Source organism: Mesoplodon densirostris, chromosome 5 (genome assembly GCF_025265405.1).
Source record: "Mesoplodon densirostris isolate mMesDen1 chromosome 5, mMesDen1 primary haplotype, whole genome shotgun sequence".
NCBI lineage: Eukaryota > Metazoa > Chordata > Mammalia > Artiodactyla > Ziphiidae > Mesoplodon > Mesoplodon densirostris.
The window spans coordinates 135,006,729-135,295,086 of NC_082665.1; the positions used below are offsets into that span (position 1 = coordinate 135,006,729).

The 288,358-nt window shown below is 38.1% G+C and overlaps 1 protein-coding gene and 1 pseudogene across 1 annotated transcript; both read right to left on the bottom strand.

Moving 5' to 3' along the window:
• Positions 1-25,443: 25,443 nt before the first annotated feature.
• Positions 25,444-29,661, bottom strand: RAP2B (RAP2B, member of RAS oncogene family). The gene has a single exon (XM_060099513.1). It carries the CDS (start codon positions 29,201-29,203, stop codon positions 28,652-28,654), a length of 552 nt encoding a protein of 183 aa, XP_059955496.1. The 5' UTR covers positions 29,204-29,661; the 3' UTR covers positions 25,444-28,651.
• Positions 29,662-186,183: 156,522 nt separating this feature from the next.
• LOC132491524 (U6 spliceosomal RNA) lies at positions 186,184-186,281 on the bottom strand (annotated as a pseudogene).
• Positions 186,282-288,358: the final 102,077 nt, after the last annotated feature.

A 288,358-nucleotide genomic window follows, 5' to 3' on the forward strand; every position in this document is an offset into this window, starting at 1 on the left:
TGTATTTTTTCAAATAATGTGGTACGTATTGCTACGTCAGCATCCTAAACATTTTACTAAAACAAATGTTAGAACACTAATATGAACACATGTTAAAAGAAAAGTTAAACGTCACATTAAATCTATGCTGCAGACATGTTTTTTACTTGCCTGGCATCTCTATAGAGCACCACTCCCTTCCAATTCTGAATCTACGTCCTTCTGGTTTGGTAACCTTACACCTGAATCCAGAGGAAGCATGTGAAAATTCTAGATCCAAGTAGCAATAGCCCCAATGAGTAATTCAGACTGAGCCAGTCAGAATGAATCCCGATCACAGGCTGGAGTTATGAAAGAATCTAAAGTAGTAGCATATACTATCCTGCCCAAGAATAAAGCCCATCAAGAAGCATGCAGTGCTGACTACTAGAGAAACAGATATTGAATCCTGTATCATTATTTGAGACCCTGGATCCATCACTGCCCAAATTCAAATAACCTCTGAACTTTTTAGTCATATAAGAAAATAATTTGTTCTTTGTTTTAAGGGGCCTTGAGTTAGTTTCTAACTAACTTCTAGCGTGCAAGGAAAAACATCTTCATTAATACAGTCCATTACTCTAGCAATTTAAAGAAAAAAATACTAATACTCAACATGGGTGAGATTGTGATGAATCTTATTCCCCCAACACACCAGGGGATTGTAAATCATTTTAAAGGTTTGTAAAGCAATATGAATATAATGAGTATTTTAATATTTTGTTTAAGAACACAATATGACAGGTGAATAACTGTTATTGTAGAGTTTTATATGACTTCAAAATGTTAAGTGAAACCTAAATCTTAACTACAGGACAATGGATAAATACATAATAGTATGTCACTATATTATGCAAATTTTAAAGTATAACTATTATGCAAAAAAGAAATACTTGTGAGATAATATTAAGTGAAAGGAATAAAAAGGAATAAAAAATCATTGCACTTATAATAATTACAGCTATGTAAAATGATATATACATGGAGACAAGCAATTCTCAACTCTGGTTGCATATTAGAACCTCCTGGGAAGTGTTAAAAATGTAAAAAATGTTGATGCCTCATAATTTCTGATTTAACTGGTCTGGGGTAGAGCCCCCTAGGGCTCCCTAGGTCATTCTGATGGGCAACCATTAAAAGCTTTAGGGCAGAAAAAAGAAAAGAACAATAAGCCCCTCATAGTAATAGAACAGGGGAGAAAAGGAGATTTTGAGGGCATCTTTTCAGGTATGAATTAATTCATAAATACACAAAAATCTAGAACATCCTCTTCTCTTGTTTTAGTAATTTTAATGGTTTTGCTATTACATTTGCAACTTAAATTGTTTTCCAGAGGCAACTTGTAGTGTGTGTCACTTACATATACGTGGAGATATATATATATATATATATATATGGATATATAACCGTGGATTACCTCCTACCTCACTCTTTTGTTGGACCCTCCCCCTCTAAATGTTGGAGAAACCCAGGGTTCAGACCTCAGCTCTTCACACACACACACACACACACACACACACACACACACACACACACACACACAGCCTAGCTGATGTATGCAAATACGACTATCAGACTATCAACTATCTGTCTCTAGGCCTGACCTCACTGAACAGCACATATTCAACTGCCTCCTCAAAATCTCCATTTGAATGTCTAATAAGCATCTTATTTCTATTTATTTATTTATTTTTTACTTTTTTTAAATTAGTTTCTGCTTTATAACAAAGTGAATCAGTTATACATATACATCTGTTCCCACATCCCTTCCCTCTTGCGTCTCCCTCCCTCCCACCCTCCCTATCCCACCCCTCAAGGCGGTCACAATCCACCGAGCTGATCTCCCTGTGCTATGTGGCTGCTTCCCACTAGCTATCTACCTTACGTTTGGTAGTGTATATATGTCCATGCCTCTCTCTCACTTCATCCCAGCTTACCCTTCCCCCTCCCCATATCCTCCAGTCCATTCTCAAGTAGGTCTGTGTGTTTATTCCTGTTTTACCCCTAGGTTCTTCATGACATTTTTTTTCTTAAATTCCATATATATATAGCATCTTAACCTAAACTAAAACCAAACTCTTAACTTTTGCACCCATACATGATTCTCCTGCAGTGCTCCCCTTCTCACCACTCACCTAACTATCTGAACCAACCCTCAGTATCATCCTTGATTCTAAATCTCAACCTGTGTCCAATTCAGCCAATGCCTTTGGCTATGCCTTTTAAGTATATGTTGGGCTCGACTCACTTCCCATCAATTTCAGTTTATTCCAAGCCATCAGGATCTAAAAGCCATCCTGCTTTTACTCTTACTCCCATTGTGTAAATTAGGTCACTCATTTCTATCCCTAGCTTATAAGCCTCTAATAGATTTCTATCACAATCAGAATAAAACTGATGTCTTCACCCCTGCTGACCAGGCTCTGTGTGATCTGGGATCTGACTAACTCTGACTTCCTCTCTCATGCTCCCCCATGACTCACTGAGCCCCAGCCTCACAAGCTTCTTACTGTGCCTCACAGGTCCCAAACCTGTCTTAGCCCCAGGGCCTTTTCTCTGGCTGCTGCTTCTGGGTGAATTTCTCGAACCCTAGATCTCTGCATGGCTCAGCCCCTTGTACTTGTCTCCAGGGTCTGTCAAGGTTCACCTCCTCAGAGAGGCCTTGCTCGAAAACCTATCCAAAAAGACTCCACACCACCCACATCATATTTAAGATGCTTAATTTTTCTTCCTAACACTTCTCACTACCTTATGTTATATATGTATCTACTATTGTCTGTGCTCTGCATAATCTCCATGCAGGCAGGGATTGGACAAGTTCTACTCACTGCTGTATCCCCCAGCATTAAAACAGTCCCTGGCAAATAGTAGGCAGTCCATCAATGTCTGTGGAACTAGTGAATGAATCTATCAATGAGGAAACAGTAAGCCAGTGAATATACATATTCTTCGCATCTTTAGAGCAGTTATAGGTTCACAGCGCAGTTGAGTAGATGATACAGAGTTCCCACACACCTCCTGCCCCAACATATGCACAGTCTTCCCCACTATCAACATCTGGCACCGAAGTGGTACACTTGTTACAATCAGTGAACAAACAGTGTCCTATCTTCATCACCCGAAGTCCACAGTATGCATTAGGGTTCACTCTTGGTTTTGTACCTCCTATGCCAGGACTAGGAAGGATTAATTCGGTGGTATTCTCTGGCCAGCTTGAAAGCAATCTTCAGCAACTCTCGCTACTACCGTTGCTTCTAATTTTGGGGACTCAATCACTAGTTCAGGCCACTTTAACAACTTTCTAATTCATCTTCCTGCCTCTAGTGTGACCTCCTGAAACCCGCCGTCCACACTGAGAAGTACATGTGACTGTTACCCCTAAATAAAACCTTCCCCAAGTCCCCAGTGCCACAGGATACTGTTACTTGCACCTTCCCCGAACCCCCCCTTGGAGACACAGGCCTGCTAAGTCTTCTGTGATTGAAGGGCACATACACAGTTAAGGTGCACTTACTTAGGTGCACAGTTTCACAGCACTTACTGTAGCTCCCAGAGAATACTACAAGAGAAGCCAACAGAAACGTAAGGCACTGAAAGCTTATTCCAGATTGTTGCAATATTTCATACCAGTTAAGAGCATAGTCCCTAGAACTAGATTATTTGGGTCAAAATCCTGTCTGCCCCTTACTATTTGTATGACCTTGGCAAGTAATTTAACCTTTTTGGCTTCAGTTTCCTTATCTGTAAAATGAAGATTATTATAATGCCTAGATCTCATAGACTTGTGATGATTAAAAGACTTGATAAATGTGAAATATTCAGAACAGTGCCTGGCACATAAAGACTATCTATGTTAGTGATTATTTTATATTATTACATCAGCCTCAGCTTTCAATTTATTTCTGTATTTTGACTGGGTTACCCAATAAATTTTCAGTAAGTTTGCATTCCTTCTCAATGCTTCTTACATAAATCTGAGTTTCAAATTCTTCTTTTACTCTCATTGGATGGTTATGTAGGTAAAAGCAACAAACAAGGAAATTATGTTATTTAACCTTGGAAGTTCCAATTCTAATTGTGACCCTTATTTGTTTTCTGGGCTTAAACAAGTCTCTATTAGTTTGTTAGGTCTGCCATAACAAAGTACCAGTGGCTTAAACAACAGAAATTTATTTTCTCACAATTCTGGAGGCTAGAATTCTGAGATCAAGAGTTGGTTTCTTCTGAGACCTCTCTCCTTGGCTTGTAGATGGCTGTCTTTTCTCTGTGTCTTCACATGGTCTTCCCTCTGTGCATGTGTGTGTCCTAATTGCCTCTCTCTTGTAAGGATATCAGTCAAATAACATTAGGGCCCACCCTAATGACCTCATTTTAACTTAATTACCTTTATAAAGACCTTATCTTCAAATAAAGTAACATTCTGAGGTACTGGGAATTAATATTACAACATATGAATTTTGGGGAAAACAATTCAGCCCATGACAATGCCACATCACTTATTTCTAACTATTTTTCTGTAGAGCTGACATAAATTATTAATACCTAAATATATGAACCCTATCATAATTATAAGTCATAGTCTAATGAATTAGAAATTTTAGAAAAAGACAATTATTTATACCTAAATCTGTGTTAAAAGAGGTCTACCTCAAATTAAGTATAACAGAATCCCAACTCACAACTTAGCTATGATGATGAAAAATAGCATAGATAAATGAATCCTTTATAATGATTTTTCTATTCCACATAGAGAAAATGGTATTTTTTTTTTTTTTTAAAAAAAGAGCTCATTTGCAAACTCTCCGTGAAGGTATGGTCAAGTGCCAAAATACAAACAAACAAAAAATTGTAGAGTGAAAACATTTTTTAATTTTAAAAGTTAATTTAAATAGCAGTGACTTAAAATTAATACAACTTGAAAATGCAATACATAAACTTGATGGTACTAAGGACACTACTTCAAATTAAAGATATAGGTTAGTTTAATAAAATTTCAGTTTTTAAAAAAAATTAACATCATTATTTTATAAACCCTAAATCAGCATTTTCATCTTATTGTTATCATCTGCCAAATTGCAGATGGCCTGGTCCCTGAATCTATTTCTATATCAGTGCAGACCTGGGAAATAATAGAACACAAGTAGCTTAAAATGTTAAGGGCTATATATTTTATTCCTATATTCCAACCAGATTGATTCTTTTACTATTTAATTTTTTAATGGAAATGTTTGGAGAAAAAAATGAATCAAAGTAGGTATTATAAACTTTAGAACAGGGTTTACCCAGGGTTAAATAAATTTGTTTAGGAGCTATACACAAATAAGTTATTGGGTAGGAAATCACTTTAAAATAAAAACAGACTGTAGTACCACCTGCTCTCCTAATATATCATTTGTCCTATAGCATTAAAGGACAAAGATCACCTGTTATGTATTTTCTTGCTTTTAGTGATTGATGCAATATATAAAAAATAAATCAGATTTTCCTGAACACGTTTACCTTTTGCCACTACAAAAATATTATTGATAAAACTCCAAAACTTTTAAAGCACAGTGGCTTTGATGTGAAGCAAAGCTTTAAGAACAAAAATTTTTGAATGAAAATTTTAAATTCTGTGAAAATTACTGATGTATATACTTTAATCTGTTTGTGACTAAGAGCCAAAGAGATGAATTCTGAAGTGCCAGGCCTGAGTTATTCACCGTAAAAATGCCTTGTTTAATGTTTCTTTAATGAAATCAAATCATTAAGGTAATGAAAATAAAGAGAAAGGTCAACTCACTGAGGATAAGCCACTTAACCTTATATCTTATTGCATATAACAGCACAGAGTAAGAAACCAATCTTCATAAATTGGATTTATTTCATATTCCTAATGCTTATGAATAAATCATCTTCTATAATTAAATAATGTGTGCTGCTTTTCCAAAAACCCTACTATCGGTTGTTGGGGTTGGTTTGTGTTTTCCAGATTTGATATGTATCTGCTGGGGCAACTCCCTAAGGAGTCCAGCACTCACTGAATCTGAGTAGTTGAGAAACAATGAGAAAAGGAGAAGCTAATAAAGACTCCATCGGTAAAACAGCTCAAAAGCATGCTCTCAATTCCCTAAATCGGCCTGAAATGAATGACATTTCATTTCTCACAAAAGAAATCAACAGGTAATGTCACTGTACTCTTATAACGCCCTCCCTACACGTTACATTTTCCAGAAATCTAATTCAGATGCTGTACTTGTGGGTGCCTGGACACATACCCTCATAAGCACTCAGTAAAAAGCCCCATTTATTTGTCCTTTGCCCCAGGTAATTTTTTTTTCTATTTCTGAAATATAATTCTCCCAAATTTTCAGATTCTAAAATATATTTGAAAGGAGGGAATTCAGAGTAGTATTTCCTATTATTTTTTAGCATCATGCTCTGGCACACTTAAAAATCATCTTCATCCTTCTGGAATTTTGCTGATTTTCACCTAAGAAGTACATATAAATTTGAGGCTTTTCTTGTATTCAAGGTTCATTCTTTATTCATCTGAAGCCAAATGGGGATGATTCAAGCCTATTTTTGGTAACTAAAGTAAATCAAAAGGGAAAGGTAAGCATTTTTTTTCCATATAAAACTTATGCCACTTCTCATTGTTTTCTGCACAATAGGACATTTCAAGTTAAAAAGCAACTTTCACTATGGTCGGTCGTGTGTCCTAGAAGAGCAGTTCTCTGCACTTTTTTCTGCAGGAACCCTTATGAGTGATGATGCTCATGCTACAGAAACACTCCCAAGCGCAATCCCTTGAATGCTCTATCTCCATTCCTTTTTTCTCTACTCAAGAGGATCCTTCAGAATTCAAGTGAATGAGAATAAGAAGGACTAATCTTGAATATACTCTGCTTTGTATAGAAAACAAAGTAGCCATTCCTCAAACTTTCATAATGTAATTAGTACTGATAAATAATTACCTATGATACATTAATGTATTGCAACCCTTCAGTGGGGAGTCGTTCAGATATTTTTAAAATAAGATTTTCCTATGTATAGTCAATTAAAAAAAACAGCCCCCACTATTCCTGTTAAATATACCTGTATTTTTCAGACTTGTATTTTAAAGCTACTAAAAACAATTTTCCCCATGCAAAAAAAAAAAAAAAAAAAAAGACCAAGAAAATACAGTCAGTTGCATTTCCCAGTATTGGAGACTGCAACATTCATCTCATTGTCTTATTTCAGGTTGTTTACCATTTACACAACAATCTTTCAAAATTACCTGACTTTGACACCAATTATTTAAAAATCTGAAATGCTTGAGTGGAGTTCTTAAGATAAATAGTTTATAAGCTACTCCTGTTACTCTTTCAAACCTAAAGCATAGCTGACTGATACTCTGCTCTCATTACAACACTGCACAGTACAGTTTGATTCAACGGAGGAAAAAATGAAAAGCTTCCTTCAATAAAATGTCTGTCACATTTACCAACGTATTTAATTTAAAAATATGATTTTTATCTTTTGACTCTAGCTAAGGAAGCACTTTTGTTAATGGTCAGGCACCCAAATTTTCATTTTTAGAAGTTTGTGCTTGCAGCATTACAATTGGAAACTTCTACTGCACTGAAATAATTGTTGCAAACTAACAGTGACCCCACTAATCACATGGCAAAATAAATTATAAAAAATATAAAGCCCTGCTAATAAATGCAAAAGAAGTCTCTAAGCACTGAAGCAACTTTTTTTTTTTTTTTTTTTTTTTTTTTTTTTCTTTTTGCGGTACGCGGGCCTCTCACTGTTGTGGCCTCTCCCGTTGCGGAGCACAGGCTCCGGATGCGCAGGCCCAGCGGCCATGGCTCACGGGCCCAGCCGCTCCGCGGCATATGGGATCCTCCCAGACCGGGGCACGAACCCGTATCCCCTGCATCGGCAGGCGGACTCTCAACCACTTGCGCCACCAGGGAGGCCCTGAAGCAACTTTAAACAAAGAACCAGAACAGGGGCATCTTGCCTAAGTGAACATGGGACAGATACTATTCTCCTTCAATGAGGATGGTGACACCAATGGACAGTCTAACAAACTAATGAGGGAATAAAGAATAAAAGCATACCAGATTAATGTGTCTGATAGTGAATAAACAAATGTAATTTGCTGACCAATGTTTATTAGACCGCATTTTCCTTTCTCTCCTTCACAGCCACAGATGATAGGTGATTGCTTTGTATTTGCAAAGCAGACATAACTTCTGGGGAAACCTTCTGGCCACACCTTTAACCATGATTATTTGAATAAGAGTTCTATAAGTGTGTGGAGAAGTTTCTCGGAAAAAAATTAGAGAGTTGCCTTCCTGGACAAGTGTTGTGTATGCGTCAAAAGCTATGTTAAAGTTCAAATTAAATAATTCATTTATAAATTAATTTACAAGTAAATTAATCAATTCACCATTTTTAGCTATTACCCCAAAATGGTGGAAGCATTTTACAAAAGGCTTGGTTCGGGGTAGTGTGTGACAAGTTAGATTTTAAATGGAGATGAACAGAATGGAGGAGTCAACAGGAAATGTTAAGTCGCTTCACCAAACATAATCTGTCCCTGGGTATCCGGGGGGGATTGGTTCCATGATCCCCTTGAATACAAAATCCTTGGATACTCAAGTCTAATATATAAAATGGTGTAGTATTTGCATATGATCTGTGCATATCCTTCTGGATACAGTTGACCCTTGAACAACATGGGTTTGAACTACAACAGGGCCACTTGTACACAGATATTTTTTTCAACAGCAAATACTGCAGCACTAAATGATCCTTGGTTGAATCAGAGGATGTGGAACCAAGGCTATGGAGAAACCAACTTTATGGTGGAACCCCGTACATGGAGGGCCAACTATATATGCAAATTTTCAACTATGGGGACGGTCAGAGCCCCTAACTCTCATATTGTTCAAGGGCCAACTGTACTTTAAATTATCTCTAGATTACTTATAATACCTAATACAAGGTAAATGCTATGTAAATAGTTTCCAGCACAACAAATTCAAGTTTTTCTTTTTTAGGACTTTCTGGAAAGTAAAAAAAAATTTTTTTTTGATCCATGGTTGAATCAGATATGGAACCCATGGATACAGAGAGCTGGCTGACTGTATTCTTTCTCCTTGCCATGCTGTGCTCACACTTGGTTTTATAAATGAGCAGAACAAAGCACTTTATCCTAAGAAAGTATTGAAGAGGAAACTGTAGAAGCAGACTACTATGAAAAGGTTAGTTGTAACATAATACTTTCATTCGAGAAATTAGACTTGAATCTATTTATTTATAAATTAATATTTGAGTTGTTTTTTATGCTGAACATTCATTACTCTTATTATTAAAAAAAACTAGACAATAAAATCATGAAAAAATGCTAGCAACTATATCCAAGGCAGAGACTCAGAAACAGCACTCACAGTTGCCTCTAATTAACTACACATATTGGATTGGAATTTTTTAAACAATTATTATGATGGTCACAGGATGAAAAAAAAAAGATTAAATACCCTTAATTAACAGAATGAAACAACAGAATGGGAAAATCAACAGTACAATACACACACATAACATACCAACTATTTAGTATTAGACTGTAATAGAACCTATTTTTTTCTTCAACTGTAACAACCTGAGTCACAGTTGTATTCTTTGCAGACAAACATTTAAAATTAGTTGGCATTTCAGGAGCAGCCTCCTGTACTTAGGAGGCACATGAGAGTAAGAATATGACCTTTGAAGAAAAAGAACAGACACCTTGGATTGACATATATACACTAATATGTATAAAATGGATAACTAATAAGAACCTGCTGTATAAAAAAATAATAAAAGAAAATTAAAAAAAAGAAAACCAGCTCAGTGTCTTTTTTATCTGGACAGCCCTGTAAATTATTTAACTTCTCTGGGTTTGTGAAAGAAGGAATGTTATCTACCTGTAGGATTATTCTGAGTCTTATATGAGATTATGTATGTAAAGTACCTGGCACATAGTAGTTGCTAAATAAACCACTGCAATTCATCATTTCAGTTGATAGTTTGAGGTGTCTATGAATCAGCCAGAAATCCAACAGAAGCACAGGGGGCCACCCAGAATTTCAATGACATATAAAATAACATTTCCCCCAATACAAAATTGAGACAATATATGTTAGGAGGAATGAACACAGATTTACATAACTCATTACAAATATGTATATACCTATACTGTTAACAGAGATTTAATTCAATCACAAACATTCCCTTTAACTAGACTCTGAATATTGGAACAACTAAAGTCTTTTTAAATGCACTCTCAAATTGAATGCAAAATTAATTTTTTAGTATTCTATCAAAAAGCAAACGTATTTTCATGGGAATATAATGAGCTGTACTAATCAGGCCATAAAAATTAAGCTTTTATGGAAAAGTTATTTTTTTAAATTAATTTATTTATTTTTGGCTGCGTTGGGTCTTCATTGCTGCGTGTGGGCTTTCTCTAGTTGTGGCGAGGGGGGCTACTCTTGGTTATGGTGCACAGGCTTCTCATTGCAGTGGCTTCTCTTGTTGCAGAGCACGGGCACTAGATGCGCGGGCTTCAGTAGTTGCAGCATGTGGGCTCAGTAGTTATGGCTCATGGGCTCTAGAGCACAGGCTCAGTTGTTGTGGTGCATGGGCTTAGTCGCTCCACGGTATGTGGGATCTTCCCAGACCAGGGCTTGAACCCGTGTCGCCTGCATTGGCAGGCAGATTCTTAACCACTGCACCACCAGGGAAGCCCGGAAAAGTTATTTTTAAATATAACTTTCTTAAGTACAAAAACGTTTAAAATTTAGATTCTAAATTTTAGAGTTTATATAAATTAACGAAAACAACTATAGCTCTACTGACTTAAATTGTGTTGTTAGTAATGAACAAAATCCTATCTGCAGCTTTAAAAGAACTGTAAATTTTTATTGATGCTTATTATCTTCATGTATATCTCCACATGGATATATACAGTAAATATATACAGTAAATATACCTAAAGACTTAATCTTATCTGTGAGGCTTTTTGGCCTACAATTGAATTGTAAATTGGACATAGAATATGCCGTTGTTCCACTAGCACTCCAGATTTCTGAGTTCCTAATATTTCCTCAAATGTATATTTTATTTATTTATTTATTTATTTATTTATTTATTTATTTATTTATTTATTTTTGCGGTACATGGGCTTCTCACTGTTGTGGCCTCTCCTGTTGCGGAGCACAGGCTCCGGACGCGCAGGCTCAGCGGCCATGGCTCACGGGCCCAGCCGCTCCGCGGCATGTGGGATCCTCCCGGACCGGGGCATGAACCCGTGTCCCCTGCATCGGCAGGCAGACTCTCAACCACTGCGCCACCAGGGAAGCCCGTATATTTTATTAAGAGGAAAAAAAAAGTGTATTCAACAGTTTAACTGCCACATGGCATATTTAGTTGATATCCAGACTCTTAAGACATATTCTAAAATTAAATTTAGTTTGAAACTCACTCTCTAATATTCATAAAATGGAACCTGATTTTGAGTGACATTAAATTTCTAATTGCTGACATTCATTTCTAAAAGAGAACTGAAGAATTCAGTATAGTCAAAATGAATCATTAGGAATTAGACACATTTTCAAACTTCTTAATTTAAAAGAGATGCCAAGTTTTCAATTTTACTATCTTGTTTCCATTATTGAAAAAAAAATATCCCATCTTAAGTCCAAATTCTTTACCTTGAAGAACAATTTTTTAATGCTTTTTTTCTACAATGAAACCCTTGAACTCTAGAGACATTATTTTATCTTGAGAAGTTGTCTGCATGTGAATCAAAAATGATAGGAAAGAGAACAAGATGTATAGTTATAAAACTCAATTATGTGTTGCACTGTTCATACCCCAGGTGCTCAAAGTGAGGTCCATGGCCAGTAGCATCTGCATCATCACCGAGCTTGTCAGAATCTGAGAATCTCAGACCTACTCAGTAAGAACTTGCATTTTAGTAATATCCAAGGGTGATTTACGTGCATTTTAAATTTTGAGCTGTGATGGTAAAACAATCTAGTACACTAATATTAGAAACATCTGATTCTTAGATCTTATCACTAATGAAATTAAGTTGATTCAGTGATGAAGTTACTCTATATACATACTTAAAACTAAGAATTCAGAGCTGTAAGTCCCTTTAGAACTGTAATTTCCCATAAGCCTCCATTTCTAGGAGAAGTAGGTAGGAGAAAAAAAAATCTATTCCAGATATTTCACCCTTAGTTTAAAATATCTCTTCTCTTTCACTCAACCTTCACTTTTTCTTTTTTGAGCCCAAGAAGCCAATTTCAGGAAACTGAGTCAATTATATTAGAAAACAGATTTCTACCTAAGTGGAATTATTGAAGGCATTAAACTCTTAATTAATAAAGAGGTGACACAGGGAATTCCCTGGCAGTCCAATGGTTAGGACTCCACGCTCTCACGGCTGAGGGCCTGGGTTCAATCCCTGGTCGGGGAACTAAAATCCCATAAGCCGCATGGCATGGCCAAAAAAATAAATAAAATTAATTTAAAAAAGAAATAGGTGGGCTTCCCTGGCGGCGCAGTCATTGAGAGTCCGCCTGCCGATGCAGGGGACACGGGTTCATGCCCCGGTCCTGGAGGATCCCACATGCCACAGAGCGGCTGGGCCCGTGAGCCATGACCGCTGAGCCTGCGTGTCCGGAGCCTGTGCTCCGCAACGGGAAAGGCCACAACAGTGAGAGGCCCACGTACCGCAAAAAACAAACAAACAAAAAAGAGGTGACACAATTATCTGGCTTTATTTCATGAGGGAAGAAACAACTTTATGCTATTTCTAACAACACAATACAATACCGGTATACTAAGTAAACTTTTTCATGTAATTGTAAGAATGCTATATTTAGGAACAAAATAAACCAGTTGTTTTCAGGATGAAAGCAATAAATGGTCATCCAAATTACTCAAGAAACTAATATTGAGTTTTTGTCTCCTTTTAAAGAGTGGATGATTACTTGAAGTTCTAGAGAATCAGAAATAGTTCAAACTGAGCTCCACAGGAAGTAGGAAATAAGGCTCATCATGTCCTACCCAAGAGAATCTGAACAGCTGTTCTTTAATTTGGGAGACTGGATGATGACTGTGACAAGTGAAAGTGCCTAAGATTTAACTGCGTTGGAGTCTGAACATTTTTTATACCCTATTTGACAAAATGGGAGAAAGACGAGATTAACTACAGAGAAGTGGAGACAGATACTCCCCCTATCCTTTATGTGCTAACATTGATTCAGTGGTAGTAAATTAGTATTATATACTAATATATATATATGAAATAAGTGTCTAAAACATGCTCTCATCCCTTTATAGGCCATTCGTCACAACGGGATTAAGTAAATCATCCCTCCAGTATCCACAAGATTCATCTACTGAGGCTAAGACACCGGCTGGCTTCTATGCCTCTTCATCATTTCTAGTTCTTCCTCAGTGCTAGCTAGCCTTCAGGTCATCAAAATAGTTTTCTTACAAGACTCAATTTACAATGAAGGCAATTAAAAATAGATTTTGAAATTTTCAGAGGAAGTCATAGTACAATTCAGATTATATCATTTTCATCCATGCCTGATTTTCCCACATTATCTCTTAAAACACAATTACATGATTTGTACTGAGAGGTCTGAGTTTTTCATACAATTGTTCAAGAATGAAAAGCAGATTAATTAAATTTGGGGAAAATCTATCTTTATCACCACTTAAAAGGAGATGAATATATTTTCTCTAATTTACAGAATTAGAGAAATTAATAGTGGATCTATGGATAAAGCACACATGCTTCTGAAAGAGAAGTGAATTATCAGCAAAGAACGCATGGCGAATTATCTCCATTCCATTCACTGTCTCCCAGTACATATTTTCATTCCTTACTCTCAATGAAGATGGTAAGTTTTTTGTTAGCTCCACAACCAGTCATCTAACAGAGAACTACTACAGAGGAAAGTGTTTTTGTAATAGAAGATCTTTTGTCCTGAGAAGCCCCTATTGTCAGGAAGATAATATTAGTAAGTTTTAGAACTGCCTTTTTGAAATGATATTGTGATTCAAATGTTACTTTTATATAAAGATTAGATCCCCATACACAAAACAGAATGCTTGGTGGTTCCGAATTGAGAATGTAGATGTCATGAACATGAGCTGATTCTGGAATAAGAAGTTACAATATAAACAAGAATCAGATGAAGTATCATCAAGTTATCAATTCTTTACTCCTGTAGTTGTTCTTAGAATCACTGTGAGGTCAAGCAAGCATCCTCTCTTCAAGGGGTGTCTCAAAGGCAGTCTGCAGTGGAGGTCCTATTGAACTGGGAATTGGCAACCTCGTTATATGTCCATCTTAGGCATTAGCTAACTTTTGTTGGGCAAGTCACATTTCTGGGCCCTAGCATTACCAGCTTTAACTTGAAGTTACTGACCACGTCAGTGATTCTCAAGTTGAAGTCAAGCAGCATCAGTACCACCTGGGAATCTGTTAGAAATGTTGCTTCCCACACCCCACCCTATACTCACTGAATTAGGAATACTGGGTTTCAGCAGTATGTGTTTTAACAAGCCATCCAGATGATTCTGATGCACTCTCAAGTTGGATTATGTGATCTCTTAAGTTTCTTCTAATTGTGATGTAATTAGCAAGTAGAATCACCTATTTATGAACTTAAATATTTAATAAGTCAAGGTTTATGTCTTACTGAGCCCCAGCACCTATAATATTTCAATAAATGAATGAATGATTGGGGATATCTGCTCCACAGTAATCTCCTCTTCATGAATTCCAATTCCAATTTATCTATGACTATTTTTAAAAATTAATTAATTTATTTATTTTTGGCTGCTTTGGGTCTTCGTTGCTGCACGCGGGATTTCTCTAGTTGTGGCGAGCGGGGTCCACTCTTTGTTGCGGTGTGCCGACTTCTCATTGTGGTGGCTTCTCTTGTTGCCAAGCACAGGCTCTAGGCAGGCGGGCTTCAGTAGTTGTGGCATGCAGGCTCAGCAGTTGTGGCTCACGGGCTCAGTAGTTGTGGCTCGTGGGCTCTAGAGCGCAGGCTCAGTAGTTGTGGTGCTCAGGTTTAGCTGCTCTGCAGTGTGTGGGATCTTCCTGGACCAGGGCTCAAACCCGTGTCCCCTGCATCGGCAGGCGGATTCCTAATCACTGCGCCACCAGGAAAGTCCTATCAAGGACTATTTTATGGTGAATGCCACCCTTTTCTCATTGTCACCCTGCTGTTACTGTTATTTGTGTATATGTCTTATCTTTCCAACAAAAACTAGCACCATTCATAATAGGTTTTCCTTCCTATATTCCATAGAACAGTGGTTCTCAAATTTTATTATGGATAAAAGCATGTGGAATGTGCATTAAAACACATTGTTCAGCCCCGCCCTTAGAGTTTCTGATAGAGTAGGTCTGAGTTGGGACCTGAGAATCTGCATTTTTAACAAGGTGATGCTGATGTTGCTGGTCTGGGGCCCCTACTTTGAGAACCACTGCCACAGAGCAAACCCCACTGGGCACAGGGATGCCTGCTTGTGGAGCTAATGTAAAGCTTATAGTGTTTGCTGAACGTAAGGAATTAGATAAATTATAAGATTTTCTTAAAAATGTAACAGGGGGCTTCCTGGTGGCGCAGCAGTTGAGAGTCTGCCTGCTAACGCAGGGGACTCGGGTTCGGGCCCTGGTCTGGGAGGATCCCACATGCCGCAGAGCGACTAGGCCCGTGAGCCACAGCTACTGAGCCTGCGTGTCTGGAGCCTGTGCTCCGCAACAGGAGAGGCCGCGATAGTGAGGGGCCCGCGCGCCGCGATGAAGAGTGGCCCCCGCTTGCCACGACTAGAGAAAGCCCTCGCACAGAAACGAAGACCCAACACAGCAAAAATAAATAAATAACTTAATAAACTCCTACCCCCAACATCTTCTTAAAAAAAAAAATGTAACAGGAAGTCTGAAACAAGGATAGAGTAGATACACTTACATGTTTATAACCTATATAATATTTATAGGTAACCTATTTTTCTAAATGGGAATATTTATTACTACCAGTCTTTACTAGGCACAATATAATTTATCCTTTTTATTATTCTTTTTCTAAATGGCATCTCTCATCATGAACTTCTTAAAAATCTTAAGGATAATAAAGAAATTAAATTCTTTGTGAAATATTACAATATGAAAAACCAGTTTCCATCTTTCTAGGTTCTCTCTCAAACTTATTATGAGTTTCTTGAAAAGTTAAAACTATTGCTTAGAAAGCAACTCTCATTTAGGAGTGGTTATTCAAAAATACTCTAAGTCCTGGTAGACCTGAGTTTCAGCAAATAAGCTGGGAAGACACAGAGGTGAGCAATCAAGTCACAGAGTAGAAACAATCTAGACAAGCATGACTAAGGTAAGCACTACTAAATTTAATAAGAGCCTGCCATTTGGAAAAAACAGAATTCTAAGTGTTCAAATTTAACAAATAATTTAAGAAACAAATTTCTAACATAAAAATCTATTGTGTGATAACACAAATTCAAATTCTTAGCTAGTGGTTATTTGTACTATAATAACTTATCTGCTTTTGAATGATTCAACGGTGGGTCCACTAAATAGTAAGGTTTTTTTATGTATCTTATATGATTCAATTTTTATACAGTTTTTTTCCCAAATCATATCCACTGCATAAACCAAGGCATACCTGCATTTGGAAAACCAATGCAGAGCAGGGCAAAGGTTTATAACACAATATACTAATTTCCTAAAAGTTCTAGAACTCTTTTAACTTTGCTTCTGATAACTCTACAGAAAAGTTAAGCCCCATTAACACTATAATGGCACTGCCATTCCAAGCTATAGATTTAAGAACTGATAAATAAAAGAACAGGTCACAAATTTCATTCTATAATATTTGCCTGCAATTGATGCAGAACTTTGAAATATTCCAACTTTTCTAGTTATTGTGACCTATTTTTAGCAGTAGTCAAACTTACTTCCTTTCCCCTTGTGACTAATTGTTCATTCACTGATTCAACAAATACTATTGATTCATGACACGCACTGTTCTAGGCACTGAGGATAAAAGGATGAGCCCTTAACCTTATAGACTTACTTTCTAGTGGAGAAAATCAATAGTAAAATTCAATGTAAGAACATATTAAATATAGTGACAGCACAGATGGTATCTAATTCTTGGTACAGTAGTTATTAGGTGCTCCATATTTAACTGACTACATGAATGCATTCTTCACAGTTTGCATTTAAGACTATGTCCTTAAAATAAAATAAGGGTATATCATCTTATAATACAGTATTCTAATCAAGTAAGTTAAAAAATGTTCTGATAATTATTTTTCGAGATTCTAATTCAAGATCCATAATGTCAGTTAAGAAACTTCTTTCATGCATATTATATACATCATGAATTTAAATGCTCAGTTTAATATGTTTTTTTTCTGATTCAAAACACAGTAAAATATCATGACTGAAATCCTAAGTAAATCCTTCTTCTATTACTTGGCAATCCTCCTGTTCTCAATCTGCAGATTCTACAAACACAGCATCACTCCCCACCTTCCTCCACCTTCTAGTCCTGGAAACCAAACACTTAGTCTAAGGAAAGATGAAAGTTAGTTAGAGTTATATTGCATATATTAACCATGGTATGAAACAGGGAGTTATATAAGAGGGTAAATTATGGTTGCTATGGGAACCTTAATTTAGTATTTGGGGCAAAAGCTTTAACTCTATTCAGGTCAACTATAGTATTTTTAAGAATAATACCAAGAGAAAAATACTCCAAAAGATCAATTTTTAAAATAACAAATTTACAGAGATTTCATTTTTACTCTAAAACTCACGTAAAGAATAGCCAAGAAAATACCCGTTTCACAAACTTAATTAAGGGAATGAAATTTCAATGGCATGATACTGATAGCAATTATAAAATTCACTCACTTCCTCTACAACAGCCATTATCTGATTTCTTATGATTAAATGTTTTACTGCTTAATGAAACCCACGCTATACAAAGTTTGTATTCCGATACTAAAAATGTTAAAATCAGATTCCTGTCATCTATTTAAGTTCTGATATGTAATACTTAAAAGTCCATTTGGAATTCATTGTAGACTCTTCATATTCTCAGAGTCTACAATGAGTTTCTACAGAAACCCTTCATATTCTCTGGCAAATCGAAGGCTGTGTTCTCAAAAGTCAAAGTGGGCCAGGCTTGGGCAGTAAGAAAAAGATAACCTAGGTGGTCTTAAAATTTTTTAACATGAAAACTGGCGATTCTCACTAAATGACACTGTTATCATTCTGATAATTTTCATCACAGAATTTTAAAAAACATGTTAAAATGGCTAAACAAAAATACCTTCGAGGAGGCCAACTTTTTGTATATTTACTTCTGATGTGTTATCTATGTGTTTATACATAGAAATGTGTAAAATTCTCCACCGAGAAAGCACTCTAGTCCTATTGTGCATGTATTTTTGATATTTCCCTAGGCTAATACAAATCAATATTACTTGTAATTAAGCGGGTAAATATTTTGCCAAATCACCACCATCATGATAAATCCAAACAGCTATGATATGACTTTTCGATAATTCACATACATGCTTTTTTTCTATTCATGAAGTGCTACTTTTCTGAGGAAAGAGTTAAATATAATTCTGAGGAAAGAGTTAAAAAGGAAAATTGTTAGTGATTTTGCTACAAAATATAAACTGGAGAGCTTTCATGATAGTACTTTAAAAAAACTACTTACTATCTTTTTTTCCGAATTGTAGTCAAATGGTAATTAATCAAAGGGTGAATTTTATTTCCACTGAAAATGTTGCACTGGAAATCATTTCTAAGCTATAAAAGCTAAATTCAAATAATGACATTGCAAAACATCCTACACAATTAATTTATTTGTTTAAATTTATGAATACATATATTTTCTTGGCTACTAACTACAGTGATTCATAACCGAATTATTTCCCTCATTATAGACTTTTTAATTAGAAAGAAAACATAACACTCCCCAAAACCAATGAAACTTAGAGATAAGAAAAAAAAGTTGCAAAACAGCACAGATAATTATAAAAGAGGAAAACAGTATAAGAAAAACAGGAAACTTAGATATACCAAGTCTGTTTTCTCTATCTTAATTGTGATCACATTACCAATTAAATCGGATGTTTCCATTTCAATTTAATACAAAGATACCACAGAGAATAAAATATATCTATGAACACCATCCATCCTAATACAAGATTGTTCTCAAATTTAAGAAGCAAGTTTCAGCTACCCAAATCACTCATCCACTTTCACCAAACAGTCCTTTCTATTATAAAGAATTATTTTATTTACCGCCTACCTTTCTTAGAGAGACTCTTCTAGCAGGTTAGAATCTTTTGATAGGCTTGGAGATGGTTATCCCTCAGTTACAAAGCTGTTACATCTCCTACTTACTAGGAATGAAAGATTTCCAAATGTTCCTCCTGTGAAATGTAGAACCACAATTGTCCCACCAGGTAGGGTCTCTGGTTGCTTAAAGCTTTTAGAAGTATATTACACAGATTTTAAGATATCTGTTTCATTTAAAACTTAAGAACAAAAACAATCATGACGGAGTAAAAGTCCATGGTCATTGAGTTAATTCCACATTCAGGAACTTGCTAACAGGATAGTCCTTAATGCAGTATTTCAGGAGTTGGCAGCCACAGCTCGTCTGCCGCTGGCTAGAGAATGCTAGATTCCAGAGGCACTTCATTACTGAGGCAATCACTCCTGCCTCTGCTGCCCCCTTCTTGACAGCCTGGCGGAGTGATCTGGGCACAGGTAGGTGTGTGCAGTTAAGCAGTATGGGTCTGCCCTGGACACAAGGAAGGAAGAAAGGGTGAAGCAGGGAGGAATTGCAAAAGTGAAAATAAGGAGGGACGGGATGCATAAAGTGCATCCTTTCTACCCCAAAGTGAGGAGTCCAGGTGGGGAATAGGGGGCCTGGATTAACTGGAAAGAGACTGTGAGTGGAGGAAGCTGGGTGAGGCTGAAAACCTTCCAGGTGTCTCCTACTGGAGGTTTAAGCACCCCCCCCCCAAAAACTGCAACACTGATGCCCTTGACCTCCCTTCTAGGTCCCTCTACTTAGTTATCAGCATGCCCTGAGGTATGCTCTGACCATTACAGTTCATCACCCCAACCAGAGCACACCCACCTTTTGGATTAAATCGCCAAAAAATCTCAATCCCTGAGATTTTCTCTTAGGTGTGGGTTTTAATGATCTGATCAAAGTGATATTGTCCCAAGTATAATAGAGAACACTGATATTTTAAAAGAGAAGCATTGATTGCAGTGCTTTCCTGGAGTAAGGAAAATCTTAACTGCTCCTAGGTTCAACCCCTCTCCCCTCTGGCTTATGTCTCCTCCAAATCCACCAGCCAAGTTGAGTAATAGTTCTCAACCAGGGGCTGTTAAACTGCAACCCCCACAACTCCCCCCGCCCCCAAATGGTAGGCAATGTCTGCAGACATTTTTGGTTGTCACAACTGGGATGGGAAGGGGTGCTACTGGCATCTAGTGGGTAGAGGCCAGGGATGCTGCTAAACATCCTGAAACACACAAGACAGTGCTCCACAAAAAACAATTATCCAGCCCCAAATATTAATAGTACTGAGGTTGAGCAACCCTGAGTTAGAGCGGAATTTATTACAGTAGCATTATCACGCCACCCCATAGGCTTCTTCCCCTTTGGTCAGCAGCAGCCCTAAGCCTCAGTAAACCCTGCATCAAAATGAATCACAAACCTGGACGCAGGAAATCCTCTAGGATTGTAGGAATGCAGGAATGAGGGTGTGGGCTGAGGAAGGATTGCACCTCAGCCTGCAGTGACTGCCTTCCCAGCTCTGTATCACACCCTCCTGCCTCAGCCAACAGAGTACCCAACCCGCCCGCTGAACGCTGCCAGAATGATTAGGGAAAATATTCCCTTGCCCTTATTACTATTTGTGCTTCCTCAATGACAAAAGCAGGTTTGTATAAAAATGTATAAAAACAGTTTTGCCCTTCAGATTAAGTTTTTGTTTATTGTGGCCCCTGCCTTTCAAGGTATAAGATTCTCTCAAAGAGAGTGCATGGGTTATTTCTCATTTTCTGACCTCAGCAAAAGATCAGTAAAGAAGAAAAGATGGCCTGGAAATATTTTTAGGCTTTTGTAAGTATATGAAGATGAATATTCCTACGATTGAATTCAGTTTTTTAAAACTTCCCTTATCAGTTTTAAAAATGAAATGCAAAGGCTATGCCGACACCAAAAGGTAATATCTGTTTAGTAGGCAATCTTCTCTAATTAGTTGGCCTTGTTTCAGTCTGGCCCTCAAACTGTGAAAAATACTTTTCCCTTTACACTATTACACGGAAAACACATTCATATAGCCATCAGTTAAGCATTTCTTAGATTATTTTTATCGATTAATACGGATTACATATGTGACAGAGAAAACCATTTGCATAAAGCTGAAGTAGAGAAATGAAATGATATACAAAAAAGGAAAATAACAGGTAATACGATAAAGTAAAACTAAAGTAACCAAACTCAGAGTAAAGAACTCCCACCTCAAGGCCAGATTCCGAATGATGCTGAAATCAAACTCAGAGATATACTTGCAATTCTCCTTACCTACTTACAAATGTAAATGCAAAACTATCTAAAATATATTTTAAAATGTTATTGAAATATATATGTTCTTATAAAATTATGCTGGTACTAGCACAGATCTCTACAGGCTCTTTTCTTGAAAGAGATATAATTCAATATAATGTTAGCTTTTAAAAAGAATATTTTTGAAATATTATATTAATATGCAAATATTAAATAACGTTAAAATACTCTGAGTTCATGAGTTAACCCAAATTTTGAAAACTTTTTATAAATGGTCAGATGTAAAACATGAACACCCCCTACTTTAGCTATAAAACTAATAAATTTTCATCTCATAAATGGTTCAGTAATAATCAGATTTTTAAAAAAAATAAACAATGAAGTACTTTCAGATAAACTATTCTCTCTGTAATTCTGTGACTTTTTACATTTAAAAAGCGTGTTGTTAAATTCATGAGATATTCTACACAAAAGTCACTAGAGATCATTTTGCAAACTGCAGGAGGTTAATAATCACAACTCCCTTTAGTTCATATGGTTTTATAATAATTGCTATTATAGTTACTTCTTATAAATAGTTTGTTGCCCAACGTTTCTTCCTCTGAGCTGGCTGCCTTCTTCAATAAGCACTAAAGGCTTGAGAACAAGAGCTTCTGTATAAAATAGCTATAAGCTTAGCAAACTTAAAATAGCTTAATTCTTTGGCACACTCATTTTTAGGAGATTATCTTTTTCAAAAGAAGTACTCTACCCTGAATCTTCTTTACATGAGGAGCCCAAAATAACCTTATGCCAACAGTTGCTTCTTTCTTTAAGAATATAACCTAAATTGTCCTTCCCTTTTTTGTTTCCTCATAAAAGAAAAATACAAAAAAAAGTGAACAAATTTCATAGGTCTATTTTACCCTCTTCCCTTTGACATGAAAATATAAAAGCTGACTTATTTCTAAATATTCAATTTTAGCTAATCTCAAAAGTTAGTTGGAAATGATTCACAAAACTACAGAGCTCCACATGCAACAAAAAAACCCTTAGTTACTTAAACCTCACGGGATCCATTTTTATTTGCAATATCCACATACCTTTCAAAGTAAAGTTCCAATTTTTAACAAATTTTACCTATTCTATTGCCTGCCAGACAGACCCACAAGATTCTATTATAATTGATGGCACAGGTAACTGTGCTTTTACACATACTCCTACTGTTAAGTATATGCTATTCACAGCTTATGGTGATAAAAGCACAAAACTATTGCTCTCTTGCCTGGCTTCTGCCTATTTAAGGATTAGTCCTTACACCACAGCTAACAGTATATGCTCAATAAATGCTTGCTGAAAAATGAATAAATCAGTTTCTCCTATGTCTACCAATTTCCACTGTAACCGTATTCTTTTTTTAAAAAAAAGGATTTTTTTTGATATGGACCATTTTTAAAGTCTTTATTGAATTTGTTACAATACTGCTTCTGTTTTATGTTTTGGTCTTTTGGCTGTGAGGCATGTGGTTTCTTAGCTCCCCGACCAGGGATTGAACCCACGTCCCCTGCATTGGAAGGCAAAGTTTTAACAACTGGACCACCAGGGAAGTCCCTCTAACCATCTTCTTAACAATCAAGGAATAATCTTGTGCCTTTTTGGGTACTTGTATTCTCAACGCATCAATATTTTCTACTTTTAAAAAAATGTTTTTGCTGTATTTGCACAATTACCACAAATAAACCAACCACACATCTTCAAACCTCTGATAAACTTAGGCACACATAATTTTGCCAGGTAATTAGTTTAAAAAATAGCAAGTTTAGTCAATTGGACAAAAAAGCATGTACTTCCTACTCTAAGAAAAACATTTCCTCAGAGATTTCTGTTTAATACCAAAGGAAAAATATAAATAGCTGCTCCCTCCAATTTACAAAATAGATCAACACTCACCATTCCAAAAGATAAGACGTGTAATGAAACAAATGCACAGCACCGTTTTATGCTGTTCATTGTCCCAGGATGGATAACTATAGAACTAAATGCCACTGAATTGACTGATTCCTGGGAAGTCTGGCTAAGAAACTGAATGTATGTATTAACACACACACACACACACACATACATATTGACACACACATGTGCCTACTATGACCTGAAGATTTAAATTCTCAAATATAACTTTTTAAAATACTTACTAGGAATCATAAAAAAAACTAAAATTCTTGCCTTTTAATCTTGAAGTAAGAGAAGACAAATACTTAAAAGTGTTCCCTTTATCAAAGATTTTCCAAAAAAAATTTTTTGAGAGAAAATGTTGATTCTGATTATTTAGGCCACGCCCTTATTCTAATCATTTATTCACTTTCGTTACCTTCTGAATTAATACTGAAAACCAGAACCCAACTATTCACATACTAATGTGAACATGGTCACTCAGCCAGCAATGTGGCTTCCCCATTCACACTCCACAGTTTAACATTCTTAGTGTAACTGGCATATGTCCTCAATAGCTACAGAATTCAGTCAAGATTATTCCATGACTTTGTGGTAGGCAGCACTCTAAATGTGTGACATGGGTCTTAAGTCTGTGTCCCTAAATATCTAGGTAGCTCTCAGTACTCATTTGGAGTTTGGACTAGATCATCATCAGTTCTCAAAATGTGGTCCCTGAAACAGCTCTATCAGCATTACCTGGAAACTTGTTAGAAATGAAAATTATGAGGTCATATCCAGATGCACTGAATAAGAAACTATAGGAAGAGCTTAGCGTGACTTGTTTTTACCTCCAGGTGATTTTGATATATGGTCAAGTTTGAGATCCTCTGGACTAGATGATCCCTAAAGCCTTCTCCAACTATCAAAATCCTACTGTCATTAATTAGATCAAACGTATCTTCTAGAACTAGCACCATGTTCAATTAAATGCATTTAATTATTCCCAGTAGTCTGAGTAAAATATCATAATCAAGCTTACCATATTCTATTATACAGTACTTAAAACTTTGCTACATTTTCAACAGGACAAAATTGACATTAGCAAGTTTTCCCAATTAAGTAGACACTGCAACAAATGTTTGATACCACTTTAACTCACAATGGTGATCTCCAAATTAAACCCTCATATTTATAAGTAGGGGGCTTATTCTAGCTGTTGTGAAAAGTAAATAGATCCTTTGATAACAGTTAAGGTACAGGCATTTTGTATCTATTTCTCAAGACCAGCTGCTACATAGTGTTCTCTCACTTTCCCATCCCATCTGTGAGAAACACTGGAATATAACTCAAAAGGGGGTGCAATAACATGCTGGCGAAAAAAAAACTACCTGAATTATTTGAATCAATGGGGCATTTTAGGATTCCCACCTATAGGAAAGGTTAACAAATCAGGAAGCATAAAGCCTCATACACTGAAAGAATTCTAATTCTAAATAGATCTGGCCCCAAAATGTGATTCAGTGGAGTCTATTTCAGCAGTTAAGGTGGACATTGTTGTACCATAACTCCCAAATACAAAAATGTTAGACTTTCTGATGATACCTTCAACTTTTCTGAGGCTATTACAAAAGGAGGACAAAAATAATCCTTTAAAATGACATAAAGCTTGGATGACTGTCAGGGACCAAAAGGAAAAGCTGTTAAAAACCAGCAGGGGTCAAGTTAAAAAGTTAACTTTTGCTCCCCAAGATAAAGGTTTCTTTTCCACCCAGTTTGCTTTGACAGGTGATTGCCTTACAACAAACTCCTCCCTCCCTCCCTCTCTCACTTCCTTTGACACTCTTAAGTCAGCCCAACTTCTCCAGGGAAACAAACGCTCTTATCTCTTCACACCATAATTCTAGAAGGGGTTCTTACTAGCCAAATAAACTGACATATTCTTAAAAACAATGTCTCTAATTTCTCTCAATTTCGTCAAGAAAACATTGGAGAAGGCTACAAGATTCAAAACTATTTTCCTGCTCCAGGGGTACACACAAAGTTGCTTTCACTGAGAATCCAAAAAGCATTTATTTTACAGTATTCAGTAAAAGTATATTAAAATCTTCTGCCTTGCCATCCCAGACCTATTAAGAATTTAGTCATGTAAGTGACTAAATCCTGTGTGAAGATGATTAATGCACCCAGCAACCTATTTCATTTCCAATTTCCCATTTTCAAAAATTCCCTGTCAGGAGTATATACATTTCTTAAGTTAGTTAGATACTTGCCAGCATTTTATGTCAAAAGGCTTCCCCAAAACCAAAACAAAACTATAAGAAACAGTCACTAAATGCCTTTTAAAGAATCCTTTATATAGTACTTGATATATGTCTTCAGAATTTTCAACACTTTAGATCTACTGAATCAACTAAATTTACACAAATGCAAGAATGAATCTTTGCAAAGCCTAAGTTTGAATAGTTTCTCCTAATTTTAATATTTAGCATATATACATTGCCTTCTAACTGAGTTTGATACTAAACTTAAGTGAGATCAAGAGTGAAAAAAACGGCCTTAGGACCAAACCCAGGCAGAATTCCCTATTCCTCCTCCATGCTGGAATTCTGAGATGTCACCTGGGCAAAGGACACAACATTTTAAGGCAAGATATGTTAATACAGCTTTAAAAAACCTGTGGCCTGTAATTTCTTTTGGCTTCCTCAACAGAATAAATCCCTTTGTCAAAAGACCCTTCAAAAGACTTCATCTACACTTCATGGACCTAAGATATATCAAGTGCTCTTGATATATACAGTTGTACACCTTCTTTTATTCTATGGAGATTATATTAGTAAAGCGGCCCTTAGGAAAAATAAAATACAAAATGAAAAGCTCACACTGCCTCCTGCTGTTAGAAGGAAAATTTCATGAGGTCAAAATGGTCCACAAACTGCACAGTGTAATGAGAGCAAGAGGCTTGTCTTAGTTTTTTTCTTTTTCTCTTCTTTTTTAATCTAATGATCTATTTCCTAATCAAAGCCTCAAGAGGGTTGAGATACTGTCCACAACCCATACAAATGTACTGCAGAAAACACTACAAGGTATGACTTCAGAATTGAAAATCACCTTCCCCAAACATGCTTTCAACTGGATAGATGTTTTAAACAAAACAAAACTAAACTAAAGAAGAATAAAGGAAGAAAGAAAAAGAAAAAGAGAAAATTAAAAGCACTACCCTGTCTGACCAGGTGGATGGTTACTCTCCCAGATCTAAGGCAGTCTTAGCAGTTGGTTTCTCCCCTAGAGAAATAAACTGCTCCAAGTCAGCAGAACAGATTCAATATCCAGCTCATCTTATAGTCAGAGGGTTATCACCATACCCCAGGGCTTCCTAGACCTTGATGATTTTTTTCCATTATTTAAGGAGTTGGGAGAATGTCACCCAACTTGTCACTGAGACACTTCTCTCTTCAAAATTCTACAAACCACTCTTGAGGGCACCATGTACCTGCCCCTGTTCACCTCAATCAGGATACTGTATTAAATCACTGAATATGAAACACAGAAACACAAACAATAGTTTGGATTTGTTTCTTTAAAAATGATGTTTGTATTAAAAATCTTAAAATGAAGAGACAATGATTAAACGTGTGTCTGGAATTAGAAATTACAAATTGTTAGAATTCTCTCAGTACATCACAACAGTAAAATTTTGCTCTTTGCTTCTGGAGGAACACCCTATAACAGAAAACCAAACATTAAAAAAAAAATTATATAAAAGGGGAGCTAAATACCTGAACATTGAAACAAAATGAAGCAAAAAATTTAAAAAAGAAAAAAAAAACATTGCAAGACAAGTAAATTACATTTTAAAGGAAATAATAAAAGAAATTCACCAAACAACAGGCCCTATTGTCCTGGCTCCTTCAGGAAGATTACTGAAAGGAAACTGGGAAGTGGTTTGGGGGGAATAGCAGATTCTGGGATCTGGTGGGAAGTTCACAGGTTGGCACCGGCTGGAACAGCTGAGTTTTGAAGGCACTCTGCAGACACAGGGGTGCTGGGGGCCCTGAATCACATTTGTGAAGTCCTTGTACTGTATTTTAAAGAGCTAGTCATCAACACCTTGTTACTGCCAACCAATAAGAACAAAAAAGCTAAATCTAAAAAACCAAACAAACACACACACACACAACAGTACACACAAAAATGTGCAGATCTGTAACATTTTTTTCACAGCTGATTAAAAAAAAAATACTACCGTTCTCCCCCAGACTCCCCTTTGATACAGTAGGTAAACAAAATAGATTTTTTTTTTCCACAAATATCAGCAGACACTTTCTGGCACCCCACACTGTATTGGCATCAGTGTTAACAGTCCCAGTTCAGATGTGCAATACTTCAGATTGGATATACTGTAACAAGAATCCAACTTTGCATAGACATCCTCAGAATCGCAGTCACGGGGTTGCCCTTCCAAGCTGGCAGAAAAGGAACCCGATCTTAATTTCCAGCTACTCCTGGAAAACAAGGAAAAAACAAAAGTTTCTTCCTCTCATCCTGCTCCTTCATTTGGTTCTCCCGGACTTCCTTCCGTGTATTTAAAACTTGGAACTAGAAAAACGGTTGTTGGAAAAAAAAAAAAAAAAAAAAGAATTCCCCCTTTTCCACCTTCTCCCCATCCTCTTCCTCCCCCACCCCATTTTTTTTTCCAGGCTGAAACTTTCGCTTGCCGGTGTCAAGCTGCCATACTGCGCCGCAACGGCTGCTTCAATGGGGAAATATGCGTCAACCAAAATCAATGAGAAACGTACATGCTGCAAAGAGCCACATTTCCACCGGGTCTCGGATGGTCATGACGGAACACCCCCTCGGACACGGGGCAGAGGAAGGGGACGCGGCCACGGCGGCCAGCCGGGCTCCCGGGACACCCCGGCTGATGCAAAGTCGTCTCCAATCTCAAAGCAAGAAGAGAAATCACATTTAGAAGAGTCAGGTGCGTTTGGCTTTTGTGCGCAGAGCGCGGCCGACGCGCGGCAGCCGCGGGCGCCTCAGAGGATCACGCAGGCCGAGCAGCAGCCCTCGTCGCCGTTGGGCTGAGCCGCGTAGTTCATCTGCCTCACGATCTCGGCGAACAGCTCGTCCACCGAGGCTTTGTTTTTGGCCGACGTCTCCATGAAGGGGCAGCTCCACTCCTCGGCCAGGGCCTTGCCCTCGCCGAACGAAACCTCGCGCTCGCCCTCCAGGTCCACCTTGTTGCCCACCAGGATCATGGGCACGCGCTCGTACCGCTTCACGCGGATGATCTGGTCCCGCATGGGCTTGATGTCCTGGAAGCTCTGCTGGTTAACAAGGCTGTAGACGAGGATGAAGCCCTGGCCATTCTTGATGTACAGGTCCCGCATGGACGCGAACTGCTCCGTGCCCGCCGTGTCCAGAATCTCCAGCACCGACGGCGACGAGTCCACCTCAATCTCTTTGCGGTAGAAGTCCTCGATGGTGGGGTCGTACTTCTCGATGAAGGAGCCGGTCACGAACTGCACGGTGAGCGCGGACTTGCCCACGCCGCCCGAGCCCAGCACCACCACTTTGTACTCTCTCATGGCTCCGTCGGCGCTCCTGCCGCGCCTACCGCGGCCCCGTCGGGGCTGCACGCCGGAGGAAGGCTAGGCTTGGCGGCTGGACTTCTCCCCGTCCTCAGCTCCGCAGGAAAAACTAAGGAGAGGATGGCAGAGGAGCGCAGGGCGCGGAAATCACCAAGCGGGGACCGGGGGCCGACCGGCGGCGGCAGCGCGTCCCTGCGGCGCGGGTCCGGGGCCCCGCAGCAGCCCACGGCGGCAGCCGCAGCCTGGGCGGCGGAGCGGGAGGACAATGCCGGCAGCCGGTGCGAGGCAAGGACTGCAGCTTCTCGCCGCTGCAGCCCAGGAAGGCGAGAAGGCGGCGGCGGCGGGCTGCGGAGGCGGCTGCTAATTGCGCGCCGGGCCAGGACGCGCGTGGCATGAGTCCCCGCAGATTGTGCGCCCACAGCCGCGGCCCATCGAGCTCTCTCCCGCAGCCTCCGCGGGGCGAGGGCTTCCTACTCGCCGCGCGCAGCCCAGCTCTCCCCGCCCCGGCGAGCATGCCCAGTGCGCCGCCGCCGGCCGCGCCCGCCGGATCCCACGCTCCTGGTTTTCCGGGGGGCCGGGCGGGGGTGGGGCTGTGGGTGGGGCTCGAGATTTGATTCAGGACTAGCGGATTCTCGATAGGCGCTAGTCTAGGAGCTGGAAAAGAAATGTGTGTGTTGGGGGGGAGGGGGAAGGTGTGTGTGGGTGTTTAGAGACCGGCTGGGAGAGCGCCAGTGGGAGGACGAAGACCGCCTTCTTTCGCGGCTTTGGGGTTAGTGCATAGGGGCCCCGGCTCTGCGAGAAGCGGGTGGGCGCGGCGGGCCACCCCGGGGTTGGGGTGGGCTGGCCTCTTGCCGCCTCCCTTTATCCAAAGCTCGTGGACTCCACTCCCCGGCCTGCCGGCTGGTGTGCATCCCGGGACCGAGACCCAAAGGACATTTGGGGGTATGACTGGCTAGCAGAGCATCTTCCCCCACTCAAGGCGCGGCCCTTTCTACCCGGCTTTCTCTGGCCGACTCTTCTCATACTTCATCCCTCGGACAAAGAAAAGAGGAACACTGTGTCTGAAACCCTGTCCCCAACGAGGGAAGGTGCAGCGACTAGTGACCACAGCGGTCTCCGGGCTGGGACTCGGCGGGCCCCACCCACCTCCCCACTCGGCTAGGGCCAAAACCCGGAGAGCGGATCACAGCCCGATCCAGAAGCGGCGGCGGCGGGCGCCCGCAGCTAGTCAGGGCATGCTCAGTGGGCAGAGCAGGTTTTGGGGCTTGGAAGTAGGAAGCTTGTGCACCACACACCCACACTCCAGCTCAGATTACCTCTCCCAGACTCAGGACCCATTGGCCCCGGGGCGCAAATCTCACACCCTCGAGTGTTCTCCCATTGGCTACTGCCAAGGTTTTATCAGTTTGGGCTGCTTCATTGGCTAAAAAGTAGCCTCCGCTCGTGATTGGTTATTTATAGAGATTGAGTTGAGAGGCGGAGGCACAGCTGTTCTTTCTCTGCTGCTCCCCGCCCCCTTCCTCCCACTTCCCCAAGCTAGTCGTTTCGAAGCTATGAGTGAAAAAATAAGGAATTTAGGCGGAGAGCTCAGAGCTAAATATAGTCCTTTGTTGGTGTTTTCAAGAGAGTCTGACTTTTTGGTGCCCAGTCACGACTGTCCATTAAAGGGAGCTGGTTACAGTTCTTGGTCCTCAAGAAACAACAAAGTTTGCAAGGGTTTTTGTTTGTTTGTTTGTTTTTTTGGGGGAGGGGCTAGGATGTGGAAATGAGCCACTGAATTCAGCTCACCCGGTGGGGTGGGGGAATGCCCAGGCTTGCCTTTAGAAAACGTCTCTGCTTTGGGGCGGGCATTCGCAAGACTGGGCTCGGCTCGCACTCACGGGAGGTACCAGGGAGATGCCTTGACTTGTTCCGGGTCTCTCTCCTTCCTCGCGAAGGAGAGGTGTCAAGACCTGTCAGAAGACTAAGCGATTCCAGCGTGAGCCCCAGGGCGAAGGGGTTGGGAGGGTACCGAGCTGCTTCAATCCTGGCTCCATATCCTGTCGATGCCACTTCCCACTGGTTTAACCGTCCGCACTGGAGGAATAAATCAAGCAATGTGCTAACGCTTGGTTTCACTGCCTTAGTCCTGCCGTGACTCAGGGCTACGTTTGCCAGTTAACCTTCTCCGAACCCCCTGCCGTAGCTTGTAGTATGCGCGGCTGCAGCGTGAAGTCTTGGCCAAGGGACCCGGCGGGTCTCAGGCAGCAGCCAACGCCTTGGGTGGGGTAGGTGGAGCCCATTCCTGCGCCTGGCCCCGCTATCTAGTGGAGAGAGGGGTTATCACAGTGCTTGGCTATAGTTATGCTTATACAATTCTCCAGAAACCTTTCAAGGCAAATTCACCTAATATGGATGGAGAGAACCTCACATTTACCCAGCGTTTAATGTCTGTTAGGCGTTTTACATGTGCTATCTTATTTACTCCTCGTAAAAATAATTATTATACCTATTTTAAGGATGAGGAAACTGAGGCCCTAAGATGTTCAGTAACTGGCCTAAGATTTCTCAGCTAATGAGTGGCTACGCTAGGATCCCGACTCAGGTGTTTGGCTGCAGAACCTGGTCTTGTAACCATTAGGCAATACTACCTTCTCACAAGAAAGTTCCCAGATTTTACTCTTTCTTAGGTTGAATCTTGAGGTAGTATGATCAGACAGGCTCTTAAACCCAAGCAAGAGGGACCTCTGCCCACCCTCTGACTCTCTTCTGACAGTGCCCCTTCCTACAGGGTCAAGGAGCTTGAACCCTCTTCCAGACCATGCCCCCAGTAGTCAGAATTCTGGAATCCTCTACCCAAATAGTACCAAACCCTCTTCTAGGATCTGCTTGGACCTCTGAACGCACCCCTGTGTGCAGGAATGGGTCTCTGTTGGAGTGTGGATGGTGCTAGGACCTCCCAGGCACTTTGGGCCCTGCTTAAGTGCAGGAAAAGGGGTCCCTTCTAGTCAGCTTTCCCTTCCCTGACACTTCCAGCCTGGCCCTTGGAGGAGTCCAAGAATTCGTGGTTCACACCTGACCATCCAGGTCTTGCAAAGAAGTACCTGTCAAGGTGGGAGGATAGATCATATTTTAACAGTGTGTTATCTTGATTTGTAACTGAAATACCTAAGAGTAATGCTATGTGTGCCTCTATCTGTCCTCCTGCCCACAAATGTTAGGTGTGGTTATGAGCATGATATAGTAGAAAATGCTTTGTCCTTATAGGCCAGGTGTCTAATCTCAAGTATTGGATATCAATTATTATCTGAGACCTTGGGCAAGCCCCTCAGGTGCTCCTGACCTGAGTTTCCCTATCTATAACGTGATGAGAATAAAATTTGCCCCACCCACCTAGCCACCTGAGGAACCTTGAAGAGAATCTGATGACCAAACCCTTTATTTTACATCAGAGCCAGTGAGCAGAATTAGAACTCTGGTGTCCTGGATGCCCTTTGCATGGTGCCATCCTACGCTCTGAGAAAATAATTAACAGATAATGGATGGAAACATGCTTTTAAAGCTGCAGCGCCCCATAAATTCATGACAATCACAACCCAGGTGTCTTGACAGCCCTATCTAGAAGAGACCTCTCAGGACTACAGGTAGCCATGCAGATGGGTATTTTTGTATCTTGGTGGCCTCTCTGGTACCAAAGAGCTGCCACACTTTGAATACTTTCTATTAGGGATTCTTTGATAGCAATTTGTATTACACTCAGATGGTCTCCCTCAATTTTTATTACACTCAGATGGTCTCCCTCAGAAAGACTTCCACTGGGGCTCTGGGATTCAAAATGAAGTAATGAATGAAATTGCTGATGCACAAGTTTTTAAAGTTGATCACTTCTTCTGGTGAAATTTGTTAGGAGTCTTTATGTACCTCACTATGAATCATAATCCTGAACCATATCCAATTATCTTGTACCATAATTATTTACATATCTGTACCTTGTCATCCTAAGCACCGTGTGAATTCCTTGTGGTCAGGGCCCATACCTGGCTTATCTTTGCAGCCACCTCTGTCCCTCATAACACCTAGTAAGAGTGCCTACATAGGAGTACCTCAATTAATTATTTATGGGTACACGAATGACATTTTATCCCTTTTCCAAACTTTCTTTGTGGTAAAAGATATATTTATTTTTGGAGAGACATAACATTTCCTGGATCCTTAGAAAAATGTATATCATGTTTCAGTCTCCTTGAGTCTAAAAGATGCTGGGGTGATAAAGTCTACACTTGTATGGATGGAAACACTAAGTCAGTGCTGTCTGGGGGAAAAAATACCAAAGCACCCAGTGGATAAACCCTTTCTCTGAAGAAGACTTCAGACAAACATTTTTGCAGATGACATACAAAAGGCATTTCTAGAAAATAATCTGAAGTAAAAGCTAACCAGCTAAGGACTGCTTAATCTTTCGTATTGACCGTTACATAAACAATGGTCCCTGACAGTGCCCCTTTGCTTACACAGTGAGCTTTGCTTACAGAGTGAGCTCCTGTGACACTGGTTTTGGGCCTTCAAAGAATCAGAGGGTTTGCTAGAACATGAATCTTTTAAGTCTTCCAGTAAATAAGTGCCCATCTGTCCTCTTCATTTATACAAAGTAGAGGTTTATTTCATCATGTTCATAATTTTAGCTGATCTATAGATAAACAAATAATTCTAAAAAATTATTCTAATTTTGAAAATATCAAGGGTAAGTTGAGAGTGACCATGTATCATTATTTTAAAGGGAAGTTGGTGTAAGACTAAGTGTGCCTTGCAGAGTTCTCAGTAAATATTTAAGTGCCTGAACATGTTATAACATAACCAGGTATCCACTAGTAGGCTTAGGATGTTTTATTTTATCAGTGGTGTTTAAAAAATAATCTCCAGTAATGCCCCTAAAAATATTTCATCAGTCAGCCAAACCATCATCCTTTCACACTCTTCATATTGCACTTTGGGCAGCCAACTTGTAAGAACAATGGCTTGTACTACCTATAATGAGATTTTGTATCTTTATATCTTAAAAATGTCCTAAAATCCTAGCATGGTAACTAAAGAGAGACAAAGGTGTGCCTAGTTTCCATAATTTCATTGTCTGCTCCTATCATGTGTACTCTGATTGGTTCCTTTCTCCTTTTAAAATTACCTTTCAAAGGAAAGTGGAGGAGAGTCTTAAGTTTCAAATTAAATAACCTCTTAAAATCAGTCAAGCTTTTTACTAACCTTTTGATAGGCCCAAGTAAAGAACCAGAAGAATCAAAATAGCTATTCTCAAGGCTATCAGATTATTATTGAATAGTGATCTCAACATATACATTAATGTACTGTGTTATTTTTTATAATAAAAACCACTCATATCTCCATAAAGATGTTACCCTGGGCTGAAGTGTCACACACACCTAGGCGACTACTTCACAACTACTCAGTGGATTTGAGTTCTATCATAAATTCTTACTAATGGTTTGGCCTATTTTCATTCTTTTACCTGATTTTTTAAAAGAAGAAAAATAAATCTCTTCTAAGGCAAACAGCCTGACCTTCTGTATAAGATCTCATGTTTGCCTGAGACCCTGATCTGTAGACAAAGAACACAACTGTCTTACAGCACCACTTTTATGTAATGAATGTATTCTCACTCAAGGGAAATTTTAAAGAGATTTCACTGATCCTGTTTTTCGTAGTTGAAGGCACAATTACATATCTTAGTCTGTTTAAGATTTGTCTCCTCAGAACCTCTGTTCCAGAGAAACAAATATATATATAGCAAGAATGGGAGAAATGTCTTAGCTCCATTAAAAAGAACTTTCCTCTCATAAAATTGTCATTATGTGCAGATGATATACTATATTTAGAAAACCCTGAAGACTCCACACAAAAATTACTAGAACTGATAAATGAATTCATCAAGGTAGCAGGATACGAGCTTAACATACAGAAAGCAGTTGCATTTCTCTGCACCAACAATGACATATCAGAAATGAAATGAAAAAAAAAAACTTTTAAAACTTTTGCACCCAAAAAACATTAATAAAGGAAACAGAAAATGATTCAAACAAATGGAAAAATATCCCATGCTCTTGGATTGGAAGAATTTATATTATTAAAATAGCCATACTACTCAAAGCACTCTACAGATTTAATGTGATCCCTATCAAATTACCCATGACATTTTTCACAGAAGTAGAACAAATAATCCTAATTCATATGGAACCACAAAAGACCCAGAATTGCCAAAGCTATCCTGAAGAAAAAGGACAAAGCAGGAGGCATAACCCTCCCAGACTTCAGACAATATTACAAAGCTACAGTAATCAAAACAGAGTGGTACTGGCACAAAAACAGCCATATGTATCAATGGAACAGAATAGACAGCCCAGAAATAAACCCACACGGTCAATTAATCTTCACCAAAGGAGGCAAGAATATACAATGGAAAAAAGAAAGTCTCTTCAGCAAGTGGTTTTGGGAAAGTTGGATAGCTGCATGTAAATCAATGAAGTTAGAACACACCCTCTCACCATACACAAAAATAAACTCAAAATAGCTTAAAGACTTAAACTTAAGATATGACACCATAAAACTCCTAAAAGAGATCACAGGCAAAACATTCTCGGGTATAAACCATACCAATGTTTTCTTAGGTCAGTCTCCCAAGGCAATAGAAATAAAAACAAAAATAAACAAATGGAACAATCAAACTTACAGGCTTTTGCACAGCAAAGGAAACCATAAACAAAATGAAAAGACAGCCTAGAGAATGAGAGAAAATATTTGCAAATGATGTGATTGACAAAGGCTTAATTTCCAAAATATACAAACAGCCCATACAACTCAACAACAAAAAAACAAACAACGCAATAAAAAAAATGGGCAGAAGACCTAAACAGACATTTTTCCAAAGAAGACATACAGATGGCCAATAGGCACAAGAAAGATGCTCAACATCACTAATTATCAGAGAAATGCAAATCAAAACTACAATGAGGTACCACCTCACTTGGGTCAGAATGGCCATTATTAAAAAGTCTACAAATAACAAATGCTGGAGAGGGTGTGGAGAAAAGGGAACCCTCCTACACTGTTTGTGGGAATGTAAGTTGGTGCAGCCACTGTCAAAAACAGTATGAAGGTTCCTCAGAAAACCAAAAATAGAATTATATGATCCAGCAATCCCATTCCCCAGCATATATCCAGTCAAAACTACAATTCAAAAAGATACATGGCCCTTCCCCTGGGAGCAAAGACTGCCACCATGAACTGCCTGCCCTGTGCCACACAGAGTGGGCTGTCGCTCCAGGACCTTGCTTCACATGTGGGGTGCAGGTTCGATCCCTGGTCCTGGAGCTAAGATCCCACATGCCTTGCAGCCAAAAAACCAAAACATAAAAGAGAAGCAGAGGTGGAGGCAAGATGGCATACTAGGAGGACGTAGAATCTGTGTCTCCTCACAACTAGGGCACCTACCAGGCACCAGTGGGGGACCACACCTAAGGGGACAGGAAGAGCCCCAAGAAACCAGGTAGGACGAGAAGTGTGGGAGGAGTGAAGGGGGAGGAGAAGTGGAGGTGGGATGGGACTGGTACCCCGAGGGGTGGCTGGGGGAGGGGAAGGACTCCCGAAGGGGGAAATTGGGGAACCACTGGGAGGGCGGAGGATCAAAAGGGAGTGTGGCCAGGTTTCCGCTGCCCACATGGGCCCCCAGGGACCTGCTGAGAGCCTTGGCCTGACCCTCTGCCCACCTAAGCCCCCTCCAGCCCCATGGGTCCTGAGGGAGTGGGAGGGAGGAAAGGGAGAGCAAAAGTAAAGGCTGGACCTCTGAGATCAGCACCCATGAGGGGTAGCTGGGGAGGGGAGGAGTTCCTACACCCAGGGGGACCCACCCACAATTAGGGGTCCAGCGGTGACGGGGGAGACCGTGGGGGAGATGGTGGGGGAGGGACGTGGAGGAATGGAAGGGAACAGGGCCAGTGCTTTCCCTGTCCACGTAGGCACCAGGAAACCTGTTGGGCTCCTGGGCCTAATCCTCTGCCCTGGGAGCCTCCCTCCTGCCGTGCAGAGCCCAAGCCCCACCCCTACATCCTCACCCAGCACCCTACCTCTACACTTGGAGACCCTCTCCAACAAGCTGGGCCTGAACCCCACCCACACACCCTCACTCAGGGCACTACCCCCAAACGCCGGAACTCCACACTCCAGAGGCCCTCCTGGTGTGTTGCGACTCCCCTTCTGCAAAGGTCCTAAGCAGAGGCTCTGCCCCATGCTTGAATGTTGCCCTGCCTAGGCCCCGCCCAATGCTCAAACATAACCCCCCACCTGCCTAGGTCCCATGCCATCCTAAATCCCGCCCATGCCACTCTAAACCCCGCCCCTGCCGAAGTTCCATCCCTGCCTAAACTCCGCCCCCACAGCCAAAGCATTTTTTTTTTTCATTTTTCCTCTTTTAGATTGGGGTTCTGTCTTACGTTGTTGGTTCACTGTCATTGATTCTTTCATATTTTTATTTTTCCTAATAAATCTTCTATTTTTCTAATTTTATTTTATTCTTTATACTTTGTTATTGTTCTCTCCTTGTGGCTTGTTCCCCCCAACTTTTTTATTTTCTTTTTTCTGTTGCAGTTTTATTTTACCTTGTTGCAGTTGTTTCTATTATAGTTTCATTTTCCCTAATATAATTTTTATCTTTCCAGTTTTATTTTTCTTTTTATTATTACTCCTTTTTTCCTTTCTTCTTTTTTTTTTTTTCACCATGCCACAAAGCTTGTGGGACCTTGGTTCCCAGGCCGGAGGATGGGCCTGAGCTCCTATGGTGGAAGCTCCGAGTCCAAACTGCTGGACTAACAGAGAATATCAGACCCCAGGGAATATCAATCAGAGTGAGGTCTCCGGAGGTCATCTCAGCACCAAGACCCAGCTCTATCCAACTGCCTGCAAACTCCTGGATGTCTCAGGCCACACAACCAGCAAGACAGGAATACAGCACCATCCATCAAAACAAAAATGAAATGACAAAAAAATATGTTACAGATGAAGGAGCAAGGTAAAAACCTACAAGACCAAATAAATGAAAATGAAATAGGCAACCTACATGAAAAAGAATTCATAGTAATGACAGTAAAGATGATCCAAAATCTTGGAAACAAAATGGAGAAAATACAAGAAACATTTAACAAGGATCTAGAAGAAATAAAGAGCAAACAGTGATGAACAACAGAATTACTGAAATTAAAAATACTCTAGAAGGAATCAATAACAGAATAACTGAGGCAGAAGAACACATAAGTGAGCTGGAAGATAAAATGGTAGAAATAACTGCCAGGGAGCAGAATGAAGAGAAAAGAATGAAAAGAATTGAGGACAGTCTCAGAGACATCTGGGACAACATTAAATGCACCAACATTCGAATTATAGGGGTCCAGAAGAAGAGAAAAAGAAAGGGTCTGAAGAAATACTTGAAGAGATTATAGTCAAAAACTTCCCTAACATGGGAAAGGAAATAATCAATCAAGTCCAGGAAGCGCAGAGAGTACCATACAGGATAAACGCAAAGAGAAACATGCTGATGCATATTAATCAAATTATCAAAAATTAATTACAAAGAAAACATATTAAAAGCAGCAAGGGAAAAGCAACAAATAACATACAAGGGAATCCCCGTAAGGTTAACAGCTGATTTTTCAGCAGAAACTCTGCAAGCCAGAAGGGAGTGACAGGTCATATTTAAAGTGATGAAAGGGAAAAACCTACAACCAAGATTATTCTACCCAACAAGGATCTCATTCAGATTCGATGGAGAAATTAAAACCTTAACAGATAAGTAAAAGTTAAGAGAATTCAGCACCACCAAACCAGCTTTACAACAAATGCTAAAGGAACTTCTCTAGGCAGGAAACACAAGAGAAGGAAAAGATCAACAAAAACAAGCCCAAAACAATTATAAAATTGGTAATAGGAAAATACATATAGATAATTACCTTAAATGTAAATGGATTAAATGCTCCAACCAAAAGACAGAGACTGGATGAATGGATACAAAACAAGACCCATATATATGCTGTCTACAAGAGACCCACTTCAGACCTAGGAACACATACAGACTGAAAGTGAGGGGATAGAAAAAGATATTCCATGCAAACGGAAATCAAATGAAAGCCGGAGTAGCAATTCTCATATCAGACAAAATAGAATTTAAAATAAAGACTATTACAAGAGACAAAGAAGGACACTACGTAATGATCAAGGGATCAATCCAAGAAGAAGATATAAAAGTTGTAAATATTTATGGACCCAACATAGGAGCACCTCAATATATAAGGCAAATGCTAATAGCCATAAAAGGGGAAATCAACAGTAACATGGTAATAGTATGGGAATCTATCACCCCACTTTCACCAATAGACAAATCATCCAACATGAAAATAAATAAGGAAACACAAGCTTTAAATGACACATTAAACAAGATGGACTTAATTGATATTTATAGGATGTTCCATCCAAAAACAACAGAATACACTTTTTTCTCAAGTGCCCATGGATCATTCTCCAGGATAGACCATATCTTGGGTCACCAATTAAGTCCTGGTAAATTTAAGAAAATTGAAATCATATAAAGTATCTTTTCTGACTACAACACTATGAGACTAGGTATGAATTACAGGAAAAAACTGTAGAAGAAACAGACACATGGAGGATAAATGATACACTACTAAATAACCAAGAGATCACTGAAGAAATCCAAGAGGAAATCAAAAAATACCTAGAAAAAAATGACAATGAAAACACGATGACCCAAAACCTATGGGATGCAGCAAAAGCAATTCTAAGAGGGAAGTTTATAGCAATACAACCCTATCTCAAGAAACAAGAAACATCTCAAATAAACAATGTAACCCTACACCCAAAGCAACTAGAGAAAGAAGAACAAAAAAATGCCAAAGTTAGCAGAAGGAAAGAAATCATAAAGATCAGAGCAGAAATAAATGAAAAAGAAATGAAGGAAATGATAGCAAAGATCAATAAAACTAAAAGCTGGTTCTTTGAGAAGATAAACAAAATGGATAAGCCATTAGCCAGGCTCACTGAGAAAAAAAGGGAGATGACTCAAACCAACAGAATTAGAAATGAAAAAGGAGAAGTAACAAGTGACACTGCAGAAATACAAAGGATCATGAGAGATTATTACAAGCATCTATATGCCAATAAAATTGACAACCTTGAAGAAATGGACAAATTCTTAGAAAAGCACAACCTTCCGAGACTGAACTAGGAAGAAATAGAAAATATGAACAGACTAATCACACGCACTGAAATTGAAACTGTGATTAAAAACCTTCCAACAGGGCTTCCCTGGTGGCGCAGTGGTTGAGAATCCGCCTGCCAATGCAGGGGACACGGGTTCGAGCCCTGGTCTGGGAAGATCCCACATGCTGCAGAGCAACAAGGCCTGTGAGCCACAACTACTGAGCCTGTGCATCTGGAGCCTGTGCTCCACAACAAGAGAGGCCACGATAGTGAGAGGCCTGCGCACCACGATGAAGAGTGGCCCCCGCTTGCCACAACTAGAGAAAGCCCTCGCACAGAAACGAAGACCCAACACAGCAAAAATAAATAAAATAAATTAATAAACTCCTACCCCCAACATCTAAAAAAAAAAAATTTTCCAATAAACAAAAGCCCAGGACCAAATGGCTTCACAGGTGAATTGTATCAAACATTTAGAGAAGAGCTAACACCTGTCCTTCTCAAACTCTTCCAAAATATAGCAGAGGGAGGAACACTCCCAAACTCATTCTACAAGACCACCATCACCCTGATACCAAAACCAAAGATGTCACACGAAAAGAAAACTACAGGCCAATAACTCTGATGAACATAGATGCAAAAATCCTCAACAAAATACTAGCAAAGAGAATCCAACAGCACATTAAAAGGATTATACACCATGATCAAGGGGGGTTTATCCCAGAAATGCAAGGATTCTTCAATATATGCAAATCAATCAATGTGATACATCATATTAACAAATTGAAGGAGAAAAACCATGTCACCATCTTAATAGATGCAGAAAAAGCTTTCAACCAAATTCAACACCCATTTATGATAAAAACTCTCCAGAAAGTAGGTATAGAGGGAGCCTACCTCAACATAAAAAAGGCCATATATGACAAACACACAGCCAACATTGTTCTCAGTGGTAAAAACTGAAACCATTTATTCTAAGATCAGGAATAAGACATGGTTGCCCACTCTCACCATTATTATTCAACATAGTTTTGGAAGTTTTAGCCACAGCAATCAGAGAAGAAAAATAAATAAAAGGAATCCAAATCAGAAAAGAAGAAGTAAAGCTGCCAGTGTGTGCAGATGACATGATACTACACATAGAGAATCCTAAAGATGCTACCAGAAAACTACTAGAGCTAATCAATGAATTTGGTAGAGGAGTAGGATAGAGAATCGTAAAGATGCTACCAGAAAACTATTAGAGCTAATCAATGAATATGGTAGAGTAGTAGGATACAAAATTAATGCATAGATATCTCTTGCATTCCTATACACTAGTGATGAAAAATCTGAAAGAGAAATTAAGGAAATACTCCCATTTACCATTGCAACAAAAAGAATAAAATACCTAGGAATAAACCTACCTAAGGAGACAAAAGACCTGTATGCAGAAAACTATAAGACACTGATGAAAGAAATTAAAGATGATACAAACAGATAGAGAGACATACCATGTTCTTGGATTGGAAGAAGCAACATTGTGAAAAAGACTATACTACCCAAAACAATCTACAGATTCAGTGCAATCCCTATCCAAGTACCAATGGCATTTTTCACAGAACTAGAACAAAAAATTGCCCCATTTATAGGGAAACACAAAGACCCTGAATAGCCAAAGCAATCTTGAGAAAGAAAAATGGAGCTGGAGGAATCAGGCTCCCTGACTTCAGACTATAGTACAAAGCTACAGTAATCAAGACAGTATGGTACTGGCACAAAAACATAAATATAGATCTGTGGAACAGGATAGAAAGCCCAGAGATAAACCCACGTACATATGGTCACCTTATCTTTGATAAAGGAGGCAAGAGTATACAATGGAGAAAAGACAGCCTCTTCAATAAGTGGTATTGGGAAAACTGAACAGTTATATGTAAAGAATGAAATTAGAACACTCCCTAACACTATACACAAAAATAAACTCAAAATGGATTAAAGACCTAAATGTAAGTCTAGACACTATAAAACTCTTAGCGGAAAACATAGGCAGAACACTCTATGACATAATTCACAGCAAGATCCTTTTTGACCCACCTCCTAGAGAAATGGAAATAAAAACAAAAATAAACAAATGGGACCTAATGAAACTTAAAAGCTTTGTCACAGCAAAGGAAACTATAAACAAGATGAAAAGACAACCCTCAGAATAGGAGAAAATATTTGCTAATGAAGCAACTGACAAAGGATTAATCTCCAAAATATACAAGCAGCTCATGCAGCTCAATATCGAAAAAACAACCCAATCCAAAAATGTGCAGAAGACCTAAATAGACATTTCTCCAAGGAAGATATACAGATTGCCAACAAACACCTGAAAGGATGCTCAACATCACTAATCATTAGAGAAATGCAAATCAAAACTACAATGAGGTGTCACCTCACACCAGTCAGAATGGCCAGCATCAAAAAATCTATGAACTATAAATGCTGGGGAGGGTGTGGAGAAAAGGGAACCCTCTTGCACTGTTGGTAGGAATATAAATTGATACAGCCACTATGGAGAACAGTATGCATGTTCCTTAAAAAAGTAAAAATAGAACTACCATAAGACCCAGCAATCCCACTACTAGGCATATACCATGAGAAAACCATAATTCAAGAAGAGCCATGTTCCACAATATTCATTGCAGCTCTATTTACAATAGCCAGGATATGGAAACAAGCTAAGTGTCCATCGACAGATGAATGGATAAATAAGATGTGGCACATATATACAGTGGTTAATTTTCTCAGCCATAAAAAGAAATGAAATTGAGTTACTTGTAGGGAGGTGGATGGACTTAAGAGTCTGTCATACAGAGTGAAGTCAGAAAGAGAAAAACAAATACCGTATGCTAACACATATATATGGAATCTAAAAAAAAGAAAAATGGTTCTGATGAACCTAAGGGCAGGACAGGAATAAAGACACAGATGTAGAGAATGGACTTGAGGATACGGAGAGGCCGAAGTGTAAGCTGGATGAAGCGAGAGAGTGGCACTGATATATATACACTACCAGTTGTAAAACAGATAGCTAGTGGGAAAGAGCTGCATAGCATAGGGAGATCAGCTCCATGCTTTTCGACCACCTAGAGGGGTGGGATAAGGAGGGTGGGAGGGAGACACAAGAGGGAGGGGATATGGGGATATACTTATGCATATAGCTGATTCACTTTGTTATACAGCAGAAGCTAACACACACTTGAAAGCAATTATACTCTGATAAAAATGTTAAAAAAAAGAGAGAAGTAATTTTGTAACAAATTCACTAAAGACTTAAAAAAAAATACATGCACCCCTATGTTCACAGAAGCACTATTCACAATACTCAAGACATGGAACCAACCTAAATATCCATCAAAAGATGAATGTATAAAGAAGATGTGGTACATATATACAATAGAATACTACCCAGCCATAAAGAAGAAAATAATGCCATTTGCAGCAACATGGATTCTACAAGAGATTATCATACTAAGTGAAGTTAAGTCAGAAAGAGAAAGGGAAATACTGTATGATATCACTTATATGTGGAATCTAAACTATGACATACACAAGAAAATAAGTAAATAAAATAAAATAAAATATGACACAAATGAACCTATCTATGAAATAGAATCAGAATCAGGGACATACAGCACAGACTGGTGGTTACTAAAGGGGAAGGATTAGTGGGAGGTTGGGGTTAGCATATGTAAGCTTTTATATATAGAATGGATAAACAACAAGGTCCTACTGATAGCACAGATAACTATATTCAATATGATAAACCATAATGGAAAAGAATATATTAAAAAAGAATATATATATATATAACTGAATCAGTTTGCTGTACAGCAGTAGTTAACACAACACTGTAAGTCAACTAAGCTTCAATAATAATAAAATTTTTTAAAAAAAGAACTTTCCTTTCACTTGCTTTTTTGTCACCAACCACCAGATTAAAGGAGTCCCCCTTTCTCTTGGACAGACAAAAATCCACCACTTCCCCTGATGGTGGGGGAAGCCAACCACTCCTTCTGCAGCAGTGGCTCCAAGAAGTGCTTTAGACTTTGTGGTCTTGATGGAAACAATGAGAGTCTATATTGAGGGAAAGGAAGTTCCCTTTGTAAATTATTGTCAGCAGTCAGGTTTTGTTTAAGGAATCTGCCAAAGAGGTTTCTATTTTGCTTGCAGTTACAGTATCTTGTGATGGGGAGTTAGAAAAAAGGATTTGTGGTGGTGTCTTAGGAAGATAACACTCAGAACTACAGAATTCAGTCTATTCAAATAATTTTATGATGATTATATTCAGTTCTGTCATGGAAATTTGTAACTCTTCTGAAGTTTTTTCTTTATTTGTTTTAAAATTTACATATAAAGGAAAGATTACTGGCCTATTATTCAACTATTGAAATGTGAACATATTACCCCTAAAGTATAAAACCAAATTCTTTCTTTTAAGGAATTATGTCCTTTAAAAAACCTTATTGCCTTGTAGAATATAATTGTATGAAATTAAAAAGGAATGATCCTGGGAAACTGATCAAACATTTCTGTGTTTCATATAAGCTAATTCTAAACAAGCAGTTGGCAAACTTCTTTTATTAAGGGTCAGATAGTAAATATTTCAGATTTTGCAGGCTGTACATCTCCATTTCTGCTACTCAATTCTGCCCCTGTAGCATGAAAGCAGCCACAGACAATATGTAAATAAATGGGCATGGCTGTGTTCCAGTAACACTTTCTTTTCAGAAACAGGTGGTGGGCTGCATCTGGCCTACAGGCTCATGGTTTGCCAATCTCTAAACTATGTATTAAGAAAGGATCCTCATTTGTTGCTGGAGGCCAAAAGTTCTTATAATCAAAATGAACTACTAATCTGTCATTGGATATAGCCATAACTCTTGACCTTAATCTATACAGTAAAATATTACTCAAATAGTGAATATATATCAATAGATATGACGCAATTCTACATAATTTATGAAAAAATTCAGATTTATATTTTTACACATGTACTGTAAAATTTGTTCTCAATAGTTAAAGTATCACCCATCTTTTGTTGGACTTCTCAACTTTTTCTTATTGATTTGTAATTGTTGATTATGTACTATGGTTATGTTATACAATAAGGATATTATCCTTTGTTAATCATGTACTATGCAAATGATTATTAGTTTATTATTCATCTTTGTTTATGTTTTTTTTCATTAATACTTCTATTTGAACTTATTGATCTTTTTCTTTTTGGGTTTTCTTTCTGAATTTCATGTCACAAACAGAAAGGTGTCTCACCCTCTAGGATATTTTATATAACTAGTGTTTTCTTCTAGCATTTTTAAGGTTTTCTTTTTTATGGTTACATGTGGCTTGCTTTCCGACTGAAAAATAATTCAGTAAATTATTCAGTAATAATTTAGTGTCGGTAAAGACGGAGAGATTGAAATCCAAGAAATAGGATGTCTATTGAATAGCAGTTTCTGAGGAGAGGGCAGAGGAGGTGTCTGAAAACTCTGGTGGGAAGGCTGGGGAAGCCTCTTTCCTCTCACACAGGAAAGAGGAAGAGCCAAGAGACCAAAAAACTGGAATTGAGAAGGTAAAAATATGAGAGAGTTCAAGCTGCAAATAACCTTCTCTCTGTAAATAAAAATGGCAAGGCACCTGCTGAAGGAAGGGAGGCCAGGTGTGGGTCTGGGAATAGAAGTAGAAATGAAACTGTTTCTGTCAGTGACTGTGCAGCATGAAGCTGCTAAGCTGCTAAACGTGGGTTACATAAGTTTGTGAAGATGCCAGTTCAGCTTTTTTTTTTCTTTTTAATTAAGAAGGATATTGATAATTCCTCTCCAGTCTGTCCAACCAGATTCTGTTAAAATTTCTGAAGGCTTTTTCTCAATACATACAAATAAATAATTATAAAATTACCAAATGTAAAATAGGTAGCTAGTGGGAAGCAGCCGCATAGCACAGGGAGATCAGCTCGATGCTTTGTGACCACCTAGAGGGGTGGGATAGGGAGGGTGGGAGCGAGACACAAGAGGGAAGAGATATGGGAACATATGTATATGTATAACTGATTCACTTTGTTATAAAGCAAAAACTAACACACCATTGTAAGGCAATTATACTCCAATAAAGATGTTAAAATAAATAAAACAACAATAAAATTAACTCCACATCTACAGGCCCATACCCCTTAGTGAAAATACACACACAAACCTGTGACTTATGTGATTAAAAATTCCATTACTAATGGGAAATTAAATGAACTCAATGAAACTCTATTACCTACGTAGTCTCTTGAGTTTCTATTTCATGCTAAATTACAATAAAACCTTGGGTACCTAACCTCAGAGAATCATTTTGAGTCATTTTGAGTAGTTGAATATTTGTCTAGAAAATGTTCCTGTTGTATAGGGTGTCCTGTCACCATAAGAAAAATATTTATATTCTTTTCATTAGATAAGTAGTCTCTGTTTAATAAATTTAAAATGTATGAAAAAGCAAAAAGAATAAAATAAAAATAACAAATTACCCCCAAACAAAAAACTTAACATTTTGGTTAATGTCTTGTCTTTTTATCATAGAATTATTTGAAAACTGGAAACCTAATTCTAGTTTTCTCACGACTATTTTAACATACAGCTTAATGTAGGCCTCAGGTATTCTATAACGTACTGATCAAATAAGACAGCTATCTTAAGGACTTATTTATCAAAGAATTTTCCTCTCATTTAATGGATTTTGATGGGACTATTTGTATCGAGTATGCTAATGTTGCCCGGGAAGATGTTTTCCTGACAAAGTCCCCAATGACAGCCTGGTTTGGGGTTGTTTGCCTGTTCGTTCTGAAGGTGGGATGAAGCACGTTCAAATTCATGACCTCTGGGGCAGCAGAACAGAGCGGCCGCTGGCCTGCATAATTAACTAGGGAATCAAGGGCTTCAGCTGCATTCTCCCAAATGGTTTTGTCCCTCTCCAGAAATGATCTTCCTTTTTGTGGCAAACAGTGCCCTTTGATGTGTCAGCACCATTCAAAGCCAGGCTGTGACTTCTGCATCATTAACACGTTTGTGCTTCCTTTGTCACTTTGAACCCAGCCTTCCATCTCTTTTGCCCTAAGTTTTTTTCCTGAGGCGTAAAAGAAATCTGCCCCTCACTCTTTCCAAAGTGTGTCCTAGCATGTTTGGGGAATGACTTATTCTCAAGGCTGCAAATTCTTTAACAGAAAAAAAAAAAAAAAAGATAATTTTGCTGACTTGGTTTCAGTCTGAGATTTTCTCTAAACTGTTCTCAGTACTTGATTTGAATAGAATACCAGGCATAAGCAATATTTAAAAGTGTATATTCATTGTAACAACGAAATGGAAATCCCTGAATATTACATGCCTAACAAATCTTTCTCATTAAACCTCATATGTAGTAAAATGTCCTGTCTTGAATAGCATGCTTTCTATAGGCTGACCCAGGGAGTCAATATTCGGTGGCTGGGAGACAGAAATAATGTTCACAGATACCACAGCATTTCCTCTGGGTGAGCTGAATAGTTGTGTAAAAACAGAATATTTTGTTATTCTGAGGTAAAGCTTGTGTTCTGAAAAGACCCTTCATTAAATGTAAATAAAAATGATAGGAGGAGGTTGGGTGTGACAGGAGAGGCTGTCTTTGATTTTCCAAGCACATTTGTACAACATAAGCAACAGGTAACATTCTCAAATGCTTTAGAACCGTGCCATGTAATTTTCCAAATATTAAGCTATCAGCCTATTCTTGTTCTGTTCAATTCAAATAAACATTTATCAGTGTATATAGCTACAAATTAAATTAGGCCAACTTTGTATGACTTTTATGTATCGAGAATTACAGCTTGAGCCTAAGGCTGCTTCATTCTAAGATGCAGGCAAGCCAGGAAGGATGGCCCAGGACAAGTAAATCAGGCCAGTAAATGCACTCTTCTGTAAGGGACCAAGTTACCACTGGAGAAGTAAGAGGAGACACGGTTGAGGATCATAAATGTGATTCAAGGACAGCAAAAATCACCAAATAGAAAGGGAGATGTAGCGTCTATCAATGCAGCATCTACCTCTTACATTACCCTTGGGACTGCCCCAATGAGAGTACCTAGAGGAGCAGTCTCTGGGCCACTGAGCCACAGGGTGCCAGCAGCATTTGGGCCCACAGCTTCTGTAACATTTGATGCCAAGGCCAGCAGCTGTGGTGGCTGCAGCAGCCTCAGAGAGTCTGTGGCAGGCCTCCACAGCAGCACGTAGCCTCTTCAGCAGACACCAGCAGAATAACAGTCACTTCGGGCACTGGAAGCTGCAGCAAACACCTCAATATAATGAGCTGACACAGGAGCAAAATGAGTGGTCCAACCCATAAAGCAGTCAAGGAGACTGATCGGAGAAAGGGCAGGGGAGACACCCCTAAGGGGTCCCAGGGCTATTAGTGAGGCATTAAGGAGGTTTGGACTTCCTGCACTGTTGTCAGAGACTAAGTCAAAATATTACTAACAAGATAAACGCTTGTGTTGTCTTACTTTTCAGCTAGGTATGTAGAAATTTAGGTTACATGGAAATTGTTTATAAGTAAGTTTTCCTAACGAGCCACAAAATTTTTCTAACACACCCTCTTTCCCTCAGGATTTGCTGACTTTATTTGTAATGTCTTCTCATGTTGCCTTACCCTAAAAGAATTAGGAATACTTAAGGCTGCATTTAACTGGAAACCCAATTAAGGGTGGTGGGACTAAACAAATAAAGGTTTATTTCTTACTTAAGTCTGAAATTGGAGTTCTTCTGGCCTTGGTTCAATAGCTCAGTGAAGAGAAATGCAGTCCCAGAAGTCAAGTCCGTTTTTGAGGCAGGAAGAAGGTGGGAATGGGAGGGTGGGCCACAGATGCACCAGGAGGATTTTATGTTCTATCAAGAGACAAAAGCTCCAAGAGGCTTCCAGTTAAATTTCCTTGGCCAGTACTGCATTCAATGTCCTTCTAGCCAAAAAAGAGGCTGGGAAAATGCATAACCAACTTATCTACCTTTATAGTGGAGGGAGACAAGGGAGAAATAAATGAAGAATGGTGTTAGGTAAGCCAGCCTATAGTGTCTACCCCAAACACCGAAATACCCTTTAGAAACTCAGAATTTTTCAGGCAATTGAAATTACACATAGTTTTTTCATTCCTGTTCAATAAATATTGGGTAAGAGATAAATGCAATCTCTTATTTTTTCATTGAAAATCACATTTAAAAAGCTTTAATAGGGCTTCCCTGGTGGTGCAGTGGTTGGGGGTCTGCCTGCCGATGCGGGGGACACAGGTTCGTGCCCCGGTCCGGGAGGATCCCACATGCCGTGGAGCGGCTGGGCCCGTGAGCCATGGTTGCTGATCTTGCGCGTCTGGAGCCTGTGCTCCGAATGGGAGAGGCCATAATGGTGAGAGGCCCGCGTACCCCCCCCCCCCACACACACACACAAAAAAAAAAAAAAAAAAAAAAAGCTTTAACAGTCTTCAAGTTTGGTTATGTATATGATATAAAGTTATAGTTAACCCAACGTTTTTTACACAAAAATCTGCAAAAAAATTATTTTTTACACTTATTGATCCCTGATGTCGTAAAGTCATATGAAGTAGAAAGAGCACGGGATTTTTAGTCTGACAGACTTACTTTCAAATTTTGGCTCAGTCACTTTCTAGCTGTACGACCGGACAATTTATTTAATTTCTGAGGTAGCCAGTCTCCAAGATGGCTCCCACCATTCCAACATCCTGGCATTCACAGCCTTGAATAGTCCCTCCCATAGTGTATCAGGGTTGGTTTATATGACCAAGAGACCAGAAGTGATGGTATGTTGCTTCCAAGATTAAGTTATAAAAGATTGCATCTTCAGTCTGGGGCTCTCTCTCTCTGAATTTCTCACTCTGGGAGAAGCCAGCTGCCTATCTTCAGGACAGCCAGGGAACCCTGTGGAGTTCCTGGGAACTGTGCCTGGGAACTGAGGTCCTTACTCCAACAGCTATGAGTAACAGGACTACCGGTAACCAAGAAGGAGAACTTGGAAGTTCTGCCGTAGTTGCAAAAGTCTGAGGGCTCTGAATTACTGGTTTCCAGAGAGCAGAAATTTTCCTGTAGTATTATTTACAGGTCTCAGGCTCTCACGCTGTAATTGTCCATAAGCCCAGCCTCCGAACTGGTCTCTCTGCTTCCAGTCTTGCTCTCCCCCATGTACAAACTAATCCTGCATAATCTAGCAGATAGAGCTCATTAAAAGTACCACTGAGAAAATGAATGAATCACAACATGATGACTCTTAAACACATAACATGGAGGGGAAAAAGCCAGACACAACAGAATACAGATGTATAAATCTATTTCTATAATGTTCATAATAGACAAAATTTAACTACTTTGTTCATGCATGTGTAAATAGGGAATAAACTGTAAAGAAAATAAAAAATAATGGTTTGCCCTAGCAGGGAGAACTGCACATTTGGATGAGTTGCAGAATGATGGTTCGGACAGGAAAGGCTGCATAAATTGTGCAGCTCAACGCCAAATACAAACGCAGGGTTCCTTGTTCAAAATTTATTAAGAATGTCAAGACACAACAGTGGAGCATTAAACCAAGCGAGGACCGTGCTCAGTGCCAGGGTTTGTGCCACTGCCCAGGTGCACCTTCAGGAAGCCAGCCCTGATTTGAGAATTTCTGCAGTTCTGCTAATGCTTGCTTGCTTTATTTATTTATTTATACTTGGTAGGAAGAGAGTCATACAGGTATCTCTTTCAGAAAAATCCTGAAATCAAACATCTGTGATGTATGTGCTTTTCTGTAAATTTATTCTATCTTACAGCCTCTTTAAAATGTGTAAAATAAAAACAAATTGGAACTGATCAGAGCACTTCCTGCTCAAAAACCTCTATGAGATGGTTTCCCATGGATGAAAATGCCAGTGGCTGGATGCTTTCTCCTGTACCTTCATTTGTTGCAGGCTCAGCTCAAGTGCCAGCTCATCTAGGAAACATCCCAGATTTCCTCCATCAAAATTAACCAATTCCTTCCCTTTGCTCCCTCCACACTTTCTCCCTGTATTACAGCACTTCCCTGCCTCAAATCAGAGATCTTTGAGATTTTTTTTTTTTTTCCTGATGAACAGGAAAAAGTCCAGTCTTATTCATCTTTATATTTGGGAACCTTGAGGGCATTAGATAAGTGACACTGAATCTAATTAAAGTTATATCCAAAGATTATCTTAATGTATTATAAAACCTAAAACACTCAAAATACCTACACAGTGCAAGTCCTTAAACTATGCAACGATACAGAGTAGCAAAGGTAAAAGTTCTGCAAACTAAGATGTTTATTCACCTGGTAAAAATCTGAATTAGGCACCAAGTATTTCATGGTATCATTCAACATTTTCTGCTTCACATCTGACATGAATCTCATAGCCATCTTTCTTAAGACTGTTTTAACATCATGAATTTAATATACTGCGAGGTACTTTTTATGTAACCAAAACCCAAGATACCATTTTTACCAGAAACACATTTTAAAACATTATTGCCCACTCTTTTCCTTGATTTTTTTTTTTTCTGTTCCTGGCATATTTTAGTTCTCACTAACATTTTGGGTTCTTTTGATAAACATGTGAATGTGACTTGGACATTTTCTTACAACAGACAGATGGGTGTGTTCTCTGAGTATTATTTCTAAAATGAAGAAAATGTTCCCCTTTGCCAGCATCTGGGTAAGATTTGAAGGTCTGCTGCAGACTTAAAATGTAGACAGAAGTAATCATGTCTCTCCCACATAAGGTGACTCTGCAAGTAATTTTTTTCTATTTTTTTTATGCCAAGCTTTGAAATCACAAATGGAGTATGGGTTCAGAAAAAAACACTGTATAAAACAGTATTTGGACATTTCTTTTCATCATTCATTTTTATGGATGTTCTCCAATCATGCTACCAGATGGCCAGTTTACAAGTCTGTGGTAACATAAAAGCCTTTTATATAGAAGTAAAACGCTGACGAATAGACTTCTAAATGTATATACAAATAAGTATATTTTATTCAACTTTACACATAATTTCATTGTACAATGTCTACCCAAAAGAATTAGAATATTTGGCTGGTAAACATATGGTTACATACTCAACGACACAGATGTATAGTAAAAACATTGAACGAAAAATGTCTACCATTTCTACAGGATAATTCATGTAAATCACCACGAAGATATGAAATGATTCTTCTCCTCCTCTGTCAAGTAATCATACATAAGTGAGAAAAAAATCAAGCTGTCATTCTTTGCCAGAGACGATGACAGTAAGAGGATGTGAAATTTCATTGAAGGATTATTTATGCCATATTTATGCCATCCCTTTTATAATATTTATCACCTAATGACCGGAGATCAATGCCACTAATGCAATGAGACTTGCTTAAGTATTTCATTCCTTAATAAACCTCAGTTTACAGCATAGGGTTTTGGGGCTCTCACTGCTTCAGGATTTTTTGTTTGTTGTTTCCTCTGCCTGGAGTGTTCTTTTTCCAGCTCTTTCCACAGCTGGTTTCCCCTCATCCACTAAGCTGTCACCTCTTCAGAGAAGCCCTACCAAGCTCTACCTAAGTTAACCATACTCCCTTCTCCCTAAATCACACAGCCAGGAGTTAATGCAAAGGACATGTTTTACCTCGTTTAGGCTCCTATAACAAAATGCCACCGACTGGCTTATAAACAGCTGAAATTTACTTTTTCACAGATTTGGAGGCTAGGAGTCCAGGATCAGGGTGCCAGCGTGGTCACGTTCTGGAGAAGACCCTCTTCCAGGTTGCAGACTGTTAATTTCTCATTGTGTCCTCATATGATGGAATGAGCTAGGGAGCTCTGTGGGGGCTCTTTTACAAGGAACTAATGCCATTTATGAGGGCTCCACCCTCAGGACCAAAGCATCTCCCAAAGGTCCCACTTCCTAATACTTTCACACTGGGCATTAGGATTTCTACACATGAATTTGGGTGGGGACACAAACATTCAGACCATAGTGGGGCTTGTCTACAGGCCAAATCAGACCTTCTTTTTTTTTTTTTTTTTTTTTTGGTACAGCCCATGAGCTGAGAATGGTTTTAATTTTTTTAATGGTTAAAATAAATAATATGACATGAAAATTATGAGAAATTCAAATTTTAATGTCTATAAATAAAGTTTTATTGGAACACAGTGAGCTATTCATGTATATGGGACGTATGACTATGTCCAGGCTACAGGGACAACAGGATGAAGTGGTCGTCACAGAGACCAGATAGCCTATACACTGTCTATGTGGCCCTTCACAGGAAAAGTTTGTTACCCACTGACATAGGCTATTTCAGCAACCACCTTATTTCATTTCACTTATCAAATCCATGACCATGTATTTTATTTATTTATTTATTTATTTATTTATTATTTTTTAATTTTTTTTTAATGGTACGCAGGCCTCTCACTGCTGTGGCCTCCCCCGTTGCGGAGCACAGCCTCCGGACGCGCAGGCTCAGTGGCCATGGCTCACAGGCCCAGCCGCTCCGCGGCATGTGGGATCCTCCCAGACCGGGGCACGAACCCGTGTCCCCTGCATCGGCAGGCGGACTCTCAACCGCTGCGCCACCAGAGAAGCCCCATGGTTTTTATTTTAAATTAATTCACCTGTTTATTTATAATCATAATGAGGATGGAGATATTATCTTTCTCTCCTGTGCTCAGATCAGAAAGTACATGGATGTACTAAGAGGAACATAATAAGTATTTGTTGAATGATTTGAATGCTTATAAAAAAATAATGGGACTACAGCCTCTGGGATGAAGCCCCTTACCTTATTTCCATATCACTTTGTATAGATGAGGCAGAATAGAGGAAACTCATTTCTTATTATAATTGAAAACAGCCACTTACAAGATTTTAGATCATGCACAGAAAGGCACATTTACAGAAGATCAAAAGCACTATTAATGGACATTAATTTTTCCTTGAGCTCTCTAATTTCTGGATGGTTTCCAGAGTATGATGAATGCTAAGCCCACGTAGAAGTTGGATGATTCCACAGTGGTTTCACTTCTAGATTCGATGCAAGCTCCCAGGGAGGAGTGGAGCTCTCCTCAGGTTCCATGCCCAGGAAAATGTCTTCCCCTCGAGCAATGCCTTTCATTGATTACTATACCCTTTTGCTCCTTGGATGCCTGACTCCCACACCCTCTATTACTTGGAGCTGATCTATTTCCCAGCAATGTCAGAGGTCTTGAGTTCTCACCTACTGGCAATTTAACCCTAAATTGTCAGTAGTACATATATATGTCTTTTAAGATCCAGGAGATTTCCCACATAGATCTGAGTCTCCAGAGCCCTGTTTCTCCTAGCTTCAAATGGGCTTTGAGCTTTCACATGTGCTAATCAAAGTGTGCTCAAGTGCCCTTGCATGCCCCATGCTTGGACTGCACACTGACCTGCCCCTTATTTTGCTATAGAGTCCAGAGAGAAGAGAGACCTTGATGCCAAGGAAACTTGCTGTTTTGGAATCACAGAACAGTCTCAGCAACACAGTTGGGATCCACTATTTTGTGAATGGATAAAGAAGATGTGGTACATATATACAGTGGAATACTACTCAGCCATAAAAAAGAATGAAATAATGCCATTTGCAGCAACATGGATGGACCTAGAGATTATCACACTAAGTGAAGTAAGCCAGACAGAGAAAGACAAATACCACATGATATCACTTATATGTGGAATCTAAAGTATGCCACAAATGAACTTATCTGTTAAACAGAAACAGACTCACAGACATAGAAAACAAACTTATGGTTACCGAAGGGGAAAGGGGATGGGGAGGGATAAATTAGGAGTATGGCACTAACAGATACAGACCACTATATATAAAATAAACAACAAGGATTTACTGTATAGCACTGGGAACCATATTCAATATCTAATAATAACCTATAAGGAAAAAGAGTCTGAAGTTGTACACCTGAAACTAACACAATTTGTAAATCAACTATAGTTAAATTAAAATAAAATTAGGGACTTTTCTGGCGGTCCAGTGGTTGAGACTTCACCTTCCAATGCAGAGGGTGTGGGTTCGATCCCTGGTCAGGGAGCTAAGATCCCACATGCCTCGAGGCCATAAAACCAAAACATAAAACAGAAGCAATATTGTAACAAATTCAATAAAGACTTTAAAAATGGTCCACATCAAAAAAACTTTAAAAAAATTTTTTTTAATTTTAGATTAAGGGGGATAAGTAGAGGATTGGATAAACAAAGACATAACATTTAACTATGGCATCATTGCGAAACTGTTGTATTTGCTCAACAGAAGATTCATGAACATGACCTGAAAGCTACTGATAAAGGACTGAGTCAGACTAGGATTACCTCACAACATTGCAGTCTTACTTGTTTATAGCCACACGAACTGCTGACCTGACAGAACATGTTGGGGTTTTCCTCCCCGCCAGCTTCCGCCTCAGTGATGCTTGATCATGCTTTCCCTAACCGTGTCAGTTTCTGTAACACAGACCTTGCAGCTGTGTGTCATAGGGAATGGGCAGGGCAGTTTCACCAGACTTCTTTACAAGAGTCCCCTTTAATGACCTTCATACACTGTATCCTTGGGGCAACATTCTCACAAGTTATGACATGGTATCAAAAGGTTATACCACCTTGTGTGCATACCTTCACTCTCTTGCAGCTCCACGTATACTAGTGCCATCACCACCAGAAGGAGGGCACTATTTTGGCCTTGGTGGAGTCTAAGGCTTACAAAGGGAAAGCTATGCACTCAAGGGTTCTCAAGAGAGCCCAAAGGCACATAATAGGTATACACTGGCTCAGGAAAGCGGTCATGCTTCAGAAGGGAAGTCGTACCAATTGTTCCTATTGGTTATTACCTGGTCCACTCAATCCCCACACCTGCTGGCATTTGGTTAGATGTCAGGGTCTCCGAAGTTCTTTCTAAATGTGTTTAGTCCCTGCTTTCTCCACCACTTTCTGTTTGTGTTAGGATCTGTCCTTAAAAGATTTTCCTTTTAAGAAGAGTTTCTTGGCTTTATCTATATTTCCTTTCTCCCCTTCAGCACCTTCTGTACACTGATTTTTTGCATGTAACTTTTACCTCCATTTTCTTGCTATCTATGTCATATCAAATCTCATCACTCTTCTGTTAGTTCCATGATCATACAAGAGAATCCCTTTACAATACTGGTGTAAATATTACAGTCAAATTCAACCCATGGCAATTGGGTAGGGAGTGCTTTTCATGGACATTTGGAGACTGGGTAGTAATTACATAGGTGACTACTAGGAGAGAAGTTGTCCAATGGAGCTGTAAACATTAATCACCAAGTCGAAGAAATAGAATAATTTCTCCCTCTTCTATATATGCACAGGCTCTGGATGGTCATGTTGAGCCTTTGTGACATTTTCTCTCTTTTAAGATTGTTCCTGAAGATGTTCATTTAACCTAGTTGTTTAACCTAGTTGAATGAGTTGTTCATTGAGCTTAGTTTTAATTTAAAAAGGGGAAATTATCAGATTGATTTACCGCAAATGCTTACTTCCTTAAAATTGGCTTTGGATACTCAAGACATTAAAAATCTAATTGTAGGGGCTTCCCTGGTGGTGCAGTGGTTGAGAGTCTGCCTGCCGATGCAGGGGACATGGGTTCATGCCCCGGTCCGGGAAGATCCCACATGCCGCGGAGTGGCTAGGCCCGTGAGCCATAGCCACTGAGCCTGCGCGTCCGGAGCCTGTGCTCCAACGGGAGAGGCCACAACAGTGAGAGGCCCGCATACCGAAAAAAAAGAAATCTAATTGTAGATTAGAATTCTAATATTACATTGCTCTACAGCATCAATTTGATCTGCAGTATTTCTAGAACATTCCAAGAACAAACTCTGAAGTTAGAGAGTTATGCTGTGTGAAACAATTAGAAAGAATTGTCTGCTTTATTTATTTTTTTAAATTTAGGGGTAAGTTTTCTACTGAAAAAGCAGAACTTAGGAGAAAAGTTAACACTGTAAAAAGGAAAGCAGTACAAAGGAAAAACTGTTCAGAAAATATTTCCCTTAACTGCTTATACGAAGATGTTAATAGTCTGCTAGAATACTCTGATCCATAGATATTCAATATGAACATCATTTAAACCATCACTGTGAAGTGCTGATTGTTGTATTTATTTACTGGCTTAGAAGAAAGGGGCCCCAAATCCTCTCATTAGGATAGCTTTGTCTGAGGGACTTCTAAACGTTTTCTGGCATCAATCAACCCAGCTTCAGCTAGCAGATTAGCCAGAAAACAGTTTCTAGTAGTACTTTCAAGTAGTATATCCCACATTGAAAGGTAAAGCTTGCTTTGACAACAGACATAGGAAGACAATTCTGAGAACACAACATGCTGAAAGATTCGTCACACCAATACAATACAGCAGCACTTAACACTGATCCTATGATCAACGAAAATTTGTTCATTAAGCAAGTGTTGACCAATGAGTGAATTGGCTCGTTGAGACGTGAACTCTACAGTTCCTTGAATCATTATCCCTTCACTAGATCTTCAACTTCTCTGCCTCCCTAATCCATGTTTATCAGCTATTACTTTCCCAAACAGGCTCTTCCCTCACATTCCTCTCAACTATACTTGATTTTCTGCCATGTCTACCACCAGGCCCAATTCTTCTCTCCTGGGATTTTATTACAGTGCCTGAGAGACAGATGATAGCTATAGGATAAAGGGGTGGGGAGGCAGGAAATTGGACATTAAAATCAGAGATAGACATAAAGCAAAAAAAAAGTTAGAAAGACAATTTTAAGACATTCATTTTTCTGCTTTAGGTAGAATCCACATAGTATGGTCAGGCTTATCGTTTATAGGAAAATTTCCATTAATGAATGTATTCCATAATAGGATCAGGACTCAGATGAGGTTAAAGCATTTTCCTAGGTAAGATCAAGATGAGCCAACTAAAATATGATCAACTCAACCAGAGAAACAGAGTTCAGGATAGAGGTGCATGTTGGTGAATGGGATTGCCTGCGGGAAGCATGAGGAAAACTTCTGAGTGCTGGGCATGTTCAATCTCTCAAATCTGGGCGATGGTTACATGGGTATATACTGTCAACCTAAATAAAGAGGTAATCTGAGGCAAGCTCAAATGACCAGAAATTGAGTTTATTCAGGAATAGCAGAGGAATTGCAATTCAGGAAATGAGGCTGGACCAACTTACCGGTGAATCCCTTGAGGGTTTGGGGTGGGGACAGGGGCTGTATTTGTGGGCAAGGAGTGCAAAGAGGGGAAAGTCCAGCCAGAGTCCAAACAGCAAGTTCACTGGCTTGAGGATGGGGAGAAATTCTTGGTGGATGTTCAGTTCACTGTCAAGAGATAAGTCTCAGTATTCCGTAAATCGAGCATTTACGGGAAATCAGCCACTCAATTCTTAAGTTCTGTTCTGAGGGTGGATGAATAAGATTCTCCATTTCACATCCTCTCATGCCATTTTAGATTGAAATCCTTTCACAATACATATGTAAAATCCATCAAGCTTTACATTTAAGATCAGGTACTTTACTATAAAGAAGGTATATCACAATAAAAAATAAACAAGAATATAAGCAATGTAAAATGAGCTGTGAAACTGAGAATCCTGATTATGACAGTCCTCTGAAAAGCAATGATTGGTATAGTAATGACACCAATAAAAGAGCCAAAGTGATCCATAATTTCGTACCATTTTCTGAGCAATTTCTAAGATGGAGTGATGCTCTCTGAGGGCCCTGATAGCCAGGAGTAGAAAGGAGAGAGGCAGTCTACCAAACTCTGTCCAGAAATCTTATTTTTTAATTGTACACTCAATATTTTAGCTCCCCATTATAAATTAATAAATTTGTTTTCTGGTAGATAGGCCTTATTTGAGTCTGGATGGCTTCATGAGCAGGTTTTCTGAGTCTGCTTCCCAATTCTTCAAAGTCAATCTTCAAAGATCTGGAGTAACTGGGCTAATTATAATTCCTGGACCCATAACGGCCTCACCAACCTGCAAGTTCCAGTGTCTGATTAGCCTCCCTAATATAAATGCTGAGGGCAGAAATCCTCTGGCTGAGGACTTGGGAGGAATGGGAGGTGGAGTGGGAGATGGATTATGTGAAATGTCATGTCTTTCTATCTTACAAGGGGGAAAAAAGATAAAACTAATTAAATTGGTGTTAAAAACGCGACTCTCTAAATTCATATTTTTTCCTTTGTGAAGTAATATTGATACAGACACTAAGTATGTTTCAAAACACTTTCTGTACAACATTTGGTAGGTTGGTGTTACCCATTAAAAGGAATATAAAGAAACGCATCTGAAAATATGTGAAGATGGACTTCATTTCACTATGTTTAAAATGCAACAGTTGGGCCTCCCTGGTGGCGCAGTGGTTGAGAGTCCGCCTGCCGATGCAGGGGACACGGGTTCGTGCCCCGATCCCGGAGGATCCCACATGCCGCGGAGCGGCTGGGCCCGCGAGCCATGGCCGCGGAGCCTGTGTGTCCGGAGCCTGTGCTCCGCAACGGGAGAGGCCACAGCAGTGAGAGGCCCGCGTACAGCAAAAAAAAAAAAAAAAAAAAAGCAACAGTTACCAGATGTCAGTTTTAAGGGATTTTTGAAAATGGTATCTTTTAAAGGACTGTGAGTTCACTCAATAAAATTTTTTAAAAGAATTTTCTCTGACCGGTTTTCTGTAACTATTTCATTTATGGAATTAATGAAGAAATACATTTTAAGCATATTATCTAATGCCAAAAGTAATACAAAACTTCCAAGAACAAAACAAATCAAAACAAAATAAAAAGCCACTAATAAGAGGTCTCAGAAAATAAAGTACGGATATAAATTTGTTCCAAATCCCAGTATGATCGAGATAAACAGAAACAAAGTTGAAAGTACACAAGATCCTTTTGCTTAAACATAACTGTATGATAATCTATTGAATGTGGTTAGATCAATGCAAAATTGCATTTCCTCCTGCTGAAATGTTTTACTACCATGCACGCTTTTTATTAGCAATGACAATGACAATATTTTAGGCCTCTTCTGTTTGTGCCCCAATTTCATTTATTTTGTTGGCTGGTATGAACCTGTAACACTTTTTAGAAAATGTCAAGAGAAAAGTGTTCCAATCATTTATTTCCTAGGAAACAGTATATGTATAGACACTCCTTACATATCTGCTGACTGGCTAAAAGGGAAATTCACTTCAGAACAATATTCTAACATGTCCAGGAAACGGAAAACACTTATTCATACATGGCCTAGGCAGTCATTTATGTGTTAAGGAGGTGTTGGAGATTTGAGAGAATAACTCTCCCAAATTTCAGAGTCTCTAGAGAAGCCCATATGTCACAATTGTGAAAAACAGATACTTGTCATTTAAACAGTCTCTTTTGAGTAAAGTCATTCTGAGAAGTTTTAAGCTAATAAAAGTTGAGGAGGGCCTCCCTGGTGGCGCAGTGGTTGAGAGTCCGCCTGCCGATGCAGGGGATACGGGTTCGTGCCCCGGTCTGGGAGGATCCCATATGCCGCGGAGCGGCTGGGCCCGTGAGCCATGGCCGCTGGGCCTGCGCGTCCGGAGCCTGTGCTCCCCAATGGGAGAGGCCACAACAGTGAGAGGCCCGCATACCACAAAAAAAAAAAAAAAAAAAAAAAAAAAAAAAGTTGAGGAAAAAAATAATTTCTATTTTATAACCTTGAATCTCAAATATAAAATAGAAATAAAAGTCATCATAAAATATTTTTCTAGAACTTTCATAACTTTGCTAAATTATAATAATGTAGACATCTTTGATTTCATGCAATAGCAGGAAATTATATATGAGACAGAAAAATAGTGAAGAGAATTCTTCAGTGCTGCCCTCAATCATATGAAAGCCAGAGGTCTTGAAAAACTGAAACAGAAATGTCTGATCATTTTTAAGTATGTTACAACTTTATGTTTCTTAAAATTCACCCATGATGTCACAGGGCAAATAAAGGCTAGTCCTGCATTGAGGCTTTCTCTATTTCTGGACTCTGATTTGGGTGCAGGGATCTCCCTCATCTCCTTCTCTCATCAGTTTAGTGAACCGATTTAACTTTGCAAGCATTTATCAAACTTCAATGTTGTGGTCCCCAGGACCATACAATGAAAAATACTGAAAAAGAAGTCAAAACATTGTGAGTCATAACCTCAAGAAGCTTACAGACAAGGCAAAGAGCCCAGGTGGGGAACTGGAAGCTTGCTTCTTGTAACTTCTTGTTAGTTGAGCTTTGGTGAAAGCCTCCAAACTATTTGATGGGTGCTCATTTTGAAGTGCTTAGCTACTCCTTAGCAAAATGGCAGAGTACACGGTAGCACTTATTTACAGAGTTCTGCCACTAAAGTTTCTAACAGGGAGCTATGTTGTAAAAGTTTTTGATCTCACGGAGGAACACTCAAGGTGAGAGCAAACCTTGCCATTTGCAATGCTTTTTCAACATAACAATGACATTTTTCTATGTGTCCAAATGGTCCAAACTTTTCTTCAGGAAACAGAAAAGAAAAAACAAACTTAGATATCTTCCAAACGAATTGACTATGTTTCAGTTGAGCCTAAGGAAGTGTTGATTCTAAGACTTTAAGAACCGGCAGGTGTGTTAGAGTTGTTTCCACCTAAACCTCCCAGTGGGATATTAAAACCCAGTCAACAGCTCTGTATAAACACTTAGGCATTTAACATTATATAAATGTTTTAGAAGGCGTTTACTACCGAAAATAAATTTTTAGTTAAGACACTTTAATAACAACTTGTTAAAATTTTTCCCATTCCTTAATGACCTTTCATTTCTTGACACAGGATCCTTGAAAGAATATTATGTTGCTGGCAGATCTTATTGTTTTTATGTAAACATATATATTTATATAGTATATAATCATACATATATTATTTCCTATATAATTTACATAGTATATAAATATATATAGTGTATGTAACATATCTTTAATTCTTAAAAAGTTGTGCCTTCAGAGTTCCACAGAGAGTGAAGCTAAAAACTCAGAAGGCTGAAGGGACTTGGTAAAGTTTTTTAATTAAAACTTTTTAGATTCTCATTGGGAACTGAGCACACTATCTCCCAGCTGGCAGGATATTTCAGCTGGAATCTTCTTCACTACTTCTAAGATTAGATAGAAAGCTGTCTCATTATCCACAGGAATTCTACAATTGAAAACCATGCTAAATAAATGCCATGAAAATGGGTATGGCATTCTGGTTCAGGAACTAAAAACAAATAATACTAAATCCCATGACTACACACAGAGTAATGGCGCTTAATCTACTGTGTCAGTGGTTTCAGCAAATCTTTGGTACTCTGAACCAGGGTATGGCCAGACAGTCTTGCCAATGAAAAGTCAATATTTGACCAACATTTTAGCTTCATGCCCCAATATGTTAGCATGAGTCCCACTTCAGGGAAGAAGTATGGCAGGAGAGAGGCTGCTGAGAACATTCCCTCCAGCTCCTTTTCTTTATCTACTTCAGGCTTCAGTCTATTCTACTCCTTAAGTATCCATTTGGGCTTACCAAGGACGCGCCCTTTATTTCCTCTAGACATGTTTTCTAGTCACTGATTTGCAAACAGAGCTACTGATTAAAATAGTAGAAAAGCTAATCACTTTAATGAATAAACCCTGGCTGAAACTGGAAACAAACAATAGCAAAGGAAGAAAACTGATATACTGAGTAATTACTCACATCCTGTTGTTAAAAGGTTACTCACAGCTCATAGAAATGACAGCACCCTACCAATACATATTACGACATCCAACTGTGTCCCAAGGGAGTCAAGGTGCATGGTAAATTGACGTTTTCAGATGGGTGTGAACAAATGAGATGTAATATATACATCCTATTCCCCATTGGTTTTGATCAGAACTGCCCATATTCTTTATATTTAATTCCTATGGTCTTACTTGGGCACTCTTTTAACTGTTTTTCATGTTTCTTGGCTGAAATAAAGTAGATGAAACACTAAGACAGGCCATATTGCTTAGACGAAAGAATCCTGGGATGATACGGTAAGTGCCAGGACCCTCTAATTTTGACTTTGTAACCAACATCGGGCAAGTTACAACTTCTCAGTATCTCATTTTCTTCGCCCAATGAGAATAATGCTGCATTCCCTGACCACTTGCCGCACAGAGTGATGATAAGAATCAAGAGAGATAACATATATGCAAGATTCTGAAGGTAAAAGAGCTCTGTAAATGCAAGTGATTATTGGGGGTAAAAAGGGCTGTTGTGGCCAATTCAGCTGGAAAAACTGTAGGCTGGTAGAGGTGCAAAGGAACCTGAGAAATTGAGTCCAACCCCCTAATTTTGCAGATGGGAAAACTTTGACCCCAAGAGTAGTGGAATGCACAGATAATTCCCATAATTTTAGATAATAATGATAATTAGAGGGCTTATTCTGGGCCAGACAGTGTGCCAAGTGCTTTATATATATTATCTCATTTAATCTTCTCAATCTCCCTATTAGGTAGGTGTGAGACTCAGGCAACTCACTTCCCCAAGGTCACATAACTAGTAACTGGTAGGACTAGCCGCTCCGCGGCATGTGGGATCCTCCCGGACCGGGGCATGAACCCACGTCCCCTGCATCGGCAGGCGGACTCTCAACCACTGCGCCACCAGGGAAGCCCCCATGTGAAAAGTTTTTGATGCCAAAGTCAATGCTCTTAACCACCTTACTATACTGTCATAGTTGTGAACCTTTTTTCCAGGGTGGCTAATTAACATGAAAAAAAAAAAAACTCCTTTCTTCTCTCTGAGAGAAGCTACTCAGCCAATAGATAGAAAGCTAGCAGAAAAATATAGGACAAAGGATATATCCTATTTCTTAAAAGTTAGTCAATATCTTGTATATCTTTCCCTTTGGTATTCTAAAACTACTACCTAGTTATCATTAACTGTTGCTGCAGTACACAAGCACAGTAGTGTACTTATTTACAATCTCTAAGCCCTTTAGCATGAAACATATGCAACTGCAAATGGGAAGTTTCATAACATAAGGGTTCCTTGTGCTTTGCCATTTGCAGAGGTATTAGTCAGCATCCCACACAAATCTAACCTCTATAACCAAGAGGATAGTGCAGAAATAATGGAGTATGATTTGTTTTTAAATTCAACATATATGAAAGCTTCCAGTTCTTATATGAGCCTAAATGATTTTCAGAACGACTATGGACCAATGCCCTTTTTGTGCCTCCTGCCCTCCCCCTTTTCAAAGGGGAATTGATAGCAGTTATCCTATGAATGACAGATGTGTGTGGGGGGAAGCAGAGGGCTTGGCTGTCTCCAGGCCTGCAGGTCACAGAACTGCACCCAGGGAGCTGTACCTAGTGGACTACACCTGTGAGGCCTCATCAGCACCTACATCTGACTGAGATGAGGCTCTGGACTTTGCACTGGGATGAGACTTTTGGGGGCCTTGGGCAAGAGTGAATGTATTTTGCTAGTGGGAGGAATGTAAATCACTGGTGACCAGAGAGGACTGTGGTAGCCAGTCTCCATGTTGATTCCCCCATGTTGATTTCTCACTTCCTAATATTCACGCCCTTGTGAGGCCCACTTCTATACTGATCTCTAAAATCAACAGCTTATTACGCAGGTGGCAGGCTCTAACTTTTTAATTTATTTATTTATTTTTGGCTGCATTGGGTGTTCATTGTTGCGTGAAGGCTTTCTCTAGTTGTGGCGAGCAGGGGCTACTCTTCGTTGCGGTACATGGGCTTCTCACTGCGGTAGCTTCTGGTTGGGGAGCACGGGCTCTAGGTGTGAAGGCTTCAGTAGTTGTGGCACACAGGCTCCATAGTTGTGGCTCGAGGGCTCTAGAGCACGGGCTCAGTATTGTGGCACAGGGGCTTAGTTGCTCTGCGGCATGTGGGATCTTCCTGGACCAGGGCTCGAACCTGTGTCCCCTGCATTGGCAGGCAGATTCTTAACCACTGCGCCACCAGCGAAGCCCAAGCTCTAACCTTTGAGACTAGATCCTGAAAGTCATTGCAGTTTCCTCTTTGCTTTCTATTGGATCACTTGCTCTGGGAGAAGCCAGTGGCTTTGTCCTGAGGACACTGAAGCAGCCCTATGTAGAGGTCCATGTGGGGAGGAACTAAGACTTTCCACCAACAACTAGCATTAATTTGTCAACCGTGTGAGTGAATCATCTTTGGAAAAGATACTCTAGGCCCTGTCAAACCTTTTGATGTCTACGGCCTAAGCCAGTATCTTATTGCACCCTTATGAGAGGCTCTGAGCCAGTACCATCCAGCTAACCCATTCTTGAATTCCTGACCCTGTATGAGACAATAAATATTACTGTTGTTTTAAGCTGTTAAGCTTTTGAAGGTAATTTGTTATAGAGAAACAGATGTAGCAGAATATGAAACATGCTTATCTCAACCATTTAACTGACCTCAGAGAATATTTATCAACCATAATTTTAGGACTGAGGAAGCTAAAATGGCAGGTTGGAGTATTCATTTCAAATGCAGTGTGTGTGTGTGTGTGCGCGCGCGTGTGTGTGTGTGTGTGTGTGTGTGTCTCCCTGAACTATTACAAATCATTATGTATCTAGGTGTCCTTCAGTTAACTTCATTTTTTTCCTACCAATTTCTCCTGAGGTGGCCTTGAGGATGACCAGTTACTTAACTGCTGAAAACTCTGAAAACAATGGGACTTGTAAGGAATAAAAACATATCTGTGAAGAGACTGAAAATAATTTCTGTGCTCAAATTCCTTCAGGGGCTTCTGAGTAAAATTTACCACTTTTTACTTTTTTGTTCTCGAGGGAGGTGATTAAAGAAATCCCATCCTTTCCCGCAGAATTTTTAGAGGCAAAATTAAATGTGATGAGGTATAGCCAACAACTAACAACTAGCATGGGCTTTTTCACATTCTTGTCTCTTTCCCATCTCTTCACTTTGTCAAAATTGAGAGCACTATGCACTCCCTAGAATCACAAATTTTTAAAATCCCATTATTCTTTGGCTTTTCCTTTTATAAAGGCTTAACTGTCCCTGAGATCAAAATTCTAAAATCTTCAGGGAAGATTATTGACACTGGTATGGCAGGATTCATTTTGTTTTGGGGTAAGAGATCATTAAATTTGTAAAACATGCTCAACCATTTCAGAGACTGTAAGGTCCCCAAATACATGTGGAAAAAAAAGAACAGTGTCTATGAAGCAAGACAGGAGGTTTTGAGAAATTTTTAAACAACCAGAAATACTTAAAGGGAATTTTTTTTTTTTTTTTTTTTTTTTTTTTTTTTTTTGTGGTACGCGGGCCTCTCACTGTTGTGGCCTCTCCCGTTGCGGAGCACAGGCTCCGGATGCACAGGCTCAGCGGCCATGGCTCACGGGCCCAGCCGCTCCGCGGCGTATGGGATCCTCCCAGACCGGGGCACGAACCCGTATCCCCTGCATCGGCAGGCGGACTCTCAACCACTGCGCCACCAGGGAGGCCCTAAAGGGAATTTATGATGATTCTTTTCCTAGACAGTTCCAAAAATTTCCCATAGGTGATCGTTTTCTTTTTCCTAGTTGATGCCTTGTCTGTTTCCTGCATTGAAATTAAAAAAAAAAAAAAATCTCTGTTGTGCTCTCTCTAAGCCCTAAGCCCACTGATTTACCACACTGAAAAGTACACACCCTAGATTGTCCTAATACTCCTCTCTCAGAAAAGCACAGAATTAGATGCTGGAGGATTTGTGCTGTAGTTCAACTCCAACTTTGTCCTTTTAGAGGAATGGATAAATGGCTGTCCCCACTGAGAAAAGAGAGTAGCTTTTTGGCACTGAAGAATGAGTATGGAGAACAAAAGGTGGGTAGAAAAGGGTAAGAAGTGTAGGATATGATATTGTACAGAGTAATGTCTAATTTTTCCCCAAATGAGAGTTGAACAAGGAAGAAAATCGATTTCACTTTAACAGATATTTCTCTACTACTAGTTAATAAATTTCTATCCAAATATAACATAGACTTTCTATCAAACATTATTGGTATTAAATAAAAATTGACTATTGAATCAGAAAAATATGTCCCTGTAATCCTACTGTGTCTGACTCTCATCAAAGCCAAAGCTTTTTTGGTTAAATTTTGACCATAACACATCATAGTACACACACACACACACACATTTTTATAAATAAATAAACAGATAAATAAATAAATCAATGGCACTAATCCTAAGTGCACAGCTGGATGAACTGTATGTATGACTCCACCCAGAACAAGATAAGAAGAAGTTCCCTTAGGCTCCTTCCCAGTAGGTAACTATCCACCTCCGCCCCAAGGTCATGACTGTTCTTCCTACTACCACCAAAGATTAGTTTCCCATGGCCACTTTTTAAAATAGATCTCAAAACCTCATAATAATAATTTATTTGTTGTTTCATGGCTTAAATGAATCGGAAATGATTACCGTAAAGCTTGTGAGAAAACATTTACTATAAAATCTTGCAAGACTCTCCTTCCTTGTCATTCTGAGGATACAAGGAGAGCAAAGGAGAATATTAAAAGTCCATATCTGCCTATAGGGAGAAGTAAAAATGCAGATCTTGTGTGCTTTAAAAGACATTGGCCCTATCCCATGGGTGATACTTGAACCTTGTTAAGTAGATATAATCATGTTGTTCAAATTAGGATGAATTAAGGTAAAAATAGAGCTGCATTGCACAGTGCCAACTAGACATACATTTCTTCCTAACAAGAACAACAAATCCAAAACATAGACCTGCAAACTTTCCAGAGAGACAGAGACAGACCAAGGCATTATTATTTTTTAAAAATCTAAACACTACTAAGAATTTGTTGTTTTTGTTTTAAAATGACTTCACTTAGCTTAACCTTCATATGTTAAGGTTGATTAACTCTATGCACTTTATGTCCAGAATGTACTTTAGCTGATACTTGCTTGGTTGAGAGAGCACTGTCACTGCTGATGTGGGAAATCTATTTTAAAAATTGCAGGAAAAAAAATGCACCAGATATATCCTTATCACATTTTCAAAAGAAGTCTATTTTGTGTTATTCCTAGGGAAGAGAAAAGTTAAAAATAAAATACTCAGTAAAAGCTGAGTGTTTCACCTAAGCCTTTGTAAATAGCCTGCAACTTAGAGACAGTGAATTAAGAATTCCATGTTGAATTAGAAATTAAAAATAGATGCAGTAGTGAGAAATGTATTTTAGGCCCTGCCTACACTGCAGTAAAAACTGTGTTTTGCAGAAATTAGGATGATTCTTGCTGGCATGCTGTTAACACAATTCCTCTGGCCAAGAAAGATAAAAATATAGATTTTTTTAGTTTATTATTTCAAAAACTTATTAATTTTCTTACTGTTATAGATCTGATACAAGTATTTAACCTTCAGCATATATCTAGCCTTTTGTCTGTTTTATAATGAATTATGTTGAATAAAGTATGAAGTAGTGATATTTAAAATGCATGTGATATTTTCATAGAGGATAACCTTGTATCAATGTGTTTGAGCTCAATTATCATCAGTTTTACATTTAGAGTACTGAAGTACAATTCCAGTGAAATCATTAATAGGGGCTTGTTTATTTTTTTAAATTTTTTTAGGCCATGCCGTGTGGCATGTGGGATCTTAGTTACCCGACCAGGAATGGAACCCATGCCCCCTGCATTGGGAGTATAGAGTCTTAACCACTGGACTGCCAGGGAAGTACCAATAGGGGCTTGTTTAACTTATAATACCTTTGTCCCAAAAGAACATGGCATGGCCCTGCCTCGTATACACAACCCACACACACATACAAGCAGGTGTAAACTTTGGAATATATTATTAAATAATAAAGGGGACTACTGCTGTAAGAACACATAACCAAGAATTATATGTCCTCTAATAGCCTATTTCCTAAGGGCAACACTGTTCACAAATTAAAGCATGACAGTGTTTTGCCAACAGATCTCAAAAAACTATCCTTTGCTAGAACATATGTAGCTAATATTGCAATATATTAACCATTGCAGTTAAGGACTGGGAAATTCCTTAACTCCGTGGAAATAAGTTTAAATGAATGCATCTATAATTTTTGTTCCCTGAACTTTAGAAAAGATTTTTTTTACTCTTTATTAGCTCTAAGACAGTAAGGGTAATCTCTTGACAGTCAATTAATTCACAGTGTAAGGTTTTTCTTTATATATATATATCTTTATTGGAGTATAATTGCTTTACATAGTGATGTTAGTTTCTAATGTTCAACAAAGTCTATCAGCTATATGTATACATATATCCCTATATCCCCTCCCTCTTGAGCCTCCCTCCCACCCTCCCTATCGCACCCCTTTAGGTGGTCACAAAGCATCAAGCTGATCTCCCTGTGCTATGCAGCTGCTTCCCACTAGCTATCTATTTTACATTTGGTAGTGTATATATGTCAATGCTACTCTCTCAACAGTGTAAGGTTTTTCTAAATTAATAAACCCTGACTTTTAAAATTGCCGCTTTAACATTCTATTGTATGGTTTTCTGTCTCTCATCTCCAAAGCTGTGAAGCACTTATCACCCAATTATTACTTTGTTTTTTCCTTTTTCACATTGATTCTTTCTTCCCACTGAGGTGGGCCACGCCCAAGTTGTGGTCTTCCATTTCCTTATCTTCCATCTTTCACAACTCAGTTAAGTACACAATATCCTCTTTAATTCCATTCCTCCTGCAGCTTTATTACAACTCTTTCTCTTTTACTTCAGGAAAAACCTCTCATATTTTTTTCTCTCATGCTCTCCCCTTCCATTTGCAATCTAAAAGACAAAGTTAATCCTGGGTGATAAGCCCCACACTCTGACAGTAAAAAGGAAGGTCATGAGTTTTAAAGTAAGATTAAATATAACATAGACTAATTTCCTTTGACTTCTAAAGTTCTTGAAAGTATCCAGAAGTTCCCAACAGACATTCTACAAATCTCCATCTAACTCCAAAACTTCTTTTAATAAAACCAGCTTTCCTTCAAATACCAGCATCAAAAGGATCAATAAGAAATCATATTAAGTGGTATTGCTTTTCTATTTTATTTCATTACTATTATAGAATTACTACTTTATTTTTCACTGTAACTTAAACAACCTCAGTCATATTATGGTTTAAATAGGCACTTGTGGGCTAACCTTGACTCTTACTCTTCATTCATCCCTAATCTTTCTGCCTGAAAGTGTTCAACAGTATCCAACCTAGCTGTTCTCTCTACTTCTATCATTGCCTTTCTGCTATTTTTCACCCAGCAATCAGAGTGATTATTTAAAAGTGTAACTAGAGTTTGTCACGCCCATGACCTCAACCCTCCAAAGGTACCATATTGAGAATAAAATCCAAAGGCTTCATAAAATCTATAGCCCACCAGGTCCTAAATAATGTGGCTCCAGTCTTACGTCCTTCCACCCTCCCTCTCTCCCACCATGCTGCAGACAAACTGAACCATTTGCTGTTTTGCCAAAACACCAAGTTGCTCCCCTCTCTGTAAGTCTCCCTCCAGATGTGCTGAGATCTGGGCTCATATGTCACTTCAGGCTGGTTAACATTTTAGATAATACCTGAGTAGCCAGGTGGTGAGACTGAATTATGCTGTAGGAGTCCGAACGAAGAAAGAAAAAATTGGAAACCACTAACATGTAGATACATAGGCAGAGTGTGGTGACTAAGAGAAATCATGTGAGAGAGAAGACAAGGGGCCCGCCTTGAAAATAGCCCACAATTAAGTGACCTGGAAGAGGAGCCAGTGCAGTGAAGCAAAGAGGGAAGAAGTAATTAAGAAAATCCAGAAGTGCAATGTTGTTGAATAGCCATGATGTGGGAATTGCAACAAAAAAAAAAAAAAAAAAAAAGTAGATGAATAATCAAGTGAAACGTAATAGCTTAGGAAGTGTGAGGATCAAGGAAGGAAAAGGCCATGGGTTTTGTTGATTATTGTATTGTTTCAATGTAGAAAATGTCTTTTGTACTTCTAATATCTTGTTTTAACTAATGATTTTTTTGAACAACTTTTGAAATTATTCTGTATATTCATGGAGCGAACTTTCCATGTGCCCAATGCCAGCCCCATTTTGACGAGTCTTATTTGTTCTTAATTATCTGCACAGTAGTAAGAAAGTCTATCTACTGCACCATTGTCCCTTGAGGATTTCTATGAAATTGCTGCTTATAAAAGACAGAAGCTGTGATATGTAAGGGATTTTTGGTTTATCAGAAGGCATTCACAGAATAAGACCTGAATCATAAAGAAAAAAAATGTTTAATTTTAAGTTTAAAAACATTTTATTACTCTTTGTATGCTTTGGTTGACAAGTCTATAGAACTAAGTTAACGTCATCTAAAATATTACCACAAAACCCCTCCTGGGATGTCACAGACTAAATCAGCACACCTATCAGTAAAAGAACTGCTCTTTATCTACTGTCAGTGTTATGGAAGTCCTATACTCAAGCAATGTTATAATTATATGTAATTAACTTTTCCATTTTCAACTAATTAAAGGAAGACCTGAAAACCCATCATCCCTGTATAACACAGAGTATTGAAGCTTGAAAGTTTTAACATTTAATCAAAAAAGGCACATTCATTTTGGCTTCCTCTTATCCCTCTTGTTAACGGAAATAGCCCCACTGGCTCTAGAACAGAAAGGCCAAGCTTTGAAATTATGTGGCGTTAGGACGAGGATAAATTTGCTGTCATTTTTTTTTTTTGCTGTCATATTTTTAACATGCATTTTTGAATTCAGATCTAGAAAGATCTAAAGCAGTGCAATTTGTAATTTGAAAACAACATAATTAATATAAAATGATTCAAAGAATTAAAACAAAACAGAAGACAAATTCTCTGAATAACATCTAAACAGAGACAGGTGAAGAGATATCATGTCCTTACTGGTTGACAAACTTACTTTCACGTATACATTCATTTAATTTAGTCATTCTTATGTCAGCTAATTTGTTTTATGACATTCTTATGTCAGCTAGATTGTTTCTCAAATATTACTAATTTTAGAATTTCAGATGATAAATTTTGTGTTATAGATAGGGAAACATGAGACTACTTTACATTTTAACATGATATAACCCCAAATATCTACATAGAACAAGACTTTGCCATCCCCATAGATTTTATTTACAAAATATACATTAAAATTGATCATGGGAGAATGTATACTGTTATGGAAGGGAAGAACTATTGTTGCAGACAGGTACTTTTTGACCTGGGAAAATTCAAAGTGAAAAAAGCCTACAAAAATAATACAGAATGATATTTTGTGTGTGTGCATGAAAAAATTGTGTATAGGTTTATTAAAGACTGAAATGGCACACACCAAAATGCAATATGTTGGGGTTACAGGTTATTATTATTTTATTTGCATTTTCTAATTGTTCTGCAATGTATCTGCATTACTTTGATATTCATTTTATAACACTTTATGAAACTATGTGCCAGGCAGTGTGTAAGTCAGTATATCCAAAGGTAAACCAAACAGACACAATCCCAGTCAATACAGGGCTGATATTTATTTATAATATTTACATATTTTACTTTAAAATTTATATTTCCTAGTGGTAAAGAGCACAGGCTTTGGAGACAAATTGCCTGGGTTCAAATCCCAGCTTTGACTTTGTAAGTCACACTTACTGCGTGTGACTTTGGATAAGTTATTTAACCTCTCCATGCCTCAGAGACCTCATTAGTAATAGAGGGACAATAATAATACCTACCTCATAGGATGTTTTGACAATAAGTGAGTAGATGCCTGCAAAGCACTTATATTAGTGCTAGCATGCACCTAGCCCTTTGTAAGTGTAAGCTATTACTGTTACTAACTGTGCTTTTATTTTTTAATTTTATTGTGTTTTTTATACAGCAGGTTCTTATTAGTTATCTGTTTTATACATATTAGTGTACACATGTCAATCCCAATCTCCCAATTCATATCCCCAGCCACCCACGATTTCCCATGTCAGTGTCCATACATTTGTTCTCTACACCTGTGTCTCTATTTCTGCCTTGCAAACAAGTTCATCTCTATCATTTTTCTAGATTCCACTAATATGCATTAATATATACTTGTTTTTCCCTTGCTGACATACTTCACTCTGTATGACAGTCTCTAGGTCCATCCACGTCTCTACAAATGACCCAATTTTGTTCCTTTTTATGGCTGAGTAATATTCCATTGTACACATGTACCACATCTTCTTTATCCATTCATCTGTTGATGGACATTTAGGTTGCTTCCATGACCTGGCTAATGTAAATAGTGCTGCAATGAACATTGGGGTGCATATGTCTTTTTGAATTATGGTTTTATCTGGATATACGCCCAGTAGTGGGATTGCTGGGTCATAGGGGAATTCTATTTTTAGTTTTTTAAGGAACCTCCATACTGTTCTCCATAGTGGCTCTATCAATTTACATTCCACCAACAGTGCAAGAGGGTTCCCTTTTCTCCACACCCTCTCCAGCATTTGTTGTTTGTAGATTTTCTGATGATGCCCATTCTGGCCGGTATGAGGTGATACCTCGTTGCAGTTTTGATCTGCATTTCTCTAATAATTAATGATGTTGAGCAGCTTTTCATGGGTCTCTTGGCCATCTGTATGTCTTCTTTGGAGAAATGTCTATTTAGATCTTCTGCCCATTCTTGGATTGGGTTGTTTGTTTTTCTGATATTGAACTGCATGATCTGTTTATATACTTTGGAGATGAATCCTTTGTCTGTTGATTTATTTGCAAATATTTTCTCCCATTCTGAGGGTTGTCTTTTCATATTCTTTATAGTTTCCTTTGCAGTGCAAAAGGTTTTAAGTTTCATTAGGTCCCATCTGTTTATTTTTGTTTTTATTTCCATTACTCTAGGAGATGGGTCAAAACAGATCTTGCTGTGATGTACGTCAAAGAGTGTTCTTCCTATGTTCTTCCTATGTTTTCCTGAACATGTTTCCATGTTCTTCCTATGTTTTCCTCTAAGAGTTTTATAGTGTCCGGTATTATCTTTGAGTTTATTTTAGTGTATGGTGTTAGAGAGTGTTCTAATTTCATTCTTTTACATGTAGCTGTCCAGTTTTCCCAGCACCACTTACTAAAGAGACTGTCTTTTCTCCAATGTATATCCTTGCCTCCTTTGTCATAAATTAGTTGACCACAGGTGCGTGGGTTTATCTCTGGACTTTCTATCATGTTCCATTGATCTATATTTCTGTTTTTGTGCCAGTACTACATTGTCTTGACTACTGTAGCTTTGTAGTATAGTCTGAAGTTAGGAAGTCTGATTTCTCCAGCTCTGTTTTTTTACCCTCAAGACTGCTTTGGCTATTCAGGGTCTTTTGTGTTTCCATGAAGATTTTAAGATTTTTTTGTTCTAGTTCTGTAAAAAATGTCATTAGTAATTTGATAGGGATTGCACTGAATCTGCAGATAGCTTTGGGTAGAATAGTGATTTTCACAATATTGATTCTTCCAATCCAAGAACATGGTATATCTCTCCATCTGTTTGTATCAACTTTAATTTCTTTCATCAGTGTCTTATAGTTTTCTGTATATAGGTCTTTTGTCTCCTTAGTAGCTTTATTCCTAGGTATTTTATTCTTTTTGTTACAGTGGTAAATGGAAGTGTTTCCTTAATTTCTCTTTCAGATTTTTCATCATTAGTGTATAGGAATGCAAGAGATTTCTGTGAATTAATTTTGTATCCTGCAACTTTACTACACTGATTAGCTGTAGTAGTTCTCTGGTGGCATCTTTAGGATTATCTATGTATAATATCATGTCATCTGCAAAGAGTGACAGTTTTCCTTCTTCTTTTCCAATTTGTATTCCTTTTATTTCTTTTTCTTCTCTGACTGCCAGGCTAGGACTTCCAAAACTATGTTGAATAATAGTGGCGAGAGTGGACATCCTTGTCTTGTTCCTGATCTTAGAGGAAATGCTTTCAGTTTTTCACAATTGAGAATGATGTTTGCTGTGGGTTTGTCATATATGGCCTTTATCATGTTGAGGTAGGTTCCCTCTATGCCCACTTTCTGGAGAGTTTTTATCATAAATGGGTGTTGAATTTTGTCAAAAACTTTTTCTGCACCTATTGAGAGGATCATATGGTTTTTATTCTTCAGTTTGTTAATATGGTGTATCACATTGATTGATTTGTGTATACTGAAGAATCCCTGCATCCCTGGGATAAATCCCACTTGATCATGGTGTAAGATCCTTTTAACATGTTGTTGGATTGTTTGCCAGTATTTTGTGGAGGATTTTTGCATCTATATTCATCAGTGATATTGGTCTGTAACTTTCTTTTTTTGTAGTATCTTGCTTTGGTTTTGGCATCAGGGTGATGGTGGCCTCAGAGAATGAGTTTGGGAGTGTTCCTTCCTCTGCAATATTTTGGAAGAGTTTGAGAAGGATAGGCTTTAGCTCTTCTCTAAATGTTTGATAGAATTCACCTGTGAAGCCATCCAGTCCTGGACTTTTGTTTGTTGGAAGATTTTTAATCACAGTTTCAATTTCATTACTTGTGATTGGTCTGTTCATATTTTCTATTTCTTCCTGGTTCAGTCTTGGAAGGTTATCCTTTCTAAGAATTTGTCCATTTCTTCCAGGTTGTCCATTTTATTGGCATAGAGTTGCTTGCAGTAGTCTCTTATGATGCTTTGTATTTCTGAGGTGTGAATTGTAACTTCTCCTTTTTCATTTCTAATTCTATTGATTTGAGTCTTCTCCCCCTTTTTCTTGATGAGTCAGGCTAAAGGTTTATCAATTTTGTTTATCATCTCAAGGAATCAGCGTTTCGTTTTATTGATCTTTGCTATTGTTTTCTTTGTTTCTATTTCATTTATTTCTGCTCTGATCTTTATGATTTCTTTACTTCTACTAACTTTGGGTTTTATTTGTTCTTCTTTCTCTAGTTCCTTTAGGTGTAAGGTTAGATTGTTTATTTGAGATTTTTCTTGTTTCTTGAGGTAGGATTGTATTGCTTTAAACTTCCCTCTTAGCACTGCTCTTGCTGCAACCCATAGGTTTTGGATTATCGTGTTTTCGTTGTAATTTGTCTCTAGGTATTTTTTAATTTCCTCTTTGATTTCTTCGTGATCTCTTGGTTATTTAGTAACGTATTATTTAGCTTCCATGCATTTGTGTTTTTTACATTTTTTTCCCTATAATTGATTTCTAATCTCATAGCATTGTGGTCAGAAAAGATGCTTGATATGATTTCAATTTCCTTAAATTTACTGAGGCTTGATTTGTGACCCAAGATATGATCTATCCTGGAGAATGTTTCATGCACACTTGAGAAGAAAGTGTAATCTGCTGTTTTTGGATGGAATGTCCTGTAAATATCAATAAAATCTATCTGATCTATGGTGTCATTTAGAGCTAGTGCTTCCTCATTAATTTTCTGTCTCGATGATCTGTCCATTGGTGGAAGTGAGGTGTTAAAGTCCCTCACTATCATTGTGTTACTGTTGATTTCCTCTTTTATAGCTGCTAGCATTTGCCTTATGTATTAAGGTGCTCCTATGTTGGGTGCACATATATTTATAATTGTTATATCTTCTTCTTGGATTGATCCCTTGATCATTATGTAGTGTCCTTCCTTGTCTCTTGTAACACTCTTTAAAGTCTATTTTATCTGATATGAGTATTGCTACTCCAGCTTTCATTTCATTTCCATTTGCATGGAATATCTTTTTCCATTCCCTCACTTTCAGTCGGTATGTGTCCCTAGGTCTGAAGTGGGTCTCTTTTAGACAGCATATAAACGGGTCTTCTTTTCATATCCATTCAGCAAGCCTGTGTCTCTTGGTTGGAGCACTTAATCCATTCACATTGAAGGTAATTATTGATATGTATGTTCCTATTACCATTTTCTTAATTGTTTTGGGTTTGTTTTTGTAGGTCCTTTTCTTCCCTTGTGTTTCCCACTTCGAGAAGTTCCTTTAGCAGTTGTTGTAGAGCTGGTTTGGTGGTGCTGAATTCTCCTAGCTTTTGCTTGTCTGTAAAGCTTTTGATTTCTCTGTTGAATCTAAATGGGATCCTTACTGGGTAGAGTAATCTTGGTTGTAGGTTCTTCCCTTTCATCACTTTAAATATATCATGCCACTCCCTTCTGGCTTGTAGAGTTTCTGCTGAGAAAGCAGCTGTTAACCTTATGGGAGTTCCCTTGTATGTTATTTGTCATTTTTCCCTTGTTGCTTTTAATAATTTTTCTTTGTCTTTAATTTTTGTCAATTTGATTACTATGTGTCTTAGCGAGTTTCTCCTTGGTTTTATCCTGCCTGGGACTCTCTGCACTTCCTAGACTTGGGTGGCTATTTCCTTTACCATGTTAGGGAAGTTTTTGACTATAAACTCTTCAAATATTTTCTGCATCCTTTCTCTCACTCTTCACCTCCTGGAACCCCTATCTAACTGTGCTTTTAAATTTTTTTTTTTTTAAGGAGATGGCTGAGCAGGCAAACCCAAAGCATTCACTCTATAAATTTCTGTAAAGTACTATGGAATTTAAGATGTGGTAGTATATTATGAAAATAGAAGTTTAATATAATCAAAACCTTATTATAAGTAATGTGTTGGAGTGTTACTGTTAAGCATATCATTGCAGATATATTAATATATTAATATTTTCATTTCTGTGTTTACACAGTAGTCAGCACCCACTTGGCCTATCAAAAATACGAAAAAATTTTTCTACCATCTTTAGTATGGGAAGAATAATCTTACTAAATGGGCTTGATATAAATTGGAGTTATAAGATGTGGGGAAGAAAGTATGCTTTGAAGATATAACATAATTATTATTTTAAAAATGGGTATAATTTCTATGTCTCTACTTATCAGGTTTAATTACTTACTATGCTCTTTAATATGTGGTTTAAACTATGTATGATGTCTGTGAAGACAGTAACTTTTTTTCAAAATGTTTTCAAATTTTATCCCAATGAGAATAAACAGAATTTGGAGGTAGAACAGCATGAGGGAGGGGATATTAACCATAGAAAGGGGTTTGCCTTTAAAGTCAAAACAGCTATTTTGCCAACAAACATAAACAGGACAATTTCTTAGTCATGTGTTGCTAATGAAAACTAACCAGAAAAGCTAAGCCTGAGGTTGACATACTGTGTCGTATACTAATTTATTATTCATCCATTTATCATTAATTACTTATGCTAAAGGGTCATACAATCCTTCATTCAGCTCCTCTCATTGAGATGTGCTTTGTGTGCCAGGCACTGTACTAGTGCCAGCTCCTCCATCAACAAAGATGAATAAGGTCTACCCTCTCCCTCAAGAAGTTTACAGTCTAGTAGGAAAGCAGACATATGAATATCCCAGTACTGTTTATATGTGATTAATAGAGAAGAATTTAAAAGGAGCCAAGCTTTTTCTTCTAGGCAATAAATATGTGAAAGTTTCTCATGGCACCATTTGTTATCGTAAAACTTCTGTAAAACACACACGTTTCTGGGACTTCCCTGGTAGTCTAGTGGGTGAGACACCGAGCTCCCAGTGCAGGGGGATCAGGTTCAATCCCTGGTCAGGGAACTAGATCCTGCATGCATGCTGCAACTAAGAATCCACATGCCACAACTAAAGATCCTGCGTGCCGCAAGTAAGACCCAGAGCAGCCAAAATAAATAAATAAAATAAATAATAAATAAATAATTAAACACACACACACACACACACACACACACATTTCTATGCATATTAGCATTGATTTCTATAATGTAATGTTCAGGCAAATAATCAAGGTTTAATGCAAGTATTAAACAGAATTACAGTGTTTTGGGGTGAGGGAGGGGGGCAGAAAGTGAAGGTTATTCTTAGGCAGGGCATTTTTTTTGGTAAAACTTAAAGTACTGGTACTCACATCTTCCTGCGCTGTGCTCATTTCTTGATGGATTTTTAAAGCCTACTTCTCTACTGCCGCTATGCTGTGTCCCCTCCTTCCAAAGGGTGTAAACTTGATGTGCTTACAAATGAATCAGTCAAAGAAAACCCAGTAATTTATTTGAGGAAAGCTATAGCAATAATACTGTAAAGGAAAATCGCTGGAACTCAGGAAGAGGGTATAAAACCACAACAAAAGAGAAGCTACTGTTAATAGGGTAATAATCTCTCCTTAAGCTGGAATATGAGGCACAGACTTCCTAATTACTACAAGGATCAAAGTTTTATCCGACTAAATAATATGTTAAACATATACTTTAATTGTCCACAGTCTAATAATCTTTTCTACACTTAAAAACTGAATGTTAGCTTCGTGATAAACTACTTCATATAAACTGATACAAGAACAAAGCAATGACTTTTTATACCCAAATTATCTTATTTTGAAAAATACCAGCAAAGTATGTCAAAAAACAATCTGTGATCATTTTAGTTGGAGCTTAATGTCAATTCCCATTCTTAGTTGAAACAGAATTAAAATAGTCTGTAGTTTTGATTTGCATTTTGATGTAAACTTGGCCATTTCTCTCACTTTGTGCAAGTTTAAAGATTAAATAATTTTTAGTTGTCAAAATCACAAATAAAATGAATACAGAACAAAGGGACCACCCAGAGTCAGCAAAAATATCTCACAAATTTATTCCCATGACAGGAATTAGAAGTTGTTAGACGTTCAATCCATAAATATATGCAAAATGAAAACGACTGCTTCTGTTAAAGGATTATGTTTTATGGTTTCATCACATGAAATGTGAGCTTAAAGAGTTTTTAAATGTTTCTAGCAATTCTAGAGTGAAGACTTCTAAAAAAGGGACTGGAATAAAATCCTTTAGTTACAACAGAAGAAGGAAATATCTGTTAATTTTTCCAAAAGCAACTATAGTAGCACTCTCCCTCCATCCCCACTCTCCCCACCCCCACTCCCATGCTCAGAAAGCTGAATAGTTCCTGGTTAAATGGGCATGGATGGTGAGATCTAGGTAGAAAAGTTCCGATGGACAAGATGTTGTCAGATCAGTCCTGAGAAACACTGGGATAATTCTTATGCCTGAGGGCACTCTGCTGTAGTATTCTGAAATAGGACTTGATTGTTTTTTATACCTATTCCTATTGTGATGGTCAATTTTCTGTGGCAGCTTTCTTGGGCTATGATATGTGGTCAAATATAATTCTGGATGTGTCTGTGAGGTGTTTTTGGATGAGGTTAACATTTATCTGGTGAACTTTGAGTAAAGTAGATGGCCCTCCATAATGTGAGTAGGCCTCATTCAATTAACTGAAGGCCTGAATAGAACAGAAGACTGACCTCCCTTGACCAAAAGGGAGTTCTGCCAGCAGGTGGTCTTCAAACTTGAATTATAACATTGGCTCCTTGGTTGTCCAGCCTCATGGCCCACCATGCAGATCCTGGACTTGGCAGCCTCCATAATTGTGTAAGCCAATTCCTTAAACTAAAATGTATTTCTATACATGCACACACCCTATTGTACCTCAATCTGTTTCTTTGGAGAATCCTAATACACTTGTTTAGATAAAAATTTAAAATCAAATTCTGGAAGATGATAGACATGACATATATACATCCTGGCACCAGAGTGAGACAGTGTCAGAAATTCTTTTTAAAAGTACTAGATAAATGGGTGAACAAATTAACTTATGGTCTATTCCTCCTTTTATTACAGAGTATGGTTAGTGCTGAGAATGGGAAATGCAAACACCTCCAGGTAGCCTAACCAGTAGGTAAGAGGTAGAGGGTCCACCCTCTAGTGGCCTAATAGTGTGTGATCTGTGATGTGTGGTAAACTGGACAATTACTAAATCCAGTCGAATTTGCTTTCTCTTCCTCTTCCTCGTTCTCATTTTTAGTCTCATTCTTATTCTTCATAAATTAATACTCCATGGGTCAAATACAAAAATGACCACATTAAGTTATCAATTTTCAACTCCAAATAAATTTGAACTTGAAATTTCAGAGGAGCTTGACCTCACAGATATTGACAGAGGACAGATACAGGACAACATAAGGGCATACTTTGTTGAGAAGTAACAAATCTAATAGTGGGTGGGGGACAGGGGTGGGTAGCATTGTAGATTGGTACTGTGAAGGCAGAAGCATTATAAAGACCGGAAGGGGTGAGGAGGAGACACAAAAAGATCACACAGGAGTGATATTATAACTGTAATGCTTGAGTTGGAAGGTTCTATAGGTTTGAAAACAAAATTTCCCCCAGGGATTCCCTGGTGGTCCAGTGGTTAGGACTCTGAGCCTCCACTGCTGAGGGCCTGGGTTTGACCCCTGGTAGGGGAACTACGATGATCCCACAAACCGCGCTGTGTGGCCCAAAAGGGAAGGAAAAACAAGAAAGAAAGAAAACAAAGTTCCCCAAAGATGGTTACTTTCCCAAGTTCACAGCTAGCTCTTTGTTTGTTTGTTTGTTTAAGTACATTAGATAATAGGAGAGCCACTTAGGACACATGCAGAATTTAACTTCCTATAAGGAAAGAATTAAGTAAAATTGCAGCCCTTATTAAACCATACGTTCCCTGAGAACTTAGTTACCTAAATCTAATATCTTTATCACAGTGCTTTGTACAAAGTAGGTGCTTGATAAACATTAGTTGTTTCAAACAGAACTTGATAATGAATAAGGAGTCAGCCTTGTCTCAAAGGCCTCCTCAGTCCAGGAGCAGAGGAAGGGAAGTACCTGTAAGATACAGGAATAACTCTGGGACATTGAGCCATGAGGTACACCTCCACACTGGGCTCCGTGGCAGGCCTTGACTGAAAAATATCCCTCCCTCCACACCCTGTGTGAGTTTTCTGTCTTTTATTTTTATACAACAACCCCAATTTTCCCAACTGAAGACTCTATTTGGCTGAGGCAGCCCCTTTAAAAAAATTAATCTACATTTTTTTAGGGTTAATGTGACATTAGTCTTACAAAGATGAAGCAATTTAAATTAGGTAGCTTTCTCCTACACATTAGCTGAAATCAGCTTTATGTGTAGAGACGGGGAATTTTGTGGTTCGTTTGGGAGTAGCAAATATTTTAAGAGGAGAGACGGCAGGTTGTCACAGTAAATTGAGAGAACAATCAACAAAGGCGGGGACAGGGCAGAGGAATTGCAAGTACAGAAGTCTTATGACTAGTTAAGGTAATCTAAGATCTTGTCACTCAAAGCATGGTCTGAGGACTGGCACTATGGCATCACCAGAAAGCTTGTTAGAAATGCGGAATCTCAGGCTCCTCCTTGAGCCTACAGAAGCAGAATCTGCATTTTAACAAACACTCAGGTGTTTTGATGCTAATTAGAGTTTGAGAAACCCTGCTGTAAAATTTTATTTCTTATTTCCAAATATTATCCTAATGGAGGTCCTATGGAAGTCGGGAAATGCCTCTGTTCTTCCTTCTGCTCCAAATGACTCCTTGCTTCCAGGAGCCAGGATTTAAACCTGTGCTGTTACTGATGTATTTTAGTTATTACATTGAGTTAAGTAGGCTTTGAAACTAGTCTAAGAGTCAAACCAAGTCATGCAATAAAGCACCCATAGGGAAATGTGTTCTGATTTCAACTAACTTATAAATAAGCTATTAGAACACAATTCCCTTATACATTTGAGTTGTCTTCAGTTATCCATAGAAAAGGCTTATTCTGAGTTCAGAAAACAAAACAGAATTTTCATGCACCTATCTATAAACATCAGAGTTAATTAATATTAGAATTTTCATGTTCAGGTATCTGTGACAGTGACAGAAAAGTAAATATTTAAACAAACAAACAAGAAATCCCTCAATATAAATTTACATATAACAAATCATGCTAAAATATTTAAATTTTCCATTGAATGAAAAATTCAAAAAACAATCAATGAATAGGAAAATAGAATTTTCCCCAGATTGCTGTGGCTTAAAGACAGAGCCGTATTTTATTCACCTATCCCTAGCCTGGAACAAAGAAAAGTCTCATTAGGTTGTGAATGAATTAATGAATGAGTGAATCAATACCTGGTACAATGCCATGTTTAAAGTAGGTTCTAAGAACATATTTGTCAAATCAACAAAAATGTATAAGAATGTACTAAATCAAAAAAATTATTTAGTTAATAGAAGACCATGAGTCAAGGTGACTAGCACATATATGCTAAATGAAAATGGCATGTTTTATATCAGTGAGGATAGAACGTTAAAAAAAATTTTTTTTTACAACTGCATATTTTTGTTTAGATACAATGAAATAGTCTTTATCAGCAAAGGAAATAAAATTTCTAAAGGATTACTAAAATGAATTAATTTTCTTTGAAGACTTTCAAAACCAGATAATCACTCATTTGTGGAGTTGCCATCCATGTTCACTGTCAAAAATTCATCCTCTAAAAATACAAGATAATAATTTGCTGATTAATACATATTCTAAGTAATTTGTTCTAAGTCATACGCTCCAAGATGTAACTATAGAATTAATTTTTTAAGACAAAGTTAACTTAAGAGTTCTATATCCTAACACAAGCCTTTTAAAGAGTTCTACTGAATTATTCTTCCATGGCAAATCAACTAAATGCCTGAAATGTGAAAATTTTCATAAACCTCTTCATTTTAATCCAATTCAGATGAACTCAGAAATCTGTTATTTCATTTTATGAATGGAGTGAAAGCTTAATATACTTCAGCTGTAACAAATACCTAAGGACAAAGGAATTTTTCAGGTTGACTTTTCCTAAAACTGAATTGAGGATTGGAGTTTACCTTTCACTTATCTGTACATAGCAAGCATTTATTTGCAAAAAAGAATCCAGCACCTAAATCATTCCAGTGTTTACTTTCAATGGCAGCAGAGGTCATCACACAAAGGATACATCTCCAAGAAACTGACCACTTGAATCTACGTGCTCAGATTGCTTTTTGAGTAAAAGTAGTCAACATTTTTTTTATTAGTCATTATTTTTGTCTTAAAGCTACCACTTTTGAGAAGTGCTCCTCTTAAGTTTAATTCACCGCAATTGTGTGAACAGAGTTAGGGTCACCTTCACATTAAGCACACTTTATACAAGTTGTTTATATCCCACTGCAGGTATACCTTTCCAGAATAGATCACCGTACTTTTGTGACTCTGCCTGTGCTTCATTTTATATAAATACACTAATTAAAACATGTTTACTGATTGTCTACTGTGAGATAGGCACTTTGTGAGCTGCCATATAGCTGTGAACAAGACAGGCAAGGTACATTGCCTATCAGGAAATGTACATTCCACAGGGGCAACCAAGAAACAAAGAAGGAAATACCAGTTAATGAGAAGTGTTGTGATAACAATAAAATAAACTGATACATAGTACCTGGTGGGTAGCTTTTGATTGTGCTCTCAGAAGAGGTCTCTCTAAGGAGATTATGTTTAAGCTGAAATGCAAAGAAGGTGGCAGGCATGTAAGTATCTGGGGTAAGGGCATTCTAGGCAGGGAGAGAACGTCTAATTCAAAAACCTTAAAATGAGGAGAAGCTGCACATACTTATAAAACAGAGAAAAGTGGGCACAGAAGATACTGACGGGAAATGAGGTCAGAGTGGTAGGCAGGAACTAGATCACATAGGACCTTTGAGACAAAAGTCAGGAACCTTAATTTTTTTCCTAATTGAAAACAGGAAATCTTTGATACATTTTAAACACAGGAATGCCATGATCAAATTTAGGACTTAAAAAAGATCACCTTGGCTACTCTGTGAAGGATGGAGTCTAGAGGGGCAAGGTAGGAAGCCAATGGCTACTGCGGTCCAGACAGGAGATGAGAAGGACCTGGACACTGTGGTAGGAGTAGACATGAAGTGGATTTTTTTTTAATGATTTGGAAGTAAAGGCAATAGAGACACGTACAAAATGTAAAGATTCTATAGCTTTTTACAAGGATATGTTTTCCTGTTTTATTTCTAATGCCACAATTAATATTATTAGAATTCTGTTGACCTTCGTGGACCAAACTAGTTGATAGGATCAATGTCTTCATGGAACAGTCTATGTGGACTCCTAAGGTTCCTTCTCCCTATGCCTCTGGGAAATGAGACAACTCATAACCTACCACCTCTTTGAGCATTTTGGAATATTTTTACAAAATGCATGATTTACTGTTTGCCTCTGAGGTCTTTAAGGACAGGGACTGTGTTAAATTTATCTTTTTATCACCTGAGAATGCACAATAGATTCCTGATACATATGCAATAAATGAATAAGTGCTGACATGTGAAATTTCATTTCCCCCTGTTCTACTTATATAAACTTTATAAGGGCTCCTTAAAATGAATCCCATTTGCTATTCTGCCACTTGAGAAAAATTCTTTTTTTTTTCAGGATAATTCATGTTAACTTCTACATTGGGGCTGTTTGATGATGGAAATTTTTATTTTAAAAATAATTAAATTGATGTCAGTAGCAATACATGGATAGTTACGTTTACATTTTGTATTATTTTGCTAGAGCTGCCATAATAAATACCATGGAGTGGGTGGCTTAAACAACATAAATTTATTTTCTCACAGTTCTGGAGGCTAGAAGTCCAAGAGCAATGTCAGCTAGTTTGGTTTCTCTTGAGGTCTCTGGCTTTAACTTGCAGATAGCAAGTCTTCTCCCTGTGTCCTCACATGGCCTTTCCCCTGTGTACACATGCCCTTGGTATCTCTCTGTGTCCAAATTTCCTCTTTTTATAAGGACACCAGTTAGAGTGGACTAGGGCTCACCCCAAAGGCCTCATTTTGACTTGATCACCTCTTAAAAAGGCCCTATCTCCAAATAGAGTCACATTTTGGGGTACTGGGGGTTAGGACTTTGGGGGAACACAACTTACCCTATAACATTATTTCTTTGTTAGAAATGCTAACTCATTAACAATAAGAAAATAGAGACATTTTGCAGTGATGACTATATGCCACTCATTGAAACACACACACACACACACACACACACACTCTCTCTCTCTCTCTCTCTCTCTCTCTCTCTCTCTCTCTCTCTCTCTCTCCTGTAAGCGTGCATGTGTTGGCCCCATAAGGTAAGGAATACCATTTACTGATGAAGAAACTGAGGCTCAGAGAAGACAATTCGGCAAAAATCCCAGAGACAGTGTGTTGGGACTAGGATTTAAACCCAGATCTTCGTGACTTCGAGGCCTGTTCTTTTAACTCTATACTGTTGCCATCCCTAATAGCATGATTGTGAATATATTTAATAAAATAGTGCATGTAAAGTACACGGTACACTGCCTGACACAAAATGACTCAACAAATGTCAGTTTACTTCCCCTAACACTACAGGCTTAAAGGACACTAGCAATTAAATCACCCCTTTTGGGCTCTCCTAGCTTTTCTGGAATGCCAATTTGGAATATGCTTCTCTAAAAGATTGGCCATAATGGTTATTTCTCTTGACTGAGCGTCAAAGCTTGTTCACTATTTTGGTAGATGCCTCTGTGTACATATGAATTCATAAGAGCTAGATAATGAAAATGCTTTTAAGTTTAAAAATAGTTTTCACAATTCTAATGCTTAGCAACTAGCATTAAAAAGGGAAAGAAAAGCATAATAACATTCCTTTTCCTTTAAAGATCATTTTGTTTTTATAAAACCATCTCTAGCTGTGAGTGCTTTAAATCAGCAGGAATTAGGGCAAAATATAATGAACTCCAAGTTTAACATTGCAGTAAATTAACTACTCAAGATCTCTACCATGAATAGTGTCTACCAATTCATACAGGTAAAGGCCCATGGTATAATGGAATATATATGGTGAAATGAAAATTAACTCTCCAAACTAAGAAAACTCCCATTTAGAAATGCTATCAAAGAGAATTCTAAACAGAATTTCTCCTTTTGTTATTTCACCTGTTACTGCTATAAATGCTCTCTCAAAATGTCTAATAATAATAATCAAGGCTTGGTTACAAGATCTGTGATCCCTTTAAAAATACTCTAGCTTAGACAGTATAATATCACATATGTGTCTAATAGTTTCAGTTTTAACCCAAGGGGCAGTCAGTTGCTTTAATGGAGATTCAGAAATGGGCAGCAAGCAATTTATCAGAAAATGCCATTTTTCAGAAGTAACTAGTACAAGTGCTTCGGCTCGCTGCATCTCAACATCTGAGACTTGGCTAATTAGCATACTAAATGTCAGACGTGGTTTTTATCTGGGAAATTTATGGTTTATTTATAGGCATGATGAATGTTAGAAATGGGCCATTATTGGTGGCATTAAAGGTACTCATAGATTGGTGAGGTATTTTAGAAACACCTCTACTTTTGTGTGAATCTGGTGAACCCTGAAACTTGGACCAGCAGGGAGGGGACTCGAGTTGGGACCCCCAGAAGCTCTTGTGTTCGTTCACTGGATCTGAGGCAAGATCCAAGGCAGACTATACAGGACAGAATCCTGCCTGTGGGTTATTGTTTCTCCTATGTCGAGTAAACTTTCATGCAGAATACCTAAAGAACAGAGAGCACATCTTCAAGTTTCCAGATCAGGTTGTAAGAACTGTTTTTGAATCTGCTTGTTAATGTGTTTGTTAATTAAATGTCTATATGGATGGCAAAATTGGGTCTGAGATTTATTTTCATTATAAGATGGTAGCCAGTTTGTTGGGGAAGAGCCAAAACTTTCCCACCCAAGGTCTTTCGGGGTCAGATAGGATTCGAGAGCAGCATTTTACGGAATTCTTTTTCTTCAATTTTAATCTTTAATTTTCTGTGGGAATGTTAAGATGACTCATAGGAATAAAATATATTAAGCTTTTTAATCATGCAATTTAAAACAGACTCTCAATAATACTAGACATGAGATCATTTAAATGAGTATTTTCCTCATTTCTTAGTTTTCAATTAACATTCTTTTACATCTTTCTAGACCACAGGGGAAAAATGACAAAAAGTTGCCTTGAGAATTTAAATATTAAAAATTAAGAAAAGCTTTGTCCTCAAGGAGGACAAAGAATTCAGAGAGGAAAAAAAAAAGCAGGAACCAGTGCTTTAAGCCTTAGTTAAATTTCATAAACCATTTTGTTCTGGGTTTGGCAGAACACAAAATGCCTTTGCCAAATTTTTCCCTCATTATTTAAAGCCACATGTTGTATGAAGGGGACTTAATTCATGTCAGAAATATTTTTATAAATACATTTTACTAGTAGAGATTACTGAACTAAGGTAACCAAGCCTAACATTAGCCCAGTATAGCACAAACCATGGGATTGTTTTAATTAATCACTTTCCTAAGGTATGATGGAATGGAATTTACCTACAGAGGAAGTGGATTTTAGTTGAACCATGAGGAATTGAGGTTGAATACATTTAATCACCAGTGAGATTTATTAAACCTTGTAATATATGAAAGGCTTAGGAATGTACCATAGATTCACTAGACAAATAAAAATTAAGAGTTGAAAGGGGATTTTGGCAAGTTGCAACCTTACTTGACCTCAGTTTCTGCTTCTGTGAAATTTAAGAGTCGGTGTATGCTGTTGAATCCCAATCTATTCATATTAAGGACAGCCTTTATTCGTTCACTCAACATGGGGCCTATACTGTGAAATTTTGCTAACCAAACTGAATCTGATGACTAGTAAAACCTTTCTCAGATTTTTATTAATGAAACATATTAATCACTGTTTCTGATCGGTGTAAGATATCCAGGATTACTACACTGGGTGCATATACTGCTGGCCAAAGCCAAAGAAAATGTGATATTTTAGTTAACCTGGGCAGGTTGACTGTGGAGAAATTTATTATTTCCATCAGACATTTTAAAATATAGGCAGTGCCGGTTATACGAGGATAATTGGTTCCAGAAAAGGGCCGTTTTTAAAGTGAGTCCATGTGAAACAGGGGTCACTCTGCCTTGAAACTTGAAGCTTAAAATTATGAAAATAGGTTTATTTTATTTCAGTTATACTTGCAGTGAAGGGTATAATTGTATCTAAAGATATCATAGAATAATGAGAGCAACAAGAATGTGGTTTGTCTTATTTTGATGCAAAATTTTTTCCAACAAGCTTTCACACCTCGCATTTAACTTTCTTGCAGCTTGCAAGAAGGGTCAGAGGGGAGGGGTAGATACGGGAATGCAAAACAGTCCAGGCTCAAAGACCTCCTTCGTCTTTTGATATGTAAATCATTCTCTTTTTGCAGCCTCATCATCCTTGTGCCTGATCTTTGACTTCAGTTTGCAGTTGATTTATTTTTCACATATATTTATTTTTTATTGACATATAGTTGATTGCAGTTGATTTTTGTGTTGTACTTGCATTAAATGGTTGAAAGATTACAAGTATCAAGTAATTATCAAAGAGAACATAGATGGTGAAGCCAAAGGTGAGGCTAGATCTAGTGGTAGAAAGCAGGTCTAGAATCTAGGCTCCTGAGGGTTTTTTTTTGGCGGGGGGGACACTTAAGCATGGTATTTTGTAGTTGTAACTGTTTATGATTTTATAATCCAGTTTGTGCCTTGTCTTTAAACTCTAAGATATTATTGATATAACTTGATTAAATAGAAATGCTAAATATTAAAAACAACAACTGTCTCTTCCTCAGGAAAACTCATGGGTTTTAAAAGGATATCTTTAAAAAATACGCTATATTCTGTTAATTTTAATTAAATCTTTCTAGTCTGGAGATCAAAATTAAGCTGAAACTTCAGACAGTGGCACTTCGGAACAGTGCAATTTGGTACAACTCAACCAAAGGAATTTCATTTTTTGAAATGTTTTGAAGATTTACTTAGTATCATGTGCCCTATGTCATAACAAGGCCCAATATATTGAACTTTCAAGATGGGTACCTGGGATGAGGGGCAGGAAGAGAATCTTCAGGCTCCTACACTAGAACCAGAAGAGAAGGGAAATTATGAGTATCAGAATCTGGGGTGAAATTCAGTGTTACTGGTCTTCAACCTTTTTAAACTTACCCAGAGTTTGGATTCACCTAAAATTAAATTATGGGACATTTCCCTTATAAATTGATTGACAGGATTTTTTTTTTTCTTGGACATCTTGAATGGGAACTTCCAAATAGCAAACATGCTATTGCTATTCTTCCTAATCTTCTTCCCTCAGGAGCTATACAGAAAAATGGGAGAAAAGAACCTTATCCTACTTTGGGACGCATTTGAACAGTGTCACAGGAGGATCATATATGCAAGTTCTAATCAGCTATTCATGATCAAATTTTGATAATCTCTCTTGAAAAGTATCAGGATTTTTTTCCTTTCCTTTTGCTTTTCCAAAATTCATGGAAAGCTTATCTTGCCACTAATCATTTAACCATCTATCATACGATAAACTAGGTCATGGAATGTTTCTTGATTTACACTGATGAAAAAGATGGCTAGTAAAAGAGAGGAGATTTAGAAATATTTGAGTTACTACTTGCTTAATGGTGATACTGTTTAAATTTAGGATATGCATATAATACAATTGTTGCAAATCTTGTGGAAATTCAGAAAGGTTTTTAAATAAAAATCACTAATAGATATACTAATAGCTTTTAACTTTTGCAGATTGCAGCAGGAAAGAGAGTGGTTAGGCGAATGCACCTGAAGCCAGACTGCTTGTTCCCCACCACTCACCAGCTGATGACCTAGGGCAAGCTTCTTAATCTCAATGGGCCTCTGTTTCTAGCTTTCTAGAATGGGGATGATAATAATACCTACTCACTGGGTTGTTGTGAGGATTTCAATGAGTTAACGTACATGAGGTTCTTAAAACCATGTCTGGCACATGTTAACTTCTATAGTAGTGTTAGTGTTATTATAAATGTATTCTTGTAAATCCCTGATAGACATGTGGACAGAAAACTTCACATATTCTATTTTATAATTAGAGAGACTGAGAAATCACCAATAGTATGTAAAGGAGCAAGGCAAATCTGTAGGTTTGTATCTGCACAATCTGGTGCCATTTAAAAAAAAAAGGCACAACTATAAATTTCTTTTAATATGTGAAGAACAAGAACACCAAATGTGAAAAAGGATCTGGTGAGGCTGGTGGAGAAAGTTCAGAGCTAATTAGTGGTTAAGAAATGGGTATTGCAATTATCTGGGAGATTTCACCACAGATGCAACCCCTTACTTTGGTAGTCTGATGGGAGAGAGCAATGGTGCTCAAAGCTGGGTTCCTAGACCATCAGCATCACCCAAGAACTAGTTAGGAATGCAGAGTCTCAGGTCCTACTCCAGACTTAGAAACTCTGGGGGGGTGGGTCTAGCAATCTATGTTTTTACAAAGCCTCCACACTAAAGTATGTAAGCACAGGAATAGAGAGATCATGTGAAGATTGAAATTCTGTAATTCTAATTCTGACATATTCATGTTGACTTCCCCTAAAAGGTAAAGAACTGCTGCAGAGATGAAAACCACCTTTAATTAAAGAAAAACGAAATAAATTTTGAAAAAAAAATGTGTCAAGGAGGCAAGAGGGTTTTAAAACATTATTATTTATGGGCAAAAGGCCCTTGTTGTCTTGAGTATTAAATCTGAATTCAAAATCATCCAGCTCTGCCTAAAAGAAACTAAAATGTTTGAAAAATCAAGTGCTGTTCTCTGAAGGGCTTTTGTGACTCCATGGTTCTACTTTCTGAGCTGAACTGAAAGTATCTCCTTTTCTTTCTGCATTACCTACTTGCCTGCAAGCTCCAGAACATTTTCCATGTCTTGGGTATCTATATATTTTTGATGCTGATCTAATGTAAGCACTGATAAATGTTTCTCAAAATGACTAATTAATTAATGGAGCCAAATGCTTGTTACTTAGAGAAAGTTAGTTGCTGAAAAAACAAAGGCATGGTGAAAGTAACATTTTAATTTCCATGTACAGTTTTAAAAGAAATTTTATAAAGCTGCAAAAGGAGTTGTGTTTTTTAGTGGCATATTCTTCTGAAATGGGGGGGAATAAAGTGTCTGTTAAAGAAACATTATCAGATTTTTATTTTTAAAGAGACAGTTGAAATTGACTACTTTCAAAGTATGTAAGTCATAATTCTTAGCAGAATTGATTATATTTCCATGATGTGACACAGCAAATCACACAGAAAATACAAACATAGCTCACCTTCAGTCTGAAAATATTTCCTCTAATTAATGGGACATTGTATTGTTTTATTGATGGATGTAAACTATTATGTTAAAGGCTAGGAGAATGAGAGTACTGGGGGAAAAAAACAACTTTAGACTCACTTGAGTCACTGGGCTCGAATCCTGGAGAAATGCTAAGCTCACAGCCTTCCAGGGAGAAGACTGGCATTCGCACTTGTGGGTTCTCAGAAGTGCACAGCTGATGGCCAGATGGTGACAGTCTGGGGAGAAGCAGGGCTATCAGCACCAAGAACATTCAGATTGCATACAGGTGTTCTATGTGGGCTGGGACAGGGGGAAGCCTTGCCTGAACAAAGACAGAACCTTTGTGAAGGAATTATTTAGGAACAAGTTGCCTAAAATAACGGGAAAAATAGAAAAGTGTCCCAGAATATTGAAGGTATTCGTTATAAAGTATAAAAAACGATGTCTGAGATCTTTAGGTCATACTTCTTAAAATTCTCCTAAATGCAGTAAAGAAAATGTTGCTTTAGTCAGCTGACTGGAATGTATAGCAGAAAGCCTTGGGACTCTTACAGGTTAAAAACAACAATAGAAGATATGCTGTATTCCCAGCTTCACTGGATTCCAGCCTGTAATTCTGCTGATGGGCTTCCACGCCCTAGCTAGTGATATAATCACCTTAAGAAACAAGTACACTTGTTGCAATAGTGGTTTCCAGAGTCAGTATCCTTCTATCAGGTACTACATGCTACATGACTAACTTGCTGCTGTCCTTAAACCTTGCTCTTTTCACAGAGGCTGCAGAGTCTACTACAGTAGTCGCCCCCTTATCCACAGTTTCAATTTTCACAGTTTCAGTTACCTACAGTAAAATGAGGTCCAAATATGTCAAATTAAAAATTCCGGAAAAAAACTTCATAAGTTTTAAATTGCGCATCATTCTGAGTAGCGTGATGAAATCTCACCCCGTCCCACCCTGTCCCCAGGATGTGAATCATCCCTTTGTCCAGCTATCCTGTCAGTTAGTCACTTAGTAGCTATCTGGGTTATCAGATCGACTATCACGGTATCACAGTTTCACAGTACTTGTATTCAAGTCACCCTTATTTTCCTCAATAATGGCCCCAAAGCACGAGAGTAGTGATGCTGGAAATTTGGATATGCCAAAAAGGAGCTGTAAAGTACATTTTTAAAGTGAAAATGTAAATGGTTTTCAACTTAATAAGAAAAAAAATCATATACTGAGGTTGCTAAGACCTATGGTAAGAAGGAATCTTCTATGCATGAAATTGTGAAGAAAGAAGAAGAAATGTGTGCTAGTTTTGCTGTTGCACCTCAAACTGCAAAAGTTTTGGCCACAGTGCATGATAAGTGCTTAGTTAAGATAGAGAAGGCATTACATTTGTATAAGATATTTTGAGAGAGAAGAGACATTCACATAACTTTTATTATAGGATCTTGTTATAATTGTTCTATTTTATTATTAGTTATTGTTGTTAACCTCTAACTGTGCCTTATTTATCGCAGGTATGTATGTCTAGGAAAAGAACATGATATATATAGGGTTCAATACTATCCGCAGTTTCAAGAACCCACTGGGAGTCTCATCCTCTGCAGATAAGTGGGGATTACCGTATTCAAGCTGAAGTGTGCGGAGGAAAAGGAGGCTGAGAGACAGAAAGAGGGCAGTGAAAGCAAATGGAGGGTAGTGGTGACTGAATCAGGAAATATAAACCTAAAAGGAACCAATGGCTGGAAGGAAATCCCAGGAAATTCCCGTTCAGTCTGGCTTGTCTCAGCTCAAAGCACCATTTGAATGATGCTCTGTTTATATGGTTAAATTAGTAAAAGTCTACAGGCCTAAAATGGTCATCAATTCTATTATGATTTGTAAGTGTGAATGCCAACTTTCAGTCATACAGCAGAATAACGTCTGTGCTATCCAGACTCTGCGGAGGGCCGTGAATACACCCACTGAGCCTCAAAAAACAGGGTAGCTTTCAGTCTTCTCTGTAGGTAGCCTTAGGGATCTGGTCTTTGCAATTTTATGACCACTGACAAAATGGTTTCATTCATTGCACCAGCCTCTGAAATACTGTCTCTCTTAGCTCCAGAGGGGTATGAAATTGGTGTGATTGTGGGGTGTGCGCTCTAGCTAGGAGTGTGTGCCCTCCTCTGCTCACATCCATGCTTGGGGATGATGGGAGGAAAACTTGCTTGCCTAGAAGTATATTTATATGTTCCTTGTTTTTGGATACAACTTGTAGGTAAAGAGCCTTATATAGATCTATAATTTTGTTGACTCCTGGCCATGAATAAAAAAGAAACTTAGTGGCTAGCATAGACGAGAAAACTGAAGCCAAGCAGCTATTTCCTGACAGACTTCAGAAAGAAAAGCAAAGACTTCTGACCACAGTGGTTTCTGAGGCTAGGCATGTCCAGGACTTTGGAGTTTGGAGGGCCTGTAGGGATTTGACTTTAGCTCCACTAACTTTGCTTTTGGTTCAGAACATGTATATAACCAGTTTTCAATATTCTCATCCTGGGAGACAGGAATGGGGCTATTCCTCCGCAACCTAAGAGACTGAGAGTTAAGGGAGGAAATCAAAGCGCTCTTATCCAAGGAAGAGCGTACGGCTGCTAAGGAAATACAGCAGGGCACTACAGTCGTTAGTTGATTTCCTCCAATGAAGTTTTGGATTTAAAAGCTTTAAAAATTACACTTTTACTTTAGTATGCTTAAACTTCTCAAAATCCTTTCCCATAGATTGCCTAATTTTAACCTCACTATTAGCACTCTACTTGAAGAGACTGTACTGAGCACAGATGCTGTGGCCAATGATTAAACCTTGTTAAGCTGTCTGACCCTTGGGGAATTACTCAGCCTACATATACCACAGTTTTCTCATATGCAAAACAACAAGTATATTAGCAACCTCTTCATAGGTTGGTTGAAAGGGCTATATAAATTAATACACGTAAAACGTACAATGGTACCTGGCTCATACTACACTATCAACAAGTGTTAGCTATTATGAGGAAACTGGGGCTCTGAGAGGTGAAATGATTTAGAGACACTAAATTCTACCCCAATCTCAAGGTTACAAGACTAGTAACCAGTGTCAGGACTTGCATGCTGGTTTAATTATATCAACTCTAGTACAGCTGCTCAACAATAGAACACAGCTGAATATTTAAATACAGAAAGAGGAGAGAGGCCCATTGAATCTGTACAAAATCATAATGTATCTCATTGTGTTATATTGTATTTATATATATATATATACACACATATATATATGGTGTGAATATTTTTCTATATGATCATGAACTTTTGGGGGACAGGAACTCTGTCATTCTTTTTTCATTTTACTGGAACCAGGTACATAAAATGCCCACCCATATGTATAAATGTTATGGAATGAAAGAACAGAAGGACAAGTGAATGAATGAATGAGTGAATGAACATGCACGGTTAGCTATTAAAGAAATACTCTAAGTCTCATACGTTAAAGCAAGTAGTTTGGAGAGACTCATGTAATAATAAACCCCAAACCATGTCACCATGATACTAGTAGAAAAGCACTTGACGCACATGATGTCTACCATCAACACAGCCTCCAGTGGTGTTCTAAGAGCACTTAGTCTTAGAAAATGATGTTGAAGGGGACTAAAATGCTCAGCTGTCGTATAACATTGGAAATCAGTGTTTCTACAGCATAGTGCTCTCCGCCGCATAGTTTTAAAGGGCCAGATTTCCTTTCCGCTGTTAAGATTTTCCTTTTTAACTGCAACCTTCGTTGATCATGAGAAGATTCGGTGATGAAGAGCTGTGAAACCTATACTTTAGCAATCATCTCACTTTTGCATCCAGTTTTTTGACTCCCTGATCCCTCAGATCTCTATTTCTGCCCATTAACATATAATAAAGGCTTCCCACCCACCAAATAAAGCTATTTCCTGTCATTCCATGGCTGGCTACTTGATGGGCTAATCACTAGTAGCACATACAGACTGGAACTTTATGTAAATGAACAGTCTAAAAATATAAGTCTGTATGCACCCTATGGAATTCCCTAAGCCATCCATCCCCTTAACTCCATTTTTGTTGAAATTATACCCTATCCTAAGGGGCATTTCAATACAAAGAGATAGTATGGAGCCCTGCAGCATCCCACTTATGTATGTGTTACTTTACTAAGGTTTGTAGATCTGCTTGATTTCTTCTAATTTGGGGTTTCCAAATTAATTTAATTAGTTCTCCCCATAAAACCATGATAACTAAATTTCTGCAGCAATCTGCTTCAGAGATGCATAGTACATTTCCCCTCCCTTATCTTCTCCTGCCCCAACTCCTCCACGGCTTAATTTCTGCCCTCCTCTTCAGCACTTACCGCTTGAGAAAGTTAGATTTTAAAATATCAGGATCTTCATTTTCACTCATATTTACATAGCTTAGTCTATAGGATACATTTGCAAGATTCATAGTAATGAATATATAAGTGAACTTTTTAATGCTAAACTTTAAAAGTTGGTTCAAAATGTGCTGCCAACAGCTGGAGTAGCAGCTACTATTTATAGGTACAACTCTACATGAAGCTACTGATGACCTTAGGATATCCTCTCCTTTATAGTAATTCCATAATTTCATCTGCTTTTCCCATTGCTAACTATCATTTAGAAGGCTGCGTGAATTAGTCTGACAGTAAGAACTCAAAGTATTAAGAGACATAATTTTAATTTCTGGTTTTATTGTTGATTCATGTTTTGGCTTAAGGCAACCAAGCCATCCTTATTCATAAGGGGAGGGTGGACACCTACAAAGTGTAATTTTGGGGGGGTATTAGTACTATTTTCATACAAATGCCATAGTGTGTGATGTTCTATTATCGAAGGTCAATTCATTTGTGTTTAAGGCTTTCTTTCTCTTTTAAAAAGCAAAGGACCATGCTGTATTAAGACCCTAATAATCTGCTATGATTTAATATTCAGTTTACTATATTACTGGGCTTTTAGCCTTATGACAGCAATGTGTTTATATATGTGTGTGTATGGAGGCTATGGTTAGGCACATAAGTTAAGTTAGGGGAAGTTAAGTCAGGGGAAGGTGAGAGGACAAACGTACAGAAAGGGTTGTTTTGGAACACTGAAGACAAATTGTCTTTTTCAGTTTCTTAAAACTATAAAACAGGAGAAAATCCCTGAATCTATTACAATTATTTGAAGATTTGTCAGCTAATGGTTGATAATGTGCCTAAGCAAAAACTTGAGACAAATAAAAGGTATCAGTCACCTAATGGAGAATTTCTGACACCCTCAGTGACATGCTACCCTTAACCTTTAATACCTGATAGTGAATAGAGCTGTTAGGAAACACACACACAAACACATACACACACCACCAATGCTGTTACATAATACCTTTCATATTGAGCAATGTAAGCTACCAGGTAATCATGGCAGTTAAAATAACACTTTTTAAAAAAAAAACAGACGTTGTTTCTCCTCTCTAGATTTATTTTTGATAAAAGGCTCTTCTATTTTTCAGTCCTTCCTTTATGATGTAGAAGGTAATCACAGGTTGCAATCTTAAATCCCTTTAGTTTTCTTTCCTCTGAATAATCCTATTTGACAGGCTCCCTTCCGCCCCTTTTCTTGTCATTAAGAACAGCTTCAGTTTGGTCTGAGTAAAAAGAAGATTGATTATATAGCTCTAGGAACACTACTACCATACTCTGAGAGGTAAAGAAGGGAATTTCAAAAATGAATCTGTCTTTATCAGGAAGAAATAGACTTAACACCTCTGAGCTATAATAGTCACTTATATTAGTGGAGTATTACATTTTGTGACTTCATTTATAGTTTAAAATACAGCAAGATATTGATCAAATCTTTTGGTCAGGATGTTAGAAGTATTCCCAGAATTCTATTTTGCCTTATCTTTTGGGAAGCTAATAGAGCAGTAAATATCATCTTGAAAAGCTGCCATTTTTAATGAAGCACTTACTTTGCAATTGATAAATGTTTTAAAAGTTAACACAATTTATGGTGTGTTCATTCTCAATAGATATCAAAGAAGCCCATTTCTCCTTTGGAAAGATATATATTTTTCCATTTCAAAAGGAATGGAAAAAAATAATTTTGATATGAATTAGCTGATAAGGGCATGTATTTTAACCATTTCCTCCAAAAAGCTCCAATCAAGTGAACCCAGCATTTCAAGAAGTTAGGAGGTGGTATGTATTACTCCTGGTGAAAAAAAACTATCATGGGCATCTAAATGTTAAGTAGCTTGCCAAGTTCACTAAGTCAAGCACTGGGTTGAGGATAAAACTATAGGTTTCCTGTCTTCCAGATGGTAGTAGAGTGGAATGAGACCTATACATCAGATGTTTCTAAACAGAAGGAAGGTAGAGATAATCCTTCACGAGCAAGGTCCCCCAGCACCCCCTTTTCACAGGGCGGCTGAATGTTGTAGGCTTGTCTGGGTCCAAGAATGACGGGGAGATTTCTGAATTAAACAGTAAGACTACTTGTTGGAAAATGGCCTGTGATTTACTTCTCGGATAGGCGTTGCCCAGAGCAGCTTCTACTGCCTCTGCAGTGCTGTCTGCAAAGCTTAGGGGCTGAGTGACAGGTGGAGAAACAAGAGATCTTTTTGCTGCCCTCCCTCTGCCTTGCAGATTGAATACTAATACGCTGTAACTTCTCACCAACCTCCTTTCTTTTTAGGAAAAGATGGTGGTGATCTAGGATGCAACAGAGTTTATCACAAACGCACAGAAAGAATCAATGCCCCCTAGGCAGCCCTGGAGGGGTGGGGAAGGGAGTGGGCTGTATTTCCAGCACAGTGATCCTCAGGCAGGCATAGCCCTCCAAGCCCTGTACACTCAGTGAGTCAGGGGCAGTCACTAAATCACTATCTCACTGAAACTTGTGGTAATAGACCACCTGGGGCAAGTAGTTGTTCTATGAGAGAAAGATACAGGACAATGAGGAGGGAAGAAATGTGCTGAAAGGGACAAACAACTGAAGCTTGGTTCTTGTGGTGATAATCCCATTTTCCCACCTTAGAAACTGCATATCTAAATAGAAATGCAATGACTAGATTCCATTTGACCACATCTGGTTTGTAGACATTGCATAGGTAATTTAGGAGATATGAGGTATCTTTCTAAGGTTTGCTGGAAAATACAATGCTGGTTATGCTTTCATTCAGAGGCTTCTTGTTACCCATGTTGTAACAACACTGTCTATAGGAAGAAGCCACCTGGAGAAAGTTTAAAGCCTTTAACAGTCCATCCCCCTCCCTCTTTAGGTATTTCTCTAATCACCTCTCTGCCACCCCTGCCGCTTACTTCCTGCACACTCAGACACACTCTCCACTCCAAATTATCTGCAGTTTCCCAAACCCACCAGCCCCCCTTACTTACTACACCCCTTTCTTTCTGAGGTTATCTCCCCTAGTCTCTCCTTATCTGCCTGCAAATATCAACAAGTTTATCTTTCAAAATGCACCTCAAGCTTCACCTCCTGTGTAAAGCCTAAACTGCCCTCCCCCACCCCATAAAACTGACCATTCTACTTTTACACCTCCATATAGCTCACTTGATTATACCTATTTGTTTACAAGTCTATCTTCTCTGGCTAGATTGTGAGCATCCCTGGAGTGGAATCTGTATCTTATCTTGCAGTCTCCTGAAGCAAATGCAGTGTCCCAGCACTTAAATATGTTTGTTGAATGAATAATGATCAGTGTTCTCTGCTCTGTTCTATCTATCCCCTTGGATAGAACAACCCACAGTTGCAGTTATTTAAGCAGTGAGGAATTTGGGAGAATACGGTGGAAGGATTCTGGAAAATCAAAGTCCAACTCTAGTTTTCAGACAAGATTGTTCACAGTGGAACAAATTCTCCCTCTGAGAAAATTCAGTGAAAAATTCTCTCTACTGATTACGATAAACTACATTTAAATCAAGTCCTAGCTGTGCCAAATACTGTTTGGAAGGAATTCATTCTCTTTTTTTTTTTTTGACTATTTCCCTCCCCGGATAAATATAATCCAGGGAATTTTTGAAACAATACTGATGCCTGGGTCATGCCTTGGATATTCTGGTAAAATGGGCCTAGAGTAGGGCCTGGCTTTGGAATTTTTAAGCTCACCAGGTGATTCTAATGTACAACCAGGATTGAGACCCACTGCTTTAAGAGAATTTATCCAGGACTGGGTTTTACATAGCCTCTGTATGTTGATGAGCTACCAACTTTGCAGGTCCAATTTAAACTGAGCAGGCATCTCCAGTTTAACATGTCCAAAAGCAACCACGCCCCAAGTACCAAAGTTAAGTAGCAACTCCATCCTCCCCCGTGGCTCACAACAAAATCCTTGCAGCTGAGGATAAACGAGTAAACTGAATGGTGGGGGAAGAAGCCAGATAAAGTGGTTTAAGAAGAAGGTGGTGACAGGGAAATAAACTGTAAATTTATTTATTATTTATTTATTTATAAATTATAAAATTTATAAAATTATAAATTTATAAATTATAAATTATAAAATTTATTTATAAATTGACTAAAAGGAGAAGAAACTTGGGGAGCTAGTTATAAGTGGAATTAAAATTAAGGAACCTATTTATAATTTGTTTTATAAATTTGAAGAAAGATTGGCCTCATTTAAAAGGTAATGGGGGCTTCCCTGGGGGTGCGGTGGTTGGGGGTCCGCCTGCCGATGCAGGGGGCGCGGGTTCGTGCCCCGGTCCGGGGGGATCCCACGTGCCGCGGAGCGGCTGGGACCGTGAGCCGTGGCCGCTGGGCCTGCGCGTCCGGAGCCTGTGCTCCGCAGTGGGAGGGGCCGCAGCGGTGAGAGGCCTGAGTATCGCGGAAAAAAAAAAAAAAAAAAAAAAAAAAAAGGTAATGGGAAAACCCAGTAAAGAAGTGCATTGAGCGAATTGCCTACTTTCTCTGAGTCGCTTGGTTAGCCTATGTTTATTAAGAGTGCATAGGTGATACGGCTGATGAAACAACATAGAAGAACTGGAGAGATAGTTAGAAGGTGCACTTGCAGAATTTGTAGTTGGATGTGGGGTGAAGTAAAGGGACGAGTCAAGAATGACATCCAGGGATTTGCTGGCTCAAGGGTGGCTGGTGGTGCCCTTCACTGAGCTAGAGAGCAGAGAAGGAGGAGATTTCAGGGAGAAAAGGAAAAAAACTATTTTTGTTTTTAACTGGATGCTTTATTTAACGTTATAATTTTGGTTGAGCATATCCCTCACCTTTAAGGAGCAAAACAAAACATAAGCCTCAGATTAGATCCAGGCACAAGTTATTCTTCCAATGATTCTAGAGTCAAACTGTAAAATGCAAATATTACTGCCTCTGATTTCCCATGAGGATTAAATAAAACCACACAAATGAGAGTGCCTAGCACAGTGCCTGAAGTAAACAGATGCTCAATAACATTCACTGCTCTTTCCTTGGCTTGAAGCCATGTGATTAATGAGGAAATAATAGGCTTAGGAATTAGATAGGTTTAAATTCTCACTATACCATCTGCTAGCTGTGTGACTTAAGGCAAATTATTTAACTCCATCTGTAAAATGGAACTAACAATACCCACCTTACAGGGTTAATGTGAAAAGTCATTAAAGAATAATACATACAAAGTCATTCAACCCAAAAAAGACTTAATAAATATCCAACCCTCCTCCTTCAAGATAACCTACTCATAACTCTACCAAAAGTATAGATTCATAGGTCGATGAATTTAAACATATCCATCAGAATCCCTAACTTGTGGTAAGAATTACACCAGTGCAGTACCTTGACACAGTACCTGGCACGGAGTACCTACATAAATGTTTATTGAACTCAGGTGAATTACTATGTCCAATGTCACTTGGCTAACTGTGGCAGCATGGGCTAGCCTGGGGTGGGACTAGGTCTTTCTGTTACTCAAACAAGGGCTCTTGCCATTATCCTGTGTACTCCCCCAAGGTTAAGTCATCTACTTGCTGATAAAATTATATGCTTATTTAGAGCAGTACAAATTAATTTAAGGGTCATACATAATAAGGTGTTACCATAATTTGAGTTTTTCAGGTTTCTATGGCTAAGGAAGTCATTACTCTGTTAAAATACTTTTACATAAAATAAATTTTACAAGAAACACAAGTTTTTTAACACAGCTTAAATTAAGAAAAGTTTCCTTCCTTTTCTTTTGCCTAACTACCACAGGAAAGTCATCTATGTTTATGATTTCCTAGATGTAAACTGTGTAGGAATGCTTTTAGAATAGTAATAACTTCAGAGAGGTATAACCAATTCAATGGTAAGCATTGGACTCTAGTGGAATAAAGAGTTGGGGGGAAGTGGGAAAGCCGGTCCATTCTTGTGAAACTCAAGGCTGAATACACATGAAGTAAAATACTATACTGAACATACAAATGCAAGTACAACTGTATGTGGTGAGGTGAACTGCCCATGAAGCAACAATTAAGACGCGTCCGCTCACGACCTCTGGATGACAAGTAGAAAACAGGTTTTTAAATGTCTGAAAACCGCAACTTCAGTGCTTTTGCAATACCTGCTTTTAGGATTTGTCACGTGAAGCAAACAGGTGTAACCCAACAGCACTATTAGGGCCACACAACCATTCCACCCACAGGCTGGTCTCATAAACATCATCAAGGAAAAGCAGGCTAACCAGCAGAGAAGGCCTTCACCTACTTTCTTCCAGATTGCAAACGCCGTACGGAGACGGCGGCGCGCAAGTAACCAACCCCAAATAAATAAAGGAATACCTAGGCATTCTGATACCCCCAAAGGTCCTCCATAACATTTACGGAGTCTCATCCCATGAAATACGGTAAGTCTGCACAGAATCCCGCATCCCCTCCTACACGGGGCAGCACTGGTCACCTCCTTCCATGGATGGCCCCCTTTAAGCCAGCTTCACGGACCCCCCCCAACCAGTGACTCGATTAACTGCCACAATGTAGACTCCATTACCTCTGTTACGTTTCTAGAACACGTGATTTGGGGGTGCACACTTGCTAAAAACAGATCAAACAACACTTTCACACATTTCTGAGTCCTGCCATACTTGGATCCAGACTATTCCAAGGAAGGGGCCGAACATCACCAATCCCGGACGACACTCGTTCAAACCGCCCTCAAGAGGGGAGTGAGTCCCCCTTAGCTGGCCGCCAGCAGCTCTTACCTTTCTGTCACCGGGGACCTGGGCGAGGGACGCAGGGATCTGGTACAGGTCCAAGCTGAGGTGCTCCAGGCTCAGCCTCTCCTGCAGGAATTGGCCCGGGTACCACTGTAGCAGGTACCGACAGGGTCTTCTTGATGGACCCTTGAAAACGTCCAAGGCATGATGGGGGCTGGCAACTGGGTCGGCGGGGCCTCCGGCCGGGGGTCCCAGCTCTGGCTCCAGGCCATGGCGGGGCCCAAGCCCGGGGAGGCCCCTCCATGCCCGCTTGGCGCGGCGCCGGCGCCGGCAGTCTCCCAGGGCGACCCCGCCGCCTACGCCACGCCCAATCGCACTAGGGCTGGCGGGAAACCAGCCGCGGAGTAGTGCCCATTGCCTCAAGCCCAGGGGCTTCTGAGGGGCTCGTAGTCCACACAGAGAGCGTGTGAGAGAGCCTGCGGGGAAGCCGCAGGGCCCCAGGCCCGGCCTGAGGTGGACTGAGAAACTGTGTTTTCCATATGGTATATTCTAGGTAGTATTTCTTCTCCTTTCTTTTTTCTACCAGCAAAAGCAAGTTTATTCAGAAATAGCCAGAGGAGTCAACCTACGTTTCTGAACTATGGCTAATCCTAGTCAAAGCCAGAACTTGCTTTTATAGGGAAAAGGAGGTAGCTGGGCAGGGCTGTAATAACAAAAGAGTTCATTGGTGGAAGCTGGGAGTCCAAAGTATGGAGGCTTCTCATTGGTTGGGCTACCACGAGGCAGTGTTTCTTATTCAACATCACAAATCTATATTCGGAAGCTCTGAATCCCTGCTACACTGAATCTCTGCTAGGGATATAAAGGTATGAGTAATGAATAAATCCAAGTTCCTGTTTTCGAGAAGCTTGCAAACTTTTCATGAGGACAGGAAAAGAGCCACAATAAAAGAAGGTAAGTGCCAGAAGAATTATGCAAAAATCTAAAAGCATTCAAAGACGAGGGAGATTTTTCTTCACGTGTGAGAGGTCGCTGGAGATAAGATTCAGCAAAGACTTCAAGGAGGGGGTGATGTTTGAGATTCATCCTGAAGAACTAACATTTCTATAGGCAGTAGGATTGGGGAGAACATTCCAGGTGGAAAAACTCCGCCACAACAGCACAGAACTGTGATAGGGCTAGGAATGATTGCAAACTAGCCGCAGGCTAGTGTTAATTTAGGCTACGTATGTCCTAGGGGTCAGAAACAAATCTAGACCGGCAGGCTGGACTTTGGAGTTAAGCAGGCCCGAGCTGGGACACTGGTGCCACCAACCTAGGGAAAGTTATTTAACCTTCTTCAGCCTCGGTTTTCTCCCTTCTAAAATTAACCTACATCATACATTTACCAAGATCGTTTTGAGATGTCTGTGCTATAATAGGTGTTTAATAAATGATAGGTGTTATTACTTTGCAGAGGTCTTGAATACCAGGGTGAAGAGTTTATGTTTTCTTAGCCAGCTTACGGAAGGGTTTGCACAAGGTAACTACAGCTGGAACAATCTGCCCCCAATTTATACGCTTGAGGGAAGCAGGTAAGAGAAGAGACTGGGAGACAAGTTAAGAGACTACTTGGTAGTCAGCTAGTAGATCAATAAGTAATCCTCAGGGTGATGCTACTTCAGTCAATCAATAATATCAAAGTTTTATTTTTGAGTTTTCAAAATATACAGATCTTTTGTTTTCTTCCCTTTCCCTCCTGCTGTTTTGCCATTGGATTGTTCTGCCAGCAGGCAAAAAGAAAGATCAGTGAAACTTCAATCAGCCAGTGTCGCCATAAACAAAAGAGGAACTTAAATATCTGTGGTTACTGTGTGAATGTAAGCATCTTTGAAAGATTTGGTTGGAGCAGGCTGAAATTAACCACTTGAATTTAACATTTTATGTAGAATATATATGCCAATAATTCTTAACCTCCCTTTGTTCCACCGATACAGCTGAGTCACTATAGCGTGGGAAGAACCTCTATACTATAAATAATCTTCTGTCAGTTAATTTAAAAAGGCAGTAGGGCAGGACTTATTCAAAGTCAGTGGTCATGTACCACTGACCAACCACATAGAACCTTGGACAAGTCATTTAATAATCCTGAACTGAAGATCACATATCTGTAATTTGGGGGAGATAATTTATTTTTTGCCTTATTCTTAAGGTTGTTGTGAGGACTGAATGAGGTAATTGATATAAAAATGCTTATGTTTTATAAGCCACAAATGCAAAAGATTATCTGGACAAAACCTCCATCCACATAAATAAGGCACAATCATTATGAACTGTATAAGAAGTTTTCCCACTTTTTTTCTTCCTTCTCTCTGAAGATCTGCTTGATTTGTCTTTTTTTTTTTTTTTTTTTTTCCAGTTGGCGAGCACTTTACCTTCATATGTTGACCACAGTTAACCTCTGATTTTGGGTGAGATTTCCCAAGTATGATTTCCAACTAAGTAGCCATTTTGTCATTTTGAAATTGTGTTGTTTGCCCTTCCCTGTGTTTTGGGATAAGTATAGGAGGGCTTGGCTTCAGACTTAAATTATTTCACTAAGGGCACTTTTGGAGGAGGAAAAGTTATTTTTCACTCACTTAATAAAACAGCTTCTTGTACAGCAAGCTCTGTCTCATTAAGGGCTGTGCCGGAGACTTCAGGGATTATTTAAGAGACTGAGTCAGCATCTTTATCTTGTGATGTATTGAAAGATGTGTTAGTTCCCCTAGGGAAGAAGAAGGGAAATTGAAAATAAAATCTTTTTTCCCCCTTTTTGGTTAATTTTCAACAAAATGAAGCAGTTACTTCTGAAATATAGACACACAGATGAGAAAATGTGTGTAATTACTTAATAAGAACGGGACTTGCATAATTAAACTGAAATTCAATGCATTTTAAGGAAAGGGAAAGCATCCCAGCTAAGTTTCTGGCAGATAATGATGAAGAAAAGAAATTGAAAACAGTTGAGGCTCTGAAATCACACTTCTGTTGATACATATGGTGTTAATGGATTTTGAGCTCCTGGGCCTCCTGGTAAGCAGATGGTTTTATACTTGTGCTTAAACTAGAGGTTAGATGGCTTGGTGGAAAAAAGCAGTGACCTTTCATCTCAAGTTTAGTTCTGGACCTAATGATTTGTGTATTCAAACTTTTCAAACACATATTGTCACGCTTAACACCCTTTAAGATACTCGAACATTGACTGGGCCTGGTAAATAAATCGTAGTTGATCTTCAGAGGGATTCTTTTTTTTCCCCTGGCTGAAGCCAAGTTTTATAACAGTTACCTCTCTTCTTCTGGGCAAAAAGTTAAATCAGGGAGTCAGTATCTCTCATTGGGTTGTCTGTTCAAGTATACGAAGTAAAACAACTAAAAACATACACTAGTTTCTGTTAGGTTAACTAGAAAGGAGTATTCCTGAAAATAATTATGCTTCTGTGGAACTACAGTAATAAGCTCCCTGCCCCCCAAACCCACATTTAATTAGAAAAATACTGGTCCCATTCCAAATCCTAACTAATTTAATTTAAAACCGTATGTTTTATACAGTAATTGCCTATTTTTTTAGTTAACTAACCATTGTACCATCAGCTTAGACATTTTATGAGTGGAGACAGCACTCCTAATTGATAAGCATGGCATGCTTATAAATGAAGTTAAAACAACAGTGACGCTTCGGGAAACAAATGTTGCCATTTGACTGCTTCCCAAACGTAGCTTGTTTAGCAGAGATCCAAGAAAGTTGCAGATCTCTGCATTCAGGATTCATGACTGGAAACTGAAATGTACTTGAAAGTCAAGAAGGTGGATTGCTGCTTTTCCTTTTGGTCAGACAGAGGTGCTAGGAGCTAAATGAGCTGGGGTGTGGCGCATGGGCTAGAGCCTGGAGAATCACATCAATAAACACCTTCTCACCTGGGCTCCCTGGGTCCCAGGATGCCAAGACTCTTTGAACACCAAACACAGTAGTTGCCAGATAATTCCACAAGAAGAAGGAACTTTCACCTTCTTTACAGTTTGGTGATTACAAAGCACTTTGAAGAGAATATATGTGAGTATATCACACACTAATTGAGTGAGTGATGTTATCTGGATCAAGAAATGATTGGATGGAAAACTGTCTATGATATATTAAGAGGGAAAAGCAGGTTACAAAACAGCGTGTACAGTACAATTCATTTTTTTGTGAAAAATAATTCTAAAAATGTGCAACAGAAAGACTGCAGTGAGACATAGCAAACAAACAAGCAATGGGGTAGAGGGAATACAGATGATTTTCGTTTTCTTCTGACTTATCTGTATCTTCACACAGTAATGTTATTTTCAGAATAAGAAAAAAAGTTCTTTAAAAAGACTCTAGGGAAGGAAACATTCAAGTTACGAAAACATGGGGCAGTAATTATTACTTAGACTAGTAAACCTCTATATTTAAGGGAATAGAAAGCGATTAAAATACAGACATAAAGAACACAGTATTTATACTTCCTTTCACACCCTGGAACAATACATTTTTGAGAAGTGAGATATCTAGCTAGGTCAGGCTGTACACATTCAAGAAATCCTGTATCATGATGTCTGTTAGCATTTAAGAAGCGTTAGTAACTGCAGAGTAATACATTAAACAAAACATCTGGTGCATACAAATACCATATTATATAAAGGTAACTTAGCTTTTAAAAGAAAAACTGGTCCTTGTCTCTCTGAAATAATTCAAGATTTGAACTGAGAAATATTGCTATTAATAGCGCTAAAACACTGAGACCAGAAACCATCAGAACTTTAAGGGTTAAAGAAAATTGTAACATGAACTGATGGAGAAGATATTGGAAAACAGTCTCTCTCCCATGCTACTGGTGGAAATATGTTTTCACTACTCTAAAGGACAAGCTGGAAATAGTCATCCAAAGTCTTAACATCATGGATATCTTTAAAACCAGCATTTCCATTTCTAGGAACTTATCCTACAGACTGTATAAGAATGTGAACAAATCAATAAGGATGCTCATAGCAACATTGTTTATGACAGTGAGAAATTCACAATGTCTTAAATGTCCCATAGAAGAGCTTTCATGCTGAAGTCAATCATAGAAATCCATTAACTAGTATACTGTGCAGCCACTAAGAAGAGTTTGTGCGTGAATGTATCTAATAAACACAAAGGTGAACAAAGGAAGTCTGACACAAAAGAGTATATACTATATGTCATTTATATCTAGTTAAAATGAGGCAAAAATCACTAATGGATAACTTTGGGAGTGCCTCATGACTGGAGATGGGCACAGAGCATGCACGGAGTGCCTCTGGACTTCTGTCCGTGTTCTTTTCTTGGTCTCCGACTGATACATGGGAGTGTTCACTTTGTGAATGTTCATCAAACTGTACACTGATGTTTGTTTACTTTTCTGCATGTTTGCTATACTTCAATAACATTTATCAGAAGAAAGGTCGTAAGAAGTATTCATAACATAGAATTTCAGCATATATATATAGATAGATAGATAGATAGATTTTTTTTTTTTTTTTTTTTTTTGCGATACTGGGCCTCTCACCGTTGTGGCCTCTCCCGTTGCGGAGCACAGGCTCCGGACGCGCAGGCTCAGCGGCCATGGTTCACCGGCCCAGCCGCTCCGCGGCATGTGGGATCCTCCCGGACCGGGGCATGAACCCGTGTCCCCTGCATCGTCAGGTGGACTCTCAACCACTGCGCCACCAGGGAAGCCCTCAGCATATATTTTTAATATAAAAATATTAAAAATCCTTTTCCGTCTTAAAGGATTTTATAGAAAAATAAATGGATGGATGTTCACAGAGTGGCATTGGTAGACGTCTCTGGGTAATAGGATGATAGGTTATTTTTATTTGTAATATTTTTATTTTAAATATTTTCTAAAATTGTCACAATTAGTTTTATAAGAAGAAAAAGTCAAAATAATATCATTATAAAAATGAGAACGGGGCCTCCCTGGTGGCGCAAGTGGTTGAGAGTCCGCCTGCCGATGCAGGGGATACGGGTTCGTGCCCCGGTCTGGGAGGATCCCATATGCCGCGGAGCGGCTGAGCCCGTGAGCCATGGCCGCTGAGCCTGCGCGTCCGGAGCCTGCGCGTCCGGAGCCTGTGCTCCGCAACGGGGGAGGCCACAACAGTGAGAGGCCCGCATACCGCAAAAAAAAAAAAAAAAAAAAAAAAAATGAGAATGGTATACGTAAGTTTGTTAAAACAGAGAAAAGAGTTTAATAAGAATGTGCTAATAGTAAGAAAAAAAGTTCACCAAGATCAGTTAGGATTAAATAACCTGGCATTTTACAAAGCTTTGATTCAAAAATAGAACACTTTTTATTCTAATAGTACATAACATGTGGCTTTAAAATGAAGGAAGGTTGTTAAAATTCCAAAAGAAGTGTATGATAACAGACTCTGGTCCACTAGCTTGCTAGGTGATGCAAGCAGTCTGGACCTCAGTTGTCCTGCCTGTAGAATGGGTTTAATAATACCTTGCCTGCATCCTCCCAGAGGTATTTTGAGAATAAGTGATATAAAAATATAGGAGTAGCTTTTAACTTTTCAGAGATGTTGATTCTAGGTATTATTACAAGGGCGGTTTATGAAAAAATATGAAATTTGATGCCACTTGAAAATTTTGTGAATCTTGTGAAACTATACCCTTAAGAAGCACCTATACATTAAGAAGAATTGGGATAACACTTTTCATTTTTTCAGATTTTTATACAAGAACATTTTTACAAAGAAACATTGAGCAGAAAATAACTTTCTCTTTTCAGCTTGAGAAAAATGGAACAATTGTACAGATTCAGATTGTTTTTGAAAATTGGATGATAGCACTAATCTATAATTCTTATGATCTATGGAATATTTCCCACTAGAGAGAGATAAAGAAATGCGTCCTTGTTTACCTCAGCTCATGTTAGAATTGTATCTCCTCACTGTCAGTTGTCTTTCCTTTCAGCTGCATGGTCTTCTGGGATTGGTTAAAAAATACTGAAGAGCTGACATTTAAAACAGTCTTAAACCTACAAATATTCCTCTCCATCTGCCACCTCCACCCCACCTACATTCTATGATCTTTATTTCATTACCCTAGGGACTTGGTATTAAGATGCATTTAATAGTTTACAACAGATGTTTTGAACTAGTACTTTTATTTTTCCAAAGAGTGTATCCAAGGATTGTTTGTCCACATCCACTTTACCCAGAGGACAAAACCATATTCATGGCATTCATTCAATGCTGTGGCCCTTCGAAATGGACCTCACTGGATGGTCATAATAACCCCAACAAATATATCTCTAGCATTTCCTAGATCAGTGGTTCCAAAGTGTCTTTGGACCAGTAGCATGAGCATCATCCGAGAACTTGCTAGACAGGCAAATTACTGGGCCCCACTCTAGATCTACTGAATCAAAACTCTAGAGATGCTGCCCAGCAATCAGTATTTTAATAAGCCCTCCAGGTGATTTTGATGCATGCAAAGGTTTGAGAACTACTGCCCTAGAGGGGCCATAGGTGAGTTTTCTAGAAGCACAGTATGCTCCCTTAAGGGATATATGAAAATTGTCAGTATGCATGAGCTTACTTTGAAAACAACGTTGAAATCTCGACAGTGGTCATCATAAAAAACATATGGTAGCACTAGCAGCTTCACTTTGCAGCCATTTGACCATTTTCAGGCCACCACTATGGTAAATTAGAAGCATTCCTAATTTATAGACAAGAAAATAAAATCAGATAAGGCAGGGGAAAGCACTCTTAGAAACTGGTGTAGCTTTTTGCCTCATCTGAAAGTTTCTCTAATGTTAATTGCAGTAGAGATGGTTGTTACATTGCCTTTCAAAGCCTTTCTCCATGGCAAAACTGAGACTGAAAACCAGAATACTGGTCTTGTTTCCACCTGTAAATCATCCTGGCCTTAAAGTGAGACTCAAATACAAGAAACCCCTGAAGGACAAGAGATCTTTACTGTGGAATCATCAGCCCCTGTTCAATTTCTCAGCCTAACCACATTCAGCTGTGTAAGAGATTTGGTATTATGACCAACCAGGGAGATCTGTTTTCAATGGGCCACTGCATTGAATGAATGCTGTGGATATGGTTTTGTCCTCTGGGCAGAGTGGATATGGACAAACAATCCTTGGATACCCTCTTTGGAAAAATAAAAGCAGTAGTTCAAAACACAATTCATTGTAAACTATTAAATGCATTTTAAAAATTTTTTTATTTATTTATTTTTGGCTGTGTTGGGTCTCTGTTGCTGCACGCGGGCTTTCTCTAGTTGTGGCGAGCGGGCGCTACTCTTCGTTGCGGTGAGTGGGCTTCTCATTGCAGTGGCTTCTCTTGTTGAGGAGCATGGGCTCTAGGCGTGTGGGCTTCAGTAGTTGTGGCTCACAGGCTCTAGAGCACAGGCTCAGTGGTTGTGGCGCACATGCATAGTTGCTACGCGGCATGTGGGATCTTCCCGGACCAGGTATCGAGCCTCTTCTCTAAAGTAAAGTCAGTTTACATATTACAAGACTGCTCTTTTTCTTACAAAGAAAGTATGAGGTAAAACCAGGAAAGAGAACAGGAGCAACACTATTATTACTACTGAAATTTCTTTATATCTCTTCACCAACTTTAACTTACTAGTTCATTTCATATAAAGGTTCTGATGCCCTAGAGGCCCCCTCCCAATACAGTGGATTTGATTATCTACATATTTAAACACAATTGTGTAAACGGAGCCATAAGAGAGGCTCTAAAAGGATTTATCCACTACTATGACTTTATAAACAATGTGTGAACAAAATTATTGTCTTTAATTTTGGTTAAGAATCAGAATGGTAACTGTTTTCTTGACAAAAAAATATACAGAGGTAACAGCTTTATATTTTTAATGCTGAATTAATTCCGGAAAGTCACATATAGAAGTAAGGCTTTGGGACAGTTGCTTAATTGCCCTAAACCTCAGTTTTATTGCCTGTAAGAAGGTATAACAGGATGGTTGTGAGAATAAATGAGTTAATTCATGTGAATTGCTTACGACAGTGCCTAGCACTTAGCAAGCACACAGAATGTTAGCTAAATTATTATTTTTGTAACTGCAAATGTTACTCTGTTTTCAGGTTAAATTAACTACAGAATGCTGAAGTCAATACGAACAGACCAACTAATATTGAACAGATTAGTAACAGAAAAGTTTTAAAGATAATGGATATTCTTGCCTTATCCAAAGCTACTACCATTTACTCAAGGAATTCAGATCATAACATATGTAGTCCCTTAATCATCATACTTTGAAAACAACCAATCTAGCTAAGTTTCTGTTGTGGAATTTGATTTACCTTTTATAAAAACAGAAACTATACTTAGGCCCTCCGAATAGTAATTTTTAATTCACAGACACTTATAGGTCCTATTTAAAACAGAAAAGCTGGGGCAGGATTACTCTGTAGAGTATTTGGCATTCATCCAGTTGACCCCTGATGTGGAGAACTCTTGCTGGTCTGGTAGACATGCAGCAGGAGGATAATGGTCTTGGACAGAGCAGTGTCAAAATCTGTTTTTCCTAATTCAGTGTAATTCTGTAATCAGGTCCCTGTTACTGAAACAGTGCACAGATATATTTCAGTTTGGATAGTCTTAAAATGCACACATCAAAAAGGAAAACAAAAAGATGGAAAGAGGTCCCCCTTTTAATGGCTTGTCTCAGCTGATCCTTATAATAATATTGAAGTGTATTGCACGTGTGTGTGTATGTGTGCATGTATAGTTTTATAGGTGGAAAAACTGGAGCACAGACAGTTTAGAGTCAGGGAGGGGTTAGAAACCCTACTGAGAACTCAGTAGAAGTCTTGAAAATAAGATCATGCCCTTTAGAACGCGAAATGCTCAGTGCGTGGAACAATTTTACGTTACACAGGCAATAAAGTGTTCTTTTTTTTTCCCTTTTCTTTCTTTCTTCCTTTCTCCCTCTCTCCTTCCCTCCCTCCCGCTCTCTTTCTCTCCTCCTTCCATTCCCCCTCTCTCTTTTTCTTTCTTTTTTAAATAGATGATAAGCCAAACTTTAAAACCTACTGTTCAGAGCTCCTTGCCGGCATATAACACATTGGTGTAGAAAATTAATGAATAGCAGTCTCAGATAAATAGAGTGGAATGACCAGAAGGGGGAGCTCTTACGTAGCAATAGCAGAGCTCAACTGGAAGAAGAAAGTCTCCTCTTTCCTGGCAAGGACTTAGCCAATGAAAACCCATGGCCTCTTTGTTTACTACAGCCCTCCCAACTTCTTTTTCCTCTCTATGAAAAGAGTTCTTCCCTTGACTTGCAAGGACTTGCACGTGGCTCACCATGATTGCAGACCCTGAAACATAATTCTTTGTTGATCCCACATGAACCCAGTTTTGCTGGAGAATAACTGACAATCTATTTGTTTTAGGTCAGCATTGGTCTCTAGACTTAACTTTATTGATTTTCACTTCTAGAAAGGCCTTAAGGTAATATACACTTCTGAACTTTGAACACTGAGGTAAACACCTTGGCCTCGGCATATTCTAACTTGAAGTCCATGTTCATGGATCCAAGTCATGGCTTTCCTGACTGGGCACTGAATTATTTGTGCCTATCTCAAAGTATTAATGTGAGAGTCCAATGATTAGGTGGGAAGGAAAACACTCTAAATTGCAAATTACTGGATAAATGTTAATTTTTGTTGTTATACTTTACAACCTTGAATTCTCAGTAAGTAATACTAGTTAATCTCCAAAAGAGAAACCTTGTAAAGGTGCTGTTATGTAGACCTTGGGTATGTCAGATGTTACACAATTTCAGTCATCTCCATTTATCAGCAATACACGTTCAGTAAAAATACCACATGACTGCTCTACATCCTTCAGTGTAATTACCAAGCAAATATGTATTCAGCCTGTCAGAAGCCTAATATAGAGTCTCAGCCTTAGTTGTAGGCTAAAACTAACGATGGTAACTATAAACAGTGACAGATTGGATTGGCAGTCCCTGTACAGTCTCAATTTGCAATTTTGTGTTTGGCAGAACTCATAGATTTTATTACCAACAATATATTGCAGTCCAAAGGAAAAATGGAAGCATTCTGAGCCATTTTCAAGGGCTGTCTCACAAAATACATACTGTAATTACTGAACTGTAGTGAACAATTCCTGATGTGGCATGGTGAAGGCTGTTGTTTCTGTTTTGGCCATTATTATTTTAAAGACAAGGAGTGTGTATAATACTACATCTTTCAAAAGGGACCAACGTGAAAGCTTTGGGTTTGTATGTAGTCAAAATGCCTAATCCCATTCAGAATGAATAATAGACAACCCAAGAAAGAAATTCTATTTTAAGCAGTGACTCAAGTGGCAAATGTTTAACCAAGGTGTAGTTTTGATTTGAAACATGGTTTGAGGAAATAGTGATAGAAAACAACTGCAGATAAGAAAAATCACAGTGGACTTATTTTCAGTTTTTCAAGTTTAAACTCTGTAATAAATAGTTTAAAACTTTTAATTGAACTATGGAAATGTGCAAATTTACTCTTCCTTTTTTTTTTTTTTTTTTTTTTTTTTTTTTTTGCATTACGTGGGCCTCTCACTGTTGTGGCCTCTCCCGTTGCGGAGCACAGGCTCCGGACGCGCAGGCCCAGCGGCCATGGCTCAGGGGCCCAGCCGCTCCGTGGCACACGGGATCCTTCTGGACCGGGGCACGAATCCGCGTCCCCTGCATCAGCATGCGAACTCTCAACCACTGCGCCACCAGGGAAGCCCTACTTTTCCATATTTTAATCATTCAAGCTGTAAATTTGTGAGTTATTAAAACATCACTAGTTTCATCTTCATTTTTTTTTCTGATAGGATTATAGTGATATTCAAGAATTAGTTCAGACTTATAAGTAAAATTAAGCAATATCTACACAAAAATAACCATTCCCTTATTTTACTTCCAATTAATTATTCTTAGTCTTTCAGTTAAATTGATGAGGTTGGGAATACCACTATTCAGAAACATTTCCATGAAAAATTCACCGACTGATAGAAAACATCACAGAGATAAAATTTCCCCAAATTGCAGGTCTGACATCATTTGGAAAGGAAAAAAATAGACTGATTGACATTTTTACATTACAGGTACAAAATATGAAAAGCCAAAAAGAGAATTTTAAAGTTTGATGGAAAGTTAGTTTCAGGTAAAACTTAAAGACAACTCAGAGAGTGAAATATGCTTTCTTTTGTAACCAAAACCCTTAACTAATCTCAGCTCCAAATGATTAATTTTACATCCTACATTTTTTGGGGTAACTTATTATTAATGAAAATAACCCCACCATCTACTCACTCTCTACCAAAACACCTTGTTTTATTTTCTTCATAGCACTTATCACTATCTGAAATTATCTCTGTGATATATCTTTACTTATTAATTAGCAAGTGACCTGATCAAGTGTGTTCACAGATTACCAGCACCTAGCACATTAACTGGTACATAGGGTCTCAAAAATATTATAACATTAAAGTTATAATTTAAAAAATTAGGGGGTCATTATGTTTAGATCTCTGTTCTCAAAATTTTATAGATTCCATTCTTTTTTTTTTTTAACTTCTTTCTTTTTCTTGCTGTCTCTCTATTTGGGAAGGAACAGAAACATTTTGTAATGAATGACAAAAAGTATTCCCTGACCTAAAAATAATAAGGCCATAGAAACATGGGCTTTTATTATAGATTTTAAAGCCTATGAAAAGATGCATATTGATAAATTCTCTCTAGAAAAAAACTTAGCCAACTCTCTATTTAACCAGGCCACAGAGGAGAAAAGTTTAGTTTCCTCCTTAAAAATTTGAAATCCAATTGAAGGTATGGATTCTGATTGAATACACATTTCATAAAATAAAACAGTGTTGTAGTCTTGCTGCTGTCTTTTAAATGGTAGTCTAGTGAAGTGGCTAAAAACATGGGCTCTGGAGCCAGGATGCTAGAATTTGACTTCTGACTCTTCTATTTAATAGCTATTTAATTCTAGGGAAGTTAAACAACCTCTTTGTGCTTAAGTTTCCTCATCTGTAAAATGGGGATCATAATGGAAGCTTCTTTTTAAGGTTGTAAAGAATGAGTTGTATAGCACAGGGAATTTTACCCAGTATCTTGTAATAAACTATAATGGATTATAACCTGAAAAAGAAAAAAAAAAAGACTCACTATGCTGTACACCTGAAACTAACACAATTTTGTAAATCAATTATACTTCATTAAAAAAAAGAATTAATCAGTTAATACATCTGAAGTCCTTGGAAAAGTATGTGACATATAGAAAGGGCTCAAAAAATGTTCTCTATTATTGTCTATTCTAAGAAAAATGTCCAAAGTGATACTGTTAGTACAAAATTACCTACCATAACAAGTATCAAGCTGTCTTCGTAGAAAAACTTCAGACCAAATGTACTTGAGAGATATGCTTTTAACACACATTGAAGGTTCATAAGCTATAGGCCTGTAGACCCAAGTTTTACAAACTGAAACTTGTTCACTCATTCAGTCACTTAAATAAATAATATTTATTGGATGATAAACTACAATATTTCCAACTTCCTTTAGATGCCAGGAAGAAGTCTTAGAAGGATAATTTTAAAAAGGAAGAGCTTGAACAACAAACTGAAATTTGTTTAATCCCCCTTTCTGGCTACTATCTTCTAAGAGAGATCAGAGCAAACAGAAAAATTCTCTCCTACACCATCAAGTACCCATGTTGAGGTGTCACATGCCCTTCCAAGTAAAGAACCATTAAACTGTGCTGCAATCTGAATATACTAATATGTGGATCCTGAATTTTTTCTAATTCATCAAATACTTAAAAGTGGCTATGTTGTGTGTTAGATTTAGTACTAGGCTCTGGTTCTAGAACTGGAAACAAATAAAACAAACCCAAACACCAAACCTCCCTACTACTTTTAAACTGCTTAGAATGTAGTAGATAGAGATGAGCTGCTGAGGGCACATATTAGGGAAAAGAAATCCAGCCCCGGGAATTTTGATTTCAGAAATAAGGAAGGGTAGGGTTAGCTTAGTAAAGAAACAAAGAGAAAACTGTTGTAAGCAGAAGGAAGAACACATAGAAAGCCTAGAGGGCAGATGTAGCACGGTGGGTCCTGGACTGGGAGCAGTTCAGTCCTGACTCATTGTACAACTGAATCTCCTCAGGAGTTGTTTTCCTCCCCTCCTCTTTCATCCGCTTCCCTTCTCTTTTTTAATGCTAGAACCCCACCCCTTTTGATTCTCTCCTCTTTTCCCTCAGAGATTTTAAAGTAACTGGTTGAGGGGTGGTATCCAATGCATTGTATTTTAAAAAGCCTCTAGTGATGCTCTGATGAACATAGATGCAAAAATCCTCAACAAAATACTAGCAAACAGAATCCAATGGCACATTAAAAAGGATGATACACCATGATCAAGTGGGGTTTGTCCCAGGAATGCAAGGATTCTTCAATATATGCCAATCAATCAATGTGATACATCATATTAACAAATTGAAGGAGAAAAACCATATGACCATCTCAATAGATGCAGAAAAAGCTTTTGACAAAATTCAACACCCATTTATGATAAAAACCCTCCAGAAAGTAGGCATAGAGGGAACTTACCTCAACATAATAAAGGCCATATATGACAAACCCACAGCCAACATCATCCTCAATGGTGAAAAACTGAAAGCGTTTCCACTAAGATCAGGAACAAGACAAGGTTGCCCACTCTCACCACTATTATTCAACATAGTTTTGGAAGTTTTAGCCACAACAATCAGAGAAGAAAAAGAAATAAAAGGAATCCAAATCAGAAAAGAAGTAAAGCTGTCACTGTTTGCATATGACATGATACTATACCTAGAGATTCCTAAAGATGCTACCAGAAAACTACTAGAGCTAATCAATGAATTTGGTAAAGTAGCAGGATACAAAATTAATGTACAGAAATCTCTTGCATTCCTATACACTAATGATGAAAAATCTGAAAGAGAAATTAAGGAAACACTCTCATTTACCATTGCAACAAAAAGAATAAAATACTTAGGAATAAACCTACTAAGGAGACAAAAGACCTGTATGCAGAAAATTATAAGACACTGATGAAAGAAATTAAAGATGATACAAACAGATGGAGAGGTATACCACGTTCTTGGATTGGAAGAATCAACATTGTGAAAATGACTCTACTAGCCAAAGCAATCTACAGATTCAATGCAATCCCTATCAAACTACCACTGGCATTTTTCACAGAACTAGAACAAAAAATTTCACAATTTGTATGGAAACACAGAAGACCCCGAATAGCCAAAGCAATCTTGAGAAAGAAAAATGGAGCTGGAGGAATCAGACTTCCTGAGTTCAGACTATACTACAGAGCTACAGTAATCAAGACAGTTTGGTACTGGCACAAAAACAGAAATATAGATCAATGGAACAGGATAGAAAGCCCAGAGATAAGCCCACGCACATATGGTCACCTTATTTTTGATAAAGGAGGCAAGAATATGCAATGGAGAAAAGACAGCCTCTTCAATAAGTGGTGCTGGGAAAACTGTACAGCTACATGTAAAAGAATGAAATTAGAACACTTCCTAATGCCATACACTAAAATAAACTCAAAATGGATTAAAGACCTAAATGTAAGGCCAGACACTATAAAACTCTTAGAGGAAAACATAGGTGGAACATTCTACGACATAAATCATAGCAAGATCCTTTTTGACCCACCTCCTAGAGAAATGGAAATAAAAATAAACGAATGGGACCTAATGAAACTTAAAAGCTTTTGCACAGCAAAGGAAACCATAGACAAGAGGAAAAGACAACCCTCAGAATGGGAGAAAATGTTTGCAAATTAAAAAACTGACAAGGGATTAATCTCTGAAATTTACAAGCAGCTCATGCAGCTCAATATCAAAAAAACAAACAACCCAATCCAAAAATGGGAAGAAGACCTAAATAGACATTTCTCCAAAGAAGATATAAAGATTGTCAACAAACACAGGAAAAGTTGCTCAGCATCACTAATCATTAGAGAAATGCAAATCAAAACTACAATAATGTATCACCTCACACCAGTCAGAATGGCCATCATCAAAAAAATCTACAAACAGTAAATGCTGGAGAGGGTGTGGAGAAAAGGGAACCCTCTTGCACTGTTGGTGGGAATGTACATTGATACAGCCACTATGGAGAACAGTATGGAGTTTCCTTAAAAAACTAAAAATAGAACTACCATATGACCCAGCAATCCCACTACTGGGCATATACCCTGAGAAAACCATAATTCAAAAAGAGTCATGTACCACAATTTTCATTGCAGCTCTATTTACAATAGCCAGGACATGGAAGCAACCTAAGTGTCCATCAACAGATGAGTGTATAAAGAAGATGTGGCACATATATAAATGGAATATTACTCAGCCATAAAAAGAAGTGAAATTGAGTTATTTATAGTGAGGTGGATGGACCTAGAGTCTGTCATACAGAGTCCGAAAGAGAAAAACAAATACCATATGCTAACACATATATATGGAATAAAAAAGTGGTTCTGAAAAACCTAGGGGCAGGACAGGAATAAAGATGCAGATGTAGAGAATGGACTTGAGGACACGGGGAGGGTGAAGGGTAAGCTGGGACAAAGTGAGAGGGTGGCATGGACGTATATGCACTACCAAATGTAAAATAGATAGCTAGTGGGAAGCAGCTGCGTGGCACAGGGAGATCAGCTTGGTGCTTTTCGACCACCTAGAGGGGTGGGATAGGGAGGGTGGGAGAGAGACACAGGAGGGAGGGGATATGTGGATATACGTATGCATATAGCTGATTCACTTTTTTATACAGCAGAAACTAAGACAACACTGTACCGCAATTATACTCCAATAAAGATGTTTAAAAAAATGAGACATTTATAAATAAATAAATAGCAAGCATCTAGTGATGCTGAAGGGCAAGGCAATGAGAACAATTGAAGGTGGTACCTCACCCTTCACTATTACAACAAGTAACCTAGGGTGGTACCCTAGGGCAAAAGGATGCCCTTGAAGTGTTTTATACATGGGCAGCTTACAGTCAGGCTCACTTTGGAACTATTCCTCTGGACTGACCTGTGGAGAATGGATTGAAGGGGAAAAGACTGGAGGCAGAGAGACCACTTAAGAGGCTCTTGTAGTGTGTGCAAAAAAGCCTGTGGCTTTCCTCGTTGTTTCCTAAACCTGGTCCCTTAAGTGTAGCATCTTTCTTTCAAGAAACACACAGGCTATCATTAAGTGCTATAACTTGAGGGGGAGTTACTGAACTATTAACTCTCACAAACCACAAGTGCAAGCATTCAAACAGGCGTTCTTCTCCCAAGATGGATTTAAGCAATCTATAGACACCCTAAAATTGCGTGTAAAGTTTTTACCTTTCTAGGCATGTGTGTTTTTCTAGAGTAGGGGTCAACATTTTTCATCAGCTCAACAAAATGCTGTATGACTTCTAAAGGTCAATGGCACATAAGGCCTTGCAATTAATGAAATCTAGTGACATATTTGGAAATTGAGACATTTTTAGTATATTCAGTAGCGCTAAAAAATACAAGGGTATTTTAAAAACTTTCCCTTAACTTGAATTCTCCTGCGGGTTCTAAGCCTGACAAAGCATCAGAATAATCTAAGGAGATTGTGAGACGTAGAGTTCCATACCTCACCCCAGAACTGTTGAGTCAGGATGTCTAGGGAAGGTTCAAACTGATTGTAGTTGCCAGTCAGGTTTGGGGACCACTGAGAGACTTCTTTACTTGTGGGAAAAGTATTTACTTCATTATTTATGCAGAAAAGCTGAACCAAGAGCTTTCTTTTAAAGTAACATGACATTACTAATGCTGTATCTCCCCCAAGGCAGGGGGTCATATTCATAATCCGATTTATAATTCTAGAGAATTTTGGGGGTTGGAAGGGTTACATTTTTTTGTATGTATCTCTGCTCCTTTCTGTCCCTACTAAGAATTGCCGTTCAGTTCTCTTCTAAGAGTGCTGTTCCTGCTGAAGATTTTTGTGCCAAGGTGAAAATCATTCTAAATTGTCTTATCTCAGCACTTAAAATGAATGGTACCCTCTTTCTTTTCTTTTTCTTTTTTTTTTTTAAAGAAAGAGGCTTCCTGTTTTGAGGAAATTATTTTCACTCTCAGATGAATCTGGCCCTCGCATGAATATCCTTCTTATTTCCCCCTATTTATGCTATCTGCTCCACGTCTCTATCCAGTACAAGGCAGAAACAGCATGTTATCAACCACAAGAAGAAAGAAACATAAAGCTCTTAGAAATCTTGGTTCTCATTTATTGTCCTATTGAAGGCGCACTCTGGTGTATCTGAAAAGCTATAGATGATTAAAAATGTAAGACTGTGTTGTCCTAGACAATTACAAAGGCCAAAGGGAAACCTTTTGTATATTGCTGGGCTGCAGCTTTCTCCAAGGACAGCTTGGAATAGCAGCAGCACATTAGGATATTCAGAAGGACTGATTATATAGGATTGATACAGTATTTGGTATTGTTTCTTGTTCTATCAGATTTAATAATGTGAATTTGACATAGTTAAGTATTCTAAATGACAGCAACACAATTGCTGTTTTGATGCAAGACTTTCTGAAAGAGAAATATTTTACATTAGTTCCCCCCAAAAGAATCCATGCTGAGAAAGTCTAATTAAAAAAAAAAAAAAACATTTTGTTGAGGACTGGGGCTAGAATTCTCTGGCAAGTTTTTTCTTTATACCTACTCCCTTTTCATTTTTTTTTCTTTCGCTTCCTCTCGTTTCTTTTTTCCATATTTCTACATCTCACTGTTATCCTTTTTCTCTTCTGTCATTTCATCCAGCTTCTGCCTTAAGAGTTCCGCACCCATGGCACTGAGGAGTTTGGCAGACGTTGTCAGGAGAGAAAACATCGTACGCTCCTTCTGTAAGGACGTCCAAGAAAAAGGAAAGCCCAGGAATTTGAAGGGGACCTAGTATGTGTGAGTTTTCAATCCCTTTATTTTCCATACTCCCTTCGGTTGTCCCCTTGTATTACAGGAGTTATCTTCGTATTATAGGAGTTATCTTCCCAGTTATTTGTTTTTCTTATTTAATGTATATTTCTTATTCTTGTGATAGTAACAAGGTATCGGACCCTTTTAGGTTTGGTCTTCACTCTCAACCCAGAACACCTATTAGGTAAGCATTAGAGTCTGTTCTGTAGAACTGACAATTTTTTGATTTGCCTGAAAAGAGGTACTCCAAATCCCAAGCACACATCACATCTTATGTCCAATCTTTCCCCTCCCTGCATTGAGGACCACACTGTGAGGGAAAATAGTTTCAGGACAGCCCAGTGCGAAAAGGCTCACCTCTATAGCAGTGGCTGTCAATGGATTGATTTTGCACCCCCTTCCCTGGGACCTTTGACGATAGCTGGAGACATTTTTAGCTTTTGAAACTGAAGGGATGCTACTGGCATCTAGCAGGTTAGAAGGATGCTGCTAAACATCCTACAATGCACCCTCGCTTCTCCCTACTTCTCCCTCTGCCGCTTAAACAAAGCATTATCCAGCCAAAATGTGAGTGGTGCCAAGGTTGTGAAACCAACCCTGTACGAGACATCAGACGTGCCCTGCTACGTGAGTTGCTTGGTCCATGCGCGACAGCAGGGAAATGTGTCCGTGAGACTCAATGGTGACTCGCAGACGGCAATTGTGCCACCTTTGGGACCTTTGGGACCTTGTTAGACCCGATGGGTGTTTATGTGTCTGCCAGACACTTGGTTTGTAAGGGAAAGTGAGGTGGAGTCTGCTAAGCAGGGGCCGGGGGATTGGGGAGCACAATCTATTTAAAGAGCACTAACTGGGCATTGGCAGACCTGGCTCTGCTTTCAGCTGGTTCCAGGGCTTGGGCAAGTCACCTCGCTACTCGCCACTCTGGGCCTCTGTCTCTCTATCAAACAAGAATTTGAATGAGCTCATCTCTTCCTGTTCCAAAATTGTGTAATGAATGAAAAAATTACCTCACAGTTAAGGGGAACTGTTTGACATAGCTTAGACTGGGCATCTTTTTAATCACTAGCTTCCTAAAATTTTAAGAGCCATCTTTAAATATCTGCATTCGAAATGTATTGTCTTGAATAAGTTTGACATCCCAGGAAAACAGAATATCCATTGGTGTGTAGATGTTGCCCCTCTGTGATGTCCTTCTTAGAAAAATCCAGTTTGTCTAGCTACTTGTTTTACCACTTACCTTGAGGAGCTGTCAGTGTTTTTCTACCAGACATACGTCAACCTGGCTGGCCGCTAATGCTACCTGGGAAAGTTAGTAGGGTAGGGTCAGGTCTAAGGAGAGGCATTGGGAACTGTGGCCTTGGTAATGACTTCACTCCTTATCCCACACCACTCCCTTCTCTGAAAACACCCTGGATCGATGGAGCATTCAATGTTCTGACACATCAGTACCCAGAAGTTTGCGAGGAGAGAGGAAAAGAAAAGGAAACAGGATTAAATAGTTCCTGAATACTCAGCACGTACGACATGCTTTACAGATGTTATCTGATTCAATCATCACAAATACCTGATGAGATGGGTAATATTAACATCCCTTTACTGATTAAAAAGAAGAACAACAACCAAAAATATTGAGGCTCAGAAAAGTTATCTACAAGCTGTTGAAAATGTGATTAAAGGGGATTTAAATAATAAAATAAATTTAATGGATCACATAACTGAGGAGTCAAGCTTGGTCCAAAGCCTTAACATATATCAGCATTTTTCCAATTTCTATTTCTCTTTTCTGAAGTGTTGCTTTTGGCTTTAGGCCACATTGGGCCTCCCAGAAGCTATTGGCTCTCCCTCAGGACTTCATCTCTCTTTGCTTTAGAGTAGCCTGTGGTCCCCACCCAAGCCGTAGGATTCATTCTCTCACGGGCTCTTGTTGAGTCACATGTGTTTTCCCTGAAATAACCACTCTGTGATGATGGGGGTGAGTTGGGTCAAAGGTACAAGTTAGAAATCGATTGAGTTCCTTAAAGGAATATCTGGGTACTGTTGGAGAGAAAATTTGAAGGACTAGATATTGAGGTGGTAACTCAACAGTTCACCAGTAGGTTAGGAAATGACCAAAGTGCCTAGAGTTTCTACTACAAAAATACTTTTTAAACAAATCTAAAACAAACTTTAAATTTAAATGTCCAAGAAACAGAAAGATCAATGCCAGAATCTGGGCTACTAATCCTTAATTCCCAAGCAAGTTCTAGAAATTGTGGAGATTTTATATGAGTAATTTAGAGTTTATTATGCAATGATATTTTGAAGCTGGTCAAGATAAGGCATGGAGACTAAACAACAGTTCCACTAAGTATGTTGTTTTTCATTGCTCATATTACTGGACACATTTTTCTCACTGATCGGTGGAAATTCTCATGAAAAAGTAACCAGGACAGATTGGTTCCCTGCATCCAACCCTCTGATCATCTTGGAATAGGACCATGAGAAAGAATCTGAACGATTTCTAGATCCATACCAGTGTCTTTTTTTTTTTCTTCCAACATCTCACCAGTCTCCAAAGATGACCGCATTTGTTTTCAGCTATGAAGTATTTCTTCATCATTAATAATGTGACAATTTCTAGAGACTTGAGTCAACTCCATATGATTTAAAATTAAAGAAGCTAAAACTTTTAAAAGGAAGTTTTAAATAACTAGTTTTAATAGGCATTATTATGCCTGTTAAAGAGGTTTTTCTTTCCATAATCTAAAACACAAACATTTTTAATTAAGAGAATTCACATGGGCTCAGGGAAACTCTAGGCAGCAGCCACTTACCCTGTAGAAGCAAAAACCATGAAATGTGGACATTAAGCTTATTTATCCTCAAGAAGTAAAGGGAGCTCAAAATTAAACCTGAAATGGTAGGATTCATATTAGTTGGATATTGCATCATTTCTCTGTACAGGTGGATATCAGGTTAAGAGTGAAAACAGGTTTCTGATCCACCACATAACTGCCAATATACCCAAATAGTCTTTGATTAACAGTATCCCATCTGGATGGGAAATGTATCCCCTCTTTTAAAAAATTATACATTTTGGTCTGAAACCTAAGTTTGAACAAAAAATTGCTTGTGAAGAAATTAGCACAAAAATTTCAAATATTAATTTTTTGGTTTACCCCAGGCTATCTTTAAACCACAAAGATAGAAATAATTGAAAAACAAATTTTTAAAAAGCCTCCTTTATAATGTTAGCTTTTAAAACAGAAAACAGACTACAACACTAATATGACAATGAATCATCTATGTGGACCTATTTAGAAGCACTTATTGCCTGTGGGCAGAAGTCGGAGTGGGCCTCCGACTCTGCCTGGTGTTCTCTCTCTCTCGCTCTCTCTCGCTCTCTCTCTCTCTCTCTCTCTCATTCTCTCTCTCTCATTCTCTCTCTCTCTCTCTCTCTCTCTCTCTCTCTCTCTCTCTCTCTCTCTCTCTCTCTCGGGTACAGTTCAGCACATCACAGTTTGAGTGACCAATACATCAATTGCATATTCAGAGAGGAGTGACTTCAGTGGTGAAAAGACTTCAAAATGAGGTCATGTCCACTGTCTGGATGTGTTGAAGGAATTTGGATTTTAACCTAGGAAATAATGACTTCATTTCTTTTTCCAAATAACCAAAAAGTTAACTTGACCTAGAGAACTAAGTGTTTAATTCATTAACCTCTTAAGAAAAACCAGAAGCAGTGAACAAAGGCTCAAGAAATTGGCTAAGTACACAAATGATGGAGTTGGAAAGTCAGGGGTTCAAATACCTGTTCCACCACATACTAATTGTATAAGTTTGGCAACATATTTAACCACGCTGAGCCTCAATTTCCTTGTCTGATAAATAGGGAAAATAACAACTAACCTGCAGGGTTGTCATAATGATCAAATGAGTCAACAGTGTTATTTGAAGTGCTCCATGGAGCCACTGGCATCTGTAAGGATTCAACAAATGGTCTTTCAACAGTTGCTTTATAAATCAGCATCAGACTGTTACTATTATCTGTTGGAAGTATGCCATGAAAAAATTCTTGCCTTTGGAAGTAGTAGTTTCAACCATCAGTTGAGGTGTTCAAGTAGCTTCTTATGGTGTAAGGAGTATGGGCTTGATGTCATCAGGTCTGGATTTGAATTTCAGTTCTAACACCTGCCAGCTCTGTTTAACTTGGACATGATATTTAATTTGTACGAGCCTCAGTTTTCTTTTCTTAAATTAGGATAATAATATCTTTTTCACAAGTTTGTTTTTTCCTGAGTAGTAAATAACATAATCAGAACAAGAATATCATTTTTTGCTCATATACGGATCTTCCTTGACTTACAATGGGGTTATGACCCAAGAAACCCATCGTAAGTTGAAAATATCATTAAGTCAAAATGAATTTAATACAACTAACTTACCAAACATCAGAGCTCAGCCTAGCCTACCATAAATGTGCTCAGAACACTTACATTAGCCCACACTTGGGCAAAATCATCTAACACAAAGTCTATTTTATAATAACGTGTTGAATATCTCATGTAATTTATTGACTAGTGTACTGAGAATGAAAAATGAAATGGTCGTATGGATGCAGAATGGTTGTAAGTGTATCAGTTATTTACCCTCTTGATCGCAGAGCTGACTGAGAACTACGGCTTGCTGCCACTGCCCAGCATCACGTGAGTATCATACTGCATTATCACTAGCCTGGGAAAAGATCAAAATTCAAAGTACGGTTTCTGTTGAATGCATATCGCTTTCACACCATCTAAATCAAAAAACTGTAAGCTGAACCATTGTTAAGTCAGGGACTGTACTCAGTGCCATGCACTATGCTAAATGCTTTACGTGCATCCACTTATTCAGTCCTTATAACAAAACTGGGAGGAGGTTATTACTATTCTCTCCATTTTACAGTTAAGGAAACTGAGACAGACAAAATTAAGTAGTTTGCCCAAGGTCACACAGTTAATAAGGGGCCGAGGAGGAATCATAAGTACAAGATGTCAGGCTCCTGGAGCCATGCTCACGAGCATTTCCAACATAGGGCTTGACACTGAACACTTTCTCATTCCTTCCCTGTGCACCAGAGGACCACTTAGCCACCATAGCCATACAGTGAGAGCAAAACAAAGATGCAAACTTGCCAGGGGTATTAAGTCAAGAGTCCAGACTTACCTTTCTTGAATGCCAATCCATGAACTAGGGTCAGATTGCCTGCAGTTAAATAAAAGAAGGCTTTGAAAAGTACAAGTTCCTGGGCCCACCTCTGGAAATCATGAGTCAGTAATTTGAGGTGGAGCTCGAAATGTATAACTCCCTAGGGATCCTGTTGCACAGCCAGGGTTGATAACCAATCTATACATGACTCTGTGTGTCTTCCAACTAGGAGTTTCTACAATCTTTTAAATTTTCTGAATAAAAACAGGCCCTTGATTGTTTGATTCTAAATTTTCCATTTGTAGTCAGGGGCATTTCCTCCTTCTAACCGATTAGGGAAAAAGACATAAAGTGGCAGAATCCATTGTGTTTTCTCCATAGAAAAGCTTCACACCTCCATTTCTAAAGGGTGTGTCTTTTTTTTTTTTTTAGGTTTGTGTTGTTTTAGTTATTCATTCATTTTTTTCTTTTAACATCTTTATTGGAGTATAATTGCTTTACAATGGTGTGTTAGTTTCTGCTTTATAACAAAGTGAATCAGCTATACATATACATATATCCCCATATCCCCTCCCTCTTGCGTCTCCCTCCCTCCCACCCTCCCTATCCTACCCCTCTAGGTGGTCACAAAGCACCGAGCTGATCTCCCTGTGCTATGCGGCTGCTTCCCACTAGCTATCTATTTTACGTTTGGTAGTGTATATATGTCCATGCCACTCTCTCACTTTGTCACAGCTTACCCTTCCCCCTCCCCATATCCTCAAGTCCATTCTCTAGTAGGTCTGTGTCTTTATTCCCGTCTTACCCCTAGGTTCTTCATGACCTTTTTTTTCCCCTTAGATTCCATATATATGTGTTAGCATATGGTATTTGTTTTTCTCTTTCTGACTTACTTCACTCTGTATGACAGACTTGTAGTGAGGTGGATGGACCTAAAGGGTGTGTCTTAATTGAACATTGCAGTCACCTCCCTGGTCACCTAATACCTTCTACAATAAATGGAGATGAAGAAACCAAACGAACAATTTCAAAACCTGAGTACAAGCCAGTTCCTCAGTCTCTAGGAGATGTTATGGATAACATAAATAAATAAAGAGCTAAAATGTAGGGCACACTGAGTTTGTAAAATAAATGGGTATGAAACTCTACTTCCGCCTCAGGCATGCAAGACTGTGTAATTTAGAAGGACCAGGAGGGCGACTTCCCTGGCGGTCCAGTGGGTAACACTCCACGCTCTCAATGCAGGGGGCCTGAGTTCGATCCTTGGTTGGGGAACTAGATCCTGCATGCATGCCACAACTAAGGGTCCACATGCTGCAACTAAAAAGACCCCACATGGCTCAGTAAAGATCCCACGTGCCACAAGTAAGACCTGGCACAGCCAAAATAAATAAAATAAATAATTATTTTAAAAAAAGAAGCAGGAGGAACATCTGGGTCCAAGGAAGATTTTGTCTGTGAAAAGCATCCTTAATTATGGTCCATATACAAGAGGGAAATGGTGAACTTTCAGCTAAGGGCATAATCCTTAGGCAAGAAAAACAACCGGTTAGGAAAATGGATCCAAGACCCTGATTCAAGTGTGTAAAGTGAGGTCCCATGAAGAGCTCTGTTCCTATAGTTGAGTGACTGTGACACTGGCTGGAGGTGACCAAGAGAAAGATTTTGTGTGTGTGTGTGTAAATATACATGCATTCACACACCAATGCACGTTTCAAAATTATACCTACAAACATAATTTCAATAAATCATCAGTTACTCCTTGACTAATTATCTGGACAGAGGAGTTTCCCCAAGTTTTAGTAGAGAATACAGAGGAGAAAAAAAAAGGTTTCGTAATTCTTTGGTTGGAATTTGATTCACAGCCAAATTAATTTCTCTTTCCAGTGTGTTGTTTTTTGTTTCTTCCCTTCCCTAGACAGGGCTTGGGAAATGATAATCATTTTTTCATGAGAGCAAACATACGTATTTTGGTTCCCTGGATCTTATCATGGTATAAACACCTAAAAAAAGTTATAAATGTTGTAAAAACTCCAAAATAGCTGGAAGGCAGAAGTGCAGTGGGGAATTTTCCAGAATATACTTTGAAGAAAGTCGTGGCAGAGTGTTAGGCAGGGAATACAGGAGTGACATTTGGTAACTCTTAATTCTTGAGAGAATATAATAACCCAGTTGTTTCTAAAGAAGCAGAGCAGTGTATGTCTCAATAAGAAAAGGGCAAAAGAAATAATTACTGTTGTGTAAGATAAAGGAATAGAAATGACTTACTGTGAAGGAAAGGGCTTTGCAAAATTGTAGTGGACCTCAAAAGACTATTGTTAAAATTTACCGTGAGTGCCAAGTGATAAGGAAAAACATCTGTGCATCTTTGCCCAAATAACAGATAAATAAAATAGAAACTAAACAGTCAGCAGAGACCTTGTCCGTTTTACATTGAAGAGTTGCTGTTTTAGCTGTACTTTTTTTCCAGTCAATTGTAGGGAAATAGATTCTTTGGGCGCCATCTAGTGATGAAGTGGAGGAAGGCAGCTAAAAGAGTTGGAATTTTCTTTTATTTTTGGTATTTGGTACATAGGAAAAATGAGTGTAATGAAACAGTTGAGTTTCAGGGATACGGCATTAGTTTGAAACTTTTAAATGAAATCAATACTCATTGGTATAAACAAGAATTTGGAGGTGATTTGGAGAAGGCAGGGAACTTTGCCTCTCCGTTTTTGTTTTAACTCCCAGCATCTAGAATGATATCTAGCATACTGTATAAACGTTATGTGAATCTGTTGTAAATAAAATGAATAAATGGTGACAAAAATTACAGGATTTAAGAGACTGTCTATCTCTTGTTCTGCATATATATTGCATCTACCTACATTTTTTAAACAGATGGTGCAACTTTTACAAGTGATTTTAAATAACAAAATTAAAATTCTTTACACTAAAGCATTGTCATTGCTGTAGATTCTTCAAAATCATGTTAGGAGTTCCTTGCCAAGTTTGAAATGGAATATCAGAAAATCTAGGCTATTCAAGCTCTAAAATTCATATTATTTAGCCTTATCTGTGAATTAATTTATTTATTTTTATTTTGCACATTTGCAGGGAAAGGAGGAGATTAACATATATTGTATCTCTCTCATGAGCTAGGTGTCTTATTTATATATTAATTTCAAAGAAGGCAATTGGGTGGGTTAAAAAAAAAAGATACAAAGAAGGCAATTCGGTGGGTTTAAAAAAAAAAAAAACCCACCAAAGCTCAGAGGTTTAGTTTATATAGTCATAAAGCTCACCCAAGTTTTTTTGGCTTTCAAGCCCTTAATAATGTGTTAGACATGAGTGGTTTTTATTTGTTTGTTTTTTAGGGTTTGTTTGTTTTTTTCGCGGCTTTTCTCTAGTCTGATGTTCTCCATCCCTCTTTCATAATTACCTAAGCTTGTCATTTTGATACCATTGTCTGGGACCAAGGGATTGGTTTAGTTTTGGGCATGGTAACCCATTTATGGCAAATGAGACAGAGAAGAGGTCTTCTAGAAAAGTTTCTCATCCTGGATAAAAAAAAACACAAGAGAGAAATGTTCCTTTTCTGGCTTTTGACATTGGTTTCTGAAAATGTTATGCCTGGCACTATTGCAGTCATCTTGTGACCATGAGGGGAATGAGTTCACATATCAAAAATGACAAAGTGAACAAATGGGAAGATGGGCATTTATGACATTGTGGAGCCACTAAGATAACCAACCAGGGGCTGCCCTGCCTTGAACTTTGTGTTATATGATTAATAAAGAACCTCCTTTTATAAGTCATTTAGAGATGATTTTTCTGTTACTTATAGTTGAAAATATCTTAATTAAAACATGTAAGTGAAATATAAGAAAGAAATAATAAGAAATAGTTTGTTTAAACCCTATTGGGAAAAAGAATTAATGTGAAAATGAGTGTTATTTTAATAAATCAGAGAAGTAATCTTACATTTTAAAAAATCAACAAATGGCCTATTGAAAAAAAATATCTAGCAAAGTGTGTTTGGTGAACTTTAAATTGAGACAAGGAGGAGCTAAATTCTATAGAACAATCAATTAAAAGGACAAGAAAACTGAAAATCTGCTTACCACTTTATGGGTGCCACAATTTAATAGACTGTTAAAACTATGCTTTAATAACTTTCTCAAATCCTGTAGCACGCCAAGGGAAAACTGGGTAAGCCAAATTTCAGCACACACGATCCCTGTTGTATTGAGCTTAGCTGTCCTCTAAAAGTGGTGCTCTCATACTTCTAATATGAGAATTAAGATCTTAACTTTCTTGGAAGCCAAACCAAAATAAGGAAAACAGCAAACAACAATAACACCCGCCCCCCACCGGAGCAGAGGACACTTCAAATTGAAGTGGAATTAAAAAATAAAAGTTTATTTAAAAAATTCAAATAAAAGATGAGAGTAGAAACGTTTTCAAAGTTAATTGGGGTGGTGATTTTTGTAAATATAAAATTATTTTTATTAAATTTATATAGCAAGACGTAAACATTATACTTATTTGCATTGTATTCTGTTTTGGCAAACACACACACACTCACTGTCATTTCCTTGGAAATGATTTTTTTTGATAGAAGATTTAAAAAGTCAACACTTTATTCTTTTGCCTCTCTTTAGAAGTAGTAACTGGTGGCAGGTGGAACTGGTCTTCTGATGCACCATCAGCATCTTGCCATCTTTTCTTGCTTCCATTTGCTCCCAAGAGCCATCTGATTTCCCATCCAATCAACTTTCAATAAAATCGAACTTCTCCATACCTCAGGCTTATGAAAGTGTGCTTTATAATTTGGAGAACTAGCTCTATTACTTTCCTACATTTCAAAACATAGTTATTTTGCCACTATTTCACTGTGGGTCAACAATGTAATAAATTTTGAGTCTGAAAGGATTTCTGTGTAAAATCATCATCATATCACAGCTTAGAGACATTCTCAGAATATTTTCCTTACACAGACATTGTAAAAAGTAGCATAATAAAATAGGTGGTGTTTCTCATTAATCTCATATATACCTCTTTACAACTATATTAATTACACCGTAAATAATAACTCAAACAATAATAATTATTATTATATCTTCATAGCATGCCTGTGAGATAGGTGTATTATTATTACCATTCTACAGATGGAGAAACTGAGGCTGAGTGGAAGAATAACTTACCTGAGATAACGTAGCTATCAAGTGGCAGAGCCAGGACTTGAACCCAGGCGGACTGAGAATAAAAACTCTGGCAACAGGAAATAGTCTTAATTCCATTGCTCTGATGAGACAATTAGCTTGTTAAAATTATGTCAGAAAGGATCATGCATACCTTGCTGTTGGGAATGTAGAATAGCAAACGCTCTTGCAAACAGTTTGGCAATTTCTTATAAAACTAAACGTGCAATTACCATATGGCCAGACTACTGCACTCTTCTTGGGCATTTAGCCCAGAGAAATGAAAACTTGTATACATGTGTTCACTGTGGCTTTATTTCTAATAGCATCCAACTGGAAACAACCCAGATGTCCTTCAGCAGGTGAATGGTTAAACAAACTGTGGTATATCCATACCATGGAATACTACTCAGCAATAAAAAGGAATGAACTGTTCATATACACAACTTGGATAGATCTCAAATAATTTATGCTGAGTGGAGAAAGCCATTTTTAAAAGGTTAGGCACAGGTTTTAGTTATATAACATGTTTGAAATGGCAAAATTATGGAAAGCAGATTAGTGTTGGTTATTGGTCCGGAATAGGGCAACTGGGTGGGAAGGCAGTAGATGTGGTTAAAAGGGCAATGCCAGGGATCCTTGTGGTGAGAGGGCTATTTTGTGTCACTACTGTGGTGGTAGATACACAGTCTACACCAGGTAATAAAATTACATGGAACTGAGTATACATATACCCCAACACAACTATAAGTAAAACTAGGGAAAATCTGGATAAGATCTGTGGTTTACATCAGGGTCAGTGTCTGCTTGTGAACTGCATTATATTTTTGCAAGATGTTATCACTAGAGGAAACCTAGTAAAGGGTACATGGGATCTCTATTAGTTTTTACATCTATTGCCAACCTAAATGATCTCAAAATTTTTAAAGTATTTAAAAATTATTGTAAATAATCCTATTATTTTAATTAGAATTATTTTCCCACACACATAAAAAAAGTGAACTAAATTTTTATACATATTTTTAGCCACAAAGTAGATATTAAAATAAGGTTTCATTCAGCAAATAAAGCTACCACCCTCCATTGGTGCACTGCTTTTACTGTTAGAATCCACTAACAAGTGATTCAGTAATACCTCATTTCTTTGCTATATAGACGTGCATCATACGGTGTTTTTTTTTTGAAATGTGAAAGGAAATTCCTTAATGGTACAGCTTTCCTTTTGCATTAATTCATTATCCGAGCCTGGACATCTTTGTCTGTTTTCATTCTCTCTGTGTGACTCTTGTCAAACACATTGATTTTTTAAAAATATTTTTTAATTTATCAATACCCACTGATTTTAAAAATATACAGAATTCAAGTCATTTATTTTTCTTTAAAAATGGCATAATAGTTTGTCTCACCTTTGATTTGAGCAGGATAGAGGGAAAATATCTTTGAAAACAACAGGTTTTAAAGTCTGATTTCTTCAAATGCAGTACTAATGAATCAAGGCAGTGTAAAGTCACACAGCTTCCAGTTTAGGCTGTCATTTTCTTTACTCACCTTCTCTCCAAATCCCCCAGCTTCTGCTCCCCTGCCATTTTTGTTCAACCTGCTCCAGCTGTTATTGGTGTTGCTATAATACACACAAAGCGAAATTTGCCTTTATGGTTGCCATGGAGACACTGCTTATTTAAAAAAAAGAAAAAAAAAGTCTTTCTCTTCTGAACTGTGATGTTATATGTTCGCCCAGGTCTGTGAGCAAGTTTTCTACATTCTGAAATTACATAAGTAGCTCTGCAAAAGTAACCTCTGGCATTTACTCTATATAAGCGACCTTGTTACTATTTCACAAGATATACGCTATTTCCCCTAAGTTGCGACCACATCCCTCTGGCCACAGGGAACTAAATAAACAAAACAGCTAATAATCCTCCCCTTTCCTTCACCACTCTCCTCCCAATTTTATTTATTTATTTATTTATTTTTTATTATTATTATTTTTGTGGTACGTGGGCCTCTCACTGTTGTGGCCTCTCCTGTTGCAGAGCACAGCCTCCAGATGCACAGGCCCAGCAGCCATGGCTCACGGGCCCAGCCGCTCTGCGGCATGTGGGATCCTCTCGGACCAGGGCACAAACCCATGTCCCCTGCATCAGCAGGCGGACTCTCAACCACTGCGCCACCAGGGAAGCCCTTCTCCCAAGTTTAAAACCAATAGCAATTAGTTACATCTCTCCCGGCTCTATCCTCCATTCAAACTTATGGTTGGACATACTGTGTACATTTATCAAATACCATGACTTATAGTTGGCAATATCCCGTTGAGAAATGTTTTGTATATTGTCTTTTAATTTTTTTTAATTTTTAATTTTTTATACAATTTTTAAAGGTTAACTCCATTTACAGTTATTATAAAATATTGGCTGTATTCCCTGTGTTGTACTATACGTCTTTGTAGCCTATATTGCACCCATAGTTTGTACATCCCACTCCTCATCCCTATATCGCCCCTCTTCCCCACTGGTGACCACTAGTTTGTTCTCTATATCTGTGAATCTGCTTCTTGTTTGCTATATTCAATAGGTTGTTGTATTTTTCAGATTCCACATATAAGTGATATCATACAGTATTTGTCTTTCTCTGTCTGACTTATTTCACTCAGCATAATGCCTTCCAAGTCCATACATGTTGCTGCAAATGGCAAAATTTCATTCTTTTTTATGACTGAGTAGTGTTCCATTGTATATATGTACCACATCTTCTTTATCCATTCATCTGTCAGTGGACACTTAGGTTGCTTCCATATCTTGGCTATTGTAAACAGTGCTGCAGTGAACATTGGGGTGCATGTATCTTTTCGACTTAGTATTTTTTTTTTCAGATATATACCCAAGAGTGGAATAGCTGGGTCATATGGTAGTTCTATTTTTAGTTTTTTGAGAAACCTCCATACTGTTTTCCACAGTGGCTGCACCAATTTATGTTCCCACGAACAGTGTGTGAGTGTTCCCTCATATATTGTCTTATGCTGTGTGTTGTGTCATGTATATTCACACTGTCACTTCCACGAGACTGTCCAGTACTAACTTGACATTCCTCTCTTCCTTCCCTCTTCTTTGCCTCAGTAATTTAGGGATGGACAGCAAATCACTGTATTGACACATGTTCATTAAGCTCCTACTGTGTGTCTAGTACATTCTAGGAGATGGAGATACAGCAGTGAATAAGGCAAGTCCCTGGATTTTAATTACATTTGGAGAAAAGTTGATTTACTTTAGGTATAAATAATCTTTTACTTTTGCCCTTTTTAATTAAACAAACTACAACAAAAACTCTTGTTGGTACTGTTCATCATTGAGATCTTTAGTCCCTTATACTCTGAATCATAAAAATGACAGTTAAAATAAAAATAGAAAAGTTAAAAGATACAGCATTGCTCAGAAACAGTATCAGTAACTTTGGTGGTAAGGTAGTGGGATAGAAATTGGCCCACTGAGCTCTGGGAACAGAAGCTGAAGAGATGGCTGTAATTTTAGCTCCTACAGTCTAAGAAGAACAGGGGACCAGAACCTGAGCCATTGCTTGAAATAAAGGTCTGGGATAGTATGCTCCAGCCTGTGAAAGGAAGGAAAAAAAAAAAAAAAAGACTTTTGACCAACAACTAGTGTTTTAGCTTATAATAACATTGCTTAACAAGGATGAGGGGGGCAGTAAAAACTTCCTTGTATCCAGGACTTGTGCCAAGCTGCCCACTGACACAGTGCCTGGATCTGCATTTGCCTCCAGTATCATCCCTGAGTAAGCTCAGAGTCACCTACACAGACCTTGTTCTAGTCCCCAGTGGTCCAGGTAATGCATCACTTGGAGAGATAATTATAAAGCGAGAGCATAAAAAACAAGCAAAGAACATGAGAGATAAAAACTCCCATCTAAATGAGCTTGAAAACCAAAAATTCCAAAGTACATCAGAATTATTATAATTGAAAAGATAACCAAGAAAATTAAAGATTGGTATATAATCACTCTGGATGAAATGAAAATAATAGAGCAATCTGAAAAATGGAAACAAGTGTGTTTGAGATTTTAACAAGATTTTGCAGAGAGATAAAAGAAAGAATAACAATCTTGAGAATATGAAAATTACGAAAAACCAAAGCAGTAGCATATGAAAAAAAATCAAGTAAAAACCTTGGAAATGAAAAGCACTATTATAGAAAAAAATAAACAGGATTAACTCAAAACTAAATGCAGTTAAAGAGGAAATTTTAAAATGATAGGAAAAAGATACTGGGAAATATACACAGAATCTAGCCCTAGGAGGTAAGACACTGAAAAATCTATATGAAATAGCAGTTAGACATGGATATGCTATAGAAAGACTCCAAAACTGTTTACTAGGAGTTTTAGAAAAAGACAATAGAAGAAATAGCTGAGAAGCAATAGCTAAAGATAGTTTAGTATTATATAGAGCTGAAAAGAATAAAATTTCATATTGAAATACCACACAGTATGTAACAGGATGTATTTTATTTATTTTTTATTTTTTATTGAAGTATAGTTGATTTACAATGTTGTGTTAATTACTGCTGTACAGAAAAGTGACTCAGTTATACATATATATATATATATATATATATATATACACTCTTTTTAATATTCTTTTCTATTATGGTTTATCACAGGATATTGAATATAGTTCCCTGTGCTATACAGTGGGGCCTTGCTGTTTATCCATCCTATATATAATACTCTGCATCTGCTAATCCCAGACTCCCAATCCATCCCTCACCCACTCCCCATCACCCCTTGGCAACCACCAGTCTATTCTCTATGTCCAACAAGATGTATTTTAAAGTAGACTTGTTGTTTATTCCAGTGAGAAGTCTTTTGTCCACTGGGAAAATGTAAACTTTAAAGGATGTTGATGAAACAATGACTTGTCTACTTATAGAATTTATTACTTTAGCTACACATATATTTAAATTACATTTTATCTAAGTAGAGTAATTCAGAAACATTGTTTTTTTTCCCTCAGTCACCCTTAAAAAATACCCAACCTCTTTAGATGCATCTTTGACATCAGTGTCTTTGTCATCACCAGAGTATTTTTAAATTATCATAGCAGCATCACTTATATCTCAGTTGTTTTGAGATACAGCATTATGTGATTATGTGTGTGATCTGGACACTGAAGTTTCCTATTCACACACATTAGTACAATTTCATTTTCATTTTTATTCTTCCTCTAGGTTTATATTCCTAAACTTTATAATGTAATAACCTTTATTGCTTTTTAAAGTAATCTTTAAAAGCATTGTTTATAATGGTCTCCAACCCTTGCAAACATAATGTCAAAACCCAGGAATAAATACTGAAATTGTTAACCTTCTTTGCCTTCTCTTATACTGATTTTAACAGATTATCTTTGTAAACATGAAAACTAGCATTAATTTTAGAAAAAAGAATTGTTGGGTCTTTTTTGTCTAATGTTCTAAGCAGTATTTTATGGCTTATGATAGTGTCCATAACATGGGAGACTGTATAAGGACTCAAATATATGTATGGTTATTTTCTTTTCTAGAAAATTTTGGGGAAAAACTTCCCTTATATTTGGGTTATATAAGGCTTTTACTGACCTCTTACTCCGTATCAGGTGTTAGTGCTAGGTATGTAGCAGTGAACAAGATGGATAATGGTCCTGATCTCCTGGAGTCCACATTCTAGTTTGGTGATATAAACAATAAGCAAACAAGTAAGAAAATATCATGTAGTGATAAATGATATATAGAAAAATTTTTTTAATTTCAAGAAATTGGATGAAGTTTATAAGGGTCTGGAGGGCTTCCAAGGAATCTGAATATTCGATTGAAGCACCTGTGAGACCAGGTAGACTTTAAGACTCCTTTATGGACCAACCCAGGTCTAGAATTCCCATACCCTGAATCTAAATCCACTAATTTACCTTTAGACCATTCATCTTTTTGTTTAAAACTTTTTGACCTCACATAAAAAAAGTGTATGATATAGGAGGATGTTATAAAGCTAGAAAAAGTAGAAAGGAGAAGAAAATTGTAGAAAATCAAAAGCAAACAAAACAAAACAAAAAAACCTCTGATTTACTGGCAGGCAGAAAGGCACGAGTCTTGGTCCTGTACAGAATTTTTTGCCCACTTGAAATCTACCCTATGGGGAGGATATGTGTACTTTTGCTTGCCTACCTTGCTTTCTTCTTTTCTCTCTTTCTTTCTTCCTAAAATTCTGTATTTTCTAAAATAAGCCTGCATTGCATATATAATCAGGGAAAAACCCATGCTTTTAAATTGGAACCATTAGCTTTCACTTAACATTTCAGACATCATCTTTTTAATTTGAAGTGATTGAAGTAGTATTTTTAAACCTTAAATCTGACACTTCTATAAATACATTCTAATGGTTATGTTGCCTTGTTAATTTTATGTCAATTAGTATGTAACAATGTGAGAATATATAGAATGTAACTCAAAAACACTGATTTTACATGGCTTCTGAGAGAAGGATGGTTTGCTTATCTGCAAAAGTTTCCTAAAAAGATAAAGTGTATTCTATTCATTACTTTCAACTGAGTGAAGCCCAAGCCATTTACCACTAGCTACTCTCTCATGATATATTTTATATTGTCAGGTTGATCATAGGCTGTTGAATTACTAATGCTATGAGATGATATCTAGGTCTTGAAAAGAGATACTCCTTCTTGAAACTCGTTTAATGTAGAAAATGTATATTACCCTTCTAACTTTATTGCTTTTGTGTACTTGCAAGTATCCAATTGAAAATACTGCTAGATAATAGATTCGTCATCATCCCAGATAAAAATCTTTGCTTTACTTCCCTGTGCTCACATTATCCTGTTTCAGGTAATAGAATCACTCAGAGTAATTTTGATTCTTTATAAGGTCAAAGTGTCTTTTGCTTGGACAGTTTTTCTGACATAACTGGTATTGACTCAATAACTTCTCAGTATCTTCTGTACAGTCAAGTCACATTCGGTTTTAGAATTGTCATTTTTTTCCCTATACTGTGACCTTCAAAAGACATGTGTATTATATCCCTTAACTCTAATTTCATTTGTCCTGGTACATTGTAGACTCTCACATATTTACGTTTAATTGAATTGTTAAGGACATTTGAAAATTTCTCACAATACTTCTATAAAAAAATAAAATTTTTTTCTGCAATCAAATACAACTTTTAAAAGCATCTAAAATTAAAGGGGTAAAAAGAAGCTTGCTAGGTTTTCTTTCAGCTCAAAAAGTACATAATTTAGTAAAATAATCTTTTTAGGTCTTAAAATTTTTTGTCAAGAGTGGGATATCAGATTGCATCAGCATCAAATAGCTGATAGACATTTTTAATTGCTTGGAAAAGTATATGCGATACACCATCCAATAAGGATACATTATAAACAGATTTATAGAAAAATGTCTAAACAGCTTAGGTCATGACAAGTCTCGAAGGCATTTCTCTAATACATACCACACACACACACACACACACACACACCTGTTGTGTACTTCCTGGAGCAGGTCCAGGCAGCTGCTGGGGTGGGTGGAATAAGACAGCTGATGTTGCCTGTCTGTCTCACAGAACAGCCGGTGGTGGAAGGAGACACGTTGGCAATGATGCAGGTGAAGAATTCAGTTCTTCCGGCCAAACTTTCTCTTGAAAATAGTGGTAAGGGCACCAAATATGCCCCACTTGAACTATATGAAAAAGGTGAACATGGGGAGAGCACCCAAAGCTTGAACTAGGACTAAAGTGACACGTAAGAGGCACCTAGGATGCAAAATTTAAGGTGGGTGCTGACCCTGTACCTGTATGACCTGAGAGTGAATGTCACCTTAAATTTTGTGCCTGCATTGTTTCACGCTAGTCCATGCCAACTTTGTCCTGCAATTTTTAGTATCTCTGGGTTATAAGCCACCTATAACCAGGTATAAGTCAGGTGACAAGAAAAACCTAAAACAAGTGTAGTTTTCCTCCATTGAAGCATCTGGGAGATACTTGATAATGACTTAGAATAAGAACCTAGTTGAGAGTTCTGAATATCGGTGCTCTTTTAGGTTAATTAACTTAAGTGTGTTTTAAACACATATTTTAACTATACACAAGCTCCCTTTCATGAACAGAAGAGAAACGTCTCACTTGATCAAACGATGTATTCTACCCTCTCATTTGTTCTTTGTTCTGGATTTATATACTCAACTCATCCCCGCTAGGCTGCTTTTTTATGTCATTGACTTAATCACTAGTTATAGAGAATTCTCTCTCCATTGGCAATTACTCAGAATTAGGCTCTAAGTGATGTCGGTCTATGGCTACAGCTACCTGTGCTCAGAATTACACAAAACTTAATGAAGTTCTTTCTGCTCCCAGCATTATTAACAAAATGCTCACCCTAGCTACTTATTCTCCTGAAATGATGTCTCTGTGTTAGTGCAGTATTCCGGAACTCTGGTTGGCTCTTCATTGAGAATGTCTCATCCTGTTCTGGATTTGGGCAGAGCAACTTCTGGATTTGCTGTACCCTGAGTAACACCCCCACTGCAGAAACATTGTACTCCCTGTTGCTTACTGAGTTACACGACAGAGAAACCCCTAGTTAGGGTCTAATAGTTAACTGTTGAGTGTTCATTATGGCATAGGTTTCCCATACTGCATGTGCGTTTTTCGGTGAAAAATGAGTGAGGCTTAACGTTTCTCTGATGATTAGCCATGCTGATCATCTTTTCATGTACCTGTTGGATATCTGCATTTCCTGTTTGGAAAAATGTCTATTTAGTTCTTCTGCCCATTTTTTTTTTCGTTTTATCATACAGGTGTTTTTTTTTTTTTTAATTGGAGTATAATTGCTTTACAATGTTGTGTTTCTGCTGTACAGTGAAGTGAATCAGCTATATGTATACATATATCCCCTCCCTCTTGGACCTCCCTCCCTCCCGTCCCATCCTACCCATCTGTGTCATCACAGAGCACCCAGCTGATCTCCCTGTGCCATGAAGCAAGTTCCCACTAGCTATATGTTTTACACACGGTAGTGTATTTATGTCAAACCTAATCTCCCAATTCATCCCACCCTCCCCTTCCTCCCCCTGTGTCCACACGTCCGTTCTCTATGTCTGCCTTTCTATTCTTGCCCTGCAAATAGGTTCATCTGTACCATTTTTCTAGATTCCACATATATGCGTTAATATACGATATTTTTCTTTCTCTTTCTGACTTACTTCACTCTGTATGACAGACTCTAGGTCCATCCCCCTCACTACAAATAACTCAATTTCGTTTCTTTTTATGGCTGAGTAATATTCCATTATATATATGTACCACATCTTCTTTATCCATTCATCTGTCGATGGACACTTAGATTGCTTCCATGTCCTGGCTACTGTAAATAGAACTGCAGTGAACATTGGGTGCATGTGTCTTTTTGAATTATGGTTTTCTCAGGGTATATGCCCAAGAGTGGGATTGCTGGGACATATGGTAGTTCTATTTTTAGTTTTTTAAGGAAGCTCCATACTGTTCTCCATAGTGGCTGTATCAATTTACATTCCCACCAACAGTGTAAGAGGGTTCCCTTTTCTCCACACCCTCTCCAGCATTTATTGTTTGTAGATTTGCTGATGTAGATTTTTAAAATCAGGTTTTTTTTGTTTGTTTGTTTTTTGATGTTGAGTTGTATGAGCTGTTTATATACGTTGGATATTAATTCCTTATTGGCCATTTCATTTGCAAATATTTTTTTCCATTCAGTAGGTGTTTTCATTTTGTCAATGGTTTCCATTGCTGTGCAAAAGCTTTTAAGTTTAGGTCCCATTAGTTTTTTTTTGATTTTATTTCCTTTGCTTTATGATATCACTTATATATGGAATCTAAAAAATACAACAAAATAGTGAATATAACAAAAAAGAAGCGGACTCACAGATATAGAGAATAAACGAGCAGTTACTGGTAGGGAGAGGGAAGGGGGGAGGGACAGTATAGGAGTAGGAGGTTTAGAGGTACAGACTATTAGGTATAAAATAAGCTACAAGGATATATTGTCCAATATGGGGAATATAGCCAATATTTTATAATAACTATAAATGGAGTGTAACCTTAAAAATTGTGAATCACTATACTGTACACCTGTAACTTGTATAGTATTGTAAAGCAACTATACTTCAATTTAAAAACATGAGTGAATCACAGAAGTATACAGGTGGAAGAATCCTTTATCTCATTTATGCTTCTGACCATGAGATTCTAACGTCCTGTTTAATGCTGTTATAGCCAGGTTAGCCCCCACCTATGAATTAGTCATCCAGGTACAAGACAAACTCACACCTCCTTCTTCCTCTAGATGCACTTGCCTTTCCTGCCCTGCTTCAGAACACCTAAGGCAGGAGTCACAAGCTCAAACACATTGAGTCCAGTCAGAATGTGTGAATGAACAAAGCTGACAAGTAACAGAGAAGAAGGTAGAACTGTGGTAACCTGGTTTCTGGGCCTTCACCAGAGGTCCTGCATGAACCCCAAGTTCAAATCCAAATGTAAATAAGATGGCATATTCCACAGATACGAAATAAACATTCCAAATACAAGGTGCTTACACACGTGTGCATGTGGATGTGTGTGCGTCCGTGTTGTGTTCCGACTAGTACGCAGAAGAGGCTCTGCTCATGTAGGGGTATCGTGTATTACAAAATTTGCACCTAAAACATGTCTCTTGAGGTATGAAAATTGGGAGCCAGAAAGAAACCTTTTCACAGTTGATCTAGGAGGCCATGCTGGAGGTAAGCTAAGGAAGTGTAAGCCCGCAGTTTTTCCAGGAAGAGAGAAACAGCAGCACTCCAATTTCTAGGAGAAACAAAATGCTAGAAATAAACTCCCAGCAGTAAACCTGGGAGAAAGATTTAACAGCAGTGTCAGAGTTTCAATCCCGCTTTCTGGGGAGATCGATGAGAAAACAAACATCTTTTCTCACAATTAATGGTTGTAGCATTTCAAACTGAAAAAACTCCAGGGTAAACAAAGGCGGCACCAAGGCAGGCCTAAGAGCGAGTGCATTGATGATTCAGCTGCACCTGTATCTTTCCACATTAATTCTTAAATCAATTTATCTGGAACACTTAGGACCTTGAACTATCAAAGCAAATGCCACAAAAAGCATCATTGAAAGCCCCATAAATTTTATTTATTTTGAAAGCAAAACTCAAAAACTGAAGTGTCCTGAAGTCGATCTTCTAAATGAAAACTTAACAAAAAATCGGTCCTTTCTTCTGGTATTCTCTTAATAACTAGATTTTTGGCATTGTTTATAAAAAATTCTAGATAGTATACAAACTTAAATGAACAAGGAATAAAAATGTAATTTCAGACAGCAATAAGAATACAGCAAACTGATATGATCGAATGAATATCAACCATGATGAAATAGTCTGAATATACTCGTATGTAATGTATATATTGATATATTCCTCGATTAAATTTATGCCTACCTTTTTAGCAAGGACACAGGAAGAAAAACAGAAAATGATGATGAGTTTGTTTTATAGTGTTATATTTCTTTGTAAAACAAACAAAAACACAGTTGTTCTCATGGTATTTCTTGAAAACAACTTTCGGAAAGGTGACTCAATACTTGGTAAATAATAGAAATGGTCTGGAGCCACCTAGTGGCAGTCATCTGTAATTGGATGTGGTTTTTAAAATAATGGTTTAGCTATAGTCTAGAATAAATAAAGATGTTTTACAGCTGAGAAATCATCTAACTTACTTCAGAATGCTAACCTCTCAAACATAGACAGTGTACTTATGAGGCAGAAGTGCCAGACAAAAATATATTTGTAATAGGAAGTAATAATAACAATTACAGTAACAATCCTTTGTACAGTGTTTCCTGTGTGCGTTCGTTCACTGCATGGGGAAGCCTATAGGGGAGACCAAAGTAGACCAAATCAGCTTTTTGCCCAAGGCCACAGAGATTTAATTATGGGGTGGAGCTGGGATTTGAAAGTCAGATTCTTAGTAACTATTACCCGTTTTAAAACGCCTATTATATACCAGGCATCATGTTAGGTACTTTCTGTTTGTTATCTAGTTGTGACAACAGTCTTATGAGATAAATATTACTATACCCATTATATAAATAAAGATATTCAGAAAGATTATATAGACTGTCATAAATCATTTAGCTGAAACTGACAAAGCTGGAATTTTAACCTAGGATTATTAAAGATCACACTCTTCAAGAATACTGTGTTTTGTTCTATTATATCAACTATATCATTATACTTTAATTAATTATATATGTATGGATCTATTCATTCATTCACTCACTCATGCTAACACACACGCACACACACACACGCAACACAGGGGTGGGTGGGAGAGAAAAAGAAGGAGATATTAAGACACAGACTATTAGGTTTCAGGCTCAAGAGTCCATTTGACAGGGTCTAGGAAGAATCTATTTTCTCCAAAACAGGCAAATCTGTTTAATATGGCTTTAAACTAATTGTGAAGTAGACTAAGAAAAAACCCCAGATAGATACATACAACTGGTTATCATGGAGGATGCACTGAATTTCTCTTTCCCTAACTTACACACACACACATCCCAGGGCCTTGAGGCGTTTTTCCTTCAGTTGGCATACTCTCACCTCTTCCCTTGGGTAACTCGTTCCTTTTGCAAGTATCAGCTTAGGCATCAGTTCCTTGAGAAGCTTCCTGGCCTGCATCCCCCGTCTAAGTGCCCATGAAGCTTCCACACACCCCACCTTCTGCCTTTCCGAGCAGTTGGCCCACGTCCCTGTAATCGTGCTTTCCTGTGCCCCACCAGACTCCAAGCTCCATGGTCTCCAGGCCACCGCCTCCATCAGTGGACCTCCAGCGTTCCATACAAACCTGTTGGCACATGAATTAAGGTCCCCCAAGAAATCCCAGTATAGATCACAAAAATAAAACCTAGGTACCATAGGGGCAGGATAGAGATGGAAGGGTAAAGTGGCTGCACAGGAAGGGCAAAGGGTCAATTGTATCTGTGGAAGGAGAGGGTTAAAAAGATGTCTCTTAAGGAGATAATATTTGAAATGTAGAGGGACAGAGGGGAAGAGGGACTCCTCATAAGGAATGGGATGTGGCCCTCAAACTGTACTGTACGTGAAAAGTAAACTGCATGGAGAATTTGTTAAAATAGGGGGATTTCCCTGGCGGTCCAGTGGTTAAGACTCGGGGCTTCCACTGCGGGGCTCCTGGGTTTGATCCCTGGTCGGGGAGCTAAGATCCCACAAGTCACGCGGCGTGGCCAAAAACAAAGAAAAGAAAGAGAATTTGTTAAAATACAGATTCCTCGGCCAAATGCCAAAGCATTAGATTTCAGTAGAACCCTGGAGTCAACGTTTCTAAAAAGGCCCTCAACTGATTCTAGTGCTGATGGTCTTCAGATCTCATTTTGGGGAAATGGAAAAGCATGAAAAAGCATGGTGTGTTTGAGACCAGGCCAGAAGTTCATTGTGGCTGGAGATCTGCGACGCAAGGGAAGAATGCTGAAGGTATGGCCTGGAAGTCAGTGGAGGCCAGATTAGGAAGCACCTTGTGAGTCATGCCAAGGAATTTAAATTTTATTCTGTAGTAAGTACTATGGAGCCACTGATGATTTATAAGGAGGGAACTGGTATGATCACATATGATTTGACTTCACTGTAAGGTATGGAATTCGTGGGAGAGACACAAACGGTGGGGTGTGTCCACCAAACATCTCCTCCATGCACTGCCTCATGAACCTGAGCAGTGTTTTTCAGACCCTTCCAAGTTACTAGACATATTCTTGGGTTCCATAAATTTTCTATGATGATCTCTTTAGTTTGTATTTTTCTAGCAATGACACTTTTATGTTGATGTAATCTTCCTCCAAGTCATCTCATTGGTTGTCTTATAAGCAATACTACTACACACATCTAGTAGCTATTCACATTTGTGCTTTTCTCTGCATCATGCTCGGTAGATAAGCAAGGCAGTTTAACGTAGTTCTAGGCTTTGTGGATTTAAATCTTTACTTTGTCACTAACTAACTCTGTGTCCCTGGGCAAGTCCTAAACTTTCTGTGCCTCAGTTTCCTCATCTATGAGATGGGGGTAATAGAATGCCTACTATATAGGGACATTGTGAGGATTAAATATATTAATATCGCAAATGTAAAATGTTAGAGTAGTGCCTGGCACAACAGAAGGACTATATGAGTTTTAACTGTTTCTGAAAAATTATTGCTTTATCTTAGGTTTCTAACATTTGTTAGGTTTACGTTAGCTTCTGCTAAGCTGTGGGGCTTTGTTTTACTGCTGTAGTTTCAATTAGTCCATAAACTGCTTGACACAACCACCAGCCACTTCCAAAGCATGAGAAATATTTTACAATGACCTTCTGCCTTGGGCTTACTTGAGTCTACTTTATTACTACACTACTGTTGGAGAAGGAGGCTCTCAAAGTCACACCAGATCTTGTAGCTCAGATCTCCACACAGAGAACATACATGTCTATCTTGACCTCGCTTACATGATTAATTTTCCAGGGTCATTGTACCAGCTGAGATAGGAGGGGGCATACTTAGCCATCACATTTTATTGTCCTCTTTCCTATATCTGAAGATGTTACATGATTTCTATAACTATCCTTTATTGCCTCTCCTCTTATATCTGGGATGATGGAAATTTATAGGAATAAGGCATTTGGAGATCTGGGATTTTGTGAGGTTAGCATGTCAGAGTTTAAGCACTACAAACTTGAGAATCTCCTCCTAAAATTTTCCTTACCCCTCAGTGCTCACTCTGTTTAGCCCAGCACCTTAATGTTCATGGACTAACTAGAAAGGAACAATACCTATGTTATGTATAACTTCCACTAAAATGGAATAATAACAAATGGGTCTTATCATTAGCAAGTCATGCTCTCACATATAAAACCCTAGAGAATGTTCTACTAGTATGTTACTTAAGGATCAAGGGATATAATAACTCATGCAGAGTTCTCCTGGGGGCAAAGAATTTGGACTGGCTTTTTTTCACCTCTTTTTTTTAAAATTGGAGTATAGTTGATTCACAGTGTTGTGTTAGTTTCAGGTGTGCAGCAAAATGATTCAGTTATACATACATGTATCTATTCTTTTTCAGATTCTTTTCCCTTATAGGTTATTACAAATGATTGAGTATAGTTCCCTGGGCTATACAGTCGGTCCTTACTGGTTATCTATTTTATGTATAATAGTGTGACTGGCTTCTTTGTTCTATTCTGCTTGTCCTGGGCACAGGGCTGGTGCCCTGGACTCTTCGCACATCTCTTATGGGGTATTCTTCACCTTTAGGTCAGCAGGGGGCGTCCCTCCTGGAATCTCTCCCTCAAGATTTCTTTCTCTTTCTTCACCCTACCTCCTCCCCTTAGTTTTGTTAACCCCTTTCCCATGTACCCAGAGCTGCACCTCCTAATTCTGCCTGGGTGGGGCAGGACTCACTGGGGCCCACCCTGAAGAGCTGCTTGCTCTTGGCCTGATGGCTGGTCTGTAGATCCTACACGCAAAGTCACTGTTTTTCTATCTTAAGGTATTATGCCAAAGGCTTACAGTAACCAGAAGGAAAACCCCCTCTGAGTTTTTTGTTTTTTGTTTTTTTTTTCCAACCTAGTTCTACATGAAGGGAGGTAGGTAGCTATTTTGTAACCAAAACAGAGAAAAGCAGCAGAGGCTTCTATCCCAAGGCCAAAAAATGGGAGTGAAGAGGAGGCTATTATTGTGATGTCTGGGAAATATGTCTATTCTCTTAGCTCCATTGTTTTTCAGCTCTGGTTGTAAAGCCCCTAGAAAGTTCTACGACCTCTTTGGTAGGGAATTCCCTTGGGAATAACAGGATATTTTGTTCCCTAACTGGAACATACTTCAGAGAAACCAGGTCCCAAGATTCCTCCCTTGATGGGAATCGGTTCAAGGGTGAGCCCTGGAATTCTTTTTTTCAATTTTTATTGGAGTATAGTTGATTTTCAATGTTGTGTTAGTTTCAGGTGTACAGCAAAGTGAATCAGATCTATCTATCTATATATATCTCCATTCTTTTTCAGATTCTTTTCCCATATAGGTTGTCACATAATACTGAGTAGAGTTCCCTGTGCTATACAGTAGATCCTTATTAGTTATCTATTTTGTATATAGTAGTGTGTATATGTCAATCCCAAGGGAGCCATCACCATAGACAAGTTGTTTAAATGGAGGTTTCTGGTTCTATTCTGCTTCAGCATAGAATCTGAATCAAATTCAAATAGAGGTTTGCTGGCTTCTGTCAACCTCTACCAGGCCACCACTGTAATTAAGATTTGCCTCCAAGTACCCTCGTCACAGGGAGGTGATGCAGAAGGGGTGAGGGGGGGAGTTCTCACGCCTTATATATGACCCTAAACCTACTACTGGCTTCTCTGCAGCCTAAGTAAGGCGTCCTGACTGCCTATTCAGTGTGTAATAATGTACACACTTCCTTTTTTTCTGGATTCTACCAGCATGACAAGTTGTCTGAAATGCAAGTGTGTTGCCAGTGACAAAAATAAATGCCTTATTATGGTCACTTGAATCATCAAGTTCCCTGAGAAAGCCATCCTTCTGGAATGCTTCTGTAAAGGTCACAGTTCCTGAACACCACCCTCCATCTCCCCTCCCCTCGCCCGTTCAGTCCCATTCTGTGCTGCTTTCTTTTGTCCAGCCCTTCTCCTAGCTTGCAGCGTTTGGTTTTATCTTCCCTTCCCCGTCCACACAACTGGGCCCAGGTGAGTCAGCCACCACCCTGTCTCCCTTCCAGGTTCTCAGGGAGACCCCTCACCATGGGAACTGTCGTGGGAGTCCGCAGTGGACAAGAGGGGTTTAATGCTTAGAGGGTACTGAAGTGATACTGACTGATATTCATACTGAAGTGATACTGACTGATATTCATACTCCATACTGGACATCTGGGGTCTGAGCTGATTCCACACACAGAGCTCATGACCTTTCTACCATACGGCCTCCTCCAGAAATCCCAGATGACACAATGCATTGCACCTGCCGGGTGCTTCCAGCACGCAAGACCAAGAGGCCTAAGTTCTTGGGCCTTGGAACGGCATGTGGACAATATCTTTCATGAATTTGAAAGGAAGTGACCTTCTGCTGCCTCCTGACATGGCCCTCCATCTATCTGTACTCAATCTCTGCCTGTGGACTAATGGCTTTGGAGGAGGTGGTCTGGCCTTGAGAATGAGTAGCCATTTTCAAGGGAGGAATCAGGAGAACTCATGCAGCCTTGAGCCCAATAACATGCCCAGACCTGTGGCCCAGAGGACTTCCTTCTCTGGCCTTCAGCATGTTATGTGCTACAATAAGAATATTAATAGCTCACACTTAGAGTGCTTACCCTGAGCCAGCTTTGTTCTAAATTCTTCACATATATGAACTCAGTCCTCTTAACTCAACACTAAGGACAGATTTATGAAGGAGAGAAGCCCCAATTCCATAATCTTACTCATGCATCATTTGAAAAGCAATTCACCTTTTTAAAAAAAATCGTGCATCAAAGTATGTAGGCTAACATGTCCATCGGTTGTTTTCCTTGGCATTTCGATAGGACAGCTTGGGTCCAAACTGGTCCCACAATTCGCCTCATACTGGCTGCTGAATGTTGACTCAGCTGCAACCCTGGATGCCTCCGCCTCATCCCCTGATCTTGAAGGGTGCCCAGCACACCTTTCCTGTTCACATTGTGCCCACCTATTCCACAGCTACGTTTGGTCATTAGAGGAGAACATTTGTTGCCTCTGATCTATGTGATGATGTAATTCAGATAAAGCAGAACACTACCAAAACAGTCATTTTTCAAAATGTAGCTTCAGCATATCGCTTCTGTACTTCATTGCTTAAAAAAATCAGTTTCCTCTCCTCTCCTTGATTGATATTACAAAAGCCCTCTCCTGTTCCTTTAGAACTCCTCCTTAAAGCCCTTCGTCCATTCAATCCAAATAGAGCCGTGACAGTATGCTCCATGAAGGCCTCTGTTTCACAGGGCCGGCAGTCTGGATGTCATTTTAAGCTCAGCTGGGACTCTCCATCTACAGAAATATTCAGCAGTTGGCTGAATGAAAATAGTGATGTGTTTGAAATGAAGCTTCATTTTCTTCCTCTGACTGGGTAGCGTATAGCTTACTTACAACATAGCACTTCTGTTCCGCCCCGCTTTGTCCTTACCAACAAGAGCTGCTGCTTTGTGTACTTGTTCATGCATACTATCGCGGATTTATGGATTTTTGCACACACAGATACATTTCCTCTTGGTAAACAATACTTATTTGCCTCTGTTTCTTTTGAACAGGCAATACTGATCCATCGTTGTATTAGTTAAGATGCTTTGGGTGTCAACTAACAGAAAACGTAACTCAAACTAGGTTAAGAAATAAACATGATTTATTGATTCATATAAAATAAAATCAAGAATCGGTGTAAGCCCTAGCTAAAGCTTGATCTTGCAGCTCAACAAGGTAACTTGTGATTTGACTGCTTCGTTATCCTAAAGCATTACAGATGGCTTTCAACTGCTTCTAGTGGCCACATTCATACCTAGCAGTGAGATAGAATTCCTCTGTGGATTTCTGGTAAAAACAAAGATGGTCTTTCTTCAAAGGTCCCAATACACATTTTCTTGTGTCTCAGTGACCGGCTGGGTCACACACCCATCTGTAGGCAATCAGTTTTGGCTAGTAGATGATACATGCTGACTGGCTTAAACTAATCGGGGCTCACCCCTGTAATTGGGGGTGGGATTAGCTTTTGCCAAGTACAGGGGCTTTATTGAGAAAGGTATTGTACTTTCCCCAGGAGGAAGTAGGGCTTGGATTCAGCAAACAACCCTGTAAGTACCACATTTCCATGACAAATATAATCCCACTGATATTCAAGGAAACACATTGTTACTTATCAATTTTGTTAGCTCCTGTTTCAAATGCACTTTGTATATTTCCCATGCTCTGTGCTTGGGTATGAACAGATATCTGAGGCCATAAGCACTCTTACTGGATCCTTTCTCAACTAATTTCTTGTATGAATGACTAGATCCTGAGCCAAGTGCTTTACATGTTTGCACATTAGAATTTCACAGAAGCCCCGTGCAGCAGACACTATCAACTTCTTTTTGCATATGAGGAAACAGTTAACTAGTTTGCTCAGTGTAACACAATTAGTAAATAATGGACTCAGGATTTAAATGGAGGCAATGCATCTGTAAAACCTGGAACCTTAATTATTATGCCTTGCCAACTATTGTTTCCCTAATGAGCTGAGGCTTACCAAGTGTCCTAGGACAGCAACATGCACTATTTTAGTTATAGTCAAAAAAATCAAGAGAATAAGGAAGTTATTATCTGTTTCTTGGGACTTTTCTCTACATCCTTGCCAACACTTGTTATTTCTTGTCTTTTTGATAATACCCATTTTAAGGGGCATGAGGTACTATCTCATTGTGGTTTTGATTTGCATTTCTCTAATAATTAGTGATGGTGAACATCTTTACACATGCCTGTCGGCCATCTGTATGTCTTCTTGGGAAAAATGTTTATTCAAATGTTCTGCCCATTTTTTAATCAGTTTGTTTTTTGTCGTTGTTGACTTGCATGAGTTACAATACCTTATGATTTTCAGTGCACAGGTCTTTCACCTCCTTGGTTAAATTTATTCCTAGGTATTCTATTCTTTTTGTTGCAGTTGCAAATGAGATTGTTTTCTTAGTTTCTCTTTCTGCTAGTTTGTCGTTAGTGTATAGAAATGCAACAGATTTTTGTATGTTGATTTTGTACCCTGCAATTTTACTGTTTCTCTTTATTACTTCTAATAGTTTTGGGGGAAGACTTTAGGGTTTTCAATATATAAAATTCATATCATCTGCAAATCATTATTGTTTTAATTCTTCCTTTCTGATTGGATGGCTTTTTTTTTTTTCTTGCCTAATTGCTCTTTCTAGGACTTCCAATACTATGTTGAATAAGAGTTGGCAAGAGTGGGCATCCTTGTATCGTTCCCGATCTTAGAGGGATAGCTTTCAGTTTTTCAGTATGATGTTCGTTGTGGATTTGTCATTTATAGCCTTATTATGTTGAGGTACATTCCTTCTATATATTCCTTCTATACATTTTATTAAAAGTTCTTAGCATAAATAGATGTTGAATCTTGTCACATGCTTTTTCTGCATCTAATGAGATGATCATATGATTTTTTTTATCCTTCGTTTTGTTAATGTGTCTATCACATTGATTGATTTGTGAATATTGGACCATCCTTGCGTCCCTGAGATAAATCTCGTTTGATCATAATGTATGATCCCTTTAATGTATTGTTGAATTTGGTTTGCTCTTCTTTTGTTGAGGATTTTTCCATATATGTTCATTAGTGACAGTGGCCTGTATTTATTTTTTTTAATGGGTGTGGTCCTTGTCTGATTTTGGTATCAGGGTCATGTTGGCCTCGAAAAATTAAGAAGTTAGGAAGTGTTCCTTCCTCTTCAATTTTTAGAACAGTTTAGGAAGGATAGGTATTCAGTCTTCTTTGAGTGTTTGGTAGAATTCATCTGGTCCTGGACTTTTGTTTTGGGGGAGGTTTTTGATTACTGTTTCAATCTCTTTACTAGTCATCAATCTATTCAGACTTTCTATTTCTTTATGATTCAGTCTGGGAAGGTTGCATGATTCTAAGAATTTATCTATTTCTTTAGGGTTGTTCAATTTGTTGGCATATAACTGTTCACAGTATGCTCTTACAATCCTTTGTATTTTGGTGGTATCCACTGTAATCTGTCCTCTTTCATTGTTGATTTTATTTATCTGAGCCTTCTTTTTTTTTTTTTAGTGAGTCTAGCTAAAGGTTTGACAATTTTATCATTTCAAAGAACTAGCTCTTAGTTTCATTGATCTTTTTCTTTGCCTTTTTAGTCTCTATTTCAATTTATTTCTGCTCTGATCTTTATTATTTCTTTTCTTCTGCTTACTTTGTTCTTCTTTTTCTAGTTTCTTTATGTGTAAGTTAGATTGTTTGTTTAAGATTTTTTCTTGTTTCTTGAGGTAGGCCTGTATTGCTATAAAATTCCCTTTTAGTAGTGCTTTTGCTTCATCCTGAGGATTTTGGTATGTTGTATCTTCATTTTCATTTGTCTTCAGGTATTTTTAAATTTCTTCTCTGATTTCTTCATTGGCACCACACTTGTTCAGTAGCATGTTGTTTGGTTTCCACATATTTGTGATTTTTCCAGCTTTCTTCTTGTAGTTGATTTCTAGTTTCATACCATTGTGATTGGAAAAATGTTTGATATGATTTCAGTCTTCTTAAATTTATTGAAACTTGTTTTGTGTCCCAACATATGATCCATCCTTGAGAATGTTCCATGTGTACTTGAGAAGAATGTGTATTCTGCAGCATTTGGATGAAATCTTCTCTATAAATCTATAAAGTCCATCTGGTATAATGCTTCATTTAAGGCCACTGTTTCCTTGTTTACTTTCTGTCTGGAAGATCAATCCATTGGTGTAAGTGGGGTATTAAAGTCCCCTACTGTTATTGTGTTGCTGTCAGTTTCTCCCTTTAAGTCTGTTAATAATTGCTTTATATATTTTGGTTCCTATGTTGGGTGCTTATATATTAATAACTATGTCTTTTTTTTTCTTTTTTCAGTTATTTTTATTGTGATTAAAAATATAACATAAAATTTACTATATTAACCATTCTTAAGTGTACAGTTCAGTAGTATTAAGTATAATCACATTGTTGTACAACAGATCTCTACAATTGTTTCATCTTACAAAACAAACTCTATACCCATTAAACACTAATTTTCCCTCCTTCCTCCCCACAGCTTTTGGCAACCACCTTTCTACTTTCTGTTTCTATTATTTGACTACTTTAAATATTTTACATGAATAGAAATATCTAAAGGACAGTATCTGTCCTTTTGTTTTGTTTTGTTTTAGCTGCACCACACAGCTTGCAGGATCTTAGTTCCCTGACCAGGGATCAAACCTGGGCCCCCTGCAGTGAAAGCACTGAGTCCTAACTACTAGACTGACAGGGAATTCTCAGTATCTGTCCTTTTGTATCTGGCTTATTTTACTTAGTGTAATGTCCTCAAGGTTCATCCAAAGTTTAGCATGTGACAGGATTCCCTTCTTTTCTGAGGCTGTATAATATTCCATTGTGTGTATATACCACATTTCCTTTTTTCCAGTTTTACTGAAATATAATTGACATATAACATTGTGTAAGTTTAAGGTGTATGTGATGACACATCACATTTATATACTGTGAAATGATTACTGTAGTAGGTTTAGTTAACACCTTCATCATGTCAGATAATTATCACTTCTTTTTTGTGGTGAGAACATTTAAAATCTACTCTCTTAGCAATTTTCAAGTGTATAATACAGTATTGTTAAGTGTAATCACCAGGCTGGAACTTTGTACCCTTTGTCAAAATCTCCCCCCATCTTCCCCACCCTCAGCCCCTGGAAACCACCATTCTACTCTCTCTATGGAACCTCATGATGGAGTCTGAGAAGCAATTAGTAGGATCTACATCCCTCTAATGTCCTTTGAGAGTCCTATCTGCTGCTCTCCCAGACTCTTTCCACCCCCCAGTTATGCAGCTCATGACTCAGTATTCTGGATACTGGGATAAGATAGAAATAGGCCTCTTTGGCAATGTCCCATGTATCTGGGGAAGGCAGGTGCTCACTCATGCTCTCACTTTCCCAAGCAGGAGAAATCATGGGTTGAGAAAGTCTTGCTTGGCACTGAGCTGTGCCACCTTGGTGGAGGGGGTGACAGGGATAAAGTTAAACTGGTCCCCTTACTGTCTCCAGTGGGTCCAAACTCATTTGGTTTCTTTTTCTTTGTTTTTTGGGGTTTTTTTTGGGCTCCAATGGTGTGTTGGAACTTCTCTGATGGAAACCAAGACTTCCACAAAAGCTCTCTTGTTTGTGGGTGATTGTCTAAGACAGTGTTCTCCAGGGCCTTCTGTATGGTGACTGACAGGGGCTGGAGCTGGTTCATGGGTCACTGCAGTGTCCGTAGCCACTACTGAGGTCAATGCACAATTACTCAATGCACAGGTGGGTGAGACTCCTCTCAGTTCCCTTGGCGTATGGTGCTGGATCCCACAGTTCCCACAGAGGGACTTTTGTCCATGGATAGGTGCAGAATCGTTCATGTTGGAGAGGGGGAAAACAATGTAGGATGTCTTCTTCAGCCATGTTGCTGACATCACCCCCATAGGAAAGTTTAAAATGAGAAGACCTTCTCAATAAATAGAGAAAATATTTTTGGTAAAATTAAAAACATGTTCCTGACAAAGTTTTTAGCAAATGAGAAATAAAAAGGTACTAACAGATAAAGTATGGCCAACATCACAATTCTTTGTAGAACATTATAATACAGACAGGCCCATTAAATTAAATAGTATTTGAGCAGAAGCCTGAATGAAAGGACAGAAGAAGCCATCAGAAGTTCTGGGAGAAGAGCATTCCAAGAAGAAAGAGGACCGCCAATGCAATAGCCCTGAGTGTGATCGGAGTAGTTAAGAAAAAGCCAAAAGATCACTGTGGCTAGAGTGTAGTGAGCTAGAAGGGACGGATTTTATTCTGAGAATAATGGGCAGCCATGAAGGGTTTGAGCAGGGAGTAATATATGATCTATATTCAATATATTCTGGTTTTCTTCATTAAATAACAACACTACCATTCTTCTAATTAGCCACAAAGGAAATATCGAAGGCATCTTCAGCAACCCCATGTACATTCCATGTACAATTGATCGGCAAGGTTTGCTGATTCTACTTTTCCAATAACTCTCTTTGTTTTGTTTTGTTTTGTTTTGCGGTACGCGGGCCTCTCACTGTTGTGGCCTCTCCCGTTGTGGAGCACAGGCTCCGGACGCGCAGGCTCAGCGGCCATGGCTCACGGGCCCAGCTGCTCCACAGCATGTGGGATCCTCCCGGACCGGGGCACGAACCCGTGTCCCCTGCATCGGCAGGCGGACTCTCAATCACTGCGCCACCAGGGAAGCCCTCCAATAACTCTTTAAAGTGGCCCTTTCTTTTCAGCCCATTGCTACTCCCTAGGTTCATGCCCCATTATCTCTCACGTGGACCACTGTGATTACCTTCTTAATGGGTCTTATGCCACCAATCCAGACATCATGCTGATGAGAGTTATCTTCTTGAAATACATAAGGGATACCCTGTTTCAAAAACTTCAATAATTAATACTTCATAATAAAATCCGAGCTCTTGGGACTTCCCTGGAGGTCCAGTGGTTAAGACTCTGCACTCCCAATGCAGAGGGCACAGGTTCGATCCCTGGTTGGGGAACTAAGATCCTGTATGCTCTTTGACAGTGATTAATGTTGAGGTTGACATGTGACTCAGTTCTGGCCAGTGAAACATAAGGGAAGTCTGCAGGGGCTGAGAGGACTGGGTGGGGGGGCAGTGGTTCCAGAAAAAAATTATTTCCTGATTTTTTCTGAGGGTAGAGCAGTGCAGATTCAACTTCTTTCTTCCTGCTTTTGTATGCAGCATGCTGCCACTGAGCTTCTCAGTTCCTTCATCTTTTAAACTTCGTTGACGTTCACTGCTATACATCCACAGCCATCTGCATCTAGGACTTCACTCAGAAACACTCTGGAACAGATTCATTATCTAGAAAAACGTCTGGGAGAAACCACAGCAGGGCCGGCTTCTTAGCACAGGAAGCTTATTCCTCCCTACGGATGGGGCAACAAGTTGTCCTGCAGGTGCAAGGGCGCTTCCTTTGTCCTAAGGAAACTAACTTGTCGCCCTCGCTGTGGACTGGGCGGCGACATTGTGGTAGCTATGTCTTCTTGATGGATTGTCCCCTTTATTATGATATAATGTCCATCTTTGTCTCTTGTTACCTTTTTTGGCTTGAAGTCTATTATAGGTATGACTACACCCACTTTTTTTTTACTGCCATTTGCCTGAATTATCATCTTCCAGCCCTTCACTTTGAACCTATGTTTGTCTTTACAGCTGAGATGAATCTCCTGGAGGCAGCATATATTTGTGTCTTATTTTTTAATCCATCCAACCAATCCGTGGCTTTTGATTGCTGAATTCAATCTATTTACATTAAGGGCGATTATATAAATGAAGACTTGGTATTGCTGTTTTATCTTTTGTTTTCTGGTTGCTCTTTATCTCCATGGTTTCTTTTTCCTTATGTTTCAGTCTGCCATTTTAGTTTAGTGGTTTTCCATGATGTTTTTCTCAGTTTCTCTTTTCTTTATGCTTTGTGTCCCTGCTCTAGATTTGTTTTGTGATTGCCATGAATTTTGTATAAGATGTCTCATAGATAAAATAGTCCTATTCCTTCTGATAGTATCCTATCTTCATTGGCCTACATGAGTTTTGTCCTTTTCCTCTTTCCTTTTTATGTTTTTTTAATCTCAAAATATTCCATTTTTATGTTGTGAGTTTGTTAAGAAATTGAAGTAGCTATAGTTATTTTTATTGCTGTGTTCCCATTAACCTTTATGCTATAATTAAGTGTTTAACAATCTATTCTGACATAGAGTTGCAATTTTCTGATTGTTTCTTTCAATTTATCACCTCATTAAAAGTTTTGTATACTTTTGCCTTTTGTTTCAGGTAGAAGAGCTCCTCTTAAAATTTCTTATAAGGCAGGTCTAGGGGTGATGATCTCCCTCAGCTTTTGTTTACCTGGGAAAGCCTTTACTTCTCTCTCATATCTAAAGGGTAGCTTTGCTGGATAGAGTACTCTTGACTGACAGTTTTTATCTTTAGATGTTTTGGTATGTCATTCCATTCTCTCCTAGTCTGTACAGCTTCTGCTGAGAAAGCTGCTGATAATGAAATGGGGGTTCCTTTGTAGGTAACTGTCTTCTCCCCCGCCCCCCAGCTGCCTTTAAAATTCTTTCTTTATCATTGATAGTTTTAATATAATGTGTCTTGGAGAGCGTCCTTTTGTATTGAGATCATTAGGTTTTCTCTTAGCTTCGAGAACTTGTATATCCAGTTCCTTCCCCAGATTTGGGAAGCCCTAAGCTATTATTTCATTAAGTAAACTCTGTTCCCTTCTCCCTCTCTTCTAACAATGCGACCTTTAGGTAACTAGAGGTCTTTTTCTTGTTTTTCAGTAGGTGGCGCTATAGCACACGTTTTTGTTTTCTTTCACCTTCTGCTGCCTCTGGCTATATTTGAGAATCTGCACTCTCCACTCTCCACTCTCCACCCTCCATGGCCTCTGCTGTGGGTATTGCTGGTGTCCTCATTGTTGCTGCTTGTGCCTCTGGAGTTGCTGGTGGCTTTCTGCTTTTGGTGTCCCTGATCTTGTTGGCGTTGCCACCAGGGGCATCAGCATGGTGGGTGCCTCTGTTACATCTGGGGTTGTTGGGTATGTGGGTATTGCCACCATGGGCAGGGAGACCAGAATCAAGGGTACTGCTGTGGCTGAAGGGACCAGAGTCACAGTTTCTACTGCTGCTGCTGCCCAGTTCCCTGTGGCAACTGATGCCACTCTAGCTGGGAGGCTTGAGTCGTGTGCTACACCTTCTCTGCTGCTAACAGGTTTTCTGGAGCTGCAGGCTCAGCCGCCATGACCAGGGCCTGGATGATGGGCACTGTTTCCACCATTCCCCCACCTCTCTCTGTGTTCCAGTTGCCCACCTTCAGCTGTACAGTTTTATCAATCTCTCTGGCATCCAGGTGTGTTGGGCAGAGAAACATTTGCTGAATATGGTTACTTTACTAGTTATAGATTGAAGCGGAGAGACAAAGGGAGAATCTCAGGCTGCCACAATGCTGATGTCACCCCACAAACTCATGTCCCTTTGCCTAGACAAATTAAATGCTAGGAACCGAGAGAAACAGTGACTGATTCAGACTGCTGAAGCAATGACAGTGATCCATGACAGAACTATTCCTGAAGCCTAGGGACTGGCAAATGTAGTTGAAAAAAAAAATGCAGTTCAATAAATAAATAAATGAATGAATGAATGAAGAGGCAACTTTTGATTGTGAGCAATATCAAAAGTAGTTACCGGGCTTCCCTGGTTGCACAGTGGTTGAGAGTCTGCCTGCCGATGCAGGGGACACGGGTTCATGCCCCAGTCCAGGAGGATTCCACATGCCGGGGAGTGGCTGGGCCCGTGAGCCACGGCTGCTGAGCCTGCGCATCCGGAGCCTGTGCTGCGGAACGGGAGAGGCCACACAGTGAGAGGCCTGCGTACCGGAAAAAAAAAAAAAAAACAGTAGTTACCAAAAGCGCAGTTTATTAGCACTTAGAAATGGAACCAGGCCCTCCAAATGTAAATGGCAGACTGAAGATAGTTGTTTATTTCCATATATTTCTTGACTCAGAAATCACAATAAAGGATTTTAAAATGCATAAATCTGAGTATATATGGCAGTCGATGAGAGGAATCCTATTTTTTGAAGCTAAAAATGCGATACACACATAGTTACTGATCTAGAAGTCTACAGAAAGTGAAACCTAAGTTTGTGATAGAATAAAGCAGAAAAGTCAAGGAGATAATTATCGATATGTATGTTCCTATTCCCATTTTCTTAATTGTTTTGGGTTTGTTATTGTAGGTCTTTTCCTTCTGTTGTGTTTCTTGCCTAGAGAAGTTCCTTTAGCATTTGTTGTAAAGCTGGTTTGGTGGTGCTGAACTCTCTCAGCTTTTGCTTGTCTGTAAATGTTTTAATTTCTCCATCAAATCTGAATGAGATCCTTGCTGGGTAGAGTAATCTTGGTTGCAGGTTTTTCTCCTTCATCACTTTAAATATGTCCTGCCACTCCCTTCTGGCTTGCAGAGTTTCTGCCGAAAGATCAGCTGTTAACCTGATGGGGATTCCCTTGTGTGTTACTTGTTGTTTTTCCCTTGCTGCTTTTAATATGTTTTCTTTGTATTTAATTTTTGACAGTTTATTAATATGTGTCTTGGCGTATTTCTCCTTGGATTTATCCTGTATGGGACTCTCTGTGCTTCCTGGACTTGATTATTTCCTTTCCCATATTAGGGAAGTTTTCAACTATAATCTCTTCACATATTTTCTCAGTCCCTTTCTTTTTCTCTTCTTCTTCTGGAACCCCTATAATTCGAATGTTGGTGCGTTTAATGTTGTCCCAGAGGTCTCTGAGACTGTCCTCAGTTCTTTTCATTCTTTTTTCTTTATTCTGCTCTGCAGTAGTTATTTCCACTGTTTTATCTTCCAGGTCACTTATCCGTTCTTCTGTCTCAGTTATTCTGCTATTGATCCCATCTAGAGTATTTTTAATTTCATTTATTGTGTTGTTCATCATTGCTTGTTTCATCTTTAGTTCTTCTAGGTCCTTGTTAAATGTTTCTTGCATTTTGTCTATTCTATTTCCAAGATTTTGGATCATCTTTACTATCATTATTCTGAATTCATTTTCAGGTAGACTGCCTATTTCCTCTTCATTTGTTAGGTCTGGTGGGTTTTTGCCTTGCTCCTTCATCTGCTGTGTGTTTTTCTGTCTTCTCATTTTGCTTATCTTACTGTGTTTGGGGTCTCCTTTTTGCAGGCTTCAGGTTCATAGTTCGTGTTGTTTTCGGTGTCTGTCCCCAGTGGCTAAGGTTGGTTCAGTGGGTTGTGTAGGCTTCCTGGTGGAGGGGACTAGTGCCTGTGTTCTGGTGGATGAGGCTGGATCTTGTCTTTCTGGTGGGCAGGTCCACGTCTTGTGGTGTGTTTTGGGGTGTCTGTGGCCTTATTATGATTTTAGGCAGCCTCTCTGCTAATGGGTGTGGTTGTGTGCCTGTCTTGCTAGTTGTTTGGCATAGGATGTCCAGCACTGTAGCTTGCTGGTCGTTGAGTGGAGCTGGGTGTTGGTGTTGAGATGGAGATCTCTGGGAGATTTTCACCGTTTGATATTACATGGAGCTGGGAGGTCTCTTGTGGACCAGTGTCCTGAAGTTGGCTCTCCCACCTCAGAGGCACAGCACTGACTCCTGGCTGCAGCACCAAGAGCCTTTCATCCACACGACTCAGAATAAAAGGGAGAAAAAGTAGAAAGAAAGAAAGAGAGAGAGAGGGAGGGAGGAAGGGAAGGAAGGAAGCAAAGCTATACAGACAAAATCTCACACAGAAGCATACACATACACACTCACAAAAAGAGGAAAAGGGGAAAAAATCATAAATCTTGCTCTCAAAGTCCACCTCCTGAATTTGGGATGATTTGTTGTCTATTCAGGTATTCCACAGATGCAGGGTACATCAAGTTGATTGTGGAGCTTTAATCCGCTGCTTCTGAGGCTGCTGGGAGACATTTCCCTTTCTCTTCTTTGTTCTCTTTGTGCTCCCAGGGCTCAGCTTTGGATTTGGCCCCGCCTCTGCGTGTAGGTTCCCAGAGGGCGTCTGTTCTTCGCTCAGACAGGACGGGGTTAAAGGAGCAGCTGATTCGGGGGCTCCGGCTCACTCAGGCCGGGGGGAGGGAGGGGCACGGAGGCGGGGCGAGCCTGTGGCGTCAGAGGCCGGCGTGACGTTGCACCAGCCTGAGGCGCGCCGTGTGTTCTCCCGGGGAAGTTGTCCCTGGATCCCGGGACCCTTGGCAGTGGCGGGCTGCACAGGCTTCCCGGAAGGGGGGTGTGGAGAGTGACCTGTGCTCGCACACAGGCCTCTTGGCGGCGGCAGCAGCAGCCCCAGCGTCCCACGCCCGTCTCTGGGGTCCGCGGATCGCGCCCGTCTCTGGAGCTCCTTTAAGCAGCGCTCTTAATCCCCTCTCCCAGGTACGTGGGGACTTTCTTGCCTTTTGGGAGGTCTGAGGTCTTCTGCCAGCGTTCAGTAGGTGTTCTGTAGGAGTTGCTCCACCTGTAGATATATTTCTGGTGTATCTGTGGGGAGGAAGGTGATCTCCGCGTCTTACTCTTCCACCATCTTCCTGTATGTCTGGCTTTCTGTTTTTGAAAGAGGAATGTCAAAATTTCTCTCTGTGTGAATCAGTGCCGTTTCCTAAGTTGTGGCTTCAAATGTTCAAGTGATTATTTCATGGATATTACCAATAGGGGGATTGGTTGAATAAAGTAAGTATATCCATACAATGAATTTCTAGGCAGCTGTAAAAAAAAATTCTGAGTCCTAAGAATTTCTCTGAAAAAAAGAAAATTAATGCAGGAGAAATAGCATTACCATGTCAGACAATTAAAACATCTTATATTGCCTCAATAAATAGTATGGCAATCATACTTGAATAAACAGAAAGACAAATTAAACAAATAGAATGTCCAAAAATGGACCTGCAGAAAGAGAATTAGGTGTTTTATTCACATTAGGGCTCATTCTTGTTGTACATTCTATGGGTTTGTACAAATGTATAATAACATATATTTATCTTTATAGTATCATACAGAGAATTTTCACTGCCCTAGAAATCCTCTGTGCTCCTCCCTTAACTCCTGGCAATCACTGATCTTTTAATTGCCTCCACAGTTTTGCTTTTTCCAGGATGTTCATAGTTGGAATCATACAATATGATTGGCTTCTTTCACTTAGTATTATGCATTTAAATTTTCTCCATGTGTTTTCATGGCTTGAAAGCTCATTTCTTTCTAGCACTGAATAATATTCCATTGTCTGGATATACCACTTTCTGAAGTACATGTTGGTTGCTTTCAAGTTTTGATAGTCATAAATAAATCTACTGCAAATATTTGTGTGTAGGTTTTTATATGGACATAAATTTCCAACTCACCTGGGTAAACACCAGGAAGCACAATTGCTGGATTACATGGTAAGAGAATACTTAGTTCTCTAAGAAATTGCCAAACTGTCTTTCAAAGTGGCTGTTTCATTTTGCATTCCCACCAGCAATGAATGAGAGTTCCCACTGCTCCATATCCTTGCCAGCATTTGGTGTTGTCAGTATTCTGGATTTTGGGCCATTCTAGTAAGTGTATAGTGTATATCACTCGTTTATGCTTTTGTGATTTTACAGACAACACTGCATGAATATAATTTTACAGATATTCACGTATTCCCAAAGAATATATTTAAATTGATAATTATTAAGTAAATGTTTATTTTTCCATATAAACTTTAACATCACCTTAAGTAGTTGAAAATATTAGTGTTTTATTGGGATTTTGCTAAGTTTATAAATTACAGAGAATTGACATTTTATGATATTGATTCTTCTTATCCAAGAATAGAGCATGCCTTTCCACTTATTTGAATCACTTTTGTATATATGCTCCATAAGTATTTTAAAGTTTCCTTCTCATGACTCACACATTTCTTATCAAGTTTATTCCTAAGCATTTTGTTATTTTAGTGAGGTCTTTTCTTTCATTATACCTCCTAAGTGGCAGTTGATTATGTTGTTAAAAAAACAAAATTCAACTGAGTAAACCTGAAGATCTAATTTGGTTTTATTCAATGATTCATGAATCAGGCAGCATCCCATCTAGCAAGTAGAAAGGAGCTCCAAAGAGCTGCAGAAAAAGAAAGTTTTTATGGACAGAAGGAGGCAGGGACAAGGAAAAAAGTGAATTATCTCATCTTTCTTTGGGAGGTGGAAGGGGTCTATCAGGCAGATTACCTCAGTACTGCCAACAAGGAAATTCTAGACTGACTGGTTAAGATTGCATTCCCTGGGCGAGATTGAAACTGCAATTAGGTTAGGTATTAAATTTCAGTTTGGTGATGTGGGCTGAGCACAAGTCACTCCATTTTGAGCCTATTGTCTTGCTTTCTTTAAACAATTTTAAAAAGCTGCTGATTTTTGTATTTTGTTTATGTACTATGCTTCCTTATGAAATTCTCTTATGTTTATGGGAATTTTCCAATCAATTCTCTTGGGATTTCTAAGAATTCAATCATATCATCAGTAAATAGTTGATAGTTCCTTCTCCTCTCCAGTGTTTATACCTCTAACTTCTTTCCTTTGTCTAATTGCATTGTGTGGTACTTTCAGAACAGTCACACAAATAATAGTGGTGATTGAGGATGTACCTGACTTGAGTAAAGACAGACTTATTTTATCTGCTCATATTTATTCAGATCTATTTATATTACTCTATTCATATTCCATAATCCATTTTCATCAGGAATGGCTGTAAACTTTTATTTTAAAATGTCTTTTCAGTGCCTATGGAGATTTTTATATGATTTTGTCCTTAGATGTAATAATATGGAGAATTATATTAATAAATTTCTTAATGTTAAAACATTCTTGCATTTATGTGATAAACTTCTTTTGCACATAATATATTTTTCTTTACTGAGCTGATGGATTCCAGTTTGTAAAATTTTATTTAGGACTTTTTTCATTTTATTCATTAGTGGGCTGAATTTCTTTCTTCCTTTCTCCCTTCTTTCCATCCTTTTCTCCTTCCTTCCTTCTTCTTTCCTTTTTCAGTCTTTTCTAGTTTTGACTTCAATCTTGTTTTCTCAAAAATAATTGGGAATTTTTCCTTCTTTTTCTATGCAACAACATGGATTTATCTGTTATTTAAAACTTTGGTTAAACGATCTGCGTCTTGTGTTTTTGTGGGGAAAGTTAGTGGCTTAACTTTATTTCTTCTATGGAAATTTGTTTAGATTTTATATATATTCTGGAATCAGTTTTAGTAAATTGTTTTTTCTTAGAATATTGTCTATTTAAGCCAAATTTTGTGAACCTTATTTCCATGGATTAGACCAAATAACTTTCTCTTGGTTTTTAAATTTCCTCTCTTTAACTGGTTATTAATGGAAAGCATATTTTTTTCATTTTTCTTATGTTAGGTTAGCTAATAATTTATATATCTTGTTATTTTTATCTTTTGTGAAACAATTTTGTGATTTACTTTTTAATTTTATTTATCTTTTGAAAAATTTTCTTACTTTTATTTTACTTATTGTTCTTTTTTCCAAATTCTTGAATTGCTTGCTAAATTTGTTTTATTCCTTCTTATTTATTGGTATGTGTGTATATATATCTATTTACAATAGTTTGTTTTTATGTCTATAATATGCTTCTGTAATTTTCTCCTGAACTCTGCTTTAGTATGTCATCAGTTTAGATATGCAGTGTTTTCATTGTAAGTTCTTTTAGATCACCTTTATTTTTCTTTTTTATTTCTTTTTTACCTAGAGTTATTTTTAAAAGGTGTTTTAATGTTACTGTTTTTGAAAAATTTAATTGCAGTGTGGTCAGAAAGTGCTGCCTGTATCCTGGGTCATTTTTACTTTCTGAAATTTATAGATTTTTTTTTTGAAGCCAATATGTAGCCAATGTCCCTGAAAGTTTCATGAGCACTTCAAAGGAAGATGTATTCTCTATTTTTGGCAGAATTGAAATATAATATTTATATATACTTTATTAATTATGTTATTTAGATCATCTATGTATTTATTTATGTTTGTCCATTTGCTTTGTCATGTTCTGAGAGAGTAAAATTAAAGTCTCAGTAATATTTATTTCTATTTCTCTTTACATTTACTCTGACTTCTCCTATATATATTGATGCTGTGTTATTTGGTTCATATTGATTTTTAACTATTTTAAGTATAACGTATTTACAGAAAGGTGTTATTAATCATATGTGTACACCTTGATGAATTATTTCTAAATGAACATACTTGAGTAAGCACCACCAAAATAAATATTTAGAATATTTCCAAACAAGTCTGGCTAGCCAATTTTTTTAAAAAATTGAAGTTTAGTAACTTTACTGGGTAGGATATGTTTCAGTGTTGACCATGTAGGAGGTCAGAATACGCCACCCCAAAATATGACTGTAGGAAACCAGAATATGCCTCTTTGGCATAAGGATTACTTTGAGCTGATTATTTTGAAAAAGTGCAGACACAAGAGAAGCTCTGAAAACAGAGTAGGTTACCATTTTTGTAAGGGAAATTTACATTTATAAATTTACGTTCTCCTTTTGTAAGAGTGTCCCTCTCTCTGTACCAGGAAGAGAAGGATGACTTTAAATTACAAGAGACTCGTGTCCGTGGTGAAGGCAAGGACTTAAATCTGCATAATATGCCTTATTCTGGTTTACCGTGCTTTCCCTGGTCACCTTCCCCTAACTTGCCTCCTCCACACCCTTCTTTCTTTGTTTTTGCTGAGATGGTATTTAAACCCCAATTCTAAGCCACATCTTTGAGTTACTCATTCTCTGGGTTTTCCCATATGTATATATATGAGATATACATGTTAATACCTTTCTGTCTGTTTTTCTCTTGTTAGTTTGTCTGTTACAGGGTCCCCAGCCTGGAACGTAGAAGGGTAGAGGGAAAAGGATTTTTTCCTCCCCTTCAACCATTTTGGCTCAGTGTTCTCTGGCACCTCACTCTTACAATCTCACATCAGAGAACTTGGCTTGAAGTACATCTTTTAAAGTGGCTCTGTTTTTATTCTTTTGTTCTTCTACTTTGGGAAATACAATTACGTATATGTTGGATCTCTTGCTGTTTTCTACATTATTTTCTTTCTAATTCCTGTAAGCTCTCTATTTCCATTTTATTCACCTCATTTTTTTCCATTTCTACCTTTTTGCCCCCTGCTTTGTTTTCTAGATATTTTCCAATTCTTTGCTTTCCTTCTAATTTTGTCTTCATTTCTGTTACAATTTTTTCTTCTTCTTTTCTTAAATCTGTCAGACTATATTTCTAATCCTCTTGTAGTTTTTGTCATTTCTTTTCTGAGTTCTTTTATTTTTTGCTTAAGGCCTTCTTTCATTAAGGAATTAATGTATAAGTTTCTAATACAATTTATGGCGAAATATATGATCATAATTTTCATCTGCTTTGTTGATTTTTTTTTGGTAAATACTTTTTTTTGTTACCAAATTTTGCTGCCATATCCATCATCTCTATCTTAAAGTATCTTTGTGTCAATTTTTTGTTAGTTTCTTCTTAATTCACTCATCGCTGAATAAATTGGGTTGTCATGGTCTGTTCAAGTTACTGTAACAAAAATACAGTAAACTGGGTGGCTTGTAAACTATAGTCATTTATTTCTGGAGGCTCGGAAGTCCGAGATCAAAGTGCTGGCAGATGAGGTTTCATGAGGACTACTTCACAGACAGCTGTCTTTTTGCTATATCCTCACATGGCAGAAGGGATGAGGGAGCTCTGTGGAGTTTCTTTCAAATGAAGGTATTTGTTCCAATTATGAGAGCTCTGCCCTCATGTCCTAAGGTCCCAAAGCCCTCACCTCCTATTACCACCACTTTGGGGGGTAAGATTTCTACATAGGAATTTTTTGAGGGACACATTCAGTCTATAGCAGAGGTTCTCCCTGGCTCTGCTGAGTATGTTTGGGGATGTAGAGAGGGGAATGCATAATGTTCCAGGTCAGGTGGTTATCAGCACAAAGGTTCTGTGGTGCACCATTGCCATGACCATGACTTTTGTGAACAACTGAACTTCAGAATTCAGTGCTAGGGCAGGAAATTATGTTACATTTTTCCAAGGGCATAAATATGCAAATTCATTTGTTAGTCTGTCCTCTGCTTTCTCAGTATGTCTTAAAGTATGGAAAAACATGTTTGGTCTCTGTGTGCAACACATAAAAGTGTGTGTGGGTGTTGGTGTGGGTGTAAATGTGGGTATGTGTGTATGTGTGTGTGCACTCATGTACTTCAGCATGTAGTGGCAGGACAGAAAATGCAACTGTGCCAGTTTGGTTGGTTAATCCTCTTTACCAATTAGAATGAAACATATAAATAACTGATTGAAATTGAAAAACCGCAGATGCAAAGGCAATATCAGATAAATATCCTCTGTTCTCCCCCATAGCTCATACGTCAGTGGTTGCAGCACTTAAGATGGGCACACTGAGCTTTGAAGTATTTAAATGTACAGTACTCACCAGAGAATAATCACAAGTGGCTGGAAATGAATAAATAGAAGACAGGGGGCTTCCCTGGTGGCGCAGTGGTTGAGGGTCCGCCTGCTGATGCAGGGGACACGGGTTCGTGCCCCGGTCCGAGAGGATCCCACATGCCGCGGAGCAGCTGGGCCCATGAGCCATGGCCGCTGGGCCTGCACGTCCGGAGCCTGTGCTCCGCAACAGGAGAGGCCACAACAGTGAGAGGCCCGCGTACCCCCCCCCCACACACACACACAAAATAGAAGACAGAATAGCTTTATTTATTTCTGACTTAAGTAGTGATACAATGACTATATTTGATTTTAGGGCTAGTGGTTCTAACTAAATTTTTTCTCATTAGATTTCACTAGGAAACCAAAACAAAGAAAAATCTTACTCAAAACAATAGCTTTTAAAATGTAATACAATTTTTTTGACTAATGCATAACACAGAGTCCAATTTTAGTCAACTAACTTTACTTGAGATTATATTAATTGTTAAACATTGTATGGAGTGGCTTAGGATCACAAATATATAAGTATAGTGTCCTTTCTTCCTGACCTCATAATTTACTAAAGCCCATGAGCTGTAAGCTAAAAATAACTTGGTTGAAAGGTGAATATGGGTGAAGGAGAAATTAATCCTGACAAGGGAATCAGAGAAGACTAGTGTTGGGAAATGTGGGTAGCGAAGGTAGGATTTGCAAAGCAGACTTAAAGGGGGAAAGATCTCAAGTGATCCTTGGGTTGGAGTCTGCTGGGGGTCCTGTGAGCACATAGTATGCTCAAAGAACATGTCTTCAGGTGATGGCTTATAGCATGGGGTGCATCTTGATAAGCAGATTCAGAATGTTTGAACTTTAAATGATCATAATGCTCATTAAGATTATTTTGCAAATGAAGAAACTAAGTGCAAGAGAAATTAATGGATTCCCTGAATGTCTCAGAGTTATCAGAGACTGTACTGGGACTGAAACCAAGAACTTCTGCTCAGTGTTTTTCCCAGTATACACACTCCCTCTAGAAGACAGTGGTCAGACTGGAGAAGGCTTTGAATGCCAGGGAAGGAATATGGAAAGGATCTGGGATGATTAGATCTATAATTAGAATATATTGGAGAGAAGAGGAGGTAGATAAAGGAATCAGTTAGGCAAAATCTGTGTTATCATAAGAAAAGTGTACCTGAATTCCATTTTGTGGTCTCACACTGCCCTGGGTAGATGGCATATTTGCTAGAATGCTTTCTACCCTTCTGTTTTAAGGAACTGTATGGACATGCAGGATAATAGAAGTATTTATGGCTGTATTTGCTGTGTGGGGCCTTAGCATGAATAAGAGAATGAATACCTGCCCATCTAATATGAAGATATGGCTTTGCCCTCTTGAATTACCTTGACCATGTCATGTATATGGCTTCCACTCTTAGCTCATTTGTCCAGGAGGTCACTCCTCCCAAGGCCACCCTTTTGAAATGAAATAGTAATCTAAAACAAATGAGTATTTTATGCAGGCATAAAATCAACACATATAATTTAATAATCAGACTGAAACTCATTGCTATGGATTTCATTCAATATCAGCATAAAAGTACAGCCTTTCATATTTTATCACTTTTTTCTCCTCCATCAACAGCTGAATATGTTTCATCTTTTGTACAAGCAATCAATTATCAGAAAAACTAGCTGTCAGGCCTACAGCTTGAAGAAAATAAAAAGAGAAGAATATCAGTAAGCTTCCTGCTGCTTTGTCCTTTACAAATGGTCAGATTTATGCTTTGTATGCCTGCTACCTATTTTCTGAAGCCAAGCAGTTGGCTTCCAGGAGGGAATAAAAGCCCATGAACCATCCACTTTAAAGATCTTGGCATTTACCTCTAGGACTAGTTAATTAGCTCTTTGGGTTTTCTCGTTTGAATTAAAGACAAATTAGAATAAAGAGGAAAAAATACATTTAATGGCCTTATGTTTCTGATTTTATTATTGCTTCAGTCTTGCTTGGTGTGGTTGGCTTGAAGTCAAACAGCCAGAAAGCAGAATGCACAGTTGAGATGATAGAGTGACCATAAGAAGTATAATTACTTCATAATTGGGTTTTTACATTCACTGCTAATTACCATGCACCAGAATTGCTACGGTTCAAAAGTAGTAAAAGTAATGTCCATAGTTAGGAGCTTTTCGATGAAATGAATATGTAATTTTCTAGTGGTGGGAGCTCTGTGGTGATGCCAGCCACAGTGAATTTAGCAATAATTACAATAACTTTGCATTACAGTCGAACAGTTACCTTTGGGAACTGGTGAAAGCCCATAATCCACTTGATTTTTTGTTACAGTCATGCTCTCAGTAAAAGCTTTTAAAGAGTTACCAAGAAATATACTCTCACTGAACGATCAAAATTTTGAGGCTTCAGAGAGCATATAGTTTAGTCAACACCTAATCTGAAAGTAAGTAACGTCTTTTTGAAGTTTTATAAGCCTGAAAATGTGAATACCACTTAAGTTATTGATTTCTCAGTAAATTAAATAAAGGAAAACAGAAGATACAGTCACTGCATTATCTTCATCCAGACAGTTTAAGGCAGCAGGCCCCAGCCTTTGTGGCACCAGGGGCTAGTTTTGTGGAAGACAGTTCTTCCACGGACTGCGGTGCGGGGGTGGCTTTGGGATGATTCAAGCACATTACATTCATTGTGCACTTTATTATTATTACATTGTAATATATAATGAAATAATTATACAACTCACCATAATGAAGAATCATTGGGAACCCTGAGCTTGTTTTTCTACAACTAGATGGTCCCATCTGGGGGTGATGGGAGAGAGTGACATCCATAAGTGTGTTGCTTATGTCCAGTCTGCTCCGTAAGATGCAGCTTAATTGTCACTTGCTACTCACTGACAGGGTTTTGATATGAGTCTGTAAGCAACTGATTTATTATGGTCTCTGTGCAGTCAAACCTCTCTGCTAATGATAATCTGTATTTGCAGCCACTCCCCAGCGCTAGCATCACTGCCTCAGCTCCATCTCGGATCATCAGGCATTAGATTCTCATAAGGAGCGTGCAACCTAGACCCCTCGCATGCGCAGTTCACAGTAGGGTTCACGCTCCTATGAGACTCTAATGCCGCCGCCGCCGATCTGACAGGAGGCGGAGCTCAGGCGGTAATGCGAGCGATGCGGAGCGGCTGTAAATACAGATGAAGCTTCACTCACTCAACTGCCACTCACCTCCTGCTGTGTGGCCGGTTCCTAACAGGCCACGGACTGGGACCAGTCCATGGCCCGGGGGTTGGGGACCCCTGGTGTAAGGCATTCAGTATGTAAATCAGATAGCTCCATAGCACCTGTTTGCTGTAGTGGATCACTCATTGAGAAAAGATCGGGAAATATGCATACTCATACATTGAGAGAGTTCAATACCATCTTTAGCAAGTCAAATACACCTTTCACAATTATTCCTGTTTACTAAGAAAATGATGTACTACTTACTCTCAGAAGGTAGATTCTGAGTAGGAAGAATAATGAAAGCCACATGATTGCTTCTCTTTAATTCTCTATTACGTTCCCCATGTGCAGAAAATCTCTGTCACCTTGATTAAGTAGTTGAATTTTCCAAGTCTGCATCTCTCGTTATGCGGAGCAGGAGAGTAAGACTGTTTATGTACAGGAGGAGAGCCAGGAGAGAGTGGACGGTTCAGAAGATGGCTGCTGTGATTGCACTAGAACATCAGTTAAAGGTTCCAGTCTTGGGACCCAATAATACAGAAGCAAGTGGTCTCTTGCCACTCTTGATATCAATTTTATGATTCATAATTTTGTTTTACCATGGGTTAGGTGGAGAGCATTAACTTTCTAATCAACCTTTTCACCTAAGCCCAGAAGTTTGATTTTTGCAATTGTTTTGAACGTAAAAATAATGACTTCGCTATGCAGGAATTGGCAAACTACAGTCAAGTCCAGCTTTAGCTGGACTAAATCTCTTTTACATTTTTAAAGGATTGCAAACAAAGCAAACAAAGAATATGCCACCAAGACTATGTAGGCTTGCAAACCCTAAAATGTTTACTATCTGACTCTTTACAAAGTTTGTTTACCCCTGCTCTGTGGGCTTATACAGCTTTCTAGGATCCTTGAATGAGAAGTACTGAATAATGTATTTTTATTCTTTATTATTTCAAGTCTCTATTGTAAATTACTTTCCTCTCCTCCAGCCTTTCAGCATTTGCAACCAGGGTTATATCCACTCATGCTTCAAGGATGCTATGTTTGTTAAAGTATAAAGGCAGCTCATTGTACATCAACTATTGTAAGATTTAAGACACTCATCATACTGTCTCTTGTAGTTTGGAGCTATGAGATTTGTATGCATATCTCTTCTTCAGATGCTCAACATTAGAGTCAGTTAATTACTGGAGCAACAGTTTGACCAAAAAAAAGTACATGGTGTTAGAGGGTCTGATTCGTACTCAAGCTTTCTGCTCAGATGTGTCACCTTGGCCAGTGAAGCCAAGTTCTCTCAGCTGTGGTTTACACACTAGCCATACAGTCTAGTAGCACCTTCCAGAATTGTGTGACTTAAATTAAGAACTCATAGTTAAGAGCATTTTGCTCAGTTTCTAATGCATGGACTCTCAACAGTTATCAGTGGACTCCGAATCTGAGGTCAGGACAATGAATGTACATTCACGGATTTAACTCCAAGTTGGACCATAAAATAATAATACCTATAAAGTAATATACAGTAAGGAATTGATTCATTTTTTTCCATTCAGGTTAATCTGTACCATTTTCCTTATACCTTTTGTATTGGCTGAATTTTTTAGAGATGACAAATTTTATGACGTAGACGTGGTTGTCTGTATTCTGCACAAAGAGATTCTTTACCTCGAAAAGTTACTTATGTAAATGAGCCCAGATATTAGGCACATTATTTTCAACTGAGAAACAAATTTATGAAGTGAATATTTAAAGGGACATATCAATGAATATTTGTGCAAATATATTGTTGATGTAGGGTTAATGAGGATCTCAGGAGGATCTATTTCTTCATATATATATTTCTCCATATATATATGTGTGTGTGTGTGTATATATATATATATATATATATATTTTTTTTTTTTTTTTTTAACATGGCTTCATTTGGAAACATGCCCAGTAGCATGGTAGCTGTGATTGCTAGTGGCTTCCCAATATCTATTATCTCCCTTTCTTGTTAGTAACAGAATCCTTATTTTTAACCTTGGCACATTGGTACCCACTACACTTGCAGCTAGATATGATTATGGGACTAAGTTCTAATCAATGGGATGGTTGCAGAAAAGTTGAGTGCCAACTTCTAGGTAATCTCCTCCAAGAGAATGGCTGTATCCTTCTTTCTTTCCTCCATCTTGCTTCCTGGAGTGAAGATATAGATGCCTGGAGCTCTAGCAGGCATATTGGAACATAAGGATGAGGATCACACCAAAGAAAATGGAGTTCAGGGAACTACAAGGTCCCTGAGTTTCTGATGTTTTGAAAGTTTCCACAAAACCTATACTATCTCCCTCTAGACTTACTTTATGTGAGATGGAAGTTAACATATCTTTTTAGTTGCTATTATTTGTTTTATTTTCTGCCATAGATAGTAGAATCCAATCCTACCTAATACAGATACCAACAGATTTTATTCCTTCATGGTAAAAGGGAAACATCCATTTATTAAAAAGGGGGGAGCTTATTGATTCTATAGCAAGGATCATGAATATGTATTTAAATTTGCATCTTGAAATTGTCTTCAAACACATCAAACCTACCACTAAATAAATAATGGTAAGATATGTGTGTGATATATGTATAATACATATAATGACAAGAAAAAATATATATGTATACATATATATATATATATATATATTTATATATATATAATCACTAGGATACAACCTTCTCTAGACCATTGTAACAAACAACTTGAAGTTCCAGTATTGCATCAGGTCTTGGGCAGAACTGATTAGCCAATCAGAGATCTTATGTCTGTGAAGCAAAAATAAACATCATAGGGGCTTCCCTGGTGGCGCAGTGGTTGAGAGTCCGCCTGCCGATGCAGGGGACACGGGTTCATGCCCCGGTCCGGGAAGATCCCACATGGCGTGGAGCGGCTAGGCCCGCGAGCCATGGCCGCTGGGCCTGCTCGTCCGGAGCCTGTGCTCCGCAGCGGGAGAGGCCACAACAGTGAGAGGCCCGCATACCGCCAAAAAAAAATAAATTAAAAAAAAAATAATAATAAACATCATCTAGGTACATTTCTTTAGCACAAACCAAATTTATTATAGAAAGAGGAAATTCTGCCAAAAGTATGTGGATTATATTCTTTTGAAAGAAAAATTATGTTTCCTGTTCTATTTGTATCTTGTTCCTTCATTTTCAATAGCACTTGTCAGGTGGTACTAATTCATTAACTTCTATCAATGAATAAAACTGCTATTTAACAATCAGTGTATGTCTTCTACAAGTGATAAGGTGCAATTGTGCCTCTGCAAATAAAACACCTTCACTGACCATATCATAATTTTAAATATTTGTTAACTGTGAATTTTCACAACTTGACTAGGTGGAAAAATGTTAGACTCATATGTGAGATGAGAAAAAAATACACATGCTTGTAGAAAAATGCCCAGCAATTTTTCATTTTTGAAAGTAATAATAGATTAAAAGTACAGATTACTTACAAACATATTAAAATAGCTAATTGCCCTACAATTAAATTGTAAGCATTAGTCTCATAAAATAGTAAGCAACTCTTCTTTAAATATCAGGAAACTGAAGGACAGAAAACTTAAAGTCACAGTAAGTAGATACTAGAGGTAGGATGAGAATCCTTATTTCTTTATTTCTAAACTGGTGCTCCCTTGGACATGCTGTAAGACATTTTAAAAATGATGAATTATGGATGGACGTCACGCTGTTGTTGACTCTTCTGAGCAAGAGATTTAAAATTCAATTCTAGCTTGTATAAAAGTTTTGGAATTAATTGTAGACATCTGCCACTTGCTTTGCTCTGTCTTTTAGCAGAAGAGACTATCACTAACCTTCTGTCACTTGTGTTGCTATCACATTCTGCCTCCCACTGGGTTCCACTGCTCACTCATCAGAGCACATATATTACCTTCCTACTGCCCAGAGGTGGAAAATAATGTGGAGTCAAATCAAACTCAAGGAAATAAGAACCCTGAAGTTTTAATGATACAGCTGGTTTTGGTATTTTAAATTCTCTGGTTCATTAATAAAAACCCTGCACTTGCTGCTACTATCCTAAAGCCGATAAATACTGGAAAAATGCAAACACTTTTCTGAAATATCAGTATTATCTACTAAATAAATTATTTACTAAGTAACCAGTGATATTAAACCACAGAAAATGGAAAGAAAGAGAAGTTACTGGACAAAAGTAAGTCACAGTGGAACTGTTCTGGCCAACTGGTGTGGGCCAAACTCAGAAAAAAACACTAAGGAAGTAATTTTATAAAGAGGAATGATGATCTGGACAACTGCTGGTATTTGTTTCTACCAGTAAAACCTTCTAGAATAAAGTCACATGATAGATGGCGTCCAGTGGGAGATTGTAGCTACAAAGGGGGAGGGAGAGAAGGCCAAGTTTTGGTTTTCTCTTTGCATCGTCTTCCCCATCCTTCTACAAAACTTCATAGTTGCATTCAGCCCTTTCTTGACTCCATTTCATTGTCACTATTTCTGTGTCTCTAGGCAATATATTTTCTTTTCTCAATGAGAAATAAAACTGTATTTGCTGCTTTGTTTTCAGATGGCCAATGTTATTAACCATGTGTTTCTATATGATGAGTGCTTAAGGTGAAGAGATTGTGTAGGTTATTGATTAGTGGAAGAAAGACAAAATGAGCTAATTGAGTGGTATTTGGAAAATCTGTCAGGATCTGCCTCCATGGAATGGCATAAAAAAAACAAAAGCTGGTAAGAGTTCACAAGTAAACGGGAGTCGAGTACTAACAATTTGACATATATGATGACAGTGGGTGGAAAAAAAACAAAAGGACTGATCCAAGAGGAAAAGTAACGTTACTGTTCATTCTAAATCATGCACAGACACTTCATTCAGGAAAAACTGTACCATAGGACACTGCTACAATCGTTGTTATTAGAAGTGTGTCTTGGTGCATTCATATCAGTCTTAGGAAGAGACAATAAGCTGATGGTGAGAGGGGAATAGGAGCCACGTTTTGTGACAGAGTTCCAGAGGGGGAAATTTGTTAATGCCTTCTGGCAAGATAGAGAGGGTTCAGAATGCAAAGTGTTTCTTAAAGGAGAAAGGGGAGAACTCAGAAAGGAAAAGTTGAATGACAACTTCACCTCCCTGGTCTTCAGAAATTACATACAATTGCTGACCTCAGAGTACTGGAGGAAGCAAAACTCAGACCTCCAGCCCGGAGAAGCAAGTATAAAGCTCAGAATGTTTAGGAGAATTACTGGCCAAAGAGTCTGGAGAGAAGATGTGAGAATGAGAGTAACAGTAGTGAGTGCAGGTCACGTAGAGTAAAGCCTTGGCCCCAGCCTTCAAACATTGCAGAGTTGTAGGGAGTTCCTGGTGTTCTGTGTCATTCACATAATTAATACTTGTTGCATTTTTAGTCTACATTCCTCCAGTTGTATTCTAACGGGTAGAAGTGGCAACTGCCCACTGTAGCACCTCTTTGGAGATTGCTTGGGGTCTTCACGTTCAGTGAAGCTCTGGACCTTCCATCACATAACTCAGACTCTTGAGGACTATCAACACCATGGTTACTATCATCAAGTATGAATAAGTCATACTCTCCAAACTCAGGAGTATAAGAAATATAATATTCTTTCTCTTCTAAAGCTCCACTTAATTTTTTAATTTCAATTACCTCTTTTGTCTGACTGGCAGGGGGAGAGAGGAACAAAGCTCAGACTATAACCTTAATATTGCAAGGTGTCCTTCACTCTCATTTATCCACAGGTCTGTGATATTTGCAATGCTTAGGTGGCTGGGGTGCAGGGAGTCCATTCAGCCATTGGTTATCCATAGGGCCTTGGTCACTCTGCCCCAGTCTTGTTACTCACCCCATCCTTGGTTACCCTGCTCCATCATTGGTTAAATTAACTCCTAAAGACCTTCACATACCTCAGTTCCGTGCCATTTCCGTGCCACTACTGGGGGCATAGGCATTTTGCCAAAGTTGCCTACGGTCCTACCTGCCCTAACACATACCCAATCACTCCTCTCTCAAGTCAGGTTACTTTCTGTTGGCATTGAACCAAAGGGCACCAGACATGTTTGGTCTGAAGAGCCATCAGACTCTTATATCTCACCCCTCCTTTTTCGCACTCCAACTCTACCGTATTTTTTCAGATAACCACTAACCCTCTTAAAAGTTGTTCTAGAATAGTAAACAGCATAATCTCCTGAATGGTTTTGGCTATGCTCCAGGTGCAAAGAAGACATAAGTTGGCAAACTGCTTGAAATGGAGGTGGGGGAGGGGAGGGGAAGATAGGAAGAAAAACAGCAAATTAACATCATGAAATATTATTTAGCTTCATGTTTATTTTTTAGATATCAGATAGTCCAATAAGAAGCATGATTTGTGTTTGCCTAACTCATTGTCATTACTCAAGCATCACTGGGCTGACAACCCAATGACTGACTTCCCTTTCAAATGCCAATGTTAAAGATACTTTAAAACACTTAAGTAGGTGGTTGTTACTGATCGCAATAAGCATTCTGCTGTAGATTGAAACATATCATGAGATTCAAAAGAGAAGAAAGAAAAAACTTACTGCAGGATTCCTCCAGGATTTATTGTTTTCATGCAACTTGGAGGTCTCTGGTAATGATGAATTTATGATCCATATTACCTATTTTAAAATAATCTGCAGCTCCCTGAATACATTTAATCTCAAATATATTTCCTTTCAGTTATATGATAGACAAAAATTTCAGAATCTTTTTGTTGAGTTTACATCTTATGCTTCAGGACGTTTTGGCTGGGTGACTTGATACTTGAGGAATTTTTTCTGTGAAACAGCATGTTGAATTTTAAAGTGAAAAAATGAATGAAGAATGCCATTCTTGCTCCCCTAGAATCCACCAAAATGGGATTTGATTAATTTTCTTTGTTAATTTTATCTATTTCCTGAAGTTGTCTTTTTTAATGAAAGTTCTACTCCAGTTAAGAGCTTCGTATCTATTGAGAATGTGAAATCTTACTCAGATATGCAAAAAGATATGTTCAAGAATGTTTGCCAAAATTGTTTACAGTAATAAAGAGTTGAAAATAATTTAAATGTCATCTTGAAGAAGAGACAAAATGTTATATGACAGTGATAGAATATAAGTTAACATAATTAGCAAAACCTATCTATCATGAATAAATTCCAAAAACATAAGTTTGACTTATAAATTAAGCTAAGTGAGATGTAACATAATGCCATCTATGCAAATTACAAATACCATACTATTTATGGACATATACATGAGTGTGTATACATGTGTATATATGTATTTATAAATATACATTATGCATTATATATGTGTGTTATACACATGTACACATTTGTGAGATATATCACACACATATATAGACACATTATATATGTATAATAACTAATTATATATACACATATATGTGATATATATCACATAATACACAATGTATATTTTATATAAGCATATATACAGATATATATATCTATATATAGATATATATATATGTAGAAGAACCCATAATAAAAGCATTTATCTGTGGAGAGAAAAGCTCGAAATTAGATTAGGAATGTGAGCCTAAGGGGAAATTAACAAAAATTAAATTAAATATGGCAATGCATAGACTCCTTCAAGTCAGATGTCAAATTCAAATGTCACCTTTCTCAATGAGGCTTACTTTGTCCACTCCAACTCCTGATCCCCTTAATTTGCTTTCATTACTCTTTTCTCATATCATCTAGTATGATGATCAGTTAGAATCTTGGCAGAAAGCGAAATATCTCAGATGACAGAAACAAAATATCTCAAGAGACTAATGAAAGGACTGATTGAGGGATTGTGGTCAAGGTTAAGGGAACTGATAAGGAATACTGAGACACCTAGAGACCTGAAGAAGGAGCGGAGGGAAACAGTGGTTCATTGGAATCCAGAGAGAGTTAGAGCCTTGCAAGAGGAAGACACCCAAGAGGAGGTGTAGCTGGGCAGGGACACAGCTTTTGCCAGAAGTGCAGCCCAAGGTAGGGAGGAAGTAGGGAAGAAGTAACCTGACATACACCTCACATTGACCCAACTCAACCAGAAGCCAACTGGCAAGGGAACCTGGGTGCTGTTCATAGGGCAGAGAATGGATTTGGGGAGGAGTGGGGAAAACAGAATAACCGGGATATGTCATGTAAAAATATTTAATAAATAGAAAATCAATGAATAAATTTATAATAAAATGTGTTTATATTATACATTTTTTATTTATTATCTGTCTCTCCCTGCTAGAATATAAGTTCCAAGAGGCAAGGACCATTGTTTTTTTTTTTTTTTTTTGCGGTATGCGGGCCTCTCACTGTTGTGGCCTCCCCCGTTGCGGAGCACAGGCTCCGGACGCGCAGGCTCAGCGGCCATGGCTCACGGGCCCAGCCGCTCCGCGGCATATGGGATCCTCCCAGACCGGGGCACGAACCCGTATCCCCTGCATCGGCAGGCGGACTCTCAACCACTTGCGCCACCAGGGAGGCCCAGGACCATTGTTTTATTCACTGATGTATCCCAAGTGCTTAGAGAGTGCCAGGTATAAATAGGTCATTGATAAATAATTGCTAAATGAATGGTATGCCACTAATTAAGGATTATGTTTAATATACTTCTTGGAACCGGAGATAGAATAAGAAAAGATGATTAGTTTTGGGTCAATTAGACATCAGAAAATAGTGATTTTTATAATTATGGGAAATTTTTTCTACATTGAATCAATTTTTATATTTTATAGTTAGATGCAGCACAAACAGAGTTAATAAATTACCTTAAGATTCCAGACTAATACATCTGTACCTAAATCTTACAGATATGTGAAAGGCTGAGCTTCCTGCATATCCAGATCCTGTCTTCTGCAGACAACCCTATGTAAAGAATAGGCATTGGAGCAAGTCCTTGTCAATGATTTCAGTGATCATAGTGACTAAATCCAAACGAAAGCATACAAAGGTTATGCTGCAGGAAAACACTTCAGAATGATTCCTGCATATCTTGAGGTCAGCTAACAATATCCCATCAGTTCACTGGCCACCCCTCATTTCCCTTCCTTTTTTTAGCTAGTCAGCATTCATCTTTAGTAATCTTCCAAGTTCTTAGGAAGTGTTAACGACCAAGAATTATTTTAGAGGATTGCCTCTTATGAAATATGTTCCTGACATGAATTCCCATCCCAGGGGCAGATGATGTCCAAACCCCTTATAATACGTCCTTGATGGTTACTGTTCTAAACACTCAGATACCACAAGAATCAGATTATGCTGCTTGAAGCATGGCTTTACATACTTAATATTACAATGAAGTATTTTGCCTAGCACATTAATAAACTAAACTGCCTGAGGCCTTAATGAGGTGAAGTGTGTCCAGTGACTTTCAACTGTGGTCTTGAAAGCTTTTAAGTACTAAAATAATTTGCATATTGTCTCCTCCGCCCATATCTGAACAGTTTATTGAGTAACGGGATAATTTTAGATTGCTCGGAAAAAATGTCAACTTAATCGTTGAGGGAAAGGCGATGGGGTTGCTGTCTGTGGTGGTTTTTTATAGACAGTCTTAGAATTCTTTGACAGTCCTCCCATTGAGAGACGGAGGCTCTGTCTCTCCCTTTGGTCCTGCGTTCTGTGACTGACAAATAGAGGACAGCATAAGTGACACTGTGCCAGCTTCTGGCTCCAAAGACTTAAGAAACTGGTAGCTCCTACTACCTGAGTTTTGGGTTAGTAGTGGCTCTTCACACCCAGCTACCCTCCTCTGAGGAAGCCTACCAGTCACATGGGAGAGGCCATGTGCACACATTCTAGCTGACAACCCTAGCTAAGGTCCTGGCCAACAGCCAGCATCAACCCCCAGACATATGAGTGAATGAGACTTTGGATGATTCCAACTCCCAGCCATTGAGTCATTCTAACCTTTCAGCCACCAGAGCTGGCAGTGCATGAGCTCTGACCAAGTTGCAGACTCATGAGCAACATGAGTAATTGTTGTTTTTGTCCAACGAGTTTGGGGTAGTTTGTTCCACAGCAATAGATAATCAGAGCACTATTCCAGCTTCTCGAGAGCTACAGAAATCTTACTCAGCATATCTCCCACTTGTGGATATCGGAATTTTAAGTTAGAAAAGTTCTGCTCTGTGTCCTTCAGTATACAAACTGAAAGAAGCTGTAAATTTCTTTTTAGATTAACAAATTTCAGGTTTGGTTAATCGAAGCATTTTGTGAATTAACATATGTAAGATAAAATAAGAGCAAAATTATCTAAAATGCTTTTCTGAACCATTGAGCTGGCCTAAAGAGAATCTAAGGATTTTTAAGGATCCATATTTTCAGCCATTCTAAAACCATCTTCCTCCTTCTTTCTCAGAGAGAAACCGTTCATTCACTCAGCTCCCTCCACACCCACCTTGGCCTGCATAGACTGCCACTTTAATAGCCATCTGGTTTTCTTCAAGTACCGTCACCATACTTTCTTTCTTCACAACCCACCTCTAAAAAGTATGTTTGTCTTATATCCATACAGTGCTGTCTGCTTTGTTAGTTCCCAGTCAGTACTCATTTCTGGCTTGATGCCAAAGTTGATTAGCTAAAATCATTTAGTAAAGATTGTTCATTATCAGGAAGACTAGGTTTTACTAGCATCTTGACATTAGTATATCAAGTATTTACTTAGGTTAAGTATTTGCTCTCTGGCTTTTCTGTATTTACTTCATTTTCTTCTCTGTAGCTTTCCTGGACTTACAGAAACCAAGAAAATTAAAATAAGGGCCTAATTAATGGAAGCAGATCAAACCATCAAGGTGTATAATTTGTTATGACAAGTTCTAACCTCTTTTGTACACAAAATTCTAAAAAATGAAAGGAAACTAGCAAACATTTCAGTTTTCAGCTAAGTACTTACTGTCTTTGGAAGAAAAAATTGAATATGTGAGTCTATACTGAATTATTTTTATTCTTTTTTTTTAACATCTTTATTGGAGTATAATTGCCTTACAATGGTGTGTTAGTTTCTGCGTTATAACAGAGTGAACCAGTTATACATATACATATGTCCCCATATCTCTTCCTTCTTGCATCTCCCTCCCTCCCACCCTCCCTATCCCACCCTTCTAGGTGGTCACAAACCACCTAGCTGATCTCCCTGTGCTATGCGGCTGCTTCCCACTAGCTATCTATTTTACATTTGGTAGTGTGTATATGTCCATGCCACTCTCTCACTTTGTCACAGCTTACCCTTCCCCCTCCCCATATCCTCAAGTCCATTCTCTAGTAGGTCTGTGTCTTTATTCCCATCTTACCCCTAAGTTCTTCATGACCTTTTATTTATTTTTTTTCTTAGATTCCATATATATGTGTTAGCGTACGGTATTTGTTTTTCTCTTTCTGACTTACTTCACTCTGTATGACAGACTCTAGGTCCATCCACCTCACTACAAATAACTCAATTTCGTTTCTTTTTCTGGCTGAGTAATATTCCCTTGTATATATGTGCCACATCTTCTTTATCCATTCACCCATTGATGGATACTTAGGTTGCTTCCATGTCCTGGCTATTGTAAATAGAGCTGCAATGAACATTTTGGTACATGACTCTTTTTGAATTATGGTTTTGTCAGGGTATATGCCCAGTAGTGGGATTGCTGGGTCTTATGGTAGTATCCTGACATTTTTATTTTATTTTTAAAATTTATTTATTGAAGTATAGTTTGATTTACGATGTGTTAATTTCTGCTATACAGCAAAATGATTCAGTTTTACATAGATATATTCTTTTCCATTATGGTTTATTACATAATACTGAACATAGTTCCCTGTGCTATACAGTAGGACCTTGTTGTTTATCCATTCTATATATGCTAGTTTGAGTCTGCTAATCCCAGACTCCCAATTCATCCCTCCCAACCCTCCATTCTGGCAACCACAAGTCTGTTCTCTGTATCTGTGAGTCTGTTTCTGCTTCATAGATAAGTTCACTTGTGTCATATTTTAGATTCCACATATAAGTGATATCATATGGTATTTGTATTTATCTGACTTCCTTCTCTTAGTATGATAATCTCTAGGTCCATCCATGTTGCTGCAAATGGCATTATTTCATTCTTTTTTATGGCTGGGTAGTATTCCTTTGTGTGTATATATATGTGGTGTGTGTGTATATATATATATATATATATATATATATATATATATATATATATATATATATATATATTACATATTTATCCATTTATCTGATGATGAACATTTAGGTTTTTTCCACATCTTTGATATTGTGAATAGTGCTGCTATGAACATAGGGGGTGCATGTATCATTTCAAATTATAGTTTTGTCCAGATAGATGCTCAGGAGTGGGATTGAAGGATCATATAGTAACTCTATTTTTAGTTTTTTGAAGAACCTCCATGATGTTTTCCATAGTGGCTGCACCAGTTTACATTCCCACCAACAGTGTAAGAGGGTCCCCTTCTCTCCAAACCATCTCCAGCATTTATGATTTGTAGACTTTTATTTATTTATTTTTAATATCTTTATTAGAGTATAATTGCTTTACAATGGTATCTCAGTTTCTGCTTTATAGCAAAGTGAATCAGTTATACATATGTCCCCATATCTCTTCCCTCTTGTATCTCCCTCCCTCCCACCCTCCCTATCCCACCCCCCCAAGGTGGTCACAAAGCACAGACCTGATCTCCCTGTGCTATGCAGCTGCTTCCCACTAGCTATCTATTTTACGTTTGGTAGTGTATATATGTCCATGCCACTCTCTCACTTTGTCACAGCTTACCCTTCCCCCCTCCCCATATCCTCAAGTCCATTCTCTAGTAGGTATGTGTCTTTATTCCTGTCTTACCCCTAGGTTCTTCATGACAATTTTTTTTTCTTTAATTCCATATATATGTGTTAGCATATGGTATTTGTCTTTCTCTTTCTTACTTACTTCACTCTGTATGACAGACTCTAGGTCCATCCACCTCACTACAAATAACTGAATTTTGTTTCTTTTTATGGCTGAGTAATATTCCGTTGTGTATGTGAGCCACATCTTCTTTATCCATTCATCTGTCGATGGACACTTAGGTTGCTTCCAGGTCCTGACTATTGTAAATAGAGCTGCAATGAACATATTGGTACATGACTCTTTTTGAATTATGGTTTTGTCAGGGTATATGCCCAGTAGTGGGATTGCTGGGTCATATGGTAGTTCTATTTGTAGTTTTTTAATGAAACTCCATACTGTTCTCCATAGTGGCTGTACCAATTCACGTTGCCACCAGCAGTGCAAGAGTGTTCCCTTTTTTCCACACCTTCTCCAGCATTTATTGTTTCTAGATGTTTTGATCATGGCCATTCTGACTGGTGTGAGATGATATCTCATTGTAGTTTTGATTTGCATTTCTCCAATGATGAATGATGTTGAGCATTCTTTCATGTGTTTTTTTGGAGTCTGTATATCTTCTTTGGAGAAATGTCTATTTAGGTCTTCTGCCCATTTTTGGATTGGGTTATTTTTTGTTGTTGTTATTGAGTTGTATGAGCTGTTTGTATATTTTGGAAATTAAGCCCTTATCAATCACATCATTTGCAAATATTTTCTCCCAGTCCGTAAGTTGTCTTTTCGTTTTGTTTATGGTTTCCTTTGCTGTGCAAAAGCTTATAAGTTTGATTAGGTCCCATTTGTTTATTTTTGCTTTTATTTCTATTGCCTTGGGAGACTGACCTAAGAAAACATTGGTATGATTTATGTCCAAGAATGTTTTGCCTATGTTCTCTTCTAGGAGTTTTATAGTGTCATGTCTTAAATTTGTCTTTAAGCCATTTTGAGTTTATTTTTGTGCATGGTGTGAGGGTTTGTTCTAACTTCATTGATTTACGTGCGGCTGTCCCAACTTTCCCAACACCAAAAAATATGGAATGCTTCACAAATTTGTGTGTCATCCTTGCTCAGGGGCCATTCTTCTCTGTATAGTTCCAATTTTAGTGTATGTGCTGCGAAAGCAAGCATGGCATTTATATGTTTAGATGTTTGTAATGGGTTACTTAATTTTAAAACATATCAATTTAAGTCAATTATGTAAATAATTTGCATGCTATATTTTTTTCTAAAATTTTGTTTACTCTTTTTTAAAAAATCCAAAAACACATTTTAGAAAGCCCAAACAATAAAAATGCATGATTTTAACAGAAAAAGTTCTTCTGATCCACTAACTCCCACCTACACCATGGAATACTTTCCAATTTGTTATTCTTATTCCTACATGGTGCCCAGGAAAACACCTGCTGAATTTGGTCTTCACTGTGGGAAAATTCATGAATCATTTTTACATCACTCCTTTGACATTTCCTAATAAAACAGACATGACAATTAGAATCAATCTAAAGAACTTTATTTTAGAATTACATACTTTGTAATCCATAAAGCTAAGTGTCATCTCTGAAGGCAGAACTGAATCTTGTGTCTTTCCTAATGTAAAAGTCAACAGAATGATTTTTTTCAGATTTGTTTTGTGGTAAGCTTGAAAATATTTTAAAATATAAATTATGTCTTCATATTCATTATCTTAAATTGTCTAAAAAAATTATTTCAAAGAAATTAGCACAATTTTACATGATAAAATGGGGCCGCAAAAATTTAAGCAAATTTAACGAAAAATATGTAAATAAAAAGTAGAAATGACAAGAACCCAGAGTTTCATTGCTCTCCTAAGACTGCACTGCTGAGCTGACAGCGATTAAGTAAAAGTTATCATTGGACAATTCAGGTAACTGCAGTGTAAATAACATTGCTCCCATTCTGTCTGTTGTAATTAAATGCTGCTTCTTATTCACAGAGTAAAACCTGTACCCTGTTGAATTCTTTTTCCCAAAGAAATAAGAGACAAGTTGAAGGATCGCCTAAGTTCACATTTTGTCACAAATAACTTCCGTTGTAATTTAACCCATAAACTTATATTTCAGGTTTTCCAATAGGTGATATAAAAAAGAAAAAAAAATTACCAGAATGACATTTTTATCACAACTGAAACTTGATGTGATTCCTATAATCTTATCAGCTCTAAGAGCATCTCTTAAAGGAACAGAGGCCTTATTCTTAGTTGAGTGTACACCATCTTGCAGGGGAAAACACTGGACCGTGGTGTATTGTAGTTTGCTTAGCAAACTTTTATCGAGTACCTATTATATGATAGGCACTCTTATAGGCACTGAGGATACAACAGGGAACAAACTAGATCTAGCCTCAGCTCTCATGGAGCTTATATGCCAGTGAAGGGAGGCAGATAGTGCAGGAGTCCCCAACCCCCAAACCTTGGCCTGGTACTGGTCCGCAGCCTGTTAGGAACCGGGAAGCACAGCAGGAGGTGAGCAGCGGGTGAGCGACTGAAGCTTCATCCGTCGCTCCCCATCGCTTGCATTACCACCTGAACCATCCTCCCTCCCGCCCTCCCGTCCATGGAAAAATTGTCTTCCATGAAAGCGGCCCCTAGTGCCAAAAAGGTTGGGTACCGTTGAGATAGTGGACACCCAAATCAACAAACATGATAATCATAGATAGTAAGATAATTATGGATATGAATAAATATGGATAGTCAGAAAATAGGGTGATGACATAGGGTGGGGAGGACTTGGATGTGGATATATTGGGGAAGACGTCTCTGGAAGTGAAAGCAAACAAAGTTCTGGAGGAGGGTGAGCCCCAGCCCTGAAAAGAGTAGTGGGGAGCACGCAGGCAGAGCTAATCCAGACCTTATATTGGACAGACGAATGTTCCATAATCATCACACAGACCACATCTTTAAATTTGAGTGCATTGTTTTTCTTTCTATTTTCCAGAAACTAGTTTTCTTTGCCAACTATCTCATTTTCTGTCATCAGTCCTCTAATTCACTTATAGAGAACAGAAGGAGTTGATCGATATACTGATGGCAGCCAAACTTCCCTGGTTTGCTGGTTAGCTCAGGGGAAAATTCAGTTACTGAAAATTAACTTTCCCTAGCAAAAAAGCGTAAAGGAACTACAGAGAAAATTATTGGTAGAATAGACTTTCTGGCTACTGTTATAGAAGGAACTGATCAGGTTGAGACTCGAGAGAAAGATAATCTAAATCAGACAGAATTAGGATGTCAGAAGAAGATTATCTAGGTTATTAACAAAGACGATGCAATAAGGTGTTTTACAATAATCTTATACTGGCGTAAAAACAGAAATATAGATCAGTGGAACGGGATAGAAAGCCCAAAGATAAAGCCACGCACCTATGGTCAACTAATCTATGACAAAGGAGGCAAGAATATACAATGGAGAAAAGACAGTCTCTTCAATAAACGGTGCTGGGAAAACTGGACAGCTACATGTAAAAGAATGAAATTAGAGCACTCCCTAACACCATACACTAAAATAAACTCCAAATGGATTAGAGACCTAAATGTAAGACTGGACACTATAAAACTCTTAGAGGAAAACATAGGAAGAACACACTTTTACATAAATCACAGCAAGATCTTTTTTGACCCATCTCCTAGAGTAATGGAAATAAAAACAAAAATAAACAAATAGGACCTAATGAAACTTAAAAGCTTTTGCAAAGCAAAGGAAACTACAATCAAGATGAAAAGACAACCCTCAGAATGGGAGAATATATTTGCAAATGAATCAGTGGACAAAGGCTTAATCTCCAAAATGTATAAACAGCTCATGCAGCTCCATATTAAAAAAACAACAGCCCAATCAAAAAATGGGCAGAAGACCTAAATAGACATTTCTCCAAAGAAGACATACAGATGGCCAAGAAGCACATGAAAAGCTGCTCAACATCACTAATTATTAGAGAAACGCAAATCAAAACTACAATGAGGCATCACCTCACACCAGTTAGAATGGGCATCATCAGAAAATCTACAAAGAACAAATGCTGGAGAGGGTGTGGAGAAAAGGGAACCCTCTTGCACTGTTGGTGGGAATGTAAATTGATGCAGCCACTATGGAGAACAGTATGGAGGTTCCTTAAAAAACTACAAATAGAATTACCCTATGACCCAGCAATCCCACTACTGGGCATATACCCAGAGAAAACCATAATTCAAAGACACATGCACCTCAGTGTTCATTGCAGTACTATTTACAATAGCCAGGTCATGGAAGCAACCTAAATGCCCATCAACAGACGAATGGATAAAGAAGATGTGGTACATATATACAATGGAATATTACTCAGCCATAAAAAGGAACGAAATTGGATCACTTGTAGAGACATGGATGGATCTAGAGACTGTCATACAGAGTGAAGTAAGTCAGAAAAGGAAAAACAAATATCGTATATTAATGCATATATGTGGAACTTAGAAAAATGGTACAGATGAGCCGGTTTGCAGGGCAGAAGTAGAGACACAGATGTAGGGAACAAACGAATGGACGCCAAGGGGGGAAGTGGCAGGGGAGGGGTGGTGGTGGGATGAATTGGGAGATTGGGATTGACATATATACACTAATATGTATAAAATAGATAACTAATAAGAAAAACAAAAAACAAAAAAAGAATAATCTTAGACCCATAATACAAGTTAAGCTATCATATATATTTCTAGTTATATTTACAGGTATTATGTAAAATTAATAATTGCTAAGTTAATATACAAATGAAATTGTCCATTAAGAAACCTCTACGCAGTTCATACATGGTGTTGATTTAGGTTTTTTTCTTGTTTTATTTTTAAAATTTATTTTCTTTATTTCATATAAAGTGTAAGTCATATCTTAAAGCTTGATGATGAAAATTCAATTTAAAAATTTTAGATTGATTTGGTACTGTTGTGAACCCAATATTCCAAGGATCCCACCATCTATGATGCTAATTTTGACCCTCGCTTAAGTTATGAAATTCTGAATGTGATCTGTGTGATTTCTAAGGAATTATAAAAAATCTAATTCTTCATCAATCATACACCTAATGATTTTAATACCAATTGTTAATTCTTGCCTGACCCAGTATTTTCATCAGGGTTTGTGAAAGTTTTGCTTCTAATATATTATTCCTTCTACATATATTATTTGTCCTTCTTTTTTTCCTTCCTTTCACAAATAGTCTCTTTCATCATCTCTCCCTAGAATTACAAAGCAGCATCATTTCTTCTAGGGAACCTTCCTAGACCACCAGGTTGGGCTAAGTGTCCCATATCTAAACTGTCTTAGCCCTCTACACAAAACCCTTTACTAGTCCCTTACCAAAGCATATCAAGATAAGGCTGCAAGCACTTCAAAGGCAGGGCCAGAGTATTATTCATTGTGTGTATAATGTTCCTGATGCCTTGTGGGAGCTTAGTACATGATAACCTGAAACAAACTACTTTCACTCAGCTAGCAATGCAGTCTCTGTTTCTGCGTTCTGAAGAGAAATATGTGTTCACTGAGACTTCCTAGAAGAAAACTTGGAAGAATTCCTTTAAAATCATGGAGTGGGGAAGGCCTGTCTGAAGTATGGCTCAAAATTCAGAAGACAAGAAAGAAAAGATTGATGGGTTTTATGCCACACACACACACACACACACACACACACACACACTAACTTTTACATTACAATAAATGGGAAACAGCTGCATAGCACAGGGAGATCAGCTCTGTGCTTTGTGATCATCTGGCGGGGGATAGGGAGGGTGGGAGGGAGACACAAGAGGGAGGAGATATGGGGATATATGTATACATATAGCTGATTCACTTTGTTATAAAGCAGAAACTAACACACTATTGTAAAGCAGTTATACTCCAATAAAGATGTTTAAAAAAAAAAACCCTGGGGAAAATATTTGCATCTCATACTCCAGACTAAAAATGAATTTCCCTAGTTTATGAAGCAGTCCTAGAAAGTGAAAAGAAAAGATCAATGAATACGATAGAAAATAGGCAAAAGACATGGACAGACAGTTCACAGAACATAAAATTCAAATGGCCCTCAATCTTATGAAAAGATCTTCAAAAGAGAGCATTTACCGATAAAAAGAGAAATATGAAATTCACACTGCAGTCTCATTTCTTACCTATCAGATTAGCAAAAATCCACAAATCTGAGAACATACTCTATTGTCAAGTTGATGGAGAAAGGATTTCTATATACTCCTGGTAGAAATGCAAAATGGTACAACCTCTATAGAAGGAAGACTGGCAATATTTACTAGATCTGCAGACGTATCTACCTTTGACTTAGTCATCTCACTTCTGGGAGTTTATTCCATAAATATATCTACACATTATGGAACCAGTTACATAAATTACAGCACATCCACACAATGGACTATTATGCAACCACAAGAAAGAATGATGAGGACCTCTAGTGACTGATACAGGATGATCTCCAGGATAGACTGCGAATGAAGAGAGTAGGGTGTGAGTATAAAGAGTGTAAGAGGGAGGAAAACACTATATATATTTATATTTTCTTGTGTTAAAGAATCATGCAAGGACAAACAGGAAGCTAATAGAATCATTACCTAGAATGAGTAGAGGAAAAAAATGAAAAGAAAAGGCAGTGTCAGAGGCAAGATTTCTCTGTATGTACTTTATTGTTTTGACTTGTGAATCATTCATGTAAGTGTAACTATTAAAAATTATTTGTTAAAAAATCACTGTCTTTCCAAAAAGAACAGGGCTATGAATATTAGCTTTGTGTATACACCTTCTATTTATTTTTATTCAGATAAGATTACAGTTACATATGCAGAAATAAATGTCACAATATATGGATGTGCAAAGAAGAGAGCTTGGTATAGTGGGAAAAGCATAATTTTAGAACCAGAGAGATCAGGATTCAAATTATAGCTCTACCATATAATTAGGGATTTGATCTTGGTTTCTTTCATGTATTTTCTTCTTCTTTAAAATGAGGCTAATAACGTCAGCCTTCTAAAGCTCTTGTAAGGGTCAATTGAAAGAAGGTGTGTAAGAGTCCTAGTACATCATCTAGCTCACCATTCACACAGCTAACAGATGCAGGGTCTGGAATTTGACCAAGCTGTCTGCTTTTTAGAAGCTCTCTTCCTTGCATACACTCACATACTGTGACAGTTCTGAATCAAGAATAATTCTCTTCCCTTCTGGTCATCCTAACCACTCCTTGGAAATTTAGCCAAGATCTTACTTCATGAAGATTTCTTTTCTAGGGATTCTATTTCATTTATGGTTAGTACTACAAACTTTTATGAGTTTCAGAAATGTTTTATATATTCATTTTTTGTCTCCTAAGAACCCTAGATTTAAAAAATTCTTTCCTCCATTTTAAAACAATAACTAAGCACATAATAAATGCTCAGTAAATTTTTCTTGGTCTTGTTTTGTTTCTATATGTGACAGAAAGCCTAAATATTAAGTAGCAAAGCCTAATCTAAGTCTAGAGTACCAATTGTTTCAGTTTTTGATCTGTACAACCTTTAATTAATGGCTTTTTGCAGACTGCTAAATGCATTTTTCTTATATCTAATACTTGCAGTTGTTGATTATTTTTAATGAAAAAGTAGTGTGCTCAGGAATAAAATAAGATAATAATAATTAAAATGAGAAATGCTTAGATTTGGGGAATACCCTGGTGGTTCAGTGGTTAGGACTTTGTGCTTTCACTGCCGAGTTTGTGGGTTCAGTCCTTGGTCAGGGAACTTAGGTCCTGCAAGCCACACGGCATGGCCAAAAAAATTAAGGAAAAAAAAAAAGAAATGCGTATATTTGGAGCACAATATCATTTAAATATTTTCCATTCTGGTGTTTTATAATATTATTATAAGTCAGGTTATATAACACCATCAAAACTGACATTTAATTATAAATATGGCAATCTCATAATTTTTCACTTGGCTACTCTTTCTTGAGAAATTATTTTTTAATAGACTTTATTTTTAGATTAGTTTTAGGTTCACAGAAAAATGGAGTGGAATATACACAGACTTCCCACATGCCCTCTACCCCAATATAAGATACGTAGATTTCTGTATTATAAACACCCTCCCATCAGAGTTGGTACATTTTTTACAAGTGATGAACCTACATTGACATATTGTAATCACCCAAAGTCTATAGTTCACATTAGGATTCACTCTTGGTTCTGTACATTTTGTGGATTTGAACACATCTATAATGACATGTATCCACCTTTTTAGTACAATACAAAGTATTTTCACTGACCTAAAAATTCTCTGTGCTCCTGTTATTCATCCTTTCCTGTCTCCTAATCCCTGAAAATCACTGATCTTTTTATTGTCTCCATGGTTTTGCCTTTTGTAGAATGTCACACAGTAGGAATCATACACTCTGTAGGCTTTTCAGATTGGCTTCTTCCACTTAGTATTATGCATTTAAATGTCCTCCATGTCTTTTCATGGCTTGATAGCTCATTTCTTTTTAGCACTGAATAATATTTCATTGTCCAGATGTGCCACAGTTTATTAACCCATTCAGCTACTGAAGGACAGCTTGGTTGCTTCCAAGCTTTGGCAATTATGAATAAAGCTGCTATAGACATCCATGTGCAGGTTTTTGTGTGAATGTAAGTTTTAGTTTCATTTGGGTATATACCAAAGAGTGCAATTGTTGGATCATATGGTAAGAGTATGTTTAATTTTGTAAGAAACCACCAAACTGCCTTCCAAGTAGCTTTATCATCTTATATTTCACCAGCAATGAGTGGGAGTTCTTGTTACTCCATACTCATTAGTCTTATTGTTCTCACCAGCCTTGTGGTGTTGCTAGTGTCCAGATTTTGGCCATCTAATAGATGTGTAGTAGTGTCTCACTGTTGTTCTAATTTGCATTTCCCTGATGACATATGATGTGGAGCATCTTTTCATATGTTTATTTGCTACTTGTGTATCTTCTTTGGTGAGATGTCTGTTAGGGTCTTTGGCCCATTTTTTAGTCAGGTTGTTTGTTTTCTTATTGTTGAATTTTAAGAGTTCTTTGTATATGTGTGTGTGTGTGTGTATATATATATATATATATAATTTTTTTTAAATTTCTTGGCCGAACCACATGGCACGTGGGACCTTAGTTCCCCAAACAGGGATCACACCTGCGCCCCCTGCATAGGAAGTGCAGTCTTAACCACTGGAACACCAGGGAAGTCCAAGAGTTCTTTATATATTTTGGATAACATTCCTTTGTCAGATGTATGTTTTGCAAACATTTTTTTCTCAGTCTGTGGCTTGTCTTTTCATTCTCTTGACATTTTCTTTCACAGAGCAGAAATTTTTAATTTAATGAAGTTCAGCTTATCAATTCTTTTTTTCATGGATTGTGCCTGTGGTGTTCTATCTTTTTTTTTTTTTTTTTTTTGCTGCAATGGGTCTTCGTTGCTGTGTGCAGGCTTTCTCTAGTTGCTGCGAGTGGAGGCTACTCTTCATTGCAGTGCATGGGCTTCTCATTGCGGTGGCTTCTCTTGGTGGGGGGCACCGGCTGTAGGCGCATGGGCTTCTTGTTGCAGCACGCAGGCTCAGTAGTTGCAGCATGCGGGCTCTAGGGCGAGTGGGCTTCAGTAGTTGTGGGCTCAGTAGTTGTGCTCATGGACTCTAGAGCACAGGCTCAGTAGTTGTAGCGCATGGGCTTAGTTGCTTCACGGCATGTGGGATCTTCCCGGGCCAGGGATCCAACTGTGTCCCCTGCATTGGCAGGCGGATTCTTAACCACTGCACCACTAGGGAAGTCCCTTGGTGTTCTATCTAAAAAGTCATCGCCAAACCCGAGATAATCTAGATTTTCTCCTAGTTTTATAGTTTCACATTTTACATTAGACCTGTGATCCATTTTGAGTAGATTTTGTGAATGGTGTTAGGCCTGTGTCTAGATTCCTTTTTTTTTTTTCTTCTGCGTGTAGATGTCCAGCTGTTCCAGCACCATTTGTTGAAAATGGTGTCTTTGCTTCATTGCCTTGCCTTTGCTCCTTTGTCAAAGATCGGTTGACTATATTTATGTGGGTTTATTTCTGGGCTTTCAGTTCTGTTCCATTGATTGATTTGTCTATTCTTTTGCCAATACCACACTGTCTTGATTACTGCATTTGATTACTCTTTAGCGTGCATTTATTATGTTTTAGCATTTGTCATTCTAATTTATCTGAAGAAATACTTAGCCATCTTGCTGAAAATAGCATATCATCAAAACTAAGTCAGAGGGGTGTAGATCCCTTGATGTCTATGAAATTTCCACATCTTACATGTAATTTTCATTCTCACTGTTCCATATTTCTTGACTGGCATTTCAATGCTACTATAACATTTTCCTTCTTACCTTGGAAAAATTGGGGCTTTGTTTCAGTTGTTTCTGATAGCATAAAATTATAGTTTAATTGAAAAAACACCTAAGAAACAATTTAAAATATAAAATTAATACCAATTTTGTATAAAAATCTAATTATTTATTTTTGTTTGATGGATGGAGCCTCAAATCAGGTTGAAAACTGACAAGTGACCATGGGGAGCAAGCTTAAAGTCACATCTCAGAACTCTTTTATTTTCTTCTTTTTAATAACACTCTCATACTGCAAATGTCTAAATGTCTTATATCTTTCAACACAGAGAACTGACAATATCTAGATTGTCTTTTATATTTGAAGCTAATTTTTTAATTAAAATAAAATCTTCCAGGTAATTTAGTCTATTAATAAACATAATAGTTATACTTATTAAGGATTTACCATGTTCAGGATTCTGTGCTAAACTTTGCCCTATATAACTTCGATTAAATTTCATAGCAACATAATACCTTATGAGATAGGTGCTATTATTATCTTCATTTTAGAGATGAGATATTTAATGTGCAGAGAGGTTAGAAAGCTTGTTAAGATCTCTCACATTAATGCCTTGGTGGTATAGTGGTGAGCATATTTGCCTTTCAAGCTTTTCACATTTAACAAGTGATGGAGCAGACCTAGTCAGACTGGCTCTGGGGCCTGTAATCCAGTCACCTAAATACCCTGACTGTGAAGAAGTTGCACATATTTTGGGGTTAGAGAAATCAAAATCCTTTTTTTGTGCTTTCAATGGAGAGAATATAGTATCTTTAGCTTCTGAAATTTCTTATTTCTGAATTTGGTACTTTACAGTGTTTATTTTTCTGTGAGTCAAAGCAGAAAGTATAGTCAATTAAAAGTAAAGTCATTGGGACAAATTAGGTAACACATATATAGTATTTTGACTCATTCAAATTATTTTTTGTTGATGGCATAGCTAGTATAACAACACTGAAGAAAAATGACTACATTTAACTTAAATTACTAAATAGGGATTTTAATCTATTGAATAAATTAATATTCCTTCCAGTTATAAAAATTACTGTTTTTCTTTTTTTTAAACAAATTTTATGCAAAGGATTGATAAAAATAACATGGGAAAAATTCCTATGTAGAATTTGAATATAAACTTTGACATGAACTGATTTTACTGAAGTAAAATGGAATCTGTCTCTTTTCCCCCATGTCAATAATATTTATAGGAGCAATTTGAACTTAAATGTCTCTTAAAGTGTACATATTGTGAAATTATCAGGAATTTGGAACTAAAAAGTCTATTTTAAATTTAAATAATTGTTTTATTATACATATTTTAAAAAAGAAGTTATGGGTAAAGAATAAAGAAACAAGCAATCATGACCTTTATTAATAGTCAATACTCTTCCAAAAGTAATTCTTATATTAATAAATAAATGAATGAATTGCAAGTTATGCTAGACTTTATATACATTATACCCACTGTATGTAGGCACATTTCAGTGCAGGAGATACTATGGTTTTCAAGAAAAGTAATGTCCCTGCTTTTATGGAACTTATTTTCTATTTGAAGTAGCGGTGTGGGTATATGTCTGGTATTTACTAATAAACAAATAAGTTTTATGGACTGAATATGTTTCCCTAAAATTCATATGTTAAAATCCTAACCCCAGTAACTCAGAGTGTGACTGTATTTGGATATAGTCTCTAAAGAGATAATTAAGTTAAAATGAACTCACTAGGTTGGGCCCTAACCCAGTGTGAATGGTGTCCTTATAAGAAGGGAAGAGTAGGACACAGACATATACAGAAGGAAAGGCATGTGAGAAGGCAGCCATCTACAAGCCAAGGAGAGAGGACTCAGAAGAAAACAACCCTACTCACACCTTTACCTCCAACTTCTGGACCCCCAAATTGTGAGGAAACAAATATTTGTTGTTTAAGCTATCCAGTCTATGGTACTTTGTTATGGCAGCCCTAGCAATCTAATATACTAAGCAAGTACTATAAGATCAAATAGAATGTGACAGGATAGAGAGTGATGGAGAGGTTACCTTGGATTGGATACCTAGAGAATGTTTCTGTAAGGAGGAGATATTTAAACTGAGATCCCAGTGATAAGAAGGAGTCAGTCATAGGATGCTCAGAGGAGAGAGCACCCAGCGAAGGGAACAAACAGCGCAAAGTTTCTATGGTTCAGAGGACCACAAGCAAGCATGTATGAATTAGATCTAATAGAAAATGATACTAAATGAGGTTGGATTCCTAAGCCAGCATCAGATGATGTAAGGCTCAGACACCAGGGAGAGGAGTTGGTTTGATGTTATTTTAAGCGCAGCGGATGGTCGTGAGAGGGTGTGAATCATAGAAGTGATATGATTGGATACTCATTTTAAAAAGATAACACTGGTTGCTGGGTGAAGGATGGATTTAGAGGTCAAGAGAAAATGAAAGGAAGCCAGTTAGATGGCTACCCCTGGTCATCCAGGCAAGAGATCGGGTAGCTTGTGCTGTCTGGCTGGTTGTTGTGCAGATGGAAAGGACTGATTATATCAGTGGTGTGTTTTCTAGTCGGAGACCGCAGTTCTTACTGCCAGACTGTAACTGTGGTGAGGAAGAGAAGGATCAGTAAGTTTTGGGTTAAGTAACTTGATGGTGAGATTGGGAAGGATCAGGAAGGAGTAGATTTGGGGGAAAATCAAGAATTCTGTTTTGACTGTGTTACTTTCTGGAGATCTCAATTTGGCAGCTGGAAATATGAGCCTGAATTTCCGGAGTGTGTCAGGACTGGTGATAAGAAGTTGGAAGTCGCTGGTATAGAGCTGGTATTTATAGCCCAGTTATTGAATGCACTCACCCAGAGAGAGTACGTAATGGAGAAGAGAAGATGTCTTTTCTCACCAAGGGGCAGTCATCCGGAATGGTCACTGTGGACAGAACCCAGGGTAGGCTTTAACATATGTTTCAAAATAAATGGTACACTTAGGGCTTCTGTGGACAACATGTCTGATCTAGGTAGAAGGACAGCGTCATGTACATGGGGATCTACTGAGATGTAGCAAAACATCCGTTTAAAAAATCAACTTAGGATACTTATATCTTCATATATGTTTTTATTCCAAACCCTCTCAATACACTCAGAGCTCTCTTCTTAATGCTTTTCTGCTGCTTCTTGTGCCCATCCCTCACATGAAATTTCGAGAAATCTTTGAGGAGAATGGAAGTCAGACCTAGTAAGTTAACAACTTACACCCTGCCTCCTCTTAATATTATCCAGCCCAGTCCAGCTTGCTCCCTTCTGGAGGAGGATAAACAGGGGCTGAAATAAAATGGAGTTAGTTATAATGACCCATTGAATTGAGGGCAGAAAATAATGATCTGTGACTCACATTAGCCCTTTGAAATTGTCAGAAGATCAAATGAAATTCAGAATATGGTCTTGACAACAGAAGTGGCTTGAGCAAAAGATATTATTATCATGACACATTCAACAACTTCATTTGTTCATTTATTCATTTACTCATTCAACATTTAAGAACCAACTATGGTTTAAGCACTCTTTTGCCACCCAAGGTGGTATGGGAACATGACAAAGCCTCAGTCAATCAGATGCTTCTATCTGAAGCAAATGAAGCTGGTGGCTTCCTGTTGAGATGGCTCCTGCAAAAAGACAGTTATTTTGCTTGTTCTTTATGATTCTCTGATAACTATCCTAATTCTTATTCAGTTCCCAAATCTTGGTCTCCAGCTTGTCATTGACTCCATGAGCCTTTGCTAAACTTTTTATAAAAATCTTTTCTGCTTAAGAGAACCAGGGTCAATTTCTGTCATCTGCAAACAAGAGTTCTGGTTGCTGTATGTCTCATAATTGGCAAACTTCAAAGGATAACATCAGACTTTCAAAGACTAAATGTATATACATTTCAAATGGCTACATATCAAGAATTACTATCCAAGTCTCACATGCATTGTAGAATGAAGGACTGTTTTCTCCATGAAACGCTTTACTGATTCAAGAATAGGTGGAAGACGAGCTCTGCTTAATATCCAATTATTTCTTTGGTTAGCTCTATTTTGCTGAATCTTAAAACAGCAAATTATTTCTTGCTATCCATTTTGCCGTGGTTGAAGAATGGAAATTTGGGCTGAGGGGTGGGGACAAGTAGAACTAATTGCTAGGTCAAGCAAAGCAAATTAGACGCAATGACTAAGCACTATTTTAGAAACTCTCTCCAGAACCTTGGGGTTGCAGAGCTAAGTGCCAAAGAGAATAAAACATCGAATTGGTCCAATCATTTCCAATGTGATGACCAAGAAATGAAAACACTTGGGGGAGTCTATTCACAAGTTCAGGATATTTCTAGTTCTCTTTCTTTGTCAGATCTTCAGGGTAGACTTTGGGCTTTAAAAGCCAGAAGTGATAGCAAGTCATCCTAAAGTGTGCAGAAATGGAAGCATGATGAAGCATGAGCAACCGGTTTTCTTGTTAGCCTTCTGGGTGGAAAAGATAAGAAAACCAGTAAAAAGATGACAGTATCTTTTTTCCGGCAGCCATGGGCACCTTAGTTTTTTACTCTTAAGAGAAATGCCACTAGAAGACCTTTATTTAAGAGGAGAAAAGAAATGTTCTTTGTAACTTTCACTGGAAGTTACAAATAAAAGTTCTCCCTTGCAACTTGACCTGCATGTTAGAAATGTCTGACTATTGCACACATTTAGACCCATAAAAGCCATATATTTATGTATCCTTTTATTCTTTTATATCCACAATTAAATCTGAAATATGAGGAAACTTTCAAAGGATTTAGTAAAGTTAATATTATCTCCATAGATTGAAAATTATGGAAAGAGTGATTTGGTAAAATTGTACAGTATCCTTACTGGGCTGCCACTATTTGTTTGTTTCCAAAAGCATTAAATTGCCTTTTTTTTTTTTTTTTTTTTTTTTTGCAGTACGTGGGCCTCTCTCCCGCTGCGGAGCACAGGCTCCAGATGCACAGGCTCAGCGGCCATGGCTCACGGGCCCAGCCGCTCCGCGGCATGTGGGATCTTCCCGGACTGGGGCACAAACCCGCGTCCCCTGCATCGGCAGGCAGACTCCCAACCACTGTGCCACCAGGGAAGCCCAAATTGCCCATTTTATTTTTTAAGGGAGAAATGATTTTAAAAATTATTAACTGGAATTTCAAAATGGATTTGTATATATTGTATTGAATTATATATTATAGGTTAGTATATATCAATTAAATTATCAATGGACTCTAAGTACTTCACACTGTCATAGGTCTGGTTTTACCAAGAGAAAAATATATTGAGAGCTAAATTTTAAAGAAAGCTTAGAGAAGAGATGCTATCAGCTCTTGTAATAATAATAACAATAACATCTAGTACTTATCGAATATTTATATATCATTTAATCCCTTAAACAATCTAGGAGACTGGTACTATGATTCCCATTTTATAGTTGAGATAACCAAATCCCAGAAAAGCAAAGTAAATTGTCTAAATTGTCCAAAGTTATGTAGCTTGTAAGTAGATGAGTGGATAATTTGAACCTGAGTAGCTTAACCCCATCATCTGTACTCTTTTTTTTTTTTTTTTTTTTGCGGTACGTGGGCCTCTCACTGCTGTGGCCTCTCCCGTTGCGGAGCACAGGCTCCGGACGTGCAGGCTCAGCGGCCATGGCTCACGGGCCCAGCCGCTCCGCAGCATGTGGGATTTTCCCGGACTGGGGCACGAACCCGTGTCCCCTGCATCGGCAGGCGGACGCTCAACCACTGCGCCACCAGGGAAGACTCCATCATCTGTACTCTTGATCGTTATTGCTTTTACCAGATAAAGAGTATATCAGTCAATAAAGGCACATTCTATTTACTAGACAAAAGGGATGGATTTTAATGAGCCATTTTGTATTTGAGATAATATAACCTGAAAGTTTGTAAATAATTGTGCACCCCCATGTGCTACTGTAGTGAAAATAATTTCATGCTCTCACCTCAGAAGACTTGGATTTCATTTTTCAACCTGCCACTTGATGTGGGTAGCAAGGGCAAGTCAGACAAGTTCACCAGTTGCTGCTGTATAAAGTAGATGTAGTTCATCATCATCACTATCCTTGTTTCTTATAGTATATGAAAAGATATTTTTAAACTATGAAATACTATATTATGACTTTAAAATTAATATTTAATTTTTATTAAGAAACACAGACCCCAAGAAAGATAATGTGAAAAGGAATATGGCTGAATAAAGAAACATATTCTTAAAACTATTTGTTTTCAAAGATTTAAAGTTTCCTCTTGACAATGTTATTTTCTCATGTCAGTAAGATCTACAAAAGTTATTTACAGTAGAAATGGCATTCATTGAATTGTTTATTATCTGTGTCTGGAAGTCAACCAAAAAAAAGACAGCTGGGGAGGGTACTAGTGCTTACAGTCTGGTCAGTGATATCTTTTGAGAATGGTTGCCCAGTTGCATTATTCAGGTAACTCGTGTCCCAAGAGAATGAACTGCCAGTTTCATTTTAACATTAATTATTTGATAAAGGGATGGAGGAATTGCAGGTAAAGGGAGAAGAAGAAATAAGAAAAAAGAGAAGTGATTTTATAGAAATCAGGAGTAGAGAGCCTAGGAAGAGGGTTGATGAACCAGATTGAAAAAGACCTCCATGTTGCTGAGAAACAGAGAAAGGGGTAGATCAGATGGCAGGTATGCAGAAATGGTAAGGTGAAGCTAACGTATACATTTGAAAACTTAAATCAAAATTGCATGATTGGCGAAGAACCTGGAAGTGATGGAGCATCATAACTAATATGAGTGGTACTTCATCTAGCAGGGTCTTCCCATAAAACTGAGTAGTTATTGTGTGGGCAGGAAGTGTCAGCTTTAAGGTTTGAGAGATTTTGGGAGGGGGGGTGGAATATTGAAGGGAAAAATGTTATGACTCATTAACTTTTGTTGGCATTGTAAATTCTTAAGGAAACATTTTCTGCATGAGAACTGACAGCCTATTTCTCCCTTCCCACTTTATCCTAAAATACACTTTATCTCAACTTCAAAAAGTGTATGGTACATATATATATGTACACACACATGTGCACACATACATACATGCATATACACACATATTCATCTAAGATTTCAGAGTTCATTGGGCTATATACTCCTCTAGGATTATATTTTTTATAATGGAGAATGCAAGTTCTGTGAGTATAGAAACAGATTGTCTTGTTCACCGATATATGCCAAATGTCAGGCAAATAATCTTGTAAATAAAAGATGCCCTATAGATATCGGCTAAGTGAATGAATGTCATTCATTCTTGGTTTCATAGCAAATCCTCGAATTTTCTGAGGTGGTCATCAAAATCCCAATTTCATCATGGAAGACCTAATTTTGAACTGTAAACTTCCCTGGGAATAATGAAAAATAAACATTTAATTTATGAAGAGAAAAATCTTAATACTTAATAATACTCTTTACTCATATAAGTAGGGTATAGTTTTATTATAATCTATATGATAGAATGTCAGAGCATTCCACTATTGAGGAAATGTTTTTATCTACTCAGACTATATAGGGGTTGTTGTGTTAATTTTCAAACAGATTTCTTTGTGAACAAAAGGATTACTGGAAGCCATTGCCTTTTACAAATTGACAATATGGAAATCTCAGTTAAATAAAGATATAAAAGAACACCAACTTTTAGAAACTAATATTGAAATGTCATTGATGTCAGTTTAGCACTGGTGGAAGATATTAAAAGCTTCTCAAAACTGACATTTTTAATCAAAGTAATATTTTTAATAATAGTTCCTCTGTGATCATGGCAATCACTTGTGTTATTCAAAACCTATTTTTTTACATCCATACAGTGGTAGAGCTCTAAAGGTGGGTGGTGTAGGCAGCACACAGACAGTGTGAACTGAAGGTCACCAAAAGGGCTGGTCCCCAAATCCATCCACATTGTCAGTAATATGGTGTTAAGTTTGTAGAGAACTCGCTGATATTGTTTGAATATATTTTTCTGTTAGTGTTATCTCCAGCACATCAAATATGTGGAGTATATAATAACAGATGCTTGAACAATTTAAGTGACTTGCTCAAGGCCATATAGCTAATAAATAATGGTTCTGGGGCCAAACCTAAGCCTTCTTACTGATAATCTAATGTTCCTTTCACTGTGACACAGTCGCTCTTGGCACCTAAACATCTTGTACTAGGGACTTTCCTTTAGGTTAAGCACAGTGGTGTTTCCAGAATATCCTTGTTAAAATTTAAGTTTACTTGAGAGATGTATAATGAAATAAGCCAAAAAGAAGCATAAACCTTTGGAAAGAAAAATCAGAAGTCTAATGGGATAAGAGGCAAAAATAGGTCAATCTTGAAAAAGTAGATTTTTTTTTAAATTAGAAAGTTCCCAAGCAGAGCACTGCTGTGGCTGGAGAAATCTGGACCAGCCAGGTAACACCACAGGAGGCCCTGAATACTGACACATAGGTCTAGAAAGCAGAAAACTTCTGGGGACTGTCACTGGGAGCTGAAGGAACTGGAGTAGGTATTGGGTCTGAGGAAGGATTGGGTCTGGCTGAGGCCAGAGAGCAACACATACTTGTTTTTGATAAGAAAGTAACTCACATATATTTTTATCAAGACAAGTGATTTGCTTTGAAAAGAGATACCTTCTCTTCAGGCAGTAAAAAAGTTTTCTAAAGTTCTAATTTTCAGATGTCATGCATTTTTAAAACTCAAATTATTATTTGCTAGATAATTGGACACTTCCGTCAAAGTCATGCATTAAGGAATAAAAAGGAAGGAGCACCATAACTCCCTGTTCTTTGCTCTTCAAGGTGCGCACAGGTCTGGACACAAAAGGTGTATATATTCCTTGGGAAAAACCCACACCTGCCGTCCTTTCATGCCCGAGGTCTTCAAGTGCTCCACGGAGGGCTCCATGCTACAGCCTAGTGTTTACGGATCTGGTCATCAGCGGAAAGTGTTGTAGTCCATGCCCAGGGGTGCCTGAAAAGGGATCTGAGACTCAAAGTTGACACGAAGCCTACACAGTCACCTCAGGCAACCAAGTACTTGTTCAGAAAAGCCAAATAAAGAGCTAAAATTTAGTGCTTTTTACATAGTCATTTTACCTTCGTTTTATGGCTTGATATCAAAACCTCTTTCCATTAAGATACTAACAGTTGATAAAAAGCCCAGATTAGGTTTTGCTAAAAGAAAATCTAAGTTAATGTCAAGCTCTCTTGGTTTTCTTGTGTTGTTATTTTCAGGAAACTCTCTTGAGACAGAAAGTATTAAGACGATGAATGAGCTGTTTAGTGAGGGGAAGCTGGGGCTGTTTAATGAAACGGCTTTTATGTATGTAAAGTTTTTTTTGAAGTCTGCCTGATTAAAACAGGGTTTGTGCCTTAATTCTAGTTGTAGATTTTAATTTTTGTTTCTTTTTAAAAGCAATTTTCAAATCAGCTCACCAGATTTCCAGCATTTTATAAGATACTAAGACCAATTTGTTTGAAGACAGAGACTTCATTTGATTTTTTTCAAAGTTTGAACCTTTTATTTTTCCCACATATTTTCTTGAGCAACTTGTAGAGAGATAAATTTAGTTAATGAAGAAGAGGATGGGATGGAGGACTGTCTGTAACATGGAATTAACATTCATTTGACATATATTTATTGAGCACCTGTAGTATGTCAGGCTGTTCTAAGAGGTAAGGATACATTAGTGGAAAAAAAAAAATCAAAACAGAAATCTCCACCCTTGTGGGTCTTGCTTTCTAGCTGGAGGAGACAGAGAGTAAGGAATAAATAGAGAATGCCAGAAGGTGGTAAATGCTATGGAGAAAAATAAAACCTGAAAGGGAGTAGGAAGTGTCAGGGTATGGTGTAGGTTGCAATTATGAACAGGACTGTAGAGGAAAGCCACACCGAGAAAGACATATTTGAGCAAAGACTTAAAAGAGATAAAGGAACAGTTACGTGGGAATCCTGGGGAGGAGGTTTCCAAAGAGAGGAAACAGCTGTGGCAGAGAATGAGGCAAGAGAATGCCTGTGGAGTTCCAGGAATAGCAAGGCAACCTGTGTAGCTGAAGTGGAATGATCCAGGGGGAGAGAGGTAGGAGATGATGTCAAAGAAGTGACGGATGCGGTATGCTAACACATATATACGGAATCTAAAAAAAAAATGTCATGAAGAACCTAGGCGTAAAACGGGAATAAAGACACAGACCTACTTGAGAATGGACTTGAGGATATGGGGAGGGGGAAGGGTAAGCTGTGACAAAGCGAAAGAGAGGCATGGACATATATACACTACCAAACGTAAGGTAGATAGATAGTGGGAAGCAGCCGCAGAGCACAGGGAGATCAGCTTGGTGCTTTGTGACCGCCTGGAGGGGTGGGATGGGGAGGGTGGGAGGGAGGGAGATGCATGAGGGAAGGGATGTGGGAACAGATGTATATGTATGACTGATTCACTTTGTTATAAAGCAGAAACTAATAAAAAAAAAATAAAGTATAAAAAAAAAAAAAAAGAAGTGACGGATGGCTCAGACCACATAGGTCCTTCAATGCCATGGCAAAGTTGTGCTGCTGAATGAAACGGGGGAACGTTACAGGGTTTTGAAAAGAGAACTGCCAATGCCTTTACTTACAGGTTTAACCACTCCACTCTGGCTGCTGTGTTGAGAACAGACTGTATGGGAGCAGGGAGACCAAATCGGAAGTCATTGCAGTAATCAAGGGAGGCAATGATTCTGGTATGAAAATAGGGAGAAGTGGTCAGATTCTGGATACATTCTGAGGAGAGAGGCAACGAGATTTGCTTAGGAAGTGACTGAGATGTCTGAAGTAAAAAGAACAATCCAGGATGACTCCAAGGTTTTGGCCTGAGCAACTAGAAGGGAATAGCTGCCACATACCAACGTGAGGACTGTTGAGCGGAGAGATCAAGTGCTCAACTTGGACCCATCAAATTGAGACGCCTGTTAGATATCCTAGATCTCCAGCAGGAGGTGACTGTGGGAATTGGATGTTCTAGGGAGATGTCTATAGTGGGGATTTGGGACACATTTGGGGATTGCCTAGCTATCAAAGTATTTATCAATAAAACAACACAACCGGATGAGATCATAGAGAGTGAGTGAGAGAGAAGACCTAAGACCACGTCCTGAGCTGTCAGACACTCTGATATTAAGAAGCTGCGGACAAGAATGGAAACCAGGACTTCATCCTGAGATAGAACAACCAGAGACCAGTGAGGGAGGAAGACAACAGGAGGGCGGGGTGTCCTAGAGGCCAAGTGAAGAAAGGAGGAAGGAGGGATCGGCTTTGGAAATGCTGCTGATAGGTTAAGTAAAATGGACCCTGAGCATTGGATTCAACACTGTGAGTTTACTTTTGGGGAAAAGAAAAGTTTCTTTTCAAAGAAAAGAAAGAAAAGAAAAAGTTCCTTTTTCTTTGGCTTTGGCTCAGTGTGTTTTTTTCGGCAGGGTGTCTTGCTTTCTGAAGCCAGGGCTGACTCACCCTGGAAATAGGGCTTGCAAAATCTGGCCTAGGGCCAGGTCATGTGCTTATTTTCCCTGCCTCTTCAGCTTCTAAAAGCAGCCGATCTCTCTGATAGGGTTTGGCCAAAACTCTCATCTCTCTGGTGGGTGGTAGCAGAGAAGAGGCCCAAAAGAATTGAATCCCATTCTCCCAGAGCATTTCCATTGTGGTTTACTTAGTATGCAGACTCCCAGAGAATATAAAGGACCTGAGTCATTACACTTAAGAGCAACAGAGTAGGTGGCCCACAGGTTATTTATTCAAGAAAAACTGAAAAAGATGAAAAAAAATGTGTCATAAACTTGGAATTTAAATCATAATGTTGCACATCATTTATTATGATATAGGTATCTGAGCACCCAATCTCATCTCTTAGCTCATAAATCAGGTATTGCAATGCCTCTACATTCCCAGAATGATAAAAATATGTAAACTATGGTTAAAAAGCACTTTAAAGATATGAAGCAATTTAGTACTTTAAAAATAAAATTCCCTCAGGAAAATAAAATGCTGTTTTCATCACAGTACAATCAGATAACTGAAATATAATAAATAGTTTGTAGACTGATTTAGAGAAGGCTTTTATAGATTTTGACTAAAGAATAAGCTCTGGAGATGCAGGTCACAAATTGTTCTATTATATTTTTCTTTTTGTACGAATTTTTCTAATTAAGGGTTTACTTCGTGTAGGATTTTAATAAGGGAAAATGAATATAAATAAATAAATTTCAATAAGCTTGTTTGAATTTCACAAATATACTGTATACTGAAGATCTAATAATCAGAATACAAATTTGTTTTTCATTTGTCTATTGCTACATAATAAATCACCCCCAAATTTAAAGGCCTAAAGCTACAACTTTTCTTTTTAATCGTTACAAATCTCTTGGTTAACTGGGTGAAGCTGGGTGGTCGATTGCATTTGGCTGAGTGGTTCTTCTGTTCCATGTGATGTTGGCTAGGGCCCCAGTCATCAGGATACTTGGCTGGGGAGGAGTACTGGTTGGCTCACTCACTCGGCTGGCAGTGGTGCTGGCTTTTGCTGGGAGCTCAGCTGAGACCGTAGAATGTCTTGGTTCCTCTCCAAGTGTTTTGGGATTCCAAGAAGCAGAAAGTAAAAACTCAGTGCCCTTAAGACCTAGGCTTGGAAACTTAAGAATGGCATTTCCGCTGCATTCTGTTGGTCAAAACCAGGTACAAGGTTAGCTCAGATTCAAGGGGAAAGGAAATTAGCACCATCTCTTGATATAAGGAGTGACATATGCATCCAAGAAGGGAAGAAATGGTTGAGGACCATCTTTGGAGATTAGCTACCACAGTTTGTCCTCTGGCCTCAATAGTTCATGACCCTGTCATGTGCAAAATACCCTCAGTCTTCCCTAAAACCCCCAAAGCCTCATCCCATTATGACAGTGCTCAAAGTCCAGGATGATTTAGTCCTGTCATCTAAATCAGATCCAGGCATGGATGGGGCTCCTCAGGTGCAGTTTCTCAGGTACAGAGACCTTTAAAAGACAAAGTATATGTCCTCCACATTCCTAATGTGCAGTGATGATATTGGATAGCACAGTTGCAACAGACACCCCTGTTCAAAAAGGGAGCATGGCCGCTGAGCCTGCGCGTCCGGAGCCTGTGCTCCGCAATGGGAGAGGCCACAACAGTGAGAGGCCTGCATACTGAAAAAAAAAAAAAAAAAAAAGGGAACAAGTAGGTGAACCCTAGAAGCCATCAGTCCATGGCTGGGCACATGTTGCCATTTCCTCTGACACCAGGGAATTTCTGCTCCCTGGGAGTGAATTCCATGGTTCTGTGGTTCTTAGATCCCAAAATTGCCCACATTTAGAGCTGAATAGCTTTCTCAGCCTACTTTCTACCCATAGGAATTGGGGTTCCACAGGCCTTTTTAAATTTTAAACTGCCTCTGTAGTATTTGGTCCAAGCTTGTATAATTCATTTTATCGTGGTGTGGGTTTTCCATGCATCAAATTATAATCTACTCCATTAGACAAAAATAACACCTATACATTTCTTCCAGACAGGCTCCTCCCTACCTTGGGCTGTGGGAAAGTACCTTAAATATTCTTTAAAAATCCCTTTTAGTGTAGTGGAAAGGGTATAAGAATCACGTCTTTATGATTCCTGGAGTCCCAATTTTTTAATTGAGAGGGCCTCTAAGACATGTCTTTAAGCGTCTTAGATGTTCTGTAGTCTGGCTCAGAGGGTATACAAAGTGCTCCATTACATTTTTCTGAGGACCCAACATGTAAGAACAACCATACCCCTAAACTGATTTTGATCCTCAGGCTATGTTTTACTGGCAGTACCCTGGCATTACCTCCAGGTTTTAATTTGCTTTGAGTATATTTTGTGAACTTGGATTTTAGGATTGACAAAGAGTTTTATTATCCAAACCAGTAATTCTGAGTTTGGAAATGTTTTATCTATTCTTATTTTACCACACACAGTTAAAAGAAAACATTCAGCACTTTCAAAATACTGTCTGGAAATGTTCTTAGCCCTATTTACAATTTCATTAAGAATGTTGCCAAACTTTCTGTCACTACATAACGTTCTGTAATCTTTTCTTTCCTCTAGTCTTTAATAATAATGTCCTCACTGTCCAGCCACCATTTACAATCTCCTTGAGGCTGTTCTGGCCTCTGCTGGCTACTAGTCCTATTGTCAATGTCACATGTTTTAGGATTTTGTTATGGCAACACCCTACTTCTAGGTATCAATTTTCAATTTGGTTATAATGGTACCCCTAATGAAAATGCAGAGCATTTGGAAAAACACTTATCTTAAAAATAGTAAGTGCCAAGACAACCAAAACTGACAAATTTGCTAATGCTTCTCCATGCCTACCTATATCAGAGTTAGTCTTTTAGCAACAACATACACTAGTTACATAGCCAGCTGTGAATTTTTGTCCACTGATGAACTGCCTATAAAGTTAGTAAGCCAGTATCAGGGTATCAAAAACTTGGTTTTAGGGACTTTTTAAAGATTGTTTTCTGTTGGGCTTCCCTGGTGGCGCAGTGGTTGAGAGTCCACCTGCCGATGCAGGGGACGCGGGTTTGTGCCCCGGCCCGGGAAGATCGCACACGCCGCGGGGCGGCTGGGCCCGTGAGCCATGGCCGCTGAGCCTGCGCGTCTGGAGCCTGTGCTCCACAACGGGAGAGGCCACGGCAATGCGTGTACCACAAAAAAAAAAAAAAAGATTGTTTTCGGTTAAAGGCACTGCTTCCTCCTCTATTCTCACACTTAGGCCCCCAAATGTGAAACTATCATGACTTTTTTCTGTCCTCCAGCTAATTAACTATCATGTTTTCTAGATTCTACCTTTACAGTCTCTCTCCTTGTCATGCCATCCACTCCGTGGCTTTGACCTGAGTCCAGATTCAGGTCTCCTCATCTCTCACCTGGTCCAGTTCAATAGCCTCCTCGTTTCTAGTCCTTTGCTCCCCTTACTTCCCCTCCTGACCATTCATTTAATAAAGTATGAGACATGCTATGAAGCATATGCACCAGGATAGGCTGTAGACACTCATACATGAACTAAATATGGTACTTTCTTGAGGAACTCAACCCTGTTGACAAAGGAACTTTTGTTAAGCACAGATTGAGTCACTTTATTCACAATTCAAGACCAATAGAAAAAAATCAGTTTCTGTTTCTGGCTCCAATCCAGGATTCCATGTTGCGTTCACTTGTACAGCCCCTCAGTGTACTCCAATCTGTGATAGTTCCTCAGTCTTCCTTCATCTTTCATGATCTTTACACTTTTGATCAATACTCATCAGCTATTTCAAAGAATTTCTCTCAATTTTTTTTTGTCTGATGTTTTCTCATGATGAAATTTAAGTTTTGCATCTGTGGCAAGAACACCACAAATGCCATCTTATGTCCTTCTCGGTTCATTATATCAGGGGGTACATGATGTTGATATGTCTTAATTACCAGAGGTGCTAACTTTGATCACTTGGTTAAAGTGTCTGCTAAGGTTCTCCACTGTGAAGTTACTATCTCTCCCTTTACAATTTAAAAATACCTTGGAAGGGATTTGGGGGGGATTATATTAATATGCTATTTCTCCTCAAAATTTCACCCACTGATTTTAACAGCCTCAGTGGATCTTGCCTGAAACAATCTATGATGTTTGCCTAATGCTGCTTTTGTAGATCCTTCATTGCCTCTACATTTATTAATCAGAATTATTCTGTAAGGAAAAGCTGCCTCATTTTGCCCATTTATTTAAATATATAGGGCTTCCCTGGTGGCGCAGTGGTTGAGAGTCCGCCTGCCGATGCAGGGGACACGGGTTCGTGCCCCGGTCCGGGAAGATCCCACATGCCGCGGAGTGGCTGGGCCCGTGAGCCATGGCCGCTGAGCCTGCGCGTCCGGAGCCTGTGCTCCGCAACGGGAGAGGCCACAACAGTGAGAGGCCTGCGTACCGCAAAAAAAAAAAAAAAAAAAAAAGAGTAAATATATATTGATGTAAGCGTGGACTTATGGATATTTATTTTATGAATGACAGTCAAATACTATATTTATTTTGGTTGTTCAAATTTCAATAGTCACCTTTTTAAGGAAGCTTTCTTCTTGAATTACTCCAACTGGATATTATCTCTCTTGCCTCTGAACCTGCAGGTCATATCATTTGCAGCCCTTTTATGTTGCACTCTACTTTTGGCCTTATGTTACAGATATTTATGAATACTCCCATTCTCATAACCCCCATCTCCATTTTATGTGCTGGTTTATTGAGTGGTTAGAGATGACTTACCACTAACCTTCTATTGCTTCTACAGTCAATAGAACTGTAGCACGTTGTAGGAAGTCAGTAAATATATGTGGAATTAAATTCAACTGGCTAAAGCATTTTTGGCCAGAACATAACTTAGCAACCCCAGAGCCTAACACTGTGCCTCACTTGTTTTTACACCCGCTTTTTATCTAAAGGTTTCTTTGTCTTAGAATTCTTAAATGTTTTATTATTTATATCCCAATCTCTCAATGTTCTAGAGTATTTGTGTTTCCAAAAAAAGCCTCTCTTTAAAATACTTTAAATTGTTAGTAGAAAGATGGGAATTCTAGCAGGAATACAAAAGTTCAAAACAATGAAAAACAAAACCAAAAACTAAATTAAGTACAGTTAAAGACATGGGATTAGGAGGGAAAGCAACTAAGACATGGGCCACTAAAAGAATTAGACATAGGCATTAAAACAATGACTAGGGAGCTAATTTCTATGTAGCTAGAACAATTGGGGTCTGAAATATGGAATATGGGTTCTGTCAATTTTTGATTTGGTTCTCTTGACTCATTGACTTATGAGGGACTCTGTCACATTAAGGGTGAGAATTATGTCCAGGTCATAATATATAATGTGTGTATGTATGTGTGAGAGAGAAGGGTGGGTGTATGTGTGTGTACACACATACACATGCAGAGATTATTCTTCGTGCCTCTGTGTCATTAGTCTTATAGAAGACTATTAAATGTCTTAATAAATATGTGTTAACTATTTATTAAGAGCAAGATTTGAGCTGTTAGTGTTGAGAAAATACAAATAACTTGCCCTCCATGTAGTTCTCTAATTTCAGTCATTTATGTACTATTTTAAAAATACAGAGCTGGTTACTGACACCTGGGATATGAACCCAGACAGTCTGACCCCAGAGACTAACCACTGATTCTAAACTGCCTCTTAGTATGTATTAAAATGATGTGTTCCTTAAGAACTGTAAAAATCATTTTGTATAACACTAGTGGGCACATTTATATTTTGTGATTCCCTAGAAACTGGATGAAGTATATAAGTGACAATAGTAGTACAAAGTGTTATATACTATGAGAACGGTTGGTACAATGAATCACTACAGGAGATAAGAGAAGAAAAAGAGTATGTCCAGCTGGGCAAAGTGAAAAGATGTAGTGGAGGAGGTGGCATTAGAATACTTGATTTGTGTGTGTAGAGATGGGCATGAGAGGGGACATCCTAGCTTCAGGGAGAAGCACAAACTATGCATGAAACGCAGCAAGTGTTGATAGATAATCTTGTTGGAGCACACATTGTATGGATGGGAGTGAAGAGAAGTAAAGCTGGAATAGTACTAGATGAAAGCATTAAAGGATCTTCCATTTGAGGATGATTTACTGTGCTAAGAAAAGTAAATGAAGCACGTGGACAGATGCCCCCCAAACCTAGAAATGTACTCCTCAAAGTCCTTTGAGTTGGCAACATGCTTTAGATTTATAGATTGAGAGTTGTATTGATCAAGATATTTATTCAAATACAAGAAAATTTAAGTCAGAATTTGGGTAAACTACCACCAGGTGGTAGCAGATATGCTGATTTCTTAGTCCAGATGACTTGATTTAAGCCAGAAACATACCTGTGTGAGAGCCAGTTCAGAATTCTCAGTTATCCAGGATCTCATGTGTAGAGGTTTGTCTGCAGAGCGTATAATTACATCATGTAATTACTATATTTATATAAAATAATTTACTTCTAACAGTACAGCTGCATTCCCATTTTCAGAAACAATACAGTGTGTTTCTTTGAAAGACATTTTTTTCTTAGAAGTAGAATGTACAGGGATATACGCTAATTCAGTGGGATGGTTGGAAATTGCTATTTCAAATACTATTTCAAACAAATTAGAAAATATGTGTTTATCTGAAAGTCTTGTGGTTGAAGGAGTGAGGCCAGAAAATGGGTTAATTAAGATTGAGAGAGACTGGGGAGGGGCCCAAATTTGGCTTTTTCACAGATAGTGGGTGGAATCTAAGGGGCTTCAGATCATAGGCAGATTTGCCTCCAAGAAGCAGCTAATGTCTTCTCCTTTTATCATCTAATTTAATCCTCCCAACAGCCCTATGAAATAGAAAGTACTATCTCTATTTTAAAATAATAAGACTGTGGCTCAAAAAGCTAAGCAATTATCTAATTTATTTACACAAGTAAAAGACCTGGAATTTGAACCCTCATCTGGTTTCACTCTCAGTGCCCTTTCTTTTCAGTACCCAAGAGATACATGATCCACCTACTTCAGAAACCCACTGGCCTTTGCCCTCATCAAAGCAGGAAAGGAGGTAATAACAGTTTTTAAATTCTGGTTAATTAATCATTGCATTTCCCCAACATTTTATTATGAAAAATTCAAACATACAAAAAGTCAAAAAAATTTCACAGGATGCCCTTCATATAGCTACAACCTAGATTCTACAATTTGCATTTTACCCTACTTTCTTTATCACATGTCTGTCCATCTATTCATCCCATTATTTTATCATTATCCCAATTTTATATGCATTTCACAGTAAATTGAAGACATGAGTACGACTTCACCCCATTACTTCAGCATGCATATGTTAACTGAATTTCAATTTTGGTTTATAGATTTATTAAAAATTTGAGATAAGCATACAGTGAAATGCACCAATCTTAAGTGTATCATTCAATAATTTCAGACAAAAATGCATACAGCTATGCAACCTGAATTTCTCTCCAGATACAGAGCATTGCTCTCAGACCAGAAAGTTCTCATATGTCCTTTCCTGATCAAGCTCCATCCCCTCCACCTCTTTTAGGACACTATCATTCTGTTTTTTGGTTGGTTGTTAGTTTATTTAACTATAGATTAATGTTGCCTGTTTTAGAATTTTATATAAATGGAGTGAAACAGTATGACAGTATGTACTCTTTTGTATAAAGGTTCTGTCACAGAAGCATAATGTATTTTGAGAGTAATTCATTTTGCTCTATGTATCAGTAGTTTATTCCTTTTTATTCCTGATGATGGACAGCTGGACTGTTTTTTATTTTTTATATTTGAATTTAATTTTATTTTTTTATACAGCAGGTTCTTATTAGCGGACTCTTTTAGTTTTTTTATCTATTATGGAATAAAGCAGCTGTGAATATTCTTGTGCCAATTTTTCATTTCTTTTGGTGTAACTACTGGTCACAGGGTAAGTATAGGTTTAGTTTTACAAGAAACTGCCAAAACTTTTTCCAAAATATTTGTACCATTTTATACTCCCATTAATACTGTATGGGAGTTCTGGTTGCTCCACATTATTACCAACACTTGGTGTTATCAATCTTTTAAATTTTTTCCTTCTGGAGGATTTGTATTGTTTTCTCATCGGGGAAGAGAGCCATGCACGCAGTCAGCCTTGGTTGGGCCCTCTGTTTCTTTTGAGTCAACTTCCATTTTGAGCTTTCCCCATATTGTTTTGTCACAGTTTGTAAATATTCCCCAAGTTCCTCGTTCATATTTTTTCTGCTTCTCCATAACATTTTTGCTTTTCCTGAATTTTCTGACTTTATTTTATTTCTACTAACTAGCTCTGATAATGCCTCCTCTTTCATTGCAATAGATTTTTCCTTTTGACTAATATGACTCTATTTATTTGTTGAGTTTTTTATCGTTTGCAGTCAAATAAGAGGATCCATTTATGCAAGCTCTTTGTAGTCCAAGTTGGACAGTAATGAAGTCAGGAATTCTGCCAGACTTTGCAGAAGAATTCCAGGCTTAAAGTTTTTGAGTTACATAGGCAAGAATTGCTTTTATTTGCAGTGAACTTCTTGGGGCTGGGTAGAAGTAGGATAGTTTTATGGTGAAGTTGTGATTGGTGGTTGCTTAATCAGAGGACTTAGGTAATATGTGGAAAACTGGTAAATCAGAGGGTAAAAGGCAATGAGCAGTAGGTTTTGTTTGTTTGTTTTAATTTGGCAAGACTTAAATGAACAGAAGAGCAAAACCTAGGGATTGCCTATTTTTGGGGGGGGGCGGGATTGCCTATATTAAGCGTTGTTTGTTAATCCCACTGTATTTGTAACTCACTGTGAGTGACAGAGTTTCCTTATTTTTTACCTGTTTGATACCTATGAGAGGGAAAACCTGCTGGAAGCCTTCTTGGAGGGCATTATTGAAGTTTAAATATTACTTTTAAAAAGCCATTACTGGTAAGTTGCAATATTTTATACTCTGCCAGTGATTAAAATGGTTTAACTGATTCCAAAACGGCAGGTCCCCTGCTAGAATAAGAATTTTTTAAATGACATTTAAAGGCGATTTCATGAAATGGACTTAAATTTAGGAATTCACAAAGAAGGTAGTAGCATAAATTCATTTCTGTTTTCATTAGGTAGACATTTCTCAACAACTTATGCTTGTGTTCACATTCATTAAAAAAAGAAAAAAGAAGAAACGTGAAAGCTTCTTGGTCTAAAATTCTAGCCTGAAGTCAAGAGAAAATCTCACTAGCTAAAGAAAAAAGAAATAAACTAGAATTAAATGGCATGGGTAATATAAGTATAAAGCAGGGAGATAACAGTAAATGGAGCCACAAAACAATTCTTTGGATATCAGAGCAATCTGTTTCACTTTTTAGCTGTGTGTTCTTGGACAAGATTTTTAAATTCGCTAAGCTTCATAAGGTGATTTTAAAAACTAAATAAAAAAACAGTCTACAAAAAATTTTAAATTCTTTTACCAGTCTTGCAGAATAACAGTACCATTCCCCCACCCCAACTTCTAGATGAGAAAACTGATGTTACTTATTCAAGTATGTACAGATAAGTTATTAATGAAGCTGGAGCTATTGGTGAAGCTGTTTCAACACAGATACAGACAAATTCCCAAAGCCATTATCCTTTCCATATAAAGCACCTACCGGTTCCTTGGAAATTAGTAATTGCTTAGTAATTATGAGTCTCCCAGGGGAGAAACATATAAGCTGGAAATATCTAAAAATGGGATTAATATGTACTATATTGGGGTACTTGAAATGCTCTCTTTCAGGTTCTCTTTTGTAAAATAAAATTACTGTAGACCAGGAATTCTACACTTAAAGTCCACTAAATCCATGGGGCCTGGAAAGAAGTTGAACTGTGATGCAGACCTGACAAAGCATCAAGTGAATATTGCCCATCAGGGTGTCCTCTGTTGAGCTGAAATGACTGAGCATGTCCACCCCTGTCTCGTTCAGTCCCCAAGGGTGGGCTGCCCTGGGAAGGGCCGACCAGAGGCAAAGCAACTCCTTGCAATTGAGGCAGTCTGAAAGAGGTGGACAGGTGAAAGCTATTGACTGCATGGCTTGTGACTGGTCAGTAAATCCCAGGGCAGGATTTAAAAAAAGAGAAGAAAAGGGCTGAAAATAAATTATCTGAAACTGGGATTAATATCTCACTACACTGAGATGAGAGAAAGTTTCTCTTCCAAGTTCTTCTGTATATAAAAAATATGTTTTGGAAGCTAGATCTTGGTGGTACATCTTGGTGACACATTACCACATTTTTGTTGTGTAATAATATTACATTGTATGGATATAGCTTGACAATAAGTCTTGGTTTCTGATAGTTTAAGTCTACACTTTTATACTTTTTCAAAATTGCCTTGGCTATTTTTAATTTTTTGCATCTCCATATGAATTGTGGTATTACTGGTTGCCAGAAGCTAGTACCTAGGAAGGGCTGTCCATCGGGAAGGGTGCAAAGCTGATGAACATAATGAGCTGGATTCTATCAGGTGAAGAGCTGAGATATCGTGCACTTATCTTCTTTCACTGATCTCTAGCACAACTTAAATTTTCTCATTGGCTTGCATTAGCAGATTCATTACAGCAGGATTTGGTTTGCATGGTGAATATTTTTAAGTTTTTGTAGTATTGTTATAATGTATAGGATTATTCAGAGAGTGAGAGTTTGCATACCAAAGGAAACCTGTATTCCATATGATTAATACACGCGTGCACGCACACATACACGCACTTCTATCTCTGAATTTTTATTTTGTGAGTTACTTACTGTATTGGGAATATAGTAAGGTAGGTGGTGTTTAGTCATATACATTTTATATTATTTCTGGTAATGTAGCTTTGGTGGAGACTGTCAACAGAAGCCTACACAACCCAAAACAATAATGAATGTGGTTAGCCATTTCATGTTCCAGTGCCTACATCTAAACATGTACTGAGGAAAGTAAATGATAGGGCACACTTCCTTTCTACAGTGTCATTTCCAGTTGGGGAATGAATGTAATTACGTTTAATGAGCTGAGGCACATTATTACACTGATGCATGCCACTCTTGATTGTAAATAAGAAATCTGTGGTATTTTATAACAGTGGAAAAATGCTTTCAATCTGCATGGAGTAAAAATTAGTATGGCAACCAATGTATGCCTCGTCCCAATTATAGACGATTAGGAAGGCTCTTTGGTATTATTAGAAGGCACTTCTGACATTTGATTAACAGAGGTCAGGTAAGTAAAAAAATACATGTAATATACAGAGAAATCTGTGTAGACAAATGATATGAGAGGAAATGTGGCAGAGTAAAAGAAAAGTGGTTAGAGATACTGAAGACCTGAATCTTAGCTCCAAAATCATGACCCACTAGTTATATTTGGAGAAGGCACCCAGTTATTTTATCAGTGAAATGAAGCTGGTGAAAGTGCATCTTAAAGATCTTGTCCCACAAAGCTCTGCACAGTTCATACTTTAAGGAGATTATGACCTGAGAAATATATTAATGTTATTGCCAATCACTTGTTACTCAGAAATACATTATTTGAGGGAATCTGTAGATGTCATATGATAATTGTGTTTTCGCTACAATGATACTCAACTTTTCCATTTTTTGACATTGTTTTTCACATCATCATCTTATTCTTTCCTATTCATGATTACATCAGTTGCATTTTCACTTTAAATACGCATTGATATACAAAGTTCATGCCCTACATAAACTCAGCAATTGTGATTTTTTTATATGAAGGACGGGATATAAATTACTAAACTAGATGCAGGTTGTCAACATTCTATCAGGTTCCAGAGTTAGTGGCTCAACACACTTAATTTATCAACTTTGATAATCACAGAGCATAAGGAGAGGTATTAACGGATTAATCTGATTGCTTCATTTTGCTCAGTGCTGTGATATGCACATGTTTCACAATGTTCCTTCCATCTCCCATTTGCAACTGATGATTCTACAGCTCTCTGTTGACCTTTGGTTCCAATTCTAACTTTGGAAATGACTGGCTTTAAAGCCATGTTGAAAAGAATTCTGAGGCCTCCTCTGGGCTTGGTAGGAAAGAGCAAAGTAATCAATAAATGATAACTGCTTTAGGCATGGAGGAAGCTGTGGCCACACATGTGCCGCAGGCTGGCCGTCCCTGCTGCCTTTACTGCTTCATGAATCACAGTGAATATCATGATTTTGAAGTGGAAAATGTGATCGCATAAATCATTGGAAAAGAAATCATTATCATTTGTTAGATATTCTACATATCATATAAATTATATTAACAATCTTTGGCCCCTCCCCTTCCTGTTCTGCCGTCAGGCTGGAGTGGGATAAAAATTTATAATGATGGTAACACTGTATTTACCACTCTCTCATTGAGGAGAGCCCACCATGACTTAATTTAGTAGTGTGACTTTGTAGTGAAGTCTTAGCCTGATGCAATTCACATATTCCATTTTCTTCTCAACAGGGCTAATGTCCCCAAAATCTCATTCTTTTCTAAAACAAAAAAAATCCCACAAAATTTTAAATAGCATTTAGTATTTCTTTAATGTCTCTAAGCACCAAATGCTCCTTGGGTGCGTTAAATGATGCTTCAGAAGCAAAGTTGCTACAGGTGATAAAGAGTTAGGATTCTCTCTGCTAAAGTAAAAAGATCCAATTTCATTGGGCTTAGTAAATACACATATGCTCTGAGACACAAACAAAATTTGCGTTTCAAACCACTCATTCCCCAGTTCAAAGATTATCTTTGTTTTCCAACAGCTAAAGTAGAACATATCAAGAGGCTACTTTTCCTCAAGAACAAAAAAGTATGGGAAAAAGTACTAAGAAAGCAGACCAACATGCAAGCAAATCACAATGATGATAAAAAGCAAAATATAAGGAGATACAACATGTTTTACCTAATGGCTTACTCTGAGCCTCTTGTGGGTTTTACAAAAGACTCATCATATCCTCAAGGTGTTCATGGTATTATTAGGTATATAAAATGTGTGCCCTGAATTATGGAAATATAATTAAAGACAGAATTACCAGCAAGTAAATGAGGAAGAGAAGAAATGATCTATAATTGATATTTTACATAGAAATAGAAGTCGCTATGAAGACTTGCAAATAATTTGTAGATAATGATGTGTTAAGAATCTCATAGAGTTTTCAGGGACTTACTAATGAAGACCTTTCCACATGTGTAGTACATGTTTTGGAAATAACACTTATGTTCACAGTATGACTTCACCAACTAATAGTTCTTTGACCTTGATTACATTACTTAAGTTTCTAAGCCTATCACTTCATTTTTAAAAAGGACATATAATAGTACTCAAAATCTTAGAGTTTTATGTATATTAAAAGAGATACATGGGCCTCCCTGGTGGCGCAGTGGTTAAGAGTCCGCCTGCCGATGCAGGGGATACGGGTTCGTGCCCCGGTCTGGGAGGATCCCATATGCCGCGGAGCGGCTGGGCCCGTGAGCCATGGCCGCTGGGCCTGCGCATCCGGAGCCTGTGCTCCGCAACGGGAGAGGCCACAACAGTGAGAGGCCCGCATACCGCAAAAAGAAAAAAAAAAAAAAAGAGATACTTAATACAATGAACATTCATTGAATGTCTACTATATGCAAAACACTCTTTTGAGAGCTATGTAAAACAACACCACCAATAAGGTTAAATCCTGCCCTCATGGAGAGAATATTCCAGTGGGAACTTCATTAACTTATCCATTCATTTAACAAACATTCATTAAATGCATATCATGTTTCAAGAACTCTGTCTGCTTTTGTGGTGTTTATTTGGGAGGCACACAGTACACAAAGAAACACAAATGCATATGGATAAGGGCTAAGAAGGAAAGAACAGGATCTATGGGAGGAAAAACAAGGGGGCAGCAACTTTCATTTGAGTGGTAAGGAATGGCTTTTCTAATAAGGTAACATTTAGACTAATTCATTCAAATGTAAGAAGGATTAAGCCTTGAAAAGGAGAAAGGAAAAGATTTGGAGCAGAAGGAAGAACATGTTTAAAAGGTCCTACATTGAGAACGAGCTTGGTGCATTTCAGGACCTGAAAGAAGGCCAGTGTGTCTGAGTGAGTTTTTGACTGAGTGAGTGAGCGAGTGAATGGAAAAATGGAGAGATAGGCAGAGGCCAGATCCTGTATATAATTTCTCTGCCATGGTTAGAGTTTGGCTTTTATTCAAAGTGCCGTTGTAGCCACTTAAAGGTTTCACGAAAGCGAGTGATGTGAACCAATTTAAAATTTACGTTCTGGCTGCTGTGTGGAGAATGGATTGAGGGGCATCATATTTGGCACCAAAGAGAATAAGAGTTTATTGCAGAAGTTCGGATAAAGAGTCGTGATTTATATTTGGGTGGTGGTGGTCGATTCAGAAAGAAAAGAATGGGTTTGAAATATCCTTTGGAAATAGAATTCAGTGGTAGATAGTACAGGAGAATTGATAGATGATGCAAAATCAGATCTAAAGAATGGTATCCAGGTTTCTGGCTTGAACAACAGGGTGAATCATTCCACTTGAAGTGCATACAAGATAAAATGCTTGACATAATATCTGACATGTTAGGTGTTCAATAAATGTTAGCTCTAAACAGGTAATTGATGATATGTACCTTGGGAAACCAGTCCTTTTTACAAACTTTACTTTACTTGACAGTGTAGCACAGAAGTCTAGAAACTTGCTCTTCAAAGTGAGGTAAAACAGCAGCACCAGCAGCACCTTGAATGTGTGAAAATCTTAGAGTCTCAGGTCCTTTCCCAGATGTAAAGAACTAGTCTGTATTTTTAAAAGATGCTCAGGCGATTCAACACTCAAGTTTGAGAAGTACTGGTCTAGTGCAGGGAACATGAAACTACGGTCTGCAGGCCAAATCTGACCCACTGCCTGTTTTTGTAAACAAAGTTTTATTGGAACACAGCCGTGCTGTGCTCATTCATTACTGCTTTTGCACTACAATGGCAGAGGTGAGTAGTCATGACAGAGGCTGCATGGCCTGCAAAAACTACAATATTACTATTTGGCCTTTTATAGAAAAAGTTTGCCAACCCTGGTCTAGTACATAGATTCTGATGCAATGAGGATTTGAATGCTGGCTCTTGCATTTACTAGATGTATAGTATTCAACAAATTACATAACTAATCTGTGCCTTAGTTTCATTTCTAAAATGAGGACAATAGCAGTATTTACCTTATAAAATGGCTCTTATAAAGGAGAAAAAATATAACACTAGTAAATTGTCTGGCATATGTAAAACGTTCAATAAATATTAGTTGTTATTTTCACTTGGTATACAATTTAGCTGGCTCATAAGAATGTGTAATATTTAACGGTGAAAGAGGCCTTAATGAAACATTAATTTGAAAAGCCAACTGGCATTTGTCATACAGACAGTGCTTTTTGGAGATTTGCTGTGATTTTTTTTTTTTTTTTTTTTTTTGCGGTACGCGGGCCTCTCACTGTTGTGGTGTCTCCCGTTGCGGAGCACAGGCTCTGGACGCGCAGGCTCAGCGGCCATGGCTCACGGGCCCAGCCGCTCCGCGGCATGTGGGATCTTCCCGGACCGGGGCACGAACCCGTATCCCCTGCATCGGCAGGCAGACTCTCAACCACTGCGCCACCAGGGAAGCCCCTGCTGTGATTTTTAATGGAGCCATTGGGTGGAGGCACAATATGGAGCAATTAATGAAACTCAGTTTTCATGTCCTATTGATATCTGGACAAGATAGTTTTCCAGATCAAGTGTCAGCAAACTACAGCCTGTGAGCAAATGCAGCTTGTTTCCTGTTTTGTATGGTTCTCAAGATGAAAATGGTTTTTACATTTTTAAAAGGTTGTGAAACAAAGCCAAATAACAAAGACTAGATGATAGAGATGAGTTGGGGCCCACATGGCCTGAAATATTTACTATCTGGCCCTTAACAGAAAAAGTTTGCTAACTTGTGTCTAGACAAAAGAAAGTACTTTATCTTTTATATTTTAAACTTAACTGGATTAAAGAATTAAGCACAGAGTTAAAAACCCAAGTTTGTTCTGTGAGCCTATTATTTTTTTGGAGTTATTCCATTTATGAAATTTGTTTTTGTCTTTTTCATGGTAACCATCTTGCTTGCCAAATACCTGTATCTCTGTTTCAAACTGTACCATTTCTTTTAACCACTACTGTAGAGAGCAAATCCACGGCTCGTGAAGTCATTTATCTATTATGCAAACTGTTTGCAGTGGGGGAGGCTAGCAGGTTTTTACTTTACTTAGTTTTCATTACCTAGTTGGCCCCAACTTGGGATTTACCAAACCTAGAAAGAATTCCTAAAGCAACTTTTCAATAGACTCAAGAGAAGGCAGGCAGGCAGGAAGAATTGAAGGAAGGAAAGAGAAAGCAGTGGTCACTTTAAGACTACTTCCTTATCGCTTCAGCCAAGTCTCCCCCAAACCCACCTACTTTCACAGTGACCTCTTTATCAATCTCTCAGAGTTTCGGGTTCCGTTCAGGTAAGGCTCACACGAGGGTAGTTTGCTTGAGTCTCAGAGGACTAGCTAAAAGCTGTTGTGACAATAAATGAATCCACAATCTTTTCCAAGATACCCACAGGCATTTCCACTATAGGTCTACAGGGGCTCGCTTGCACACCAGGCATTGTCTTTTTTCTTACAGCATGTGGTTTGTAGCTTATTTGAGGGCACTCTATCAGAGCTATGCATGGATAATTTCCTAAATTAGTTGTCTTTAACAAGTATCTGCAAATGTGGAAAGAAAGACTTGTAAAGAAACATATTTCTAAGACTAACTTGTGATAAATACCATGTAAACTTTCTGGAGTTCTTGAACAGTATTCCAAATATCTCAATAATTGAAAACATTTAGCAAATAGGTCTAAGGTTTCCAGATGGTATTCTAATCAAATATATAATAAGCTTATTTAGAAAATTTCCCCTCTGTTTTTTACAAATTGCCTGGTAATACACTTGAGATAATACATGTACCATTTTGTCTCAGAGTATAATAGTAGAAATAATGAGTACAATACAAGGGGAGGGAGATTTTAGTTTATGAGAAAGAACTTCTAGAACTGCATTGTCTAACATGGTAGCCACCAGCCACATGTGGTTATGGAACACTTGAATGTAGCTAGTTAAACTGAGGAACTAAATTTTTTTTTAATTTTTATTTTATATTGGAGTATAGTTGATGTACAATGTTGTGTTAGTTTCAGGTGTACAGCAAAGTGATTCAGTTATACATATACATATATCCTTTTTCAGACTTTTTTCCCATATGTTATTACAGAATATTGAGTAGAGTTCCCTGTGCTATATAGTAGGTCCTCGTTGATTATCTATTTTATATATAGTCGTGTGTATATGTTAATCCCAACCTCTAAATTTATCCTTCCCCCCCACCTTGCCCCTTTGGTAATGATAAGTTTATTTTCTAAGTTTGTATGTTTCTGTTTTGTAAATAAGTTCATTTGTATCATTTTTTTGATTACTTATATAAGTGATATCCTATGATATTTGTCTTCTCTGTCTGACTTACTTCATTTAATGAAAATCTCTAGGGCCATCCATGTTGCTGCAAATGGCATTACTTCATTATTTTTTATGGCTGAGTAGTATTCCATCGTATATATGTGCCACATCTTCTTTATCTATTCCTCTCTCAAAGGACATTTACGTTTCTTCCATGTCTTAGCTACTGTAAATAGTGTTGCAATGAACATTGGGGTGCATATATCTTTTTGAATATGGTTTATTCCATATATATGCCCAGGAGTGGGATTGCTGGATTATATGGTAGCTCTATTTTTAATTTTTTAAGGAACCTCCATACTGTTCTCCATAGTGGCTGTACCAACTTATATTCCCGCCAACAGTGTAGGAGGGTTCCCTTTTCTCCACACCATCTCTAGCATTTATTGTTTGTAGACTTTTTGATGATGGCCATTCTAACCAGTGTGAGGTGATATCTCATTGTGGTTTTGATTTTCATTTCTTTGATAATTAATGAAGTTGAGTATCTTTTTATGTGCTTTTTGGCCATCTGTATGTCTTCTTTGGAGAAATGGCTATTTAGATCTTCTGCCCATTTCTTGATACAGTTGTTTGTGTTTTGATACTGAGCTGCATGAGCTGTTTGTATATTTTGGATATTAATCCCTTGTTAGTCACGTTATTTCCTGGAAACCTGAGCCAGCTGAATACTTAAGTCCTTCGCAAACCTACCTCAATCCTGTTTCATTTCAACCAACCAATCATTCATTCATTCATCCTTTTAGCATGCATTTATCAGTCATCTATTGTGTGTCATGCACTTTGCTAAGCATTGCCCCCTAATATCAAGATGGAAGTAAAAACTAATTTAATATAAATAATAAATGTTATAATTGGTGTACAGGGATACCTCATTATGCTTTAGTTTTTTTTATTGTGCTTTGCAGATACTGTGTTTACAAATTGAATGTTTGTGGCAACCTAGCATTGTCAGATGATGTTTAGCATTTTTTAGCAATAAAGAAGTTTTTAATGTATGTACATGGTTTTTTTGAGATGTAATGCTATTGCAGACTTAATAGACTACTGTCTAGTATAAGCATAACTTTTACATGCCTTGGGAAACAAAAAAATTCTGTGACTAGCTTTATTGTGATATTTACTTCACTGCAGTGGTCTGGAACTGAACCTGCAATATCTCTGAGATCTACCTGTATATAAACCACAGTGTTAAGAATGTCAGAGAAGAAGCACCAAGGTCTTTTTTTGAGGAATTGTCATTTGAGCTCATACTTGTAGGGTAAGTAGGAGTTTTACAGATGTCAAGGAGAGAGGAGGGAATGTTTGAAAGAAAGAAAAACAAATGCAAAAATGGTAGAAGAGGACTACCACCAGAATATTTGTGGGACTGAATGACCAGTTTCTTTTACTTAGACAGCAGAAGGGTGGGAGATGAAGCTGGATAAGAGAAAGGATTGTATCATGAAGGGTCTAACACACCATTTAAAGGACTTCAGATTTTACTTTGTGAGCAACAAAGTCACCGACAATTCTAAACATGGTTTTATTTTTTATTTTTTAAATTTATTTTATTGAATTATAGTTGATTTACAGTGTTGTATTAGTTTCTGCCATACAGCTAAGTGATTCAGTTACACATGGATATACATTCTTTTTCATATTCTTTTCCATTATGATTTATCAGAGGATACTGAATATAGTTCCCTGTGCTATACAGTAGGACCTTGTTGTTTATCTATTCTATATATAATAGCTAAACATGATTTTATAAATTTGATTATAAAAAATTATGTTTCGGAAAGATCATTTTGTTGATTCTGAGAATAAGAAGGGCTTTTGGCTAGAGGTAGAGAGTTTGGTAAGCTATTGCAATGGTTCTGGCAAAAAATGATAAGAGCCTAAGCAAGAGCAGATAACTGCTAAGGGACCAAGGGAGCACTGGGTAAGTCTAAGCTTGCAGCTTGGAGAGTTGGATATATACAGGTGCCCTTTACCAGGGCACATAAAGGAGACAGAGAATTGGAGAAATAATAACTCGGTTTTGGGTATTTGAGATTGAAATACCTATGGGAAGTCCAGGTAGAAAAGTCTGTATGTTATGTTATCAAATAAACCAAATAAAAATGCAGAGGAAAACATATGAATAACTTTAAAACTTTAGCCATCAGAAGAAAAAAAAATAAACAGTATGATTTTATCTCAGAACGAATGGTCTTAAAAGTATATTGTGAAAATAAACTCAAAATGGATTAGAGACCTAAGTGTAAGACCAGACACTATAAAACTCTTAGAGGAAAACATAAGAAGAACACTCTTTGCCATAAATCACAGCAAGATATTTTTTGATCCACCTCCTAGAGTAATGGAAATAAGAACAAAAATGAACAAATGGGACCTAATGAAACTTAAAAGCTTTTGCACAGCAAAGAAAACCATAAACAAGATGAAAAGACAACCCTCAGAATGGGAGAAAATATTTGCAAATGAATCAACGGACAAAGGATTAATCTCCAAAATATATAAACAGCTCATGCAGCTCAATATTAAAAAACAAACAACCCAATCCAAAAATGGGCAGAAGACCTAAATAGACATTTCTCCAAAGAAGACATACAGATGGCCAAGAAGCACGTGAAAAGCTGCTCAACATCACTAATTATTAGAGAAATGCAAATCAAAACTACAATGAGGTATCACCTCACACCTGTTAGAATGGGCATCATCAGAAAATCTACAAATAACAAATGCTGGAGAGGGTGTGGAGAAAAGGGAACCCTCTTGCACTGTTGGTGGGAATGTAAATTGATACAGCCACTATGGAGAACAATATGGAGGTTCCTTAAAAAACTAAAAATAGAATCACCATATGACCCAGCAACCCCACTACTGGGCAATATACCCTGAGAAAACCATAATTCAAAAAGACACATGCACCCCAATGTTCATTGCAGCACTTTTTAGAATAGCCAGGTCATGGAAGCAACCTAAATGCCCATCAACAGATGAATGGATAAAGAAGATGTGGTACATATATACAATGGAATATTACTCAGCCATAAAAAGGAACGAAATTGGGTCATTTGTTGAGACGTGGATGGATCTAGAGACTGTCATACAGAGTGAAGTAAGTCAGAAAGAGAAAAACAAGTATCGTATATTAACGCATATATGTGGAACCTAGAAAAATGGTACAGATGTACCGGTTTTCAGGACAGAAATTGAGACACAGATGTAGAGAACAAACATATGGATACCAAGGGGGGAAAGTGGTGGGGGGTGTGGGCTGGTGGTGTGATGAATTGGGCGATTGGGATTGACATGTATACACTGATGTGTATAAAATTGATGACGAATAAGAACCTGCTGTATAAAAAATAAATAAAATAAAATTCAAGAGAAAAAAGTATATTGTGTACTTTGTCTTGCTTTGCAATCAAGGAAATTTAAGTGAAGATTTAATCTAATTAATGTTCTGTTAAAACAACTGCAGAGAAAGTTATTTATATAATAAGAAAAGATTGGCCGCACCCTAAATGAGCTATATTAGGGCAATGGTCAAGTAAATAGCAACATGTGCCATCTTTGGAACATTACATAGGCATGGAAATTATATTTTGGAGACTATTTAATCAGTAAAATAGTCATGATATGATGACAAGTAGAAAAGCGGGATACAAAACTGTGTAAACAGTACAATCCTAATTTTGCCAAAAATATATGTACCTAGGAGTGGTATTATAGGTAACTTTGCTTATCCCCTTGCTTTGCTTTTATTAAATGTTTTACTCTGAAAATTAATCAAAAACATTAGAGAATAAATAGTTCATATAAAAGAAGTATTCAATTCTGCTGAATTTAAAAATTATATTATGGAGTTATAGGTAAAAATAAAACTGAAATCCATTCAACAACCTCATTTTGGATGTGAATATGGCATAGTTTCACTTCCTGTTACTATTATCTTGGGAGCAGAAGAGTTCACTTATTTATGCAAATTAACATACATGCTATTTGCAAATTATAAGGTTACCAAAAATTACGGAAACCTTCAACTTTATCATTCAAACTAGGACAATTTTGAGAATGAAAGGATCACTGATAATAATTATTCTGGACAGCAGGTACAAATCTGGACATATGGTCACACATTCACTTGGATTAAAATTTAAGGCCTTATATTGTGAATAAAATGTTGACTTTTAGCATTATTTCATTTCCTTTTTTGTAAGAGTAAACATTTCAAGGATAACATGTATGAATGAGCTAAATCACACAGTGGCATGTATAGGCAGCTCTTTTTGACAATAATTTGCTCACTCAGTAGATTGTAAAATTCAGGTTTGAAAGTAACTCATTCATCCTTGATGGGTTGATATAATGGGAGGAGAAAGAAAAAGGGTAAAAATCCATCTGTTTCAAAAATGATTTATATAAATCAACTATAATTCAATAAAAAAGATATTAAATCAATAAAAAATGATTTGTGTCATTTAGGCTTTTCTGAAGTTTATAAACTTCCATTTGAAACTGAAAGGCAGTGTGTAGTGCATTGTACTCTGACCTTTAACACATTTTATCTTTTTGTTTACCTCCTAAACACTAAGATGGAAATTTTTTTTTAAGAAAATCATTCACGAATGTTAATATCTGATGCTCTAGGGTTGCTGTATTACAAATGACATAAAATTTCACAAGAATTGATGTGACTAAGTAGAAATTCATAAAGTCATTTAAATAGTTAAGATTTGTATCAACTTCTGTAACTACTGAAAAAAAATGTCTGGATGGGGAAAGCACTTGCATAAACAGATGAGTATACTAAATGCTACAGAATGCATGAAAAGGATCATGTCTCCTCTCTGTTAATTAACACTATTATGAAGAGGTGATAAAGGAAAGCAAAACCCCGCAGTCCGTAAAATCATACACTTACATTTATGCACAGTACTTTTGATTCTTGGATAGAACCAAAATCATAAGCTTCTTAGCAGCTTTCATAGTTACATGTAGCTAATAATATATTAAGTGCATTGTATGATTTGCTTTTACCAAAGTATCTTGAAAATTATGGCAAACAAGCTTATTAAATATTACTTTGAATTTTAGAATGAAGTTTTGGTGGTACTGGGACTAATGGGTAGAGGGAAACTATAGTTTATTTATCTTTTATGCTGCACCATAAAGGGAGACAGGCACTCAAACAACCTTATTTCTGTTAAATGTTACAAAAATATGAGGGTCAGCTTTATGTACGAGAAACCTGAGAATTAATGTATTTAAGTGTTATTGCCAAGGACTAAAACTAAGTATTTCAAGCCTAAGGTATACATATGCTTTTAAAAAAGCATTAGAGACAGAAGAAGCCCCAAGCTGGTGGAGTACGAAGACCCTGAGCTCACCTCTTCCAACAGGTACACCAAAATCACAACTATTTACAGAACAACTATCTATGAGAATGACCTGAAAACTAGCAGAAAAGATTTTCTAAAGCTAAAAATATAAACAAGAAGCCACATCAACATAAGTAGGAGGGGCAGAGACACATTATAGGCAAGACCTATGCCCCCAGTTGGCAACCCACAAACGGGAGGAATATCACAGTTGTAGAGGTTCTCTCCAAGGAACCAGGGGTCTAAGCCCCACATCGGGGTTCCCAGCCTGGGGGACCTGCCCCAGGAAGATAGGCCTCCAACATCTGGCTTTAAAAACCTGCAAGCTTATGATTGGGAGAGCTGGAGGACTATAGGAAACAGAGACTCCACTCTTTTTTTTTAATTGAAGTATAGCTGATTTATAATGTTATATAGTTTTAGGTGTACAATATAGTGATTCAATGTTATTATAGATTATACTCTACAAAAAGTTATTATAAAATATTTGGCTAATTCCCTGTGCTGTACATTACATCCTTCCAATAAATGCTTTTGGGAAACCTGGACAGCTACATACAAAAGAATCAAACTGGACTACTCTCACATCATGCACAAAAATAAATTCAAACTGGATTAAAGACTTAAGTGTAAGAAGACTCCTAGAAGAAAACCTAGATAGTATGTTTTTGACAGTGGTCTTAGCAATATACTTTTGGGTCTGTCTCCTCAAGTAAGGGAAACAAAAGCAAAAATAAACAAATGAGACTACATCAAACTAAAAAACTTTTCACAGTGAAGGAAACCATCAACAAAATGAAAGACAGCCTACTGAATGGGAGAAGATATTTGCAAATGGTGTATCTGATAAGGGATTAATATCCAAGGTATACAAAGAACTCATGCAATTCAACATCAAAAACACAAACAACTCAATTTAAAAATGGGCAGAAGACCTGGATAGACTTTTTTCCAAAGAAGACATACAGGTGGCCAACAGGCACAAGAAAAGATGCTCAACATCACTAATCAGGGAAATGCAAATCAAAACTACAATGAGGTGTCACTTCACACCTGTCAGAATGGCTATCATCAAAAGGACAACAAAGGGCCTCCCTGGTGGCGCAGTGGTTGGGAGTCCGCCTGCCGATGCAGGGGATACGGGTTCGTGCCCCGGTCTGGGAGGATCCCATATGCCGCGGAGCGGCTGGGCCCGTGAGCCATGGCCGCTGGGCCTGCGCATCCGGAGCCTGTGCTCCGCAACGGGAGAGGCCACAACAGTGAGAGGCCCACATACCGCAAAAAGAAAAAAAAAAAAAAAGGACAACAAATAATAAATGTTGGCGAGGATGTGGAGAAACGGGAACCCTTGTGCACTGTTGGTGGGAATGTAAATTAGTGCAGCCACATACTTTTGGAAAAAAGTATGGAGGTTCATCAAAAAATTAAAAATAGAAATACCATATGATCCAGAAATTTCACTTTAGGGTATTTACACAAGGAAAACAAAAACACTAATTGAAAAAATATGTGCACCCCAGTGTTTATAGCAGCATTGTTTATAATAGCCAAGATATGGAAGCAACCTAAGTACCTATCTATGTATCTATGTATCTGTGTATCTATGTATCAGTATATATATACATATATACACACACACAAAAATGCAGTATTACTCAGCCATAAAGAAAAATGAAATCTTGCCATTTGTGACAACATGGATGGATCTAGAGGTTATGTTATCATGCTAAGTGAAATAAGATAAAGACGAATACCATATAATATTACTTATATGTGGTATCTAGAAACCAAACCAAACCAAACCAAAACAGACTCATAGATACAGAGAACAAACGAGTGGTTACCAGAGGAGAGGGACGCAGGGGGTTGGGCATAATAGGTGCAAGGGATTAAGAGGTACAAACTTCCAGGTATAAAATACAGAAGCCACAGGAACATGGTCAGTAACAGCATAATAACTTCGTATGGGGACAGAGGGTTACTAGACTTACCATGGTGATCATTTGGTAATGTGTATAAATGTTGAGTCACTATGTTGTATACCTGCCACAAACATAATATTGTACATAAACTTCATCTGAATAAAAACACTGTAGATTGTCAAAGTATGTGTAAGTAAATTTGTAGGATAAACATACCTCACCTTTGAAATATCTTATGGGTCCATATATCCCTAATCTCTATAAAGATCTCTGTGCAGTTAAAAGTTTAAAATAAGGTTGTTTTTTGGGCTTCCTTGGTGGCGCAGTGGTTGAGAGTCCGCCTGCTGATGCAGGGGACGGGTTCGTGCCCTGCCGGGAAGATCCCACGTGCTGCGGAGCTGCTGGGCCCATGAGCCATGGCCGCTGAGCCTGCACGTCCGGAGCCTGTGCTCCGCAATGGCAGAGGCCACAACAGTGAGAGGCCCGCATACCACAAAAAATAAAAAATAAAAAAAAAAAAAATAAAATAATGTTTTTTTTTTTTTTTTTTTTTTTTTTTTTTGCGGTATGCGGGCCTCTCACTGTTGTGGCCTCCCCCGCTGCGGAGCACAGGCTCCGGACGCGCAGGCTCCGGACGCGCAGGCCCAGCGGCCATGGCTCATGGGCCCAGCCGCTCCGCGGCATATGGGATCCTCCCAGACCGGGGCACGAACCCGCATCCCCTGCATCGGCAGGCGGACCCTCAACCACTTGCGCCACCAGGGAGGCCCAATAATGTTGTTTTTTAACAGTAGAAATAAGTTTATGGTAGCTTTTTTGTTTTTTAATTTCTACTGTTTTTTAACAGTAGAAATAAGTTTATGGTAACTTTTTTGTTTTTTAATTTCTACTGTTTTTTGACAGTAGAAATAAGTTTTTGGTAGAATAACATTATTCTATCCACTTTGATAATGATCTTCCTAACTGAATATCCATTCAAAAGCCCCTATATAGAAATAAACAGATTTAAACACCACGTGAAAGCATGAAAACCAGTTTTGTGTTATTTTTATAATTCATAAATAGTTTAATTTTTAAAGGTGCCGTGGGATGTTAACAGAGACAGTTCATGTGGCCAGGACATCATGGTGTGACTGGCAAAGAGGGGCAGTTTGGTGGAGGGTGGAGAGCAGTGAGAGAGGGCACATGGATTGGAATCCACGTTTTGCTATAACCCGTTTTCTGACTTCACGTGGATCCTTGGTGGCCTCGTCCCTTCCTGTAGATGATTTCTGACCTCCCACCCCCATAAAGTCTAAACTTCAAAGGAAGGAACTCACAAATGAAAACGATAACCAAGTACATTGGAAAGCCCCTGAAGGCGATAATGACAGTAGTGATGATCTTGTTAGAATGCTCTCTAAGGTTCACCCGAGCTCTGAAAGTAAAATATTCTATGGTTTGTTCCCAGAATTGTTATGAGATGGTAACTCGTACTTAGTAAGCTGGCCTGCGGTTCCATCCACTAGAGGACAGTAGTAAATGTGCACAAGCATATTTTAAAAAGCCACAGTGTGACTCACTTGAAATAAAACCTATCTTGCAGAAAGATGCTATGAAAAGAAGCACATAAAAAACCAGGGTCAATATTTTGAATAAAGCCACAACATTAGAGGGTTATAGAAATTTCTGGTCTAGTAAATAGTTGAATATTTACTAGTGCAGAAATGGGCAATTTCTTCAGGACCAGCTCCTCTGTAAGAAGTCAGCTGTGTTGAGAGTGAAAGGCCCCTGGAGTCATCATCAAGCATGCGGCTGTGCCTGCAATGGCAGTGAGGTGAGCCGTGGACAGCCTGGGGCCGCTCCCAGCCCAAGACAGGCTCGAATCTCCTCGGGGTGGACCACATACTTGTTTTTGTCTCTACAGCCCAGCCCAGCATTTTGTGTGCAGTAGGTGCCTAAGCAAAGCTTGTTCTTCAACCCTAGCCATCTCTGGACTTGGTTCCCTGTTTCGCCACTTCTCAGATGTTTGATTTTTGGCAAGTCACTTAACTTCTCTGACTCAGCTGGTTTTGGTTTTGTGGATTCAGGAATTTCTGAGGACCCTTTAATATCCTCCGTTGTGAACTTAGCAGTCTCACCTTTTGAGATATTTTATGTATCTCCTTGCTGCCCTTTCCTGCCTGAGAACAAGTCAGGTGTTTAATTATGCTTCTTAACACATTTTTGTCCCAGATTTTTTTTTTTTTTTTTTTTTTTGGTGGTACGGGGGCCTCTCACTGTTGTGGCCTCTCCTGTTGCGGAGCACAGGCTCCGGACGCGCAGGCTCAGCGGCCATGGCTCACGGGCCCAGCCGCTCCGCGGCATGTGGGATCCTCCCGGACCGGGGCACGAACCTGTGTCCCCTGCATCGGCAGGCGGACCCTTAACCACTGCGCCACCAGGGAACCCCAGATTATTTCTTTTTCTGGTATAAAGTTTCTGAATAGGTAAAGTTCAGTGGCAGGTAGACTGCCTAAATATGTACCTATGAGTATATGTCTGTATCTTTCTGAGACTCACATTCTTAAATAGCAAATGGGGATACTATCTCTCTTAGAGTGTTGCTAAAGATGAAAATGAGATATGATATTTAAAGCACAACAGTAGATCTTCGGTTGACTTCTCACAAATATTGGTTCTCTACTCTTCTCTGACAGATCTAATAATCTATGATTTTGTTATCTTCTTTTCATTTATAGGTAGTAATTTATAGAGAATTCCATTAAAATAGTTTTTAGTACACGGTGGGTCATACGGTGTCTTTTATAATATAATTACCAAATATAGAAATGTCTTAATATCATAAGACACAAGTAAGCAATAACGCACCTTCTCAAGAAAAAATCATTATAGTAGAATTCTAAATTTTCTAAAATGACTGGAATAAATCAACATGTGCCCCATGTATTGGCCAAATTTGATAACAATAATTTTATTGATGAATCTGTAATTAAAGATAAATGTTCTGAGTTTTTAATTATATGTGATTGAAACTCTTCTTTTTATAACATGCTTAGTCACTCTGTAATTTCCTGCACATTTAAGTGTTCATTTTGTTAGAATTAGCAGGTATTGTCATCCTTACTCCCAATGTTGTGGGATGAAAACAACTCTAGTGTCTGAATCATTTATCCATTAGTGACAGTGAAATAAACCCATAGCTGAAATAGAATTAAGAAATTAAGTGTTTTAATTTCAACAAAGGCAAAATGACAGATTGGTTTTGGAATAGCTGTTGGCAAAGCATAGATATAACGCCTGTGACCAATATAGACAGGACATGTATTATTTTCTGACTTTATAAGTAAGCGGGGTTTGTGAAAATCCCAGTTCTTCTTGCTCCCTCATGAGAAATGCAGAGATGATTGGACAACAGGGACTTCTGCTTCCTGCTAAGAGCCTACTTTCTGTTAAGAATCAAATAGCGTCAGTAGACCTCGAAAGGCCCATGGAATAGGGCATTCGCTCGAAGTACAGAAATACAGAGATTTTTTTCCTTTACCCAAAAGTTGCTCTGTGTTTCTAGGCTCTCTCTGTCTCTCTCAATTTTATTCAAGGTTTTTTTCTAGAATGGATTCTTCTTGGATGTAAATGACTGTAAAACATTTTTCTTTTTGGGTAAATGCAGTCACACCATAATAGAGGACACAGACTGTGTTTGACTTGAGCCAAAGAAAAGAACTTCCCTAGATACTCTTATATAAACCAGATGCATAAACAGAGCACACTGTGACAAATCTACAAATTCTTGAGGGGCTCAAAATACAAACTAGATGCTGAAAAACCAAGATACGAATGCTAAAGTGAGGAATAGTCTTTCTTGTAGGGGAGGTCTATTAGCAAGAACCTCTAACATAGAAGACACAATTTCTCTCTTGACAATTCCCTAATATTTCCAGAGCCAAATACTTTATAGCCTGGTCTACCAGTGCTTCACAATCATGCCTTACCCAAACAGTACAGCCTTGTCCTTGTTACTACTAGTGCCCTCCATACCCACATTCCATCCCCACCCACACTCACCATTTCCAACACTTCCTTCCCTGAGCCTTTGGCTGCTTCCTCTGCCAGAAATGTCTTTCTTCCACTTCTGGTGAACTGTGACCCAACCCTCAAGACTAGCTCAAATATCAATTCTGAAATCAGTAGCTTTCTGGGAATCTCTTCTCCCTACCCCCAAGCAGAATTAAGTTCTTCCCTCCTCTATACTCCTTTAACCCTGGCATTTGCCTACACAAACGTGGCACTGGACACATCGCATTACTACAAAATAAATATGGTATTGCCAGTGCCATTGGTTTTATACCTTCCTGCGTGTGTTCATCTCCTCTACTAGCCTGTGAGTTCTTTGCTTACGTACCCTCACAATCCAGGGCCTGGGACATAGTAACCATAAATCAAATATTCTCAACAGAATTATTAAAATCCATGCCATTCATGTGCACAAAAGTCTAAAGTCTGCAGAGTTTCTACCAATCTGTAGTTTAAAAAAGAAGGAAAGAGGACTGTATCACCTTTGCATATATTTGTTCTTTGAGTATTTGTTTATTTACTGATGAATCATCAAGGTACTTTTAACATTCAAAATTGAGTTTATTGAACTTGGCAAAGTGATAGATTCATTTATTTCCTTCTATTTCCCAAGCTAATGGCTGTGTTTGTTTTATTTTAAACTCCTTTTTGAAGGAGTAGACATTTATACACATAGACAGTTTGTTGACTATCAAGTGTTTTTTAGATTTAGGTTCAAGACACGCAACTTGTGGGGAATGGAGATGCACAAGGGTCCAATGGAAACATATAAGTTAAATTTAAAGTAGCTTGAAAGTCTGCCTTCTGTTGGTAGATCATAGATTCATATGAATTGTGAAGTGATATAATTTAATGTTAGAAAATACCAGGTTTTTTTTCCTCCATAATTAGAATGACTTGGAAGTGGAGTGGGATGGAGAATATTTAGAAGAGAAGAGACAGGGAAGATAAAAAATTGTTGAGAGAAAGCTTGGCCGGTTGGTTAGATGTGGGAATTAGAATCAGAAAGAGGAAAATCCCATCCAACAAATATGTATAGACATTGACAAGGGGGTCCTAGAAACAAGTAACTACATTAATAATTAACTAACATATTAAATTAACATTAAAAAGCCTAAAAAATGGTTGAGATTTTGACACCCACCTCAGGGAAATTGCTCCATTCTTGCAAAAGAGAGATGTCAATCTTTTTGTAGAAGTGGCTCATTTCTTAGGTTCAATGGGAGAACCTGCCCTGACTGGAAAGGGCCTCTTCAGTCATTCCTTATTTTAGGAACAGGAGTTACTGGGCATTTCAGCCAGAAGGGACAGTCAGAACAAAGTCTCATTGTTATGATCAGTGAGTGGTTCAGTGTCCTAGAGGGTAGTGCTAGGAGAAGGGCTTGGTTGAGATGAAGCTGGAGAGGCAGAAAGGGCCAGGCCCTGGGGCTTGATTTGCTACATAAAGACAAAGGGATCTGGGGGAAATACCTGCCGTGACTCGGCTTCCTGACACGGTCCACTGTGCAGAGAGATGGGATGGTTGTGGACATGTGCTTTCTTTTCCAAAAAATGTTAGAATGTTATTTTCTGGATTTCCCTAGTTGTCAAAATTTGACAGAGATAATCTTCTGAAAGCATTTTATCTCTGTTCTCATAAAATGTTTTTAAATGTATATAACTGTGTTTCAGGTCTTCCAGTGTGAGAATACCACAAGGAGCTTTCTGGCAATTGTAAGGAGCTGTGCCACAGCTGTGTGCAATAAAGAGGGTGTGGTTTATAGGGCATGCAAAGCTATTTCCAAGAAATAAGATTCTGCTTAACAGGTTTAGACACAAATCTTAGCTGCGCAAACGGCTAAATATACTTGTTTATGACAGGTACAAAGAGTCATTTTGAGCCAGTGAGGTCACCAACTTCAGTGCAAAAAAGGCTGAGAGTCAGTTTTAGCTATTGGCAGTTATGTTTATGAAATGTACCCCAAACTGGGTAGGATGCTAGCTTTCACTAGCCTTGGTAATACTTAAATAACATGAGAGAATGTGGGATACCACTTCTTCCAGTAGCTCCAGTTAAGACTTTCTGTAATGATAGGTTTCTACCGAAATAATGAGCTTAACCACATTTGCTCACAAAAGCCCCATTCTTTATGGGTCAAAACTATAAATGGTACAAACAGCAAAAGCAATCATCTGTTAATCCATAAATCTGTTACCTGGTTGTAATTGCCACTGTCCTTCATTCAGTTCTTAAAATAGTAAAATCATAAATATAGATCCTCACTTTCTTTCCTTCCTTCCTACTTCCTGCCCTACACACACACACACACACACACACAGATACGCAAATACACACACACACAAAGGTGGGGAAAGATAGTCCTTCCAGAAATATTTCTGATGGCACATTAAAAAGGGAGTACCTTTGGCTTTTAGACAAACATACCTTTTCCAGATTATAGATTCTTCCCAGACAGGTTTAGACACAAAAACTCAGCCACCAACTGATTGCAGTAGGTGAAATTAAGTCTCTGAACGTGTTAGCTTGGTGTTTTAGAATTCTTAACCTAGATGTACTTTTATATACATATACATATATATATATATATATATATGTCATTTATTTGGTGTGACAGAAATTTCGATACCAAAATATAGGGAAGCATTAAATAATCACATGCGAAAATGCATTCTAAGAATATAGTAATTAATAAGGTGTGTTTCTCACATTTAGTGTGTACATATACATAAAGACAAAAGCTTGGTATGGGCTATTATTAAATCCTAGGATGGTTCGGACGCTCTTACCTTGCTCTAAAAAAAAAAAAAAATGAGTGTTTATAACCATGGAAATGGTTCTTCATCTAAAGGAAAAGTGGGGAGATGGCTCAACTAACAATAAAGAACTTCAAAGTATTTTTATTTAAACTTCAATTCATTAGCAATCATTGTTCTTAACTCACTTGTGACAACAATCAGTGTTGCTAGGTCAGCAGCTAATTTCAGGTTTCTCTGCTCACTTTATGGCTTCATCCTTGCTTGTAACAGATGATGTGTTGGGTTGACCACTGGACAAGTCATCCATTGCCATATTGGAGGAGGACTTGCCAACTCTACAGAAATTATAAACCTGAAACAAGAAGAGAAACTTTAGCGGTTACCAGGTCCAGGGCCCTATTACAGTATGTATTCATCTCCCCCTACCTTTGTTTGGGGAAACATCCTATCTTACATTTCAGGCCATGTGGTTTGGATGAGATTTTCCTTACCCTTAGCTTCAGGGGTGAGTTTTGTGTTGGTTTAAGCCAATCATCCTTTCACATCCCTTTGACTAGAAAAATTGATTTAGGGATTTACTTGCAACTTAATTTGGGCAATGAGCAAACCCAAAACATTTGTTTATCTGTTAACAGAGAAAAGTTCCATTTTGTGGACTTGAAGCTGAAAAAAAGTATGAATCCTGAGGCAATAATAGCCATCTTGAAACCAGGAGGGGAAGTCTTACTTCAGAGTGAAAACAGTGCATTAAAAAAAGCCAAGTTCAGAGAAGTAGAGAATCAGGCTTCAGTTACTTTATTGAAGCCCCTGAATTAAGGCTTATCTAAAGCCAGTCCTTACTCTTGGACTTCTCATTACAGCAATCAATAGGTTCCTTATATGTTTTGGCCAGTTTGGTTGGGTTTTAAGTTGCTTGCTATGGTAAGAATCCTGTCTAAATATAGCATATCACCTTATTATTGAAGCACCAGCTTAGACTTTTACCTTCTTAGTTGTAACTCCATTAGGATGAGAGCAAGTAAAATCATGCCCCGACAGCTGTCAATGACATCAAAGAGAAGATCTCATCTCTATTGCTATTTCTGATTATATATGTATGTATGCATGTGTGTATATATGTGTATGCATGTATACATATATATATATATAATCATATATCAAAACAAAGTTCTTTTTGGTGGATTAATTAATGTCTTTTTGATTACACAACAAGAGATTGGGTTTGCTAATTCTGCATCCGGTAATCCATAAAGCATGCAGTACAGCCGTGTAGCTTGAAAGAGGAAAATAGCTTTAGGAAGATCTGGATCTAATATCTTATGGATTAAGCAGTGTTAGGAGAGGAAAGCCATGCTGATTAATAGAGACCCCTCTAGTGGCCATAAACAGGTACACAGAGGGAATCATAATCAGATTTTCTCATCTGTACTGCTCCAGCATTTTGCCTCCTCTCATACCCTGCAGCTGAAGTTGTCTCATTGTGTCCAGGTAAGCTCAAATAAAGTTGGATGATGAAGAACTGCAGCCCAGAGGCAAGTAGTAGTCATGTGCTTTGGATTGTAGTTTGAAAGCTGACAGGCTTAAAGTGGCTTATAATATGCCAGAAAAGAGATGGGGTCAGCTATTTACTGTGTAATGTTCAATGGCATTATGAAAAATCTACTAAAGGAAACATGACACCTTGTTAAGTCCCAGCAGCAGAGGCTGGGAGAGGCGGTGTCAGTTATGCAGTGTTTTACTGCCTGAATATGAAGTTTATTTCAAAGATCCTCTCAATACCTATTAACCAATATTGAGAGTACAAGTGTTATATGAGCTGCTCAAAGGTATTCTACATTTTATATTTGTTCAAAAAGGCTTCTAATAGATCTGCTTAGAAATGTAGCAATTAAACCCAGATAGTAGGAAGTAATAATAAAGATAATAATGAAAAATAGATAATGCTGTATTTCAGTATTCGTCCCTTCATTATATTGTGTGACACAAAGTATCATAAGTCCTCTGAGAGTATTCTAGTGTCCCTTGACATCTATTAGCAATTAACTGAAATAATTTAAATTTGCTAGAGTGAAAGAAAAGAAGCAAATAATAATAAATATTTATACAGATTCATTTTAAAGGTAATCTTGAGTTTCTGAAAGTAGAATAAATATTGATAAGGAACAAAAATAGGTTTAAGCCTCGCTCAAGACAATCTAAATGTAATAGTAATTTGAAATGTTTTATTTGATGGAAATCTTTCAAGGTGAATTTGACTGCATAGTGCGGTTCTGATAACAGGTTGGCAGGCATGGCCCTTTGAGTGCAATGTGACCAGGCACTTTTCTAGATACTGTGGATACATCAGAGAATAAAAGTAAGGGCACTATCCCTGACCTCATGAAGCTTACATTCTAGTATGGGGAAACAGGAAATAAACATGAGAAAAAACTACATTACATAGTATATAGTATCGACAGAAGATTTTTTTTTTTTTTTTTTTTTTTTTTTTTTTTTTTGCTGTACGCGGGCCTCTCACTGCTGTGGCCTCTCCCGTTGCGGAGCACAGGCTCCGGACACACAGGCTCCGCGGCCATGGCTCGCGGGCCCAGCCGCTCCGCGGCATGTGGGATCCTCCGGGATCGGGGCACGAACCCGTGTCCCCTGCATCGGCAGGCGGACTCTCAACCACTGCGCCACCAGGGAGGCCCTCGACAGAAGATTTTAAGTGCTATAAAAATACAATAGGGTTGAGCTGCTGCAGCAGGGGATTCATTTAAATAGGGTGGACAGTGACACTTCAGCAAAGACTTGAAAGAAGTAAAGAAAGGAACCACATAGATATCTGGTGGAAGACCATTACAGATACAGAAAACAGCAGTGCAGAGATTCTGAAGAAGAAATGTACCCAGTGTGTTTGAAGAATAGGAAGGAGGTCTCTGTGTCTCGTGCAGAGTAAAAAGGGGTACAGTAGTAGGTGATGGGATCAGACAGGTGTGAGATGGAGTCTTATAAGGATTTAGATTTTTTAAATTGAGGTATAATTGACCTATAACATTATATTAGTTTCTTCAATATCTTGTAATAACCTATAATGGAAAAGAATCTGAAAGAGAATACATGTATGTATGTATGTATATATATATATATATATATATATATATATATAACTGAATCACTTTGCCGTACACCTGAAACATTGTAAATCAACTATACTTCAATAAAAAAATTCAAAAATTTAAAAATTAAAAAAATTAAGTAAACATTATATTAGTTTCAAGTATATAGACTAATTGTTTCTGTATATTGAGAAATGATCACCACAGTATGTCTAATTAACATCCATCACCATATATAGTTACAGAATTTTTTTCCCTGTGATGAAAATAACTGGAAACGTGTACCGTTTGACACCCTTCACCTATTTCACCCACCTCCACACACCCCCTCTCTGCCTCTGGTAACCATCCATCTGTTCTCTGTATCTATGAGTTTGGGTTTGTTTGTTTTGTTTTGTTTTCAATTCCACAAATAAATGAGGTCATATGGTATTTGTCTTTCTCTGTCTGACTTAATTCTCCTAGCATAATGCCCTCTGGATTCATCCATGTTGTTGCACATGACAAGATTTCATTCTTTTTTTATGGCTGAATAATATTCCATTGCATATATATATATATATATATATATATATATATAGTCACATTTTCTTATTTTCTTTATCCATTCATCTGTTGGTAGACAGGTTGCTTTCATATCTTGGCTGTTGTAAATAGTGCTACAATGAACATGGGGGCACATATATCTTTTCAAATTAGTGTTTTTGTTTTCTTCAGATAGATACCCAAAAGTGGAATTGTTGGATCATATGGTAGTTGTATTTTTTCTTTGGCCACACTGCCTGGCACGTGGGATCTTAGTTCCCTGATCAGGGATCAAACCCGCCCCCCTGACCTGCAGTGCAAGTGCAGAGACTTAACCATTGGACTGCCAGGCAAGTCCCAGTAGTTCTATTTTTAATTTTTTTTGAGGAACCTCCACACTGTTTTCCATAGTTGCACCAAGGATTTAGATTTTTAATGCGTGTGAAATAAGCCTTAAGGGAGCTTTGAGCAGAAGAGTGACATGACCTAACTTAGTGCTTTAACAGTGTCAATCTGGCTATGTTGAGAAGAGACCGTAAGAAGAAAAAGGTAGAAACAGGAGTGTCAATTATTGCAATAATCCACGTGAGAGTTGGTGTGATTTAGTTCATGGTGGTGACAGGTAATTCTAGATATGCGTAGAAGGTAGAGCCATAGGGATTCTGCTACATGAAATAAAGGATGGAAGGCAAAGAAAGGAGACAAGAATTATTACACGGTTTTTGACCTGAGTAATGCAAGTTTGGAGAGGTCGTTTCCTGAGATATTAAGACTGTATGTGGAGTGAGTTTGGGAGGAATTAGATGAATCTGGGGTTCAGAGAGATCTTGACTGAGAGGTCAGTTTTGGAGGCACCTATTTAAAGCCATGAGACTGAATGCATAATGGCACACAGGTAAACGAAGTTTCTATTTTAAGCAATTTGCCAGTCTAAATATCTAGAAAAATTTCTTCTGGAGTTAAACACCTAAAATGCTAGATAAAACATAAGAAACTTTAAATAAATAACTCTGAGCTCTAGTAATGAAAACAATCAGAACCAGCAAAGAATAAAGAAGGATTGCGCAGTGGTAAGCCGAATCTAAAGTTTCTTTTGACCTGAGGGCATCTCTCAGTTCCTGAGGGCTCAGAGCCAAGCTTTTAACTAGCCACACATGTTTAGGACTGGAAACTAAGCTGCAAGCCCCTAGAATATAGTGGACAGATAAGAGGTACTTTAGTACAACAGAAAACTTGAAATAACTTTCTTAGAGAGTGCGTCAGGATACAACAACCCACCACTTGAAAGGAAATATCCCCCTAAGGGGGATAGCCGGGATGGGGGGTGGGGGGAGGGATAAATTAGGAATTTGGGGTTAACATATACACTACTGTATACAAAATAGATGAACAACAAGGACTACTGCTATAGTCAGTAGGAACTGTACTCAATTTATTGTAATAATCTATAATGGAAAAGAATCTGAAAAAATGTATAACTGAATCACGTAGCTATACAATTGAAACTAACACAACATTGTAAATTAACTATACTTCAACAAAAACATTTTAAAAATACAGTAACCATCTTACAATAAAAAAAAAAGAGAGAAGGGAAATAGACTTGGCACGAGTGGAGGCATGGATTTATGTTTAGGGGACAGAATTAAAACTTCTTGTGTGGCCCACAAAACCCTCAGTCTGAAAGTTAAGCTTCTAACATAGTTCTGGGTTGTTGATGACATCAGGGATAAAGCAAAATCAAAAGCAGTTCCTCTCTGAAGGAGATGATTTAATTACTTAACCTGTGTAAGATATTTCTTTTTCTCTGGTTCTTTCCCCTCTCCCACTTTTATCAGGACATACTCTCCATTGCCTCTCTTGTCCTTTATCTTATTTCATTTCTATTCTCAGCAGTTTTCCTCAGTGTCGCAGTCTACTTTGGGAGAGAACCCTAGCGGGCCAGGTTTCAGAGATCACAGAAACTAGGCTGCTCCAGTCCTTTGCAGTTCCACGGCAAGCTCTTACATCCACCTGCCACCAGAGTGGGTAAAACCCATCAAGGTTTTAGCAGCAGCTCCTATGATCCATTGCACTTTGTGAATATCTGTTGGCTGTTTTATAGTTCCTGTGTTCCTAGACACTGGGTTGCTTCACATTACTTCCTCTTGCATAGTATGTGGATCTTAGGGATGTTGAAGGATTGTCCCTACTCACTTGTATTTTTTACCTCTTCATGAGGATAACTTGTCTCCTAGTTATTCTAAATACTGTCTTTCATTCTTTGGTTTTGCTTTCAATTTTCTCTGTTTTTATATGGGGATTTGGGTTGCATCAGAAACTATGCCCACCACTATTACTATCTTCTGGAATCCCCATAATACATTTTAAAAAAAGGAAATAGAAGAAAAGACTCAGCTTTTTAAAATATATATGAATATATATTGATGTATACATACATATATGCAAATATATGTAAATATATACAAATATACATATACAAAAAATCAAGACAGTTCTTAGAATAATGGTATATGAAGAAAGAGCAAGCAGAGATTGTTAAATAGTAAAATGCATTACTGGAAATAATTATAATGTGCAATGATCAGACCAGCCTCAGGAAAAATTGTCAACAGTGATAGGTTTTCTTTGGTGCTGATCACGTCCTGATTCTGTGGTCAATGCCCTCTTCTGGCTTGCCACACCTAGCATCCCAGTAACCTATGTTTTGTGCACATCTATGGCCTATCAATATCTTTTTAATCTTTATTTCGCATTCAACCATAATTCAATGTTAAGAATGTTAACTAGTATTTTTGGAAAGAACAGTAGACTAAGTGGAAATCTCAGTTTAGCCATTAATTGACTGGATCAGCTTTGACAAATCAATTTATCTCTCTGTTATATATATGTGTGTGTGTATATATATTAATTATAGATAAATTATAATAAAAATAAAGAAAAAATGAAATCCAGAGCTTGTAATTCATTAATAAAAAGATAAGCATGAAGCACATACATATAGAATAGAAACATGAGAGACATGTGACCCATTCATCCCATGTCCTTTTTTACCTGGTTATAAAACTCAATTCTAAACTCTTAACAACCAGGGTGAAAAAAGTACATTCATGGCTCTGTGTGCTTCACTCACCTGTGATGCTCTTACACAGCTAGAGTCTTCTCCTGCCATGAGATAGACATCTCTGGCCACCCTGCCAAAAATAGGGTTCCTGAACCCCCCTTCTACCATATCTTTCTTAGCTACTTATTTCATTTATAGAATTTATCACCTTTCCAATTATTTCATATGTCTGTGTATTTGCTTTTGGTCTGTCCTCTTTAGTAGACTGTAAGGTCCATGATGAAAAGCATTATGTCTGTTATTTTCAATAATCTGTGCCCAGTGCCCAGCACAGTTCCTGGAACAGACTAGGCTCCCAGATATTTTATAAATCTTAATGCAAAAGAAAAAAGTGAATGATGGAACACTTGGTCAGAACTCTGTAGGGCACTAGTCTGCGACATTTGAAAGTGGGCGTTAGGGTCAGAAGATAAGTGTGGTGCAACAAGAATAATGTCTCTAAATTTAAGACAAAGAATAGAAAATATCAAGAAAACATAAAGCTAGCTAGGAAAGCACACTATATAGTTAGACAGAACCTGGGAACTATTACTAAATAGGAAAACAGACCTTTCAAATAGATAACTCGAACAAGTTATTGGTTAAGTAAAAATAAGCTGATAAAATATGACATTATTTGAAATAAGTTTTATTATTTAAACAGTTAATGGCAATGTGAAACAAGCTAAAACTGGAAAAAATAAGTTAGAGTTGAAATTTACTGGGATGTGTCACAGTAAAAGAGACACTGAAGGAAAGATATAAAAATTCATTTCTAGTGAAGAATATGAAAGGTGCTATGTGGAATGCCAGTAAAAGAATCATGGCTGCAAGCACTAAAAACGTGATCATAATGAGTAATGGAAATGTCACCTGAGACAATAGGAGAAGTTGTTACTCAAATAATGAGTTTGAGTAGAAATTAGAAGCTAATGACTTCTTGTATAATTCTCTAGTTCAAATATCAACAAAATTATTGAAACGTATTCTGTGACCATAGCACATATGTCAGACCATATACCTGATAGTATATGCTTTATTAAAATATTAGAAATAGTTGTTCAAATTCAGGCAAAATAGATTGACAATGTGAGTAGTGCAATTTCAAAGGACAGGAGAACTAAGAGGAGGACAGAGAAGAGATGGAATGTCACATGCTGGCCTTAGGGATGGTAACAGTGGTTAATTCTTCCTCATAGGGGCAGCTTATGCTCTGGAATCAAACAAACAGACAGACAATAAGAAAGTGCAACCAAACAGCAAGACAATTAAAATTCTTCACAACGGGAGTCTGAATCCAGCTCCTGCTTGATCCATCATTTCCCTGACTTTCAACCATTTTCCTGTGTCATGAAGAAATAGAGAAATAAAGCCCAGAAATTTCTCCCAAGGATGCAAAATGCATGCTTCTCTAGTCTCTGTGAGAGTCAATTTCTTTTTTTTTTCAACATCTTTATTGGAGTATAATTGCTTTACAATGGTGTGTTAGTTTCTGCTTTATAACAAAGTGAATCAGCTATACATATACATATATCCCCATATCTCCTCCCTCTTGCGTCTCCCTCCCACCCTCCCTATCCCACCCTTCTAGGTGGTCACAAAGCACGGAGCTGATCTGCCTGTGCTATGTGGCTGCTTCCCACTACCTATCTATTTGACATTTAGTAGTGTATATATGTCCATTCCACTCTCTCACTTCATCCCAGCTTATCCTTCCCCCTCCCCATGGCCTCAAGTCCATTCTCTGCGTCTGCGTCTTTATTCCCGTCCTGCCCCTTGGTTCATCAGAACCTTTTTTTTTTTTTAGATTCCATATATATATGTTAGCATACGGTATTTATTTTTCTCTTTCTGACTTACTTCACTCTGTATGACAGACTCTAGGTCCATCCACCTCACTAAAAATAACTCAATTTCGTTTCTTTTTATGGCTGAGTAATATTCCATTGTATATACGTGCCACATCTTCTTTATCCATTCATCTGTCAATGGACACTTAGGTTGCTTCCATGTCCTGGCTGTTGTAAATAGTGCTGCAGTGAACATTGTGGTACATGTCTCTCTTTGAATTATGGTTTTCTCTGGGTATATGCCCAGTAGTGGGATTGCTGGGTCATATGGTAGTTCTATTTTTAGTTTTATAAGGAACCTCCATACTGTTCTCCATAGTGGTTGTATCAATTTACATTCCCACCAACAGTGCAAGAGGGTTCCCTTTTCTCCACACCCTCTCCAGCATTTATTGTTTGTAGATTTTTTCTTTTAATTTCTTTTTAATACATTTATTTATTTATTTATTTATTTATGGCCACGTTTTGCTTTGTTGCTGCTTGCAGCCTTTCTCTAGTTGTGGCGAGTGGGGGCTACTCTTCGTTGCAGTGCACAGGCTTCTCATTGCAGTGGCTTCTCTTGTTGTGGAGCATGGGCTCTAGGTGCACAGGCTTCGGTAGTTGTGGCTTACGGGCTCTAGCTTGCAGGCTCAGTAGTTGTGGCACATGGGCTCATTTGCTCCACAGCATGTGGGATCTTCCTGGACCAGGGCTCGAATCTGTGTCCCCTGCATTGACAGGAGGATTCTTAACCGCTGTGCCACCAGGGAAGTCCCATTTGTAGATTTTTTGATGATGGCCATTCTGACTGGTGTGAGGTAATTCCTCATTGTAGTTTTGATTTGCATTTCTCTAATGATTAGTGATGTTGAGCATCCTTTCATGTGTTTGTTGGCCATCTGTATATCTTCTTTGGAGAAATGTCTATTTAGGTCTTCTGTCCATTTTTGCATTGGGTTGCTTGTTTTTTTGTTATTGAGCTGCATGAGCTGCTTGTATATATTGGAGATTAATCCTTTGTCAGTTGTTTCATTTGCAAATATTTTCTCCCATTCTGAGGGTTGTCTTTTCGTCTTGTTTATGGTTTCCTTTGCTGTGCAAAAGCTTTGAAGTTTCATTAGGTCCCATTTGTTTATTTTTGTGTTTATTTCCATTTCTCTAGGAGGTGGGTCCAAAAGGATCTTGCTGTGATTTATGTCATAGAGTGTTCTGCCTATGTTTTCCTCTAAGAGTTTTATAGTGTCTGGCCTTAATTTAGGTCTTTAATCCATTTTGAGTTTATTTTTGTGTAGGTGTTAGGAAGTATTCTACTTTTATTCTTTTACATGTAGCTGTCCAGTTTTCCCAGCAACACTTATTGAAGAGACTGTCTTTTCTCCATTTTATACTCTTGCCTCCTCTGTCAAAGACAAGGTGACCATAAGTGTGTGGGTTTATCTCTGGGCTTTCTATCCTGTTCCATTGATCTATATTTCTGTCTTTGTGCTAGTACCATACTGTCTTGATTACTGTAGCTTTGTAGTATAGTCTGAAGTCAGGGAGCATGATTCCTCCAGCTCCATTTTCCTTTCTCAAGATTGCTTTGCCTATTCAGGGTTTTTTGTGTTTCCATACAAACTGTGAAATTTTTGGTTCTAGTTCTGCGAAAAATGCCATTGGTAGTTTGATAGGGATTGCATTGAATCTGTAGATTGCTTTGGGCAGTATAGTCATTTTCATAATGTTGATTCTTCCAATCCAAGAACATGGTATATCTCTCCATCTGTTTGTATCATCTTCAATTTCTTTCATCAGTGTCTTATAGTGTTCTGCATACCGGTCTTTTGTCTCCTTAGGTAGGTTTATTCGTAGGTATTTTATTCATTTTGTTGCAGTGGTAAGTGGGAGTTTACCATTTTGTTGCAATGGTAAATGGGAGTCTAAAAAACAAATGTTTCTTAGAGCATGTCACATTCTCTGAATTGGAGCCTTAGGATTAGTTCTTACAGAGTGAATCAAGAGTGTAAAAAGTTTGCAATAGATCAATAATCTTCTTTCTTTTAAAGTTAGGAGAACTTTCCTTAATACGATAGCATTGTACTTCTGAATTTAGGAATATATTTATTAAAGTCCCTATTGAGTACCAGTTATTACCAAGAGCTAGGTGCTGTGGTTAGCTGAACTACAGATCTGCAGCCTCCACCCTCAGGCTCACAGCCTAGTTGGTGTGGGGGTCGGGGTGGGGACAGAACACTGTGGTAAAGGCTATGCCGTTAAGCTCTGCCTAAGTTACCTTTGTGGCCGTGAGGGCTCCCAGAGGAAGAGAGGTTTGATATGGGTCTTCAAGGGGATGAATAGGGATTCACCAAGAAGACAGAGGCAGAAGACACTCCAGGTTCAAGGAACAACAGTTGGCAAGATGCACACATGAAGTATGCCAGCACATTGGAAAATTATGAGACGTTTGCTATAATTCAAATAACTGTGCCCCCAAAGATACCATGCTTAGGAAGATCATTGGTGTGGCTGTTTAGAGGAAGTATTAGAAGAGAGGAGAAAGTGGAGTTTATTGGTTGAGAGTTATTTTAATAGCCCAGGTGAAACATGATGAGTGTCTGAACTGACGTCATTGCAATAGGGATGAAGAAGGGAAGTGAATAGGAGAGAGGGAGTACTCAGAAAGTAGACTCCTAGGTTTTGTTCGGTAAACAGAGGAGATGGTGGTTCTAAAGCCAGGATGTAAGTTATAGGGGATACAACAACTTTGGGAGATCCTCTGCATACCTGAGTTTCAGTCACCTAAAGACCATCCAATCAATAGTTGGTTATTGATATCTGGAGTACAGGAGAGATAGCTGAGCTAAATCTTTGGGAGTCACGGATGTGTAGATTGAGAAGCAAAAAATCAAATGTCTACAGGTTACAGCTGCTAAGTAGTCAAAGTAAATGAGTGAAGTGTATGATAAGGAATGGTGAGAACTGTCATGAGCTGGACAGAGCATGCCCCGCCTATGGGGGACAGCTGCTACTCCGTTCTAATAGGTTACTGATGTGGGACTCTGGGGGAACAGTGCTGGCAGCTTTTTTAGAAAGAGAAACCAGAAACCCGGATTTTAATATGGGCTTTCCGAATCTCAAACTAGTTTAAGATTAAAAAAAAAAAACTTTGTGAGCCAAAATAAATTAGTTGAGTGGCCAGATTAAATCAATGGATACCTCTGTTGTAGACGGTAATGCAAATTGTAAACATGAATGAAATTCCTAAGAAAAATGTAGTCTACAGTGAGAAAAGGAGAACCTCAGAATGAAACTCATAAAAACCTGAGGCTCAGGAGACAGCCTTGAACCAGGTACTGCACAATATAACTCATATTTTAGTGGTGAAAGAGTAAAACTAACATTTTATTTCGCAGCATAAAGATGTGTCCCATTAGAAATCCATGAGTACCAACTTAAAATAAGCACTCAATTTTGGACAGTCCTATTACATTTCTTTCATCAGCTCACCCTCATCCATCCCAGACATCATTTCAAATCTTTTCCACTATCTTAAAATCTCTGACCATCACAACTAACTCCAACCATACCCTCTTTCAGCTGGTGACCCCCTCTCATAGTTTCCATACAAAATGAAAACTGTGAGATAGGATCCTGTGTTTAGTTTCAGGGATAGGAGACATTTTTCTCTTCTGCTGCTCTAGCCTGTTCTCTTCCCTCCAGCTTCTCATGAATCTTACACTCTCAGTCCCTTCTATGATACATTCAGATACCCCATCTTAGTCTCTCCCTAGGTTTTTAAACACATCCAGGCCTCTCCCATTAACAAGAATAAAAAACAAAACAACCACTCCCAGGCCCACAAGTTTCTCTAGATTACTCTATCTTTCTTCCCTTTTATAGTCCAGCTTCACGAAAGAATCATATATACACCCTCGTCTCCAGTTCCTTTTCTACACTCACTCCTTAGACTATCTGATCTAGCTTCTGTTTCAGATAGTCTGGTAGACTCTCTCTTGTTAAGGTCACCACGCTACTAAATCCATTGAAAGTTTTCAGCCCTCACCTTTCTTGTCCTCTTAGCATCATGTGACCCTGTTGGCCACTCCACTCTTCATGACCCACGTTACCCTGGCTTCTGTGATATCTGGCTCTCCTGGGCTTCCTCCTACTCCTTCTTCAGATCACATCTTATTCTTCACTTCCCCTGGGAACCCTGCCTTTACTGGTTCAAATCTCACTATTGTATGCTCTCTGAGGGCAATAAAACTCTCCTTTGTAACATTTTTCACTGTGAAATTTTATATTTTTCTGTGTGGTCTCCCCGCTTGTAAGCTGAAGATAGGTAGGAAGCATGCTAGATTTTCTCATCATCATATGTGTTGTACCTGGACAGAGTCCTGGGGCTCAATAACTATTCTTCTAAAGAATGAATGACTAAATAACTGAAAATGAATGAATTTAAAGCCTGAGACTACAGACCATAGAGGCTGCCTCAGTTGCCTAGCACATTATTTCATATTTGGATCATTTTCATTTTTATTAATTAAACCACAAATATATTCCAGAAGTTTAAGAAGGGTTATTTCAGGGCTTCCCTGGTGGCACGGTGGTTGAGAGTCCGCCTGCCGATGCAGGGGACAGGGGTTTGTGCCCCAGTCTGGGAAGATCCCACATGCCGCGGAGTGGCTGGGCCCGTGAGCCATGGCTGCTGAGCCTGCGCGTCCGGAGCCTGTGCTCCGCAGCAGGAGAGGCCACAACAGTGAGAGGCCCACGTACCGCAAAAAAAAAAAAAAAAAAAAAAAAAAAAGAAGGGTTATTTCAATCTATTTAATTTGGGGATTATTTTTAGTTTTTATTCTTCAACTCACACTTAGTCTATAATATAACCTTTAAGTAGAGTGACACAAAATGAATAAGAGTTTGTCTCTACTCTTAAAAGGTGTAATTTTTTCCTCTTCATATATATTAAAATTTAAATTGGAAATAAAATTTAAATATTCATTCAAACAGCTGCAAATACAGAGAGAATAACAATAAGAATGATAACAAAATAGTTGGAAGTCTTAAAAATCTCATTGAAATTATATAAAAAAAGGCTTTTATTTCACCCCAAACATTTTTACATTATTAAATATGTCCATGTAAAGGATCTATATCTAGAGAGATATATAAAGGATCAATGTTTAGAAACTGGTATGAATGAACACTTTCAGTATGGGAAATGAACCAAATATTATTGCTTATGATCATCAGCTATATTCATTCAACAAGCATTTATTGAGCACTTGCCATTAGTTAAGGTAAGCTAAGCCAAGTCTTCATGACCAACTGAATGTGAGATTGAGCATAGGGGAGAGGAAGAGATCAAAGGGCACGGAGATTTCTAGATGTGTTGACTGCAGGCAGGATGAACAGGAATTATTTCTGGAAGTGTTGAATTTGGGCTGCTGATGTGTAACTAAATTAAAACATGTTGACAATATGCCTACAGTGAACAGTAAAGAGTTCTTGCTTATAAATATCGTTTTGGTAATAACTGACACATCAATAATGGTTGAAGGTCAGGGATTAGTCAACAGTGCTGAATGTCAGGGAGAGGTCAAGCCATAGGATAAATGAAAAAGGCTTTGAGATTTCCTAATTAAATATAGATGAGAGTCTAGTAGATAGATCTGGAGATTATAAAACAGAGAATTTTCTCAGAACTGAATGTGTCAAATCAACTCAATCCATGTCAGACAGCCCTGTGTTCAAATCCCAGGTTTGTCACCTTTGATATAGGACATTGGTCAAATTTACTGAACCTCTAAAAGCCTCAGAGTTTCTCATCTGTAAAGTGGAAATAACAATATCTGCCCCTTCTGACGTTAGGGGAAGAATTAAATACGATGCTTAGTGCAATGTCTTTCACATAGTAAATGTCAAATATATAGCATTGATGATGAGGAGGAGGAGGAGGACAATGGTGACAACCATCCTATGTTTATGAGGACTGGGACAAATAAAAAGAAGGAAGGAGACTTAGATTCACCATAGGGATGACATTTTGAAAGACCAAGTCGTCTAGATGGAGAGGTGAACTGTAGGAAGGGTAAATTTCACATCACTGGAAGGAAGGACTAGCTGGTCATTTGACAGCAAGCTGACAGTGAGGTTTGAAGCATGAGATAAAGGTCGACATTCTACTTCTATGATTCTATTATAGCTCTATATTCTATATAGTTCTATGATTCTGTTAGTTTCCCAGGGAATGTGATAGATAAAGCAGGTGTAATTTGGGGGAAGACGGGGAAAGAGACAGCTTTCTTATGAGATTAATAGGGTATCTGATATATTATTTCACAACAAAATCAAGTGATCCCCAGCTGGACAATGACAGTTTTGTGGTCAAATGCAGAGTGGCAGCTATTGCAGTTGACCCTTGAACAACACGGGGGTTCAGGGTGCCCGAATCTCTGCCCAGTGGAAAATCTGAGTATAACTTACAGTTGGCCCTCCATATCCATGGTTCCTCCGATTCTACAGATGCAAGCAACCGTGTAACACTGCAGTGTTTACTATTGAAAAAACCCAAGTATAAGTGGATCTGCGCAGTTCAAACCCGGGGTTGTTAAAGGGTCAGCTGTACACTCAAACACATCCCCATGCCACTTCTGCCCACACATTGAGTTTTACTAACAGCAGCCTCATTTCTTTTACTGTAGTGTCAAAACTTTAGGAAAACGAAAAGAATTTTGTCCTCAAAGCATGTTGGGACCCCAGATTTGTGGAAACCACAGGATGTATTTTCCTAAAAAATAAAAACCTGGATTTTGAAAACAGGCTCTTTGGCAGGTGATCAGTACCATTACCAAAGAATTACTCAATTAAGAAAATAATTACCTATAGAAATCTCTTAAGTGGCAACTCTCCAAAAACATTTCACTTTACACTTAATTTTTGAACTCCACATAGGATGACATACTTATTAATGTAGCTATTTCTGAAGACTGTTCTTTTTGTTGTTTTTAGAGCAGTGGTCTTGAGTGATGGAGCCACCCCCATTTGTTCTTGTGACGGTTCATGTTTACTCTTGAGTTGACTGGCTAGAACTAAAACTGTAAATTCTAGCTCTAAGCCTAAATGATATTTACAATCCTGAACTCACTCTCACAACCTCAAACAAAGAACTAAGGGACTCTATAAACACTGGGATAAGATTTAGCATGACATTATTCTTCTGAAGAAAACATTTCAGATAAATCTTCTGAGTCTCTAGATGTCAGAGTGTATAGGATGCTTTGTGCAATAATCCCTCAGAGGAGAAACCTTGAAGGAGTCCTATTTTTCCTTATGGCATATGAAACCTGAGCATGTGAATTGTTCTTACACACACATCAGCTCTAAATTCTCCAGGGAAAGAACTCTTTTTAGATTTAAACAGACCAAAGAGACCTGTTCTGCATCTGATTTTCTCCCAGTCTAGCCGACTTAGAAAGTGGATTTACAGTTCACTCACATATAAACTGAGTGCAATGTTGTATAGAGGTCTCCAAGGACAACACTCCTTGTGTTCTGAATAAGAAATAAAATCACCAGGATAACCAGGGTCTTTTAGGGCTATCTCAGTCACACCCTGTATCTTGAGTTGTAATTATGAGAAATGCATCAAAGCAACTCCTCATTTGTGTACGAATGAAGAGAAGAGACAGGTCCCTTTTATACTTGCAGAGTAAATAAGGTCCGTGTAGCAACATGTTAGCAGCTTGGCATTCTTGGATTTAACAGTCATGGTTCTACCTAGGCTTGCGTGATATTATTAGACCCTGACTGGCAATGTTTTATACTTCTTCTGAGGCATATTTTTGACTTGAACATGCTGCAAGGCCAGAAAGTTTGCATTAACTAGTGAGCAAATGGATGACTCCAATTAACTCAGCATCCACATCTCAAGACACATTTGTTGTCTTCCTTCTGGAACTTATTTTACAATAACTGGAGTAAAGTTATTTTATAATAAAACCTTTGTTTACTTATGAAATCTGGTCATGAAGTAGGAAAGGAGATGGTTGAATTTGAAATTGAGTTTAATGCATGCTCACTGTAATGGAAGTGTGATTGGATCACATTTTGAATTTTTTCCAAATTTTTTTCATACCTATGAATTTAGAGAATTCCCAAGGCCCCATCTACAGAAATATGGGTACAAGGAGTTAACTGTATCTATAAAAAAGGTGTAAAACATGTCAAGGCACATGAAAAGAAGTTTGAGGATGAGAAATATAATTTAATTTCTGCCTTCCAAAAAAAGTCTTCAAGGCAATGTATCCTTTTTCCAATGTTTGATCTTTTAAAAGATTTATTTGGAGGACATAAACATTATCAAAAAACCTTCTGGGGCTCCCCTGGTGGCACAGTGGTTGAGAGTCCGCCTGCCGATGCAGGGGACGCGGGTTCGTGCCCCGGTCTGGTAAGATCCCACATGCTGCGGAGCGGCTGGGCCCGTGAGCCATGGCCGCTGAGCCTGTGCGTCCGGAGCCTGTGCTCCACAACGGGCGAGGCCACAACAGTGAGAGGCCCACGTACTGCAAAAAAAAAAAAAAAAAAAAAAAAAAAAAACCTTCTGTAGGATCATCTTAAATGTTACCCTACAGAGAGAAAATACCTAAAACAATTCCCCATTTCAGTCAATAAAACTCAGTTAAGTTTAGTAATATAAACTCATCCTGAAAATTCATTTCTCACAAAAGTTTTAGTATAAAATGTTGATATCATTTGATAAAGAATTACTTACCATTTCATAGTATAGAAAATGTGATGAATGTTTCTGACTAAAATAACTTCTGATTTGATGTGAAATCCTTCAGTGGTTCCCCATTGCCTTCAGGATAAAGTCCATCCTCCATCATGTGGCCTATGCGCCCCTTTATTGCCTTCCATTGGAGCCTCACCTCGAGCCACACAACCCAGTTCATATTTCTCTGAGCACCTGTCATACTGAACTATTGGCAGTTCCCAGACCTTCTGGGCCTTTGTTTATGATGCCTTCTCTGTCTGAAACTCTATACTCAGTCCTTTGACCTTTACAAGTTGCCTCAGGAACATGTCTTCTAAAAGGCCCAAGAACTTCCCCAGTCGGCACTCAGTGTCCATCAACACCCTTTCCCAAGCACCCCATGTTTCTATTTATCATAGCAGTTTTAATGCTGCATCATAATCGTCTACTTGTCAATTTTCCTCATTCATTCATTCAGGCATTCCACAAATATATAATGAGTATTAACTACATGACAATCACTCCTCTAGGCACTGAGGACAAACAATGAACAAAAAAACTACCAGCTGTCATGGAGCTTAGCTTCTAGTAGGGGCAAAATATAATAACACATAAACATATTTATAATAAAATGCCAGGCAATCTTAAATGCTATGAAAAAAAAACTCAACAAGGTAAGATAAACAGGGAAAGTGGGGAAACAGTTCTGGTGGGGAAAGTTGTTGCTTTTAGAAAGAGAGTGGTTTATTTTTAGAAAGAGGGTCTTCGGGGACCCTTTATTGAGACGGCAGGGTTTTTTTTTGTTTGGTTGGTTTTTGTTTTTTACATAGATTTGAAGTAAGCAAGAGAGCAAGCAATGCTGGTGTTGAAATGCAGTTGTGTTCTAGTCAGAGGAAACTATGCATGCACAGGCTGTGAAATGCAAATATTCCTGGCATATTTGGGGGAGTAGCAAGGAGGGCAGAGTGGCCATTGTCCATACACTGTGTTACAAAGAGAGGGGAGTGGGAGATGGTATTAGAGAGGCGTCATGAAGTAGGACCATGGGTCTCAACAAGGCTGTACATTAGCAACAACTGGTGAGCTTTAAAAAATATAAGACAGCCCAACCCTGTCTTAGCCCAAGAGAGTCTAACTTTAATGACTTGGAGTAGAGCCCAGACATTGGTATTTGTTCTTCTTCTTGTTTTTTATCATGTTTTTTTTCAAGGTTTAATAAACTTTTAATTTTAGAATAAAACTTTCTAGAAAAGTAGCAAAGATAGTACAGGGAGTTCCTGCATCTCCCCACCCAGTTTCCTCTACAGTGGTTGACATTTTGCATTACCATGGTACATTTGGTACAACCAAGAAACCAACATTAACTAAGTAAACTCCACACTTTATTAGGATCTTACTACTTTTTCAGCTGATGTCTTTTTCTCTTCTAGGACCACATCCAGGATTCCACATTACATTTAGTTATCGTGATTCCAATAGTCACCTTCAGTCTGTAACAATTTCTTAGGCGTTTTTTTGTTTTGTTTTTCATATCCTTGCCAGTTTTGAGGAGTACTGGTCAGGTGCTTGGTAGCATGCCTTTGGTGTTTTTCTCATGTTTAGCCTGAAGTCATGGGTTTGGGGGAAGGATACTCCAGAAGTGAAGTATCCTTCTCATCACATTATATCAAGTATGTGCCATCAACATGACTTAATGACTTTATCACTGATGATGTACCCTTGATCATTTGGCCAAGATAGTTTCCCAGGTTATACACTGTAAAGTCTCCCCCAACCAACCTTTTCCATTACTCTACCTTTTGGGTCAGTAATTCAATAAGCACAACCCTCGCTCAAGCACGATTAGGGGGTGGATTTAAGGTTCATATTTTGGAGGGAGGAGGCACTGATATTTTTAAACAGTTCCTGTGATAATTCTAATGTGCAGCTGATGTTGGGCATTTCAGGCCACTTTAGGATTTTGACCTACAGTCTGAATGAGATGGGAAGGCATTGAAGGAGTTTGAACAACTGAGTGATATGATCTGACTTGTGATTTCAAAGAATTTCTCTAGCTTTTTAGTGGGCTGTGGGGTCAAGGACAGGAGCAATGAGATCAGTTGAGAGGTTATTACAATAATTCAGGTGAAGAGACTGTGGTTTTTGGGACCAGGGCTGGCTATGAGCTACCTCTACCGAAAGGGATCATGCTTTCTTTATATCTTCAGACCCTAGTGCATATAATAGATGTTCAATAAATATTGTATGAATGATCGTGAAACAGACGGTTTATGTATTGCTCTTTGGGAGACAGCACAGCTCAAAGGGTAGTAAGATAAGAAGTCTGGGAAGGTTCTAGAACCTAACATGACCTGGATCATTTACAACCAGTTGAAGAACTGAAAACTTATATTCGTTATCTATAAAATGGAAATAACAATCCTTCAGGGGGTTATTAATAGACTAATAAAAATAATCAAATATAAGGGATCTGTTTATACTGCTAATAACCTGCCATGATTCCCCAAGCCTTACATACACCCAGTGGTACCGCAGAGATAAAAGAGTGAGATCTGGGTTTCTACAGCCTTGGTTCTTATTCCAGTACTGGTACTTATTACTTTGGCCAAATTATATCACTTCTGTAAGTCTCAGTTTCTTCACCTTGTAAGCGAAGATGTTAGTTCCTATCTCATAAGATTGTTGTGAAAATAAAAAATATATAATATTTAAAAGTGCTTAGAATGATTCCTGGCATATAATAAGCTCTCGGTATACAAGCTACTACTGTTGCTGTATCATCTCCAGGGTATGTATTTCATGTACTTAGAACATCTTCTCACTTAATACTACTGTGTTGGATACTCTCTATGTGCCCCTCCAGATCCATATTCCATCCTGCTCTGGGCCTGGGCAGCTGACCTGTATGGGCTGTGTCAGGATGGTATCCAGTTGGAAGGCAATCACAGGCCATCATAGGGTTAAAGGAGGATGCTGGTAGGATATCAGTCCCCCTCAGCACACAGCAAGGTTGACACTGGCCGTGTTTTCCTGTGGAAACCCTCAGCTCCTGGCCAGAAGCCCTCTCTACAATTTTCTCGGCACTTCCAGTAATCACTTTCTTTCCTGCCCTTGAAGGCCACAGGGTGGTAAAGGGTCTCCCTTATTCCTGACCAGGGTCCTGTCCCTTTTTCCATATATGTACTCACACTCTAGTAAATCATCCCTTTATTGGAATCTTCAGTTACCTAGTTTGGGTGTACATCGATTTCCTGTTGAAATCCTGACTAATACATCTGGAAATAGGCATCATTCCCATTTTGCAGGTGATACTACTGAAGCTTTAAAAGACTATACTCAGGATAGTGGAAATAGCAGAAATTTCAAGCTAGATAGCCATGAGTTCAAATACTATGTATATTTGAGCAAATTACTTGAACTCCTTTTTTTGCTGTATGAATCATGTAAACTTATTTTTAGCTCTGTGAGTTTGGACAAGTTATCTAAACTCTCTAAGGCTTAGTGTTCCCTCCTAGCACATAGAATTTCTGTATTATAAGTAATATTGCATTTAAAATAATCATCATAGTATCAGCCACAGAGTGGTTGATAAAAAATGTTAGTTTTGTGTCCCAAGAAGTCCCTACAAGTCACAGTCTTTGCTAAGTTTTGGATATAGTCTGGTGATTTCTGACTAATTATCAGTGGTCTCTTTGAAGGCCAAATTTTCTCATTTTTATTATTTTGTAAGTACATATTTGTATGTACTCTTATCAGATAAAATTCTTGTAGGCTTTCCTTTGTAATTGTTTTAGTCTCAGCTTGTTTTGTTTTTGCAAATTTAGCTATAGAATTATGCTTCCAAGAGATAATTCTACTTTGTATTTCACAGTGGTAATCTTAGACAAACCTTATGAAAACAAAATCTTCCTGTTAGCCTTCTAATTTAAAAAGTGTCTTGGCAAATTGGCCTGGTGTAGAAAGTTTTCATCAAAATGACATTTACTAATGATTATAGCAATCATTGATACCAAATCTCCCTTTATGATAGCTTTTTCCTATTGGTATAGTTGATAATTGCTTATCTTACACAGCAGGACAGATTTAATTCAAAGCTGTTTCTGAAAGCTTCTCAGGAGATGCAGAACAACTTTTCTGAACAGCATTTGGCTTGAAATAACTGTTTCACATTGGGGATTTTCACTTATTATCAGAAGTCATTTATAATCCGATTGGCAATGCAAGTGGCATTGGATGGCTTTATTGAATCTGACATTTTGTCCAACAAGTATATTGATTGGAATATGTCAGCTCTAGGCATATTACAGTTTTGTTACATTTAACATAACTGTCACTTGGAAATTTCATTACAGAGTGGTGCTCTGGGCCTGATCCTACCAGGAAAAAAATAAATTGCTTATTAAGAACATTTTAGGCTCTCAGACTGCCAATTCAAAAAAAGAAGTTGTCTTTTTATGTTAAAGGACCCATTCCCATGGATTTTAGAGTTGAAAAAGAGGGCAGAAAGCAAGCTAATTGGCTATCCACGTGTACCAAATATTCTTCATAACTTATTTAAACGTCCCAACAATCTTGCAAGGCAGGAATTACCTCCAGTTCACTGAGGGTCAGACAGGTAAGTATCTGACCATAAGTAATCCATCTTGGAAGTGATGGATTTGGGTCTGAAGTGTAGGCTTCTCTGATTTCCAAGTCCACACTCAGTCCACCCCCAATCTACCCCATCTAATCACCAGCTCTATGGTGTCAGTGAGAAATTTATTAGAGAATGGCTTTTTAAAAATTACTAAAAATCTCATCTTGCTTGATATTTAGACAATTTTCTCAACTATTAACTGCTCTCAGAGCTTTCTCTCCACATCCTATTGCTCTGTTCTCAATTTAAGGCCTCATCATCTCTTAACCAGATTGTTGTAATACCATTTTAACTTGTCTTCCTGAGTCTAATTTTGTCCACTCCAATACATTATCCATATTAATATTTTAAGCACAAAGACCTGATTATTAATCCCTATTGATACCCTTCTGTGGCCCCATTTCACCAATGAGGTAAAGTCAGAATTCCTCAGTACCATGTTCAAGGCATTCCTGATTACATATTTCAATCAAGGTAACTTCTCATACCCTTAGTTCCAGGAATGGAATATGGAATTTCCCTAAATCCACCACACTTTTCCATGCCTTCCAGCTTGGACATGTTTTCCTCAACACTCACTCCCATCTTACCTGGAGAATGTTTATCTTTTAAGAGCTTGATCAAAAGTTACCCTTTCAATGAATTCTTCCCTGTCCTTTCACAATGATTTTATGCCCAAATTTTTATTTCTGTTTGTAAGAACAACACTATACTGAAGGTTTTTTGTTTTGTTTTGTTTTGGGGGTTTTGTTGTTGTTTTTGTTTTGTTTTGTTTTTGTCTCCTCCTAGCGAATTTTGCATTTTGTCTCCTCCTAGCAAATTTTTAGCTCTTTGCAAGCAGGGACTGTGTCTAGATGTTCAATAATTATTTGTGAACTAATATATTGAAACCTTTAGAATTAGTTTCCTGTTTTCGAGCAAATATCTTTAAAAATAGCAACTTCAGGGATCTAATCCATTACATTGGTGCTTCAGAGACATTTCCAGCAGACCTTACTCTTGAAATCTTCTAAAGAGGCCCAGGGCATGCCCGAAAAGTGACTTCTGCTCACACTAGTAAAAGTTGGGGACAGGGCTCAAGAAGAGAGAGAAGGAAAATGTAAGAAGCAGAGACAAAAAAAAAAAAAAAGCACCCAGAGCATAAGCTCAGGTGTTACACAGTTGAAAGAGGTAGAAGCTGGACAAAAAGTACATATATCGCATCAGAGCAACTCAGAGATGGGTTGTGCTTTCCTGAGCATGAAGTAATTGAGGGAGGGAGTGTTATGGATCAAGAAGGCAGTAGACTGGGCTAAAGAAGCCAAAGCAAAAGTAAGAGGCTGCTGGGGCTCACAGCTGTGTTCTTCCATCTCTCCATCCAGTATTGGGATGCTGTATACACGCCGCTAATTGTAATCAAGGGCATGTCACTCCCATCTCTCTTGACACTCCTGTAAACAGATTATTTGTGAAAGAAAAAGACAATGAATTTTGGGAGCAACAGACATCTGAAATTGACTGTATAAAGCCCAAACAAAAAATTCAGACAAATAATAGTATCTTTTTTTCTTCATCAGTTAGATCTCTTGTAACAAGATTTCCTTGTCCCTGTTGACACTCTGGCAAGTGATATTGACAAGCCAAGGAATGTAAATAGCAAAATGGAAAGGAAAGAAAAGCAAGCACTCGAAGGGCTAATCGGATCCTTTGTAACTGAAAGTTTACTGGAGGCACAATTTAACAATCATTAACGAATTACTTCACTCAACAGAAAATTAGATTGCCCATTTTCCTGAGCACATATGAAAATGGTGTGAGAACTAACACTTGATGTTGTATGACAGTGTCATACCCACAGGTGCAGTCAGAGCATCCTCTGGCCACTGACGCCTCCTAACTAGTCTTCATATCTGCAGCCTCCAAGCCTGTATTGTCCAATACAATAGCCGCTACCACATGTGGTGATTTAAATGTAAATTAATTAAAATTATAAAAAATAAAAAGTTCAGTTTCTCTATCCCACCAGCCACATTTCACTGGCTCAATGGCCACATGTGGCTAATATATTAAACAGTGCAGATGTAGAACATTTCCATCATTACAGAGATTTTTATGGGAAAGCATAATTTTATCATATCACTTCCTGGCTCATAAACTTCTGACAGATTTCTTACTGCCACCAGGACAGTGCTTCTCAAAATTTACTGTACGTCCATATTATCTGGAGATCTTGTTAAAATGCAGTCTGTGATTCAATAGGACTGTGGTGAGCCCACGAATCTGCATTTCACCTCAACTCCCAGGGGATGCCGATGGTGTTCCTTCAACCATATTTTATCACCTGCATTCCAAAGTTCTGTATTCCCTCACCAGCCCTACCTGATGTCCATCAGCTTTGAGAAAGGCACTTCTTTGCTCCAGCGGCTAAGTTTCTCAACAGTTCCTTCTGATGACATTATTCACTCGTGCCACCTTACTAGGTTCCTCCAATTTCTTCATCTTTAAGGAGGTTGTCCCAAGTGGCTCAAGCCTGCTCAATCACCTCTATAGAGATGGCTTTCAAACTTCAGTGTACATAGGGATCATCTGAAGGGAGCTTGAGAACTTGTGCTACTCAGACCCTACCCCAGGAGAGTCTGGTCATTAAGTTTGAGATGGAGCCCAGAACCCACCTGATTAATAGACCACAGGTGATTCTAAGTGTTTCCCTAACCAAACTCTGAGAACTATTGTCTTAGTATACTTCTTATCTACATAACTCATTTTGATACTTAAAAAAACTTACAGATAGCCTTATACTGATATTCAACTGCTTGTAGTGTTTTTTATTTATTGCAAAATTAAGTATAAACAATCTATTTATGTCTAGAAATGTCTAGAGCTGTGGATTTCAACCCTGAGCACATGTTATAATCCCTTGAGGGAGATTTTAGAAACCTTCATTCAGATGTTTCCATCCCCAGAGATTCTGATTTGTATAAAGGAATAGCCTTTGGTTATTTTTGTTTGTTTGTTTCCCAAAGCTCTGTAATTAGTTTCCTGGGGCTGTCATAACAGAGTACTACAAATTTGGTGACTTAAGACAACAGAAATGTATTCTCTCAGGGTTCTGGAGGTTAGAAGTGTGAAATCAAGGTGTTGGCAGGTCCATGCTTCCTCTGAAGGCTCTAGGGAAGAATCTGTTGCATGCTTCTCTCCTAACTTCCGCTGGTTGCAGGCAGTCATTGGCATTTCCTGGCTTATAGCGGCATCACTCCAATTTCTGCCTCGTTCATTGCATAGCCTTCTTTCCTGTGTCTCCAAATCTCATTCTTCTTATACGAACACCGGTCATGGGATTTGGGACCCAACCGTATCAGGTCTGACCTCATCTTAACTTGATTCCATCTGCAAAGACTATTTCCAAATAAGGTCACGTTCACGGGTATCTGGGGTTATGACTTCAACATTTCTTTTTTGTGGGAAACAATTTAACCTGCAAGCTCCCCAAGTGATTCTAAGGCACAGCCTGGCTTTAAGAACAATGGTCTAGACTCAGTGGTTCTGAAACTTGAGCATATAACAGAATAACCTTGGGGGCTTGGAAATATAAGGGTTGCTGAATCCAAACCCCAAGATTTAACACGGCTGGGTTGGGCCTGAGAATTTGCATTTTTCTAACAAGTTTGAAAACCACTAGTGTAGGGGAAAGGGAAGTAAAATGAGTGTACTGTTGACCCTTAAACAAAACGGGTTTGAACTGCATGGGTCCACTTATACGTGATAGTAAGTACTACAGCACTACATGACCTGTGATTGGTTGAATCCAGAGAATCACAGATTTCGGAGGAAGCTCATATACAAAGGGCCGAGTATAAGTAATATACAGATTTTTGACTGTGCAGAGGATTGGGACCCCCAACCCCTTTGCTGTTCAAGAGTCAACTGTATTTCTTTCCTACCCTTGCAGGAGCAGCATAGGTATCACCTGGGAGCTTAGGAGAAATGCAGAATTTTGAGCCCACCCCAGACTCCTGAATCAAAGACTACCTTGTAACAAGATTCCCAAGTAATTTGAACTTTCATTAAATTTTTAGAAGCACCTGTTGTATACTATCCAAAATAAAATTGCTCTTAATTGGCTGGTTGAATTAGTTAGTAAGGAGATGGATGGATAAAGAAATAAATGAGGGAATAATAAAGCAGATTCCCCAACTGCCTATCTCCCAGGAGATAGAAAGTGGATCTTCTAAATCCTTTGATCATGAAGTTGTCTTAGCAACTGTGAAGACAGTGGCTTGTCATCATAGTGGCACTAAGGGAATCTGCATGTTGGTTCTTCAGCAATTGAGTGTTCTCAGCTTATTTAGCCTTTTACAGGCTTTAACCAAGAAATTCCATACTTTCTTCCCCTGCCCCTTCCCAAATGACCTCATCTTAACATTTCGTGGCTTCACTATCAGCACTCTGTCATTTGTGCCAAAGTCTGAAATAGGAGTCTGGCTGGAATACAGAGAAACACAGCACAGTGTAGATTTAGTAATGAACTGGCTTTGGGCCAGAAGGGTAGCAGGTGAGTTTCAGAGTTTCAGCTGAAAAAGAAAGAAAAGCTTTTAGAAAGCTTAGAGCCAAGTCAGAACATGCCATATATGACTTTTTTTTTTTTGGCAGATATGCCGTAAAATAAGAGTAGACCAAATTCCCCATTGATAGATTGAGTTTCTGGAAACATTGTTCTAGAGCTGAAGTGCTCATGTGTGTCTCAGAAAGGATTTCGAGTCAAGCTTTGAAAGTCCTTCTTTTTCTCTCTCCACTACTGATTTCCATTTTTCTCTTGGAGAGTTGCACTTTTTTTTTTCTTCTAAGCAAGCCACATACCCAAGGAGTCACAAACAGTTGTGTCCTAGAAAGCCAAAGTTTTCTTGGAAAAAGTTGTTTTTTAAAGGCCATTACCTTTCATTTCTTCATGGAGCCACGTCACACCCACATTGAATCATTTAATAGAAAGATTGAGAGAGCTCTCATTAAGGTATGCTTCTGTAACTTGACGATTTGAGGAAGAGCTGATATTTCATTTTAATGAAATGGTGTTGCCTGGAGAGGCACCGTGTGATTTCAGGAAGCAGTGCTGAGCATGTGTTGTCCCCTGCAACATGGCTTGAGGAGCATTCCTTCAGTGGTCTGTTGCCTTCTCTTCCTCTTCTGTAAACTAGGATTAAAAGTTATCAGTCAGTCTCCCACATGTCTGTTAGAGTTAAAGAGAACACGTCTCCTATCCAAGAAAAAAAATCTCTCATGTCTTTAGCCATATAATATTAGGTACATTTCTGTAATCACCACTTAATTAATTTAAATTTTATTTTCTTTTTGGTATGAACTTATAAAATCAGTTTCTACATTCTAAACGCTCGATTAAAGCAAGTGGGTTTTTTTTTTTTTTTTGGTCTGAAATCAGCCAGTTACACACATTAGCAGCTTTGGAATAAAGAACAAATGAATAACTCTAGATATCTCTTTATTTGTGCACAATGAGAAATGTTCCTCACCCAAATCCAGGATGAAAAATTCTCCTCTTCTCGCTGTCATATTTTCTACTGGTAAATTGCTGAATCACTGTGTGTGGCAGCTGTGGTCAGCTCTTGGGCATGCCTTGTAGAGAATTGTCAGGGGCACCCAAGGTCCCTCTGCTATTTCCAGATGACAGGAATAGAAGAGTAGCCTGACGCCATACTCTAAACAGCTGTGCACACGTGTGTGTGTGTATGTGTGTGTGTGTGTGAGAGAGAGAGAGAGAGAGAGAAATTATTTCCTTCCCCCTTGTTAAAGCTGGTGGAGACTCTGTATCTCTGCATGTTTATGCAAATCCCAGATTGTACAATTTGAGCATAACGTAGGGATCTTAAGAAATCATGTAATATGACTCTAAATTGTAGTGTGATAAAATGTAGATAGCCCTGGCCAGGAGTTAGGCGACTTGGGTCCTCTCTCACTGGGATGTATAAACTATAAGTCACTTTCTAAGACTAGTATGAGAAAAAAATTTGATAACTAAGATTTTCCTTCTTTCACTTTAAAAGTAAACCACAAGCTGCAGATTAACCTTACTTTCTTTAGTTCTTATTGGAAATAGTGCAACATTCTGGTAATAATGTTTTATTGGTTTCCAGTTCTGTTACCATCTTTCTCTTCCTCAAATTAGAAACAAATCTCTTTAATCCGTCCTTGAAAAAGCCTTTTGTAACCCCTTAATTATCCATTAGAGCTAGACGTAATAACACAGTAAAGGGCTGATGAACACTCAGTAAAATTGCAGATTATTTTACAGATCAAGAGTATTAACTCTACGAGAGAAGGAACCAGCTTAAACGCTGGAAAAGGCCTGCCTGGATTTGATTGAATACTAATAATGTGAGCCGAGCATGTTACTTAAACTCTCTGAGTATGAGTTTCTTCCTCCCTAATAGACCCTACACTGTAGGGTTATTGTGAGAATGAAATGCTATAAAACACGTAAAGTTTTTAGCATGGTGCTTGATATGTCATAAATGTTTGTGAATTTGAGCTGGAATACAGTCTATAAGTGTTTGTTCAATTTATTTACTTATATTGAAATACTATCTAGTTGAATTCTTCTTAAAATGCTTGCCAGCTGGGTCCTAAAATCTCTTGATTATGCAAAAAATTACTTTTTATATTTTATTTGTTACGATGGATTTTATTAACACCTATTTGAATTTACAATATTGGGCTTTTTTTAGTTGCTGTTTATTACTGACTGATTCTTTTAAATTATATGTTACAATCTTTAAACCTTTTCAGTTTCAGTAATACGTTGTCAACCTTTCTCAATCCTCCAATTCTTAGTCAGAAGATATGAGTGCTTTTTAAAAAAACAAATTCCAGAAGAAAGTCTTATTTCCAACAATAAAGCCCTCTCTTCTACAAGCTGAATGAATGTCAGAACTTAGGTATGGAAAATTCATTTTTAAAGAAAAAGATAATAGAGCATTTAAGAAAACCTTCACAGTAAGAAGATAAGGCAATTTTCTGAATTATTTATAGAGAAAATCCACTTTTTATTAAGTTATATGAAGACTCCATGTTTAAATATACTTCATCTAATGGCTTTGAATATCCAGTTTCCTTACTGAAGTAAAAAAAAAAAATGCTTTGATGTTAGGGAAATTTTGCAAATGTTAGAGCAGTTGAAAAGCATGTACTCACTACCTTCTGTTTTCTTCTGCTATCCCTATAATGTATGTCTCAAGATGTTATGGTTGATTTATCTAGAATACCTCTTAAATCTCTTAAAATCTCCAGAGGCCATTGTAGATAACAGCTGATCATGTGTTGTGAAAGTTCGTAGGTTTTATATCTTTGGAAAGTATCACATTCTTTATTTTTATCTGAACTTCAGGTTATGCTTAAAAAACACTTTATGTTACTTGGTACCTATACTCTAAGACAGAATGAAAGTTTATTACTATCATGATAATGGTAACTGTTAAGTTATTAAACTCAAGAATAACACACGTGGATAATTAATAAGGTTTTTGACTATGGAATTTCAAAGCGTTTGTTGAAATAAGAAAGAAACAACATTTCATATCTAAGAATTTATCCAGAAAATTCCTGATTCAAGTTATATCTATAATAATTTTCAGGATAGCATGATCACTGTAGAGAAAAACTGGAAATGACTATGACAGGAAGCTGGCTAAAGAGCTTCTACACCGTGACAACCACTCATGATATAATGCCTCTAAGTAAAACTTAGAAAAAGTAAAATGGGAGACTGATGGGAGAAAGACAAATGAATTTATCATTAGGAGCATAACTGCCAAAGAGACTAGATACTTGTTTTGCCTGGATAGTTTTTCTGTTTTCTAATATAAGGATTTAATGCTATAAATATCCCTCTCAACACTGATTTAGCTGCATTCCACAAATTTTGGTATGTTTTATCCTCATTTTCATTCAGTTCTATGTATTTTTAAGTTTGCTTTGAGACTTCTTTTTCAACTCATGGATTGTTTAGAAGCATGTTGTTTAATTTCCAAGTGTTTGGAATTTTTTTTCCTGTTATTGATTTCTAGTTTGATTTCATTATTATCAGAGAGAATACTTTTTATGATTTCATTTCTTTTACATTGGCTTAGGTTTGGTCTATGACCCAAGATATGTTCCATGTTAATGAATGTTCCATGGGCACCTGAAGAGAATGTGTATTGTGCTATTTTGGAGTGAAATAGGTATAAATGCCAGTTAGATCCTATTGGTTGATGGTGTTGTTCAAGTCTTCCTAATCTTTGCTAATTTTCTACTTAACTCTTCTATCAGTAGCCAAGAGTGGGGTGTTAAAGTCCCTAACTGTAATTGTGGATTTGACTATTTCTCCTTTCAGTTCTAACAGCTTATTTTTATGTATTTTGAAGCTCTTGTTATTTAGTGCTATGTTTTCTTTGTGGATTGAGCCTTTTATCATCATGTAACATCCTTCTTTTTCCCATGTAATTTTCTTTGCTCTGACATCTACTGTCTGATGTTAATATAGTTTCTCTATTAACATTGGCATGGTACATCTTTTCTATTCTACTTTCAATCTACTTACGTTGTTATGTTTAAAGTGAGTATGACCTTTTTCTTTGTCTTCAGTTTTCAGAAGTTTAATTATCATGTCTTGGCATGGAATTCTTTTATTTTATCCAATCTAGGGTTTACTCAGCTTCTTGAATCTGTATGTTCATGTCGTTTGTCAAATTTAGGAAATTTTCAGTTATTGTTTCTTCAGTTACTTTTCCAGCCCCACATTCTTTCCCCTCTCCCTCTTGGGGCTCTGATAATACAAATGTTAGATCTTTTGTTATTGTTCCACAGCTCTCTAAGTCTGTGTGTGTGTGTGTTGTGTGTGTGTGTGTGTATGTGTGTGTTTATTTCAATCTATTTGCTCTCTGTTGTTCGGATTGGATAAGTTCTACTGATTTGTCTTTAAGTTCGTTGATTATTTCTATTGTCATCTCTATTCTACTCTTGAGCCTATCCAGTGAGATTTTGTTTAAATTTTGGTTATTGTACTCTTTTAGTTATATAATTTCCATTTTTGGAAATAAATTCTATTTCTTTGCTGAACTTTTCTATTTTTCACTTGTTTCCAGGGAGTTTGTTATTTCTTGTAATTTCTTCATGGCTGCTTTAAAACCTTTTTTCAGATAGTTGCAGTATCCAGTTTCTTTTAGTTTTGGCCTCAGAGATAGCATTTCTCCTGGTCTGTCCTCCAGCCACTTGGGGCTGGTGGACTTTCAACTCAGTCTCTGCAGTGCACTGAGAAAGAGAAGTACCCATCTGGGATGCCTTCTGTCACTGAGTGGAGGGCCAGGAGCTGTCTGAAATTGTGGGTTCTGGGTTGCCTTCTGCTGTTAGGTGGAGAGCCTGTCTAGATCTTCTGCTGCTGCTAGATGGAGGGACAAGGAAGCACTGGGCTTCTTTGTCTTCTGCCAGTGAGTAGAGGGTGAGGAGATGCCTGTATTGTCTTCTGCTGCTGGTTGGAGGGCTGGGAGTTGTCAGGTCCAGGGAGTTCTTTGTATTGGATAGCAGATCCAGAGATGCTGGCCCTGAGCTGTCTTCTGCATCTGGGTGGAGGGCCTGGAGACATTGGGCCTGCAGGGGCCACCAGTGTGAGTGAAAGGCTTCCTGCTGCCAGTGAGTATAGGATATGGAGTGGGCACATATATTTTAATACCACTGATTGAATTTTTATTCTAGTTGATAAATCCTTGGTTTTCTCAGTGCTATTCTTGGATTAACCTTCTGTTAGTTAAGATGGCATTCTATTTATGAAAGCAATTTCCAGTCAATGGGTGTAAAGTTTCAGTTATGCTAGATGAGTAAGTTTTAGAGACCTGCTGTATCACATAATGCCTGCAGTTAACAATACAGTATCATGCACTTCAAAATTTGTTAAGAGGGTAGATCTCATGTCAAGTGTTCTTAACCCACCCACACACGCATACACACACACAAAGCCAAAGGAACAGAAAAACACAAGAAAAGTTTGGGAGGTGCTGGATATGTCCATTACCTTGATTGTGGTGATGGTATCATGGGTCTTCGCATATGTTCAAACTCATCAAATTGTACACATTAAATAGGTTTCGTTCTTTGTATATAAATTATACCTTAATAAAGCTGTTAAAAAAGATGATTTCTGTTGAGTCTAATCTACTCCATTCTGTATTGATTCTAGTAGTTAATTAGTGTCATTTTGATGCTCTTTTACATAGTCTTAATTGCTCATTAACAATACTGGCATAATAAAAATGAGAAAAAAATTTAAAAGAGCACAACTATTTCTAGGTATTAAACTGACAGATTAATATTAAAGACAAGAGCATTTGGTTTGGATTTCTTATAAGAATAATGGATTTAAGTGATTAGGTTTGTTGTTATGACAAAAAGCAGAAAAATAATTGTTCCAATAAGATAGCTCTGCCAACTTTGGCTTGTTCACCCCGTGAATTAGTTTAATTATTAAGATCATTATTGGTTCCAGAAGCTTAACTTGACCAAAGGCCAAATAATATATTCAGTAAATATTAATTCAACAGATATTGACAGATTACCTACCACTTGATAGGTTCTAATCTGCTTTAAGAAAAATAGTCCTTTTAATGGAATGAATTTTCCTGTCTAGTCTGTTTTCCTAAATCACTCTCTCATTTGTTCCCTTGATGGAGTAACTGACCCACTTAGCCTTGGTCGAGCCCATAGAGACTATGACATCTCAATTTCTTTCCTGGTAGAAAATTGGAGTCTAGTGCCATAGCATTGGTACCAAAGTGGCAGATATCCTGGAAGCGACCAGGAAGTCTCCCTGACAGCTGGACGAGCTATGGGTAATAAACACAGTCAAGCCTTCCCTCTTGAGATCAATGAATTAGGGAAGCAGGAGGATGTATCACAGTAATTACTCAACCACACTAGCATTTGTACATTGTTATTTCATTACCATACCCCTCGGCCTCTTGAACTTGACCTAAAACAATTACTGTTTAATCTGAATTATTACTTACACAATTAATAAGATTTGTTTTTCAGAGGCAGCACCCACACTTGTACTTAAGAGAAAATTCTGAGGGTGGCTTTAAAATACCACATATTTCTTAACATTGGGGGACCTTGTTGAATTGAAATAGAGTCACTTTTAATGCATTTAAAAGCAGCCCAGGTTTTTACATCTAAATGACACAGGACATTTTATATTTGTTATATAATAGATTATTATACAGTATTTATATTTCAAAAAGTAGAATTGAATGGGGGTGGGGGGGAATCACTTACCAGTCAAGACACACATCTTACAGCTTTTACAAATCTCTCAGACTATCTGAGGCTGGAGGATTCTGGAACCCTAACATACTACTTCATTTTGTTTTCTTTTGGCTCATAAACTAAGGCTAGCATCTCTTTGGGCAGGTCTTGGAGTACGGTGCAGTTGGAGCTTCTCAAGGGCAACACACTGAACTTCAGACTGTGGCAGCCCCAGCACCCAGATGTGGCCCATGATTGCCAGTGTCCTCTGCTTCCAAGTTGATTCTTTAGGTCTGGGTTCCAAAGAAAAAACTTGGCCCAATTAATCGCGTCTATGTTTCTCATTTCTTTCTTTCTCACTGCCCTCAAACTCAGCCAGTCCTTTTATATGGAGGTTGATTCCAACCACAGTAGGGAACCTGAGGCTTACTCCTTACAAGGTCTACCCACAGAAAGCTAAGGTAAGCCATTCTTGAGCTTAGGCCTTAGTGCATAATGAATGAATGGGCTAGAAATTGACAAACCTTGTGGTGTGGTATAGACTGTAGACATTGATCTTCTATTAGCATTCCTCTACATAGATTACTTCTCTTTCTGTTCTCCCCTAAGATTCTTTTTTTTATTTTATTTTTTTGCGGTACACGGGCCTCTCACTGTTGTGGCCTCTCCCGTTGCAGAGCACAGGCTCTGGATGCGCAGGCTCAGCGGCCATGGCTCATGGGCCCAGCCACTCCGCGGCATGTGGGATCTTCCCGGACTGGGGCACGAACCCGTGTCTCCTGCATCGGCAGGCGGACTCTCAACCACTGCGCCACCAGCCCTAAGCCCTAAGATTCTTTAAGTAGGTCAGTCAATTCCCTATTGGGAGGTACTGCCAGGAACTGGAAGGATTAAATCAGCTGTTCCTGAGCCTTTGATGGACCAAAATCTAGAAAACTCAGACTTACAGGCACCAACCAGATAATTATTGCTGCTCTGGTAGTGACTCTGGCGAACCCCAAAGCACATTGCATCGATCTAAAAAGAGTGGCTGCTCCTAGGGTTTCCAACAGGCTTTATAAACTGAAGGGGTTTTCAAGATGTGGGATTCTCAGTACTAAAACTGGAAAAGTCCTGAGCAACGGGCATGAATTGGCCACCCTAGCTTCTACTCAACATAGCCAGTTGTTACTATATTTGAACTTCCTTCTTTCCATTTTTCCTTTCTTCATTATGTAAAACCTCCTGATATTGGGAATTAATTCAGATCTAAACAATAACCTGTGGATAAAAACACAGACTAAATTTGGCCCAGGAGCCTCCCAGTTTGTGATCTTTGTTTAAGAGATGAGAGTGTGGACTGAGGGAGGGAGAGTCAAGTGATGACCTTGCTTTGCTTTTAGTCTGGGTCAAAAATTAACCATTATGGCTCATTTATCCATAATATCTTACTAACACTAAGGGTTCCATATAAGCTTTAAGGCTGAAACCTAAATTAGTTATAAATTGTGTCATTTTAATCTTTTTTTGTTTATTTTTCGGCCCCTGTATCTGTATATACCCTCCTTGGGAATCCACCAGAGGTATCTGTGAGAAAACGGAATTCAGAGACTGTGTTCATGCCCAAACTCTCAACACAACTAATATTCTAATTATCACAATACTCTGCATGTTCCTCTGCCCTTTCACCACAGACCTTGTCACTCTTTCTTTTTCACCATCTGGAATTTGCTTATTTCATCGGAAAAAAACCACTTTACATCCTCAGCTTTTTGTTTTTCACAGATCACCCCCTCCCCCTGCTAGACATAAATAAGTTAATAAATATAAAAATACTTGGAGCAGTGCCTGGAATGTAATAAGTGTCAATAGCATTTTAATCATGATCATAATAATTATTAACTGAAACCTGACTCTGTCCAGAGGATACACTTTTTTTTTTTTTGCAATTCTCTCAAGGCGAAGCTTCCCAGTTTTCAATAATGCCTGAGCTCTCCCCAGTGGGATAAAATGACTGCATGCTCCCAGCTACCTACTGCTGTTGGTAGACCATTATTTTTCTATCTTCCTGTGAAAACTCATTGTGTTTTGAGACTCTTACCATCGGCCCAAACCCTGTTTTACTCATCTTTGCAGTCTAATCACAGTCCTACTGTCACTGAAGACAGGAGATGCCTCTGCATTTTCCTCCATCCTGAATCCTGTCAGAATCCTAACAGACTTCACGTCCACATGAACGAGCCATCCATTACAGCTTCCTGCTTTCTGCACCCCCCAGCTTTACTGAGTGCCTCTTCAGTGTCATCAGTAGGGAACTCTGAAGTCCTGAATGTCAATACGCCACTCTCAGACTACAACCTCCTTTTAAAATCTCCTCCTTTACAAAAGTCACTTGAGCCTTTTCCTTTGCAGTACCACCTCCTCTCTCAGCATCATCCTTCATAGAAGAAACTGAAGCTACCATGTGGAAACAGCCTTACATTCCCTCCATCACACCTTGAAACTGAGGTATCTGTCTCTCTACTACCTGACTCAAAGGAAGGGGAGCCATGGCACCATCTTGATCGAGCTTAACTTGCCACCTGTGTTTTTAATCTAATCCACACTGTCTAGGACATTTCCAAATCATTTCTTTCCATCCTCTCATTCTGTGTTAGTTCTGAATCTTGCTTCTTGCCTGTTAATCCATTTAAGTCTCTTCTATCTCAAAAGAAAAAAAAAAAAACACCAGAAATGCCTCTCTAGGTCCTCCAACTATTACCCCACCTCTTCTCATTCCTTCACACCTTAGTTTTTCAAATGCTCTTGTCCAGCATCTTTACTTCCTATTCCCTCTACTCTAAAGCATTTTACACTTGGGCGTTTTCCATAATCACTCTAATTAGTTCACTTAACATACTTGATGCCAGGAGAAACATTTTATTTTCTAATGTACTTGCTCCTAAGGAGTATTGGACTGATCTTCACTCACACTTTTTCCTCCATTGTTTTAATGTACTCCTTTTTATTTATTTATTTATTTATTTATTTATTTATTTATTTATTTATTTATGGCTGCGTTGGGTCTTCTTTGCTGCACACGGGCTTCCTCTAGTTGCAGCTAGCGGGGGCTACTCTTCGTTGCGGTGTGCAGGCTTCTCATCGCAGTGGCTTCTCTTGTTGTGGAGTGTGGGCTCTAGGCACTCAGGCTCCAGTAGTTGTGGCACGTGGGCTCAGTAGTTGTTGCTCACAGGGCCTAGAGCACAGGCTCAGCAGTTGTGGCGCATGGGCTTAGTTGCTCTGCGGCATGTGGGACCTTCCCGGACCAGGGCTCGAACCTGTGCCCCCTGCATTGGCAGGCAGATTCTTAACCACTGCGCCACAGGAGAAGCCCCTTCTCCGTTGTTTTATATAGAGAATTTCATGTGTGCGCACATGTTTTTGTCATTTTTCTAGCCATTTCTCAGCCTCCTTCATTGTATCCTCCATGATTTTTCCCAGTTTTACAGTTACTCCTCATACTAACCCATATCCTTGTTGTTCTCACTCAGGACCACAGCACAGACTACCACCAATGTATGATAACTCTCAAATCTATACCTGTGTCTCTGACCCTCTCTTCTGAATTCTTGATTCATAATATACAGTGCCCTGTGGAAAATCTGTACCTAAATGTCCTAGAATCCTGAAAAGACAACATGTACAAAATTGACCTGGTTTTTCCCAGACTCTCATCATAGTCCTTGTAACTGTCACCAGAATTGATGTATTTTTTCTAGCCATTGACCTAAGAATCCTCTTAGAACCTTCCTTTTCCCATTTCTCCACATTTAATTAGTACTATGTTACTGTGAATCCACCAAGAAGCAAACGCCAAGACAGGATGAGATGTTCAAGAGATTATTGGGGGAAGTGCCTGTGAAGGATAAAGGGAAGGGAACAAGAGTGGATATGAAGAGCCTTTAGACTGCAAAGCAGATCTCTTCTCTGTGAGAAGGGGAAGGAAGATTGAGTAGGAAGACAAGAAAGTTCCAAGCAGGAGAGGGGAGTGCTCAAGACAGAGTCTCTCCTTAGAGGCATTCTGTATCCTACAGGAGTCTTGCATCCTATAGGAATGGCCTGCTCTGGTGCCCCAGCCGTGCTCCGTCGTTGGCTGGGAGCAGTCCATGGGAAGCGTGACCTTGTCATGAATGAAGTGGTGGACCTAGCAGGATGGATGCTGGGGCCGTCGGTCAGTTATACTCCACAGGCTGCAGGAGATACGAGAGATGAATTTTCACAGCTGCCACTTTCCAAACCCTACCCATTTAACCTCCTAAATATCTGTCGTGCTTCTTTCTGATCCGTTCCTTTGAACATGGCCTCATCATCTTTTTTGGGGTGGAAGGCTAACTGTTCTCCCTGCTACCACTCTTGTCTGCCTTCCTCTCTAGTTCATTCTCCAAGCTGCTAACAAAATGCTCCTTTTCATATGCAAATTTAATTTGGTAACTCCCAGCAACCAGATTATGATATTTCAGTGGACACTCAGGGATAAAAGCCAAGCTTCTTAGCATGGAAACAAAGATGTACCAAAATTCTACTGGTCCTGTATAACTGCATCTGTCAACATTACCTCTCCAGAAATGTACGGTGTCATCCACTGACTCAATTTGTAATTCCTCCAATGCATTTTCCTCAATTCCATGCCTCATGCCTTTGCACACACAGTTTCATCTGCCTGAAGTGTCCACCCTTTCACTGCCTCCCCTTGCCCCATGGCCTCATTATTAACTGCCACATGGCTCAGTATATTCTCCTAAGCCCACAGTTCTTGTCTTGGCTGCGCAGTGGATGGAGAGCTTTGAAAACAAAACTGAGGCATGGGTACCATGCCCAAAGATTCTTATTTAGTTAGCCTGGCTTCTTTTTCTCAGCATAGCATTTTTGAGATTCATCCATGTTTTATGCATTAGTAGATTGCTTAAGTAATTACTGGGTTGGTGGTAACTAAAGAGACATGTTTGTGGGGTTTTTTTGAGTAATTAGTGAGTATACATGCTGTTGAGTTAGAGTAGTTGCTTAGATTCCTTTTGCCAATAACGCTATATTGAAAGCAGTTTGAAAATTAAGTATTTAGATGGATCATTTGAAATAAAAGTTTAGCAAATAAAATTGGTTGTTTGAATTCAACTGATTAAAAGAAAAACCAATTGTTTCTCTGAATTATTTTTTCAAAACATTTTGGAAATTTCTGTGGAAAGGTCATGTACACAAGACAATTAAAAACTACTGATTCTATTTCCTTCACAAAGGAAAAAAAACAACATTTATTTAAGAAATTTGGCTCTTAGGAGTGTCTGAATTCTTGTCCTGCATAAGAAAGATATGAGGCAGTAGACTTGGCTTTGCCTCCCGAGGGCCTGCTTTCAGCTAGAGTTGGGCACTGGAACCAGGAATAAGATGGCGAACAAGGGGACCCCCAGCAGAATGTGGGGCAGCCTGCCTCACTGAAGCATAGGTCATATGGGCCAGAGCAGAAAGGCAGAACCCAGGTATGAGTGTGTGGGAAGGGACACCAGAGTAAGAGATCTCAGAGTGGAGGAGAGGAGGGAGCCCCGGGGGTCGTAGCTACAGGCCCTTCATAGACAGCTGTGACTTGACTGTGAGTGGGTTGTGAATTGGGAATAGCCTCAAAGTGTTTCAGCTATTCCTGTGGGAAAAAAATCAAAACAACTGAAATGGTAGCAACAACCAAACACATAACTAAATACCACTTTCTAGAGTGGAACAAGAGGACTCCTCATATCTGGAAGGATTAGTAGACTATCAGAGAAATTTTTGAATAACAAGGGGAAACAGTCTTAAAAGCATCCAGACAGAAAATGGAAGTTACCTGCAAAAGAAAGAAACTATTCTGGCCTCAGTTTTCTCTTTTTAAAAATGAAGGGCTGGGCCTCCCTGGTGGCGCAAGTGGTTGAGAGTCCGCCTGCCGATGCAGGGGATACGGGTTCGTGCCCCGGTCTGGGAGGATCCCATATGCCGCGGAGCGGCTGGGCCCGTGAGCCATGGCCGCTGAGCCTGCGCGTCCGGAGCCTGCGCGTCCGGAGCCTGTGCTCCGCAACGGGGGAGGCCACAACAGTGAGAGGCCTGCATACCGCAAAAAAAAAAAAAAAAAAGAAGGGCAACAGGAATGGAGCAGCATCGACATCATCATGAAAGAAGGGGCTGTACCTAGCACAGTTCTTGTTTATGTAGGGTACCAGGAGAGATTTTCAAATAGGCAAAGATTCGAAAAACATTTCACTTGCTCGTACTACTGCAAAGAAAATTACTTGAAAATATGTGTAGCCAACTGAAAGATGACTAAAATGTAAGACTTTATGAGAAAGTATGCTATAAAAGATTGACGATAAGCATCAGTGTCAGTTAAATATAGAAATAGGTCAACAAATCTATAGTAGGCCACATAGGAAAAGATAATTTATATAGGTTACACCCCCTTTCTACAGTGTAAAAAACCAAGTCAAAACAAAAAAACCTTGCATAAAGAGCCTCCCCAGCAATGTGTCAAATGCCTTATAAAAAATTACATCCTGTCATCCAATAATCCTTTCCCTAAGCTAGCCTAAAACACAATCTGTGATATAGACAATATATATGCAAAGATGTTTGTCACATCATTATTTATTATAGTGAAAATCTGAACCTAAATATTCAGCAATTATAGAATGGGTACCTAATTACACATGCATTTGAAATAACTGGAGAAAAATCGTAAGGCAGAGTATGGTGTGAGATGGGCAGGCATCTGTTCACAAAGGATATTGACAGTGTGATTTTCCTGGGCTTGCAAACTGCTGATCCAGCCTACCAGCTTCCCTGGGCAAGGCCATCCCTCTTTCACACTTAAAATCTCTACTCTGGGAAGGAGTGTGCAACAATCATTCCTGTTTTTCCTAATGGATAATTTAAACCCTGCTTGTAAAATTCTCCCCAACAGTGAACTTAAACTGGTTCCAGTGATCATTATTTTTCACCCAATTCTGTATATCCAATCCATCTAGAAGGAAATACAAAGAGATTGTTATTGAGTTCTTCGATCACAAAATCTTCACAGGAAGGAGATTTCCAGAATCAAGGGATTGAATAGTATTGGCACACAAGTACGTATTTATGTCCAACAAGTATTCACTGAAAATTATTTGAATATATCTGATGAAGAGAATGCTATATCAGTAAAGTTTTGAGAAGTTCCAGAACTGGTGTGGAAAATTAAACGATGGTTCAGCAAATGTTCATTCACTGCCCAATGCCCCCACTTCTTTGGGAGGAATATCTTCCCTGTACTGTTGATGATGGGTTTGGCTATATGACTTGTTTTGGCTGATGGGGTGTTAGTGAGATGAAACTAGCAGAGGTTTGAAATGTGCTTGTGAGTTTGGATGTAGTCTTTTGACTTTTGCCATGAAAATTACACGCTTGGGTAGCTAACCCAAGAGGAATGACAGACCCATAGAGTAGATCTGGACCTATTCTACAGTTGGCACCAAACACAGCCAACACAGTCCAGGTCAACCAAATTCCAGCAACTTGAAGATGTGTGAACAAGAAATACATGCTTGTTGCTGTAGGTCACTGAGTTTGGGGATGGTTTCTTATGCAGCGTATAGTGGCAGTAGCAAACTGATACAGTTTTGTCTGTAAACATGGAGACAAAGCAGTGAATTAAAGAAATGTATTGTGAAAAATATTAGTACTTGTCAAAGATGAATATAACGTTACTCAGGAAAAAAAATTCAAGAGTAATAGTCAAATATATTCAGAGGCTAAGCTCATGAGAGATGGAAAACAGAGGAAATAAAAAAAGAGATTATTCAGAATCTTAGCGCCATGAGCAGTTGAGTGGTTAAAACGCTTGTAACAAAACCCTCTAAAAGTTGGAAGGAAGTGGAGTAATACACATGGTCTATATTTGACCAGGTTGCTTTATGTGTTTGGGTCTCTGTTTTATCTTCTGTAAAAGGGGAGAACAACAGTAGATAAGCTGTTTCAGCATTAAAGCTTAATAAGCCTTGGGGATGATTTTAAATCTCTTTAGGAAAATAAGCTTAGAAAAGTATGCAGAAATGGATGCATCAGAAATTTTAAAGAAATCAAATTTCATTATTTTGGTAACCCTGACCTCTTAAAGTCATTCCTTGTTCACGTTACTAAAAAAGGACACTCAATATTATTCAACAAGAAATCAATTCAATAAATAGATAAGGTTCTAGTTTAATGTAAAAACTGATTTGAACAGATTGAGATTTTTGAGTTAGATATATTTGATGCAGTTACACCCATTTCCTTTTAAATTACTCCTCTGCTACTTGTCAGTGTGATATTTTAAGATATCTTTTATATATTTCTAATTTCCCATATTAAAGAAATAATTTCTCTTTCAACATTCCCTAAGTGAAAATATACCCTTTAAGACATTTTCATATTAAAAAATTATAAAAGCAACTGAAAAAGAAAAATCTCTATCAGTTTTTATCCAAACAATCACTCAGTTACAAATTTTTATTAATTTTGTGCTATTATACAAGTAAGGCTTTAGGGGTAATAGAGATTCTAACAGATTCTGGAAGGTTACCTAGTTGATAAGACTGAAACCTTCTAATCTGTTGAAGAGTAGTATAAATATAAACTTGAGAAATTTATGACACAACATAAATCATATGTATTACAGCAAATATGACAGAAGTGCCTTGCATTTTAATAGCGATTTGCTTTCAAGTGGCCTCCTGATGGATTGATAGGGCTTTCTCCACGTACAATTATCTTATGTGAAGAATATTTATGAAAAGTGCAAAACCTCAGTGAGACAGGTCCATGCACCACTAATTGGATTTTACAAAAGCACTGATGATTTACATCAAAGTTTATTACATTCTACCCAGGTTAAAACTTAATTAACAATGATAAATAATTTTAAGAATTTAAATATTGCTCAAACCTCAAACTAAAATTCTTGTTTGATGTTTAACTGTATTTTTCATATGCTTCTAATTAACAGAAAGTATTAGAAAGGGCACTGAACTCATCCAGTAATTCTTATCCATAACTTCAATCATATTCATAGCCTTGCAATACTTCTGTTTTGCTGACCTATGCATAAGAAACATGACTTTTAATTTTTATTTTTATAAACATAATTTTCACTCCTTAAAACCTTTGGTTAATCCCATCTACCCTTTATATTTAAGGAGGTTTCATCAGTTACAAACTATTTGGTTGTCGTCATATTTCACAATTTATTTACTGTCCCAAGATGGAAAACCAGGAATAATTTTTAATCATAAATTAGAAGAAAAAAATCTTTAACAGAGTTTCATGATTTAGAATCACTTGATATTTTAAAGAGTAAAATGATTAACTGCAGTGTGGGCAATTCAAATGTGATCTATGCATTCAAATAATAGGAATTATAATTGTAAAATAAAGTTTAGAAGGAAAAAACCCCATGGCTAGGCAAAGAACTACATTTCACCAAAAATCTTTCAACAAGTAAGTTCTATAATGGGTGTACAGCAGACAGTAGTTTTTACATAGAAAAACTAATAAAAGGCACATGAAATATGCTCTCTTCTCAAGTCTTACAGACGTGAAGTTGTAGCTCTAATGTGGGAGCACTGTGATCCACAGGAATTTAAAATGATATACCACGTGTTAGCAATGTTCAGAACATTATTTTTAAAGAAGACTAAAATTTTATTTGTTTTATTTGCAACCCTCCAGGGGATATTTGACTTCATAGAGAAATATCCCAAAGTAAGCATGGGAGAGGAAAAACAACAAGATAGATGCTGTCCTCAAATGTATATTGATTACTTAGTGTTTGAGGGAGAGTGGGTGGATGAATAAAGTGTGCACACAAGTAACCTATAATAAAAGATTGAGTAAAATAAGCTACCAGAATACCAAAAAAAAAAAAAATCTATTTTTTAAAAAAGTTGGGGTGGGGAAGGGAGAGAGGGAGGGGAGGAGAAAGAGAGAATAGATAAATTCATTGATTAAGTATTTACTGATAGTCTCCCATGTACCAGATGTTGTGCAAGGATCTTAGCAGACCATAAAGATAAAGAAATACAATTTCTGGGCTTCCCTGGTGGCTCAGTGGTTGAGAGTCCGCCTGCCGATGCAGGGGACACGGGTTTGTGCCCCGGTCCGCCAAGATCCCACATGCCGCAGAGCGGCTGGGCCCGTGAGCCATGGCCGCTGAGCCTGCGCGTCTGGAGCCTGTGCTCTGCAACGGGAGAGGCCACAGCAGTGAGAGGCCCGCGTACCAGAAAAAAAAAAAAAAAAAAAAGAAATACAATTTCTGCTCCTCATGGTTCAAAATCCAGAAGGAAAGATAAGATATGAAAGAAACATTCCCACAGCAGTCTGTGAGTTCAAGAATGGGCAGGGACTGTATCTTATTTGTTGTGGCATCCTAAGTGATCCAGCATCTAGTAAGGATTCACAATTCTAAGGAATCAGTCAGTAATTTGCACATAGACAACTTAAAACAAAGCTAAGCATTACACTTGGTTTTTTCTTATTTAATCCTCACAACAACTCGCTGAGGGGGCAACTATCAAATGATGAAATTGAGGGTTGGAGAAGCTAGGGAAATTGCCCAAAGTTACACAGCTAGTGTATGGTAGTGTGTATCCAGAATTCAGGTTTTTAATCACTTTTTTTTCTTATTATTGAGTTGGCAAAGAAGTTTGTTCAGTTTTTAACATAACATCTTATGGAAAACCCTGAATGAACTTTTTGGCCAACTGAATATCTGATTGAGTGTTACAAGTTGTAAAAAGACATAGCTAAATTCTTGTAAGGGTTAAAGAAGGAATTATTCCAACTAGAGAAATCAGTAGAGGCATCAGAATATAGATGATTGCCCTGGGCACTATAGGATGGAGACAATTCTGAGGGCTGGAAGCAGGATCCAGACCCGTACTATCCTGTAACCATGAGCACGTGTGAAAATTGAAATTGAAATTCATTAATGTCAAATAAAATTAAGAATTCAGTTCCTTAGTTGCACTAGCCACATGCCAAGGGTTCCGTAACCACATGTGGCTTCTGGCTATCATATTGGTCAGCACAGAATTGTAGAGCATTTCCATTCTCACAGAAAGTTCTATTGGAGAGAGCTATTCTGGACAGAAGGGACTATAAAAAACAGTTTTCGCAGTGAGAAAACAGCAAAGGCAGCAAGAAAGCAAAGTTCAGGTCTGTTCAAAGAAGATTAAGGTGTTGAGCTTGATAAGAGCATAAAAGTCCACATCAGTATGTAGAACGTGATAAGTAAGCGCCAGATATATTTTGGGTGATCTTGAATGCCAGCGAGAATTTATGTGCGTGGAATGCAACAAGAAACATGGAGGATTTCTCATCAAGGAAATAATATTATCGGATCTGTTCTGGAAGTGGTTCATAGATCTAATGAAATAGTGAGAGCCCATGGTTGGAAAACTGATCACGAGGCTATGGAGCTTGGGATTGAAAAGCTGAAAAGGATGTGAGAAATTTAAGGTGGAACCTCTATGACTTGATATTCTGAGGAGGAAGGGAATAAGAAGTTTGAGTAACTGGGAGAATGGTGGGGGCATGGTCAGAAATACAGAAATCAGGAGAAGGATGGGGTTTGTTTGGAAGGAAAAAAGAGTAACTGCAGTTTTGAACATGTTGAATGTAAGGTTCTTTTGAGACATTTATCTGGAAATGTCCATGAAGCACTAGGAAAATTTTCCAAATCCTTTCCTTATTTTCACAGAAAAATCAATGGCTGGCCTGTGAAGATGAGACAGAGGGGGAGATCAAGGAAGTCGTCACTGGCAGGAGGACCAATATCCAAAATGGCAGGAGTGGAGTCCAAAAAGGTGCCAAAGTCAGGAGAAGCAGGTATGAAAGTTGAAGTAAAAAGCCAAGATTTGGGGCCATGACTAAAGTAGTCTAGTTTGTCCCTTACAGCTTTGGAATATTGTGCACTTTTTTAGCCCTGCTGGTTTAACATCATTCCCCAAATAGACTACTACTAGAAAAGTTCCTAAAAGTATCAGTTTCACATTGTTTGCTAACATCTTAGATGTTTGTGATAATACAACAATACCTTTAGTGTCTATGAAGTGTTATCAGAAATTCATATAAGATTCTCCTAAATTTTTCTATGGACTTTCATACATGATACAAACTGTTGGTATGTTTCATTGAAGCAAAAGCCTGGTAAGAGTTATAAACTATCAATCCTATTGTTTCAAATAGCACAGAGAATCATGAGGGCTCCCTTCACCTTGGCGTTAGTAGATTTCAAGATCCCTGGAGTGATTCTCTTTCACAGAATTGTCCTGTTCACCATTTAGATTTCGTTAGTGTAATTGGTAGTGGAAGGAAGAAACCAGCAATGTAATTTAAAAGAGAAAACAGAACCCAGATGGTAAGATAAAGTTCTATGTATTTGTCCAGCTTCATGAGCAGAGACAGGAAGAGGTAAAGACCTTTCTATCTTTCAGAAGATATTTCAGTCTTTGTCACAAACTGAGACAAGGTACTTTTGACAACCAAGTTTTCGGGGAAAAATAATGTAAGATTAAAAAATTGGTATTAACTCAGAATTTTGAAGTTTTACACAGTGGATTCCTGAACCTAAGGAAAGTTTTCTACCAGACCTCACTCTGTATTATTGAATTTATAAATGCTGATTTTGTTCAGTGATTTCGTTGTTTTAAAAGGTTAAATGCTTGTAATTTATACACTTCCCAAGGCTGTAATTGCTAAAAAGCCATTGAAACTCCTTCAGTTAGAGAATTTTTAATGAGTCAAGGCATGATACTCCTCTGAGATATCTTGAACTCAAAGGGAAGGAAGCAGGTGCAAAAAACCACGAGAGAGGCCAACTGAGTAACCTCTAGTAGAATCAGGATTGAAATGCATACCTCCCAAATCTCAGTGGCTTAGAAAAGCAAGATGGACTTGACAGCAAATGGAAGATAATTAATAGGAAGAGGAAACCTTGATGGTGTTGAGAAGCTAGTCATTAGCTATAGCAATTAAGTGCAGTTGTCATTACTCACAAAAGGGTAAGATATTTTACACAAGCAACGATTATTCAATAAAAGATAATTTTCTCTCGTGATTATGGTTGTGTGACAGGTTGTGTGCCATAGATCAGCTAAGATAAAGTGAAAGTGAGTGATTGTCTCAGCAGCTGTATTTCAAAACACATACCTTTTACCACAAGACTAATGTTGACAGCATCTATCCAATCCCAAATATTCAAAGGAAAAGTGAACGCATTTTACTCTCAGCCCAACGTGTGGTCTACACAATGTTAAACATAAAGGTGCCTGAAAAAGGCTGTTTTTCATGTAAATAATGGAGAAACTAGAATTCTTCTACCTTTAGTATTTTGATCTGTAGTTGGGCTTTTCACTTCTTACCTTAATTCTAGCAATATAGTTAAGTGAAGACTGAAAACAAGAACTTACAGAATTGCTCTAAAGTGAACTGTATTTTTCCATTAGTACAACATGTAATTGAAAGGTTTTCTTGACTGCACATAGATAGCTGTGAATATGCCATAAAAGCAAAGATGAGCAATTACGATAACAAGGTGGATTTAGTTCCATGTTGAGAGTTCATGTGTAATAATGCTTATGTAGCAAATTACAGGGAATATATGCTAAGATTTCTACAAAAAATTCAGAAACAATTTTTGGACTTTTATAATCTATTTTACTAGCTTTAAATAAGTAAATGAATTATGCATCAATTGACACATCTTGAAATGCTTATACAGTATTTTGTCTTCTTTGTTGAAACGTGATTAGATAAATCAGCTTTGAGTTCCTCTGATTTATGATTTCAGCTGTTTACAAATTAAAATTCATTAGAAATGGGGCTAATTTTTTTAAATTAATTGTTTTTATTTTTGTCTGTGTTGGGTCTTCGTTGCTGCGCACGGGCTTTCTCTAGTTGCAGCAAGCGGGGGCTACTCTTCGTTGCAGTGTGCGGGCTTCTCATTGTCGTAGCTTCCCTCGTTGCAGAGCACGGGCTCTAGAGTGCAGGCTCAGTGGTTGTGGCTCACTGGCTTAGTTGCTGTGCGGGCATGTGAGATCTTCCCAGACCAGGGATTGAACCCGTGTCACCTGCATTGGCAGGTGGATTCTTAACCACTGCACCACCAGGGAAGCCCTGGTCCTAATTTATGTATTGTAAAATTAGATTTAACTATCTACATGCCAGCTGTTATAATAGTAGTCTTTTTTTTTAAGGTCCTGTTAGTACAATTATTCTTTTTTTTTAATTAGTTTCTGCTTTATAACAAAGTGAATCAGTTATACATATACATCTGTTCCCATATCCCTTCCCTCTTGCGTCTCCCTCCCTCCCACCCTCCCTATCCCACCCCTCAAGGCGGTCACAAAGCACCGGGCTGATCTCCCTGTGCTGTGCGGCTGCTTCCCACTAGCTATCTACCTTACGTTTGGTAGTGTATATATGTCCGTGCCTCTCTCTCGCTTTGTCACAGCTTACCCTTCCCCGTCCCCATATCGTCAAGTCCATTCTCAAGTAGGTCTGTGTCTTTATTCCTATTTTACCCCTAGGTTCTTCATGACATTTTTTTTCTTAAATTCCATATATATGTGTTAGCATACAGTATTTGTCTTTCTCTTTCTGACTTACTTCACTCTGTATGACAGACTCTAGGTCCATCCACCTCATTACAAATAGCTCAATTTTGTTTCCTTTCATGGCTCAGTAATATTGCATTGTATATATGTGCCACATCTTCTTTATCCATTCATCCGATGGTGGACACTTAGGTTGTTTCCATCTCTGGGCTATTGTGAATAGAGCTGCAATGAACATTTTGGTACATGTCTCTTTTTGAATTATGGCTTTCTCAGGGTATATGCCTAGTAGTGGGATTGCTGGGTCATATGGTAGTTCTATTTTTAGTTTTTTAAGGAACCTCCATACTGTTCTCCATAGTGGCTGTACCAATTCACATTCCCACCAGCAGTGCAAGAGTGTTCCCTTTTCTCCACACCCTCTCCAACATTTATTGTTTCTAGATTTTTTGATGATGGCCATTCTGACTGGTGTGAGATGATATCTCATTGTAGTTTTGATTTGCATTTCTCTAATGATTAACGATGTTGAGCATTCTTTCATGTGTTTGTTGGTAGTCTGTATATCTTCTTTGGAGAAATGTCTATTTAGGTCTTCTGCCCATTTTTGGATTATAATAGTAGTCTTGATTTTATAAAAGACTCTTGTATGGTGGTAAAGAGAACATCATATGGAAGAAGACTGCCTGAGTTTGAATCCCTGCTCCTTTAATTACTAACAATGAAATATTGGTCAAGTCATGCCTAATTATGCCTCTGTTTTTTCCCTCTGTAAAATGAGCATAATAAAAGTTCTTACCTTACAAAGATGTTGTACCACATTAGTTACTATATGTAAAACCATTAAAATAGTACCCATCACAAGGTAAGAGCTATAAAAGTCTCACCTTATATTATTGCAGCTCTGCCTCATATTATGCACAGCTGGAGGCCAATACATGAGCAACAAATGCAGGAAAAAAGATTGCAAGAAGTTAAATTCTGATACTAATAAAATCTTATAAGATATACTTTGTAAAAAAATTAAGATTTCAAGAAAGCTCTCAGCTACCAGAAGAAGCACTATATCCAATCATTTAAATAACTTATTAAGACTAATAATTCCTTCCCTCAACTATTTATTCACTAAAAACCTTTTCTTTAAGTTTTTAAAGTTTTCACACTTAAAATTCATGAAGACTAAGTTAAGCTGACTTACTTGAGAGTTTCTATTATATTATAAAACCAGTCATATGAAGAATAAAAAAGAGTACTTTAAATAAAGCAGTGGATAATATCCAAACTTTTAATTAGCTGTGATAATTGGGAAAATGTATCCTGGATAATTAATGTTCACAGAAAACTCTAAAAGCTCATTTTATTTAAGTCTCTTCTGTTTCCAAGTTTTTAATTTATTTTTGGTTGGAACTGCAAACTAAAAACAAAGATACAGCTACTTCTCTGTTTTATGCTTTTCTACCATGATTTTTATTAGCAAAGATAGAAATGGCCAGGAAGTAAAGCTATGTGAGTTTTCAATGGTCTGTAACGATTGAATGATCTCCGAAATACATTCAAATCGGCTTCTGAAAACAAAGTTTGGGCTGATACAGACCTTAGTGTGAGTCTTGGCTATGCCATTTAACAACTATTTCATTTTGCACAGATTATTTAAACATTGTCAGCCTCAGTTTCCTCCTATGTCAAATAAAGATAATAGTATTTATTTCTTACGATTGAGATTTAAATTAGATGATACGTGAAAATACATAGTACATTTCTTGGCATAAATAGTTCAATAATTGTGAGCTGCTATGGT

Excerpts from the sequence above, each read along its gene's own strand:
- RAP2B (XM_060099513.1), bottom strand. The coding sequence starts at position 29,203 with ATGAGAGAGTACAAAGTGGTGGTGCTGGGCTCGGGCGGCGTGGGCAAG.